Genomic DNA, 206093 nt, shown 5'->3' on the forward strand with positions numbered 1-206093 from the left:
CTGTCACCTGCCAGCCCCTTGAGCCTTCACAGAATCAGCCTCTCTGTCAGATTCTGTTTAAAAATTTCTGTTTAAAAGTTTCCAAGGATGGTTCAAACTGAGTGGAATTCAGAATGTGGTTTAGAATGAAAAAAGCAGTATATTGGAAAAATGGGTTTTAAAAATCCTGGAATTTTGCTGCATTTGCAAGCTGTAGATGGTCCCTCTCGAAGGTTGGGAGTTGCTTCAGCTGTGACTTGCTTCCCCCCCACCCCCAAAATGGGTGCCAGATGTTATTATCTGCAGCTGAAATTAAATTATTCAGCCATAGATCTGTTTCTGCTACGGCAGTGGTTCTCAACCTGGGGGTCAGGACCCCTTTGGGGGATCAAACAACCCTTTCTTAGGGGTCCCAGCAGAGCGGGCAGATTGGCCGGAGGGGGCACTGTCGCTGTTGCAGGTTCAATTCCCTGCATCTCTGGGGAAAGGAGTGGGATGCAGGTGATTTGAAAGACTGTGCCTGTTTTATTGCTCGGGGAGTGACAATGGGAAGGCTTCTGCAGTTCTAGCCCTGCTGCTGGACCTCCTGATGGCTCCTGGGTTGGGCCCCTCTGTGCCAGAGTTTCCCCTGATCCAACATAGCTTCTCTAATGACCCCTGCCTGTCATTTTGAAGAGCCGCTAGTGCTCCAAGGAGGCAAGACTGCCCTTGAAGGGCCTGCTCTCCCTGTAAGGCCATTGCATTCCCCTGTGGCTCCAGTGTCCTGCCTAGCCGAACTCCCAAGCTGGAAAAACTAACCATGGTGGGCTGCAGTTCTAACAGTTCCATTTATTGCCTTCTGGCTGTTTCTGCTTCCACACTAGGCACCTGGGCTGCTCCGAGGTGCTTTCAGCTGTTGTCTTCAGTTTAACTCCCGAAAGCCCTGGAGGTGTCTCTCTGTCGCCTGGCCCTTGAGGGACACAGCCATGGCCATTGAGGCCGTGTGCTCCCAAGGTGCACCTCTTCCTCCGGAGCCTCACCTGGCCGTGTGGGGCTTCCTGGAGCGGCATTCCCAGGGGCAGTGCCTCTTGCCGACTCCCGTGTCCTGCGTTGCTTCTCCGCTGCCGATTCTGAGAATGAAAACTGAGGGGAAAGGGGGTGTGGAGAGCTTTGCGCCTGGGCTGGCAACGGGCAGAGACTGGCTGGCTGACCGGCTGGCTGCCTCTCAGGGCAAGAGGGCCTCCCTCAGGAGCTGCTTCTTGGCTGGGGTAAGCCGGGCCGGGAAGAGGATGTCGAAATACATTATGAGGTCCCCCTTGTGGGTGGGGTCCCTAGGGAGCGGCATTCCTTCACCGGGCACGACCTTGAAGTACTTGGGGCTGCAAGGAGGAGAAGGGGACAAACGGGGCATGAGCAACACAGGGAGGAAGGGGGGAGTTTTAACAGCCCCCCTCCCCATTCCTTCAGGGGTCAGAAGAACATCCTGCCCCACTTCTTCAAGAGCTGATTCTGCTCAAGGCCCAATTCCCTGAGAGCAAGAGAAAGCTAACAGTTGGGATGGTACATTTACATCCTGCCACTTGCCCCCGCTGGGATTCACAGCAGCTTCTGGAACACTCTTTTCCCCTCCTCCATTTTCTCACAACAGCCCTGTAAAGTAGGCCAGGCAGGGGCTCATGGGAATGGTAGTCCATGGACATCCGGAGGGCCGCAGTTTGACTACCCCTGTATATGAGTTACAAAAATGAAGCCCCAAGTACTGGAGGCTGACCGATCATGCGCTAAGGAGGTGTTCTTGTGTCTCAGCCAAAGATCAAGGTAAAGATCAGGGGTCAAAGGTAAAAGTCCAAGATCAATGGCAACACACGATTTGTTTGCCCAACCTAACAATTAGAATCATAGAATCAGAGTTGGGACGTCCTGGGTCATCTAGTGCAACCCCCTGCACTATGCAGGACACTCACATCCCTCTTGCTCATCCACTGTCACCTGCCACCCCCTTGAGCCTTCACAGAATCAGCCTCTCCGTCAGATGGCTCTCCAGCTTCTGCTTTAAAATCTCCAAAAATGTAGAACCCACCACCTCCCGAGGAAGCCTGTTCCACTGAGGACCCATTCTAATTTTCAGGAACTTCTTCCGGAGGTTTAGACGGAATTTAGAATCATAGAATAACAGAGTTGGGCGGGACCTCCTGGGTCATCTAGTCCAACCCCCTGCACTATGCAGGACTCTCCCAACCCTCTTGCTCATCCACTGTCACCAGCTACCCTCTTGAACTTTCATAGAATCAGCCTCTCCCTCATATGGCTACTCAGCCTCTGTTTACTTACTGCACAATGTCATTGATGGGGATATTGAGCAGCCTCTCGTCCAGCGTCCGCACGTCCACTGTGCAGCCGACCAGAGCCTGTGGGAGAGGAGGGCCGGAGGGATGAGGGCCCAGGTAGGGCAAAATTCTGGAGAGCCAAGAGTTCTTTCCCTTCAAGGAGTCTGCAGCGGCATTTCTGCATGAGTCCCTGTCCTCAGCAGTGGCGTTACCCTTATTTATTTATTACTGGGTTTTTATGCCGCCCTCCTCCCACTTGATATGTCAGAATTGACTGCGTTTTGTTAGAAGCAATTCCATTCAGAGGTTACAAGGAATTTGTGGGAAGAACGTGCTGGGTCTGTAAATCTGCATGCAAGAGGATCTGGGAGGGCTGAGGGGATTCTCCTACTGGGGTACACCTGGCAGTTGCTTCTACCTTCTCATTGGTTGGATGTTGAGCCTCTTTGGGCCCTTCTAAGCCCCTGTTACATCTACTTCTATCAAACCACGTATCCCCCATCTTATACTTCTTGATGTGGAACACATCTACTAGCGTAGTCCGTGAAATGGGAGTCCTTACGGATGTGACGGATGTGAGATGGTTAGAGGAGGCCGTCATGGAGATGGTCACATCATGCAAAGAAAGGCAAGAGTCACTGGAAAGGACAATAAGGCTAGGAAAAGCGGAAGCCACTCAGGGAAGCGGAAGGCTTGACTTCATCAAGGGATCCGTCGTTGGCAGCTCCTGAGCGAGGCTTTCTGTTCCTTGATTGTGTGGCAGGGGTGTCATGTTGCCAGGAGACCCTGGCTGCCAGGCAAGAGATGCTTGGAGGAGGCTTGCCACCGCCTGCCCCTGTGTCATGACACCCGTGTTCCTTGCTGGTCACCCTTCCAAGTCTCAGCCAGGGCTGACCCTGCTTAGCTTCCGGGATCTGACAGAGTTGGGCTTGCCCGGACCCTCCAGGTTAGGTAAGGCAGTCCACAACAGGAGGTTTTGGAGATCCATTAACCCACAAGGCCCCCCTAAGTTGCAAGAAGCTTGAGGGCATGTCAAACACGAACACGGATGCCCGAGTTGCCTTTGGGGTTACCTTGCCGAGGGGGATGCTGGCGATGTAGATCAGGTTGTCGTCCTCCCTCTTGAATCTGGGGTGGATCTTCTCCTTCACCACAAAGATGATGTCGGCTGGGATAATGTTGGGGCCCTGCGAGGAAAGGGCATCGAGGTTGGGCAGAGAGGAGGAGCCCCCTCCCTCTTTTCCCTTCGTCCTTTCTGCCACCAGGAAAACTATGGAAGCTACCAAGGGGTGCAGTGTGTGTGTGGGGGTGGCTGCTCAGTTTTCCTTCTTTCAATGTGGCTCTTTTGACCACCAGACAAAACCAGGAGAGGAACTCCCAGGGGACAAGGGTGTAACCTTGCGTAAGAGGTTGAGGTTGGTCTAGATGAACCTGAATGTCCCTTCAATCTCCATGATCCGATGAACCCCTGTTGTATCCACTTGTAGCCCAAACTGGACAAAACCATGGGCTCACAGAATGACCAGGTCAGTTTTGTGCAGCCTGACGGCCCCCTCCCTCTGGGAAATTTAAACCCTGCCATTCTTATCTATTTTTATTTATTTGTGGGGTTTTCATACTGCCACTCCCAGCAAACTGGCTCACGGCGCTTTACATTCTGCCCTCACAAGGGCTATCGAGGCAGCTAAAATATTAAAAGACGCATGATTTTAAAAAATAATATTTTAAAATTCCTGGCTAGATTTAGGGGTCGAGCCTGTTGGGGATTGCAGTTCTGCATGCAGGATAATCTGGGAGAGAAAGAGTTGAGAGAACTCTCTCTCTGGGGAACTCTCTGGTCCCTCCCTCCCTCCCTCCTCTCATGGCTCAGGTGCTGGGCCTCCCTGGTCCTGGCTTGCCTTCTGTGTTTCATCTTAGATAGGACCTCTTACCTGGGCTTTTCTCTTACCTGGGCTTGGAGCTGTAGCAAGTTAAGCTTACTTGGAAGTTAATCTTTTCACAATAAGTTAAATGCACCTCCATGAATACATCATGTAAGATGTGCTTTGGTTTTTAAACATAAAATCTCTTTCTCTCGTAACCCCTAGAGTTAGATCATCTTTGTAATTTGTTTGAACAGCATATTTCCCTTAACCAGGAGCCTTAGGGGATCAGAGACACTGCATAAAGCTTTTGCAGCAAATGTTTTTTGGGTTTTTTAAACATGTAACCCAATTGAGAGTGGGGTTTGGGGAGGAGAGGGACCTCAACAGCGCATCATGCCACAGAATTCATCTCTCTGAGCTGCCATTTTCTCTAGTCTAGAGATGAGTTGTAATTCTGGGGGACCTCCAGGCCCCATCTGCAGCACGGTGACCTGGGGCAGTTCCCCGATAAAGGAGTCCACACACACTGTGTTTCCTCCCAAACTCCCCTGACAAAAAAATTTGCAAGTAATAGGGAAGAATCATGCTGTGTGTTGTTTTGCAAACTGTAACCATTGGCAGTTTCTTGATGGGTGCTTTGCTCCAGCAACTGAGCCCCTGAGACCACCAATGTTCAGGACAATAATCCGACACAAACTCATCCTGACCCTTCCCAGCGACAGAGAGGGCTGACCAGGACTAGTTTCACCCTAGAGCCCAGAACCCGACTCTGCAGAGTTAGCTCCCTCCAGGTATGGTGAGAGAACTCAGAAGCCCCGCTGTGCGTCACCTGGTCGCCCTCACGCTGAAAGGTAATCCTGGTCCCCTGCTTCCACCCTGGTTGCACGTTGATGGTCAGGATCTTGTCTTTAATGGTGGACGCATGGCCATCTTCGTTCATCACCTGAGGGGGGGTTGGAAAAGGTCAATACGGTCTCGGACCCAGCCAGCTAACTGGGATGCAGCAAAAGAACATATGAGAAGCCATTTTGGATTAGGCCAGTGGCCCATCTGGTCCAAAGCACTGTCTCGCACGGTGGCCAAAACCTAGGTGCTGTCAAGAGGTCCACCAGTGGGGTCAGAACTCCAGAAGCCATCCCACTCTTGCCCCTCAAGCACCAAGAAGACAGACCCTCAGTGCTCCAGACAGAGTGCCCCATGTAGACCCTGTGACTACACAAGAGCATGAGAGAAGCCATGTTGGATCAGATCAACGGCCCGTCCAGTCCAACACTCTGTGTCAAAAAGTGGCCAAGAGCCAGGTGACGTGAAAGAGGTTCACCAACGAGAACTCCAGATGTCCTCCCACTCTTGCCCCCTCAGAGCACCAAGAAGATGGAGCACCACTGCCCTGGCCAGAGTGGTCCATCTAAAGCTGGTGGCTAAGAGCCACTGATGGACTCCAGAGATTTCTCCAGTCTCCTCTTGAAGCTGCCTATACTTGTAGCTGCCACCACTTCCTGCAGCAGTGAGTTCCACAGGTTCATTACTCCTTGGCCAAAGAAGAACCCTGGAAAATTATTGTAGAAAACCCCAAAGGCCCAGGAAGGGCGGTCGAACCGTTCTTTCCTGTAACTCCCCTGCTCCAAATCGCACCCCTTTAAGCCGCTATTCTCCTGGGAAATACAACCACTGTATCTTCTCTCCCACTCCACGGGGGAGCTCTCAGCTTTGTTTTTGGAGGTGGGGGGGGGGGGGAGAGATTCTGAATTCGAAAATGGGCAAAGGGGTTTAAACAATCCCTTCCCTCGATCCTTTTCTCTCAGTTATCGCTTCTCCAGAGAAAGAAGGGTGGGACCTTGTGGAATATACAGAACAACAAGCAAACCAGAGGACACTGGGACACCTATCGGGTAACACAAAACTGCTAAATCCAGAGTAACAAATGGGCAAGTAGTCGTCAATCTACAGAACACAATTTCTTTTTTAAAAGAAGCATTCTTTAATGATTCCCAACACGTTTTGCTGAACAGCACCTTATCGACGGATTCCAAAATCTGATATGTATTAATCAACCACGTAGAATATTTCAGCAGCCAAACAAAGGCTTAAGACAGGGGTAGTCAAACTGCGGCCCTCCAGATGTCCATGGACTACAATTCCCAGGAGCCCCCTGCCAGCATTCGCTGGCAGGGGGCTCCTGGGAATTGTAGTCCATGGACATCTGGAGGGCCGCAGTTTGACTACCCCTGGCTTAAGAGAACAGTTCCACACGCAGCTCCGCTGAGCTTGCTGGCGTTTCAGTGTCCTCTGATTGGCTTTTTGCAGTAATAAACCCACCCGCCCACCCCTAATCCAAGGAGAATGAAGGAATTGCCCTTCTCAAGTCACCTGGTCCTCACCTGAGAGGGAGAGGGAAGGCGGAGGACCCAGGCTTACCCTGCGGGAGATCTTTATTTTTTTGGTGCACCCGTAGAACAAGTCTTCCAGGGAAAGGTAGAGGTCCCGTTCGATGGGAGGGTCCTGCTTCTTCACCCCCCTTCCTCGAAGGCCCCCAAAGGCCATATTGACTTCGGCCCCATCGCTGGTATAGAACTCTAAGTGGGGAAATAACACAGAGGCACAGAGTCGGAAGTGACCCCCAAAGGTCATCTAGGCCAACCCCCTCTATAATGAAGGGAAACCACAGCTTTCTCCCTTACGTCCCTTAGTGACCCCTGCTCTAGGCCCACAGAAAGACACCCCCCCCCAGGCCACCCAGTGGGAGGAAGAGCAGGGAATCGAACCCGGCTCGCCAGGTTAGAAGTCCTCGCTCCTAACCACAACACCAAGCCGGCTCTGAAACAAAACTGTATTCTAGCACAGGGAATCCCAAGGTTTTTGAGCCTGTGGACACTGTTTGATTCCTGACAGTGTGGTGAGCACAGCCACAAAATGCTGCAGGAGGGAGATCCTACGGACAGACAGCTTAGGTTGACTCCCCGCTCCTCCATGTGCTGCCAGCTGGGTGACCTTGGGCCAGTCACAATTCTGTGAGAGCCGTTCTTGCAAAGGGGTTCTGTCAGAGCTCTCTCAGCCCCACCTATCCCACAAGGTGCCTATTGTGGGGAGAGGAAGGTGATTGTAAGGTGCTTCAAGATTCTTCCTGGTAAAGTGGGCCAGAGAAACCAGATCACCATCATCTTCTTCTTCTTCATCTTCTTCTTCTTCTCAAAATGGTTGCCCCAGCTTACTTTCGGTCACACAGTGAAAATCCTTGTGCTGGGGTGGCAACTATAGCCAAAGCAATGTTTTTAAAAACCTGGACCGCCAATCAAATCTCCAGGGGCCAATCAGAAGCCTTGCTGGGCAAAAGCCTCACCTGGCCCTGCCCACTTTCTAAAAACGCTTGGCCGGCACCACCCTGGGGACCCCTGCTGTAGCGGATAACCAGCCATGTTGTCCTGGGTTTGGGTGAAGTCAACCACAAAGGCAGGCACATGAAAACAGCATTATTAGATACTGGAAGGTGGAGGTAGACCTGAGCACATCTCTTGCCACGTTTGGATTCTCAAGGTGTTTGCCGACTCCCACCACATCTTAACTCCCCACCTTCCCTTCCCTTCAAACCGTCAGACCTGACACCAAGCAGGAATATTCCAATGAAACGGCACCCTTAAACGGTCCCTACCATTAAAGGGGTTGTCTCCTCCAAAGAACTCCTGGAAAACTCTCTCAGGATTCCCATGAAACACGTAGCCCTCCGTCCAGGGGGTGTCTTCCCCAAATTCCAACGGGATGCCTCCTTTTAGGCCTTCTTCTCCAAATTTGTCGTAAACGCCCTTCTTCTGTGCTAAGGGGGAAAAAGGGGGTAGCATGCCTTTTGATCATGGGTTGATTTGAACCTGCAGGGACCTTGGGAATTCTGACACTGGGTCAGGCTTTCTCAACCAGGGTTCTGTGAAACTCTGGGGTTTCTTGACAGCCCTGGGCGAGTTTCCTGAATCTCTCTCTCTCTCTCTCTCTCTCTCTCTCTCTCTCTCTCTCTCTCTCTCTCTCTCTCTCTCTCTCTCTCTCTCTCTCTCTCTCTCTCTCTCTCTCTCTCTCTCTCTCTCTCTCTCTCTCTCTCTCTCTCTCTCTCTCTCTCTCTCTTCTCTCTCTATCTATATATATATATATATATATATATATATATATATATATATATATATATATATAAAACGTATTCCACATTTATTGGGAGATATGACACTATATGGTCATGCCAAATGGCCAAGGATGGGCCTGGAGGGGGTGGGAAGGGGAGGGGTCCCGGGTGGGCATGTGCACAGCTCTGCTTCCCAACCATATTCTGCACAAACGCATCACTTCTGGGGCTTCTCAAAGCCTGAAGAATGTTCCAGTGGTTTCTCAACTGTAAGTTAGTTGGGAAAAGCTGCACTGGGTGTTGGGCACAGTTATCAAATGGCTGATGCCAGAGGCAAGCCCCAGCTGCAAAATCGCTGGGGGGGGGGGAGAGGCCAGGCAAACCTCTCATAGTAACTGTTCAACCATTTAGGCAAATGCTCGGTTTAACAGGACGCCTTTTAAAATGAACATATTGTATCAAAATATTCTCTTGGCCAAAGATGTCGTCCTGAGAGGGTGGCAGGGCATCGGCTCTGCTATCTCTGAAGCCTGACAGGGGTCAATTGTGCAAGCAATTGGCAGAAAAGAGGAGGGGTACGCAAACCCCACCTCACCTTTCTACCCAGGAAGTTCTTGGGGCCGTCTCCAATCCTTTAGGGAGTGTATCTCCCTGGATTATAGGCTGTCAGCGTTCCAGGTCCAGAGGACGACTGCCATTTTCTATCTCGGACTTTCTTTTCTTTCTTTAATCTTAAAGTATCTGCTTCAACCCTACATGATGATTTACCACAAATGAACGCTTTGAACTGAGGGGAGGACATCGGCTGAGTTCCAAAACATCATTTACTGCAAGTATCTCTCGCTTTTTTTTTCTCCGTCTCTCTCCCTGCATCAAAGCTCTTTGTTTCCCCCCTCCTCTTACTCTGCTCTGCCCGAAGCCACCTCGTTAAGAGGCAGGCTAATTCTCCTAACTAAGCAGAAGAAGGACTCAAATCAAAATATTCTCTTGGCCTACACACAACGCATCTTCCTATAGTGACGATCCTTGTGCTGTGGTGGAAAAGGAACGTCTGAGAAAACTGCAGATCTCCACTGTCCAACTAGAATCCCTGTCCCCTTTCCAGAAACACCTGGAAACACCAGGAAAGGTACGCACGATTGCCACGGCATCTGCGGGCACCATGCTGGGGAACTCTCAAGGAGACAATATGGAGTATGATGAAATGGGGCACAGTCAAAGAAAGGACGCGCTGTCCACTTACGGTCACTCAGAACATCGTAGGCTTCTGCGAGCTGCTTGAATTTATCCGCTGCCCACGGCTCCTTGTTTTTGTAAGGGTGGTTTTTCAAGGCGAGTTTACGGTAGCTGTAAAACACAAGAAGAGGGACGGGCATTTATGCTGTCCTGGCTGGAAAAAGCTATTGGTTTCGGAGAGACTATGCCGCCACCTGCCTTTTGGCTTCTATTTCTATTTCACTGTATAATTAAGGGGTTTCATGGGCTTGCAAAACGGGGCTTTTCCACCAGGTCGATGGTTGTGGTCAGGGCAATGCTAGAAGATCAGATGCCCCCCCCCCCCCCGGAAGATATGCCGGTCCATTGGCGTGGTCCGATGTCACTCCCCTCTCTGCCCACCCTAGCTGTTAACGGGGGCTGTTATTATTCCCGCCATATGGTTTTTGTATTTTTCTCTAATTCCATGGGGTTTTTGGGGGGAGGGGGCTAATTGGAGATTATTTTGGAGGTAACCCTCCGCGAGCCAGCTTGTCTGGGAGTGGTGAGCAATAAATCCAATAATAATAATAATAATAATAATAATAATAATAATAATAATAATAATAATAATAATAATAATAATAAAAATAGTGGCCCCTGGGTGACAGAGCGGGTTGGACTGGAGGGGCCACTGGCCTGACCCCGCAGGGCTTCTCCCATGAGCATGCATTTTGGGATGTGCATTTGCAAACTGCCCACCAACACCACACACCCCTGTGTGTGTGTGTGCATGCATGCCTCTATGGGGGCACCTCTTATGTTTTTGCTCTCCCCCCCTCCCCGGGGCTCACGCCTTCTTGATGTCGGCGTCCTTGGCGCTGCGGGTCAGCTCCAGCACCGCGTAGTAATCCTGCCCCATGGCGGCGGCGGCGGCGTCTGCGGCTCCTCCTGCTCGGTTGCTAAGCTCTCCCGTTGCTAGGGACGCCGGCGGCTTCCGACCCCGCCGACCCGCGGGGCATCCTGGGAGTTGTAGTTCTCGCCCTCCCTCCCTCAGCCACTCATCAAGAGGCGGGGGCGGGGTCACAGTGTCTCCCTGGCAACACTTTAAAACTGGACCCCCCCCCCGTGCCTGACTCCCCTCAGCCTGCAATGTGGGTACACTTTCCTTGGTGTGCAGGGCACAGTTGGAGCCCAGAGGCCCCTGAAGACCGCAAAGCCTAATTCTGGGTGTCAGATGTAGTGTGCATGCGCCCTTTTGTCAGATCTAGTGGGCAATGCGTACGTCTCTCCCCGTCCCTTGAATCACCATCCACCTTTTGTACTGAACCACAAGGCCTCTTGCAAAATGAGCATGGAAGGGGCTGCTGGGCTCTGGCTCTTTCCTGCTGCTACAGTCAGTCTAGCACGGCTGCCCAGCTGATTTATTTCACTTGAATGATCCACGTTAAGCTGCACAGAATGGGAATCCGTCAGTCTTGTGATATAAGGACAGATGGACTCTCATTCTTGCTGTGTCTGAGGAAGTGAGCGGGGACTCAGGAAAGCTCTTCTCCTGCCACTGGTTTGGTTATTCTTGAAGGTGCTCCTGGTCTCTTGGCTCTTTCCTGCTGCTACAGACAGACTCACACGGCTGCCCATCTTGACCAGTATGAAGAAGCCCCACATTCAGCCGTTCAACATGGAAATCCATCCGCCTTGTGATAGAAGGACTGATGTAGTCCCATTCTATCTGTATCTGAAGAAGTGAGCAGTGAAAACTCCTGCCCTACCACAAATTCTGTTCATCTTGAAGGTGCTCCTGGACTCTGGCTCTTGTCTGCTCCTACAGTCTCACACGGCCACCCATTTGGATCTGCCACCAAGGAAGGCACCACATCTAATTGTAAGGAATGGTAATCTATCAACCCTGTGGTATAAAGACAGATGGAATCTCATTCTTGCTGTATCTAAGGAAGTGAGCAGGGACTCACCAAAGTTCCTCCCCTGCCACCAATTTGGTTAGTCCTGAAGGTGCGCCTGGGCTCTGGCACTTTCCTGCTGCTACAGACTAACACAGCTGCCCATCTTGATCCACCTCCTTGGAAGGTACCACATTTAGCTGCACAGAATGGAAATCCATCCACTTTGTTTTATAATGACAGATAGGGGAACTAGAAGACATTGGAAACCAAATGAGGTCAAATCAGATTATTCAGGTTTAAAGGGGTTCAAAGGGGTACGTAGAAACTAATTTATTTTTTAAATACTTAAATTATATCCTTATAGTCATTTATGATCTGATTTTGAATTTGAAATTATATTGACAGTACTTTTAGAACTAATAGTAAGCTCCACGTGAAGGAAAAACTTTCCAAGAGATATCATGACTTTGGTAGAAACTATTGCATTGGATTGGATTGGAATCACAATTTAGGGGGTTACTGCACATCTGTTTCTCTTTTGTGGATAGTACAATCTATATGTTTAGGCAGGTTAAAAAATAAATTGTGCTTCGACCTTGCAGTTGAAGCCATTTTTATGCCTACATTAGGTAACCAGTTCTGAAGGCTGAACATCAGCCTCTTATTGTTGAAAGACTAAGGACGACTCAGAAAGATAAAACACACACGCACGTCTATCCCCTATAATTGTGTCTGGAACCAAACAGGAGTGGCAAAGAACAGCCAGAATGGAGGATTCAGAATAAAGCGATCAATGGCCTGTCGGAACAAATTAAGTTTTTAAAAAGAACAGCTTGAGCTCAAAACGACTTTAATAAACCTAATATGGCCCCTGTGTTTGTTGGAGAACGGGCCTGGAAATACAATTCTGGAGGAAGGCAGGAAATGAAAGCTTTACAAAAAACATCCCTTTATTGAAGGCTGCTGGCCTCGATTTTCCACTCCTAGGAACCGAAGAGGTTGCAAAATGGACGAGAAAATGAAGTTCTGCTGATATGAAAAAGGGGCCTTAAATACCAACAAGTCTTCTTACGCTGTGTGGTTCAACAGAAATGTAAACTTCCACAAACATTTTTGCTTTTTAGATCCCTTAAGGGAAAGTTTGCCTACGGCTTGAGCTAGGAATTCACAAGTGTGTGTGTGTGTTCCAATTGCATCACTGTACAACACGGCACTGGAAACACGGCACTAGTATGGCTTCTTGTGAAACATGTTTTTCATGTTCATCGTCTTGTTGTCTGTGGCCCACGCTGGCAGCTCCAATCCGGTCAGAGGTCTGAAAGATGGTATCTCCTCACTAGGCCATCTCTGCAGCACGTATAGATTTGCTTCTCCCAGGTTGCCACCTAGAAAGATGGTAGAAAAAGAGGTGTATGAAAAGAGTCCAGCTGTGCTCGCCTCCACGAGGAGAGAAGGAGAAGACAAGCCAATTGGCTCTTCTAAGCACCCTGATGGTTAGGGATGTCAGGGGTCAAGACCCAGCCCAGAGTCCCTTTGAGCCTCTGACAGGCCAATGGAACTCAAGTCTGTGGGTGCTGGAAGCCAAATGTACACAAAAATCCCTAGACATTTTAAAAAGGCTAGGAAACGTTAAAAATAGTTAAAAACAATATTACTGATTTCTCTGACAGTAGCTTCAGAGGATACAGTCACAAAATTCCAGCATGGAAGCGCAGAAGTTAAAGAGTTCAATGACTCAGCATAGTCCACAGTATACCCTGGTCTTCTACCATCGCCAGGTCAGCCTCCTCTTTTGTTCGATTATACCTTTGACCCTCCAGAGATCAGGTGATACTTCAGATCCAATCAGTGGGTCAAAATCATGGGGACTCTCTAGAATACTTTATCACCTTTTCTGCTCCCCCCCTTCCAACTAACAGACAGATGATCTCCCCTCCAAAAGCTAAATGTCACATTCTCGGCTCCTGCCTTGAAAAAAATAAGAAAATGAGAAAAAACTCTGGCCAGTTGGCTGATCTTAATTCTCCTTTTTTTTGTTGTTATTCTTTTTAAATGTTCACAACTTGAAATTCCCTTGTAGGGAAGTGTTGGTTCTTCCAAATAATATGAAGTAGAACCAAACAATAGCCACCAAAATGGAATCCGTATAAACTATATAATTCTATTCCCCGTTTTCAGTTTCTTTCTTCTTCATTGGTATTATTTCAAATATAAAGTGACTCTAATTCTTTCTCATTCTTTCAACTGTTTCATATACAATGTCGTGACCGGCTCAAACCTTCTGGGAGGTTTTCTAGCAGCTCACGGGCTGTTAGAGCATGTGGGCAAGATGGATGAAATACAGATACCTGAAGGGCTGCGATAGGGTCGCTAATATTTCTTTATTTTGCAGTTTTTAGATGGTACATGATTGTGAGCAAGACGTTGTTTAAAACTGGAGTTATACATCTGTGCTTCATTTTCCCGTTGGGGCTCTGTCCTTCAGAGCTGAGCACTGTTTTAACTTTGTGCTCTTGTCGTTCCTGTCTGACAAAGAGGGCTTTGACTCTTGAAAGGTTATACTCTGGAAAACTCATTAGTTTCAAAAGTGCTCTGGGACTCAAATTGAATTGCTTTTGTTCAAAAGGACTTTCCTCCGGGGACTCCGGGGAATGGTAGAGGCCAGGAAGGCCTAGAGCAGGGGTAGTCAACCTGTGGTCCTCCAGATGTCCATGTACTACAATCCCCATGAGCCCCTGCCAGCTGTACTATCTACACGACCCACCTCCATACCTGCTTCAGTTTCAGGGGCTCCTGGGAATTGTAGTCCATGGACATCTGGAGGACCACAGGTTGACTACCTCTGGCCTAGAGGTGGGTCGGACATGACTTCGCACCTAACAACAACAACTTTCTCCCAACTAGGAAAAGACTTTTGTAACAAAAAACCCACACAGTACCTTGTACACAGGGTCACAGTCTGCTCCAGTGAGCTCTACGATGTGATCGAGGTCTTGCTGCAGAATGAAACAGGTTCCGTCACCTGGAAACAGGCACAGGGGAACAGTCACTGTTTGAAAAGATCGGATGCTTCTGGGGTTTGCATTGAAAGCCTTGCATTTGGCCACTGAGCGGAACTACGTATGTCAAAAACAGATTAAGCAAAAATTCCTTGCTGGAAACCTTTTATAGATTTCTTGCAGTACAGTGATAAAACTGATTGACTGGGTCTTGAGTTTCAAGACTAAAGAAAATTAATGACATTTAATCTTGAAGTAACAGGGGAAAAAAACCTTCAGTCTAAAGCAGCAAGGATTACTGTACATTAAGGTCAAAAGGAAACTTAAGACATTTCTTACAATGTTTTCAATAAGTCTGTTCTTTGTAGTCACACTTCTATACCTCTTTTCTAGGCATCTCTCATTTTTTTCTTTTAAAAATATTTTCCAACAGTCTTTCTTTTTTTATGTAAGCAAACTTTTCAGGAAGAAACCTAATTCAGCAGAATGAATCAATGTCTTGCCCACGCACTTAAAGAGACAAATTAACACACAGGCGTTAAATTCAGCCTCCAGAATCAGAAGGCCACCTCGACATTGCCACAAAAGTCAAACACGCAAAAGCTGTCGTACCCTTAAAGGGGCCGTTGAGCCCCCTGAAGGCCCAGCAGAGGTTTTGTCTACAGAGCTTTCCTCACGTAGCTCCTCCTAGCTAGATCTATGAGCCGGGAAGGGGGGGGAGGGGGTTTTGCCATCAAGGGGATTAATTGGGGGTTTTAGTATTGTTTTTATGGGGTTTTATATCTGTGTTGTGAACCACCATGAGCCTTTTTGGGAGTGGCGGTACAGAAGCTGAATTATAAATAAATAAATATTACTTATTGTCTGGCAGAGTTTCACACACAGAATCATAGAATCAAAGAGTTGGAAGGGGCCATACAGGCCATCTAGTCCAACCCCCTGCTCAATGCAGGATCAGCCCTAAGCATCCACATGAACCATATAATGTAAAATCTGTAGCCAAATAGGCGCAACAGTTACGCAAACCAATTGGGCGAGCCCCCTTAAACAGGAATATCTAAGTTTTCAATGCACTCAGTTGTGGCTGGGGAAGAGTTCAGAGAGCTCTGTCACATCTCCCTGGGAAGCACGATGCTCACATTCCTGGGTGGGCTGCACCACAATTGCATTCAGGACCTGGCATTTTGCTGAAAAGTCTTTATTTTAATTTTTTTTGACTTTCACCCTGCCATTCCCTGAAAGGGCTCAAATTCTTGGTGGAAGCACCTTCCTCTGTGGGCTGGGAGTGACGAGAAGTGTATGTGGGATAGTGACTAAGAGAGAAATAACAGAGAGACCCAAGTTCGAATCCCACTCGGCCATGGAAGCTCACTGGGTGACCTTGGGCCAGTTATAATCTCTCTCAGTCTAGCCTGCCTCACAAGGCTGTTGTGAGGCTAAAATGGAGGAGAGGAGGATGACACGGGCCGTCTTGGTGCCCCCCTGCTGGGGAGACGGGTGAGTTGCAAATAAAGTAAACCTAGAAAAAGGAGCGCTACCTTGGCTGGCAATAAATCCATCTTTGTATGGAAGCAGGGAAAGCACCGGCGCTCCAGATCTTTGAATGATGCGAACCGGAGCCCTACAGAGAAGAGCAAGAGAAACGCAGACTTTGCGATGGCTAAACACACTTCTTCAGTGAGAGATAAGACATTAGCGATATGCATGGCTAATAAGACACCCCTTATTGAGTCTATATAGGAAAGGGAGGGAAAGGGAACCGATGATTTTCAGCTTTGGGTATTAAGAGTGAATTTCTTTTTTAGATTTGGAGTTGATGATTTTAGATAGTAGTAGAAGAGTTGGTTTTCATACCCCACTTTTCACCACTCAAAGGAGTTCCCAAGCGGCTTACAATCACCTGCCCTTCCTCTCCCCACAACAGACGCCCGGTGAGGTAGGCAGAGCTGAAAGAGCTCTGGGAAAACTGTGAGAGGTCCAAGGTTGCCCAGTTGGCTGCAGGTGGAGAGGCAGGAGATGGCAAGTCCAGAATCTCTCTGTGCCATTGTGTCATGTCCTACCTCTGAAGGTGCCAGCCACATCTTAGAATCATTGAATCATAGGGTTGGAAGGGGCCATACAGGCCATCTAGTCCAACCCCCTGCTCAATGCAGGATCAGACCAAAGCATCCTAAAGCATCCATCTTGCTGTGTCCTATCTCTGAAGATGCCAGCCACAGAGACTGGCAATATGGCAGGGCCTAAATCTAAGAGACCATAGTCACACAGCCCAGAAAACCCACAATAACCAGCTGACTCTGACCCTGAAAACCTTCAACAAAATGATTCAGAAGGCTGCAATGGAAAAGAATCATAAAATTGGAAGGGGGTGCCCAGGCCATCTCGCTCAACCCCCTGCTCAGCACAAAAGCAGCCTGGCAAGGGTTCGTCCAGTAACCCAGGGGGCCAGACCAGATCCAATGGGATGAAATTAATTCAAAAGAATTTTCGCCTAAACATCCGGAAGAAGTTCCTGAGCATTAGAGCGGTTTCTCAGTGCAACAGGCTTCCTCGGGAGTTGGTGGGTTCTCCATCTTTGAAAGTTTTTAAGCAGAGTCAGCTGACAGAAATGCTGATTTTATGAACTTAGGCAGATGGGGAGTGGTTGTGCCAGTGTTTATCTCTTGTGGCCCTTCCTTGCCTAACCAGGGAGTTGCTGGTTACCACTGTGGGATGGTAGGTGAGAGAAAAGGTATGGCAATTGGAAACCGCTTTGAGACTTTTTCAAGCAGTTAAAAGTGTGGTATAAAAACCAACTCTGTTTCTTCTTCTAGCCCACTGATATGACTTCAGAAAGGTGTAAGAACGGACCCTCCTGTGTAATTATCTCTCCCCCTTCCTCATTTATCTACATTCACAAACCAGTGTAGGAAGTAGCCAGACCAAAGTGGCAACCAGGCCTCAAAGCACACTCACTTGGTATTCCTGACGTCCAGCTGGTATATGTTCCCATCCTGTGCCCCTGCCAGGAGATAGATGCTCGAGAGGAATATACAGCAGTTGAATGCATCAGAGCCGACAAAGAGGAAAACCTGAGAAGGAAGGAAACGAGGCTGTGATTCCCTGGAAGGGAGCCATTATTTGGTTAGAGTACACATATGCTGCCCCCCCAGAGACCTGTGCAAATGGGACTTTGACAAGGAACAGAACAGTTCAGGATTGGAAAAACATGTGAAGCAAAGGCCCCTCAGTGGCACTCAGCCAAAAGGCATACAGGAAACACTATCTGGGCAGGGATGCTCTGTCTTCTTGGTCCTTGGGGGGCCACAGTGGAGGGGGGAATCTGGACTTCTGGTCCTGCTGGTGGACCTCCTGGTGGCCCCTGGGTTTTGGCCCTAGGACACAGAGTGCTGGACTGGATGGGCCACTGGCCTGATCCATAGAATCCTAGAGTTGGAAGGGGCCATACAGGCCATCTAGTCCAACCCCCTGCTCAACGCAGGATCAGCCCTAAGCATCCTTAAGCATCCAAGAAAAGTGTGTATCCAACCTTTGCTTGAAGACTGCTGGTGAGGGGGAGCTCACCACCTCCTTAGGCAGCCTATTCCACTGCTGAACTACTCTGACTGTAAAACTTTTTTCCCCTGATATCTAGCCTATATCGTTGTACTTGAAGTTTAAACCCATTACTGTGTGTCCTCTCCTCTGCAGCCAGCAGAAACAGCATCCTGCCCTCCTCCAAGCGACAACCTTTCAAATTCTTAAAGAGAGCTATCATGTCATCTAGCATGGCTTCTTTTATGTTCTAGCCCTGCCCAGTTCATACTTGCCACAAAAAGAGATGGAACAGAGGTGACATGAAGGACAGAATTATTTCAGATCGAGAACCACATGCCCAAAAGCTCCCTTGAATTAAAAAAAAAATCACTACGTGTGCCGGGGATTGAACCTAGGACCTTCTGCATGCAAAGCAGATGCTCTTCCACTGAGCCATTGTCTCATCTGGCCCACTGTAGCAGCAGAGAGTAAATCGTTGCCCTCTTTAAGACGTTTAAGGGTTGGACTACAGTCTGGGAGACCCAGGTTCTAATTCCTGCTCTTCTATGCTCTTGAGCCACTGACACCTAACTAACCTGACAAGGTTGTTTAGAACAGGGGTAGTCAACCTGCGGTCCTCCAGATGTCCATGGACTAAAATTCCCACGAGCCCCTGCCAGCATTTGCTGGCAGGGGCTCCTGGGAATTGTAGTCCATGGACATCTGGAGGACCGCAGGTTGACTACCCCTGGTTTAGAAGATGTAGGCTGCTCTGGATTCCCCACACGGGGAAGGGAAGCAAGACATAAACAAGGTCACCACATAAATTAAAATAATGAATTAAACTAAATCTCTGGAAGTAAATCTAATGGGAGCCATCTTGGTGTAGTGGTTGAGAGCGGCAGCTTCCGGTATGGCAAGCCGGGCTCCTCCACATGCAGCCAGCTGGGTGACCTTGGGCTCGTCACAGTCCTGATAGTGCTGTTCTCGCAGAGCACTCCCGCCAGGGCTCTCTCAGCCTCCCCTCCCTCACAGGGTGACTGTTGTGGGGAGAGGAAAGGGAAGGCGACTGGAAGCCGCTTTGAGACTCCTTCGGGTAGAGAAAAAGCAGGGCATAAAAACAAACTCGTGCTCTTCTTCTAAAAATCAAACGGCGTTAAAAGAGATGACTTACGGGCTGTCGGCTGTGCAGTCCCACCCCCTGGAATTTCTTGTCTTCCCGGGCCAGCAGCAGGAGTTTCCCCTCCGTCCCAACCTCTCGCTCGCCTGTTTTGAAGAGATGTAACACAATTGTCGGGCTGTATCCCTTTTGGAGGTCAAAGTGTCAGGCTGAAAACTTGGAGGCCCAGGTTCGAATTCCCCACTCAGCCAGTGCTCCTGCAGGATGAACATGGGCCAGGCACTTCTACTCATACTGGCCTACCCCACAGGGCAGTCGTGGTGATAAAATGAAAACAGGGAGACCCATGTCCGCTGCTCTGAGCTCCTTAGAGGAAGGATCGGATAAAACCGGGAAACAGGCAGAATCCTTAATCTGGGACATTGTTCTATGCTCAGAAATGGAAAAGCTACTTATTAATCCACAATTGAGGAATGGTTGCTCAAGATGGGAGAACTGGCTGAAATGGCAGAACTTACTGCTTTAGCTAAAGAAAAATAAACAGAAAGAAATTTCCAAGCTGGCAATGGCAAAAAGTTTTATCCAGAACGAGTTCCTAGGTATAAAACCTCATTTTCGTATTTTACTTCCTCAGTAAACTTATTTCTGAATTGTTTTTTTCCCCCCGGGATACAAATAAAGTCTTCAACCCACTAAGGTAAAGGCATCCCCTGTGCAAGCACCGAGTCATGTCTGACCCTTGGGGTGACGCCCTCCAGCGTTTTCATGGCAGACTCAATACGGGGTGGTTTGCCAGTGCCTTCCCCAGTCATCACCGTTTACCCCCCAGCAAGCTGGGTACTCATTTTACCGACCTCTGAAGGATGGAAGGCTGAGTCAACCTTGAGCCGGCTGCTGGGATTGAACTCCCAGCCTCATGGGCAGAGCTTTCAGACTGCATGTCTGCTGCCTTACCACCCTGCGCCACAAGAGGCTCTATGTTCAACCCACTACCGAAGCCTTATATTTTATATACCTTATATTTTATATTTTGTCATATAATTTGGGTCTATTAGTATCGAAGATCCATAAAGGTAACATCTTATAAATGACCTTTTAATAAGACGCCACTGAACCTTAGCTCAGGGATGGCCAAAAGGTGACGCTCCAGATGTCCATGCCAGCAGGGGCTCATGGTAATTGTAGTCCATGGACATCTGGAGTGCCACCGTTTGGCCACTTCTGTGCACACTCTCCTTTCTCCCTCCCTACAACATGCACCACACAAAACAGATCGACAACTTCCCACCCCACCCCAATGTGCCTTTTAAACCTAAACTCTAAAACAGGGGTAATCAAACTGGGGCCCTCCAGATGTCCATGGACTACAATTCCCAGGAGCCCCTGCCAGCGAATGCTGGCAGGGGGCTCATGGGAATTGTAGTCCATGGACATCTGGAGGGCCGCAGTTTGACTACCCCTGCTCTAAAACATCACTCTTAAGGAGAGAGGGAGACGCTTGGCTCCTGGCACTTACTAGGCGCTGTTTCAGGAGAGCCCAGATTCAAGGTGTTGTCTGCATTCCCCACAGCGATGCCGTTGACCGGGGAGCCGCACTCGGCCACTGTCCCTAGGCAGGCCGATCTCCCACAATCCCAGAGGCGGGCAGTGCCGTCCCGGCTGCTGGACACGACGTTCCTCCCTCGGTCCACGATGGCCGTGTCCAAGATCCCTGCAGCGGAGGAAAGGAGCCGTTGGTGAGAAAAAGCGGAGCTTGTCAGGAGAATCCTTGAGCCGGTGTAAGTTGCCAGGGCAACAGGCACCCCAAAAAGGTTGCAGAAGTTTGAGAGGTGATCCCACGATCAAAACCGAACATAAAGGGACCTGGCGGTGGGTGATGTGAAATAAGACTTTCAGTAACTATTATAACATTTTGTTAAAGTAGAATGAAGTTTTGCCCAGGGGCCCCTTGAAGGGCAACAAAGAAGAGTTGGTTCTTCTATGCCGCTTTTCTCTACCCGAAGGAGTCTCAAAGCGGCTTCCATTCGCCTTCCCTTTCCTCTCCCCACAACAGACACCCTGTGAGGGAGGTGAGGCTGAGAGAGCCCTGAGATTACTGAAGAAGAAGAAGAGTTGGTTCTTCTATGCCACTTTTCTCTACCCGAAGGAGGCTCAAAGCGGCTTACAGTCACCTTCCCTTCCTCTCCCCACAACAGACACCCTGTGAGGGAGGAGAGGCTGAGAGAGCCCCGAAATTACTGAAGAAGAAGAAGAGTTGGTTCTTATATGCCGCTTTTCCCCACCCGAAGGAGTCTCAAAGCGGCTTCCATTCGCCTTCCCTTTCCTCTCCCCACAACAGACACCCTGTGAGGGAGGGGAGGCTGAGAGAGTCCTGAGATTACTGAAAGATGAGTTGGTTCTTATATGCTGCTTTTCTCTTCCCGAAGGAGTCTCAAAGCGGCTTCCAATCTCCTTCCCTTCCTCTCCCCACAACAGACACCCTGTGAGGGAGGGGAGGCTGAGAGAGTCCTGAGATTACTGAAAGATGAGTTGGTTCTTATATGCTGCTTTTCTCTTCCCGAAGGAGTCTCAAAGCGGCTTCCAATCTCCTTCCCTTCCTCTCCCCACAACAGACACCCTGTGAGGGAGGGGAGGCTGAGAGAGCCCTGAGATTACTGCTCAGTCAGAACAGTTTTATTCAGGGTGTCAGCTGAGGAAGTGTGCATGCACATGGACATTTACACCTTGAACAGAACTTTGCTGCCTTTAAGGAGCTCCTGGACTTGAACCTTATTCTGCTGCTTCAGATCAACAAGGTGACCCACCTGAATCTACTTCCATTTCAATACATCTGAAGAAGCGTGCTTGCACACAAACGGTTACACCTTGAACAACGTTGTTGGTCTTCAAAGTGCCCTTCTGTCCTACTGCTTCAGACCAACACCCACTTAAATCTACCTACTTGAATCAACTGGAGATGCCGGGGACTGAACTTGGGACCTTCTGCGTGCCAAGCTGAGCCTCTGCCACCGAGCTACAGAAACCATCTCTTCCAACCCGCACATCCTACAGGTGATGGCAGGTTACTTCCGGTTTTCTGTACCTGCTTTGTGCCCCTGAAAAGTTGCAACACAACGACCATCTTCTGCCGACCAGATCTTCAGCTGCGCATCCATCCCCCCACTCAGGACCACGAGGCCCGATGGGAAAAACCTGCAGCAGTTCACGTCGTACACGTGGCCTTCCAAGCGTCTCTAGGAGAAAAGCCCCCAAAGTGTCAGAGCCTCAGCTAAGATTCTCCTCTCATCCTTAATTAAGCATTAAATACCAACCTACGTCTACCTATCTGGCAGGCCAAAAGCTCCAAAACTCCATGGCAATGACGGTCAGCTTGTGGTTACGAAGCACTATAATAAAATAACCGGGGAGTGCCCAGCAACAAAGAGCATGCTGAAAATGTCTATAAGCCTTGAGTCCTCACCATTTTGAGCCTGTAGCCTGCTGCCAAATGTTGGGTGATACCACAAAATGGCTGCTCCAATGGGCGGGGCCAAGCACAAAATGGCTGCCGCAAGGTGGGTGGGGCCAAGCACAATTTGTAAAGTGTAACTCTTCAACATCTCAGAAAGCAGCTTTGTCTAACAGGATGCCCTTTAAAACGACCGTGTGATTTAAAAATATTTCCCCGCAGGTACATGACTTCAGTCACGCAGTGTGGATCCTTGTGCTGTGGCAGCAGCACAACCGTCCCAGCCAATCAGAAGCCCTGGTGGGCAAAAGCCCCACCTGGCCCTGACTTCCTCCAAAGAACACTGGGCAGGCACCAGGGAAAGGTGTCTGTGAGCACCCATGGGTGTCATGTTGGCCTGGTGAGTGCCAAGCATGGTGGCAGACATGGGCAGCGCTGAGGCATGCCGCAAAGCAGCCTGGTGGAGGTGGGTTGGGCCCAAAATGCCGGTGTGGCTGCCAACCCTGCAGGTGTTCCGTGGGACCCTTCTCAGGCTCTGCCTTGCTCGCTCTCCCTCCAGCCTCCGCGAGGAAGAATTCTCCCAGGATCTGCTTTCCGGGTTGCCTCTCTGTCTGCAGCTGTCCTCTGCCGCATGTCAACTGAGCCCCTTCCTTATCCTCCTCAGCCCGCCTCACAGGCTTGACCTGCTTCTGTCCCGCTCTTCAGAGCTCTTCCTCCTCCTGTTTCTCCCCATCCAATCCCTTTGAGCCCAAGCCCATTTCTTCCGTCCTTCCTTATTCCTAGCCTTTCCCTGTGAGGCGGGCCAAGAAGAAGAGCTGGGGATTTTTGTTCCTTGTTTTTCACTCCCTGAAGGAGTCTCAAAGCAGCTGACAAACCCCTTCCCCTTCCTCTCTCCGCAACAAACTGTAGGGGAGGCTGGGAGAGCTCTAAGAGAACTGCTTTGCAGTAACAGCCCTGAGAAAACTGGCTCAAAGTCACCTAGCTGGCTGCATGTGGAGGAGGGGGGAACCACCGCTCTTAAGACCAAGAATTACAAACACCATTCCCTTCCTCTCCCCACAATGGACATCCTGTGAGGTCGGTGGGGCGGAGAGAGCTCTGTTAGAACAGCTCCGAAAGAAGAGCTCTTAGCAAACAGTAACTAGCTCAAGGTCATCGCAGTTTAACCCCTACACCAAGCTGGCCTACACCCCAAGTAACTACTCCTTCACAAGGACAGCTCACTGCTGCCTGGCTCTCCTGACCTGGACAGAGTTCCTGCCATGCTTTGACTGCAGATGATCTCCCTGGGGTGAGGCCACCTCCACCCCAGCATCAGAGACCCTAGGCGCCTCTGGGCAGCCCACAATGAAATGCAGCTTTTGGCCAAGGCCCCGCTCAAAATCTTACTCGGATTTCTCCATTGGCAGCCTGCCAGATTTTCATTGTCCCATCGGCGCTGGTGGAGACGCCGAGCCCGCCGCCACTGGAAAGGTCGAGACAGGTGACCTAAAAAGGAGAGGGGAAAGAAAATTTTCAAGATGGATTAAAAACTTAACTAGAGGCGTACGGAATCGTGAACAGATGTTGCTCAACATACGGACACCTGCAGCCGAGGAAGCGCTCTGACTGTCAGGAACTTCTTCCGGAGGTTTAGCCAAAAATTCTTTTGAACTAATTTCGGGGCAACAGAAAACAACTCTGCTCCGTCCTCTGATATCCTTCCATCTTATCTCTAATCTTTTCATTAGAGATACTAGGAAATGAACTGAGCGAGTGCTTTACCTCTTGGCAGGGAGGCCGGTAACAAGCAAAGACATTTCTAGGCTCTCTCTAGACAGAATGAAGATTGATTTCCTTCACAGAATCTGGGCCATGCTGCAGCCACACACGCATGCATGCCCAAGAAGCTGGCAGAAAAGGGGCAATCTCAAGCGCCAGGTCTTCTTCTTATAACTCTCCTATAGCTATTGGGGTCCTGTCAAAGGACTCCTGCCGCAGAAGCCCCCTCATTGAAAACTTACACTTTTTTGGTGGATGCGACAAAAGCTTGTGTAGGGTGCTCGGAACCGTGTTGAGGTGTTTTCACGAGGGCAAGATACCAGAAGGCTTTTCTGGGGCAGGTCAAAAAGAAAAGAGAAAGAATATTAAAACTGATCACAGTCTGAAATTGGAATTCAAAGACACCATTAATTGAGTTCCATGCAAGGTATAAGCTCTTGTGTGCATGCAGCCATCTTCAAACACCATGAAATGGGAGTGACCAGTCCATACATATAGGTCTAGGGCAGGGTTTCTCAACCTGTGGGTCAGGATCCGTTTGGGGGCCGAACAACCCTTTCACAGGGGTTGCAGCAGGGCAAGCAGCTTGTCGGGGGGGGGGGGGGCACCACCACTGTTGCCCGCCAATTTATATACAATTTATAACCAATGTATATATAATCATGAACAATGGATCTTCACGTCATTGGTCAGTTTCAGTTTAATTTCTGTGAAAGAACACTTGCATCGTTTTAGGGTTGGGGGTCACAAGAAGAAGAAAGAAGAAAGAAGAAAGAAAGAAGAAATGGTTCTTAGATGCCTCTTTTCTCTACACAAAGGAGGCTCAAAGCGGTTTCCAGTCGCCTTCCCCTTCCTCTCCCCACAACAGACACCCTTTGAGGGAGGTGGGGCTGAGAGAGCCCTGAGATTACTGAAGAAGAAGAGAAGAGTTGGTTCTTATATGAATTACACCATATTCTTGAGTTCCGCTCATCAGCTGGTACCTGGCTGGTGCAGAAATTCTATTGCTAGCTGACAGGCTCCCTGATTTCGTCTACCCCTAGGCCACAAAGACCAAAAAGAAATACCTTTGTTACTTCTTTTACAAGAAATCCTTCAGAGGCTGTGATTTCGGGAATTCCATCCGAGCCTACCCCCTGGCAAGTCAGGGTGCCGTACAAAGTTGATTTTCCTGCAGCACAGAAAGGCAGACAGAAAACAATTTGGCATTTCATTACTCTAACAAAGCTGTAAGCGTGGTTTAGGCTTTGACTTGTTTCTCAAGCGCAGTTTAAAACTCCATTTTCAATGTCTCACGTTCAGCACTTCCTAAATGGGGGCATCAAGCTGTTATTTATTTATCTATTTATTTATTCATTGTATTTATTTGTCGGATTTATAACCTGCCCCTATCAGGCCAGTGGTCTCATAGCGGTTCATAACAGTCAGTAGAACAGGATTTCTCAACCAGGGTTTCATGAAACCCTGGAGTTTGTAGATAGTCCTGGAAAGGTTTAATGATGTTTTATGCAAACCACCCTGAGCCATATGAAGGTAAAGGTAAAGGTAAAGGTATCCCCTGTGCAAGCACCGAGTCATGTCTGACCCTTGGGGTGACGCCCTCTAGCGTTTTCATGGCAGACTCAATACGGGGTGGTTTGCCAGTGCCTTCCCCAGTCATTACCGTTTACCCCCCAGCAAGCTGGGTACTCATTTTACCGACCTCGGAAGGATGGAAGGCTGAGTCAACCTTGAGCCGGCTGCTGGGATTGAACTCCCAACCTCATGGGCAGACAGCTTCAGACAGCATATCGCTGCCTTACCACTCTGCGCCACAAGAGGCTCATGAGCCATATGAAAGGGTGGTATAAAAATGTAATAAATAAAATAAAAATTAAAAATGGATGGGAGTTAATTAATTTTTATATATTTTTAAAAATCTGTTTAACATTTATCAGATGATATAATCATGTCAACCCGCCCTCCCCTCCCAAAATAGCCAATGAGGGGCCTGGAGGGGGTGGGAAGGGGAGGGGCCTCGGGTGGGCGTGTCCACAGCTCTGCTTCCCAACCCTATTCTGCACCATCGCGCCATTTCTGGAGGTTCTCGAAAGCTGAGGAATGCTGCAGAGGTTTCTCAATGGTAAAAAAGTTGAGAAAGGCTGCAGAAGAACAATATAAAAATTACTTTAAAACAGTTCACAACGTCAGTTTACCCTTTTCAGAACCAGTGGGGGGAGCTGTCTGACTTAGCACCGTAAGTTGGCATATTCATTTGTCCAGTTGGTATATTCATTTGTGCGTGCTTTTGTGAGCTTTATTAATCCTAGTTGGACTATTTATGTTTCATATCAATCTACCAAGCTCTATGAAGATAGGTTGAGGGATTTGGGAATGTCCAGCCTGGAGAAAAGGAGGTTGAGAGGGGACATGATAGCCCTCTTTAAGTATTTGAAAGGTTGTCACTTGGAGGAGGGCAGGATGCTGTTTCTGCTGGCTGCAGAGGAGAGGACACGCAGTAATGGGTTTAAACTGCAAGTACAATGATATAGGCTAGATATCAGGAAGAAATTTTTCACAGTCAGAGTAGTTCATCAGTGGAATAGGCTGCCTAAGGAGGTGGTGAGCTCCCCCTCACTGGCAGTCTTCAAGCAAAGGTTGGAGACACACTTTTCTTGGATGCTTTAGGATGCTTAGGGCTGATCCTGCGTTGAGCAGGGGGTTGAACTAGATGGCGTCTATGGCCCCTTCCAATTCTATGATTCTACGGCTTTATGACGTTCTTAACATATGTTATGCTGTATTTTAACGTTTGCTAGCTGGCCTGAGACGTTGAGTGACGGGCAGGTTATAAATATAAATATAAATAAGATATAGTAAATATAAATCAAATCAATAATAATAATATTAACAATGGTGAAATCAGAATTTTGCAGCCCACACCTCTGTAGGCAGAAGGTGAGAAATACAACAGTATGCAACATAACGAATATGTACAATGGATTCAAGGACGATGCAGAAATGACAAGCTAAGTTCATAAGATTATATGTTTGGGGAACAAATATAATAAAAGGAATAAATAAGATTGGAGACTAATGGGCAGAGGCACCCCCAGTTGTAGAGCACAAGAGAGTAATTAACTGCGACTCGGTCACTATGCTCCATCCGTCTCCCCCCATATTACTGTGACTGAATGTGATGTTATTCACTGCCCTGAGACAGTTCGCTGGGAGGGTGGTATATAAATCGAACAACAAATATTCTACACCAAGAAGATACAATGGTTCTGCAGGCAGACTGGGCACTCCCCCTAAATGCTAATCTGTTTTCTATCCCCTCCGTTCCAGCTGGGGAAGAGTACAAAGAACTCCATCACAAAGAGCTCTGTTCTCTCTTGCTCCGGAGGGACGGACCAGAACCAATGGGATGAAATTAATTCAAAAGAAATTCCTTCTAAACATCCGGAAGAGGTTCTTGACAGTTAGAGCGGTTCCTCAGTGGAACAGGTTTCCTCAGGTGGAGATTTTTGGAGATTTTTAAACAGAGGCTAGAGAACCATCTGACAGAGAGGCTGATTCTGTGAAGGCTCAAGTGGGTGGCAGGTGACAGTGGATGAGCGTTAGAGTTGTGAGTTTCCTGCACTGGGCAGGGGGTTGGACTAGATGACCCAGGAGGTCCCTTCCAACTCTATGATTCTATGATCTCCCTGGAAAGCATGACATTCACGCTCTTCTGACCAATGGAAAATAGTTTGGCAGGCCGCACCACAAACACAATTCTAGTTCTCCTCCTTGTGGTGCACCCTGGATAATGCTAAAGAGCTGGAACAGGAGACAGACTGACTCAGTCCAGGAAGCTTGCAAAACCCGAGCAAGGCTGCTAACAGCAGGTTGGGAAGACTGTTAATTCAAGGGTTTGCCATAAGCTGCAAGCGATGACAGGATTGAACACCAACCCATTGAGTCCCGGCACCACGGCAGGGCCTGGGGCTCATTGTACTTTGCTCACCTGGGCTCCTGCAGCTCAGCCAAGCCTCTCCCTCGTTCTTCCTGTAAAGACGAAAAAATAACAGCATTAAAGGGAATGCCGGAAGGAGATGCTGACACAGCCCCTATGCACGGCAGCACAAGACACTGTGATTTGCGTGTCATACCATCTTGGGGGTGACACTATTTGGAATCAATTCCACACAAACTGTAATGCTGTACACGATCCCCTTATGGAATTCAAGGTCAGTGGTAGCCATTTTTGCTCCTCAGCAATCCCGGCCTGTGAAGCCCCTGAACTCAGCAGCCTGAAGAGTCAAGGGTGGGACGTCTGGGAAACAGGGATACCAAGTTCCGTTTGGAGATGCTGTCTCCTCTTGGAGATTGGGGGAAGGACAGTGTTTGGGGAGGGGAAAGAAGATTAACGGGGATGTAATGTTTATTTATAAGTCCGATTTATAGGTCGCCCACTCCACTTTTCAGTGGGCTCAGAGCAGCTAACAACAGTAAACAAAAAGAAATATCAATACAGTTGTTAAAAACTAGAAAAATATCAGCTTAAGAAGGCAATTCAGCTGTCTATGGATAAATAGATTAAGGGTGATGGGGGGAGCAGGGTAGACCAGGAGGCCAACAATGGAAGGTGCCTCCTGTTGATTGTAGGTCTGGCAGAACAGCTCAGCTTTACAGGCCCTGCAGAACTGCAATGTCCCATAGGGGTCCGGATTTCAGCTGCTAGAATGTTCCACCAGGGGCCAAGGCTGAAGAGGTTGAAAAGGCCCTGGTTGATGAAAGGTACACTTGTTTCGGACCAGGGACCACCAGGAGATGCGTTGTTTGAGAGCATAAAGCTCTTAATAGGGATATAATACCATAAACTCCACTGTCTGAACCTGTCATTTCCCCCAGGGTAACTGATCTCAGTCACCTGAAGATCAGCTGTAATTTCAGGAGAGCTCCAGAGCCTGTCTTGTGCTTCTGGCAACTATTCATTTACTTCTGACTCATTTGCTGCTGGAAACATCCTGAATTAAAAGACTCTGTTTAGAGAATTCAAGTGTAGCCTCTCTGTCAGTGTCTTGTTTTTTCAGCTTCTCTGCATTCCTGACAGGTCGTTTCTGCTTCCCGTCTTTTGCTTTACAAGGACAGGAGCACATGTTAAGGTCCTTTGGGGCTCATGCAGCATAACTGGATGGGTTATTGAGGGCAAGCATTTGACGAAAGGGAGGTTAAAAAAAACTCAAACAAGAGCAAACGGGAATATCTGTGAGAGGGAAGGCTGACTAGATCCATTTCAGAGATTCATCTTGTGGGGCTGATGGTCATGAACAATTAAATCAAATTGTTGGATTTGGGGGAAGACCGAAGGAGGAGCCCCTGTACCTATCCTGAGCTGAGCCAGGTGATCAGCACCCACTGCAAGGTGGAAGCAGCGGCTGATGTCTCATGGGGGCCACTTTAATGGATTTGTCGAGACTGTAGATGGGGTTACTGAAGACACAGGGCAGCCAAAAAGGAAACTATTGTGGTAGATTAAGACATTTGATGGGAGTTTGGAGGCTCAGCTGAAACTCTAGGGATAGAATATGGGAAATAAATAAATCTTTACTTTTTTAGTCTGCTCTTCCAGTACACCTCAGGGCAAGTGGTAACATTATTCAAAACATTTTTATTTGTAATCTGCCTTGAGTCCCAGGAGGAAGGCAGGTTATACATTTTATTATTATTATTATTATTAGTAGTAGTAGTAGTAGTAAATTACATTAAAAACATAAGACATCCTCTAATTCCCTTCAATTAATACCTTGCAGACGAGGGGGATTCTAAGGTTTGCAGTACTTGGTAGATCATGAGACTGTAACATGTCAATACTTAGGAGCAGGCTTAACACCCTCCAAGTGAGCTCTCAGAATTTCAGTTGACCTCCAAGCAATGAGGGGTCAGTCCACTTAGGGAAAATGAGCACTTCGGAGAATGCTCAATGACTTTATACCCCATGGAGTTCCCTCTTCTCCCCAACCCCCACCCTTCCCAGATTCCACCTCCAAAAGTGCAGAAACTTCCCAACCCAGAATTGGCAACCCGAGGAAGAGGGAAAGAGAAGATGGCACCCTATCACCCAGAGGCAGAATAACAATAGTAATAATAGCGATAGTAGTAGTAATAATCAGTCCTAGAGGAGATCAGCCCTGACTGCTCCTTAGAAGGCCAGATCCTGAAGATGAAACTCAAATACTTTGGCCCCCTCATGAGAAGGAAGGACTCCCTGGAGAAGAGCCTAATGCTGGGAGCGATCGAGGGCAAAAGAAGAAGGGGACGACAGAGAATGAGGTGGCTGGATGGAGTCACTGAAGCAGTAGGTGCAAACTTAAATGGACTCCGGGGAATGGTAGAGGACAGGAAGGCCTGGAGGATCCTTGTTCATGGGGTCGTGATGGGTCGGACACGACTTCACAACTAACAACAAGTAGTAATAATATACAACTAAAAGAAAGGGTGCAAGATGAAAAACTGGGGTGACCCATAGGATTGACCCATAGGATTGCCAAGAGTCAGGCTCAACTAAATGCATAACATTTTACTCATCATCATCAGTAGTGGTAGTAGTAGTAATAATAATAATAGTAATAATAATAATTTGTACCCCACTCTTCCCAACTTGGCTGACAACAAGCTTCAAAACAATCATATAACCAGGGGGGCAGCCCTATGACCAGGCAGAGAACAGTCCCCACCCCCCCTTAGATTCTATCCCCAACCTTGAGATATTAGGAGACCCCTGAAAAGAGACGGGGTCCTGGAAGAAGGAGAGGGGGCTATCACCCTTTAGGGAAACTGAGGAAGGCTGTAATCTCACAAAGGGTCGGGGGGGGGGGAGGCCAGGAAGGACAAAGCCACCGGAGGGGGGGGGTCCCGGGGGCCAGGAAGGGGGCGTTCCCAGGGGCCTGGGTGGGCGTGGCGTGGCCTGGGGGCGTGCCCACCTCAACACCTGCTCCCAGTCGCTCTGGATCCGCACCACCGCCTCCGCCGCCATCTTGCCGGCCCGGCTCCTCCCCGGAAGCCGCCTCCCGCTTCCCCGGCCGCCCCGACTCGGCCGCCGCCCGCCACGGACGCTCTCCGGCCGCCTTCTCAGCCCCGCAGGCCCCGGCGGGCCGCAGGAGTCGGAGGCCAGGTGGGAAGGAGGGGGCGGGGCCGGCCCGGGCGGAGGGGCAGGGCCACTTTTGCCTGCGTAGCGCGGGGGGCGGGGCGTCCGGCGCGGCTGGGAAGCTAAGCAGGAGCGGGCGCGGAGAGAATTGGGATGGGAGACCGCGGCCGACAAGGGGGTGTGGGAGGGGTGCGCAAGGCTGTTCTCCCTTCCTTAGCGTCTGTATTGTGCTTCTGCTGTTACCCTCCTTATTGTTTGAATGCGCACGGAAGTTTCTACCCGGAATGAAAGTTGGTTGGTCGAGTGGCCAAATGGTAGTTCACCAGATGACCGTGGACTACAATTCCCATGAGCCCATAGGAATTGTAGTCCATGGTATTCTGGAAAGGTACAGTTTGGCCACCCTTGGTCTACAAGGTGCCCCTGGACTCAGACATACGAAGCTGTGTGCACATTTGCAAGAAATAGTGCCCTGGAACGGGGTGAGAGATTAGTTGGCATGGCCACATAAAACAATATTACATTTGATTCTTAAATTTATTAAAGTTTTAAGGCATGGCCATCGTGACAAGAGCTTAGAATCATAGAATCACAGTTGGAAGGCACCTCCTGGGTCATTTAGTCCAACCCTCTGCACCATGCAGGACACCCACAACCCTATCGCTGACACTGTAACTTCCACCTGTAACGTCTACACTGTAAGTTTCTAGGTTTTGAAAATGAATCAAATTTAAAAAGCCTGGCAGTTCTAATTCATCGTTTAAACCCCCTTGGAGCTAAGGTATTAACTTTAAAGATGTAACAGGTGTCCTTCCTCAGCGGAATTTTTTTGACATGGTTTGGCACTGCCGGTTTTCAATATAACAGACATGAAGCCCTCAAAGGGGTGGTTTCTTGCACATATTGCTCAACCATGGGAACGTCTATCATCTGATTCTTGATCTATTCTCACCAGTTCATAATTTATAGGCCTGGTTGACTTGCCAATGTCATATTTGTGACATTTACATATCCAGAGGTACATACAGTTTTGGGTGTTGTGGTCGGTTAAGCTGTTCAGCTGTGAATGAAGGTTCACCTGTATGGTGACCCAAGCAAATTTGCAAACATTGCAACCACTGGCAAGACAATTGGGCCCATTAAACGAATTGGTGAACATAGAGCAAGAATTATAAAATTAAAGAAGTTCCCATGGAGAAAATGGCTGCTTCAGAAGGTGGATTGTGCCCTTCTGAGGCCCCTCTCCAAATCTTGCCATCCCCCAGCTTCACCCCCCCCCAAATCTCCCAAGTATGTCACCACCCTGAGCTGGCAACCCTAACTTTTACTGATGGCAATATTATGCTCTCTTCCTTAGATTTCCGAGCATGAGTTCAATGCTACTATTTCCTAAATAAACATGCCTAAGATATAGTGTAGTAGTTAGCATGTCAGGGTGTGATTTGAGAAGACCCAGCTTCAGATCCTCACTAAAAACTTGCTGGGTGGCCTGAGAACACTGACACACCCTAAGCCTAACCCACCTCAGAGGGTTGTCATGATGATAAAGTAGAGGAGAGGGGAGTAAACTAACCCATTTCAGGTCTCCTTTGGTATAAAGTAAAAGAAATTAAAATAAAAAATGCTTGTTTATAAAGTGTAGTTAACAAAATGTGTATATATGTTATCATGTGTAAACTTGAGGAGGTGCCTAAAGAGGTGGTGAACTTCCCGGTACTGGCGGTCTTCAAGCAGTGGCTGGACAGAGACTTATCCTGAATCATAGAGTTGGAAGGGGCCATACAGGCCATCCAACCCCCTGCTCAACGCAGGATCAGCCCTAAGCATCCTAAAGCATCCAAGAAAAGTGTGCATCCAACCTTTGCTTGAAGACTGCCAGTGATGTTTGAAGCTGATACTGCATTGAGCAGACATTGGGACTAGATGGCTTGGATGGGCCCTTCCCACTCGAGGATTCTAGGAGTCTAGTTCAGCAGTGGAAGGGGCTGCCTAAGGAGGTGGGGAGCTCCCCCTCACTATCCGTCTTCAAGCAGGGGCTGGACAGATCCTTCTCCTGAATGCTTGATGATGATCCTGCATTGAACAGGGGGTTGAAACTAGATGTCCTGGATGGCCCCTTCCCACTCTAGGATTCTATAGGAATCAGATAATAATAATTTTAAAAGGTGGAGTCACAAAAACAGAGAAAAAGAACAGACACCAGAAACCGCTGGTCTCTATCCAACTCAGCCACCCTCTCTCAGCCCCACCTACCTCACAAGGAGTTTATTGCAGCGAGAGGAGGAGATGGCCGTTGTAGGCCATTTTGAGAGTCCTTTGGGTAGTGAAAAGCAGGATACAAAACCCAGCTCTTCTTCTTCTTGGCACTGCACACAGCAACAAATATTTCTGATGTACCCCCCCCCTCCCTTTTTCCCCTTTCAGATCAAAGACGATGTCTGGCCCCTATCCCTCAGGGCACGACCGAAGCCGGAAACCCAGTGAGGAAGAGGAAGAGGATCCTTTCGATCAAATGATCTCCCGGACCGGCTGTGCGGCTTTCCATTACGCAGTGCAGGAATGCATGGCCGAGCACCAGGACTGGCGCAAGTGCCAACAGCAGGTGCAGAGCTTCAAGGACTGCATGAGCAAGCACCAGAAACAGCGGGCGGAAGAGCTGCAGAAGCTGCACCAGGCCAAGAGCTGACGGAAGGATCAGACAGGCGGCCACCGTCCACAGCTCGAGAGGAAATCAGTCCAAAGCAGGCAGAAGCTGCCTTCTTGGGCCCTGCTTCCTGTTTCCAAGGAATGGCCCCTGTGGCCAGTGGAGGATGCATCGTAGCAGCTGGGCACGGAGGGCGCTGTCATTGTTTTTGAAAACCAGAAGCGCGCGTTATATTTTCTCCCCAAAATAAACGGGGACTTCGTATCCTCTCGTCCTTTTTCTTCCAAAGTTTTGGCATGTTCTGGAGCTTGGGGAAGGGCTACAATCCTGGACTTCCTCAGTGATCTCTCCATCTAAACATCCGGAAGACGTTCTTAACAGTTAGAGCAGTTCCTCAGTGGAACAGGCTTACTCGGGAGGTGGTGGGTTCTCCATCTTTGGAGATTTTTAAACAGATTCTGGATAGCCATCTGACAGAGAGGCTGATTCTGTGAAGGCTCAGGGGGGTGGCAGGTGACATTGGATGAGCGATAGGGTTGGGAGTGTCCTGCATAGTGCAGGGGGTTGGACTAGATGACCCAGGAGGTCCCTTCCAACTCTATGATTCTATGATTCAACGAGATATTAACTGGGGCTGATCCTGCTTAGCTTCCTGAGACCTGAATGAGGCTGGGCTAGCTTGGGCCCCCTGGGTCAGGAAAACCGACAATACGTAGGTGGTTTCCCATTGACTGCCCCTGCATCACAACCCTGGAAATCGTCAGTGCTCTCCCACCCAAGCCCTAACCAGGGCTGACCAGGTTTAGTTTCTGAGATCTGATGAGATAAGATTAGCAGATATGGCAGGGAGGTCAGGCTAGTGGACATCAAATAAAGAGACAGAGCTTATTGGGCAGGCCACAGCTAAAGTAGAACCTCCTGAATTTCCTGTCCTGCAGCCAACACAGTGATGGCAGAAAGGTTCAGATGTCTTTTGGTTGTTTCTGCACCTCGTAGGTTCCAACCTCTAGTCCCCAGATGACGGGGTTTCAAGGAATTCAACCCTCTGGGACAGAATATGACATCACCCGCTTTGGCACGTTGTCAACCACAAGATGGCACTCCAGTGTACAAAATATCTTGGAGAAGGCTCTCTCAACCAGGGTTTTGTGCAGCACTAGGGTTTCTTGACAGCTCTGGGTTTCTCAAATGGGTTTGAATTAAAGTTTAACATGGTTAGAGCAGTTTCTCAGTGGGACAGGCTTCCTTGGGAGGTGGTGGGTTCTCCATCTTTGGAGATTTTTAAGCAGAGGCTGGAGAGCCATCTGACGGAGAGGCTGATTCTGTGAAGGCTCAAGGGAGTGGCAGGTGACAGTGGATGAGCGAGAGGGTTGGGAGTGTCCTGCCTAGTGCAGGGGGTTGGACTAGATGACCCAGGAGGCCCCTTCCAACTCTAGGACTCTATGATGATACTATTATTTTAAACATTTATAAAAAATTAATTATCAGCTGAGCAGGGGGTTGAAACTAGATGGCCCCTTCCCACTGTAGGATTTTGTAGCTGATATGACCATATATGGTCAACAGTGACCCCCCCCCCAATGGCCAGTGATGGACCAGAAAGGGCCCTGCATGGGCATGTAAACAGCTTTGCTTCCCAACCATATTCTGCATGATATGGTTTCTCAAAGCCTGAAGGATGTTTCAGGGGTTTCTCAATGGTTAAAAAGTTGAAAAAGGTTGTAATGTATCTCACTTTACACCACTAGCCATGGTGACTGAGGCCTTTGCGTTCAGAGGCACTAAACCTGTGACTCACAGAGCCAGAAGGCAACCTCGGGAAGGCCTCGGCCTCTCTGCCCTGTTGCTGACCCTCCAGAGGAACTGGTTGGCCACTGTGATAGACGGGAGGCTGGATTAGATGGCCTCTCCCAGGTCTGACCCAGCAGGGCTCTTCTCTTACCCACAGCGTTTGGCATAACAGGCGAAAGAAGGGAAGAAAAGCTCGGTTTTTGTACCCTGCTTTTTACTACCCAAAGGTTTTCTCAAAGTGGCTGGCAATTGCCAACCCTCCCTCCCTCCCTCCCTCCCTCCCTCCCTCCCTCCCTCCACAACAGACACCATGTGAGATAGGTGAGGCTGAGAGAGCCTTGAGAGAACTGTGAAAGACTCCAGGTGAGGCTGAGAGATCCCTAAGAGAACTGCTCTGTGAGAACACGTCTGAGAGAACTGACGCTGGCCCAAGGCTGGCTGCATGTGGAGGAGTTGGGAATCAAACCCGTTTCTCCAAATTAGAGGCTGCGGCTCATAGCGATCAGTTCACACCGTTGCCTCCACGGGACAGAGACCTGCCTTTTCCACTGCTCTGCTTTCCAATGCAAAACCATGTGCAACGAAAGGAACCAGGAAAGCAGAGAACTGATGAGGTTTGCACACCTCTCCCTTAGCGAGGAGGAATTCACATATGTCCTTAAATGATACCACCTTTATTTCTTTTTTAAAAATATGTTGTTGAAAGAGGCCAATATTTGGGAGACACAGGTTAGCGGGTGACGCGCATCAACGCAAGCGGTCTTCTTTCTCTCGGGGTCAGGCTGACGTTGCAATGTGTCACAGCAGAGCGCTGAAGCCTGAATGTGTGACTGTCAAAGCAAGACTCCCCGCAGCACGCGGAACTCCTCTGCCCGCAGGTTCGTGGCCACTGAGTCACCGTGGAAAGAGCCACGAAGAGGCTCCAGAGGGGAGGTCTGCAGTGAGACGCTGCAGGTTTATCTCATTTGGGAGAGGAGCTGTTCGAGTTCGGGACGGCCTTTCAGCCGCACCTTGAAGTCGTCCTCGGTGTGCTGAAAGGAGCAGGAAGGAAACAGGAATTGCGGTGAGAACCGTGACGCCTTAGGATTGATGCCGGCGGCATGTTAATATCGTTAGCGGAACTACGGAAGTTCTGCAGGGCCTGTAAAACAAAGCTCTTCCGCCAGGCATACGGTTGAGGCCAAAACAAGCAACAGAACATCAAAACGAGCCCCCCCCACACACACACACCCCTTCCCTACCAGGGTAAAGCAGATTTAAAAATTTTGTTCGTAGTTCAATTTTGGGAGCTCTACTTTTATCCAGTCAAAATCACGACGACTGGTCACGGTATTATTTTAGGCTACGTTTTTATGATTTTTAAAACTTGGTATAAATTCTATGAAGTTGCCCCCAGCCTGCTGTGCAGGGAGGGGAGTCCTAGAGATCAAATAAGTAAGAATAGTATTTCAAGCCATGCTGAACAGGAGCAGTTGCAAGTCCCCAAAGGTGACCTGAGGTTCTTATCAGGGGAAGGCCTTCCCTTTCTTCTCCCCACAACAGACACCCTGTGAGGGAGGGAGGCTGAGGGAGCCCTGAGATTACTGAAGAAGGAGAAGAGTTGGTTCTTATATGCCACTTTTCTCTACCCGAAGGAGTCTCAAAGTGGCTTCCAGTTGCCTTCCCTTTCCTCTCCCCACAACAGACACCCTGTGAGGGAGGGAGGCTGAGAGAGCCCTGAGATTACTGAAGAAGAAGAGTTGGTTCTTATATGCCGCTTTTCTCTACCCGAAGGAGTCTCAAAGACCGTTTATGCACTGGTTTTAAAAGATGTTAGCCGCACCAAGATTTGTTACCAGAGAGGGACGGCCTAAAAAATCATCATCAGATAAATGAATTTGAATCTGTATTGCCCACAAGGACCTTGTTGGGGACTCCTGGCATGCCTGCCAAGGATCTGATCCCAAAGCAATCCCAAGATCCAAAACGGACTTGGGCATCTCCTTCAGCTTCTGTTAGGACTTGCTGTCACAAGAGAACCGAATCAGCCTGCAGTTCCTAAATGCACGCATCTTGTTAAGACCGCCCGTACCTCTTTCACTAGCAGATGGAGGCCTTCGGGCTGGTGGCTCTGGATGATTTCCAAGAGAATCGGTGCAAACGTGGTTGTCAAGCCGCTGATCTGGGGTGGAGAAAAACGAGTGAAATCATTGGAGGGGAAAACATGACAAAGAGATGAGATACGGAGGATTTTCGACAGACTTCCTGTCGTGGCTCAAAAAGCCAGCATGTGGCAGCCGGGAGGGGGAATAAATCGAAATAATAAATAAAAAATAAACTTTCACAAATCTTATACTATGTTCCTCCCATAGTTCCTTCTGAGGTCGGGGCTACATCTAAAAAAAATTCTTCCTTTTACGTTTGAGAAGGAAAATAATTGCCAGCACCCTTTTTTATTTGATTTGATTTATTAATTCTGCTTACATGCTGCCGCTCACAGAGAGCTCTAAGAGAACTGCTCTGCAAAAACAGCCCTTAAGAGAACTGTGACTAGCCCAAGGTCACCCAGCAGGCCTCAGGTGGAGGAGTGGAGAATCTAACCTGGTTCTCCAGATTAGAGTCTGGAGCTCTAAACCACTACACCATGCTGGTTTAAGGTCTTTTCTTTTCCTGGTTTGCAGAATTACTAAGAGGGGGATACGGGAACACAAAGCTCTTTGCAATAAAAGCTCTTTGCGCCCCCTCAATGCAACTCATCTGATCCAGACTCGATTTGGCATTGCTAGGCCCGTGCAAGTGTACAATTGGAACAAAACAAAGGTCCCCTTTGAGGGGGAGTCCCGTGACATCACAGGGTCCCTCTGCAGAGGCAGGTAGGAACTGCCTGGGTTTGGATACCGCCACAGACCTGGAGCCAGCTGGTTACCTAGAGTCATCGCCCAGCCACACTGCTGGACCCCAGTGAGGAGAACGGGAACAGGAGCTGGACCTCTTTCAGAAACAAGACATCTCCTACCTGAACAACACGCTGGTGGGACGTAAGGACAGCATCCTGGTACATCTTGGACCCCTTCTCCTGCATCATCATCACCTCCGTGGTTTTTGTGGGCATGGCATAGCTATGGAAACAACAGGTGAGTAAGCCGCTAGTGTTCCAAGGCAAGGGGAAGGAGGCACATTTCTGTGCTACTCAACACAAAGAAATGATCTTTCAGCCACAGGGAACAAGAAGGGTTCTTTAGGACAAAGGACCAACGCAAACGAGATCAGCCACCCTGGGTAAAGGTGCAGATCCTGACCTTCAAGAGCAACGAGCCCTGCGGGGGGCATAAGGAACTAAGCGGTCCCACAGGCTGGCCCAGACTCATGAGATCTCAAATACTAACCAGGGTTGGACTTGGTTGGTACTTTGATAGGTAGTCCAGGGTCATTTTGCAGAGGCAGGCAAGGACAGACCACCTCTGTAGGTCTTGGGCCCTGACCTGGATGGCCTAGAGGTAGTCAACCTGTGGTCCTGGCAGGGCGTTTGCTGGCAGGGGCTCATGGGAATTGTAGTCCATGGACATCTGGAAGACCACAGGTTGACTGCCCCTGGCCTAGACTACCCTGATCTCATCTCTTGCCCTAAACACCGTGAGCGAGCTGTGACTCAGTGGCACATTCTGTCTTTGCCAAGCAACCCAGGAACAGAGAAGGGCAGAGGTGACCAGCCCCTCCCCGCCCGCCTCTTGCGCTGACTTCTCCCAGCACTTCTATTCATTTCATTCATTCTGACCCGTCTCTTGAAGACAGCCCCATCCTATTTTTAGAAAGGTTCGTATATAAGTAGAACAAAGCACGGTTGATGTTCTGCCTGAGCCAACTTTGGCGTTGCCCCTGAAATCTCCGGAGTCCCGGGATGAGGGAAGGATCCTTTTGCAGCAGGTGAGCAGAGATCTCAACTTCTGCAGGGAGGGAGAGAGATCTACCTGCACAATGGATAGACCTGATTTTTTTTTACTTGTACGTGCAAGGTGTACATGCATATACTAATTTTCATTTTCAAGATGCACAGGACAGAGCTAACATTCCTAAAGCAGTGGGGGAACATTTTAACCTTTCAGAATTATTATTATTATTATTATTATTATTATTATTATTATTATTATTATTATTATTATTATTTAATTTTTAGACCGCCCTTCTCCAAATAGGTCTCAGGGCGGTTTACAACATAAACAGTTAAAAGACAATAAATTCCCCATAAAAACCCCAATTAACATCAACAAGTTACATATAACATATAAGCGGCGGTGGTCACAATTCTGATCTTAGTTACCCAACTTTCCTCCAAGTTCAGCCTGGTGGGGAGAATAATATTCAGAAGAGGGTGGCAGCAATACAAACCAAACAGAGAGAAACAGACCTATCCACTGGCAATATAATAAATATATTCATAAAAGAAAGAAAAGTGTCCTATTTTTGTAGTTTTCCTTGTTTCTTTATTCTGTAGGACTTCTGTCAAAACGGAATCCAGGTAATATCCATTTTCAGTGGGAGTCTGAAATTGTTTTTTTATACCCCTCTTTTCCCTACCCGAAGGAGTCATAGAAGCACCCCTCCCCCTCCCTTTTTGGATGAGTTGGGTTTTAAGCACAGGAAGAGTTTTTCATCACAACTTCTTGGCTTTATAGGTTTTTATATTATTGTATGAGTTTTATTGGTTTTTAATAATGGGTTTTTGGATTTTACTTGATTGTAACCCGACTTGAGCCCCCGGAGGGAGGCAGGTAGGTAAACAAACAAACAAACAAAAACAACAACAATTTCAGAATTTAGGATGCTTTAGGATGTTTAGGGCTGATCCTGCGTAGAGCAGGGGGTTGGACTAGATGGCCTGCAGGGCCCCTTCCAACTCTATGATTCTATGATTCTAGTTCAGCAGTGGAATAAGCTGCCTAAGGAGGTGGTGAGCTCCCCCCTCACTGGCAGTCTTCAAGCAAAGGCTGGAGACACACTTTTCTTGGATGCTTTAGGATGCTTAGGGCTGATCCTGTGTTGAGCAGGGGCTGGACTAGATGGCCTGTATGGCCCCTTCCAACTCTATGATTCTATGATTCTAGTTCAGCTGTGGAATAGGCTGCCTAAGGAGGTGGTGAGCTCCCCCTCACTGGCAGTCTTCAAGCAAAGGTTGGATACACACTTTTCATGGATGCTTAAGGCTGATCCTGCGTTGAGCAGGGGGTTGGACTAGATGGCCTGTATGGCCCCTTCCAACTCTATGATTCTATGATTCTATAATAATAAAAGATGTTGTAAGCAATAATAAAAATGGGGGGTAAAAACCATGTAACTATTTTTATGTTTCAGCAATACCCTATTCGATATTTTCATCTATGGTGTTATTCGGTAGATGTTTTCAACCACTTTATTTTCATAACAGGGTGTCAAAATTGAATAGTTATTCCCCCCCCCCCATATACCTGTGTATAATTTCCACTTTTGAATTTGCTAATTTGCGGCACTGCTCGTTAATAGATTTCCTTTGATGCCAAACGGAAGAAGGCACAGGCCAAAACGTTCCGAGTTCCTTTCTTCAAACAAATCCCGCAATCAATTAAATTCTTTCGCCGAAGGATGAAACTGTGACCAGCTTCTGAATGATCTGATGTTTCCGGACTGCCACATGGCAAATCCCTTTGCTTCAGGTCTAGGAAGCGGACGCCACGAGGCACAGAACGCCAGCATCTGAGCCACGGCCCCCTCCTACCTTTCTTCTATCTTGATTGACATCCGGTTGCAGAGCCTGACGACGTACCGGGCGTAGTGCTCCGCCACGCCCATGTCGTACGAGGTCATCACGATGTTCAGGAAGCCGTAGGTGTGTTCTGTCCCGGGGTCGATCTCCTTCATCTGAACTCTGTCCCGCTTCTTCTTGAAAACTTGCTGGGAGACGTTGTTGCGGGCAACGTGCGGGGCGGGGGGGGGAGGCAAGGGCACATGGCCCGACAGGTCAGACCGCAGCATCACAGAAAGGCAAGCTCCCTCCCCCACCCCAACTCATGAAAAACCACACAATGAAGGGAGTAATGCAAGCTTTCTAAACCAGGGATTCCTGAAACCCCAGGATTTTGCTTTCTCAGAGCAATAATCCCTGCCTCCTCAGTAACGTTACCACTTCCAGGTGGAACTGCTGGGTCACTCAGCTCAGGGCTCAGGGCTGATGCTTAGGGCTGATGCTTAGGGCTGATGCTTAGGGCTGATCCTGCGTTGAGCAGGGGGTTGGACTAGATGGCCTGTATGGCCCCTTCCAACTCTTTGATTCTATGATTCTATGACACGCAGTAATGGGTTTAAACTTCAAGTACAACGATATAGGCTAGATATCAGGAAAGAAATGTTCACAGAGAGTAGTTCAGCAGTGGAACAGGCTGCCTAAGGAGGTGGTGAGCTCCCCCTCACTGGCAGTCTTCAAGCAAAGGTTGGATACACACTTTTCTTGGATGCTTTAGGATGCTTAGGGCTGATCCTGCGTTGAGCAGGGGGTTGGACTAGATGGCCTGTATGGCCCCTTCCAACTCTAGGATTCTGTGATTCTATGATTCACCCTGCTATACAACCCAGACCCTAACAGGATCCGCACTCCGTGGGATTTCTGAAACGAAGGGAGCGGAGAAATAAAAGGCCTTACCACAATTAAAAGCCCTTTCTGCCGAGAGGACCCTGACAAGCTAGGACAAATGGCTTCTATTTTAACATCTGCCTTCCGGGTGCTCTGCCCAGATGAATTATTGCCTCATTACCTTCCCAAATTACAAGAGGTCCCCCCCCCTTTCATGATCCTACATCCAGGCTCCTTCCTGGCCTCGGCTCATCAGCTTGGGGTTCAGCTGGAATACCATTAACCGTTTGGATCACAGTGGAAAGAACTGCAGGGTTGTCTGTACAGCAAAACGGAGAGGTTGTGGAACAGAGAAGAGGCGGAAACCAGCTAGTGGAGCAGGACTCCAACACAAATCTATCTGTTCTTCAGTCAGTACCTCAAACCCTGGGCCCCACAAAATTTCTGAGCCTGCAGACAATTTTGAAATTCTGACATGGCATGTTGAGTGCAGCTGCAAAATGGCTGCTGTAAGAGGCGGAGCCAGCCACAAAATGGCTGATGCAAGAGGCGGAGCCAGCCACAAAATGGCTATCGGCTACCTTCGGTCACACAGTGAAGATCCAGGGCAGTGGTGGCAGCTGCTTTTGGAGCAACCTTTTTAGAAAACTGCACAACCCATAAAGTACCCAATGACCAACCAGAAGCTTCGTGGGGCAACAGCCCAGCCTGAGCCCACCAACTTTCTAGAAACTCTTGAGTGGTGTTGAGGAACACCATGGCGCCCATGGGTACCATGTTGGGAAGCCTTGCCTGATCTACTGGCCTAAGTTGCAGGCTCTTGCAGCTGCAGTTTTACCTCCCTTTAATGTTATTGTTGTTATTGTTATTATGTAAATGTTGTTATTGTTGTTGTGACTACTTAACTGTTACTTGAATGATGTTACCTGTACTATTTTGTTGTTTCCTGTAAACCGCCCTGAGCCTTCGGGGAGGGCGGTATAGAAATACAATAAATAATATGTTGTCCATACCGAGGAAAGTACCAGAAGAGCAGCCCTTATCCTTCTTGCGGTTCAGTGAGGCAGCTGTGGCGAGAGACCATCCCGGAAAGCAAATGAAATTTTAGATCAGGAGTGGCCAAATTGTAGCTCCCCAGATGCCCATGGACTACAATTCCCATGAGCCCCTTCTAGAACCATGCTGGCCAGCTCATGGGAATTGTAGGCCATTGAGATCTGGGAACCCATAGTTTGGCTACCCCTGCTATAGATCAAACCTACAATGAGGCCTTTTCTGCCACAATTCAGACCCCCCCCCCCCCCCAGGACTCTAGCCCAAGACAGATCACCGACACAATCCCAACGGGCCTTTTCCAGCTGAGAAGTTCTCTGGTTTTGATTAGCCAGCCTCAAATTTCTTTTCTTTAAGTCTCTGGAAACATGCTCTAAGAAGCCGAGTAATTGATACACATCTGAAACGCTTACCTCCGGTAAGAGATGTCTGTACCGACCAATGCCGTGGGCGGGGTGACTCCTGTATTGCCTAACGCAGTTCAGCAGTGGGTTACCTGCAGGGAACAGGACAGAGTGATGTACCCCAACGCACACAAAATGAAACCCTGGCCCATGTCTACTCAGACGGGCAGCAACTCTCCTGGGTCTCGTGCTGAGGGCTTTATCACCACATCCTGCCTGGTCTTTTCAACTGGGGGTGCCTGGGTTTAAACCTGGGAACCTTTGCCTCCCAGGCAGAGGCTCTGCCACTAAGCTACAGACCCTCTCCATGGCTCTCCCGGGTCTCAGGGAGAGGTCTTCCCCATCCCCTCCTGCCTGGTTCTTTCAACTGGAGATGCTGCTAGGGATTGAACCAGGGACCTCCTGCCAGGGACCTCCTCCCTGCCAAGCAGAGGCTCTGCCACTGAGCTACAGCCCCTCTCCATGGCTCTCCAGGGTCTCAGGTAGAGGTCTTTCCCAGCACCTCCTGCCTGGTCTTTTCAACTGGGGGTGCCTGGGATTGAACCTGGGACCTTCTGTGTGCCAGGCAGAGGCTGTACCCCCGAGCCATGGTCCATCCGCAATCCATGAAGCCACTTTTTTACTAAATCACTCCCTCTTTGTCCATCAAAGTCAGTACTGCCTACTCATCCTAGCAGTGGCTCTCTGGAGTCTCAGATGGTGGTCTCTCACTTCACCCGCCAGACTGGTGTGGTGGTTAGGACTGGCAGACTCTAACCTGGAGAACTGGGGATTGGTTCCCCACCCAGGATGTGGGTTCGGCTCAGCTGACTCCACCCTTCCCTCAAAAAAAAAACACACACACACAGATCAATGCTGATTCTTGTTTTTTAAGCTGAACTGTAATTTTCTAGTTTGACTCAGAACCTGAACTGCAAAGCCCAAATCTATCTGGTGTTTGACTTGGGATGCCTGAATCGATCTGGATCCATTCCAGCCCATGAAGTGATTAAAGTATACGGAAAATCTAGCTTGTCTATTTAGCATCCTGGTAGGATCAGGGTTTGAGCTAGAGGCACCAGATATGCAGCTCAGCTGCTGGAGCCTCTCCTAAAGATTGGACCAGGGGGCCCACTTCTATGAGCACCCAAAGAGGACGCCCAAAGGGTGAGGCAGTATCAGCCCTGTAGAATGTCCCAGACAATCCCTGAAGTGAAAGGTGAGGGCAATTTTGCAAGGCCAACCGAGCAGGAAGTTCTGCCCAATACTGCCCAGCAGAACCAGGGCCAACCCAACAGGACCCAGTTCACACCAGAGCATCTATGGGGTGCAAAGTAAAGGGAAGGGGGCATTTCTGCAGGGATAGCGGAATCAATACCATGTACTGGAGGCCAGCAGAAGAACCTTTTTGGTCCTGGTCCCCACCTGGTGGAATGAACTCCTGGGATAAGTGGATATCTATGTTATTAGAATGGAGCCAGAAGTTATGTCAGCTGGCCACGCCTTCCCGCCACACCCAAAAAGGAGGGGGGTAAGGGAAAAGAGGCAGTTTGAGGCAGGGGTATGTGCCCAGACTCTGCCCCCATTCCCAAGCACGATAACCTGGCAAGAACACCACACCCGGGTCGACGGAAGCAGACGGTTCCCGCTTTCTCAGCAAGGCCATTAAGACAGAATACAGAGACAAAGTCCCGGGTTGGGAATTGCTGGTTTAGAGCATAATATATAGAAATATGTCTCTGTATGTGTAGCACTACAACAATGCCGAAGTGCAGTTGTGTCAGATTGTGAGCACCTTCTAGCGTGTTCTATAAAGTCTGGTCTGCAATGCCTCTCTTATGAGCCTTTTAAAAAGCATGTTTATATTTTGGATGGAAAAGAAATAGAACAACAACAAAAATGTCCTTACCAACACAGCTGGCAGGATTCCTTCTGGATGTTTCAAAGGCAAGGCTGGTGCAAGGAGGGAAGAGGAGATGAAGTTCCACATTACAATCTGTTGTTACTCCTGCCTAGGGAACAACAATAAACTGGCGATCCCTGGCCCCAAGGAAGCTCGTCTATCAAGGATCAGAACCTGCCTTTTCTCAGTCTTGCTCCCCACCTGGTGGAACGAGCTCCCAGAGGACATCAAGACCCTGACGGAGCTAAAACAATTCCTGCCCTGTGGCTGGCCCTGCAGAGGAACTGGCTGGCCCCTGGGTGAGACGGGAGGCTGGACTGGAGGGACCCTCCCTGGCCTGACCCAGCAGGGCTCTTCTGAGGGTCTTCTCAGGGGAAGGCCTCGGCCTCTCTGCCCTGTGGCTGGCCCTGCAGAGGAACTGGCTGGCCCCTGGGTGAGACGGGAGGCTGGACTGGAGGGACCCTCCCTGGCCTGACCCAGCAAGGCTCTTCTGAGGGTCTTCTCAGGGGAAGGCCTCGGCCTATCTGCCCTGTGGCTGGCCGTGCAGAGGAACTGGCTGGCCCCTGGGTGAGACGGGAGGCTGGACTGGAGGGACCCTCCCTCCCTGGTCTGACCCAGCAGGGCTCTTCTGAGGGTCTTCTCAGGGGAAGGCCTCGGACTCTCTGCCCTGTGGCTGGCCCTGCAGAGGAACTGGCTGGCCCCTGGGTGAGACGGGAGGCTGGACTGGAGGGACCCTCCCTGGCCTGACCCAGCAGGGCTCTTCTGAGGGTCTTCTCAGGGGAAGGCCTCGGCCTCTCTGTCCTGTGGCTGCCTTTCCAGAGGAACTGGTTTGCAACTGGGTGAGATGGGAGGCTGGTGTAGTTGGACTGCTTGTCTCGTCCATCTTAGTTCATCTGATGTTATTAATATTAATATTTAAAAACATCATCTCATTGAGCAAAATGGAGTTATGGCCAGGGAAACAAAAAAAGCATACCACTGGTTCTCTCTTCCTAGAGTTCCTGTCCAACAAAACATCAAAAAAGAAGGGCTGGAGAGTCCACCTCCCTGACAACTGGGCCCTGATCCACATGTCTTTGGTCTCTCAGTGCTGCCTCCACTGCTGTGCAAACAAACCCCTTTTGGGTCGACAAAAGATGCCACACTGATATGGTTTTACCTGATAAGTCGTCTGGCCAGCATCCCGTTCGGAAAAGGCTCCCTTCCCAAGCAGAACACCTAGAATGGGCGGGGGGGGGGGGGGAGAAGAAAAAATTTAAAAACCGCCCAGTTGTTTTCAAGGCAGTAGGCTGCTTTTTTTAAATTTTCACCCGCTTCGAGAGAAAGTTATTAGATGCCCCACAGCCTGGCTTTCTCAGGAGGAAGGCAAGAAGACAGATGAGTGCAATTTCCCTTCTTCCGCACTCCATCACCCGCACACGTCTGCTCCAGCAGCATCAGAGGCAGGCAGAGAAAAATGCACCCTCGGCCAAGTTCGTTCTCGGTGCCACCCGCTTCTCTTCATCTCAGAGGAATGCCCCAAAAACACCCTCAGATCGGGGGGGGGGGGGAGCCCACCACCGCTTGCTTTTGTGATAAATAGACCTGGAAAAGCAGCAATTGTAAAAACGACCAGGACAGAGAAATACGAAAAGGTTTCAGCATGAAAACATCAAGGCATTATAATGGCACTCAGAATTTATGTGTATATCTAGACTATTGAAACAATTCAATGAAACACCCAGCATCATCACAAGGGATGAGGGAGTGAGGATACAGTAAATTATTACAAACTTCTGCATGCGGTCGTGGTTAAGAGCGGCAGATTCTACTCTGGTGAGCCGGGTTTGATTCTCCACTCCCCCACAGGCAGCCAGCTAGGTGACCCTGGGCACATCACAGTTCTATTAGAGCTGTTCCCACAGAGCTGTTCTGTCCGAGCTCTCTTAGCCTCACATCCCTCACAGGGTGTGCTGTCCCATGACACATGCTGTCCCATGCTGTCTGTTGTGGGGAGAGGAAAGGGAAGCCACTTTGAGACTCCTTTGGGTAGAGAAAAGTAGCATATAAGCACCAACTCTTCTTCTCCTTCAGTAATATCAGGGCTCTCTCAGCCTCACCTCCCTCCCAGGGTGTCTGTTGTGGGGAGAGGAAGGGAAGGTGACTGTAGGCTGCTTTGAGCCTCCTTCGGGTAGAGAAAAGTGGCACATAAGAACCAACTCTTCTTCTTCTTCTTCAGTAATCTCAGGGCTCTCTCAGCCTCCCCTCCCTCACAGGGTGTCTGTTGCAGGGAGAGGAAAGGGAAGGCGACTGGAAGCCGCTTTCAGACTCCTTTGAGAAGCACAAAGCGGGGTCTAAACACCACCTTTCTTCTAGTTGATCATACAGTTATTGGTAATTGGCTTTCATTCCATGTTGGAGACCAAGATCTGATCTCTCTTTTTGTATTAAGAAATGCTGTTTCCCATATAGCCTTTTACCTACACTGGAGCACAGGTGAGACCGTTCATAGACGTCCTAAGTAATTATGTTTTGACTAAGCTTCTAGGTCCCTGTAACTTTACATCCTTGATAGAACCATGTCTGATAGCTCCGGTACAAGCAGGCGTCAGGAGTTTAGAATCGTTAGGTCACCCAGCTGGCTGCATGTGGAGGAGGAGTGGGGTATCAAACCCAGCTCTCTGGATAAGGAGGCCACCACTCTTAGCCACTATGCCAAGCTGGATCCTACATACGCCATAAGACATAATTGTCAAACTCTTGATCCGTCGATGTCAGTACTGCCTAATCGGTCTGGCAGCATCTAATTAGGGCTTCATTCTTTCATGTCACCTTCCATCCAATCCTTTTAACTGGAGATGTTAAGGATCAAACCTGGAACCTTCTGCACCCAAAGCAGAGGCTCTGCCATGGAGTCAGAGCCCCTCCCCAAATAATGCACATCTGAAGATGCCTTATACCAAATCCATTGTCTACAGCGTGGTTTCGGTTGTCCAGAGTCATACAATCATAGAGCTGGAAGGGACCTCCTGGGTCATCTAGTCCAACCCCCTGCACTAGGCAGGACACTCACAACCCTCTCGCTCATCCACTGTCCCCTGCCACCCCCTTGAGCCTTCGCAGAATCAGCCTCTCCGTCAGATGGCTCTCCAGCCTCTGTTTAAAAATGTCCAAAGATGGAGAACCCAACACCTCCTGAGGAAGCCTGTTCCACTGAGAAACCGCTCTGACTGTCAGGAACTTCTTCCAGATGTTTAGATGGAATTTAGAATCCTAGAGTTGGAAGGAACCTCCTGGGTCATCTAGTCCAATCCCCTGCACTATGCAGGACACTCACAACACTCTTGCTCATCCACTGTCACCTGCCACCCCCTTGAGCCTTCCCAGAATCAGCCTCTCCGTCAGATGGCTCTCCAGCCTCTGCTTAAACATCTCCAAAGATGGAGAACCCACCACCTCCTGAGGAAGCCTGTTCCACTGAGAAACTGCTCTGACTGTCAGGAACTTCTTCCAGATGTTTAGATGGAATTTAGAATCCTAGAGTTGGAAGGAACCTCCTGGGTCATCTAGTCCAATCCCCCTGCACTATGCAGGACACTCACATCCCTCTCGCTCATCCACTGTCACCTGCCACCCCCTTGAACCTTTACAGAATCAGCTTCTCCGTCAGATGGCTCTCCAGCCTCTGTTTAAAATATCCAAAGATGGAGAACCCACCACCTCCCGAGGAAGCCTGTTCCACTGAGAAACCGCTCTGACTGTCAGGAACTTCTTCCGGATGTTTAGACAGAATTTCTTTTGCATTAATTTAGTTCTGATCCATTCCAGGCTGAGATCTTCCACATCACCGACAACCTGATACTATGAGCTGAAAATGCCATGAATTGAACCAAGGGCATTCTTCATACAAAACAGAGGCTTTCCCACAGAGCAACAGCTCTTCCGAGAGAAACGAAGCTAGTTCCAAAACGGTAGAAAAGCACATGGCTTCCTTCCAAACTCTGTGCCTTCGTGCAAGGGCAAGAGCCCATTCAGAACATCCAGAGCCCTTCATTTATTCATGTAAAAGGTTATTTATTCCACCCACTCAACAAAAAGAGTTAGTTCACAGTGAGGCGGTAATAAATTAATTACAACCCTGGAAGCAACCCTGTGATAATACAATATAGGTTGCCATGTTAAAAAGGAACAAAAAAATTTAAGAGGTCTCGGCCTCTCTGGCCTTCTGTTGGCCACTCAGAAGAACTAGCCGGACACGGTGTGAGACAGGTTGCTGGACTGGAGGGACCGTCACTGGCCTGACCCAGCAGGGCTTCTCTTCCGCTCCTATATCTGGGGCAGTGATGCTCTTGATCATAGAATCATCAAGTTGGAAAGGATCTCCTGGGTTATCTGGGGCAGGGATATCTGGGGCAGGGATATCTGGGGCAGTGATGCTCTTGATCATAGAATCATCAAGTTGGAAGGGATCTCCTGGGTTATCTAGTCTAAATCCCTGCAATGTGCAGGACACTCACAACCTATCGCTCACCCACTGTCACCTGCCACCCTATGCAGCCTCTGTTTAAAAATGTCCAAAGATTGTCCAAAAATGTCCACCAGCTTCCAAGGAAGCCTGTTCTATTGAGAAACTCTGACGTCAGGAACTTCTTCCGGAGGTTTAGATGGAATTTCTTTTGCATTATCCCATTGGTCCTGGTCCGTCCCTCTGGGGCAAGAGGGAACAACTCTGCTCCATCCTCTACAGGGCAGCCTTTTAAATACTTGAAGATGGTTATCAGATCCCTTCTCAGTCACCTCCTCTCCGGCTAAATAGACCAAGCTCACCCAACCTTTCCTCATACGTCCTGGTCTCCAAACCTCTCACCATCTTTGTTGCCCTCCTCTGGACATGCTCCAGTTTGTCTCCATCCCTCTTCAACTGGGGTGCCCAAAACTGAACACAGGACTCCAAGTGAGGCCGAACCAGAGCAGAATAAAGTGGTACCATCACTTCCTGTGATCTAGACACGATACTCCGTTTGATGTTTGGGGGGGCCACAGTGGGAGTGCTTCTGGAGCTCTGTCCCTGCTAGTGGACCGCCTGGTGGCACCTGTGTTTGGGGGCCACTGTGTGATACAGTGTTGGCCCAGTCAAGCCACTGACCTGATCCAACACGGATTCTTTCTGATGATTCAGATGATGATTCACATCATCAGAAGGTATGAGTTACTGGAAAATGAGACGAATGCTCGGAAAAGTCGAAAGACGCAGGAAAAAGGGAAGGGCCAGCCTGCGATGCAGTGACCCCATCAAGTAACCGTCCATTTGAAAAACTTGAACAAGGCTGCTAATGACAGAACATTTTGAAGCATATTATTTTGATAGTACCACTGTCAGCGGGAAGTGACCTCACAGCACTTAACACATACGCATAGTTAATACAGTGGATGAAAATTTCAAAGAATAACAGGCTGCAATACAATTCATTTTCAAAAGGGGGGCGGTTGACAGGAAAAAAGAGAAAATCAGTAATAAAAACTGAAAGCTCAAAGGCCTAGCACAGTGGTCCCCAGCCCCCGGGTCCGGGATCTGGTACCGCTTCTGGGTCTTCTGCATTGTATGAATTATGCCATTCCTTTGCATTTTGCAGGTGGATTTTGGTGCAGGGGGTTGGACTAGATCAGTGGTTACCAACCCCTGGTCCAGAGACCGGTACTGGTCCATGGATCAGTCGGTACCAGGCCACAGCTCCTCCTCATCCTCCTCCCCGGCTTCTGCCTCGGGGGCTGCCCTGCCACTCTGCCGCTGGCTCACCTTTGGTGCTCTCCAGCAGCTGCCATGGCTGGGGCTCCCCCACGGCGTGACACTGCGTAGCTGCTGCTGGCAGCGCCCCCCAGCGGGCGGTGGGAAGTCAGGGGCGCCGGCAGGAAAGCAAGCGGAGCAGGGGCTCAGGCGGCGGCGGCGTTGTCCCTCTGCAAAGGACACCCCCCCGGACCTCAGTAAAATTGTCAAGCGTTGATTGGTCCCTGGTTGGGGACCACTAGCCTAGAACTAAGTAAACAGCTGATGAGCAGGGGCCATTTCACACCTGGAGATGCCACAAATGAGAAAGGCCCAGGCCCCATCACCAGCTTGCCTTACCTCAGGTAACAAGAGGGCTGGAAGAAGAGCTCTGACATAACTGATCTGTGAGAATAGCTCTAACAGGGCTGTGACTAGCCCAAGAACACTCAACTGGCTGCATGTGGAGGAGAAGGAGGGAATCAAACCCAGATCAGATTGGAGGCAAGAATAACTAAATATAACATCAGACCCTTGGTCCAGCAGTCAGAACTTTCTACTGTCTATTCCGTCTGGACTTTTGCTCTTTTCTCCTTCCACAGGTTACCCATCTTGATCTATCTCCATGGGAGGCACCACATTAAGCTGTACAGAGTGGGAATCCACCCACCTTGTGATATAAGGACAGATGGACTCCCATGCTAGCTGTATCTGAAGAAGTGAGCAGTGACTCACAAAAGCTCTTCCCCTGCCAGAATTTATTAATCTTGAAGGTGCTGTTTGTTTGAAGGTGCTGTGAATCTATTACGATTCACAGCTCTATAGAAGTTTTCAGAGGTTTTCTCAGGATTTTGAAACAAATTGGTTGGTCTTAATAAGGAAAAAAAAGATATTGAAGAGCCATGTTGTCTTTTCCTAATGGCTACCTCACACTTACTTACAGCCTTACTGAGTCAGATCCTTGATCTTAGCTTTGTTTGTTCAGAGCGTAGCACCTTACAGACCTATGGTTGCATATCGAAGGACTCTGTAAGTAAGCATCACTGAGTAATGATAGGCGGGTATAGAATGACTTCCTGTATCCAGACAAAGCTTTTGTGGACCAGAGAAATCCACTTTGCGATGTGGACTTTACAACTGATCTACTTTCGAAAAAGAGCAGTACCCTGGGAGAAAACGGCAGCTAAGGAGAGTTGATTCTATAGTATTATACTCCACTGCATTCCTTTCTCTCTGCAAACTCCACTCCCCTTCCCTCAAGGCTTCACCCCCAAACCTCCAAATATCCCATCCTGGAGTTAGCAAAGCTATGCTGGCTTTTTACAAAGCAAGGGAGGTGCAGAATCAAGGAAAGCAGGCAGTGAAGGGTGAAATGCAATTATGTAAATTTTTGATAGCATGTGAATTTTACATAATTACATTCTGCTCTATACTTCCAGCTTGGTCTACTGCAGTAGTCCCCAACCTTTCCGAGGCTGGAGACCGGCAAGGCATCGGGCCGCGCCCGCGGATCGAGCCGAGCGGGCGCGGCCCGGCCCTGATTCCCTCTCCCCGCCCTCCCGCAGTAAGAAGCTTCCCGGGCCGCAAGCTTGCGGCCTGGGAAGTTTTTTACTGCGGGGGGGGGGGCGGGGAGAGGGAGCCCCGGCCCGGCGCCATGGCCTTTGCGGCCCGGCACCGGGCCGCAGCCCGCAGGTTGGGGACCACTGGTCTACTGGTTAAGAGTGGCGGCCTTTAATTTGGTGAGCCGGGTTTGATACCCCACTGCTCCTCCATATGCAGCCAGCTGGGTGACCTTGGGCCAGTCACAGACCTTGTAAGATCTGTTCTCCCAGAACTCTCTCAGCCCCACCTATCTCACAGGGCGTCTCTTGTGGGATTGTAAACCGCTTTAAGTCTCCTTCTGGTAGTGAAAAGCGGGGAATAAAACCCAACTCTTCTTCTTCCTGCATTTCTGTACCTCCTAGTGTTGCCAGCCTCCAGCTGGCCCTTGTAGTCCTGATCCCATTTTTTTCATATATGTAACATAAGTAGGGGAACAAAGTTTGGGTCCAGCAGCATCTTTGCCGGTTTGGTGTAGTGGTTAGGAGTGTGGACTTCTAATCTGGCATGCCGGTTTTGATACCCCACTGCTCCTCCACATGCAGCCAGCTGGGTGACCTTGGGCTCGCCATGGCCCTGATAAAGCTGTTCTAACCAAGCAGTGATATCAGGGCTCTCTCAGCCTCACCCACCCCACAGGGTGTCTGTTGTGGGGAGAGGAATGGGAAGGTGACTGTAAGCCACTTTGAGACTCCTTCGGGTAGGGAAAAGCGGCATATAAGAACCAATTCTCCTTCTTCAGTAATCTCAGGGCTCTCTCAGCCTCCCCTCCCTCACAGGGTGTCTGTTGTGGGGAGAGGAAAGGTGATTGTAAGCCACTTTGACACTCCTTCGAGTAGAGAAAAGTGGCATATAAGAACCAACTCTTCTTCTTCTTCTCCTTCTCCTTCAGTAATCTCAGGGCTCTCTCAGCCTCACCTCCCTCACAGGGTGTCTGTTGTGGGGAGAGGACTGGGAAGGCGACTGTAAGCCGCTTTGAGCCTCCTTCGGCTAGGGAAAAGCGGCATATAAGAACCAACTCTTCTTCTTCTTTAAGAACAACAAAGTTTAACTCTGGATACAAGCTCCAGATGAGGTGCAGAAGGAGGCACGCACACAAAAGCTTGTACCCAGAACTGCATTTTGCTGGTCTTAAAAGCTGCCCTGGGCTCGAACTTAGTTCTGTTCCACCCGGCTGCCCCCTCTCCTGAACGTACATTCCAAGGAGGGGAGTCAACCCACCCATCTTTACTTTGCAATCCCACCGGGTTCATCTTTACGCATGCCACAAGGACTCTGCTTTATTTCTGCAGAAGATTATCCCTGCAAGAGAGCCAGGCTCTCCTCACCCGCAAAGGGTTCTGGGAACCGCCCCGCCATGCCCCGCGCGCAGGAGAACTGCAGCAAGGGCAAAGAACCAGCCGCAGCAGCGACGGGCACAATATCTGGGGGGAGAACTTGAGATTTCACACCCCCCCCCCCCTTGCAGCCTCCTCCCCAGCCGCGAGGTACGTACTCTGCGCAAAGCCGAGCTCATGCTCCCCCGCCGGCGCCTCCTGCAACCCTCCTGGCGGTAACCACGGCGACGGAGGCGGAGAAACACGGGGGCGAATGGGTCCTCCTGCACACGCGTCCCCCTAGGCGTGTCGGTCCGTCGAGAAAAGGTGTCCCCCTTGCCCCGCGATTCCTTGACAAATAGTTCCGCCTCGTTTTTAATTTCTCCGCGCTTCTCCCCGGTTAGCCTTGAAGGGTTGCCAGCTCTGGGTTGGGGAATGCCTGGAGATTGTTTTTGTGGTGGAGCTTGTTGAGAGACCACGGAGTCCGCCTTCCAAAGCAGCCATTTCCTCCAGGATTTGCAATTTGGAAATCCGTTCTAATAGCGGGAGATCTCCAGCCAGCACCTGGACGTTGGCATCCACCGCGTTTCCGGTGGGTGGAGACGACTGCAGCCAATCAGTGACTTTGTTCTTCCAGTTACTGCTGTGGTTGGTTATGAATGGAGAGCTGGAGGGGGGGGAGTATTTATTTATTTATTATTTTGTTATATTTAGTAGATTCTCTGGTCCCTTCCAAACCATTCCTTTTATTTTGTGGCCAAATTGGCTAAGACTCGCCTGCACACCCTACTATAACATTTAAAGTGCTTGCGCCACATTGCTCATATCAAAATTACAAAGGAGTTGGGTAGCACCACAAGGGCAAACAAAGTGAATTTCAGCATGAGCTTTCATAAATCATAGCGGTTGAGTCTTTTCCATCTGCCGCATTGCTAGACTCTGCAAAAAAATTTCCTCCTCTGTTGTTTCTAGACTACAGGTCCCCAATGTTATTATTATTATTATTTAATTTATTATTTATTTATGTTTCTATTTAATATACCGCCACTCACGACTGGTCGTCTCGTGGTGGTTTGCAACAAACATTAACATTGCAGTATAAAACCCCATACAACAAAATATACAGCATCAACAACAGATGGTGGCGTAATTAAAATCTAAACCCAATCCATTTAGGACTGAGCTTGAAGTCTAAGGAAGGATTCTAGCAGCTTCAGAAGCAGCCAATATATTTGGGGGTTTCTGGGGAGTCAGCAGAGTGAATCATAGAATTCATAGAATCATAGAGTTGGAAGGGGCCATACAGGCCATCTAGTCCAACCCCCTGCTCAACGCAGGATCAGCCCTAAGCATCCTAAAGCATCCAAGAAAAGTGTGTATCCAGCCTTTGCTTGAAGACTGCCAGTGAGGGGGAGCTCACCACCTCCTTAGGCAGCCTATTCCACTGCTGAACTACTCTGACCGTGAGAATTTTTCCCCCTGATATCAAGCCTATAGTTGGAAGGGGCCATACAGGCCATCTAGTCCAACCCCCTGCTCAACGCAGGATCAGCCTGTGAAGTGTTGGGGCTTTCTGCATCACGCACTCTCACGATTAGAGAGCTGCAACGATTCCAGTGTCATGTGCTCCTTGAACCCACATATTTCACACCCAACCTCCTGACCCAGGGTGGCGGGTGCTTCTAGAGTGTTGGGGATGTAGTCTGGGGAAGACAAGGACCTCAGCGAGGGGGAGAACGATGCTGTAAGATTCCACACTCCATCTATTTTCTCAAGGTGAACTGATCTCTGTTGTCTGGAGGTTTGCTGTCATGCTAAGGGATCCCCCCAAGTCTCACCTGGAGGCTGGCACCCTTAGTTCATCTGGTTGGCCCCTGTTTGAGGCAGGATGTTGGGCTAGATGGACACTTCCTGCTGTGATCCTTCCAAAGCGACCGATCGCTCCAGGGGAACTCTGTACCCCCTGAAGATCGGCTGTACATCCCAGAAATCTCCATCCACCACCTTGAGGTTAGCAACCCTAAGCAAATGAACGGTTCAGTGAAACACCTCTCTCTTATGCATGATTGTAAAATCTGGGGGAATTAATTCCTCTCTAGGCTGAATTGAATGGGGCCACAGGGGATTGCGTGGGACCGATGTGAGCTTGTCATCCCCTGGGCTGCCCCTTTGTGCTCTAGATCAGGAGCATTATGCATCTGATGGATGCGCGGGGAACAGAACAGCATCCACGCCTGCTATCCCGAGCTCCTTGGGCTACACATCTGAGCAATGCCTGCATGAATCACGTCTCTCTAGGTGGCATGCGGAGGTACGGAGCGTGGAGGATGGCAAACGGTGGGGTTATTGTTCTCTCGTTGGACGGCAAACCAGACTAGGATTCTTCCGGATCCTTTCCAAAGCCCTGTTCTATCAGAGGTGTGCTCTCCACGGTGCTCCTGATGGGAAACGCAAACCGCCCCAGTGGCACAGGCTTGAAGCTGGAGGTTTTTATCCTCTATCGTGTTAGGGGGCCGCCTTAGCTGTCAATCGATCTGTCAAAAGGGGAATGAGGAGAGTGATTCATGGCAAAGGCAAGCCACGTTGAAAGGGGAGCCAGTGAGTCAGCTGCCGTCTTGCAAGCCGCTCTGCCTCCCCCACCCCCCCACCCCAGCACCATGGGCTGTCCCTTTTGCGTCCCTTCCTGGGAGGCAAACAGCAGCTTCAATTGGCAGCGCGGCTGGCATGCATGGCAGAGAAGGCAGTAAGGGGACAGCCGCCCTTGTTTTCCCTTTCTGCCTTCTCCGCCGTGCATCTCAGCCATGCCGCCAAATGACCACAGAGCCCCCCCACCCTCCCCACTGTGATTGGACTTGTATGCAGCTTCCGTTGTTGGGTTTTCAAAGCAGCAGTCGGGACAAGGTTTGTGCCTGACTGCGTGAGCCTGGCAGCAAAGAACAAACAGGGGCCTGGTGGTGCTTTAAAGTCTAGCACTTGACACCAGATTCGGCAGGCCTGGTGGCTAACATTCTGGGTTGCCAACTTCCAGGCGGGGCCTGGTGCTCTGCTAGAATGACAAATATCCAAATTAGTTTCCCTGCAGGGTAGACTCTATCGGATTGAACTGCACTGATCAACCTTTCCCTAAGCTCCATCAAGTGATAGGGTTGCCAACTTTGTGTTGTTAAATCCTGGAGATTTTTGAAGTACCATTTGGGGAAGGGGAGATACAGTAGGTTATAATGCCTTTTTTTGTCAAATTGCAGCCAGCTTACTGGCTGGGAGAGACACTTTTGGGGAGCAGTGTGTGGGAATGAGATCTTGGGAGACTTTTGGACTGCAAGCTATATATGAGCGGACAGTGTGATATGGCGGTAAAGAAGCTAAACAGTTCTGCAGGGCCTGCAAAAGGGGGCTCTTCCGCCAGGCACTTGGTTGAGACCAGGCATAACCAACAACATCTGCAGGGGCCCTGCTCCCTCCTTCCCAGAAATCCATCAATGCACTCTGCTCCTGGACCTGTTTGCACTGTTACAATTATCAGTTAGTAGTATTAATGTTATGGTTATTTATATGTTATAGATTGTTTATTGTATAGTTTATATGTTTTATGTAAACTGCCCTGAGCCTCCGGGGAGGACGGTATAGAAACATAATAAACACACAAACAAACAAATAAGGCAAACACAGGCTTGGGCTGTATCAACAGAGGCATCCCATAAAAATAGCAAGATGTCATAGTCCCACGGCACACCGCATGGGTCAAACCACACTTGAAGTACTGTGTGTAGTTCTGGAGGCCTCACTTCCAAAAGGACGTGGACAAAACATAGAAGAGAGCGACAAGGAGGATCCAGGGCCTGGGGACCAAGCCCTAGGAGGAAAGGCTGAGGGACTTGGGAATGTTCAGCCTGGAGAAGAGGAGTCTGAAAGCAAATGCAGTAGTTATCTAATAAGGGAATAGGGCTATTTGGCCTTCTTGTTCTTCATACAGCCTAGTGCCTACTTTCCTCCAGTTTAAGGGATGATTAAGAAGAAGAGTTTGTTTTTATACCCAAAGGATTCTCAAAGCAGTCTTCCCTCCCCACAACAGACACCCAGTGAGGCTGAGAGAGCTCTGAGCAAAACTGGGCTGCAAGAACAGCTCTGAAGGGACTGTGATTGACCCAAGGTCACCCAGCTGGCTGCACGTGGAGAAGTGGGGAAGCAAACCCAGCTCTTAACCACTGCACCAAGCTGGCTCTCTATTTTAAATACTGTTTTCCATTTTGAAAGTACTCCAAGCACCTGTCAACATCCACAGCCAACAGAAAATACAAGTGGAAACTGCCTGACGTAAAGCTATATATTTTCGAAAACAATTCTCTCTATATATAATTACAAGCATGGCCAGACAGGAGGTGGTTTGCCCCACAGCTAAAGATGTTAACTTCAGTGCCAGGCGTCTGAGACACACCCGGGCTGGATCACATCAACAAGCCCTGCAGCTGTTCCACATGATGGGTGACAGACAGGGGTGTCAGAGACCCAAGTCTGGGTCCCCTTGGGCCATCACTCCTTATCGCTTGAGCAGCACCCAGCCCTGGGGATCCTCAAGGTTAAAAGCACACAAACGCAGCAGACTTCTGTCAAAATGTGCAAAGGCTTATTAAAAAATGAAAAGCAAGATCACTCTACAGTACAGTCTCTATAGCATCCTTTTCCATTTTTCCCCCCACTAAGAAACCTTCTTCAGGCTTCGAGAAACCCCAGAAGTGGTGCGATCATGCAGAATGTGGTTGGGAAACATATCCAGGTACATGCGTACCTGGGGCCCGTCCCCTTCCCACCCCCTCCAGGCCCAACTCTTGCCGATCCTACACTGTCACCACTAACATTTCCCCGCCTCCAATCATCTGGCACCTCACCTGTTCTCCAAGAAGTGTCAAAAATAATGGACAGAGGCTCAGAAATTACACCTGCAAGTTCTTGGATTCATCTGGCCCAGAGGATTTGGTTCCATTTAAAGAAACGAGGTGTTTATGGACTACCCCTACAGTGATCCTAGGCCATTCCCTTCCATCATCACGTGAAATGATTTTGCCCCATTGAGCATGGTTCCCCTCAGAAGGGAAGACTGAGAAGGAGTAATTGAGCAGTTCAGCCCCCTTTTCATCACCTGTTACTATTTCACTTTATTGTCCTTGTAATAGTCCTATTCTTTTTCTTAGTTTGTATAACTAAAGAACCCTTTGTTGCTGTTTTTGCCATTTTGTTGCTAGCTTAAGCTCATACTGTGCTTTAGCTTTTCTAACACTCTCCCTACATGCACTGGTTATTCATTTATATTCCCCTTTGGTTATAAGGCCCTCCTTCCGATTCCTAAATGAGTCTTTTTAGTACTCAATTCTTTTGAAAGCTTTTTATGGAGCCATCCTGGTTCCTTTAGGTTCCTCCCAGTTTTCCTTCTCAAGGGAATTGTCTGCAATTGTGCCTTCTGTGTACAGGAGGTTTCCTGGGATCTCCAGGGGCTGTGGCTCAGTGGCAGAGCCTCTGCCTAGCATGCAGTAGCCCCCAAGTTCAATCCACAGCATCTCCAGTTAAAAGGACCAGGCAGGAGGGGATGGGAAAGACCTTGACTTGAGATCCTGGTTCAGTAGCGTAGCATCTGCTTGGCATGCAGAAGGTCTCAGTTTCAATTCCTGGCGGCTCCAGTTAAAAAGATCTGGCAGGAGGGGATACAACTGATCTCAAACATGGAGTCCTGTGTGCAGTTCTGGAGGCCTCACTTCAAGAAGGACGTGGATAAAATTGAAAGGGTACAGAGGAGAGCGACGAGGATGATCTGGGGTCAAGGGACCAAGCCCTATGAAGATAGGTTGAGGGACTTGGGAATGTTCAGCCTGGAGAAAAGGAGGTTGAGAGGGGACATGATAGCCCTCTTTAAGTATTTGAAAGGTTGTCACTTGGAGGAGGGCAGGATGCTGTTTCCGTTGGCTGCAGAGGAAAGGACGCGCAGTAATGGGTTTAAACTTCAAGTACAACGATATAGGCTAGATATCAGGGGAAAAATTTTCACAGTCAGAGTAGTTCAGCAGTGGAATAGGCTGCCTAAGGAGGTGGTGAGCTCCCCCTCACTGGAAGTCTTCAAGCAAAGGTTGGATACACACTTTTCTTGGATGCTTTAGGATGCTTAGGGCTGATCCTGCGTTGAGCAGGAGGTTGGACTAGATGGCCTGTATGGCCCCTTCCAACTCTATGATTCTATGATTCTAAATCGACAGATCTCTCTCCCCCCCCCCCCCAAAGGCTCAGGGCGGTTTACATAGGAACAAAGAACAATACATAGAACAGTCTATAAACAAGTGAATACCTTACAATAATAATACTAATAGTTGTAACCATATAACAATGGAGAGACAGCGAGAGAGAGGTCCTGCTTTTTACTGTCTTGTTCACATCAGGCATAAGGAACAGCAATTACTCTGGCTGCCTTTCGGATTCTTAATACATCAATATGCTGAGCTTTTGGAAGGAGCTCCTATTTAGTAGGACGTGGTAGTTGTGGTTTACCGGCAGTTAATGTTTCTCTCCATGCTCCGAATTGCTCTACCTGCTGAGGTTTTCACAGGAACAGGCCAAACTTTTCCTTTGGCAATTGGGCTGGCAGCCTCCAGGTGGGTGGAGAAACTGACTTACCTGACACCACAAAGTATCAACTAGAAGACTAGTTTTAAATTGAGATCCTTACCACTTAGTGGCTCTAATGTTTCTGAAGAGCCTTCCTGGGTGGAGCACGTCCGGCCAGTGTTCGGATTCTCTTTCTTGTGTCTGGCCTCTGTTTCCGGCCAGTCATGCTCCGTGGGCCAATCAGGGCGTGAGCCATCGAGCCAGCCGCCACCACGGGAACCGAGCCCACGCCTCGAGGTGCCCGTCCTCCAGAAGTGCCCAGCCATTCCGGGTACCACGGCAGTTCCCGCCCCACTTCTAGCACCGATTGCATTCCCCTCTGCAACAGGCTCTCTGGCTAGGGAGTACATAAAGCCAGAACGTGGACAGGTTAAGAGGCACATTTTCACAACTTTCCTCAGTGGCTTAGCTACAATATAAACATATCAAGATTACAAACTGAAAATTGTTCAATAAACTCGTACAGTCATATTTATGTGTTCTCTTGACTAAAGAAAATGACTCGTTTTACATTCAGCTTTGATACTGATTTGCCAGAGGGCTCAAGCCATCAATCGTAAATGAAAAAGAGTACAAAGCCAGGTTAAGAGAGAGGAATTAAAAACTGCTCTTCAGCTTGATACGTCGGCATGGCTGGTCTGTAAACTGGAGCTCTTCCGCCAGCCGTTCGGTCGAGCCCAATGAAGCAACTCCACCAACCAGAGCCTGAGGCCCCCCTCCAACCACCTATGTCTCACAGATAAAAATGTCAAATCACCGACCAGTAAACAGTATACAATGGTTGAGTTGTAAAGTTACAATGTTATATTAAAGATATGAAATAGTCTACTGTTATAATATAAATATTATAAGGTCTCAATGACAACGTGTCCTTGTATTTTCACTGTAAACTGCCCTGAGCTGTAAGGGAGGGTGGTATATAAATATCATAAAATAGATAAATAAAAATAAACTCATGAACTTAGCCACTTACTCTGTTGTGTGTATTTTGTTATAGAGCTATGAAGATGGTGATCTTAGCCATCCAGTCGAGTCTGACTCTTGGCGATCCTATGGCACAACCACCACCACAATTTCCAATCCTGCAGCACTTCTTTTAGTTTTGGAATGTTCTGGCTGGTGCCCAGTTTGATTGTTTCTAACCACTGCTTTCTTTGCCAGCCTATAGTTTCTATAGAACCGTAGAATGAACAGGGGGTCCTGCCCTATCCTATGTGTTCCCATACTGAATGCGGAAGACCACGGCCCAATTCTACATCATTAGGACCACATTATTGGTCCCGGTTGGGATTAGTTGAGTTGGATTGGAGATCTTATTGTTGAGTTAGACCACTGTCCTTACAAAATGTTTTAATGTTTTTTTAATGGGCTATCCTGTTTTATGCTTTTATTCCGTAAGCCGGCTCGAGGCGACATTCGTCGAGAGAGGGGGGGCGGTATAAACTAAAGAAATAAATAAACTATAGAAGAAATTAAAGATTCTACGTGGGCAAGTTGCTGAGAAAGATTTTAACATTGCAATTACCTCTCTATCTCTTCTCTATAAAATATAATTCTCTCTATTAGCCGCATGCATTTGTAAGGATGTGTGCTTTCATGTGCAGGCACAGCGCAAGGGCACCTTTGAGCCCCACCAGGATTGATTCCAGGGGTGGGCTTTGTGTGCATGCACAAGGTGACCACCCACGGAAGCAAACCCCTTGCCCAGGGGTAGTCAAACTGCGGCCCTCCAGATGTCCATGGACTACAATTCCCAGGAGCATTCGCTGGCAGGGGCTCCTGGGAATTGTAGTCCATGGACATCTGGAGGGCCGCAGTTTGACTACCCCTGCTTGCCTAACACTCGGCCAGTCCCCGGAGCCTATTCCTTCCTGCCCCTCACGCATGCTCAGTAGCTCGCCCGAAGCCGCCAGTCAGCGCCGCTGCTGCCTGCTCGTCGTGCTGGGCGACAGTCCGGCGCGCGCGCCCTGACGTCAGCCCTTCTCCCCCCCCGGCCCCCGGATTGGCTGCGTGGCGGCGTGCGCGCAGGCGCGTAGGGGCGAGCCGAGGCTGAGGGAGAGGCCGGGCGGGGGCGTGGCTGGGGGCGGCGCAGGCGGCGTTGCGTCGTGGCTTGACGGACGGACGGACGGGCTGAGGGGCTGCGCGAGCGAGCGAGCGAGGGAGGGAGCGAGGAGCCGCCGCCTCAGCCGCCGCTTCCCCCGGGCCCGCTCCGTGAGGGACGGACCGAGAGAGAGACCCGCGCCCGGCCCTCGCCTCGCCTCCTCGTCCTCCTCGCCATGTCGGCGGGCGGCGACTTCGGGAACCCGCTGCGGAAATTCAAGCTGGTCTTCCTGGGCGAGCAGAGCGGTGAGTGGGGGAGGGGCGGAGGGGGTGGGGGGGGCATCCGACGCGGCCGCCTCCGGTTCTCCCCCCGTCTCTGCCTCCTTCGGGTCTGGCCGCGATCCAGGCACCGGCAGAGCCCTCGCCTTCCTCTCCTTGGAGCGGCGGGGGGGGGGGGTCTGGGAGGGAGAGGCCTCGGGGAGCCTGGAGATGGACACCTGTGCATGCGTTTGTGGGGGCCTCCATGCACCTGGCTGTGCGCGTGTGCACGTCTTTGCAAGCGGATGCACACACGTATATACAGAGATGCATCTGTGTATATGTGTATATGTCATATATAGGCGTATATCTATATACATATTGGGCCATCTATATACACCTGAGCCTTCGGGGAGGGCGGTATATAAATCTAAATAAATAAAAATAAATAAAATAAATATTTGTGTGTATATGCACATGCATACACGTGCCTCTAGGCGTATGCACCTATACTTAATACTTATAAAATATATAAAACTGCACATATATATATAAATTTATATATATCAATATATAAAAAAACATTTTATATGCATCTATACATAAAAGCATTTTATATGCATTTATATGCATCTATACATGCATGCATATAGATGTATATGTATATAGATGCATATATTTGTGTATATTTGCAGATGCACATATACTATATATATATATATAAAGTTCATAAGTACACACATATTTATATTCATATATACGTAATATATAATGTGTGTACCTGTTTGTGTGTATATGTGTGTATACACATATATTTACAAGCATATACACAGACATATATAGATACTTCTGTATTTATAAGCATATACACATACATATATAGATACATCTGTGTTTGTGTGTGTGTATATGTGTGTATACGCACATACATATATACACATACACACACAAAAGTATCTAGGGATATGATTCTCAGTTTGGGTCCGAGAAGTATCTATATATGTATACGTATATGCTTGTAAATTTGTGTATACACACACACACATATATACAGGTATATATGTATATTAAGTTATATATATATATATATATATATATATATATATATATATATATATATATATATATATATATATATATATATATATATAAAGTGAATATGTACACACATTATATGCATATACCTGCATATATAGATGTTTATGTGTGTACATGTGTATATGTGTGTGTGTGTGTGTGTATACACATGTGTTTTGTATATATAGTACACTTGTATATACATATATAAATGTGTGCACGTGTATAGGTTGGCTGAAGTTGAATCCAACCAAGACGGAGGTCCTCTGGCTGGGCCGGCAGGCAGAGAGACAGGTGATACAGCTTCCAACATTTGGCGGGGTGTGGTTAACACCAGCGCCTACCATCAAGAGTTTGGATGTGATTTTGGATCCCTCCTTCTCAATAAAGGCCCAAATCTTGAAGACAGCCCACCTAGCATTTTTCCCTTGGTGCCAGGCAAGGCAGCTTGCACCTTATCTCTCAGAGCTGGACCTAGCCTAAGTGAGCTACACCTCTAGACTAGACTTCTGCACGTTGCTCTACACAGGGCTGCCCTTCAGACTGCTCTGAAAACTCCAACCGGTCCAAAATGCAACAGCCCAAGTCCTTACAGGAACTTAGTGGAGGACACATAGAACATCAGCGCTCTCCCAGTTGCATTGGCTCCAGATTGGAGATTGAATCAGGTTCAAGGTGCTGGTGCTAAACTTTAAAGCCCTAAACTGACATACCTATGGGGCCATGTTTTCCCTTATAACGCCCCCCCCCCAACAGCATTAAGATCTTTGGATCAACATCTGCTCATAATCCCCAGCCTAGGAGGTGAAATGGGCCAGGCCCCAGCATGGTAGAATACGCTCCTGAGAGAGGTCTGGACCCTACGGGACCTTAAATCAGTTCTGCAGACCTTGTAAGATGGAGCTGTTCCACCAGGCTTAGGGGCGGAGCCTAAAATAACATCCACCAGCAAATGCTGCCCCCCTCTCCCCCTGTGCTGGAAGGGGGGGAATTGGAAAGACCATCTCCTGATACCAAACCACCCGTCATCTGGAAATTTTTAGTTGGCGACATTATCAGTAAGATTAATAATGTTTTAACTTTTGCATGTTGTTTATAATGTCGTCACCCACCTTGAGAAACAGTGGAAGGGAGGTTTAAGGTAAAATGTTGTTATAATTGTATTGTTGTTTATTATATATGTTTGTGTGTATACACATATTTCTAGGCACGGACACATACATATATAGAAACGTATACATGTGTGTATATATACATATACAGTACATACAGACAGACGTGTGTGTATATACATGCACACATATCTGTGTACATACTCAGAGCACACACGTATGTTTATATGCATATACATATCGTTTTGAACTATCTAGTCTGAATATTACCACCACTGTGATCTCTGCTACAGCTTGGGAAATTTGAGTGGGTTTTTTTTGTGTGTGTGTGTTTGTGTGGGGAGGCTCCCCTGCACTTTTCAAAGCAATGGGAGGCTCACAGCTGGCTGGTGAATTTGGAGGACATAAACCTGCTGTCCATCCAGGGTAGCGTTGTTATTTCTTGTACTATGTTCCCTTGTGGTTCTCCAGTCCTGATTTCTGACCCTGTTCTGTGAACAAAACATCTTTTTTGTGGGTTAGGCCATCTCTGAGCTTGTGGAAGCAATGCTCACGTTGAGTCTTTCCCACTGGATTTTTTAAGAGCTGTTTTGGAAGGTGTGAGTCATGGTTTTGGGATTGACTTTCAGACCCAGGCTCATTGCAAAGGTGTGATCAGGTATATCTCCTGAAAAGCTGAAATAAATGTTTTGCTGGTTTTGGAAAGGCGAAACCCCTCAGGTTATCCTTCCCTGTTTGTTTGCAAAAGGGGGTTCCTCAGTCGGGATTTGTGTCCTTTTCTAAGCCATGAGAGGTGTTCCTTGCAACTTGGGTAGACCTGAACATGAGTGTGTGGAATTTCTCTTCCGTGTGACTAATTTCAGGAGGTAGCCATGTTGGTCTGCAGAAGAACAGCTAGATTCGACTACGGGAACCCTGTAGAGAGCAACAAGATAATTGGGGCATAAGCTTTCGAGAGTCAAAGCTCCTGACATCACACACCCTTCTGTGTATTACTGTATGTTGCATCTGTAAGGAAGGTTTGGAAAATAATACAGAAGCTTTCAAAAAACAAAAAGCTGCTGAATCATCCATCCTAGGCTTTCTGTGGTTTCATTTACTGGGTGTATAAATGAAGAGAGAGAGCAGGCATTTTCCCCCCTTAAATGCATGCAGCAATACTTTTACCACCACTGTATCTTCCCTGTCCTCCCTTCATCTAAAGCAGGGGTAGTCAAACTGCGACCCTCCAGATGTCCATGGACTACAATTCCCATGAGCCCCTGCCAGCCCCTCATGGGAATTGTAGTCCATGGACATCTGGAGGGCCGCCGTTTGATTACCCCTGATCTAAAGGCCCATTTCTTCCCTGGGAGGTGGGGCTTTGTTCCGTCCCCCAGTGCGCTACAAAATTCTGTTTCCAACCTTTTCGAAGGAAGAATAGCTTAGCAGTAGAGCACTTGCGTTGCGTGCATAAGGCCTTGCCCCCCCCATTCCGTTCCCCCCCCCCTTCTGGTCCAACAACCCCTCTGGTTGAAAGGGTAGCAGGCAGGGGAAGGCCTCTGCCTGCGGCCCCAGAGAATTGCTGTCAGTCAGAATAAACCGTGCTGGATGAGACGGAACGCTGGTCTGATTTGGTCTACGGTTGCTTCAGATGGTTGGTGTATTCAGACATTGTTCCATGACAGACCTTGTCATATGGATCAGTGCAGCTTGCACGCCGGGGTCCCTCAGGGATGCGGCTGGAGACAGTAAAATGCTCGTTTCCAAACGCTGTCGGCAGTTTTTATGTCTGGATGCGTGGAGGTGCTAATATTGAAAACGTTGTCTGCACAAGGAAATAGATTTTACCTTTTGCTGCCTGTGTAATCTGCCTTTCCCCCTTTTGAGGTGGCTGGAAGGAAATGTCCTGTGATGTTCTTGTCTTTTCTTCCTCTGACTGGCCTCTGCTGCTCAACTCGTTGATTGGAAGGCTTGTGTATGCCAGGAGCCCCCTCACAAGCCATTCACAGGGTCACCGAGACAAAAACACGTTTGAACCACATAATAAACATAGCTTGTATGTAACTTCACATGGTGGAAAAATCTAGCAGGTATAGAATCATAGAGTTGGAAGGGGCCATACAGGCCATCTAGTCCAACCCCCTGCTCAACGCAGGATCAGCCCTAAGCATCCTAAAGCAATGCTGTGGAATGAGAAGTTGTGGAATGAGAAGTTGAATGAGTGATTTGCAATGGATCCCTGCTGGGTCATACTTGCAAAAGCATAGAGTTTTTTCTTTTTGCCAAGAATGGCCAGCCTGTTGACTGTGGGAAGTCTACAGGCAGCATAAGGACAGAGTCTCCTGCACCCAGCAGTTGGTATGCAAAGCATGCTGCCTTTGCACATGGAAGTTCCATTTAGCCATTATAGTTCTCGATGATAGGTCTGTCACTGTAAGCGTGTGGCTCAGTGGAAGAACCTCTGCTTTGCATGCAGAAGATCCTGGTTTCAATCCCCAGCTTCTCCGGTTAAAAAGACCAGGCTGTAGGTTATGTGAAAGGCTTTGGCCTGAGACCATGGAGAGTTGCTTCATGTGTATTCATATGTGTACAAATTTACGTTTAACAGATATAAGCTGTATGCTGCCTTACTAGCACCATGTGAGGACTACGGAAGCAAAAGTAGATTTTATGAGCATTGTTGTTGTTACCTCCAAGTACCTTGAAAAATTATTTACATGTTGATGAAGAAGAACTGTTCGCAAAGCACTGTGCATGTGTGAAAAACCAAACCGGAGGGGGGGGGGTACGTTTGGAAGGCTTGTTTGTTTTTCTCTTCCTAGCTAAACGTTAAATTCTGCTTTGTCGAGGAGCCATATAATTGTCTCTGGCTATACCTTGGGGAGTGGGATGCCCCTGTTTGCATTGTAGCCTTCCATTTGCCATTCCAAAGCGACAGGAATGTTACAGAGAGCTGTGCTGAAGCAACAGACCATGGTGGCGATCAGCCCTCTTGTGCTGACCCTGGAAAGCTTTCTATTTAATCACAGCTACCGATTCTCGGTGCTAAAGCCCCAAATGTTTGCACTGAAGATGTCATGTGAGCCTGAGGCTGGAAGTTCTGCAGAAATTCTATTTTTGTAGATCTGTTTTGCAAATAGAAGCCTGTCGTACTTGGAAATGCAAGGTGCATCTGCTGTGCATGGGTTGCATTTTCATGTCTCTGTCTGCTTGGACTGCGGCGGTCTTATTGGGGTTGGTTTCTAGGGTAGCATAAGGCTATTGCTTCAGACAGAATATAAAAACATTCTTTGCCGTCATCATGCTTTCTTTGCATTCCCTGCGTTCCTGGTTTGCTTGCGGCAACATAAGTAAATCTCATGTTGTAATATTACAGTCCAGATGCTGCTGATAAAGAGGGTATAACTGTGATTTGAACGCTATAGAAGTTTCACACTGTCTATAAAGCAAATTCAAATATTCTTTGGGTTTGCCATGGCTTGGTAACTTCCACTGCCAGTTTTTATCTGGTTTTCTCCCCCCCCCCCCTAATTTTTTCTTACCAAAGTCTCAATAGATTTTTATTGACATATTTTTTATATATAGTTGTATGCGTTCACCTTGGTTTATTTTTACCTAGCAGAGATTCAAAACAACATTGTTCCTCTTCTCCTCACAACAACCCAGTGGGATAGGCTAGCCTGGGAGATTGCGATTGGACCAGGGAATCCAGCGGGTTGAAAAAGCAAGTCTGGGGAGAGGCCATGGCTGGGTGGTCAGGCATTTGCTTGGCATACAGAAGGTTCCCGGGTCAATCCCCGGATCAGGCAATTCATAGAATCATAGAATCCTAGAGTTGGAAGGGGCCATACAGGCCATCTAGTCCAACCCCCTGCTCAACGCAGGATTAGCCCTAAGCATCCTAAAGCATCCAAGAAAAGTGTGTATCCAACCTTTGCTTGAAGACTGCCAGTGAGGGGGAGCTCACCACCTCCTTAGGCAGCCTATTCCACTGCTGAACTACTCTGACTGTGAAATTTTTTTTCCTGATATCTAGCCTATATCGTTGTACTTGAAGTTTAAACCCATTACTGCGTGTCCTCTCCTCTGCAGCCAACGGGAACAGCATCCTGCCCTCCTCCAAGTGACAACCTTTCAAAGACTTAAAGAGGGCTATCATGTCCCCTCTCAACCTCCTTTTCTCCAGGCTGAACATTCCCAAGTCCCTCAACCTATCTTCATAGGGCTTGGCCCCTTGGCCCCAGATCATCTTCGTCGCTCTCCTCTGTACCCTTTCAATTTTATCCACGTCCTTCTTGAAGTGAGGCCTCCAGAACTGCACACAGTACTCCAGGTGTGGTCTGACCAGTGCCGTATACAATGGGACTATGACAATTGGTGATGCGTAGGACCTAGGACCTCGGAGATCCGCTGCCAGTCTGAGTAGTACTACTTGCCTTGATGGACTAAGGGTCTGGTTCAATAGAACCAATTCGCGTTCAGGCTTTTGAGGTTCTGCAGTTAGAAAACTGGAATTTTGAGAACATCACACCCAGAGTTGCGTTGAACCTGTCATGGGTCATGATCAAATTGCCTGCCTGCCCGCCCACCATTTTGCTGTTGCTGGGCCTGAATTCTGATTTCCTGCCTTGCTCCTCATATTACCTGCCCATCCCTCAAGGGAGCTTTTAGAGCTGTAGCTGTCTACTTTGTGGGAAGGCAGGAACTGAAATATTTCAGCACCTGTCGGGATGGGAGGGACCTGAAACCAATGCATCCTCTGCTGTCAAAGCACAGCTCTTGCAGAATTTTATATTGTATCATCGCGATCTTAGTTGTATTTTTGGGTATTAATGATTGTATTGTAAGATGTTTTTAATTGATGTTTTATATGATGTTTATTGTGAACCGCCATGAGCCAGCTTGCTGGGAGCAGCGGTATATAAATCTAAGTAATAAATAATAATACTAAATAAACAGCCTTTATGCTCAGTCGCAACCAGTTTCCTGCTCTTGGGTTGAGAGCACTGCTCATGCTCAATCTGTGCTAAATCTTCATTTATTTACTTCATTTATCTCCTCCCTTCAACCACATTGTAAGCCCAGTGCAGCTCACCTCTCCTCCATCTTATGCTCACAGCAACCCTGTTAGGGCATGACCCCAATGTGGTGCCAGGGGCTTCATGGTGCCCACTGACATCTTTCCCAGTGCCCACCAAGTATTTTTAGAAAGCTGTTTGGACCAGGTAGGCACCTGGCCAGTAGGACTTCTGATTGCCCACTGGAGATCCAGTTGGCTGTCACTCCAGTGTTGATTTTATTATATTCCTGACTCCACTTTCCCAAGGCATTTTAAATTTTTGCCCCTCTTGTCCCCCCCCCCCCCAACTTGGGCTTCCTCTGCAGTTACATTTGGCTCCGCCTCACATGGCAGCCATTTTGTGGTTTCACCCCTCACCCTGTGGCAGAATTCCAAAAGTGCACGTAGGCTCAGAAAGGTTGGGGTGCCCTGGCTTAGGGGGTGTACCTGGGTCAACATCACCCAACCAGCTTCCGCAGCAGAGATTTTAACCTGAGTCTCTCAGATCTCAGTAGGACGTTGTAACCAACGGATTCCCGAATAATTGCAAATGTTTCCAGATGTACTTGGGGACACCCTATTAACATATTTAAAAGCTGCTAAACGGTGTAACCGGGAACAAGTTGGTTAGTGCCGGGGGGGGGGATTTCATGCAGAGAGTGTACATATGTATGTATGCAGACCCTTCATTCGCAGTCTTTCCTGTCACTTCACAGTGCTGCCCGGGACTTAGATTCTTAGCTGAATGGTGTAAATCACCTTTGGTCAAGTCGCTTACGGAAGTCAAGCTGCCTTAAAACTCTAGCGTGGTAAATATCCGTGGCCTTTGCTCCTGCACGTGAGCCGAGCCGTTCCTTTCATTCGGACTACGTGTCATCTCTTCTTTATTGAAGTTGGCAGGGAGAACTGGAGGCCTCCAGCACAGTAGTAAGCATTTTGTGCTGGCTCTTGCATGTGTTTGTGTTTTAGAAGCGCTCTGCAGAAGTCACCTGCGGGCCAGGGCGGGTACGGTGGCATAAGGTGGCTGTCTTTAGCATTTTGAAATAATGCCTGGGGCAGAGAGAATGAACTGAAATTTTCTCTCTCTCTCCCCCAAACTACTAAATCTCCCAAACTACTACTACACGGTGAAGTAGACTGGCAGTAGAATCAGGATGGGCAAAAGGAAATGCTTTTCTCAATGGGGGATTAAAATGCGGAATCTGCTGCCAGAGGGGGTTGTGATGGCCACAGGCATAGAAAGATTCATGGAGGATAGAAAGGTCTACTAGCCATGGGGACTAAGGGGAACCTCCACATTCAGAGGTAGCAAACCTCTGACTCCCAGTGCCTGGAGGCAGCATTTTGGGAAGGCCTCTGTGCCCCGTTGTTGGCCCTCCAGAGGAACTGGTTGGCCAGTGGGTAAGACAGGAGGCTGCACCAGATGGACCACTCCTCTGATCCTGCAGGGCTCAGTCAGTATGAAATGCCTACAGGTTTACTTCTGGTTGCTAAAGAAAAGGGATGTCTGCTGCCCTTGGTTTGCCCCTTTCTGGGTCTGCTGGATTGGGTTGGAGAACCAAACTATTCATGTATGCCACCTTTGCAAGCTCCCAAATACCTGTGACCTGACAGACCACATTATTATTTTTCTAGTGAATCTAGTCTTCTCATTCATTCATTCATTCATTCATTCATTCATTCATTCATTCATTCATTCATTCATTCATTCATTCATTCATTCATTCAATGTATATAACACCCTCTAAGTACAATAGCCTTATTTAGCTTCTAGGGAGAGTTCAGACTTAATTTGATCTAGAACCCACTGATTTCTGGGTTTGGGTAGTCCCTGGGATCTGTAAGGCTCCCTTTCAAATTAATCAGGTTTTTTTCAGTGTCTGATTCTTGCAACCCATACATAGCGGTGGGGAATACTGTCGAATGAATTAACTTGATTAATGAATTAACTTAGTCACCAGTGATATCTCACATTTAAGAATCTTTTCTAGCTCCCTCATGGTTGCCCTTCTCAGTCTCCTCCCGATTCCTTGCTTTGGTCACCCTTTTGGTCGTTGATGGACCAAGGAATTGAAACCCCGGTTCCTTTATCATCATATTCTCCAATAGTCATTACTTTTGTTGTCCTGGTGTTCAGTTTAAAACCTGGTTTGGCACTTTCTTCTTTAACTTTCAGCAGTCGTCATTTCGAGTCGTCGCTGTTTTGTGCCAGTAATGTGGTGTCATCTACGTATCTCAAATAGTGAATGTTCCATCAGTTTTCACTACCTTCACCTAAATCTAATCCAGCTTTCGATGTGATTGGAGACAGAGAGAGAGAGAGAGAAAATACATCTTTGTTTTGACACCTTTGTCAAGTCAGGAGCCATTCTGTTTGTCCATATTCAGTCCTCATTAGCAGCCTTTTGGCTGGAGTACAGGTTGTGCATCAAAACACTCAGATGCTGTGGCAAACCCATTTCTTTTAAAGCCAATCGTAGCTGAAACCTCGAGACAGTTCTAAGCAGAAAGAAGAAGAGTTGGTTTTTATACCTCGGCTTTCACTGCCAGAAGGAGTCTCAAAGCGACTTACAATCTCCTTCCCTTCCTGCCCCCACAACAGACACCCTGTGAGCTAGGTGAGGCTGAGAGAGCTCTGAGAGAAACTGCTCTGTCGGAATAGCTTCTAACAGCACTGTGACTAGCCCAAGGTCACCCAGCTGCCTGCATGCAGAGGAGTGGGGAATCAAACCCAGCTCACCAGATTGGAAGTTGGCACTCCTGACCAATACCCCAAGCAAATGAATAAGAGTTAGGGAGAAGGGTATAGGAAACAAAACCAAAGAGTCTTCACCCGCTGGTGGGAGACAGTGATAGAGGGAGGTCCAAAGTTAGGTGCCATGGTGTATTTTGTTGCACTGGGCCTGCAGAAGAGTTCTGGAGAACTGGAAAGCTCATGGTGCTACGCGTGATATGGCTGCTCCTGCTAAAAAGTTACATGGATCGAGTTCTGGGATATTGGATTTGTTCACTCAGTGAAGTCTACGTCGGCTTTCAGACCAAATAGTATAACAATAACCAAAACGTCAGGAAAGGGAACATTCAGCACTTTATGAAATAGTAAATATAGAATATATAATTTAAAATATCAAAATATTGACACAGTATGACTGTAGACTTTGTATTACATTCCTGTACATTCAATGGGCACTAATTGTGGACTTTGTGTGTCCATGCATGTTAAAAGGGACGCTGAATTGATTTTAATTTATTCTATCATTCAATTACCTATCCTGCGATCATGGAGTATCTGTTATCTGGAATAAGGCTTAAACTTATTAACCTGTTTTCCTTCAATGAAACTCTGCCAGTAAAGTTTAAAAGCAGTAATTTTGTCCTGCAATCCGTGTCATTTGTCCCTCGCTCACGTTGTGCAAAGTGACTCCCACAGCCAGTCACTTCTGGGGGTCCTCGAAGCCTGAGAATTTATGGCAGGGGCTCCTCCACAGATCGAAAAAGGCTGGGGTAGAGACGTGTAAAGAGCCCTTGTGGCGCAGAGTGGTAAGGCAGCCGTCTGAAAGCTCTGTCCATGAGGCTGGGAGTTCGATCCCAGCAGCCAGCTCAAGGTCGACTCAGCCTTCCATCCTTCCGAGGTCGGTAAAATGAGTACCCATCTTGCTGGGGGGTAAACGGTACTGACTGGGGAAGGCACTGGCAAACCACCCCGTACTGAGTCTGCCATGAAAACGCTGGAGGGCGTCAACCCAAGGGTCAGACATGACCCGATGCTTGCACCTTCACCTTTACCTTTAGAGACATGCAGGTCCTGATGGAGCAGCTTCTCTTTTACAAGCCCTGCAGAATTGCTTAACATCAAGCAGGGATCTCACTGGAAGACCATTCCACCAAACCCTGGCTCTAGGTGAGGCCAATTTGATTTCTTTGGGGCCACACGTGAGACTCGTTCCCCCCACCCCCAGATATGCTATTAAAAAAGAGGGGATCATCTTGCATTTACATATAGTAGAGGGCTGATATATGCAGGCAACAGAGTTAATGATTCAGAAAGCTAATTAAATAAAAATAGTTTTTATTAAGAAGTATTATCTATCCCACTGCATATAGCTTGATGAAACCAGGATCATACGATGTAATTTTTGCATCATTTCATGTGGCACGTTAAGCTTTGCTTCAATCCTGATTTTAGATTTAGTCACATGAAACCGCCTTATGCTGACCAGACCTTTGGCCCATCAAAGTCAGTTTTACCCACTCAGACTGGCAGCGGCTCTCCCCAGCATTTCGGGCAGAGGATTTTACATCAAATACCACCTGGGGATTCAACCTGGGACCTTCTGCTTGCCAGGCAGCTGTGCTACCACTGAGCCAGAAGCTATATAAGAACCAACTCTTCTTTCTCTTCTCTTCTTAATCCTATCGCATTGTTAACTACATACCCACCCTGTCAGTTGTATTGACTCACTCTGCAATCCACCTCGAGTCCAAACGAGAAAGATGGACTATAAATGACATACTATTAGTTTGTTTTTCAAGCGACGATTTTTGTGCGCTTAGAGCATTTAAAGAGCCTTCTTTGGAACAAATATACAAATATATAAAAAGTGTTTTCCGCACGTACTAAGACAAATCCAGTGTGCATGTGTAAAATTCACAGCTTATAGCAAAACCAACCTGAATAGTCATGCAAGCCTCCTTTTGCAAAGCAGTTAAAGGGGAAAGCATGCTTACATACATGGCCTTCCTCATTCCCATTCAAACACCAAAATTAAAGCCATCATCCCAGGCTTTGTATGCATTAAAATTAACGCGTTCAAGACAAAAAAATAGACACACATGCTTCTCTTGGTGGAATGCTCTGGTCACCTCTGCCCTTCTCTGCTCCTGGGCTGCTTGGCAAAGGCAGAGTGTGCACTGAGTCACAGCCCGCTCACGGTGTTTAGGGCAAGAGATGAGACTTGCCCTTGCCTGTCTCTGCGTAGCAACCCGGGACTTCCTGGGTGTTCCCCCACCCAAGTACCAACCAGGGCCGACCCTACTTGGTTTGCAAGATCTGACGAGATCAGGGTAGTCTAGGCCAGGGGCAGTCAACCTGTGGTCCTTCATATGTCCATGGACCACAATTCCCATGAGCTCCTGCCAGCATTTGCTGGCAGGGGCTCATGGGAATTGTAGTCCATGAACATCTGGAGGACCACAGGTTGACTACCCCTGCTCTAGAAATCTGCCTTTCATATCGTTCCCGGCCCCAAAGAAGCACACCTGGCCTCAACTAGGGCCAGGGCCTTTTCGGTTCTGGCCCTGACCTGGTGGAATGAGCTCCCATGTGAGCTGCAGGCCCTGTGGGCACTTTCAGCATTCTGTAGGGCCTGCAAAATGGAGCTCTTCCACCAGGTCTACAATTGAGGCTGGGACAGTTGGGAGAAGATTGATGGGCCCCCATGGTGTCTAACTACAACCTTTGGGTATCTTGCCTCTCCTGCCTCTTCCTTCTGGCGGTAGTAGTAGGAGTTGGGGAGGAGGCGGGTGGCGGGGGTTTCGCCGTCATGTTGCTAGGTTGCTGGTTTCTGTATCAGTTTTTCTTGTCCATTTTAATGGGGTTTTTAATGGGAGATTTAACTGGACACCTGTAACCCGCCACAAGCCTGCTTGGGAGTGGCGAGTAGCAAATCTAATAATAATAAATAATAATAATAATAAATAATAATAAATAATATAAAGATAAAGATATAATATATATATGACACGTTGAGTATAGTTAGTTCACTTTTAGCTCGGGCCTTTTTTAGCCCAGTCTATTTGGCTTCGGCCCTTCTGGGGCCCCCTGCAAGAAGCCAGCCTACTGCAGGGGGCCCCAGAAGGGCCGAAGCCAAATAAAAGTTGGAAATGGCCCCTCTGAAGCAAGGCTGCTTCTAAAACCTCGGCCCATTCAAAGGCCTGGTGTTCTTTTGAGCTCCGGAACCTGTAGGCAGAGCTAAGAGAAAGCAGTTCCGCTTGACCCCCAGCAACACATTCCAAGCATGCAGCAGAATCAATCATAGAATCATAGAATCCTAGAGTTGGAAGGGGCCATAGAGGGCATCTAGTCCAACCCCCTGCTCAACGCAGGATCAGCCCTAAGCATCCTAAAGCACCCAAGAAAAGTGTGTCTCCAACCTTTGCTTGAAGACGGCCAGTGAGGGGCAGAGCAGTGCAGAAGATTCCATTCATAGGAAGGCATCGGAAGCAGGTCTGGCTGCTACAGCCACATTCTCAGTTCAACCCAGACTCACCTGGCGTCTGCCCTCATTTGCCTTTTGTGCCTACTTACTGTCGGGGTGAGAGAGAGAGCTTGCTGCCAAGGGTTTTAGCTGAGGGCTGGTCAGAACTTCTGGGACCCAAACTGCCAATTATGTTCCATCAGCTCCAACTTTCCCCAAACATCTATTTTTGGGCATTAAAACATTCTTCAGATTCCTTTTTTCGCTGCTCCCAGGGTTCATTGCACAGCCATTATGAAATTACAACCCACTGTGATTCTCCATTTAGTCAAAAAGCAGGTTACTAATGACGGCGGCGAAGTGGCAAGGCCACCTGAAAATTGACTTCCTTTATCAGTCGGAGTCACTGCAAAAGTTAACCGTCCTTGTTTCTTTTGGTGCAAGAAAACCACTGGCAAAATATCATTCCCTCAAACAGCATAGCAAATGAAGTCACTTGGCCTGTTCCGACCAAGAAGGGATGTCCCATTCGCCTCAGATGGACCCCAGCATACTCAAATCAGTGCTGGTTCAGGTATTTTTCAGGCATGGAATCCTAGAGTTGGAAGGGACCTCCTGGGTCATCTAGTCCAACCCCCTGCACTATGCAGGACACTCACATCCCTCTCGCTCACCCACTGTCCCCTGCCACCCCCTTGAGCCTTCCCAGAATCAGCCTCTCCGTCAGATGGCTCTCCAGCCCCTGTTTAGAAATGGAGAACCCATCACCTTCTGAGGAAGCCTGTTCCACTGAGACACCAGTCTTAGCTGTCAGGAACTTCTCCCTGATGTTTAGACGGGGTAGGACTAGATGACCCAGGAGGTCCCTTCCAACTCTAGGATTCTGTGACCCAGCTGGAACAGATACTGGGTTGGAGAGCGTAGGGCATTGCTTGTCTTGTGGCTTCTTTTTAAGCTATTGTATGTTTAAGGGGGTTTTATGTTGTGCACCGCCCCAAAGCGATCTGTCGTGAGGGGCACTGTAGAAATGTAAATATAAATTAAAAAATAAAATAATAAACATGGCTACCCACCTGGAGTCACAAAAGTACAGGGGAGCATTAACCCCTCCCCCCCATGCCCCAGGGTTTCAGAGCTGGAAATCAGACCTTTGTTACCTGTCGCTGCGAGGCAGGGAAGGAAAGGTGCCCTTTGGCATGAATAACTTCCCACTTCAGTCTTCCCAGGTGCAAAAAGCCCTGCTCTCTAGTAAAAAAGTCAAGACGCTTGCAAGGGAGGGGAGGCTGCCCTTGAAGGTCAGACTTCCTGCAAGCTCATGTTCTCCGGAGCCCTCTCCCTATTTGCCCCTAAGGTGTCACGCCATTGGCTTTTCTCCCAACAAGCCTTACGTGGTTACGCCCTGGAGTTTCACCTTGCTTTTCTATTGCTTTTTTATTGTCTCTGGCTGCCATTCTGAATACATATGTAAACAGAATAAACCAATTTGCAGGGAGGACTGTCATCTTTTAGATAGGTGCCATAAGTTGCTGTGCAGACTGAGAACAACCCGAGTTAAGGGACTGTGCTGTTGGATCTGTCTGTCCTGCTAAAAAGCCAAAGTTGTGTAGTGGAGGCCAACCGTGGTTTGCATCAAGCCACAATCTTAAAACTGTCTCCTTTTAGAATCTGCCTCACTAGCCACACTGATACACTCTAAGGCAGAGGTGGTCAAACGGTGTCTCTCCAGCATGTCCCGGCAGGGGCTCATGGGAATTGTAGGCTATATCCATCTGGAGAGCCACCATTTGAAGAGCCACCCTGCACTAAAGTGACCTCAAGCTGGCCTATTGCACAGTTCTGTATTGTGGAGCTCGACAGATCCCAGGCACCAGCTCTGAAGACTGAAAGGAGACTGAGTGTAGAACCAGAGAAAACTTGGTCAGAAGCTGATGGATCAGGTCCCTAAGGACAGCCCCAAAACACAGCAGCTCAACTGTTACCTAAAGCAGGGAAAGTGAACCTATTTTGATCCAAGGAGCACCTTTGACAGGTGATTACTAGGAGGTTGCCAAGGTCAAAACTCATAGCTAGCATGTGAGGGTCACTCAGGAAGGCTCCTGTTATAGTGGTTCGCCCACGTTTAAGTTCTGCTGCACGTGGAAACATGCAATTTCATTTCATGCACATCATCTGCTCCAGGTGGTTGTTTATCCTGGGCCAGTTGCACACTGCCTCTCTTGTGAAGCTGTGTGAGGAAGAAATATGTACAGCTTTCGCCTGAATGCATGAAGCTGCCTTGTATTGAATGAGAACATTGCTCTGTCACAGTCAGTATTGTCTACTCAGGCTTGTAGCAGCTCTCCAAGGACTCAGGTTGAGGTCTTCACAACCCTCTCGCTCACCCACTGTCACCTGCCACCCTCTTCAGCCTTCACAGAATCAGCCTCTCCGTTAAAATTTTTTCCAGAGATGGAGAACCCACCACCTCCCGAGGAAGCCTGGGTTTTGTGAAACACCAGGGTTTCTTGATAGCCCCGAAAGACTAAATTTGCACATCTCAAACCATTTTTGGGAAAATTCTCAGGCGGCCCGCACCCAAGGGAGGTTTGCATGCCCCATTTGGCCTGTGGGCCACTTCTGGGTCACTTGTGGCTTATGGTCGCTCTGAGTAGAAAAGCATCTTTTTTCTGCTTCACACTGTTTAGGTGACTGAGGATTCTTGCATTTGCCTAAAGATCAAGGCTTCTGTTGACTCTACAGACAAATGTGTCTGCAGTCGAAATATGGTATTTTGGCTCCAAGGGGAGCTGGTCTTCCCCCCCCCCCCCCATGTAAAGATGCAATGACAACCTGTGGACCTTAATCTGATGTTCTTATTCCCTCCTCCCTTTCCCAGGGGTTATTCACTGTAGGGATTTTCTTCAAGTCGCCTGTATATTTACCTGATCATAGTCTTGCTTTGTGCACTTAAAACGGGTCTTCTTTGGCCAGGAAGGAAGTTGGCATTGGTAGACAGGCCAGCCCAGAGGAGCCTTCCTCAGCCTGTTCCGAAAGTGCTTGGAGGGAGGCCAAGAGAAGGCTGCATGTGTGTCCCAGTTCTAGTTAGCGTGCTTCACCTCGGTCTCCCAACAGAAGGGAGTGTTTTTCTTCCTCTCGCCATGTGTACTTTGGTCAGATTCGTGGATCTGGGGTTTCCTTGTGTGCAGTGAAGCAGCTCTCTCCCCCCCCCCCCCCAGCAACCTATTGCTTCAAGCAAACCTAGTCACCCAGCAGAGTCGATTGTGCATTAATCCAAGTTTATGGTTCTGTCATAAATCCTTTTTTTATTAATATAAGCTATATAATAAGTGAAGCCTATGAAAAGCCCCACGAGGCCCAGGCCGTAATGGCCGTGCTTCTGTTCCAGGATGCAGAACTACGGGGAAAGCAATAATGAAATGCTTGCTCTTCTTTTAATCGCTCTAGAAACTTGCTTTGCTTTCTGAACGTGGATGACACAAGTAGTGAAACTCCTGTAGGAAACACCGCAGCTGGCAACCCATAGAATATTTCTCTGTGTATAGTATCAGTTGGATACCAGGTAGCAATGTATGTTGTATTTTTTACATGCATATTACCCTTTCCCCCACCTGGATATTTGGACCAGCTTCTCTTCATTTATTTATTTATAATTTATTTCATTTATCTGTTACACATAATATATTTCTGGTATAAGGCCTTGGAGGAGGAGCCGGTCTCATGGTTTAAGTGCCACTCAGCGCTTAACACCCACTCAGGGCGGCTGTCCCAGCCCCGAGTGCCTCCTCCTCCAACTGGCTTGCCTGTCTGTCCAGCAGCCAGCCAATCAATCGCCTTCCATCCCCCACTCCTGAGCACCCCCTCCTCCTTCCACTTCCCTCCAAGGCTCGGAGGCTGCAGATCCCTGCTGGTGAAGTCCCTGCCCAGGGGCCTCCAGCCTGCAGCCTTTCCAGGTCCTGGGGGGGGGGGGAGGGAGTTCTTCCACCCCCCCCCCAATCCAGCACCTGTTGCATTCCTGAATGCAACAGGCTTTGTCCCTGGTTTATTTATAATTATAATTTGTAATTTATAGATTCATCCTATCCTGTCACTACAGCAGAGTGAGCCAGGCTGCACCCTGAACTCCTCCTGCTGAACAAAATAGCCAATCCAACGAGAATCCTCATCCAATATCCATCCTGTAGGTTAGAACAGGAGTGGCCAAACTGTGGCTTCCCAGTACTGTCAGTGCTGGCAGGGGCTCAAGGGAATTGTAGTCCATAGACATCTGGAGAGCCACAGTTTGGCCAGACCTAGATTTGAATATTGATCAAAGTCCCTGTGGTTAATTCATGTGTGTTTTGCTTCCAGAGATCCCGCTGCTTTAGTTTTCTGCCAAAGGAAGGACTATACGCATGTTGACATTGACCTCAAATGGGCCAGAGGGCTGCATATCGGAGTTGTCCATTGGAACCATGTGACCGATCAAATCAATGCTACCTCTTGGGTATGCATAATCTCTCCATCTGTTTAACTCATTTCCTTTACAGTCTGGAATTAGTTACACTGACCCATTTCATCTTCTCTCCTTGAAGCCTGGAAGTAAAATAAGCTTGTTCTCAGCTTAACCTACCTCACAGGGTTGCTGGGAGTATAAAACAGAGAAAATGTAAACTGTTTTGGCTCCCCATTGGAAAGAAAGGTGGGGTATAAAAGGGGATAAATAGCAAATAAAATACAGCTTCCTTACAACTAAACATGCAAATTTCTGTGAACTGAAGATTGCTCCCCTAAGATTTTGTCAAAGAGCCACATTTGGTTTTATACTAGTACCTCTAGAGCCGTGTGGGTCAGAAATCTGTTTCAGACAAGCTCTACAATGCATCAAGAAGGACTTCCAGGGAAATGGTGATCTGAACAAGAGCACTATTTTTTAAGCTCCAGGCTTATTTCGCTATAGGCATATTCATACCAGGCTAGAGAGATTTTATTCCTATATATCTCCCCTACATGGGAGATACAACTAATAGGCAAATTCACAAGGGGATGATTGATTTTCTCAGATTCTACCAAAGTTGGTGGAGAATAGGCCAAAAAGGTTGACTCCCTCACACTTCTATTTATAGTTTCTTTTTTCTTTTCTCTTTTGCTTAAATCTGCAAACATCTGGCTAATGCCTGAAGACCTGTGTTGGAATTATAGTTTATCTTGGAAAGGTAGCAGATTCCCAGAAGCATCTGACCTTTGTGTGGACTACAAAATACAGAGAATGCATCAACAAGGGATTTATGACAGAGATAAACTATTGAACTGTGCCTAATTTAGCTACTTATTTCAAGAAAGCTCTAACTTAAAACAGCCGAAACATCAGAAGAAGATGAAATAATCTGTAGTCTTTCCTTTTGAATAAATTTCATCGCATTGCATGTATCTGTGGATTATCTTTTTGGTAGATTAACCACCACACCACACTTGGTAGGTTCAATAAAAAGATGGCTCAAGATATAATTTACTCTTATTCTAAATATTATCTACTAGTGTACCATCTCTGATCATTCCCAGAATTTACATAAGAAGAATAACCTGTACTTCAGAAAACAAAAACACAGTTACTGGGCTAACACCCCCCACCCTTTTCACTTTTTTATTTCTTGACCTTCTCTGAACAAAGTATAAGAGGTTATTATAGATTTATAAGAGGCATTGCTCATGTTTGGGATACAGTTTAAGAAAACTGGCCCCAGTATATTTTTTGTCCTTCCCTAACCACATTTGATCTGCAGTCACCATTCTCTCCCAGAACAGAAGACATCTTTGGGTAATTTCCACCCCAAGATGTCTTCCTGTACTTCTGGGGAGAAGGATCCTTCACAGGTAATATTGATGGTCATTCTGAAGAGAGCCTGCTCTGTCATTGTCCTGTTCTGCAGGCTACGTTGTTTCACATTATCTGTAGATGGATAACAAATCACAAACTCTGTGTAGATGCATAACTAGTCACAAACTCTGTTATCTGATAGGTTACCTGTGACCTTGTGACTGCTTCTGCCACCAGTGCAGTATACAAGCCACACAACTACAACTTTCCCAACCCAGAACTCGTCTTGCACAAGAATGATTATCTGGTAAAAGGCAATTTTGTCTACATTTCTAAGAAGCAAAGAACCACCCAATGTTGGTTAATAGTTCTTAGCTTTTTGGTGTCCTCATTCCTAGGCATGCCACGCATTGTGAAACCTAGCTTCCTGAAGAAGAAAAAAACCCACCCGACTTCTTCAGAAGTCCAACAATGGCATATTTTGCATTTCCAGCTTGCAAGGTAACCGAGGAAAGCCAAAAATCGTGGAGGCAGTGCTTCACCCAGGTTCAGAAAGGATAAGTCTTCCAACCATCAGTGAGATGAAGTTCACCTTATTCCGGACACTGGACACTGGAGGGTGTTTTATAAGGGCCAGGCAATACACATCTAGTAGATTGTTGTCCCTCTTTCCAATTCAGCCCATTAAAACAGCCAGAAGGAAGAAAACCCTCCCAATGTTACATATTTATTTATATTTATATACCGCCTTGCCCTGAGGCTCAGATTGCGGAAGCTAAGTAAAATCGACCTGAATTAGTACTTGGATGGGAGACCTCTGGGGAAATCTAGGGTAGCTCCCCAGTGACAATGTCAATGGATCACCATAAGTCCGTTGGGACATTCCAGCACCACAACTGCCAACGTCTCTCATTCACACGCTAAGAGGAGATGCTGGCTTAAGTTCTGCCTCTGGTTTAAAGAAATACACGGAAACCCACTGGCAAAGTGATAGGGCTCCTCTCCAGATTCAAAAGAAACACTTGAGAATCTGGGTAGAATGCATACAAATTGAGAATTATTCAGTGATCCAGGCTGCGGAACTGCTAGTCAAAATGCAATGCACTCAGCATTAACAGACAGTACTAGAACACCCACTAAAATGCAAATTTGTTTGTTTGTGTATGTATTTATTTTAGATTTTTGTACCGCCCTTCCCTATGGCTCTGGGCAGTTTACATATAACATAACTAGAACATTACAACAAATATAAAAAATATTTATATAACAATATATAGCAAATATGGACTCCGGGGAATGATAGAGGACAGGAAGGCCTGGAGGATCATTGCCCATGGGTCGGACACGACTTTGCACCTAATAACACCTAATAATAGACTTTTCAGTCCTGGCCCCTGCCTGGTGGAATGAGCTCCCGGGTGAGCTGCGGGCCCTGCGGGATCTTCCATCGTTCCGCAGGGCCTGCAAGACGGAGCTCTTCCACCAGGTTTACGGTTGAGGCCAAGGCTAACATCTATGCCTCCCCCCAGGACCTGGGATTTGGATTAGAGATGGGTACCACCAATATCCCCTCTCCACCTGCTAGTAGGGGAAAAGGGTAGTGGACTAGCCGATCTTGCCAGGTTAGCTTGCTAACTAATAATTGTGGATTGTAGTTGTTTAAACTGGATTTTAATGGATTTTATGGGGTTTTAGAATGTTGTAACCTGACACGAGCCGCAAGGGAGTGGCGGGCAATAAATCGAATAATAATAATAATAATAATAATAACAATAACAAATAACTATAACAATCATAACATGTCAACCAGAACAATATTCAACAGGAGCAGGAACACAGCTTTGGGTTGGTCAGATTCTTCGGCCATGGGAGGGGTTGTTTTTGGGCTGGTCAGCCTCAGCAAATGCCTGGTGGGGAAGCTCCCTTTTGCAGGCCCTGCGGAATTGTGGAAGTTCGGGCAGGCCCCTGATCTCTTCCAGGAGCTCGTTCCACCAGGTGGGGGCCAGGACCGAAAAGGCCCTGGCCCTTGTTGAGGACCAACATGCTTTTCTGGGGCCAGAGATCTGCAGCCAGTTGGAGATGGCAGAGCGTAAGGCTCTTTGGGGGGTGTAGGCAGGAGCCATGCGACAGCACAGCGGATGAGGCCTTAAGCCGCTGGTATAGCAGGGGTGGCCAAACCATTCTTCTCCATTTGCCCATGGACTACAATTCCCATGAGTCCCCGCCAGCTGGACATCTGGAGAGCCACAGTTTGGCCAGCCTGGCTACATAAATTGTATGGAGACAACACATTTTGGAGGACAGATTCTAGTCCCAGTTACAGGACAGGTATCTGGGATCAAAAACATGTAATCAGCCAAAGGTCACCTACTGAGCTTCTGCATTGGAGATTTAAACCCGAGAATCCCAGATCCTCGTCTGGCTGTTTTGCCTCATTGCTTCTCAGTTGCCCTAGCTGCTCCTCTTGGTTCCTTTTCCTTTAAACAGCCTTCCAGTAAATGGCGCAAATTAGCTATCCAGAGGACAACAAAGCTGCCCTTAAATCTTCTGCTAATTGCCCTGTGAAAATGCCCCGAAAAGGACGGGACCCTAAGCTGATGTCATCGTGACCTATTGAGAAATGTCAGCCAAATGTGTGGAGTGAAAATGTTGGCAGAGCCGTGCAAGGCTGGCGAAATGTCAGCTTGTGAAATACCGACTGTGTGAAATCGGAAAGCTCGCTTGCTAGTTGCTGTCAAAGATACCCCCGAGAATGAACCAAGGGGCTGGCAGGGAGGTGCCACCAGGGTTTATCTGTGATCCCCCAGCCTCTCTAACAGATGAGACCTCTGCAGCCAGGGGCTTCCCCTGTAAGGCTGCAGCAGGATAATCGCTTGCAGGGGCTCAGTTGTCATGTGTAAAGCAAAAGCCTCCCGGCTGAAAATAATGTAGCAGCGAGGGCTGCATCTCTCAATATCTTGTCCTGTCAAAGAATGATGCAGCAGCACCCTGACTCTTGCTCATCTTTAGCTGAAGTCGTTCAGGGGTCACCGGCACTCACGACAGCACCCTTGATCATACAAGACTGATGGGGTCCCAAACCTGTGCTTAATGACACTAAGAACCACACTTGGCACTAAGCCGGAATTTGAGGGGAGTGGTGGTTTTAACGAAGATCATGGCATCCGGCCCTCTCAACTCCTGGCAAATAGATGGGGACGAAATGGAGGTAGTGACAGATTTTATTTTCCTGGGCTTCAAGATCACTGCAGATGGGGACTGCAGCAAAGAAATTAAAAGACGCTTGCTCCTGGGGAGGAAAGCTATGGCAAATCTAGACAGCATGCTAAAAAGCAGAGACATCACCCTGCCAACAAAAGTGTGTTTAGTCAAGGCTATGGTCTTCCCAGTTGCAATGTATGGCTGTGAAAGTTGGACCATAAGGAAGGCCGAGCGTCAAAGAATTGAGGCTTTTGAACTCTGGTGCTGGAGAAGACTCTTGCGAGTCCCTTGGACTGCAAGGCGAACAAACCGGTCAGTCCTAGAGGAGATCAGTCCTGCCTGCTCCTTAGAAGGCCAGATCCTGAAGATGAAACTCAAATGCTTTGGCCACCTCATGAGAAGGAAGGACTCCCTGGAGAAGAGCCTAATGCTGGGAGCGATGGAGGGCAAAAGAAGAAGGGGACGACAGAGAATGAGGTGGCTGGATGGAGTCACTGAAGCAGTCGGGGCAAACTTAAATGGACTCCGGGGAATGGTAGAGGACAGGAAGGCCTGGAGGATCATTGTCCATGGGGTCGCGATGGGTCGGACACGATTTCATACCCAAAAAGAACAAAAACAACAATGTTTTGGAGGACATTAATTCAATAGGTTGCCATATTTAGGTTGTCAGAAGTCTGAAGCAACTTGATGGAGCTTAACACAGAGACATATCTCACAAACTTTAAATATTAGCAGAAAGGGGCAAATGTACCAAGCACAGGCATTGAGACTTTCCCATGCTTTATCTGCCTCACTTAGCTCATCTAACCTCACGGACTGCCACCACATCTATAGATAAACAGTGCATTTACATAAATCTTTACATCATTGGCAGTACGATGGAGAACGATGGATACACATTTGCCTTCGCTATCATTTCGGTAGCTGTGGTCGCCTTTAGGAAAGATAGGATGTTATCTCTTGTCATGAGTTCCCCCTGCCTGTGCGTTGTGGGCCAGGAACTGGGAGTGACTTTCTGTGAGCTCCAATTTGCAACGCTTGCGTTAGATTGCTAAATTGTGCACGGGCGCAAAGGTTGGAACCTCTTTGGTATTCAGGCTTGCACGCTGCCACTTGTGTGGTTGCCCTGCGCATGTACGGCATTTGATATTGGGACCAGATTGGTATCTGGACATCCTTCGCTTACAGAGCTTGAAAAATATGTGGGCACTCTGTACTGTAGCAGCAGAAGCTTTGGTGTGTGTGTGTGGGGGGGGGGGGTGCATACAAAATGCTTCCCTGTTCTATTCTTTGCTGCTTGGTGTAGAGCCAGTTTGGTGTCGTGGATAGGAGTGCGGACTTCTAATCTGGCATGCCAGGTTCGATTCTGCGCTCCACCACATGCAGCCAGCTGGGCGACCTTGGGCTCGCCACGGCACCTCACCCACCCCACAAGGTGTCTGTTGTGGGGAGAGGACTGGGAAGGTGACTGTAAGCCGCTTTGAGCCTCTTTCGGGTAGGGAAAAGCGGCATATAAGAACCAACTCTTCTTCTTCTTCTTCTTCTTCTTCTTCTTCTTCTTCTTCTTCTTCTTCTTCTTCTAGGAGAACTGGAATATATTGTGCAAAAATTTGCATAACTTTCAGGTGGCCAAGTTTTTGTCACCTTGGTGCACCCGTTGGCTTTTTTAATAATAAAAAAAAAAGCTGACTCCACACCGCTCTGTCCCCTAAAACCGGACTCCTTGCCCTGGGAACTATCTCCTGTAATCCGTGATTCCGCTTGGAAGGGAGGTCAACGCAAGAGCCGCTTCATTGCTATTCTTTTTGCGTCCTTTCAGTGTGAGCTCTTTGTTCCGCAACTCTCATGGTATCGTGCGATAGTCCAGCAGGGCACGTTGTAATCCAGGGATCTTCAATTGTATCCTGCAGCGCTAAGCTGCTCTTCTTATACATATCAGAGAAGGATTATTTATTGCTTGTGGGGTGCTGGATTTGGCTGTTTCAGATTAGACCTAATCAGGACTTGTTGAACAAGCCTTCCCCAGTGGCAAGATACATTTACAGTGTGAGCTCTCCGTTTCTGTGTGCACATGAGCTCCAGGGATGGGAGGGCTGGTTTTCCTCCTTTCCCGGCTGGCCTGTGTAGAGGTGAGAAAGGGCTTCTTTCCTAGATAGTTTGATTTTCAGCATGTTCCTCTCTAATTTCCATTTCCCAATCCTTGCCTAGGATTCCACTTATCTGTGCGAACAGCGATTTGCAATCACCAGTTCCTTGCAAGCCCCAAATTTTCTTATGGCTTCCTTCTGTCGTATGTCAGCTGACAGATTCTCAGCCTCCTTCCCACCCCAGCAAAAAAAGTAAATTAATTTTTTTTAATGGCTGGATCTAATTTATTTATTAAAACATTTATATACGGCCTTTCCTTGTGATTCCAGGCAGCTTACAGCAATAGTTAAAAAGATCATTTTCAGTTAAAAAAAAAAAAAGACTTCATATCCCAGATCTCCTCCCCCTCCCCCTCCCCCAAAATGATACCAGCTGTTCAAAATCTCTTCAAAGTCCTGACAGGCAGGCCCTGAGGGGAGGGGGGGGCTCCCTCTCACTTCTTCTGGAAGCCCATTCCACAGAACCAGAACCACGATAGAAAGTGCTGGAGCTTTGATCAGTGTCAGGTGGGTCTCTCTAAGGCAGGTTTTCTCAAATTGGGTTTCATGAATGGGTGAGAGTTAATTAATTGTAATATTTTTTAAAAAATTGTTAAACATTTATCAGGTGATGTGATCATATATGGTCATGTTGACCTGCCCCTCCCCTTCTAAAATGACCCATGATGGTCCTAGAGGGGGTGGGACCCAGGAGGGTGTGTACACATCTATGTTTCATGACCACATTCAGCACAATCGTGCCACTTCTGGGGTATCTTTAAGCCTGAAGAATGTTTTAGGGGTTTAAATCTTAACGGAGATAAACTGGAAATAAAGCTGTGTGATATAGAATTGACCACTAGAGGGAGAAACATGTGTGGAACAAGAGCCCCCCACCCCAAAAAAAAAAAGAAACAGGAACTTAACAGCGAGTCACATGACAATATGGAAAAGCTCGTCCTCACATCAAATAGATTTAGTCTCTGGCAAACAAAAGCTTCAGCATATCATATTGTTCCTTGTACTTCTTTTATACAAACACACCTCCTTCCTCCAGGCCACCTCACAGTTATGCATGGGCATGGACTTTCAAGGAAGTCTCACCGGTGGACAGAATATTGACCATTAGTGAATGTCCAAGAAGATTGAGGCATGGTGCTTTCCGTCTAAGTTAGGGTCAGTCAAACTGCGGCCCTCCAGATGTCCATGGACTACAATTCCCATGAGCCCCTGCCAGCATTTGCTGGCAGGGGCTCATGGGAATTGTAGTCCATGGACATCTGGAGGGCCGCAGTTTGACTACCCCTGTTCTAAGTGATCCTAGTAGGACTGCAATGGATACCCGAGAGGCAAAAATCAGTGCTTTTCTCACCCTGTTAAAATGATTTCTCATCACAGCGGCCTGAGTCCTCATGTGCTTTGTTCCCAGGTCAAACAAGGCCGTTGCTAAGTAGGACTCTGCAGCCAGGCCTATCAGGTTAAAGCAGGCAGACTGGTCAGTAGTCTAACTCTGCTGGCTCCACCTCTCTTAGCCTTCCCTGTGCAAATCATTCTCCATGTGAGAATTACACCATTGGGTGACGCAGCAGGATAACTAGAGTTTGAGGAGAGGGTCCCAAAAGGATGGCCCTACTGCGGGCGCACCCTGATGGCAGAAGGTGGCATCCCTGGATAACACTTTGGCCAATCTTGAAGTGAGTCAGCTGGACGACACCCCATTGTTGGCCCTTCAGAGGAACTGGTTGGACACTGTGAAAAAGATGTTAGTCTAGACGGACCATCGATTCGATCTAGCCAGGCTCTTCTTATGTTCTTAGTTTTCATTCCTCGCCTGGTTTGCAGGTGATCATAGAATCATAGAGTTGGAAGGGGCCATACAGGCCATCTAGTCCAACCCCCTGCTCAACGCAGGATCAGCCCAGAGCATCCTAAAGCATCCAAGAAAAGTGTGTATCCAACCTTTGCTTGAAGACTGCCAGTGAGGGGGAGCTCACCACCTCCTTAGGCAGCCTATTCCACTGCTGAACTAGAATAATAGAATCCTAGAGTTGGAAGGGTCCATAGAGGCCATCTAGTCCAACCCCCTGCTCAATGCAGGATCAGCCCTAAGCATCCTAAAGCATCCAAGAAAAGTGTGTATCCAACCTTTGCTTGAAGACTGCCAGTGAGGGGGAGCTCACCACCTCCTTAGGCAGCCTATTCCACTGCTGAACTACTCTGACTATGAACATTTTTTTCCTGATATTACTTCCTGTGTAAAAACAGTTTGAATGTAATGGCCCAGGCTTCAAAGAAGTTGAAGTATTTTTATTTGGGTAACTGTGGAAACGTTTCTGCATATTACTCCTCGACGAGTGCATGCCTGCACGTGTGACTGGGCAAGGAAGAAAACTATAAAATTATTACATGGTTGTTTATTATCTGCCACCTGTTGTTGAGAGGCACTAAAGCAAGGGTGGCTAAACGGCAGCTCTCCAGATGTTGATGGACTACAATTCCCATGAGGTCTGCCAGCAAATGCTGGCAGGGGCTCATGGGAATTGTAGTCCATGGACATCTGGACAGTCAAAGTTTGGCCACCCCTGCACTAAAGCATCCAAAGAGATGGGATCTACTCTGCAAAAGCACCTGCCGGAATAAAAAGTTTGCTTGCGTTCAAGGTGCTAAAAGGCTCCTCTTAGATGTGTCGGGATGTTCCATTTACTTAGCTTCACATAACGTGGTTTCCCTAACAGATATCAGAGCATGACACAACGGCAGTTTTGTAGCTCTCTGCTTTGCATCATCCTCCGAACACTGCTCCATTCTTGTTTGCGTGGTCTGAATGAATCAAGGTTTTTTTTTAAAGTCAAGGTCAACTGAAAAGTATAGTGCGAATTAATTAGATGTCGTATTGCATGCTGGTAGCACTCCTCCCTTACCACGTAAATCATGTGAAAATTGTGCGTTTTGTGTTCTAGAAGACGGCATTAGAGCAAAATACCAGTGTAGACTACCTTCAAGTTCAAGGCTGCTAAACAGCAGGAAAATAATCAGACTTTTTCATGCGGGAATGAGTAAAAGAGAAAATCTGCCATATGGTGTTTTTTTTTAAATTCAAATATCCCAATTTTTCTTTTTGCTTTTTAGTACGAAAACTCATGTATGTATGTGTGTTTGTATATATACATATATACATGTACACACGTACGTACATGCGTGTGCGTATGCGTGCACACACACATGCATACATACACACACACGTATAAACTCCTAGGGGGTGGCAGGTGACAGTGGATGAGCGAGAGGGTTGTGAATGTCCTGCATAGTGCAGGGGGTTGGACTAGATGGCCCATGAGGTCCCTTCCAACTCTAGGATTTTATGGTTCTATGATTCTATTAAACCCTGCTTGAGAAATCCTGCTCTGATATATCAGTAAAAACAAAAAGAGTGGTTTACGTTTTGCCACTGGAGCTGTACTTCTGTAATTCAAGATCTTCATGAAAATTGCCTATTTTCTAGTAAACTCTGGCTGGGTTTCCCTGGCATTTTATCATGCAGGTAAATTGCTAGACAAGTTCTTGGGCGTACAAGTATGGTAGGGAAGTCCACCTTGTGCCTGGCTCTTAGTATGTTTTGCGGTTGGGATGGAGTTTGGTTTTCACATGCTGGCTACTTTGGAATAATAGTGTTCCTGATGAAATGCTATAGGAGTGAACAGGTTTGAAGTATAAGCTTAGGAACATGAGGCCTGTGGACTAGTCCAGCATCCTGACTCACCCAGCAGCCAACCAGTTCATCTGGAGGGCTAACAACTGGGCAGAGAGGTTGAGGCCTTCTTCTAACAAGAATCTCTGAAGAGCCCTGCTGGGTCAGGCCAGGGAGGGTCCATCTAGTCCAGCATCCTATCTCACCCAGTGGCCAAGCAGTTCCTCTGGAGGGCCAGCCACAGGGCAGAGAGGGTAATGCCTTCCCTTGAGGTTGTCTCCTGACTCTGGGATTCAGAGGCGTAGTGCCTCTGAATGTGAAGATTTCCCTCAGTCACCATGGCTAGTTGTTCTACCCGGTGAGTCTATCCAATCCCCCTACAAAGCTGTTTATTTCTGTGGCCAATGCAACCTCTGGCAGCAAATTCCACATTTTAATCCCTTGTTGTGTAAAGTAATATCACCTTTTGTCCGTCCGCATGAAGAAAAAAAATGGACGAGCCCAGTGTGGTGTAGAGCTTAGAATGTCGGATTTAGAGGTCCTACCTTCAAATCCGCACTTGGCTGTAAAGCGAACTCAGTGACCTTGTGCCGGTCACTGAGTTTCTTAGTCCAACCTTCCTTGTAGGGTTCTTAAGAGAAAACAGGGGAGAGGGATTACAGCATGTGCACCCTGAACTCCGCAGAAGAAAAGTGGGATAAAAATGCAGCAGATTAGTATGATAGCTCACTATCCACAAAGCTTGCAAAGTGGGAACTGCCCTGCTGCATCAAAGCAGAGTCCGAGTTTTGTTAGAATGAGGGGGCTGCCTTGGGAAAGCTTGCAAGGGAGTCCCTGAAGGGCAGGAAGAGCACTGCTGATGACTGCAGCTGAATGATGGAGCAGCTGTGGTCCATCCACCCAGCATTATATTTCAACAATTGATTATTCACTTGCTTTTGGGAGCTCCCACCAACCTTCCCCGTTGGGTCTTCCCCTGCCAACATCTCATCATCTGGAGTAACTGTCCTAGGTAAAGGTATCCCCTGTGCAAGCACCGAGTCATGCCTGACCCTTGGGGTGACGCCCTCTAGCGTTTTCATGGCAGACTCAATACGGGGTGGTTTGCCAGTGCCTTCCCCAGTCATTACCATTTACCCCCCAGCAGCAAGCTGGGTACTCATTTTACCGACCTTGGAAGGCTGAGTCAACCTTGAGCCGGCTGCTGGGATCGAACTCCCAGACTCATGGGCAGAGCTTCAGACTGCACGTCTGCTGCCTTACCACTCTGCACCACAAGAGGCTCTTATAGCTGTCCTACCCTGCCACAAAGTCTTGAAGTTGCTCCTGGACTTTTGCTCTTTTCTACGGCTGCAGACAGACTCACACAGCTACCCATCGTGAACGACCTCCGTGGAAGGCACCACATTTAGCATGGAATGACCTCCATGGAAGGCACCACAACCTTATGATAGAAGGACTGACAGACTCACATTCTAGCTGTTACCTGAAGAAGTGAGCAGTGACTCACAAAAGCTCCTCCCCTGCCACAAATTTGGTTAGTCTTCGATTCTCCTGGACTCTGGCTCATTTCTGCTGCTACAGACAAACATGGCATAGCTGTCTTGAACTATCTCCATGGAAGGCACCATGTTTAGCCAAACAGAATGGGAATCCATCAACCTTGTGATATCAGGACCGATGGATTCGTATTCTAGCTGTATGTGAAGAAGTGTAACCATAAAGCAGCGGGAGATGCAGTAATGCAATAACCACTACAAGCAAAATAAACAAGAACTCCAAGCCAGCGAGAACAAGTTTTCTTTATTCATATTCCCATATAGAAAGATGCGGGTTTTCTTTGCATGATAATTAAAGTAGCCGCCATCAGTATATCTGTCTCCGCACTTGGAAAAGGCTGTCTAGTCGCAGCCAACTTGTGGCGAGCCCGTGTGGTTTTGAAGGCAAGGCGGTCTGCCATGGCCTGCCTCTTCGTCGCAACCCTGGACTTCCTTGGGGGTCTCCCACCCACGTCTCCCTGGGGGTCTCCCATCAGGGCGGACTCTGCTCAGCTTCCGAGCTCTGACAAGGCCAGGCCAGCCTGGGCCATCCAGATTAGGGCTCTGCACGCTCACGTTGTTTTAATGCTTAGGTCTCTCTTGTCCCTGGCGAGCGTGGCTCAAAACCTGTCAAATTAGCCCGAAAGCCCATTGCATCCCAGAATGCAGTGGGTGATAGTGGTCCCCCCCCCGAGGGCACCACCGCCACCTTACCTGTGCACCTCCTGCATGAGCTGGTGGCTGGGTCAAGTGGCGGGCTGGCCAGGGCCACGCGGGAGCACCCTCCTCGGCAGCCAGGGAGCAGGTGGCTGTGAGGCTGCATGTGTGCCTCGCGGCCTGCTTCTGGGAGTGGACACTCCAGGTGCCAGCCCAATCTGGGTGCTCCCAGCTTTGTTGGGCACGCCCAGATTGGCTCGTGGAGCCGGAAGCGATGTCCGGACACCCAGACAGGTCCCGGACAACACTCCGCCCACAGTGCCTGTTCCAAAATATATAATGGTTAAGGATGTTCTGCTGTAACTACGGTATGCAATTCAGCACCCTGCAGTGTAATGATTCCATTCCCCAAGTCCTGCATTGTGATTGGCTTAATTGTTCTTTTTTTAAAAAACTCTCTTAGTGTCTGCATTTATAGACCAGCAGCAGTATTCTAGACAGCGTTTTAAAAAACTTTCTTGAATACATGAAAGGCAGAATGCTGGGTTCAGATAAAAGGTAAAGGTAAAGGTAAAGGTATCCCCTGTGCAACCACCGAGTCATGTCTGACCCTTGGGGTGACGCCCTCCAGCGTTTTCATGGCAGACTCAATACGGGGTGGTTTGCCAGGGCCTTCCCCAGTCATGACCGTTTACCCCCCAGCAGCAAGCTGGGTCCTCATTTTACCGACCTCGGAAGGATGGAAGGCTGAGTCAACCTTGAGCCGGCTGCTGGGATCGAACTCCCAGCCTCATGGGCAGAGCTTTCAGCATTTCTGCTGCCTTACCACTCTGCGCCACAAGAGGCTCATGCTGGGTTCAGATACCCCAGTGTTAAAAAATTCAGTCCAGTAATGCAGACAAGCAGGAACAGATAGCTGCAGCCTCTCCATGCCTCTTTCCATTAACGTTCCAGCGATTTTCAGCCCGTCTGCATGCGCTGTTTTGTTTAGGACATAACCTTAAGTGCGAATAAGAAGCTCGATTCAGATCCGTCGGTCCTGATTTTTCCCTGCCTCTCTTTTAAAAAATCCTGTGCGAACCACTTCCCCCTTGAAAGGCTTCCAGAATGCTGTGCCTCTGTTCGGAGTGCTCCTTTTGCTAAGTAAAAACAGCATGGAGTGCTCTTTTTAAAAAAGTATTTGGATGACCCTGTCAATCAGAAATAGCTCTTTTTCTGCTTTTTTTTTAAAGGCTGCTGGGAAACTGCTAGAAATCTTGCAGTGCAAAGATGCCGCAGCAGTTTGAGAACGGAGTCGTTCATTGAAGCCGGTGACATTGAAGCATTTCGGGACAAAATTCTTAATATAGTCCTCAATAGGAGACAGTGGGAGGTACCGTGTTCAATTTGCAGGATTCAGGCCTATGAATGACAAGTCCTCTCCCCCCCAAATGTTCCAGAGCTTATATCTGATCTTTGTACTCTTAGGATCTCTCCTTCAGGGTTTTGCAACCATGTTCTAGATCAGGGGTAGTCAAACTGCAGCCCTCCAGATGACCATGGACTACAATTCCCATGAACCCCTGCCAGCATTTGCTGGCAGGGGCTCATGGGAATTGTAGTCCATGGACATCTGGAGGGCTGCAGTTTGACTACCCCTGTTCTAGATCCTGTTGTGGATGAACCAGCAGTACAGACTCAATACAGAGTAAATAGTCAATTTAAAGTCTGTTTAGCCTGGAGAGGAGGCGACTGAGAGGGGATTGATAGCCATCTTCGTATTTAAAAGGCTGCCAGGTAGAGGATGGAGCAGAGTTGTTCTCGCCCAGGAGGGACGGACCAGAACTAATGGGATGAAATTAATGCAAAAGAAATTCCGTCTAAACATCCGGAAGAAGTTCCTGACAGAGTGGTTTCTCAGTGGAACAGGCTTCCTCGGGAGGGGGTGGGTTCTCCATCTTTGGAGATTTTAAAGCAGAGGCTGGAGAGCCATCTGACGGAGAGGCTGATTCTGCGAAGGCTCAAGGGGGTAGCAAGTGACAGGGGATGAGCAATAGGGTTGTGCGAGGGGGTTGTACTAGATGACCCAGGAGGTCCCTTCCAGTTCTGTTATTCTATAATTCCATTATTATTCTGTACATCCTGTGGGCTTAAGCATGTGAAGGTTGGGAGATGTTTGACTCACAAAATTTTTTTGGAAGGACTTTTGTAAATCCTTGGTAATATCCCCGCTTGAGGGCCCCTGGGTTGTGGCCACTGTGTGGCACAGAGTGCTGGACTGGATGGGCCACTGGCCTGATCCAACATGGCTTCTCTGATGTTCTCTTACATTCCTACAAAGTTAACAGAATAACTTTCTTACATTCCCCCTTACCCTGAAACTGCAATATCAGCCCCAAACTCTTCATCTGCAGGAGATGCTGTTGATTGTGATGTGGGAATTCCTAGTGGAGGGCTTCTTAAGCACACTGCGGCAGTTGCGCCTCTGTGGTGCTCTGGAGTCCTTGTGTCTGGCATTTGTTGTTCATTGCTGATTAGCTCTTCTTCATATCCTTAGGGACACGATAATGTATGCAGTCCTCAGGCTCTTGGTGTGTGTGGGCTGAATGCTTCTCGAAATTACCCATGACATTTAAAGGTTTTCCTAAAATATTTCCGGTTCCCCTAGAACTGTCTGCTGTGCATTACAGTATTTTGTGGACCAAACACCGTGATAAACAGAATCTAGTTTCACTGCATGATGCTGAATCAGATGTTCCCAGCGTCTAAAATTGGTTGTAGTGAGAACTCATACCATGTTTCTGTATTTTAGTCAGATCTGCTCGTTTTCTTCATCGACTAAATTTTAGAACTTAGCCAAAATTATTGCAACAATCTTAGGAGTCTGACGAATCACCTGAATGGATATTCAGTTGGCATGTCTGGTTTTGGTTCTTTCTGTAACCAGGTTTTGATGTAGTAAGCTTCTGTGAGGCATAATTCTAAAACAGAGGTAAAACATTTTGATATAGTTTCATAAAACATGAAAGAAGTCTTGTCAGATCTTTCCTAGCCATATTTTATGAAAATAAGATGGGTCAGACCAGGGAGGGTCCCTCCAGTCCAGCCTCCCATCTCACCCAGGGGCCAGCCAGTTCCTCTGCAGGGCCAGCCACAGGGCAGAGAGGCCGAGGCCTTCCCCTGAGAAGACCCTCAGAAGAGCCCTGCTGGGTCAGACCAGGAAGGGTCCCTCCAGTCCAGCCTCCCGTCTCACCCAGGGGCCAGCCAGTTCCTCTGCAGGGCCAGCCACAGGGCAGAGAGGCCGAGGCCTTCCCCTGAGAAGACCCTCAGAAGAGCCCTGCTGGGTCAGGCCAGGGAGGGTCCCTCCAGTCCAGCCTCCCGTCTCACCCAGGGGCCAGCCAATTCCTCTGCAGGGCCAGCCACAGGGCAGAGAGGCCGAGGCCTTCCCCTGAGAAGACCCTCAGAAGAGCCCTGCTGGGTCAGGCCAGGGATGGTCCCTCCAGTCCAGCCTCCCGTCTCACCCAGGGGCCAGCCAGTTCCTCTGCAGGGCCAGCCACAGGGCAGAGAGGCCGAGGCCTTCCCCTGAGAAGACCCTCAGAAGAGCCCTGCTGGGTCAGGCCAGGGATGGTCCCTCCAGTCCAGCCTCCCGTCTCACCCAGAGGCCAGCCAGTTCCTCTGCAGGGCCAGCCACAGGGCAGAGAGGCCGAGACCTTCCCCTGAGAAGACCCTGCTGGGTCAGACCAGGGAGGGTCCCTCCAGTCCAGCCGCCCGTCTCACCCAGGGGCCAGCCAGTTCCTCTGCAGGGCTAGCAGGGCCAGCCAGCAGGGCCAGCCACAGGGCAAGGAGGCCGAGGCCTTCCCCTGAGAAGACCCTCAGAAGAGCCCTGCTGGGTCAGACCAGGGAGGGTCCCTCCAGTCCAGCCTCCCGTCTCACCCAGGGGCCAGCCAGTTCCTCTGCAGGGCCAGCCACAGGGCAGAGAGGCCGAGGCCTTCCCCTGAGAAGACCCTCAGAAGAGCCCTGCTGGGTAGGCCAGGGAGGGTCCCTCCAGTCCAGCCTCCCGTCTCACCCAGAGGCCAGCCAGTTCCTCTGCAGGGCCAGCCACAGGGCAGAGAGGCCGAGACCTTCCCCTGAGAAGACCCTCAGAAGAGCCCTGCTGGGTCAGACCAGGGAGGGTCCCTCCAGTCCAGCCTCCCGTCTCACCCAGGGGCCAGCCAGTTCCTCTGCAGGGCCAGCCACAGGGCAGAGAGGCCGAGGCCTTCCCCTGAGAAGACCCTCAGAAGAGCCCTGCTGGGTCAGCCCAGGGAGGGTCCCTCCAGTCCAGCCTCCCGTCTCACCCAGGGGCCAGCCAGTTCCTCTGCAGGGCCAGCCACAGGGCAGAGAGGCCGAGGCCTTCCCCTGAGAAGACCCTCAGAAGAACCCTGCTGGGTCAGCCCAGGGAGGGTCCCTCCAGTCCAGCCTCCCGTCTCACCCAGGGGCCAGCCAGTTCCTCTGCAGGGCCAGCCACAGGGCAGGGAGGCCGAGGCCTTCCCCTGAGAAGACCCTCAGAAGAGCCCTGCTGGGTCAGACCAGGGAGGGTCCCTCCAGTCCAGCCTCCCGTCTCAGGACTCTTGTCATCCACTATGGACTTCTCTCTTCCACTACGTTTCCCTTAACGGTTTATTCCTTCCAAAGTTTCCTAGGTTCAGAAATATGGAAAAGGGAGAGCTTGCTTAGTCAGAGGACTTAATCAGCTTGAATATTTCAGTGAAACATAGAAGGAATTAAGTCCACCCAAAGGAAAGATGGTGAGAAAGAATACATAGATTCTCTTTGTTCTGGGGTAAAGTACATTCTGTGCTGGGTGGGGTTGCACAGTTGTACATGAGTATGCAAGTTGCAGTAGACGCCACGTCTTACCTACTCAAGGTGATTCACCAGCTGCACCCTTCCAGGCATCGACAAAATGCCCAATGAGTCCTGTTTAGGTTTCCAGAACGCATTGTATGTGGGACTGCCTATGATAATATTACGAAACTGGCGGTGGTTCAGAGTGGTAACGGGAAAGATTGCTAACTGGGCCTAGGTGGATGGATCACATTTGACTTGTTGCGGTAGTTAGGAGTGTAGGAGGGTTTGATTCCCCGCTCCTCCTCCATAGGCAGGCAGCTGGGTGACCTTGGGCTAGTCACAGCACTGATAAAGCTGTTCTGACCAAGCAGGAATCTCAGGGCTCTTTCAACCTCACCCACTTCACAGGGTGTCTGTTGTGGGGAGAGGAAGGGAAGACAACTGGAAGCTGCTTTGAGACTCCTTCGGGTAGAGAAAAGCGACATCTAAGAACCAACTCTTCTTCTTCTTCTTCTTCTTCTTCTTCTTCTTCTTCTTCTTCTTCTTCTTCTTCTTCTTCTTCTTCTTCTTCTTCTTCTCAGGGCTCTCTCAGCCTCGCCTCCCTCACAGGGTGTCTGTTGTGGGAAGAGGAAACGGAAGGCGTTTGGAAGCCGCTTTGAGACTCCTTCAGGTAGAGAAAAGTGGCATAGAAGAACCAGCTCTTCTTCTGCTTCTTCAGTTTCTTCAGTAAACTCAGGGCTCTCTCAGCCTCCCCTCCTTCACAGGGTGTCTGTTGTGGGGAGAGGAAGGAAAAGCGACTGGAGAAAAGCAGCATATAAGAACCAACTTTTTTTCTTCTTCTTTCTTCTTCTTCATCAGAGCCCCTGGGCACTATGCTGAGGACCCCTGTAATAAACATTGCAAACGTCATCCTGAACCCTTTTAGTTCATTGGGCTTGTACCCTGCATTTTTTGCCAGCAAGTCCCCAAGGCAGCTATAGAATGCATTTCCCTGGCTTGGGGCCACCAATACAGTTTCTTAGGCATCAAGCCACAAATTCCCAGCATCTTTCACATTCCCATGGCATCTTTCTCCGCTCGTCATTTCCCTGAAGCGTGCTCCGACTCCTAATTGTTCAGCTTCTGGCTCCTGCCGAGGCGATAACCTTGTGGTGCTTCCTAAGCTAGCGGAACTCTCTTTGAAAGGACCTGTTTACGAAGGCGATCAGCTGACCTATGAGTGGAACTAAGTCCTCTTCCGCTGGCTCTTAGAAGCAGGCAGATTGCAGTGGGGGAATGAGGATCTGCCTCTTCCGTGGCCTTATCGGCATTTCGGGTTTGCTTTGTAGTGAGCCCAGCTGCACAGGGGTCTGTGTGTCTCGCTGTTAAGTCAGGGACCAAAGATTTTGACTGCGAGATGCATCTGGACAAATTTGCATTGGAAATGTGCAGTTATTCCAAATATGCAGGGAATTCTCTTCGCATCGGGGAAGGGGTTTTTGAATAAGTTCCCGGTTAAATGAACTAGAATTTCCTGTAATATTAAGATCAGGGCCTCGGTTAATCACAGTGAAACGGATCAAGAAATTAGGGCCGGGGGCGGCGGGGGGGGGGGGCAGGTTGGCCCCATTGAGTGCTGTGTTGCTCAGTAAGAGAGCCAGCTTGGTGTAGTGGTTAGGAGTGCTTTTAATCTGGTGAGCTGGGTTTGATTCCTGTCTCCTCCACATGCAGCCAGCTTTGTGACTCTGGGCTAATCACAGTCCTGATAGTGCTTTTGCTACTGAGCAGTTATATCAGGGCTCTTTCAGCCTCACCCACCTCACCATCTCAGAGGGTGTCTGTTGTTGGGAGAGGAAAGGGAAGGTGACTGGAAGCCCCTTTGAGGCTCCTTCGGGTAGAGAAAAGCGGCATATAAGAACCAACTCTTCTTCTTCTTCAGTAATCTCAGGGCTCTCTCAGCCTCACCCACCTTACAGGGTGTCTGTTGTGGGGAGAGGAAAGGGAAGGTGACTGGAAGCCGCTTTGAGGCTCCTTCGGGTAGAGAAAAGCGGCATATAAGAACCAACTCTTCTTCTTCTTCAGTAATCTCAGGGCTCTCTCAGCCTCCCCTCCCTCACAGGGTGTCTGTTGTGGGGAGAGGAAGGGAAGGCGACTGGAAGCCGCTTTGAGGCTCCTTCGGGTAGAGAAAAGCGGCATATAAGAACCAACTCTTCTTCTTCTTCAGTAATCTCAGGGTTCTCTCAGCCTCCCCTCCCTCACTGGGTGTCTGTTGTGGGGAGAGGAAAGGGAAGGCGACTGTAAGCCGCTATGAGACTCCTTTGGGTAGAGAAAAGCAGCATCTAAGAACCAACTCTTCTTCTTCGTCTTCTAAGTGGATTATGATCCATGACACACTTAAAGGGGGGGAAGGACCTGTGATTTTTCCTCTAAATACTAGATCAGCAATGGCCAACCTATGGCTCTCCAGATGTCCATGGGTGACAGTTCCCACTGTGGAAATCCACGGTCGCTGCCAGGCAGAGGCAGGCAAGTACAAACCGCCTGGGAACTCCAAGCGGCTGCGAATCGATGGTTCAAAAAAAAATCCCACTTGGAGAAATGTAGTTGTAACTGCAGCTTGAAAGCCTGCAGAATGAGGACCAGCCTCCTTTGGCATTGGTGGACTTCTTTAGCCTAAGCTGGCGCTGACCTCCAACATGCGCGCACACGGCTAAGCATGCCGCATTGTCTCTCTTTGAAGGATGCCCCTGTGAGGGTTCCCGTCATTCCCCGTTACTTCCTCCCATTTCACTCTCCTCTGCAGCTTCCTCTCCTGCCTTTTTTGTACCAAGACAGTCATAAATATTCATGCAGGCTTCCTTCATCTTTTCTGCTGTGTATACTTAGTGGACAGCCTGTTCTGGTTCACCCTCCCCTGCAAAGGGGGCTTTGTCTTAGCACACCAGTGGGGAGAGCTCACCCAGTGAGCTAATGTTCGGGCCTCTGGCTTTGTGGTTGAAAATGCCAGAGGTTGTTGAATACAAAAGTCTTGCTTTGTGTCCAGGAGATACTCCAAAGTTAACCACCATTTGTTGTGCCTGAGTATATTCCAGAGCAGAGTAGTCAAACTGTGGCCCTCCAGATGTCCATGGACTACAATTCCCATGAGCCCCTGCCAGCAAATGCTGGCAGGGGCTCATGGGAATTGTAGTCCATGGACATCTGGAGGGCCACAGTTTGACTACTACTGTTCCAGAGAGTTTCAAGGATTTGGCTTTTTCCTCCCCGCTGTGCGCCTAATTCAATTACACCGCAAGCTTCCACACCCCCTCCTTAACATGCAAGTCACGGGATACCCTGAACTCTTAAATATTCACGCTTCACCTGGACTTGTCACGTCCCACCGTTTCATCTTAAGGGCCAAGATGACGCACACGGCTGCTGCTTCGTTGGAGGTCACGCTCTGCCTTTGTTCCAGGAGCCTGTGATAAACTTTGAAAATATGTCAGAAGGGAGGCGGGGGCTCACAGAATAAAGATTTTGGCGAGGATGTAGCAAATCACAGAGTAAGGCAGGGAAGAAGAAAAAGAGTTTTTCTCTTCCCAAAAGAGTCTTAACGTGGCTTCCAATCGATTTCCCTCTCCTCTCCCCACAACAGACACCCTGTGAGGCAGGTGAGGCTGAGAGAGCCCTGAGATTATTGAAGAAGAAGAAGAAGAGTTGGTTCTTATATGCCGCTTTTCCCTACCCGAAGGAGTCTCAAAGTGGCTTCCAGTTGCCTTCCCTTTCCTCTCCCCACAACAGACACCCTGTGAGGCAGGTGAGGCTGAGAGAGCCCTGAGATTACTGAAGAAGAAGAAGAGTTGGTTCTTATATGCCGCTTTTCCCTGCCCGAAGGAGGCTCAAAGCAGCCTTCCCTTTCCTCTCCCCACAACAGACACCCTGTGGGGTGGGTGAGGCTGAGAGAGCGCTGATATCACTGCTCAGTCAGAGCAGTTTTCTCAGCGCCGTGGCGAGCCCAAGGTCTCCCAGCTGGTTGCATGTGGGGGAGCGCAGAATCGAACCCGACTCTCCAGATTAGAAGTCCGCATTCCTAACCACTACACCAAGCTGGCCCTCCAGCTAACTCCTATTGGTAGCACAGAAGAGGAGTTGCGATGGTTGGTTTAAATTATGTGCGGAAAGATACTGGCTGGATGTTAGGAATTGTTGACTGTCAATGTGGTTCCACAGTGGAATGGGATGTCCTTGGAGGAGGTGAGCCTCCCCCTCACTGGCAGTCTTCAAACATCGGCTGGACGAACCCTTGTGAGGAATGCTTTAGGCTGATCCTACATTGAGCGGGGGGTGGCACTAGATGGCATGCTGGCAGGGGTCATGGGATTTGTAGTCTCTGTACTACAAATGCGGTATGGATCCTAATTGGATCCGGGGACCCGGGACCCGGGACTGAGATTGGGTATTAGTACCATCAGTATCCCCTCTCCACCTGCTTGTAGTAGGAGGGGGAGGTTGATTAGCCTATCTTGCCAGGTTAGCTTGCTAACCGATAATGTTATATTGTAATTGTTGCTGAGGGTTTTTAATGGATTTTATTGGGGGTTTTAAAATGTTGTAACCCGCCACGAGCCGTAAGGGAGTGGCGGGCAATAAATCGAAAGATGATGATGATGATGATAATAATAATAATAATAATAATAATAATAATAATTCTGTCAGGTGGATCGATAACTGGTTGACAGATTGTACCCAACAGGTACTTGTTAATGGTTCAGCATCTTCTTGGAAAAGAGTGAGAATACCCCAAGGATCTGTCCTGGAGCCTGTGTTGTTCAACATATTTATAAATGATTTGGATGAGGCATTAGAGGGGATACTTATTAAATTTGCAGACGATATTAAACTGGGAGGGGTAGCAAACACAACTGAAGACAGAATTAGAATACAGGATGATCTCGATAGGCTTAAGAACTGGGCTAAACTAAATAAAATGAAGTTCAATAGGGACAAATGTAAAGCTCTGCATTTAGGTAGGAAGAGCCATTTACACTGATGTAGGATGGGCAAGATGTCTTGGTGTAGTGGTTAGGAGTGTGGACTTCTAATCTGGTGAGCCGATTCTGCACTCCCCTACAGGCAGCCAGCTGGGTGACCTTGGGTTCATCACAACCCTGATAAAAGCTGTTCTGACCAAGCAGTGATATTAGGGCTCTTTCAGCCTCCCCTCCCTCACAGGGTGTCCGTTGTTGGGAGGGGAAAGATTATAAGCTGTTTTGAGACACCTTTGGGTAGAAAAAAGCAGCATATAAGAACCAACTATTCTTCTTCTTGGCATTAGTATGAGCGAAAAGGATCTAGGAGTCTTAGTAGACCACACATTGAACATGAGTCAGCAGTGTGACTCGGTGGCTAAAACGGCAGAAGGGGTTTGGGGCTGTATCAAGTGGAGTATCGTGTCCAGATCACGGGAGGTGATGGTACCGCTTTGCTCTGCTCTGGTTCGGCCTCACTTGGAGTCCTGTGTTCAGTTTGGGGCACCCCAGTTGAAGAGGGAGGTAGACAAACTGGAGTGTGTCCAGAGGAGGGCAACAAAGAGGGTGAGGAGTTTGGAGACCAAGACGTAGGAGGAAAGGTTGGGGGAGCTTGGTCTGTTGAGCCTGGAGAGGAGACGACTAAGAGGGGATCTGATAACCATCTTCAATTATTTAAAAGGCTGCCATGTAGAGCAGTGGTCCCCAACCTTTATTAGGCTGGGGACCGGCAGGGCATTGGGCCGCGCCCGCAGGGCCCGCGGCCACGCCCACGCTTAGGGCCGCGCCCGCGGGCCGCACCTGCGGATCGGGCCGCGCCCGCGAGCCGCACCCGGCCGCGCTCGGCTGCGCCCGTGGGCCGCGCCCGCGGATCGGGCCGTGCCCGCAAGCCGCGCCCGTGGATCGGGCCGCACCCGCGGGCCGCGCGGGTGTGGCCTGCACGGGCGCGGCCCGGCCCGGCCCTGATTCCCTCTCCCCGCCCTCCCGCAGTAAGTAGCTTCCCGGGCCGCAAGCTTGCAGCCTGGGAAGTTTTTTACTGCGGGGGGGGAGGCGGGGAGAGGGAGCCGCGGCCCGGCGCCATGGCCTTTGCGGCCCGGCGCCGGGCTGCGGCCCGCAGGTTGGGGACCACTGATGTAGAGGATGGAGCAGAGTTGAAGAAACATGGCAAGAATCTGCGTGTGTTCATGGTGGTATCTTGGATTGCTATAGCGAACTCAAACAAGGGCAAGCATGAGGGATATGTCCAATATTTTTTTTCTGGTTTGGTTTTCATTGTATTTTATTGTTGTGAACCGCCCCGATTTGGCTGGCCGGGAGGGACAGTATGCAAGTCCAATCATAAAGAATAAATATGTGGGAAGAAAGGCCACGATTTCTGCCATGTTCTGATCCTTCGACATGCTTTGCTGTGCTTCATGTGCTCCTCAAGGCAGTAACCTCAGTATGAGATGCTGTCCAGTGCTGAAGAAGGGCTATGCTCATGTCAGATGTGTACATGAATTCCTGTCCCGTGGAGAAGTAGAGCGTCCTAGCGTTCTCTCCCTTTGCCAGCAGCGTCTTCCCAAGGCACGTGAGCGGCTGTGCTCCTGATACAGACTGCGCTGCAGCTGAGGTCACCCTGGGAGCTTCACAGTTGCCTAGGAAGCAAGGGCTGTGGGCAGGATGCTGAGGGTAATGGGGCTACTTGCAGTGTTTGATGGCAGCAACAACCACCAAAAAGAACAGCCTTTGAAAAGAATCCAGGGGCGAAATGCTCAAACGTCGAGGCAGCAAGTTCAGAGGGTGGGTTCAAAAAGTTCTCTGAGTGAGCTCTGCCTGTGTATACATGGCGTACTCCGTGATCCTGAGGGCCTTGAGGTGCCCCTGACTTTTGAGGTGAGGCTGGCAGCAGCCCTGGGAAAAAGGGCCTTCTTGGTCCTGTCAACAAAACTCTAGAGCTCTCCCCTGGAGTCACTTGTCCCTTTTGGGTGCCATCTTCCGCCAGCCAATGAAGTGAGAGCCTATGGCCAAATTATCCTTTGAATTTGGGACTAGGAATACTTTGAATTTGGGAGTCACTCTATGTGGGCCTTCCCTTGTTCTTGATCTGGAAGTTGCAGCTGGTCCAAAACTCAACTGCTAGGGTCCTCACTGGAACACCTTGGAGGACCCATGTCCAGCTGGTGCTGAGGCAGCTGCATTGGTTGCCAGTTGCAGCCCGGATCACGTTCAGGGTTTTGGTTTTGACCTTTAAGGCCCTTCACGGTCTGGGACCCACATACCTGAGGGACTACCTGTCGTGTTATGCCCCCCTCAGGGCCTTGTGCTCTGTGGGTGCGAATCTGTTGGTGGTTCCCAGCCCGCAGGAGGTTCGCCTGGCCTCTACCAGGGCCAGGGCTTTCTTGGTCCTGGCCCCGACCTGGTGGAATGAGCTCCCAGAAGAGCTGAGGGCCCTGCAGGAGCTTTCACAGTTCCGCAGAACCTGTAAAACAGAACTCTTCCGCCAGGTCTTTGGCTAATATCAGAGGGCTCCTCCATAAATCCACATATCCATACCTTTATATACGTACGTTCATCTGGGACAGGCACCCGAGATTACTCTTGTGGCAACAGTTGTGAGAGGGTTGGTGTGTGTGTGTGTGTGGGGGGGAGAGTGGTTTTATGCTGCCGTCGGGTTCTTAGTAATTGTGGGTTTTAATTTGGGGGAGGGGTTATGTTTTATGGATGTGGCTCTTATGGTCTGTGATTGTAAGCCACCGCAAGATGGTTCCCCAATAGCAACGGGAAACAAATCGAATGAATGAATGAATGAATGAATGAATGAATGAATGAATGAATGAATGAATGAATGAATGAATGAATGAATGAATGAAATAAGAACTGATGAACTATCTAAGAATAGAGAAGCTGAACTAAAGGAAGATAGTGATTAGAGGGACAAGCCATTGTGGAAAAGCGTTAGCTTTGAAACGGGGGCGATCTGGATCCCATTCTGGCTAAAGGAGGCAAGAAAGAATACACAGCTGTGGAGAAGAGACTTTATTTTCAGCCCCGTTTTGTTGGTTCTTTTCGTTTCCTATTTGGTGGACCGACTTGCCTTCATTTCTTGCAAGTCCACTGGTTGAGGCCAGGGTGGTTTAACACTGTACAGCCTTGCCTTGTCCCGTTCCTCTTTCCCTCCTCTCATTCCTCTGCTGGCATATATGACCTACCCTGCAGGCCAGCTGGAAGATAGCCTTGGTAGTTGCTGATAATTTAGCTGTTAATTTTAGTTTTTATGCTGTTTCAACTTCTACTGTTTGTTTTATCCTACAGTTGCGAACTACCCCAAGCCTGTTCATGGAGAGGGTGGCATACAAGTTGAATTGATAAGGGTGTCATAGTGAGGGGTGCTATATAAATTGAATGAATAAATAAAATAAATAATCATCATCACGATGAAATTATCCCCTCAATGCTCCCTCTTTCCAGCCCAATGTTTTAACGGCTGTTTTGCCTTATTTTTCAGTCTGTTTTTTAATCGTTTTACTTACATGTGTTTGGGGTGGGGGTGGATTTTAATGGTTTCACAGTGTGTGTTTTAAATCATTAGCTGCCCTGGTCACTCTTGTAAAGGATATGAACCTTGGAAATAAATCAAAGTGTTGCGATTAGAAGAAAAGAATACCTCCAGAAAAGCTGAGTCTTGAGATTCTAGCTGTGGCTCATGTTGTTTTCTTGAAGCAGGCCTTGTTGTTATTAGTTTCCCAGCCAGTCCTCTGCTCAGGGGCAGACAATAGAGAGAGCCAGACAGCTTGACAAAAGGCTGGAATTAGAACGCCGGAAAAATCGGAATTAGAACGCTGACAGGTACTTGTAGAGAGCCGGCTTGGAATTGGTGCAGACGCCATTTCTGGCTGATACGACTGAATTGCTGGCTTATTTGCTCACAGGCAAACCGGTGTCTCGTTGTAGGACTAATTTCCAAAAAAGCGATTAAGGCAGGGGTAGTCAAACTGCGGCCCTCCAGATGTCCATGGACTACAATTCCCATGAGCCCCTGCCAGCATTCGCTGGCAGGGGCTCATGGGAATTGTAGTCCATGGACATCTGGAGGGCCGCAGTTTGACTACCCCTGGATTAAGGGGTCAGTTTTGGAACCTTAATGCGGAGTTGTCCGAAGGGCCAGCAAATGAGCTGAAACAGCAGAACTAACCGGTGCAGAGAAATTCTTACTGTCATTCATTCGCCAGTTCTCCTCTCTGGCTTCCCTCCTTCCCTTGCATTCCTGAAGTTGCCGCTCAGAGCAATAATATCAATGACCTGCAATTCCAGCATTGATTTGCACTGTCTTCCCCCCAGCTGCTGTAACTTCATAGTGTTGGACAGCTACTGGAGCAAAGCAGAGGAAAGAAAATGTGAAAGGGAGAGTAGCTGCAGGAGAATTGTGCATTGAGCCAACTTGGTGTAGTGCGGACTTCTAATCTGGTGAGCCGGGTTTGATTCCCAACTTCTCCTCCATATGTAGACAGCTAGGTGACCTTGGGCTCGCCACAGCACTGATAGAACTGTTCTGAATGAGCAGCCTCTCTCAGCCTCACCCACCTCACAGGGTGTCTGTTGGGGGAGAGGAAGGGAAGGCGATTGGGAGCCACTTTGAGACTCCTTCAGGTAGAGAAAAGCGGCATTTAAGAACCAACTCTTCTTCTTCTTCAGTAATATCTGGGCTCTCTCAGCCTCACCTCCCTCACAGGGTGTCTGTTGTGGGGAGAGGAAAGGGAAGGCTTGTGAAGAAGAAACTGAAAGGGAAGAAGGGTTAGATCAGGTTAGAACCCACCACCTCCCGAGGAAGCCTGTTCCACTGAGAAGCCGCTCTGACTGCCAGGAACTTCTTCTGGATGCTGAGACAGAATTTATAATCATAGATTCAGAAGGGGCCTCCTGGGTCATCAAGTCCAACCCCCTGCAATATGCAGGACACTCACAACCCTCTCGCTCATCCACTGTCATTTGCCACCCCCTTGAACCTTCACAGAATCAGCCTCTCTGTTTAAAAATTTTCCAAAAAAGGAGAACCCACCACCTCCTGAGGAAGCCTATTCCTCTGATAAACTGCTCTGACTGCCAGGAAATTCTTTTGGATGTTGAGACGGAATTTCTTTTGCATTAATTTCATCCCATTGGTTCTGGTCCGTCCCTCTGGAGCAAGAAGAACAACTCTGCTCCATCCTCTACATGGCAGCCTTTTAAATACTTGAAGATGGTTCTCAGATCCCCTCTCAGTCATCTCCTCTCTAGGCTAAACAGACCAAGCTCCCCCAACCTTTCCTCCTAGGTCTTGGTCTCCCAACCCCTCACCATCTTTGTTGCCCTCCTCTGGACACATTCCAGTTTGTCAACATCCCTCTTCAAATGTGGTGCCCAAAACTGAACACAGGACTCCAAGGGAGGCTGAACCAGAGCAGAATAAACTGGTCCCATCCCCTTCCGTGATCTGGACACGATACCCCGTTTGATACAGCCCCAAATCCCATTTGCCTTTATAGCCAGCGGGGTACCTCAGGGCACTGTACGAGGTCCAGTGGTTTTTTCTTCTTCATTAATGATTTGGAGTTGAAAGTAAGCCTTGAAGTAGCTAAATTTGTGCATAGCACTACGTTCTGTGTTCTGGCCAGACTAGCCTAGCCAAAGCTAGCCACGTTGAAAAGATACGCAGGATCCAGCTCTGTGTACTTCAGACCCTGGTTGGCTGGAAGGGGACACCTTTCCCAGCTACTTGTTCACAGGTCTCGTTTCTGGGGATTCATAGTCCCTGTTCACCACCAGGCAGTGTAATCGTGAAATGAATGGCTGAAGCGTCATGAATCTTCTGTTGCCGTTAGCAGAACGTGATGTTCCCGGCAACTCAGATCAATGTGGGCAGCAGCTCCGTACCAGAAATAGCTCTCCATGCCAGTTTTCCAAAATGCTCTTTAAACGGCTGCCGTTAGAGATGGGATCCTGTGCTTTCCTTTCTAGGCAAGCTGTACATTGGCTTATTGTATTAAAGCACTAGCCTCAGAGGCAGAGGAAGTGTGCGGGTCTTGTGTCAGACCAGGGACTCCTAACCAGGGGTCCGCGGGAGTTCCAGGGGTGGTCCGCAGCCTTTTCCTTAATGGACTTGGCCACTAGCTAGGGAACTGGCTGCATCTGTCCAGAGGGCTTGGTGGGTGGGCTGGGGGGTATAAAAATGAAAGGGGGGGGACTCAGTTGTGCCATGTTATGGTGGGGTCTCGGTTGTCTTCTCAGTTCCTGCCCTTCTTTCCAGCCTACGTGAGGCGAAGCCGCCACAGTAATAGTAAAGGCAGGGAGAAGAAGAAAAAGGAAAGCAAAGGGTGCGGGTGGTGATGTCACTTCTGGGAGTATGGCAGGGAGGCGTGGCCAGCTGACATCACTTCCGAGGTGTCCTCAGAGCCTGAACAGGCTTCTCCATGGTCTAAAGGTTGGGAAAGGCTGGGTAGACGATACTAGCAAGCTGCTTTCTCTGCTTACCATATGATAAGTCTCTTGTCTTTTCGCTGGAGGCTGCAGTCAGCCATGTTCCTGGGGCAGATGCTCTTCAGAGAGTAGACCCATCCACACATCAATCTCTGGCTGTGAGGTCAGCCTTGAAGGCAAGTGCCACTTTTTCTCTGCTGGTCCTGGTGTTATCAGAACCTAAGTGGAGCCTGCATAAATCAGGCTTCCAATTTGGGTTGACGGAGCAATTAGATCTCCGCCAGAGGAGGAGAAGTGGGGACAGAGGAATGAATTCTTTCTATCCTCACTCTGGTCAGATCGTAATTTCCCCAGGACACCACTTCCATATTAAGCCATTGCTCTGGGACTTCCTCCAGTGGCATTCACACGAACGTATTTAAGAACATGACAAAACGAACCGCTTTTTTGCAAAGACCAGAAAAGCTTCAGCCCAGCTTCCTCGGGAAGGGCAGCTCCCTTGGAGGGAGGGAAAAGCCATTGGACCGCCTTCATTTAGAGCAGGGGTAGTCAAACTGCGGCCCTCCATATGTCCATGGACTACAATTCCCAGGAGCCCCTGCCAGCGAATGCTGGCAGGGGCTCCTGGGAATTGTAGTCCATGGACATATGGAGGGCAGCAGTTTGACTACCCCTGATTTAGAGTAAATCAGCACCGGTTCTCCTTTGCTCATCTCCTTTAATAGGACTCTGTCCCAAACACTGTCTGAGGACAGACGACTTCTAATCCGTTCTGAAAACTAAGATGGAAACTCCCTCCCTCCCCTCCTTTGCATCATCCCAGGCCCTTCTCAAGCTTCCCTTGTGCCTCATTACAGCAAAAATACATCTTGCCAACGTGGAAGGCATCATCCATTAGGAACGGCAGAGAGGGATTGTCGAGGCCTCTTGCTAACCACCCGCATTAGCTCAAGGCTCTCCAATGTGAAGCCCAGTGGGACCTTTTTGAAACGGGCAGACAGACAGAATCTTTCACCCAGTCAGGGATGACAGCTGAAGGTCCGTTTTGAAAACAGCAGTGAATCCTCTCTTGCATTGAACCTGAGCTCAGCTCAGAAGAAAGGGGTTTTTGTACCCTGCTATTTACTATCTGAAGGCACCTGAAAGCGGCTTACAGTCTACCAACACCCTGTGAGGGAGGTGAGGCTGAGGGAGCTCGGAGAGAACTGTGACTGGCCCAAGGTCACCCAGGTGGCTGCACGTGGAGGAGTAGGGAATCAAACCCAGTTCTCCAGATTAAAGGCCATCGCTCTTAGCCACTACAGCAAGCTGACTCCCTAGAGAGACAGCAGGTTGAAGGTGGGTCAGGCTGACTTGGGATCCAGTATACACCAAACTCTGAATGTTATTGCAAGATCTCTTGGACCATATTAGGCAGTCCTTTGACTCCTTGGATGAGGGGAGGGATGTAAGCCCACAGAGGTTTCAGGACAAGAGGCTTATAGAGGTGGCAACCGTTGCACAGTGACCATGGACTTCCTTAGTGATCTCACCCCGGAAAGAGCTGCTCTGGAATTGTTATTCGTTTCAGAAGATTAGCAGACTGCCAGCATGGTTGCAATTCATAAGTAAGAGGTGGTGGGATAATCATGCTGAACCCTGCTTCCCTTCCAAGAGCTAGCCAGGGCCAATCAGATCCAGAATTTTTGGCATAGAAATGGACTACACTTACAGACCTGTCCCTGAACATCCCTTTCTCTTGCTCCGGAGGGATGGACAAGAACCAATAGGATGAAATTAATTCAAAAGAAATTCCGTCTAAACCTCCGGAAGAAGTTCCTGACCGTTAGAGCAGTTCCTCAGTGGAACAGGCTTCCTCGGGAGATGGTGGGTTCTCCATCTTTGGATAGCTATCTGATGGAGAGGCTGATTCTGTGAAGGTTCAAGGGGGTGGCAGGTGACAGTGGGTGAGCGAGAGGGTTGTGAGTGTCCTGCGTAGTACAGGAGATTGGACTAGATGATCCAGGAGGTCCCTTCCAACTCTTATTCTGTGATTCTATTAATGTTAGATTAATTTTAGCTCTAAGTGTGCCTACAAATGGACTATTTAAATTAGTTGTTGGAGTGTTGGTTGAATGTTGAAAGTATGTTGTTTACAGTGTGCTGTAAACACCTCGAGCCCAATTTGGGAAAGAAAAATAACATTTTAATGTAGTAAACAATCTAACAGGCCCATGGTTGGTCGGATCTGTCAGATAGGTTCAAGAGAGGGAGGCTGGGTGGCCCAGTAGATGCTGTTTAGTTCCAGTCTACCTCAACCAAATGCCTGGTGGAGGAGCTCCCTTAGGGCCTGGAATACATGGAGAAGTGGTGGGTAAATCGGCGCATTTGCCATTTTTATTGTTTTATTGTATTTTCCACTGATTTTAACATGTTGTTGACGGCCCTGAACCTGCCCACAGAGAGGAGTGCTATACAAATTTAAAAATATTATAAAACCAGTCATATTTGAGAGCAATGGCATTGCATAAATAGCCAATGGTGGGTGAACTTTTCATACTAACTCACCTTAGACCAGATTAAAATGCTGTGTTGATCTGAAGTAGTACAATAGCAACAAAGATTTATTCAAGATGTGAGCTTTCGAGTGCAAGCACTCTTCCTCAGACTAAGAACTCCCTTCATGACAGACCAGTCGCTCTATCTATCTATCTATCTATCTATCTATCTATCTATCTATCTATCTATCTATCTATCTATCTATCTATCTATCTATCTATCTATCTATCTATCTATCTATCTATCTATCTATCTATCTATCTATCTATCTATCTATCTATCTATCTATCTATCTATCTATCTATCTATCTATCTATCTATCTATCGGATTTATATCCCACCTCTCACGATTTTGTCGCCTCGAGGCAGGTTACAATTAAAACCATAACAATTTCCCCATAGAAACCCCATTAAAACAATGGCAGTACACATAATAACCCACAAGATGGTGGAACAAACTATCACCCAACATAATTTACTAAGTCCAGCCAGACAATCAACATTAGGTGTTATATAGTACAGAGATGCTCAGCCAGGGTGGGACCCCTGCTCAAACTCCGGCCAACCCCCTCCTGGCCTCAACCATAAGCCTGGTGGAATTGCTCCTTCTTGCAGGCCCTGCGGGACTTAGACAGCTCCGTCTGGCCCTTGGCTCTTCCGGGAGCTCGTTCCACCAGGCCGGAGCCAAGGCCAAAAAGGCCCTGGCCCTGGTCGAGGCCAGGTGGATTTCCCCAGGGGTGCTGGGACAACAGATTCCTACCCGCACAGCAGAGGGCCCTGCGGGGGGATTAAGCAGACAAGCAGACCACGTAACCCACCCAGAGAGGGCAGAAGAGCGATTTGGACCACAGCTGTTGGGTCCAGTCCTGTCCCAAAATAGGTAAAGGTAAAGGTATCCCCTGTGCAAGCACTAGGTCATGTCTGACCCTTGGGGTGACGCCCTCCAGCGTTTTCATGGCAGACTCAATACGGGGTGGTTTGCCAGTGCCTTCCCCAGTCATTACTGTTTACCCCCCAGCAACTGGGTCCTCATTTTACCAACCTCGGAAGGATGGAAGGCTGAGTCAACCTTGAGCCGGCTGTTGGGATCGAACTCCCAGACTCATGGGCAGAGCTTTCAGACGGCTGCCTTACCACTCTGCGCCACAAGAGGCTCCCCGAAATGGGTATGAAAGCTTTTCTCATCCATGTCTTGATCTCTCTTCCACTCGCCCTCCCTGCGCACCTCCAAGCGACTGAGCTACTATCTCCGAATGGTTGTCTGCAGCTAAGCCGCGATTGATTAAGCCCGGGGTTTGTTAGAGCGCTCCTAAACTGAAAATTAGAAAGCTTTCCGAACAACCATAATGCTAAAGTAAGCCCTTTTCATAGCCAGCCGCAGGAATATTTCCTGCCTGAATAGAGCACAAGCGGAAACCTATCACCGCTCAAATGGCCTGATTAGCTACGGTGACGAGAGAATTTCCCCGAGCCATCCGCAGTAGCCAGATTTGTATCCTCTGCTTATTTTTACCACACCTGCGATGCAGACGGCATCTTGGGGGAATTTAGAGGCTGCCTTGAGCGGTGTTTCTGGACTGCTGACCTCTGGGGATGCTGCTATAGCAACAGCAGACACACGCTTAATTAGCAAAGCGCCGCCGTCAGTCCCGGGGTTCAGGAGAGAGGTGCTCGGCCAAAGCCACCAGGAGGAGGTGGGAATCTATAGCTGCCAGTCGGAGGGGCCCTCTCTAGCCCACCTTTCTGGATTCGGGAGATGTAGCAAGGTAGGGCTGTGAGCCAAGGGAATGGAGAGAGGTAGATGAACTCTTGTGTTTGGGCTGCTTGGTGAGCCAGCTTGGTGTAGTGGGTAGGAGCACAGACTTCTAACCTGGCGAGCTGGGTTTGATTCCCCACTCCTCTTCCTCCTCCTCCTCCTCCTCTTCCTCCTCCATGTGCAGCCAGCTGGGTGACCTTGGGCCAGCCACAGTCTTGATAAAGCTGTTCTGACCGAGCAGGAATATCAGGGCTCTCACAGCGAATGGAAGCCGCTTGGAGATTCCTTTGGGTAGAGAAAAGCGGCATCTTAGAACCAAGTCTTCTTCTTCTTTCGTAATATCAGGGCTGTCTCAGCCTCACCTTCCTCACAGGGTGTCTGTTGTGGGGAGAGGAAAGTGAAGGTGGTTGGAAGCTGCTTTGAGACTCCTTCAGGTAGTGAAAAGCGGCATCTAAGAACCAACTCTTCTTCTTCTTCTTCTTCTTCTTCTTCTTCTTCTTCTTCTTCTTCTTCTTCTTCTTCTTCTTCTTCTTCTTCTTCTTCTTCTTCTTCTTCTTCTTCTTCTTCTTCTTCTTCTTCTTCTTCTTCTTCTTCTTCTTCAGTAATATCAGGGCTCTCTTAGCCTCACAGCGAATGGAAGCCGCTTGGAGATTCCTTTGGGTAGAGAAAAGCGGCATCTAAGAACCAACTCTTCTTCTTCTTCAGTAATCTCAGGGCTCTCTCAGCCTCACCCGCCTCACAGGGTGTCTGTTGTGGGGAGAGAAAGGGAAGGTGACTGGAAGCCCCTTTGAGGCTCCTTCTGCTGCTCCTGCTGCTGCAGTAGCTGCATTTTCTTGACTGCCGTGATGTTAGTTGTAAAACAGAAGTAATGATGAGGTGGGTTGTGGCCCAAAACGTCACTGACCCAGTGTTTCCTAACCCCAAGGTATGGTTTCCAACTTCCGTGCAGCAGCTGGAGATCTCCTAAGATTGCAGCTGATCTCCAGGTGAGCAAGATAAGTTGAGCTGGAGAAAACAGCTGGCCACGCCGTCTTCCCTCCCCCCCTAGAAGTGACATGTCACGAAAATGCCGTCACCGCCCGTGTTAGCTGGCGGGCTTGAGAAGGACTGAGGGAGCAGGAGGAAAATATTTTTTAGAGGAAAATAAAATAAAAATATTTTTATTAAATTATCTCCATTCTACAAAGCACCATATATGCAGCTGATTTTTCAAAATATATATCTCTTCTATGTACAAATCTTTCAAATAACTTACTCCAGTTTACAAATTACAAGTCAAAGTCACACCAACCACAAAACAACACTCCAAGGGTTAATTTCTCCCCCCCAGCAGTAAATTATAGATACTGTCCCCCACCTCCTTATATGTCCACCCGGAGGTTTCTAATAATGATTAGTATGGATTTTTTGGCTGCCGAATGAATGGATGATTTTTAGTTTATTGGCTAGTTTGATCAAAATTGTTACTTATTTTATTGGGGGTTTTATGTATTGGGATATAAATGGAATGAATGAATGAATGAATGAATGAATGAATGAATGAATGAATGAATGAATGAATGAATGAATGAATGAATGAATGAATGAATGGCATTTCACAACCCTTCAATCACGGCAACCATCTGCACCAAACTTGTATTGGTTTTCATTCTTTGTCATATACAGACAATGTTTTTTAACCAGTGTATTATGTTCTCTGCTGTCGTGTCTACCACCCCTGTTTTCAGCAAATGAAAGGCATGAAAACAGGGATGGTAGACAGGACAGTAGAGAACATAATACAGTATCTATAATTTAGTGCTGGGGAAAAAAAATATATCATCGGCCAGTGAAGGATCTTTCCCACTTTCTTCCATACTTCCTTGGAAGTGTTGCATTTGAAGAGAAAATGTTGTATGTTCCCTTCATCGCCAGAAGCGTCGCATCCCGACCTTTTGCACAGCCTGTTCCGTTCCACTAGCCACTTGTTTGTGCAGCCCAAATTCAATACCTGATGGTAGGCCCGCCATCGGGTCTCCCATAGACTATAAGGGAGCCGGAGGCAAGAGGAAGCTTAAGGTGGGAGTTAGGCAGGCAGGCTCCGCCCCCCCAGTGCAGAACCTCAAGAGAAATCACCCATGCTTGGGAGGGGAACAGCCGAGCAACGGAAGCAGCCCATTCCCTAGCTCAGGGGTAGTCAAACTGCGGCCCTCCAGATGTCCATGGACTACAATTCCCAGGAACCCCCTGCCAGCATTCTCTGGCAGGGGTTCCTGGGAATTGTAGTCCATGGACATCTGGAGGGCCGCAGTTTGACTACCCCTGCTCTAGCTTGTGGCCAAGTCCATTAAGGTAGGAGTAGAAAGGCCGCGGACCCCCTCCAGAGCTCCTGGAGAGCCTGGTTGGGAATCCCTGCTCTAATAGTACCATAAGTCTTCATTCTAATGGCCAGAGTTGAATGCTGAGATACAGAGTTTGGCGGACGGATGATGTGTGTGAACAAATGAGAGAGAGAATGTGATATTGTTAGAGGACTCGGTTCCCCTCTGGAAGCCCCGTGCACTTAAGAGCAACCAGGTTGGCAGCAAGTTTAATTCTTTGCCTGCTCTGCTTGCCACTGTCCCATTATAAAGGGTGGGACGTTTTGAAGTGAGGACTGCACAAAACATCACCGAATCCCAAAATCCTGCTTGCCCCGGGAACTCCTTGAACTCGCGAGTGGGCGTTCTTGCATAACATCCGTCTGTACGTGTGGATAGCGAGGCCTTTCTTTAATTATAAGCCCAGTGGGAAGTGGCTATTGTCAGCTCTCATAATCTCTGCAAAAGCGCTGGTTTGCGATTTGACACATTCAGAGTCACCGTGGAGTTAAAACAGCCGGAGCACCGAGGTGGCCTGATAAGATGAAGAGACAAATCCTTTGTGTGTGTGTGTGTGGGGGGGGGGGGAGACACCCTGCGGGAGTCAACTGGCCGCTTCATCGGCTAAGAGGTGCTTGATGCATCTTTCAGGTCAAGACCTCGAAAGCTCGTGCTGCGTGTGCGCCCACGAAAGAGAGAATACGCTTCACTAGAAATGGTAGGTCGACCCTGGCTAATGTGAAGGGGAGAAGGCGTAACAGGATCTAAAATACAGTGGGCTCCAAAAGCCACCTGGACGTGATAACTGCTGCATAAACCTTAGTTAAGAGCCTCTTGTGGGGCAGAGTGGTAAGGCAGCAGACTTGCAGTCTGAAGCTCTGCCCATGAGGCTGGGAGTTCGATCCCAGCAGCCGGCTCAAGGTCGACTCGCTGGCAGGGGCTTCTGGGACTTGTAGTCTATGGACATCTGGAGGGCCGCAGTTTGACTACCCCTGCTCTATAGTAATCATTGATCACGCCTCCAATTGCTGTGAAACCATGTTCAGCTCTGCTTGTTATCCCCACTGCTTCATAATCAGAACATGAGTCCACTGACTCCTTTAATTTTGGGGAACTTATTGCTGGGATAGATTCAAATGGGTCGCCGTGTTGGTCCGAAGTAGCACAATAAAATAAAGAGTCCAGGAGCACCTTTAAGACCAACAAAGATTTATTCAAGGCGGGAGCTTTCGAGTGCTTGGTCTTCAAGGTGCTGCTGGATTTTGATTTTATTGCTGGGACGCCTGGCCTGGAATGTCTCTTCGGTTACCCCATTTTAACCCCTCGATTCTTTTCTTTTTTTTTTCTTTCTTCCAGTGGGGAAGACCTCGTTGATCACCAGGTTCATGTACGACAGTTTCGACAACACCTACCAGGTAACACCTCCAAACGCCCTCTTGTTGAGGGGGCTGGTCATGTGCCCCTCCCCCAAGTATTCAGCTTTTCTCCTGAAAGGACATTGAGTTCTGATGGGACCCAGTGACTTCTTGAAGACCCAGCTGCCACCTTCACCTACACCTGCTTCCCTCATTTTATGTCTGCGGGTGGGGGAGAGAGACGGAGGATCTATTTTGCCTAAGGCCCAGTGGCGTAGTTGGACCCCAAACCTGATGGCATTATTGGGAGGGAGAGACAAACGCAAGATACAGTTCAAACGCTCAGGAAGGGTGACTGAGATGTTTCCACACTAGGGATATCATTCGGATTTGCATTTTGAAAGGGTCAAGTTTTTTTTTGTCCGTTTTCACACTGAAATTCCTGTTTCTGGTTGCAGTCCTGAATTTCCCCCTGACTTTCCCCACAGCAAAGGAATCCCCAGAGATCTGGTTTTCCTTGTTTAAAGCAGGTACTAAATAGGGTCTGATTTTGGGCTGCCAGATGTGGAAATCGGGGTTTTCCTCTTGCCCAGAGGTAGTCAACCTGTGGTCCTCCAGATGTCCATGGACTACAATTTCCATGAGCCCCTGCCAGCGTTTGCTGGCAGGGGCTCATGGGAATTGTAATCCATGGACATCTGGAGGACCACAGGTTGACTACCCCTGCTCTTGCCCACAGTTTTGAGCTGTTTGGGAACGCTCCATTCATCATCAACGTCCTTCCTCCCCTCCCTCCCTCCCTCCTTCTATTTCAAAAAATCTTTCTTTTTAAAAATCTCCCCCGTAAGTGCCCCAAATGTAACCTTTACAACACTGTTTCTAATTTTTTTTTTTACAATAGCAGACTTACACAAGAGTGTCATAATGCTATAACATTATAGCGCGGGTTTTTTAAAAAGAGGTTACATTCAGGACACTTTCGGGGGAGGGGGAGGCAATCAACGGCACAGAATGGTGAATTTAAGGGGCGCAACGGGGGGGGGGGAAGGTGCAAGCAGGCAGTACTTTGCAAAAATCACATTTTTGTAAAGCGGGAGGGAGCAAAGCACGATGGGAGGCTGTCTCCGTCGGACTCAGTACGGAAAGCATGTCATGAATTTCAGCCCGGGAAATAAGGGGAGGAAAACCCAAGTGTGTAAACAGTAGAGTCAACAAACAGCATCCAAAAGGAATCCCAAGCAAAACTAAAACATGGTATGTCTCCTAATGAGGAAACGGCAGTTAACGAAGCTGTTTCTGTTGGGAAATTTATGTACTCCGTGAACCTGGCTTGGTGGTGGAGCTGCGCAAGCATTTTTTCTTCTTTATGTTCTTGTACGCCATTTACGGTCCTCCGGCAGCCATTTGTCAGCTGCTCTACTGCGCAGGGTGTCCTGCCTGGCAGTGACCAGAGCCTGGGCTTTTTCTGTCATGGAAGAAGCTCCCTGGAGAGGTGAGCGAGAGGCTCAGGAAGCAAACCCCAAATCTGTCACCTCATTAGCCCCCCCCCCCATGAAAGATGCCTGCCATCCAGATGTTCAAATGGGAGGGGGGGTGATTAGGTGAGAGATTTGGAGTTTGCGATTTTATTTTCTGCTTCCACTAGGGATGTTTTAACGGTGATTGCACGCTGCTTTGACCTGGAAGGAAAGACTCCTATTAAATTAAATGGTATTCAATGATGTCATGAATATATAAAATAAATAAATGCTGACCTCAGACTGGTCAGAGTAGGGGACCGGATAGCAGAGTAGATGGTAGGTCAGGGTGGGCTCCTCTTGGGAAACACATGTCAGGTGCTTGAGTGTCTGTTCCTTTTGACAGCAGGAAATTGGGAACACTCACAGCCCTGTTCTCAATTCTTTGCACCTGTCCAGGTGGCTGAACTGGGAAGGGACCTGTTTGTGGCGGGAGGGGCAAGAGAGAGGGATTCTAATCGCTTCATGATTTTCCAGTTGACTGCAGTTGTGAAGAAATGGATTTGTGTCTGCTAAAAATGCTCGAATTGTGCTTTAAGAAGACATGCATCTTTGACAATATTTGCAAAAACAAAACCCAGCTCCAAACAAAAACTCTGCAGTCGATGTTTCCAGGCTAAATTACTATTTTTGCAAGGTAGCTGGAGTGCATCCCAGAGTGGGGATTTGGAGCTCACTAGCCGCTTTCTGTTTCTAAATTAAATTTTTAAATTGCACCCTGGTACGTTAGGGAGAGTCTTGTGGTCCAGGCGAGGGAACTTCCGCCTCTTACTGAACAGAAGTAGTTTGGCAGGGGAGAGAAGGACTGGCTAACCGGCTCTTCACATACTGTCAATGCTCTTAGGTTGTAAAGGTCTGTAGGGCTGTAGTCACACAGGTATAGTACAGCTGTGTTCAGACTCTTGTTAAATAGAGCCATGGTCATCTGGATTCAATGTCAGTGACAGCAGAAGCAGATAACACTGCAGGGGTAGTCAAACTGTGGCCCTCCAGATGTCCATGGACTACAATTCCCATGATCCCCTGCCAGCATTCGCTGTAATACTGCAAAGTAACAGACCTTTTTTGGATGCCCTTTTTGAATGCAAAAAGGTAGAGGTGGGTTAGGACTAAATTTAGAAACCCTTTGGCTGCATCCGTACATCAGTCTTTTAAAGTATTATGCACCTTGTGCAAAGCTAAGTCCTGAGACTTTGCTAAAGTGAAGAGCAGCTTCCTAAAAGCTTGCTTAATGCTTGAACTTGTGAATGCTAATTCTACCCATGGTCTATTGTGCTCCTCTTTGTACTGAGAGCCAGCTTGGTTAAGTGTTTGAACTGGTGAACTGGTAATCTGGTGAACTGGGATTGATTCCCCACTCCTCCATGTGCAGCCTGCTGGGTGACCTTGGGCCAGTTCCAGTTCTCTCAGAGCTCTCTGTCTTGCCTACCTCACAGGATGTCTGTGCTGGGGAGAGGAAAGGAAGGCGATTTGTAACCCACTTTGAGACTTCTTCAAGTAATAAAAACAGGGTACCTGAAGGAGTCTCAAAGTGGCTTACGCCTGCCTTGCCTTCCTCTCTGTACAACAGGTGCTTTGTTTATTTATATATATTGTTTTGCAAGTTGGTTTTTCTATTTTTTTAACTTTTCTGTAAACACTTTATATATAACAATATATATATATATAACAATATATATAACTATATATATAACTATGTGTGTGTGTGTGTATGTATGTGTGTGTGTATATATATATATATATATATATATATATATATATATATATATATATATATATATATATATATAAAGCGTTTACAGAAAAGTTAAAAAAATAGAAAACCCAGCTTGCAAACCAATTATTATTACATATAGGAGAAAATAATATGGTACTGTCTTAAGGAAATATATGGTCAATCCCCATCGTGTTATTGATTATCCTGGGTCCTAACCTAAAAATAACTACTATCTTTCATAAGGAAGTCCAAGTAATAACAGCATTGTTCGTCATATTCTTCAGGTGGTTTCTGATTAACCCTGTTAGTAAGCCCCTTGCCATTGCTGCTAGGTCCACTAATTTGTCCAGCCATAGAGAAGTAGTTGGAGTCTCCGTCGCTCTGGATGCTCCGCCCACACAACAGGCTCCTGGTGAATGGCCCAAGGCCACCCAGAGACTTCCGGTGAAGAAGGAGTGGGGGAATCGAACTCAGCTTTCCAGATTACAGTCTGATGACTCTCATGAAAAACAAAAAACCCTTTTGGGATGCTTTCCTTTGTTTTAAAATTCCCTGTGAAGACTCGGCGTCCTTGCCGTTATGAATGGGCTCTCTCCACAAACCCCGCAGCCTTTGGCCTCGCAGGCCAATAGAAATTCCCGTTGGGTCAGCAGAATGAACGACGGCTCTCTGGAGCGGGACGGCAGCTGTGCCTCTGGCTCCCCAGCGCAGCAAACGTCCTTTTCTGGCTGCAGTAATTAACGTGCTGCTAAAGCAGGTGTTGTTGTTTTTTTAATGTAATCATCTGTCTTTCTCCTGGTCCTCTTTCCATCATGTTTCCCTCCATTGAGCGCATGCCCTAGTTTTTAGCTGGAAGTCTGACCCCGCTGTCTCCAGCATTTCATCATCAAATGGCTGCCTCTACAGAAAGGAAGTGTAACAAAATCAACAGAGCCACTGGAATGCGGATAATTCAGTGCTCAGCTGGAAGCTAAGAGGGTTGGCCCTAGTTCCTATTTGGATGGGGGTAACGCCAAGGATCAAATGGCAGAAAGCGAAGAGGAACTAAAGAGCCTCTTGATGCGGGTGAAGGAGGAGAGTGCAAACGTTGGCTTGAAACTCAACATCAAGGAAACGAAGATCATGGCATCCGGCCCTCTCAATTCCTGGCAAATAGATGGGGAAGAAATGGGGGTAGTGACAGATTTTATTTTTCTGGGCTCCAAGATCACTGCAGATGGGGACTGCAGCAAAGAAATTAAAAGACGCTTGCTCCTGGGGAGGAAAGCTATGGCAAATCTAGACAGCATCCTCAAAAGCAGAGACATCACCCTGCCAACAAAAGTGAGTCTAGTCAAGGCTATGGTCTTCCCAGTCAAGGCTATGGTCTTCACTGCGTGACACAGTGTTGCACTGGATAGGCCATTGGCGTGATCCAACATGGAATCTCTCATGCTCTTACATTTGGTGCGGTGATACTTGGTCTTCTTGGTGCTTGGAGAGCAACAGAGTTCTGCTGGTGGACCTTCTATTGGAACCCAGATTTAAGCCACTTTGTGACACAGAGTGTTGGACTGGAGGGGCCATTGCTCTGATCCAACATGGCTTCTCTTATGTTCTTATGGCTGCAGCAAAGGTTGTTCTTCTGTCGGACTCTGGCCACATTCTCCACCACACTTTTGATAGTGAAGACACTGAAGACAATGAAGGTGCCTTGTGGGAGGGCCATTGTACACAGCAGACCCTTCTGTAGGCATCTCCCAAGGTGACATATTCCGAGGATTATACTGTGCTTGTGTTTTTGATCTTCTTGACACTAGAACATCACGTGGGGAGATGGGGGTGGAGAAGAAATGCTAAGTAGAAGTCATCTCATGGTGCATTATAATATAAGCGTTGTTTCCTTTTCGTCTGAGGTCTCACAGCTGTCATCTTGTCAGAAGCCTTGAGAAAATGCTAACATATCTTTGGGTTTAATCTCCAGATCTTTAAGGCGCAAGAGCATCTTCCTCTTTGACAGCTAAATTGGCCCTTGTTCGGGTTCAGTAATGCCCCTGCAATTTGGGAAGGGCCCTGAGAATTGTTGTTTATCCGAGGCGAGCACGTATGAAGCTGCTACAGGCTGAATCAGGCTCTTCTGCAGTCGTCTGCATTGCCTGGTCTGACTGGCAGGGACTCTCCAGTGTCTCAGGCTAGAGGTCTTTCTCATCCCTACTGCCTGGTCCTTTCTAACTGGAGACTGAACCTGGGACCTTCTGCATGTCAAGCAGAGGCTCTTCTGCTGAGCCACATCCCCGTCCAGAAGGGTGGACCTCCACTAGGGACTGTCATCTGCCATCTCGGCTGTTGAAGAGAAGCAATTTGGAGCATTTACATGGTGGTCAGAGTAGGATTCTGCCTGCAGTTCTACCTGGAAATGTTCTTTCTACATCACTTCCTTTTGCAGAGGAAGAACTCTCTACTAGAACTGAAGAGCAGGGGTAGTCAACCTGTGGTCCTCCGGATGTCCATGGACTACAATTCCCATGAGCCCCTGCCAGCGTTTGATTCTGTTGGAAAGCGTTTGCTGGCAGAAGCTCATGGGAATTGTAGTCCATGAACATCTGGAGGGACCACAGGTTGACTACCCCTGCTCTAGAGGACATTGAGATGGCCAAGATATAGACAGTGTTAAAAGATTCAGGGAGGAGAGGTTATCTGTGGCTACTAGAGATGATGACTAACAGGACCCTCCAAGTTCAGAGGCAGCCAGTGCTGGGAGGCAACATCGGGGGAAGGCCTTGGCCACTATGCCATGTTCTTGGCCATCCAGAGAAACTGAAGGGCCATTGGGTAAGGCAAAAGGCTGGACTAGATGGGTTGCAATCTGAGTAGGTCAGCAGTGGAATGGGCTGCCTCTGGAGCTGCTAAGCTTCCCTCACTGTTGGTCTTCAAGCAGCGGCTGGACAGATCCTTCTCCTGGATGCTCGAGGCTAATCCTGCACTGAGCAGGGGGTGGGACTAGATGGCCTTTATTGCCCCTTTCCCCTCTAGGATTCTAGGAGTCTAGTTCAGCCGTGGAACGGGCTGCCTAAGGAGGTGGGGAGCTCCCCCTCACTGTTGGTCTTCAAGCAGCGGCTGGACAGATCCTTCCCCTGGATGCTTGCGGCTGATCCCTATGATTCTCTGATAATAATTTCTATGGTCCAGCAGGGCTCTTCTTATGTTCTTATCAGAATAAGGCCTCAGTCTCTCTGCCCTGTGGCTGGCCCTGCAGAGGAACTGGCTGGCCCCTGGGTGAGACGGGAGGCTGGACTGGAGGGACCCTCCCTGGTCTGACCCAGCAGGGCTCTCCTGAGGCTCTTCTCAGGGGAAGGCCTCGGCCTCTCTGTCCTGTGGCTGGCCCTGCAGAGGAACTGGCTGGCCCCTGGGTGAGACGGGAGGCTGGACTGGGTGGACCCTCCCTGGCCTGACCCAGCAGGGCTCCTCTGAGGGTCTTCTCAGGGGAAGGCCTTGGCCTCTCTGCCCTGTGGCTTGCCCTGCAGAGGAACTGGCTGGCCCCTGGGTGAGACGGGAGGCTGGACTGGAGGGACCCTCCCTGGCCTGACCCAGCAGGGCTCTTCTGAGGGTCTTCTCAGGGGAAGGCCTCGGCCTCTCTGCCCTGTGGCTGGCCCTGCAGAGGAACTGGCTGGCCCCTGGGTGAGACGGGAGGCTGGACTGGAGGGACCCTCCCTGGCCTGACCCAGCAGAGCTCTTCTGAGGGTCTTCTCAGGGGAAGGCCTCGGCCTCTCTGCCCTGTTGCTGGCCCTGCAGAGGAACTGGCTGGCCCCTGGGTGAGACGGGAGGCTGGTCTGGAGGGACCCTCCCTGGACTGACCCAGCAGGGCTCTTCTGAGGGTCTTCTCAGGGGAAGGCCTCGGCCTCTCTGCCCTGTGGCTGGCCCTGCAGAGGAACTGGCTGGCCCCTGTGGGAGGGGAGGCTGGACTGGAGGGACCCTCCCTGGCCTGACCCAGCAGGGCTCTTCTGAGGGTCTTCTCAGGGGAAGGCCTCGGCCTCTCTGCCCTGTGGCTGGCCCTGCAGAGGAACTGGCTGGCCCCTGGGTGAGACGGGAGGCTGGACTGGAGGGACCCTCCCTGGCCTGACCCAGCAGAGCTCTTCTGAGGGTCTTCTCAGGGGAAGGCCTCAGCCTCTCTGCCCTGTGGCTGGCCCTGCAGAGGAACTGGCTGGCCCCTGGGTGAGACGGGAGGCTGGTCTAGAGGGACCCTCCCTGGCCTGACCCAGCAGGGCTCTTCTGAGGGTCTTCTCAGGGGAAGGCCTCGGCCTCTCTGCCCTGTGGCTGGCCCTGCAGAGGAACTGGCTGGCCCCTGTGGGAGGGGAGGCTGGACTGGAGGGACCCTCCCTGGCCTGACCCAGCAGGGCTCTTCTGAGGGTCTTCTCAGGGGAAGGCCTCGGCCTCTCTGCCCTGTGGCTGGCCCTGCAGAGGAACTGGCTGGCCCCTGGGTGAGACGGGAGGCTGGACTGGAGGGACCCTCCCTGGCCTGACCCAGCAGGGCTCTTCTGAGGGTCTTCTCAGGGGAAGGCCTCGGCCTCTCTGCCCTGTGGCTGGCCCTGCAGAGGAACTGGCTGGCCCCTGGGTGAGACGGGAGGCTGGACTGGAGGGACCCTCCCTGGTTTGACCCAGTTGGGCTTTTATGACATTCTTAAAGCTAAGTCTTTGTTGCATGAGGCTTGCTCAGGCATTGATAGTGGAAAAGGAAAGGGAAAAAGAAAGCAAATCTTGCTTTGTGCCTTTTTGGTTACCTCAGGATCGTTAAGCACTAGAACCCTTTAGAGAGCTTGCCTTTGAAACCGGCCGTTGCCAGGGCCTGTTTGCGTGCTGGCTAATTGCTTCGCAGGGAGTCAGCGGTTGCCTGCCAGATATTCATCCGCCTGCTCGAGGAGAGCAGCAGCGGTGCAGACTTGCAAATCAGTGCAGCGTTTCCTCCTGGGTGTTAGGAAAGCGGAAGGCGATGAGATGGCACATTTGGCGGAGTGGGCTTTCTCCCAGGTAGACCACGTGGTTGTCAAACCGCAGGCCCGCTTGCCAGAACTGGCCCATAGAATCATAGAACCATAGAGTTGGAAGGGGCCGTAGAGGCCATCTAGTCCAACCCCCTGCTCTACGCAGGATCAGCCCAAAGCATCCTAAAGCATCCAAGAAAAGTGAGTATCCAACCTTTGCTTGAAGACTGCCAGTGAGGGGGAGCTCACCACCTCCTTAGGCAGCCTATTCCACTGCTGAACTACTCTGACTGTGAAAATCTTTTTCCTGATATCTAGCCTATATCTTTGTACTTGAAGTTTAAACCCATTACTGCGTGTCCTCTCCTCTGCAGCCAGCAGAAACAGCATCCTGCCCTCCTCCAAGTGACAACCTTTCAAATACTTAAAGAGGGCTATCATGTCCCCTCTCAACCTCCTTTTCTCCGTTTGCTCTTTTCCAGTCCTCCGGGACATCTCCAGTCCTTAAAGAGGTTCCAAAGATGATGGACAAGGGCTGTGCAAGTTCTCTGGAAAGTTCTTTGAGTACTCTCGGGTGCATTTCATCTGGACCAGGGGATTTGAACTCATCCAGTGCAGCTAAATGCCTCTTGACAACCTCTCTATCCATGTTAACCTGCCACCCAGACACTATCCTTTGGCTACAGCCATCTCTAGATGTGCCTAAACACTTTGACCTGTGGGAAAAAACTGATGTAAAATAGGCACTAAGCCTTTCTGCTTTCTCTGCATCTTTCATTAGAGTTTGTCCATCTGCACCCAACAGTGGGCCTGTTGCCTCCTTGACTTTACGTTTGCTCCTCACATAACTGAAAAATCTTTTCTTGTTACAATGGGCTTCCCTGGCCAATCTTAGCTCACTCTCAGCTTTGGCCTTTCTGATGATTGATCTACAGTGCCTAGTAACCTGTAGGTACTCTTCTTTAGAGCTCTGATATCTAGCCTATATCGTTGTACTTGTAGTTTAAATCCATTACTGCGTGTCCTCTCTTCTGCAGCCAGCAGAAACAGCGTCCTGCCCTCCTCCAAGTGACAACCTTTCAAATACTTAAAGAGGGCCATCATGTCCCCTCTCAACCTCCTTTTCTCCAGGCTGAACATTCCCAAGTCCCTCAACCTATCTTCATAGGGCTTGGTCCCTTCATAGGGCTTGGTCCCGTGAGCAACGGGTGCAAGGGAGGGAATAGAAGGCTGCTGAGTCCTCTCTCCTCAAGCTGGCTGCGGCTTTCCATGGTCTCAGGCAGCGATCCCCGTCCTTAACTGGTAGAGATGCCAGCTTCCAGGCGGGACCTGGAGATCCCCTGGAAATACATATTCAGATGATAACAGTCAGCTCCCCCAGAGAAAATAGATGCTTAGGAGGGTGGGCTTTTTGGCACCGTGCCCCACGGAGGTCCTTGTCCTCCCCAGGCTCCATTCCCAAATCTCTAGGTGTTTCCCAACCTGGAACTGGCAACTCTCACCCCCCCCCCCCCAATCCCCTACTGGTGGGCAGCGGGGCGGATCTGTCCTCCGCCCTATTAACTGGAGATGCTGGGGACTGAACCTGGGACTTTCTCATTCATTCATTCATTCATTCATTCATTCATTCATTCATTCATTCATTCATTCATTCATTCATTCATTCATTGCATGCCATTTATATCCCACCCCTCACTGTGGTGTCTCGAGGCAGGGTACATAGAACCAGTGAGGAGTGGGAAAGGTACATTGGAATGTTTGAAACAATACGAGGGAGCAAAAAAGATAAACAGTTGTAACAACAGCAGCCTTTGGGGAACCACACCAGTTGAAAGAGGGTCACAGTAACAGTTAGGGACATGCTGAGTGTCAAGGTGGCCGTAGGAAGGTCCCCATCATTGGCCTCATCTGAATGCCGGGCCGAAGAGCTCCGTTTTGCAGGCCGTTCAGAGCTGTTTGTGTTCCGGCTGGGCCTTGATTCTGTCGGAAAGCTCATTCCACCAGGTTGGGGCCACGGAGGAAAAGACTCTGGCTCTGGTCGAGGCCAGGTGGATTTCTTTGGGGCCAGGGACCTCCAGATAGATGCTTGGAGTCGATAGAGCGTGCCGTTCTTCGGGGAGTAGAAGCAAGTAGATAGTTATTGATCCATGCAGGACCTTGACTTTCTGCATGTGAAGCAAATATTCTGTCTGCGACCCAAGATAGTTTTCTAGCAAGGGCAGCGGCAACGGAGTTTGGCACACCTGAGCTTGGTGCCAGCATGGCATAGTGGTTAAGAGCGGTGGACTCTGAGAGGGCCGGGTTTGATTCCTCATTCCTCCTCCTCCTCATGCAGCCAGCTGGGTAACCTTGGGCCAGTCACAATTCTCTCCAAGCTCTCTCAACCCGACTGAGCTCGCAGGGTGTTGTGGGGAGAGGAAGGGAAGGCGATTGGAAGCTGCTTGGAGACTCCTTTGGGTGGAGAAAAGCAGCATATAAGAACCAACTCTTCTTCTTCTTCTTCAGTAATCTCAGGGCTCTCTCCGCCCCACCTCCCTCATAGGGTGTCTGTTGTGGGGAGAGGAAAGGGAAGGCGACTGTAAGCCGCTTTGAGACTCCTTCGGGTAGAGAAAAGTGGCATATAAGAACCAACTCTTCCTTCTTCTTCAGTAATCTCAGGGCTCTCTCAGCCTCCCTCCCTCACAGGGTGTCTGTTGTGGGGAGAGGAAAGGGAAGGTGATTGTAAGCGGCTTTGAGCCTCCTTCAGGTAGAGAAAAGCAGCATATAAGAACCAACTCTTCTTCAGTAATCTCAGGGCTCTCTCAGCCTCACCTCCCTCACAGGCTGTCTGTTGTGGGGAGAGGAAAGGGAAGGCGATTGGAAGCCACTTTGAGACTCCTTTGGGTGGAGAAAAGCGGGGTATAAAACCTATTCTCCCCCACCCCGTACTCAGTTTCCAGAGCACGTAAGCTGGGCGAACGGTGAAGTGTTTCTTGCATTCTCAGGAACCGCAATACCCGATGACAGCGGTGGTGTTTACTTGCTCACCCGTGAAACTTTTGTTTTGCAGGCAACAATTGGCATTGACTTCTTATCGAAAACCATGTACTTGGAGGATCGCACAGTGAGTAAGAATTGTGTAGTAACCACACAGAGAAGAAAAGCACAATGTATTTTTCCTTACTAAGCCGGGGAATTACCCAAATGGGCTAGTGGCCGGGAGTCCCAAGGGAGGCCACCAGAGTGGGCATGATTCTGCCCCAGAAGAGGCGGGACTGCGTTGGTGTAAGGAAAATCTGGCTTTTATGTACATCCATGAATTTAAATATGTGGCTGGCTGTAGCTGTGAGATAAAACCTTAAGGAAAAGCCGATACCTTGATCCTACAGAACTTTTTCCTGCGAATTGATTTCGTTTTGCATAGCGAAAACAGCCGTATTTATGTAAGCCAACCGTTTGCTCAGAATTAATACAGAGACCGGGCCTCAGTACCATGAAAGATGCAAAATAACTAAAACATATTGTCACTTGGTTGACCATGCACCGTCACGGAATTTGGAGTGGTCCCCATCTGTCATTGTATCAGATGTCAAGCCAATCCCTGCCTCTTGGGGCATATCCTGCCAAAAGCTTATGTAGCGTCTTCTCTCTTCCACTAGAGAAAGGTGGTCCACCTTCAAAACACAGAGATGCTCAAGTGGCCTGTACTTAATTGTAACGCATGTGGTTCAGTGTTCTCACAGCAGCTCTGTGGCTGAATGATTCCTGTTTTCTAGTAAAGGGACTGAGGCAGGTGTGACCCAAGACTGGTGTGAATTTAACACACAGTTTTCCCCGCTTCACTTCTGGCCAGAGGATGAATCCAGACATGTATGAGCAACCAGGAGCCGTAAGACCTACACTGCTTGCTTAAGAGTAGTTGTGGGGGGGGGGGGGCTTTGCCTGGATTTCCCCCCTCTTTATTGCAACCCCAGTGGCTCACAGATGTCAGCTCACACTGGCTTCCTGAACCTGGGAGAAGGCAGAGAACAAATGCTTCTGCCAACCACTTCCACGTTTGTGTGGAAGGATTCTGTCCCACTCCCACCCATCCATTTTGCATCTTTCTGGGGGGAGGGTGCTGCATACATGTTGACAGACCGTACCAAGTAGATCGGGTAGTCAAACTGCGGCCCTCCAGGTGTCCATGGGCCACAAATCCCATGAGCCCCTGTCAGCATTCATTGGCAGGGCTCATGGGAATTGGAGTCCATGGACATCTGGAGGGCCGCAGTTTGACTACCCCTGAAGTAGATGGATTGAACGACGCTAAATAGATTCACGGTATCTAAATGCAACATTTTAACCTATAGCCCTAGTAGAGGGGTGGCCAAACTGCGGCCCTACAGATGTCCATGGGCTACAATTCCCAGCAGCACATGCTGGCAGGGGCTCATGGTAATTGTAGTCCACGGACGTCTGGAGACCTCCGGTGTGGCCACCCTGCCCGAGGCCTTGCAGTTGCTCCTGAGCTTCCCATGGTTCCAAACCCTGCTAGGACTTTTGCGGGATTCTGTTCAGCAGCTACTTTGGTTCCTGAATTCCTCCCAAGAAGGACTGCTGTGTCACCCTTGCTCAGAATGTTATGTTTTGACATGTTGCTCCTCCTGAGTTACATTCCCCGCATGTGACAGCCGGCTTTGCTGAGAACACGCATTGATCCCTGCTCCCTCTGGGGTTTAGCAGCCGCCGCTGGAGAAAGATCGGGTTTGGTCTTCGCTTTTAGCCACGGCATTAGTGGTCCTCCAGACTTTTTGTGTCCTTTGGCACCTTTAGAATCCTGACACCACGTGGTGGGTGCAGCTCCAAAAGGGCTTCCACAAGGCGGCTAACGTAGAGCCTGCCACAAAATACCTGCCACAGGTTACCTTCAGCCACACAGCGGAGGTCCGTGTGCTGTGGCACCAGCTGCCGCCAGAATTTTTTTAAAAAATTTGCACAGCCAATCAAATCTCCAGTGACCAGTCAGAAGCCTCATTGGGCAAAAGTCCTACCTGCCCCTCCCCCTTTCTAAAAATACTTGATGGGCACCAGGAAAAGTATCTGTGGTCAACGTGGAGTCCGTGGGCACCACACTGGGGACCCCTGGAGCACCCAGGAAATTGCAGGACACCCTTCTAAATACTGCCTCGGAAGGGGGTTGGCAAGTTGTGGAGGTGTTCTCTGATTGGCAGCAGTGCTTGTCACATAGGAGGAGGAGGCGGGTCTCTGGACTTCCCCTTCGGCCAATGGAAAAGCCCTAGCCGTCTGCTTCTGCTCCCAGCCGAAAGCAGTTGCTTCCATGCATGAGTTTTATATAATTTTTACTAGGCTTGTGCGCGGCGACGTCCGAATCGGCCGTTCGGAACGGCCGATTCGGACGCCTCTGCGCACGACCCTAATTTTTACCCAGCTCTTTCTTTTTCTTTAAAAAAAATAAGCAATCAGAATTTTATTCCTTTTTAGTGGCAGTTCGGCTTTTTTTTTCTTTTTCTTTTTAATTTTCTCCCCTCCCACAGATCAGGCTGCAGCTGTGGGATACGGCGGGTCAGGAGCGTTTCCGCAGCCTCATTCCCAGTTACATCCGTGACTCTGCTGCCGCCGTAGTAGTTTACGATATCACAAGTAGGTATCTCTTTGCTCCGGCTTTGACCCTTTGTTTTGTTGTGTTTCTTTTTTTCCCCCTCGCTCGCCTTGACCGATTCCCGTTAGGTACGGTTGCAATTGTGGGACACGGCAGGTCAAGAACGGTTCAGGAGCTTGATCCCTAGCTACATTCGTGACTCCACTGTTGCGGTTGTTGTTTATGATATCACAAGTGAGTGGGGGGGGAGCGGGAATTCTGCCTTTCCGGCATTTGTTCGTTTGTTCGCGCTTTCTTTGTTTCTCTCTCATCTGCCAGCCCGGCCCTGCATGCTGCCCCACAGTCTTGTGCTTGTCCGTTGTGGCGTGAAAACTTTCTGATGGGAACCTCGTGAAGATGGGAGACATTTTGGTTTCTGATGTGTGTTTGTCTCCCTACCCCGTACTCCCTCAAAAATGTCTTGTGTGTAGGAATAACCTTGCCCCAGAGCTGAGCCCCATAACCTATAGGGAACAGGGTTAGCACAGAAATTGCCACCGTTAGATTTGAGTCCAGAAACATTTTAGAGACCATCAAGAGTTGCAGAGTGTCTGCTTTGAAGCATCAAAGATCCTGCTGCTCCTCCACGTGCAGCCTGCTGGGTGGCCTTGGGCCAGCCTCTGCTCTCTTAGCTTTACCCACCTCACAGAAGGGCAGCCTTTCAGAACCTTTCTACCATTGATAAAACCCCTGAAATATTCTTTGGGCTTTGAGGAAACCCCGGAAGTGATGTCAACAGATCACACCTTCCCCCCCCCTGGAAGTCACATGCCACTGGAAGTGACATCGCCCGGACACTCCCACTGGATGTGACATCACCAGGCCACTCCCGCAGCCCAGGAATTCCTTAGTGCAGTGGTCCCCAACCTTTATTAGGCTGGGGACCGGCAGGGCATCGGGCCGCGCCCGCGCCCGCGTGGGCCACGCCCACGCTTTGGGCCGCGCCCGCGAGCTGCACCCGGCCGCGCCCGCGGGCCGCACCCGCAGATCGGGCCGCGCCCGCGAGCCGCGCCCGGCTGCGCCCGCGGGTCGCACCCGTGGATCGGGCCGCGGGCTGCGCGGGCGCGGCCCGGCCCTGATTCCCTCTCCCCGCCCTCCTGCAGTAAGTAGCTTCCCGGGCCGCAAGCTTGCGGCCTGGGAAGTTTTTTACTGCGAGGCGGGGTGGCGGGGAGAGGGAGCCGCGGCCCGGCATCATGGCCTTTGCGGCCCGGCGCCGGGCCGCGGCCCGCAGGTTGGGGACCACTGCCTTAGTGGTCTCCCATCCAAATACTAGCCAGGATCGACCCTGAATTGTAGAATCATCATTCTGTGAAGCTGCTTCCTTCCAAGATTTGACAGGAGCAGGCTAGCCCAGCTTCATGCAGTGGTTAGGATTGTGGACTTCTCACCTGGCGAGCCGGGTTTGAACCCGTGCTCCCCCACATGCAACCAGCTAGGTGACCTTGGGCTCACCACGGCAATGATAAAGCTGTTCTGACCAAGCAGGAATATCAGCGCTCTCTCAGCCTCCCCTCCCTCCCAGGGTGTCTGTTGTGGGGAGAGGAAAGGGAAGGCGACTGCAAGCCACTTTGAGGCTCTTTCGGGTAGGGAAAAGCGGTATAGAAGAATCAGCTCTTCTTCCTCCATAGGTCAGGGCCTCTAAATTGTCACTGGACTCAAATCTGTCTGTTGTACTGCAGACCAGCTTGGCTGCCCTCTGAAACACCTACAGCAGGGGTGGCCAAACAGTGGCTCTCGAGATGTCCATGGACAGGGGCTCATGGGAATTGTAGTCCACAGACATCTGTTGAGCCACAGTCTGCCCACCTCGACATGTAGGGTGCAGAGCTTTGTTTTAAGTTCACTGGACAAATACAGAACACATTTCCTCATCACAGAATGAACACCAAACCTTGGGAAATTTTAGGGGGGGGGGCAGCAGGGCTTGAAAAACAGCCACCTGACTTTGGCTGGAGCTTTGGTGTCTGCTTGCTAAATGAAGCTGCTGCCGGCCGCTCTCTCACGCACGGGGTACCTTCCTCTGCAAGCTGCTCTTGAGCAAACCGTAAAGGTGTGCTGGGATCCCCACCTTTTCCTGCTCCATCTTTCCCCCCTTCCCTTTCCGACTTCCCGGAAAGCAGCCGACCTCATCCCCATCTCACTCGTTATCCGCTGGTCTGTGGGCTTCGCCATCAAGCTGTGGGGCTTCTTTTTGCCACTTTCAAATTGTGCTCTGCCACTGACGTCATCTGCTGCTGTTTGCTCCTTTGCTCTCGGCAGCCGGGCAGGATCCCCGAGGACTGTAAGCCTCCCTCTTTGCTTGATTAAAAGTTTTGTTTTGTCTTGTCCCGTTCCCCCCCCCCACCATCAATCTGCTCTTTCGCTTTCTTCCAAGGTACGTACATTTTTAAGAACTAAATATTATGGTCCCTCTGCAAAGGGAGTTGAAAATACCAGTAGAAGCCTTCATCTGCACATAGATCTGTGAGAAGAATAAACATGTTGCATGCTTTGTTCAGATCATTACGAATACTACAGCTGAGCAAAATAAGAACCTCGTGCAACTCCCAAGGAGCCGGTGTTAAAACATCAGTGCAAGAATGAACAATTGAGCAGTTCACACAAAACAAATGGGGCTCACGAACTGGGCCGCATTTGAGCGCAATGATCAGTGCTCATTAGGTTCTTGGGAGCCGTGCGTCTCCTAGTATGAACGCCAAACCTTAAGTGCCCTTCGATTGGAGTCAAGAGAAGATATTTCTTCGTCTGTTAATTGCTGGCAGAGCCTTAACTTGCCGTGTGAAACTTCCTCCAAATGCAGGGGAAGAGCATTCCCCGAACCATTTCCTGCAAAATATGCAGGCCAGAGCCAACACCACACTAGAAACGACTGTAGAACATTACATCTCTGTGACTCAAACCTTGGGGAACCCATATGTATTTATTTACATTATAGGCCACCTCTCACAGGATCTAGAATCATAGAGTTGGAAGGATCTAGAATCATAGAGGCCATCTAGTCCCACCCCTCTCCTCAATGCAGGATCAGCCTATGTCAGCCCTCTGGCGAGTTCCCAATAAAGAAACTCGTCATTGATAAGAAGGTTCTTTATTAAGAGAAATAGCGAACAGAAGCAAGGGTTTGAAAGCAAGCTTACGAGCACACCTTTATGCTTCCCCTGCGAGCCCTCCCCACCAGTTTAAATAGGCTGCCTAAGGAGGTGGTGAGCTCCCCCTCACTGGAAGTCTTCAAGCAAAGGTTGGATGCACACTTTTCTTGGATGCTTTAGGATGCTGGAGGCTGATCCTGCGTTGATCAGAAGGTTGGACTAGATGGCCTCTATGGCCCCTTCCAACTCTATGATTCTATGATTCTAGTTCAGCAGTGGAATAGGCTGCCTAAGGAGGTGGGGAGCTCCCCCTCACTGGCCGTCTTCAAGCAAAGGTTGGATACACACTTTTCCTGGATGCTTTAGGATGCTCTGGGCTGATCCTGCGTTGAGCAGGGGGTGGGACTAGATGGCCTGCATGGCCCCTTCCCACTCTAGGATTCTATGATTCTAGTTCAGCAGTGGAATAGGCTGCCTAAGGAGGTGGGGAGCTCCCCCTCACTGGCAGTCTTCAAGCAAAGGCTGGATACACACTTTTCTTGGATGCTTTAGGATGCTCTGGGCTGATCCTGCGTTGAGCAGGGGGTGGGACTAGATGGCCTGTATGGCCCCTTCCAACTCTATGATTCTATGATTCTAGTTCAGCGGTGGAATAGGCTGCCTAAGGAGGTGGTGAGCTCCCCCTCACTGGCAGTCTTCAAGCAAAGGTTGGATAAACACTTTTCTTGGATGCTTTAGGATGCTGGAGGCTGATCCTGCGTTGATCAGAAGGTTGGACTAGATGGCCTCTATGGCCCCTTCCAACTCTATGATTCTAAATCTTGGCGTGTTATATAAAGCAGCGGTCTGCAATCTTTTGGCTGCCGCAGACCGCTGTGACGGAATGGGGGGAGAGGGCGGCCCTGGGCCCTGTGCACACACAGCAGCCCCAGCACAAACGCGCATGCACGGACGCAAACGCGCATGTGCGTTTGCACCGCTGGCATGCCACCAGCCGCAGCTCCCTCTCCCCGCCCCTCCAGGCCGCCAGCAAATCGGCCACCAAAGTGGCCGATTAGCTTGAGGCCCGGCAAGCTTCTCTTCCCCCCGCCCGTCCCGAAGCAAGAAGCTTGCCAGGCCACAAGCTAATTGGCCACTCCGTGACCAAATTGCTCGCAGCCTGGCGAGCTTCTCGCTGGTGGGGGGGTGGGTGGGAAGAGGGAACTGCAGCCCGGCGCCAAGCCCTTCGCAGCCCGGTGGCGGGCCGCAGCCCAGGGGTTGGGGATCACTGATATAACGTACCAGGCCCTGCAGCTTCTCAAGCCCAGATGCCCATGCGTTAATAGTTCAGACACTACAAGCCTTGCAAGGTCAAGATAAAATCACTCTCAACAGGTATAATGAGAAGTAGGTCTCGTAATCTACAAAATTACTATTATACCATTCAAATAAGGCAAGCAGCAGGTCAAAGGAACATGGCACAGATCATGTGAACAATAAGCGTTGGAACTGGGGCTTCACGTCCTAAAGCAGTTCCTGACCCGTGTTTATTTATTTAATTAATTTATATTTATACCTCCGCTCTTCCACTGGTCTCATGGCGGTTCACACAATTTAAACAACAAAAGACAGTAAAACCCCATAAGAATACCCCTTACAACAATGAAAAGATGGATAGAGAGAGAGATAGACAGATAGACACCTCTTACTCTGCATTATCCCCTCCCTCCCTCCTCTTCTTTCCCCCGTTCCAACTGGAAGGGAAGGTCAAGTTTTCTTCCGCTGGGAGTGAGGAGCCAGATCTAACAGGCATCGAAGGGGGTGGGGGAGACTGCTTGCAGACCGCCAGTGGGGGGGAGCTCACTGAGGGTCTCACTGGGTATCGTTTCTCAATTCCTCAGTATCTCATTTAGGGCCGCAGTTGGTTAAACCGCCCTGAGCCTCAAGGGAGGCTGGTCTATAAATGAAAATAGATAAATACATAAGTTTTCTAGCAGTCCTGAACTGTTTTTTTTTCCCAATTTCTTTTTTTAAAATGTGTGTGTGTCTTAACGCCCTTCAGTTGAGCTCCACAAAGGAAGAAAGGCAGCGAATGCACGTTTGAAATAAATATCCATTTGGCTTAGAAAAGACTTCCCACGGTAGCACCGTGCACTGTTTTTTTGTTAAATTATTCTTTTTATTTTTGCATATAGGAATAAACAGAAGAAGAAAAAAAACAGAATAGATAAAGAATAAACAGAATTACATTACATCCCCATTCCCCACCCCCTGAGATCTTACTATACTCCTAGTCTAGGTTTATTTGGCAAGATAGTAGTCCATATAAAAATGCCCTTGCTTTTGGTTTACTATCGATGGTATTCCCGTGGACCATCCAGTTTTTAGCTAACACCAGTCTCACTGCCATCGTTGCATTAAAAAAAAGGTTTTTGCTTGCGGTGGGAGGTTTCCTGGACACAGACTTAACTATATTGGTCTCATAGGAAACTTGGCATTAAACATTTCTTCTAATACACCATGAACTTTTATCCAGAATTTACCGTTTGTGTTTTAATGACTGCAGGCCACGCTTGGGTGGCACCAGTCATTGGGCTGAAACATGGGATTAAAAATACAACCAAAGACAAAGCAGCGACTGATAAGGGTAAAACCTACTCCAGGGACAAATGGAGCAGACAGTAAATAAATGTGCGCCTCCGTTTTCCTTTCCATTGTCCACATGCAGCTGTCATGCTCCCTGGATGTGGCAGAACAGGGGCTTGCTCACCTCTCTTCTGAACCCGGTGCTGAGGTGCAAAAATACTCCCCGAAGATTTGGGGAGGGACAGTGGGTTTAACATTTGGCCCCACGTCCTATTCCGTTTTTATGCAGGGGCTCACAAACCAAAGCACCCCCGGTTAGGTTGTCTTGTCTTTTATTTTAAGTCCCATTGGACTCCTCCTGCTGTGTATTTGAAACCTGCGGCGAGCTGTGGAGAAGTTCCTTATTGCTTGTGCGGTTTAGTCGCTCCGGAGGGAATAACCCTTGTTTGAACGCAAATGATTAGGCAGCAGAGAGTATCGCTGGCTCCTTAAGAGCTGTGATTCACGAGAAGGCTGCCTGCTTATCGAGCTGCGGGGGTCTGCTTAATGTCAACAGGTAGCCCCCATGGTTCTCCCCTAAGGAGGTCTCTGCTACTTCCATCCCTGTCTCCACCCGCATCAACCGTGTGCCTGAGGAATGGCCTAGAACAGTGGTCCCCAACCTTTCCGAGGCTGGGGACCGGCAGGGCATCGGGCCGCGCCCCCGCGGACCGCGCCCGTGCGGGCCACGCCCGCGGGCCGCGCCCACGGATCGGGCCGCGCCCGCGGGCCGCGCCCACGCCGCGCCCGCGGATCGGGCCGCACCCGAGCCGCGCCCGCGAGCCGCGCCCGGGCCGCGCCCACGGATCGGGCCGCGCCCACGGGCCGCGCCCGCGGATCGGGCCGAGCGGGTGTGGCCCGCACAGGCGCGGCCCGGCCCTGATTCCCTCTCCCCGCCTCCCGCAGTAAGAAGCTTCCCGGGCCGCAAGCTTGCGGCCTGGGAAGTTTTTTACTGCGGGAGCGGGGCGGGGAGAGGGAGCCGCGGCCCGGTGCCATGGCCTTTGCGGCCCGGCACCGGGCCGCGGCCCGCAGGTTGGGGACCACTGGCCTAGAAGACGGAATCTCTTTTGTTAGCTGTGCTTTTTCCTAGGAGTATCTTTCCCAATGTTCATCCCCCCCCCCCCACTACACCACCACATCCTCAGCTTACACAAGGGATAGTCAAACTGCGGCCCTCCAGATGTCCATGGACTACAATTCCCAGGAGCCCCTGCCAGCATACGCTGGCAGGGGCTCATGGGAATTGTAGTCCATGGACATCTGGAGGGCCGCAGTTTTGGCTACCCCTGGCTTACACCTTGAATACATGTAAGCACCGTATATTGAATCTGCTCATTGGTCCGTCAAGGACAGCGTTGTCCACTCAGGCCGGCAGCCGCTCTCCAGGGTCAGCCAGAGACCTTTCACAACATCACCTCCTGCCTGGTCCCCTTCAAATGGAGGTAGAATAGAACAGCAGGGTTGGAAGGGAACTCCTGGGTCATCTACTCAGAGAACCATTCACGAATTTGTACAAACAGAAGGCAATTCAGTGCCCAGATTCAAATGTGCATAAAGCTGCAGATAGTTTTCAGAAAGAAGCAGGAAACCACCACACGTGTCCTGAAATCCTCAACCAAATGGGTAGCCGTGTTGGTCTGAAGTAGCACAATAAAATCAGAGTCCAGGAACACCTTTAAGGCCAACAGAGATTTATTCAAGGCGTGAGCTTTTGAGTGGTCAGTTTTTGCAAGAACTCGAAAGCTCACGCCTTGAATAAATCTTTGCAAGCACTCGAAAGCTCACGCCTTGAATAAATCTTTGTTGGTCTTAAAGGTGCCACTAGACTCTTGATTTTATTCAGTAAACCAAGTATTATTTTATAAAACGAATGCATACCTTTAGAAAAGAAACAATCATAATGTTTACGGAGTAGAAAAACAGTAGAATGGGCTAAAGAATAGGCCAGTCAGTTCTTGATCAAGAATTCCAGACACTCGATAAAGCCTCCGATATATCAGGGATGACTGACATTGACGTTTTTGGTGCTCAGCATGGATGCTTCGACTGCCTCCCCGTGACCTTCATCCCCCTTGTTTGCCTTTTCCTTTCCAGATGTCAACTCGTTCCAGCAAACCACAAAATGGATTGACGACGTCAGAACGGAAAGAGGAAGTGATGTCATCATCATGCTAGTAGGAAACAAAACAGACCTGGCCGACAAGAGGTAAGGAGCCAGTTTGGTGTAGTGGTTAGGAGTGCAGACTTGTAATCTGGCATGCCAGGTTCGATTCTGCGCTCCCCCACATTTATTTATTTATTTTATTTTATTTATTAGATTTATATACCGCCCTCCCCGAAGGCTCAGGGCGGTTTACATTAAACCAATCAACAATACATGCAACCAGCTGGGTGACCTTGGGCTCGCCACAGCACTGATAAAACTGTTCTGACCGAGCAGTGATGTCAGGGCTCTCTCAGCCTCACCCACCCCACAGGGTGTCTGTTGTGGGGAGAGGAAAGGGAAGGCGACTGTAAGCCGCTTTGAGCCTCCTTCGGGTAGGGAAAAGCGGCATATAAGAACCAACTCTTCTTCTTCTTCTTCATGCGCGTAGTCTCAGGGGCCAGCCTGAACGCTCATGTCTCAAAAATGCTTTAAAAGCCGTGAGTGGCCGTCAGGGAACTGAGGGCAACCTATGGCTGTTCCAGGTTGGAAGGGTACAAGAGTCAAAGCTTCCTTCATCAGATACCAAGCTTGGACTCTCAAAAAAGAGGAAAAAAGCTGGGTTTTTGTACCCCACTTTTCACTACCTGAAAGCGTCTCAAAGTGCCTTACAGTCACCTACCCTTCCTGTCCCCACAACGGACACCCTGTGAGGTCGGTGGGGTGGAAAGAGCTCTGAGAGAACGGTGACTGGCCTGAGATGGGGCCAAGAGAGCTCTGAGAGAACTGTGACTGGCCCAGTGTCACTTCCTTGGCTGCAAGTGGAGAGGGAGTGGGGACTCAAGCCCAGTTCTCCAGATTAGAGGCTTAATCGCTAAACTAAGCTGGTGTAGCACGTACTATGGAACTCTTGTTGCTCTCCAGGGTGCTACAGGGCTGGAATCTAAGTGTTCTGCTTCAGAAAAAGCAAAGTTTTTCCATAAATAATCACAAAAGCCAAGTTTTTGCCCTTTAATATCCGTGGAAATAGTCAACACACAAAGTACTAGGCTGTTTCCTCAGGCCAGGGGTAGTCAAACTGCGGCCCTCCAGATGTCCATGGACTACAATTCCCATGGGAATTGCAGTCCATGGACATCTGGAGGGCCGCAGTTTGACCACCCCTGCCTCAGACTGTGAGAGGAGATGTGTATTTCCCAGCTCCTTAAAGACCTCTCGGACAGGTGCCATTTACACTGTTGCAGTACACTGTTAGGCTAAACGTTTTTCTTTGGGATTTAGAGCCGAATTTGAGTCCAGCGGCCGCTTAGAGACCAACAAGGTTTTCGGGAAATAAGCTTTGAAGAGCCAGAGCTCCCTTCATCTGATAAAAGTCAGATTTCTACTTGTATCTGAAAAAGGGAACTTTAACTGTGGGAAGCACATCGCCCCCCAAATTTTGTTCCGTCTCTAAGGTGCTCCTGGACTCAAATCCCCTTTCGTTTCTCTTCTCCCTCCAGGCAAGTGTCGATCGAAGAAGGGGAGAGGAAAGCCAAAGAGCTGAATGTAATGTTTATCGAAACTAGCGCCAAGGCAGGGTACAATGTAAAACAGGTAAGTGGCGGAGCAGCCAGAGCCTCAAGGGCACGTCTAGAGGGGAAGGGGACCCAGGAGCAGGTGCCGATGCCTGAAAGTTTATTTGCTGTGCCTGCTAATTCCAGCAGTTTGTATTGACAATTAGACTGGTGCTTTAGTCTTTTAATTCAGTGCAAGCCATCTTGTGTATTACGAACAGCAAGGCGGGGAGAAAAAACGCCAAACCTCAAATAAAGCGAACGGAGTTGATTTGCACAGTACTGTTGATTTATACCGGAATTGTTCTTGGCTTTTTCTCTCACAGCTACACACGTGGCATTGTGGCTTTAAGGCAGCCTTTCTCGGCTTTTTTCCCCTTGAGAAACTCCTGAAACATCCTTCAGGCTTTGAGAAACCCCAGAAGTGGTGCAATCCTGCAGAACATGGTCAGGAAGCAGAGCTGTGGACACGCCCACTCGAGGCCCCTCCCCTTCCCAAGCCATTATGGAGGGCAGGTTGACATGACCATAAACGTTTAACGAATGTTAAAAAATTAATTAACTCCCAACCCTTCGGGAAATGCTTCCAGAGCTGTCAAGAACCCCCAGGGTTTCACAAAACCCTGGTTGAGAAAGCCTACTATAAGGTGATTGCCGAAATATCCAAGACATTCCCTTTGTACAGGAGTCCCCAGGTTTGATTGGCTGTGCCAAAGTATAGGCCTGAGTGTAGCAGCAGAAAAGAGCCAGGGTTGAGGAGCACCTGCAGGACTAACGACGTTTGTAAGGCAGAGGGTGAGCTTTCACAAGTCACCGCTCACTTCTTCCAATATGTTGCAAAAGCTACCTTGGTTTCTGTTCTGGAAAAGTATGCATGTGGCTATTTTGATTTTTAAAATTTTTTTACTGTTCCCTCTCTGGTATGTCCAGATGATCTTTTCCGGTATGGCAGCCCGGCTTTCGGTCAGGGAGCGCGTGGCCACCCCCTTTCACTTTGCCAAACCTGATGGCGCTGTTTAAACACCCAGCTGTGTTCTCTCTGCCTGCTCCACTGAAGATAAATCTTTTCCCATTTGGCAACTCGCTAATTGCTTGTCGCCCTAAAAGCCACTGTACCTTTTTATGTGCAGAATTATGTTTCCGTTCAGGGTTCCCTCGCTGCTCAAGCAGAGAGATATAGCAGACCAAGGCAAAACAGAGAAAGATTGGGTCCATTTAGAGCCCTGCTCAAAAGCAGATACAGGCAGATACAGGCTGTGTAGGCAGGGGTAGTCAACCTGTGATACTCCAGATGTACATGGACTACAATTCCCATGAGCCCCTGCCAGTGTTTGATGGCAGGAGCTCATGGGAATTGTAGTCCATGAACATCTGGAGGACCACAGGTTGACTACCCCTGGTGTAGGGGATTCTTCTGTTTCTCCAGTAGCATGAACCAGAGATTTAGCATTTCTAAGACTCCCCTGACCAGGAGACAGGGCTTCAAAGAACTTCCTGGTCTCTGTAAGAGATTCATTTCTTTGCTAGGGATCTGTTAAAACCTGGTGAAAGCAATTAACCCAACATTTAGGCACAGTCAATTTCCTTTATATTCATCATCAATTTTTGTAAAAGTTTATTGTGCATAGAAAGACATTTACTGTATCCTTTGTCCCTATACACTGGGTTTGTCACTTTCACTTTGTTTTATTAATCTGTTAAAACCTGGCAAAGAAACTTCAAAGCACTTTGTGGTATCCTACCAATGCAGATCAAGAACATCTCTGCTGGATCAGACTAGTGGTCTGTCTAGTCCAGCATCTGAGACTGGATGCTGGGCAGTTACTATGGAGGGCCAAAAAAGCAGAGAAGTTGAGGCCTTCCCCTGATAAGAACCCCAGGAGAACTCTGCCGGGCCAGACCAGGGAGGGTCCCTGATGGGCACAAAAGGGCAGGAAGAGCACTCACTGTATGTCAACTGTTTTTCTCTGCATGTGTGCAAAGTAGTGCAGGTCTTTGCAAACGTGTGCAGTTGCTTTTATAGTACATAGAAACAGGCTTAGGCATGAGTTCTGGGGTCCAAGGGGCCCACTGTGCTTCCTAACTGTTTTTCTGGTTCTCTCCCCTTGCAGCTTTTCCGACGTGTGGCCGCAGCCTTGCCCGGCATGGAAAGCACACAGGACAAAAGCAGAGAAGACAGTATCCTTCGCTTAGACCACGTTTTCCGGAGGGGTTAAGGTGGGGTTCCGTTGTATGCTGAGAACTGTGGGATCGAGGTGATTTGCTCTGGAATTGGGGTGGAGGTCTCAAGGTCAGCAGTTGGGCAGAAGGCAGAACTAGTCATGCGTAAGCGTTAAGAATGCAAGAAGAGCCCTGCTGGGTCAGGCCAGGGAGGGTCCCTCCAGTCCAGCCTCCCGTCTCACCCAGGGGCCAGCCAGTTCCTCTGCAGGGCCAGCCACAGGGCAGGGAGGCCGAGGCCTTCCCCTGAGAAGACCCTCAGAAGAGCCCTGCTGGGTCAGGCCAGGGAGGGTCCCTCCAGTCCAGCCTCCCGTCTCACCCTGGGGCCAGCCAGTTCCTCTGCAGGGCCAACCACAGGGCAGAGAGGCCGAGGCCTTCCCCTGAGAAGACCCTCAGCCCTGCTGGGTCAGACCAGTGAGGGTCCCTCCAGTCCAGCCTCCCGTCTCACCCAGGGGCCAGCCAGTTCCTCTGCAGGGCCAGCCACAGGGCAGAGAGGCCGAGGCCTTCCCCTGAGAAGACCCTCAGAAGAGCCCTGCTGGGTCAGGCCAGGGAGGGTCCCTCCAGTCCAGCCTCCCGTCTCACCCAGGGGCCAGCCAGCTCCTCTGCAGGGCCAGCCACAGGGCAGAGAGGCCGAGGCCTTCCCCTGAGAAGACCCTCAGAAGAGCCCTGCTGGGTCAGGCCAGGGAGGGTCCCTCCAGTCCAGCCTCCCGTCTCACCCAGGGGCCAGCCAGTTCCTCTGCAGGGCCAGCCACAGGGCAGAGAGGCCGAGGCCTTCCCCTGAGAAGACCCTCAGAAGAGCCCTGCTGGGTCAGGCCAGGGAGGGTCCCTCCAGTCCAGCCTCCCGTCTCACCCAGGGGCCAGCCAGTTCCTCTGCAGGGCCAGCCACAGGGCAGAGAGGCCGAGGCCTTCCCCTGAGAAGAGCCTCAGAAGAGCCCTGCTGGGTCAGGCCAGGGAGGGTCCCTCCAGTCCAGCCTCCCGTCTCACCCAGGGGCCAGCCAGTTCCCCTGCAGGGCCAGCCACAGGGCAGAGAGTCCGAGGCCTTCCCCTGAGAAGACCCTCAGAAGAGCCCTGCTGGGTCAGGCCAGGGAGGGTCCCTCCAGTCCCGTCTCACCCAGGGGCCAGCCAGTTCCCCTGCAGGGCCAGCCACAGGGCAGAGAGGCCGAGGCCTTCCCCTGAGAAGACCCTCAGAAGAGCCCTGCTGGGTCAGGCCAGGGAGGGTCCCTCCAGTCCAGCCTCCCGTCTCACCCAGGGGCCGGCCAGTTCCCCTGCAGGGCCAGCCACAGGGCAGAGCGTCCGAGGCCTTCCCCTGAGAAGACCCTCAGAAGAGCCCTGCTGGGTCAGGCCAGGGAGGGTCCCTCCAGTCCAGCCTCCCGTCTCACCCAGGGGCCGGCCAGTTCCTCTGCAGGGCCAGCCACAGGGCAGAGAGGCCGAGGCCTTCCCCTGAGAAGACCCTCAGAAGAGCCCTGCTGGGTCAGGCCAGGGAGGGTCCCTCCAGTCCAGCCTCCCGTCTCACCCAGGGGCCAGCCAGGCCCTCTGCAGGGCCAGCCACAGGGCAGAGAGGCCGAGGACTTCCCGTGATAAGACCCTCAGAAGAGCCCTGCTGGGTCAGGCCAGGGAGGGTCCCTCCAGTCCAGCCTCCCCTCTCACCCAGGAGCCAGCCAGTTCCTCTGCAGGGCCAGCCACAGGGCAGAGAGGCCGAGGCCTTCCCCTGAGAAGACCCTCAGAAGAGCCCTGCTGGGTCAGGCCAGGGAGGGTCCCTCCAGTCCAGCCTCCCGTCTCACCCAGGGGCCAGCCAGTTCCTCTGCAGGGCCAGCCACAGGGCAGAGAGGCCGAGGCCTTCCCCTGATAAGACCCTCAGAAGAGCCCTGCTGGGTCAGGCCAGGGAGGGTCCCTCCAGTCCAGCCTCCCGTCTCACCCAGGGGCCAGCCAGTTCCTCTGCAGGGCCAGCCACAGGGCAGAGAGGCCGAGGCCTTCCCCTGAGAAGACCCTCAGAAGAGACCTGCTGGGTCAGGCCAGGGAGGGTCCCTCCAGTCCAGCCTCCCGTCTCACCCAGGGGCCAGCCAGTTCCTCTGCAGGGCCAGCCACAGGGCAGAGAGGCCGAGGCCTTCCCCTGAGCAGACCCTCAGAAGAGCCCTGCTGGGTCAGACCAGGGAGGGTCCCTCCAGTCCAGCCTCCCGTCTCACCCAGGGGCCAGCCAGTTCCTCTGCAGGGCCAGCCACAGGGCAGAGAGGCTGAGGCCTTCCCCTGAGCAGACCCTCAGAAGAGCCCTGCTGGGTCAGACCAGGGAGGGTCCCTCCAGTCCAGCCTCCCGTCTCTCCCAGGGGCCAGCCAGTTCCTCTGCAGGGCCAGCCACAGGGCAGAGAGGCCGAGGCCTTCCCCTGAGAAGACCCTCAGAAGAGCCCTGCTGGGTCAGACCAGGGAGGGTCCCTCCAGTCCAGCCTCCCGTCTCACCCAGGGGCCAGCCAGTTCCTCTGCAGGGCCAGCCACAGGGCAGAGAGGCCGAGGCCTTCCCCTGAGAAGACCCTCAGAAGAGCCCTGCTGGGTCAGGCCAGGGAGGGTCCCTCCAGTCCAGCCTCCCGTCTCACCCAGGGGCCAGCCAGCTCCTCTGCAGGGCCAGCCACAGGGCAGAGAGGCCGAAGCCTTCCCCTGAGAAGACCCTCAGAAGAGCCCTGCTGGGTCAGGCCAGGGAGGGTCCCTCCAGTCCAGCCTCCCGTCTCACCCAGGGGCCAGCCAGTTCCTCTGCAGGGCCAGCCACAGGGCAGAGAGGCCGAGGCCTTCCCCTGAGAAGACCCTCAGAAGAGCCCTGCTGGGTCAGGCCAGGGAGGGTCCCTCCAGTCCAGCCTCCCGTCTCACCCAGGGGCCAGCCAGTTCCTCTGCAGGGCCAGCCACAGGGCAGAGAGGCCGAGGCCTTCCCCTGAGAAGAGCCTCAGAAGAGCCCTGCTGGGTCAGGCCAGGGAGGGTCCCTCCAGTCCAGCCTCCCGTCTCACCCAGGGGCCAGCCAGTTCCCCTGCAGGGCCAGCCACAGGGCAGAGAGTCCGAGGCCTTCCCCTGAGAAGACCCTCAGAAGAGCCCTGCTGGGTCAGGCCAGGGAGGGTCCCTCCAGTCCCGTCTCACCCAGGGGCCAGCCAGTTCCCCTGCAGGGCCAGCCACAGGGCAGAGAGGCCGAGGCCTTCCCCTGAGAAGACCCTCAGAAGAGCCCTGCTGGGTCAGGCCAGGGAGGGTCCCTCCAGTCCAGCCTCCCGTCTCACCCAGGGGCCGGCCAGTTCCCCTGCAGGGCCAGCCACAGGGCAGAGCGTCCGAGGCCTTCCCCTGAGAAGACCCTCAGAAGAGCCCTGCTGGGTCAGGCCAGGGAGGGTCCCTCCAGTCCAGCCTCCCGTCTCACCCAGGGGCCGGCCAGTTCCTCTGCAGGGCCAGCCACAGGGCAGAGAGGCCGAGGCCTTCCCCTGAGAAGACCCTCAGAAGAGCCCTGCTGGGTCAGGCCAGGGAGGGTCCCTCCAGTCCAGCCTCCCGTCTCACCCAGGGGCCAGCCAGGCCCTCTGCAGGGCCAGCCACAGGGCAGAGAGGCCGAGGACTTCCCGTGATAAGACCCTCAGAAGAGCCCTGCTGGGTCAGGCCAGGGAGGGTCCCTCCAGTCCAGCCTCCCCTCTCACCCAGGAGCCAGCCAGTTCCTCTGCAGGGCCAGCCACAGGGCAGAGAGGCCGAGGCCTTCCCCTGAGAAGACCCTCAGAAGAGCCCTGCTGGGTCAGGCCAGGGAGGGTCCCTCCAGTCCAGCCTCCCGTCTCACCCAGGGGCCAGCCAGTTCCTCTGCAGGGCCAGCCACAGGGCAGAGAGGCCGAGGCCTTCCCCTGATAAGACCCTCAGAAGAGCCCTGCTGGGTCAGGCCAGGGAGGGTCCCTCCAGTCCAGCCTCCCGTCTCACCCAGGGGCCAGCCAGTTCCTCTGCAGGGCCAGCCACAGGGCAGAGAGGCCGAGGCCTTCCCCTGAGAAGACCCTCAGAAGAGACCTGCTGGGTCAGGCCAGGGAGGGTCCCTCCAGTCCAGCCTCCCGTCTCACCCAGGGGCCAGCCAGTTCCTCTGCAGGGCCAGCCACAGGGCAGAGAGGCCGAGGCCTTCCCCTGAGCAGACCCTCAGAAGAGCCCTGCTGGGTCAGACCAGGGAGGGTCCCTCCAGTCCAGCCTCCCGTCTCACCCAGGGGCCAGCCAGTTCCTCTGCAGGGCCAGCCACAGGGCAGAGAGGCTGAGGCCTTCCCCTGAGCAGACCCTCAGAAGAGCCCTGCTGGGTCAGACCAGGGAGGGTCCCTCCAGTCCAGCCTCCCGTCTCTCCCAGGGGCCAGCCAGTTCCTCTGCAGGGCCAGCCACAGGGCAGAGAGGCCGAGGCCTTCCCCTGAGAAGACCCTCAGAAGAGCCCTGCTGGGTCAGACCAGGGAGGGTCCCTCCAGTCCAGCCTCCCGTCTAACCCAGGGGCCAGCCAGTTCCTCTGCAGGGCCAGCCACAGGGCAGAGAGGCCGAGGCCTTCCCCTGAGAAGACCCTCAGAAGAGCCCTGCTGGGTCAGACCAGGGAGGGTCCCTCCAGTCCAGTCTCCCGTCTCACCCAGGGGCCAGCCAGTTCCTCTGCAGGGCCAGCCACAGGGCAGAGAGGCCGAGGCCTTCCCCTGAGAAGACCCTCAGAAGAGCCCTGCTGGGTCAGGCCAGGGAGGGTCCCTCCAGTCCAGCCTCCCGTCTCACCCAGGGGCCAGCCAGTTCCTCTGCAGGGCCAGCCACAGGGCAGAGAGGCCGAGGCCTTCCCCTGAGAAGACCCTCAGAAGAGCCCTGCTGGGTCAGGCCAGGGAGGGTCCCTCCAGTCCAGTCTCCCGTCTCACCCAGGGGCCAGCCAGTTCCTTTGCAGGGCCAGCCACAGGGCAGAGAGGCCGAGGCCTTCCCCTGAGAAGACCCTCAGAAGAGCCCTGCTGGGTCAGACCAGGGAGGGTCCCTCCTGTCCAGCATCCCGTCTCACCCAGGGGCCAGCCAGTTCCTCTGCAGGGCCAGCCACAGGGCAGAGAGGCCGAGGCCTTCCCCTGAGAAGACCCTCAGAAGAGCCCTGCTGGGTCAGACCAGGGAGGGTCCCTCCTGTCCAGCCTCCCGTCTCACCCAAGGACCAGCCAGTTCAAATTTGGCTGACTCTCTGTTCTCTTCTTTTTAAGTTACGATATTGCACTTTTCTAGAATTATGGAAATAGCTACCATTCGGATGTGGCGAACAAAGGGCATGCAGGGTAATGCTCAGGCCTTCCCCTGAGAAGACCCCTGCTGGGCCAGACCAGGAAGGGTCCCTCCAGCCCACGGTCCTGTCTCAAGACTCTTGTCATCCGCCATGGACTTCTCTCTTCCGCTGCGTTTCCCTTAACGGCTTTTTCCCTCCAGTGATCGACATCAAACTTGAAAAACCGCAGGAGCAGCCAGTCAGCGAAGGGGGGTGTTCGTGCTAATGGCACGTGGTCTTCTCTCCCCCCCCCCTTCCTCCAGACCATCTCTGCTTCTTCTTCCTCCTCCCCTCCTCCCTGCCCTCGACTCATTGACAGCGGTGTGACTCTTGGCGTGCCCCTTCCCCGCTCCCCCGTCATCCCACCCCCACCCCGCCCTGTCAGTAACGTAGTGCGGTTCATCATTTGCTGCCTGTCTCGTGAAGATGCTGTTAGCTTCACAAGCACAAAAAGAGAGAGAAAAGTCGGTGTCCTCGTTATTTATAAGGGAAAACACACACACATACACACACACACACACAGATGAGCCCAACTGATCCTTAGCCCATTCCAGTAAACCAGGGGTAGGCAAACGGTAGCCCTCCAGATGTCCATGGACTACAATTCCCATGAGCCCCTGCCAGCAATGCTGGCAGGGGCTCATGGGAATTATAGTCCATGGACATCTGGAGGGCTACCGTTTGCCTTCCCCTGCAGTAAACCGAAGAGGGGAAAAATAGGTTCAAATTTGGCTGACTCTCTGTTCTCTTCTTTTTAAGTTACGATATTGCACTTTTCTAGAATTATGGAAATAGCTACCATTCGGATGTGGCGAACAAAGGGCATGCAGGGTAACGCTTTTAACTGGAAAAATAGCCAGCGCTGAAGACCAAGCAGCGTAGAGCGATCGTAACGTTGAAGCTGGTCCTTCTTCAAAACCAAAAAGAAACCTGCTCTGCCTTTGAAGCCAAGATCCCTCTGACCCTTTTTCTAAACAGTAGCCTTTTCTGCACCGCGGGCATGGCTGTTGCATTTTAATTTTTTGTCCATTGGTCTTTTTCCGTTTCTTGGCGTCGGGGGATGCTGTCTTCCGACCCTTGCTATCAAAATGCTTTTATCAGGGAGGCAAAGGGACGGGTGTGTTGCACGGACAGATTTTAGAAGGCTCAGCTGGCCCTTTGCTCTCTCTCTCTCTCTTGAAGTCCTGCAAAACAAGCAGATTTCATTTTTGTAGTGTATCTTTCAACTGTTGCAGTTTGGGGAGAAACGTCTTTAGAAATTGGGAGTGGAGAAGGCACGGAGGAGTATTGAAAGCGATGCAGATTCCAGCATTAAACGCAGTTTGGCAAAGCTGGTCAATCTTTCCCAGAAAGATACTAGCATCCGAGATACCTTGGTCCAATGTGAAGTTAATATGTAAGGAGTAGAGGACGAAGGGACAGGAGAAACTATTTCTTAGTACATTTGAGCTAAACAGAGCTTCGGGGCATTTACTTGTAAAAAAGGAGATTTGGAAGGGCCCTTGGCTTGAAGGAAGGGAGTATAAGATGCAAGCAACCTTACAATTATGCAGATTTTGCCTTTGTTTTCAGCAATTTAATTTTTTAATGTAGTGTCTTTTTGAGTCTGGTATATTTGTTTGTTTTGCATAGTTTACTTAAATTGACTGGTTGTTTAGTGTAACGTTAAACTGAACTACACTTTTTAACTGTCGTTTTCTTTTCCGGTATTTATTTCTCCGCTTTAATTTTTTTTTCTCTCTTTTTTTTTTTGTACCGTTGTTGAAGAACTTGTTTGATCCGTTCAGAGCTTTTTGCTGATTGTCACATGATGTAGCTGCCAGAGAAACACTTGAGACGCGCACACACACACACTCGCTCTTCACACTCTAGAAGTGCACTCTGAAATCTGTACTAGTCCTTGTGAAATTGCTGTGTGAGTTAACTAAATACGATTTGTAAATACATTGTTTGCAGGGAAGGTTTATGAAGGTGGGGAGGGGTCCAACACACAGAAGGCTTTACGTCTCTGAGCGACCAAGTGGGAGGGGGAATTAGATTCTCCTCCTTCCTCGAATCCCTTCTACCTTGGGGCAGAGACCCCCCCCACCCCCCCAAAAAAAGTATCCTTAGCTTCTGATGTACATTTTCCTGCATTGTGGAAATGGAATGGCAAAACGCATCACTTCGACTTGAGTTTTCCAATAACTTTGCGTATACCAGTAATGTCATGTTAAGGGGCAGAATAAGACATTTTAAAAAAATGCTTTATAACGCAAAATTAATTTTAATTATTTTTTTTTTTTTGGTTTAGAAGTAGCATATCTCGAAAGATGCCACTTAAACATGGCAGCAGAACGATCGTTCTTTCCCCAAAAAGAGATCGAAATGGTGACCCGGCTACTTTTTTTTTTCTTGTATCGTTGTATTCTTAAATGTGCAAAAGATTAAAAAAGAAAAAAAAAAGATCCATCTTGCTGCTTTTTAATATTGAGTTTTCCGTGGCTTGGGTTCTTAAAGCAATGAAAAATGTGTACACGGGTTGGATTTTTTTAAACATGCACAGAATTTTTTGCTTCCAATAAAGTATCTAATCAAAACACTAAAACGCTGTCATCCTTGCTTGGTTCTGTTCCAAAATGCAGGTAAAGAGGGGGGTCATTGGGTTCTGGTTCCAGAGCTGGAAGAGACCACCAAAGGCCATCCAGTCCTGCCCCCTTTGCCTTCTCAGGGATTTTAAAAATCACTCACTCCTGACAGGTGCTCCTGAAAGCTTCCAACAAAGGAGACTCCAAGGCAGCCTGTTCCATTGACACAGTCGGTGTGATTAAGCAAAGAGAATCATAGAGTTGGAAGGGACCTCCAGGGTCATCTAGTCCAACCCCCTGCACTATGCAGGACACTCACAACTACCTGCCCCCCTCCCCCACAGTGACACCAATTCCATGCCCAAGTGATCCCCACCACCACCACCACCAAAAATCTCCAGAATTTGGCCTAGAGGATATTCACCTACCATCTCACAGTGGCGATAAGCAATTCCCTAGGTATGCAAGGAAGGACCACAAGAGACAGACCCTGGCACATCCCTTCATAGAATCCTAGAGTTGGAAGGGGCCATACAGGCCATCTAGTCCAACCCCCTGCTCAATGCAGGATCAGCCCTAAGCATCCTAAAGCATCCAAGAAAAGTGTGTCTCCAACCTTTGCTTGAAGACTGCCAGTGAGGGGGAGCTCACCACCTCCTTAGGCAGCCTATTCCACTGCTGAACTACTCTGACTGTGAAAAACTTTTTCCTGATATCTAGCCTATATCGTTGTACTTGAAGTTTAAACCCATTACTGTGTGTCCTCTCCTCTGCAGCCAACAGAAACAGCATCCTGCCCTCCTCCAAGCGACAACCTTTCAAATACTTAAAGAGGGCTATCATGTCCCCCCCTTCCTGCCCACCCACTCCCCATCTGCCTTTCACAAAATCGTCATTTCCGTCAAAAGCCTTTCTTTGAACGAGAGACCCGCGAGACGAAGCTGCGAACAGTGCAGCAGGCATGAAGTTGTACCTTTACAGCAAGGCTCTGTGATTCGGATCCTTCATCACGCCCTCCAGCCTTTCAAGCCCAAAAGGTACCGATGGAGCGGGATGTACTGTACTATTAAATGACTGTTCTCATATAATTTTTCAGAGGATGTCGGTAATAATCCAAAAGAGCTCACAGAGGAGGACGATGCAAACAACAAGAAGAAAACCACATGTCAATAGAAAAATTTCAAGTGTCCACGAAAGGACTTAAGTTTATTAAATACAAAACCATCAGATATAAGAAAACGTCACAATCTTTTAGTGCAATGTTGTTGTTTCTGCAGAAGCGGCAGTCGATAATTGAAATTGTTCTATTGATATGTAGGTTTTACAGTGTTTCTCCCGGGAGCTTTTTCATTTGCATTGTTGCAAGAACGAGCAGATAATGACTCCGTTCCAAATTGCCCTTCCAGCGCGTTGCTGAATTGGCAGCATTCGCTGAACTTTGCAGCGGAAGTTCTGAACTTGGTTGCTGAACCTGATTTGGAAAGAATTGGGTCGAAGTCCAGGATCCTTGCGCCTCTCCCTTGCCTCTGAAAAGCCCCCTTGGGAATCCCACCAGCTAACCCCACTGCCCACCCCCCAGGGCAGTACCACCCATTTTGGGAACCACTGGCTTAGAACAGGGGTAGTCAAATCACGGCCCTCCAGATGTCCATGGACTACAATTCCCATGAGCCCCTGCCAGCATTCGCTGGCAGGGGCTCATGGGAATTGTAGTCCATGGACATCTGGAGGGCCTCAGTTTGACCACCCCTGGTTAGAGCATCGCTTCTCCCAAGAGGCGACTAAAAATACACACACTCCCAGGCCACTGTTCACAGACTGCACAACTTGGAGCTTTTTCCCGCCAAAATTCCTGAGGGAGCAAATGTGTGATTTCACTTCTGGACGCTTTCTCCTCAATGTTTATTTCTTCGCTTCATTTATACTCCGCTTTTCAAGGGTAGCCGAGTCAATCATTTGTAGCGGAAGAAAAGCTTCCGACTTTGGATAACCGTGTGAATGAACGTCCTCTCTAAAATGGCCTTTTATTACGGCCTTGCTCGGGCCTGCAGGCCAAGGTCCGCGGCCTCCTTGACCAGGTCAACCCATTTCCTGTCTGGCCTTCTTCGTTTCCTGCTTCATTCGTTTCCTAGCATGATTGGCTTCCAGTGACTCCTCTTATAAAGGGACGGTAGCCTCAGATCGGTCATTTTGGCTTGATTCGAACTTAGAACCCGCCGGGTTTTTTGGCAATCCACGGTGATCTGCAGAACTCCTGATGTGACATTTCAACGGGATCAATTGTCGTCCTTAGAGATAGATCAGAATGGGTGGTTGTGTGTGTCTGCCTTTAGCAGAAGAAAGCAACACTCCTGCCATAGAATAGAACCATAGAGTTGGAAGGGACCTCAAGGGGTCATCTAGTCCAGCCCCCTGCACTGTGCATGACACTCACAATTCTATCGCGCTTCCACATTTAGCCGCACAGGACAGAAACCCATCATCTGGGTGGTGGAGGAGCTAAGAGCAAGGAGATGCAATCTGGTGAGCCAAGTTTGATTCCCTGCTCCTCCACATGCAGCCAGCTGGGTGACCTTGGGCTTGTCACAGTCCTAACAGAGCTGTTCTCACAAAGCAGTCCCGTCAGAGTTCTCTCAGTCCCACCTACTTCAAAAGGTGTGGATGGTGGGGAGAGAAAGGAAAGGCAATTTTAAGCTGCTTTGAGAAACCTTCAGTTAGTCAAAAGTTGGGTATAAGAACCAACTCTTTTTCATCCCTGTGATATAAGGACAGATGGACGCACATTCTAGCTATATCTGAGGAAGTGACTGCAGTGACTCACAAAAGCTCCCTGCCTGCCACAAATTTTGTTCATTTTTAAGATACTCCTGAACTCTTGGACTTTTCTACTGCCCCAGAAATAACATATTGGCAGAAAAGCCACCTATGCGCAGACCCACAGCACCACTGACCCTCAGGTTTTCCTGCTACCAGTAAGGGACACGTGGCTGGCCCATCAGGGGTTAGGCTGAATTAAGAATGCATCACCCCCTCCACCTCCTTTGGATCCACATCTTAATGTGGCAAGGGGGTTTGTTTACATCAGCAAAGCTGAGAATAGTATCGTAAGGCAGGGGTAGTCAACCTGTGGTCCTCCAGATGTCCATGGACTACAATTCTCAGGAGCCCCTGCCAGCATTTGCTGGCAGGGGCTCATGGGAATTTTAGTCCATGGACATCTGGAGGACCACAGGTTGACTACCCCTGTTGTATGGGGTCTAAACTCCTAGGGGTCTAAACCTTCAGGCAGAATGGACACAGCTGAGACTCCTGATGTAAGATGCAGCTCCACCTCCACCGCCTTGAGGGATCAATGGCCACATCCAGAGGCAAAGAGATCCTAGAAGAGCAGCTAATGGGCAGCAGGTGACCCTTTCATAGGTGACCCTTTCATAGACTTCAACTCCTCCCTGTTAGTAGAATCATAGAGCTGGAAGGGATCTCCAGAGTCATCTAGTCCAACCCCCTGCAGAAGGCAGGAAATGGCCACAAGAGCCAATCACCAACACAATCCCTTCTGCCCACCCACTTACAATCCGCCTAAATTCACAGAATTAGCATTTCTGTCCATTGGCTATCTAGCCTCTGCTTAAAAACTGCCAAAGATGGAGAACCCACCACCTCCCGAGGAAGCCTGTTCCACTGAGGAACCGCTCTGACTGTCAGGAACTTCTTCCGGAGGTTTAGACGGAATTTCTTTTGCGTTAATTTCATCCCATTGGTCCTGGTCCGTCCCTTTATATGACAGCCCTTCAAATACTTGGAGATGGCTCTTAGTTGCCTTCTCTCAAGGCTAAACAGACCAAGCTCCCCTAAACCTTCCTCATACATCTTGGTTTCCAAACCCCTCACCATCTTAGCTGCCCTCCTGCTCACTGGCACCTAATAGCCATCTACTCAGATGCAAGGAGTTCCCTCTGATAGGCCTTAGCTTAGGAGGTCTTAAAACATTATGGATTTTTTGGTTTTTCAGACATCCAAGTACATTATTAATTCTAAAGTTCCTCAAGGGAATAATAGGTGGGGGCATTGATTTGTGTGTCATCAGGTTCTGGAAGTACAGATGTTTAGGATTCCTAGTGGCTTTCCTATATCTATATACATGATTTTATTCATTGCAACTCCTAAGATACTGTCTGTTGCATCAGATGTGCTTCTGATTTCCTCTATATGGGAATTTTGAGCCAATCCCTCAAGACTAGCAAAATTGGAACATGGGTCTCCTATCAGGAATCAGGTAAATCTAGTGAGTCATTTCCTTAAAGCCGAACTCTGAACCAGATATTCAGGTTTTTTTGCTTTACAACAGATAATGCCTAGGGATTTTTAGAATATGGACATCCAAAGAAAGCTTTTTCAAGGGGAAGCTTTCTCTTTTATATATATCATAGAGAGTATAAGACCTGGAGGTTTTAAAGCTACATTGGACTATTCAGTGTTTTTATAAGGTATGGTTCACCTGAGCTTTTTGAGAGTTTTCCTTGAAATCCCGTTACACTATACTAATTTATTTAATTAATTGATTGACTCTTGTGGTATATCAATCTATGGTTAACATTTGTATTTTGGTAGCTCAAAAGTCTACCTCCTCTTAAAGAGGAGACAACTGAGAGGGGATCTGGGAACCATCTTCAAGAATTTAAAAGGCTGCCATATGGAGGATGGAGCAGAGTTGTTCTCTCTTGCCCTGGAGGGACGGACCAGAACCAATGGGATGAAGTTAATGCAAAATAAATTCCATCTAAACCTCCAGAAGAAGTTCCTAACAGTCAGAGTGGTTTCTCAGGGAAACAGGCTTCCTCGGGAGGTGGTGGGCTCTCCATCTTTGGAGATTTTTAAACAGAGGCTGGAGAGCCATCTGACGGAGAGGCTGATTCTGTGAAGGCTCAAGGGGGTGGCAGGTGACAGTGGGTGAGCGAGAGGGTTGGGAGTGTCCTGCATAGTGCAGGGGGTTGGACTAGATGACCCAGGAGGCCCCTTCCAACTCTATCGTTCTATTATTCTATGATTCTAAATTCCGTCTAAACATCCGGAAGAAGTTCCTGACAGTCAGAGCGGTTCCTCAGTGGAACAGGCTTCCTCGGGAGGTGGTGGATTCTCCTTCCAACTCTATTGTTCTATTATTCTGTGATTCTAAATTACTTTATAGATGGTATTCTTTTTGTAGACTAGGTCCCCCATAAGATTACTGTGGAATTGTATTTTGGGGTAAATCCCTCTTGTATAATATGCAATTAACAGTTTTTCTCTTTTTTGATTGTAGCAAATCATCAATTGGATTTGTGTATTCTTTATGAAATTCTGTTTTTGTAATTTGTTATAAAGTTACGCATTAAATGTAATATAAGCATATACTTTGTTTTCTTCATCTTTAGCTGTTCATATATATTTTGTAACTCCAAATGCAGCTATTGGCTGCTGAGGAAGTCTATCGAAAAACCAATTTAACCTGTGTGGTTTTCAGCCATTCCAGCAGCTGTTTTTAATGGCAAGCCTACACTCAGTGTTTTTAATTTCTTGGTTTGTTTATCCTTCTAATGAGTGGTCATCCATTTGTTTCCCAGCCTCCAGGTGATAACTGAAGAATATCTGGAATTACAACTACTCTCTGGGTGACAAGGAACAGTTCACTGAAGTAAATGGCTGCTTTTGAAGGTCGACTCCATTGTATTCTACCTCACTGAAGTTCCACTCCACCCCCAGAGTCTCCAGGTACCAAATTAGAATATTCTCGTGATGCTCTGTGTTCTTGGTACTTGGGGAGGGCAACAGGAGAGGGCTTCAGTAGTATTGACCCTGCTGGTGGACTTCCTGGTGGCTCCTGGGATGGTCACTGTGTGACCCAGAGTGTTGGACTGGATGGGCCATTGGCCTGATCCTGCATGGATTCACTTGCTTGGGGGGGGGCAACAGTGGGAGGACCTTTGAAGTTCTGGCCCTGCTGGGGGATCTCCTGATGGCCGCTGGGTTTTGGCCACCGTGTGACACAGAATATTAGACTGGATGGGCCACTGGCCTGATCCAGCATGGATTCTCTTGTGTTCTTATGTCTGGGGCAGGGGTGCTCTGTATTCTTGGTGATTGGGGTGAGGCAAAAGTGGGATGACTCCTGAAGTTCTGGACCTGCTGGTGGACCTCCTGATGGCCCCTGGGTTTTGGCTCCTGAGTGACCCAGAGTGTTGTACAGGATGGGCCACTGGCCTGATCCAGCATGGCTTCTTTTATGTTCCTGTGTCTGGGGAAGTGATGCTCTGTCGGCTTGGTGTTTGGGGGCCCCCAAGTGGGAAGGATTCTGGAGTTCTGGCTCCACTGGCGGGACATCCTGATGTCACTTGGGTTTTGACCAAAGCTCATGGTCTCGTGCAACAAACTGTTCAGGTTCAGAATGAGCGTGTGTGCCTGCGTAAGAAGTAATCTGACGTCACACAGTGCAGTGAAGAGCAACTTTTATTATCATTAAATAGCATTTTTTTCCTTTCCAAAATATACATAATTATTAGTGCTTTAAAGAACAACGTGGACAGAACCAAGCTCTGCAAATCGACACACAAAACCCAGAAGCTGAATTGTGGCTAGAAAAGCTAACCAAGGCAGAGCCTTGTTCAGGTTGCGGGTTCTCGAGGGGGGGGGAGAGCTCACGGCACGCCTTCCTCCTTCCGCGTGCACACTGAAAACGGCACAAGACGTATTTTGAAAGTGGAAACGGCAGATAACCTCTTGTGGGTCTCCTTGTCTCACTAGGAAAAAATCTCTCTTTGTTTGGTTACTTCAGTACAAAATGCGTACGTGATAACCAGGAAGGTCCCGTGCATGTAGTTTTGGATGGCTCTCGCTTCCAAATACACACCCCTAGAGTGTATTCCAGGGGTAACTGAACTTTTTTAGCCTTTGGAATTCTGACTTAGCGGGGTGGAGCACTGCGACAAAATGGCTGCTGCAGGAGGCGGAGCCAGCCATACAATGGCTGCCACAGCCAACCTTCCACCACACCTAAGGAGAACGTTCTCTGAGTTGACCTAGCCTTTAGCTTAAAAAAATCACAGCCTAACCTGCCTGGGCTAAATCTGTCTGTTCAATCACAGGGGTAGTCAAACTGCGGCCCTCCAGATGTCCATGGACTACAATTCCCATGATCCCCTGCCAGCCTCTGGGAATTGTAGTCCATGGACATCTGGAGGGCCGCAGTTTGACTACCCCTGAATCAGAGAGGAATGGGAAGGCGACTATAAGCCACTTTGAGCCTCCTTCGGGTAGGGAAAAGCGGCATATAAGAACCAACTCTTCTTCTTCTTCTTCATCTGCCAACCAAGAGCTGAACCTGTTGGGTTTGTGGCAAGGGGTGAGAAAAGGAAAGACAACCAGGAATTTCCGTCTCCTCGGCCAGAAATGTACTCCACGCTCTTCCCTTAGTCGTTGTTAGCTCTCCAGATATTCCTCTGCAGGTAGAGAAAGACTCGTCATGCACAGGTCCGTGTTAAAATGCAAAGCAGTTGCTGTAACGGGCAGGAGAAGACCTCGCCTTCTTTCTTACCTGTTCTATTTAGATGGGTCAGATTCAAAATACTGAGCAGTATTTTTTTTTGGGGGGGGGAGCGATCCTTGGTGGTGGTGGAGCTGCCAACTCCAGGTGAGAAAATCCCTGGAGTTTTGGGGGTGACGCCTGGGGATGGTGAGCATTGGGGAAGGAAGAGACCACAGAGGGGTAGTGTGTCATAGAGTCCACCCTCCAGAGTGGCCGTTTTCTCCAGGAGGACTGGTCTCTGTGATCCGGGGATCAGTTGTAATTCTGCAGAACCTCCAGGCCTCCCCTGGAGGCTGGAAACCCTGGAGTAACATACAGCTGGGGATAAAAAGGACGGTGGGTTTTGAAGGAGAGGGGATTGTAGGTTTCCTGAGATAGGCAGGGGATCCAGCGGGGACTTTTAGAGTAGCTGCACAGCGTTAAAGCTTGTCCAGCAGGTATTTCCAAGCAAAAAATGTAGAGAAGCAGCCAGACATGAAGCAGGGCCAGAAAATGGGCAGAGAGGCCGAGGCCTTATTCTGATAAGAACATAAGAAGAGTCATAGAATCATAGAGTTGGAAGGGACCTCCTGGGTCATCTAGTCCAACCCCCTGCACTGTGCAGGACACTCCCAACCCTCTCGCTCCTCCACTGTCACCTGCCACCCCCTTGAGCCTTCCCAGAATCAGCCTCTCCATCAGAGAGGATCCCAGGTCCCAACTGGAGGCCGGCAACACTAATTTCTTGGCCCCCTCTACAGGAAAATTTTGTACACTCTGCCATGGGAGTCAATGTGAAAAAATGGTTTGATTTTAACCAGGAAGAGCCTATAGCCAGGGATGGCCAAACTATGGTTCTCTGGATGTCCATGGACTGGGGCATGCTGGCAGGGGCTCATGGGAATTGTAGTCCATGGACATCTGAAGACCCCCAGTTTGACTAGCCCTAGCTATAGGGAGAGATGGTTCTTTTTCTTTCTACAGCTGCTCCCTCTGCTGTTCAGACGTGGGAATTGCAACCCACATATGTCAGCATTTTGTTTTTCTCATTGAGCATTTTTATGGGGGGGGGGGGAATGACCGTCAACCAATTGAAAAATCAAGGGGAGCATATCGGTTAGGGGTAAAAAGCACCCAAAGGGGTGGATGGGTGACCTTCTTGGATATCAGAAGCTAAGCAGGGTCAGCCCTGGTTAGTCCTTGAATGGGAAACCCCCAAGGCACTACAGGGTCACTACGCAGAGGCAGGCAGCTTGCAAACCACCTCCCAATGACTCCCACCTTGAACATCCCAGGGGGTTGGTGTAGTGGTTAGGAGTGCGGACTTCTAATCCGGCATGCCAGGTTCGATTCTGCGCTCCCCCACATGCAGCCAGCTGGGTGACCTTGGGCTCGCCACGGCACTGATAAAGCTGTTCTGACAGAGCAGTGATATCAGGGCTCTCTCAGCCTCCCCTCCCTCACAGGGTGTCTGTTGTGGGGAGAGGAAAGGGAAGGCGACTGGAAGCCACTTTGAGACTCCTTCTGGAAGAGAAAAGCGGCATAGAAGAACCAACTCTTCTTCTTCTTCAGTAATCTCAGGGCTCTCTCAGTCTTACCAGCCTCACAGGGTGTCTGTTGTGGGGAGAGGAAAGGGAAGGCAATTGGAAGCCGCTTTGAGACTCTTTTGGGTAGATAAAAGCGACATCTAAGAACCAACTCTTCTTCTTCTTCAGTAACCTCAGGGCTCTCTCAGCCTCTCCTCCCTCACACGGTGTCTGTTGTGGGGAGATGAAAGGGAAGGTAATTGGAAGCGGCATAGACGAACCAACTCTTCTTCTTCTTCTTCTTTCTTTGTTGTCTGTGACTTGCCTATGGTTTCCAACACCACCACCCACTAACCCAACTCCTCTAAGGTCCAAAATCCCTTGAATTCCAGGCACGGTCTGTGTGGATTCTAGTCAAAAGGCCAAAAGGGAGAGGTGGTCCAAAACTGCCCCGCTGCCACACCCACCCTCCCTTGACCCCCCCGGCCAAACAAGGGTGATTAAAAAGGGGCGCGCAGGAGGCACGGCTGGGCAACAAAGGTGCCAAGAAGACCGACGGGCACTGCAGAAAGACGCAGAGTCGGGCGATGCCGAGAGGAGGTGCACGAATAGCCACGGAGGGGCCCTGTGCGCGTGTGCAGAAAGGGAGCCTTACAAGAGTCTACGATACAGAGCAGATTCTCCGGCCCCCCCAGGAAACGGTGGAGGTTTCTCAGTCAAGCAGCAGGACACGGGTGAGCGAGTCTTAGAACCAGCACGGCATCCACATGAAAGAGCCCAGCGCTGCGCCCGTGGCCGCGCCCGCCAGCAAGCCCAAGGCCATCTGGTCTCCGGACACGCGGTACGGGTCTTCGCGGATGATCACGTGGGCCATTCCGGGCGCTGCAGGAGGGGGGAGAAGGAATTATTCTCTGTTCTAGTAAAGTAACGTTTATTAAAGATTCACTGGCGGTCTTCAAGCAAAGGTTGGATACACACTTTTCTTGGATGCTTTAGGATGCTTCGGGCTTATCCTGCGTTGAGCAGGGGGTTGGACTAGATGGCCTGTATGGCCCCTTCCAACTCTAGGATTCTGTGATTCTAGTTCAGCAGTGGAATAGGCTGCCTAAGGAGGTGGCGAGCTCCCCCTCACTGGCAGTCTTCAAGCAAAGGTTGGATGCACACTTTTCTTAGATGCTTTAGGATGCTTAGGGCTGATCCTGCGTTGAGCAGGGGGTTGGACTAGATGGCCTGTATGGCCCCTTCCAACTCTATGATTCTAGGAGTCTAGTTCGGCAGTGGAATGGGCTGCCTAAGGAGGTGGGGAGCTCCCCCTCACTGGCAGTCTTCAAGCAAAGGTTGGATACACACTTTTCTTAGATGCTTTAGGATGCTTAGGGCTGATCCTGCGTTGAGCAGGGGGTTGGACTAGATGGCCTGTATGGCCCCTTCCAACTCTATGATTCTAGGAGTCTAGTTCGGCAGTGGAATGGGCTGCCTAAGGAGGTGGGGAGCTCCCCCTCACTGGCAGTCTTCAAGCAAAGGTTGGATACACACTTTTCTTAGATGCTTTAGGATGCTTAGGGCTGATCCTGCGTTGAGCAGGGGGTTGGACTAGATGGCCTGTCTGGCCCCTTCCAACTCTAGGATTCTATGATTCTAGTTCAGCAGTGGAATAGGCTGCCTAAGGAGGTGGTGAGCTCCCCCTCACTGGCAGTCTTCAAGCAAAGGTTGGATACACACTTTTCTTGGATGCTTTAGGATGCTTAGGGCTGATCCTGCGTTGAGCAGGGGGTTGGACTAGATGGCCTCTATGGACACTTCCCACGCTAGGATTCTAGGATTCTATGATTCTAGAACTTAACATAAAAAACACATGAGAATAAAAAACAGATAAGAAAAGGAAAAAAGAGAAAAGGTTCCCAATTTTACCTACAGCCAGAATATATCTCAAATTATCCATAACTCCAAGATTATATATAAAGAATGACGTCCTTCAATCCTAGAGTTGGAAGGGACCTCCTGGGTCATCTAGTCCAACCCCCTGCACTATGCAGGACACTCACAACCCTCTCGCTCATCCTATCACTATGACAGAGGTGGCCAAGCTGTGGCTCTCCAGATGTCCATGGACTCATGGGAATTGTAGTCTAGGGACATCTGGAGGGTGTCTGTTGTGGGGAGAGGAAAGGGAAGGCAAATGTCAGCCACTTTGAGCCTCCTTTGGGTAGAGAAAAGTGGCATCTAAGAACCAACTCTTCTTCTTCAGTAATATCAGGGCTCTCTCAGCCTCCCCTCCCTTACAGGGTGTCTGTTGTGGGGAGAGGAAAGGGAAGGTGACTGTAAGCCGCTTTGAGATTCCTTCAGGTACAGAAAAGCGGCATATAAGAACCAACTCTTCTTCTTCTTCAGTAATCTCAGGGCTTCCTCAGCCTCCCCTCCCTCACAGGCTGTCTGTTGTGGGGAGAGGAAAGGGAAGGTGACTGGAAGATGCTTTGAGACTCCTTCAGGTAGAGACAAGCAGCACCTAAGAACCAACTCTTCTTCTGCAATCATAAAAACACAACTAGTCACAGTTAGGACCTTCAGAGGTTGAATGTCTGATTATTGTGCATGATTTTACAAACAACTTTAGGAAATATAGGTTTTTATCTCGCCCGTAGGCTATTGCAAACCAGTCTGCATTGCACTATGTGAACCAACAGACCGACGCATTTAGGCCCTTATAGGGCCTTCTTCAAAGGTCTGGTTTTCACACACCCCAGTTCTTAACACATATGTCCAGCAGCCAATAGAAGCTCCAAAGTAAAAGCTGTAAAATATCAGAGTCACTGAATGAAAGAAGAGGTCTAATTTTCATTCATTAGCTCTCTTTCAGAGGCTGCCCAAAATTTTTCAATGGTATATTTCCTTATTAGAGCCTCTTGTGGCGCAGAGTGGTAAGGCAGCCACCTGAAAGCTTTGCTCATGAGGTTGGGAGTTCAATCCCAGCAGCCGGCTCAAGGTTGACTCAGCCTTCCATCCTTCCGAGGTCGGTAAAATGAGTACCCAGCTTGCTGCTGGGGGGTAAACGGTCATGACTGGGGAAGGCACTGGCAAACCACCCCGTATTGAGTCTGCCATGAAAACGCTAGAGGGCGTCACCCCAAGGGTCAGACATGACTCGGTGCTTGCACAGGGGATACCTTTACCTTTACCTTTTATTTCCTTATTAGGGCATGTATTGCAAATGAGTACTTTAATGTTTCTAATTTTATAATTGCATAAGTTGCGCACAATAATGTTTCTTTAATTTCATCATTCATATTGTACAGACATCCAACCTTTAGGGTCCTAACTGTTTTTCATGTTTGTTAGGGTGGGCACCCTGGGAATGCGGGAAGCCACCCTCTGGGAAATTCACATTTGTTGCCACCAGATGGCACCACAACCTTGTGAATCCTGCTTAAGCCCAAGAAAAGCTCTGAGAGCAAAAAATCCACATTATGCCCCAGTAGGTCTGCCAACTCTGGGTTCAAAAATATATGGAGATTTGGGGGTAGAGCTGTGGCCAAGACGGGTTTGCACAAAATGGCCGTTTTCTCCAGGGGAACTGATCTCTGTCAAGTGGAAATGAGTTCTTGTCCAGAAGAGCTTCAGGTGCCACCAGAGACCTTGTGCCATGTTCAAGGTGGGAGGGCAAGGGAGAGCTTTTCAATCGAGCAATGCCAACCAGCCAAGGACTCCTGGCCCTAAGGAAATTCAACCGGCCTCAGCCAGAGTCAGGGCTTTTTCGGCCTTCACTCCTGCCTGGCGGAAGGAGCTCCCCAGGAAGATCAGGGCCCGGTCAGAATTCTCCAAGTTCCGCAGAGCGAGCAAGGCGGAACTCTTCCGGAAAGCCTTTGGTTGAGGCCAGCTGGACAACAACAGAAATTACTTCTAAATCTTGGGCCTCCCTTCTGCCCCCTCTGCCCACCTTTTTCCCCCTCTGATTCCTCCTAATTCTAAGATTGGTTGGCCATAATGTTTTAGAGACTTTTGGCTGATGCAAGAGTGATAAATAAAATAAACAGAGGCCTTTCCTACTAAAAACCTATAAAATGCCTCTTTTCCCAGGAGGTATGCAAAAAGAAAAAAAAACAGACTTTTTCTAGAGGCAGCATGAGATTTTTTTTTGTTTATTTATTTATTTAGAGCAGTTTTCTGTTGCCTTTTCCACCCAACCAGGGGCCCACAAAGAGGTTAACAACTTAAAAACTTAAGATTCAAGTGGACCGCTGTGTTGGTCTGAAGAAGCACAACAAAAACAGAGTTGAATAACACCTTGAAGACCAGCAAAGATTGATTCAAGGTGGGAGCTTTCCAAAGTTCATGCCTTGAATCAATCATTGTTGGTCTTCAAGGAACTATTCAACTCTGTTTTTATTAAAAACTTAAACATTAAAATGATGAAAATGTTTATACCGGGCATCTTTATCCCAGCAACCATCAGGTTTCCACTTCTCCAGGCGAAAGTTCTACTGGGTATGTTAACCCCCCATTATCACCATACCCTATATAAATATTACAAGTCTTCTAATAAAATTGGGGGCAGAATACATTGTTCATCATTGGCAGAATTTGCTCAAATGGTGGTCACTGGGTGGGATGCTTTCCAAAAGTCATCACATGAGCTCACTTAAAAACAGATCTACAAAGGAAGGATTATGAGAGAGGGGCTGCAAAGCTTGGTGTGCAGAAAGCCCTGAGTTCGAACCCTGGTGTCTCCAGCTAAAAGGGCCAGACAGGAGGAGCTGTAAAAGGCCACAGCCCAAGACCCGGGAGAGTGGCTTGGATGGACCAAGGCCTAATTCAATTGAAGACAGCTTTATATGCTCACAGCAGGGATTACAGATTGATGGAAATGGATGGGCTTTTAGGGGAGGGGATGGGGCAGAAGGTCCCCAGTTCAATCCCAAACATATCCTGTTAAAAGGACTAGACAGGAGGGGATGGGAAAGACCTTGACCTGAGAGCCTGGCTCAGAGTCAGAGCCTCTGCTTGGCAGGCAGGAGGTCCCAGGTTCAATCCCCGGCATCTTCAGTTAGAAGGACCAGGCAGGAGGGGATGGGGAAGGCCTTGATCTGAGACCCTGGCTCAGTGGCAGAGCCTCTGCTTGGCATGCAGGAGGTCCCAGGTTCAATCCCCGGCATCTCCAGTTAGAAGGACTAGGCAGGAGGGGATGGGAAAGACCTTGATCTGAGACCCTGGCTCAGTGGCAGAGCCTCTGCTGGGCAGGCAGAAGGTCCCAGGTTCAATCCCCAGCATCTCCCATTAAAAAGGACCAGGCAGGAGGGGATAGAAAGACCTCTGGTGGAGACAGCACAAACCTTGATGGGCCAAGGGTTTGATTTCTTATAAGGCAATTTCATGGGTTTTGGGGAGGCCCCTGACCAACTTCCTGCTGGAATCTCTGTGGCAGCAAATGATCTCAGAAGCTTAGCAGAGCCCTGGCTAGAATTTGGGTGGGAGGTACTCCAAGGAGCACGAGGGGTCGTGACCCGGAGGCAGGCAGTGGCAAATGACCTCCGAACGTCCCTTGCGAGGCTGCCAGATCTCCCGGCTACACAACACACACTGGACAATAAATGGCTAAATGCCCAGATGAACCTGCAAAGTTCCCGGCCAGCCCCCTTCACGGGGAGAAGGCTGAAAGGGAAGGGAGGTCCTTGCCAGGATGTCTACATACCTCCGTACTGGTTGCCGTAGTAATCGGAGCTGACGTACATCGCCTGGTGAGAATCCAGGGGCACCGTCTGGTAGTAGTCATCGTTGTAAGGGTCGTAAAGGTGGACCTAGGAGGGCAAAGCAAGGCACGGCGAGGCATTAGTCACAGGAGCTTTCTTGGGTTCTGATCTGCTGATTGTGGGCAGAGTTTAAATACGCAGGAAACCGAAGGACCAAGCTGAAGAACAAAATAGCTCTATTTAGAAGAGAAACAAACTTTGTGTGTAACGGAGGGGAGGGAGAGAGAGAGACCTAACTATCTAACTGTTCTGGAGGCAAACGGGGAGGAAGCAGGATCAAAGGAGCAGGAAGTTAGCACAGATTTTGTTATTCTTCAAGTTGCCCCTGGACTCTTGCTCTTTTTCTGCTGATGCAGGCAGACTAACACACCTGCCCGTCTAGAGACTAGTCCCATACTCTTAAACACCACACCTTAACCGTGTAGGATCAGGTTGCGGGTTCCGGTTCTACTCCTTTCCCATTGATTAGAATGGATGACAATCCACAGAGCACCCCTCCTGCCTTAGTCTCTAGGAAATGTATTTGTTTATTTATTTTAAAATGGCACACTCTGTGTTCCTATATTTTTATTTTATCATGCAAATGCATAGGCTGCCCCTCTTGAGTCTGTCATCTCGGTGTGGCATACAACGCTGTCTCCTAATAAAAATCAATACAACATATAAATGGTTTAAAATTGACACAAGACTGAAATCTAACATGGTCCGCCAACAGAGTTTGTGCTTGCATTTGAGGAGGGTGGGATGGCTCCTGAGGTCATGCCAGATAAAACAAAAATGCCCTTTCCTGCTGGTGGAAGAGGACAAAAGAAGGGGACAGGCGAATCTCTCTGTGGAGAGAGTGCCTGAGATTTGGGGCCGCAGCCAAGAAGGCTCTGCCCTGGGCTGCCCCCTGCCTAGAATCACAGAATCCTAGAGTTGGAAGGGGCCATACAGGCCATCTAGTCCAACCCCCTGCTCAACGCAGGATCAGCCCAAAGCATCCTAAAGCCTAGTCTCAAAAGGAGGAGGCAGCTGAAGAAGGGCCTCCGAAGACAAGCATCGTGGTCAGGGAGGTTCATAAGGGAACTGAAAGAGAATGACATCTCCTCTCTGTCCTTTCTGGGGAACTTGCCCCGGGCAACGTCTCCCCAGATTATGCCCAGTGGTTCTGACCCGAGACACAAGGCACCTGTCAAACCTCCCTGCAGATTCGGCGGAGTCTGCCCACTCCTGCACTCAACCTCAGGATGCTCAGTGCTCCAGCAGCAGGAGACGGGCTCCCTCAATGCCTCTCCACAGGCTTCACAGAGGAGCAAACCGGTGCCCACTTCAGGGGAAAGAATCAAAGGAGGAACTCAGGAGGGGAGGAGGAGACCTGTGTAATGCGGCAGGCCGAGGGGGTTTAACACGAAGACGTGATGAATAAATCAACAAAAGGGAACTTCAACCGAAGCGCATTCAAATCACAGACAGACCAGACGTGGTCAAAATCTCTTTTCAGCGCCTTTGACGTCCCCCTCCCAGCCCCACACCTCCTGCCAAGTTGAGCAGACTGAAGAAAGGGGTGGAGGGAGCTCAGGGGAGAGCTGGTGGAGCCTCCAACTGCAGAGGCAATGTACCTCTGCATGGCTGTTTCTAGGAGGCGGCTATAAGGGGGGAGCTGTGACATTTGCACCCTGGTAGTAGGTTTCCCCGACGGATTCTTTGGCCCTGGCCAGGGACAGGATACTGGCCCAGGTGGGCCTGGTTCTCCAACCAAGCTCTCCGTTTATCTTAGGGCCGTATTCTCTCTCTACGTTTCGGAGGGTAGCCGTGTCTGTTTGCAGTAGAAGAGTTAGATCTGAGTCCAGGAGCTGCTGGGAGGCAGGTGAGATTTTTGGAGCCTGAGCTTCTGAGAGTCAAAATTAGATACAAGCAGGAATGGGGGACCACTCTGAAAAAGGAAAGTCCTTCCACCGCCAAAAATTCTCCGAGGGCCTGCAGCTTCTCCGGGAGCTCATTCCACCAGGTGGGGGCCAGGACCAAAAAGGCCGGGAAGAACCAAAAGATTCCTTCATCCAAATCATGTACTAATATGTTGAATCTCACAGGGCCCAGGACAAATCCCTGAGGCACCCCACTTGTCACTCCTTTCCAAGACGATGAACCGTTTACATGCACCCATTGGGTGCGATCTGTCAACCAGTTTTCGATCCACCCGACAGAATTAGAATCCGTACCGCATTTTACCAACTTGTCCACAAGAATATCATGCGGAACCTTATCAAAAGCTTTATGTCCACAGCATTCCTCTGATCCAGCAGGGTAGACCTTGATTTATTTCCCTTGACAGCGCCACATTAGAAGGCGTGATTAGAGCCATGAATCAGGTTGCCAGTCTCCAGGTGGAGGCTTGAGATCTCCCAGATTTATGACTGGTCTCCAAATGAGGTCAGTTGCCTTTTTATTCATTTAAAACACCCATTGCATTTCTCCTGGAGGAAATGAAGGTGGACTGCATGGGTTTTTACCAAGCCAAACTGCCTTTCTTCCCTCTCCTGGCTTCACCTTCACATCTCCATGTTTCTCCAAACCCCGATTTCACCACCCATCCCAATCTATCTCCAAGGAAGGTGCTACATTTAGCCATCCAGAATGGGATTCATCCACCTTGTGATAGAAGGACAGATGGGCTCTCATTCTAGCTATATCTGACGAAGAGAGCAGCAGCTCATGGAAGCTCAAGAATCAGGGCTTCCTTGGTCGACCATATCTTGACTGGGGCATCTCCCATTCCTGCTTGTCCCTAACAAAGGGAGCATGCCCCCCCCCCCGAAATGTATGCTCTGCAAAACTTTGTTGGGGAGCAGTGGAGTGGCCGGCATGCCAAACCTGAGCCTGTAAAGAGCATTTCAGGAGACAGGAATCACTGACTATCAGGTCGACCCAAGGACTGTGAGGCAAACAAAGAAAAGAGAAGCTCACCTGGGTTGCCTTGGCTTCCAGTATCGCCATCTTCCAAGCTCTGCAAACAGAAGCATCACAAGAGGAGGTGAGCCTAAGGGTACCTGGAGAACCACACATTTCTGAAGTCTGCTAAGCTCCTCCCTTCCTCAGCACACTGCACAACAAAGCTGTGCTTTAAGCACTAGAAATTTGGCTGTTGTAGGTTTGCCTCACCAGCAACTGTGGCTGACATCTTCAGAGGTAGGACATGACAAGATGGGAATCATTCCATGCCAAAGTGTGGAGTGTGTGAATAGTTGCTGGGCATTTCATTGACTTCTTGGGGGTGGGTGGGGGTATAACATTACATTCCTGTCTTAATTGGGTATCTCTCAGGGAATGGACTGGAACTAGCAAGCACTTTTCCTCTGTCTGAGTGGAGTTCGTTAGCAAATCCATTAGGACACCCCTTTTCCGGTGGCTGGGCAGAGTTCATTAGAAAGTCCACCAGTCAAGGTCTTGCCTGTTATCTGTAAGGCGTTTTTAGAGGCTCATGGATTTTTATTCTGGCTTTTTTTTAGGGCTGGTAGCCAGGTTTTGTCTCTACTTTTTTGTTGAAACTGTATTGCAGATTGTGAATGGCTTTCCTTAATTGTCTAATGTGGTGCATCCATTTAAATGTCTATCTTGTTATAAACTGTTTTTTCCTGTGAAGGCATGGTAGGCAACATTTAAATGTGCTTTGCATTTTTCAGTGCCTAAATGGAGTGGTGTTGTTGTTAGGTGACCGGTTTGTTCGCTTTGCAGTCCAAGGGACTCGCAGGAGTCTTCATTCGCTGGCAGGGGCTCCTGGGAATTGTAGTCCATGGACATCTGGAGGGCCGCAGTTTGATTACCCCTGATCTGAGGGATTCTGTACATTTCTGAATTACCTTTGGCTCAGAAGTAAAACAAAGGGGAAATTGGCACAAAAACACTCTCAGAAAACCTGGGGAAACAGCGGCCAGAAAACCAATTGAGCACTGAGGGGAGGAAAATCAATGCAGAACAGCAACGAAAACGGACATGCATGGTGAAAACAAGGGGAAACACCCATGCATAATGGGCCACTGTCAATCTTGACCACAGCAGCAGCTCTCCAAGGTCCCAGGGAAAGGTCTTTCACATCACTTCCCTTCTCTTAACTGGAGATGCCCGAGATCGAACCAACGCCCTTCTGTGTATCAAACAGGTGCTCAACCAATGAGCCACAGCTCTCCAGGGTCTCAGCCTGAGGTCTCTTTTAACTGGAGATGCCGGAGATTGAACTTGGAACCTTCTGCCTGCCAACTGGAAGCTATGCCCCTGCCTATTACTATTGGCTCCCACCTCTGCAAGTCTATTTGTCCTCCTTTTGCAAAGTTGCCCAAGCGGGAATCGAGTCCAAACAGCGCATACTTGCCACTCTTGTGACCGCGGCTGACAGAGAAACTCGTTTGCCAGGCGAATTCTCTTTCTGCCCACCCAGATGTGTGGAATCTAGGGACTCAGCATCCTCTTGGAGGTGGCTGGCTTGGGTGGCTCAGAGGATGGCCAAGCTAGGATTTCAGCCTTCCCCCCATGGGTGGGAGGAGAGAGGCCAAGCAGAAAAGCGAGCTCACTCTTCCATACCGACGTGGGCCTTAAGAGTCACAGAGAGAGGCTCTCCTTGTTTGTGGTGCAGTGGTTAAGAGCAGTGACTTCTAATCTGGTGAACTGGGTCTGATTCCCCATTTCTCCCTCACAGACAGCCAGCTGGGTGACCTTGGGCTAGTCACAGCCCTGATAGTGCTGTCCTGACTGAGCAGTTCTCTTAGAGCTCTCTCAGCCTCACCTCACTCACAGGGTGTCTGTTGCAGGGGGAGGAAAGGGAAGGTGATTGGAAGCCGCTTTGAGACTCCTTCGGGTAGTGAAAAGCGGGGTATAAAACCCAACCTTTCTCATCTTCTTCCACAAACTGAGTTTTCCACAAACTAGATCTGCCGCAGAAAGGTAGGTTGGGGATTGAACCTGGCACCTCCAGCTGTAGAAGCTCACCATTGTGCCCCAGCCCTGCCCAAGGGAAAAAGGAAGACTTCTGTGAGAAGAATTCCCAGTAGGATTTTCCCTTTGCCTATCCAAAGAGGGAACCATCCCTCGTGGAAGCTCAGGTTGAAATGCTCTTAGCCATAAAGACGCCACTGGACTTTAAGCCTGTTTGGCTACAACAGACACTAAAGTTAGTTCCCCTTTTACTATATCAAGGGAAATTCAGGGAGGGTGAGAGCAGGGCAGGTGCCCTGTGATCTGGGAAACTCAACTAACGTGTTATCAAAGATTTTCCTCCTCCCGCTCCAAGGCCGGAGCCAAAGCTGCTGCTACCAATTTCAGATAGAAGCTCCGGCGTGACAATTCCATTAAAAACTCCCTCCATTCATTCAGCGATACGGCCTGCTTGGCGCTGCCCTTTTGTGAACCCCCTGGAGAGGCGAAGGAAACGATCCCACACTCCGTCTCAGGATCATTTTCACCCCCCAAATGTGTTTCCTTCTGGCTGTACAATAATCGGGTTTCGGTTATCTAGCTAGATCATATCTGGGGAGAGTCATTTCCGGATAGGGATATTCTTCATCTTGTATGTGTCAAGAGATCTGAGGATTTTATTTTTTTTTCTACTTTTGGGATGTCTTTAAGAAAAGGTGAAGAAGAAGAGCTGTTTTATATAACCAGCGTCTCACTACTCGAAGGAGTCCCAAAGTGGCTTACAAATGCCTCTCCCCACAACAGACACCCTGTGGGGTAGGTGGGGCAGAGAGAGCTCTAAGAGAACTGCTCTGCACAAACAACTCTGAGAGAACTAGCCCAAGGTCACCCAGCAGGCTGCATGTGGAGGAGTGGGGAATCAATCCTGGCTCTCCAGATTAGAGGCCACTACTTTTTAATCACATGATTTCTCTCTTTACATATTTGACTTCTAGGAGTCTAGTTCAGCCATGGAATGGGCTGCCTGAGGAGGTGCCACTGAACTGCAGCTCCTTCTCTGAGATTCTGGGGATTGAACCTGGGACCTTCTGCCTGCCAAGCAGAGGCTCTGCCACTGAGCCACGCCCCCCCCCGAAGTCTTATGTGACAAGGAAACAAGCCCTCAATTCAAGCTCAAGAACTTCCAAAAGTAAGGTGACCAGATTTTAACATTGGTAAAGCGGGACACCATTAACCGGGGGGGAAGGGGTTCCTGATTAAAAATCTGGTCTATATGGAGCAACAAAAAGTTTCATAGAACGCATAGAACACAAAAATAGTATTGTAATATATATATTTTTAAATTTCAACAATTTGCCAGGTGCCCCCAGATGTCCCTCCAAAAGTGGGACAATCTGGTCACTTTATCCAAAAGGCCATGCTGCTACCCATGAGCTAAACTGCCAAAGCGAGAAGCAATACTGAAGATCTGAATTTAGTCCTGCCGTAGAGACTGACAAGATTTGGGGCCCAGCATCAACGCTCCCTTCGAGGAGTGAAACCATGAACCGAATCTATGATGTTCAGCAGGTGGGAGATAAACATTCAAGGGCAAAAGGGACCTGAGGGACACCCGCCTCTGCCCCAAACAGAGCATGTTCCCGATCCTTTGCAGCCTCTCTTTGGAAGCACGCAGTGCCCGGAGATTTGTCCACTTCCCAGGGACGCATCTGGGAACTGCCGCAGAAGAGTCACCAAGGCCCCTGATCCTTTGAATGGATTTTGTGTAATGGGATTGTACTCATTGCTCCCCAGTGGTGGCCGTCAGGGCAAATGACCCCCTGCTTAGCAGAGGCCGGTGTCCTGACCACAACCTTGGAGCTGCATGGTGCCTTCGAGTCGCCTCAAATTATCTGTCTCGGGCCCTTGGCCAAGACGGCTGGGAAATATCTGAGCCTGATGTAACGCACAGAATAAGCGCATAGCCCAGAGATTCCACCTGGAAGCTCCCTTCCTTAGGAACTGGATGCCCCTAATGGCTTATGCTCAGCTGGTTTGGCTACGTGCTTTCAAACCAGCTAAAGAGCACAGCTTCATTCCATTTCGGTGGCCATTTGCAAGTGGATTTTGCCGCTCTGCACAGTAATTAAGCCAATGGATGTTATTTTATATCATATATGATACTGTACACTGTCCTGAGCTGGTCCACTGGGGGGGAGGCAGTATGAAAAGCATCAAATAAATCAGAGGTAGTCAAACTGCGGCCCTCCAGATGTCCATGGACTACAATTCCCAGAAGCCCCTGCCAGCGAATGCTGGCAGGGGGCTCCTGGGAATTGTAGTCCATGGACATTTGGAGGGCCGCAGTTTGACTACCCCTGAAATAAATAAATAAAATCCATTTGCACATATTGAAATATGCTAGATCTGCAATATGCACAATTGAACGGAATATACAGGATGTCCTGCAGGGGGCACTGGAGGGGATGCATATTTAGCATAGATGGGACAGAAAGTTACTGGTGATTTTCAAATGAACTCCTCCAGTGTTCCTGATTGGCTTAACAGGAGACTTCCTACTTTTTGAGTGTGCTTCCTCTCTATCTATCCTTCCTATCTATCCACATAATGTTGTTTCTCTTCTGAATAAACACTATTTTTATTCTTTAAGCAGCCTGAGTCCCGCTCTCCCTGCATATGCAAACTCTGCCAACTGCAAATTGCACTTTAAGTGTATTGAAAGGGCATTGTTCGGTGTTTGTGGAAGGGCCCTTCATTTGTGTGCCTCAATCTTGCCCAGGGTCTCTTTGCCTTCAGGGAGGAGATGATCTGGGCCAACTGACAGCCGTTTTGTGGCTGGACCCCCAGAATTCCAAAGGGGCTTGCAGAACCAGCTAGGTCAGGCCTCCCTGCTCTAACTACTGCCCCACACTAGCTATCCTCTTTCTATGTGTTTCGGATCTACCTGGGTAAAGATGCAGGCAGGCCATGCGATGTTGTTTACATTCTGCGCTGACTCCCCGGAGCGCCAGGGAATCCCTCTGGGCTTCCTTCAGGGACGGCTTTCAAAATGTTTCCACCTATTTATGCCGACCTTGTGTCTGCAAACAAGAGCTGAGGGGCGTTCCAAACCTGGACGCAAATATTTTGGGCTACAGGGTAGGCTGTGCTGTGGACAGGGAGGGGGAGAGAGGCCCCCCCCCTCCCCTAACCCGTGCCTCCAAGTGGAAGAATCTATGCCAAGAAGTAGGCGAAAGAACTCCAGGACCCCTTGGCCAATCTGATCAGGAGGAAACCGTCATCCTGACCACAAAGCGGCCATCGGCATCACCCTGGGCATATAAGAAAGGGCCACAAGAGCCAACACCTGCAGTGTGCATAATTGAGCTGAATATCCAAGGTGTCCTGCAGGGGGCGTCGGAGGAGATGTCTTTTTAGCATAGATCGGATAGGAACTTCCCGATGAGTTTCAAATTATCTCCTTCAGTGTCCTGGAGGTAGTGATTAAGGATGGTGGCTTCTAATACGGCAAGCCTGGTTCGTTCCTTCCTTCCTTCCTTCCTTCCTTCCTTCCTTCCTTCCTTCCTTCCTTCCTTCCTTCCTTCCTTCCTTCCTTCCTTCCTTCCTTCCTTCCTTCCTTTATTTATTTATAGACCACCCGTCCCTGCTCCTCCACATGCAGCCATCTGGGTGGCCTTGGGCCAGGGGCGGTCCTTTCAGAGCTGTTCTCACAGAGCAGTTCTGTCAGAGCTCTCTCAACCTCTGCATCCCCCTCCCCCTGCCCCCCTCTGGCCTTGGGAAAGATCCCCCTTCCCCGTCACCCACGACTTACATGGCGTCATCCTCGCTCTCGGCGCAGAGCATGGTTTTGCAGCCGTCTCTCTGCACGATGCACATCAAGCACTCGCGGGTTTTGCCTTCGGGGGGCTGAATATCTGGGGGGGGGGGAACACAAGAAGACTAAGGCAAAAGGCACCGAACAAGACCCAGCAGCTGAGCGGCAGAACACGCGTCCCAGTCAAGGCACTTTCACAGAAGGTGTTAAAAGGGGAATAGACAGGTGCACAGAAAAAATCTACAGTAGCAAAGCTGGCAGTGGTGTTCATGTGCTGGATCAAGCCCTCCGCCCCCCTGGTACTTAAGTCAGAATATTGATCCCACGTGGATGGTGAAAGGGATGGTTTTTATGGGTTTTATTGTATTGTATCAAATGGACTCCGGGGAATGGTAGAGGACAGGAAGGCCTGGAGGATCATTGTCCATGGGGTCGCGATGGGTCGGACACGACTTCGCACATAACAATAACAATAACAGAATCCTTTTTCTCTGTAGGTTGGAGATGAGATGCAATTCCAGGGGGATCTCCAGGTCCCACCTGGAATCTGACATCCTGACTATGTATTCTGGAGATCAGTGATAACTCCAGGGCATTTCCAGCCCCCACCTGTAGGATGGCAACCTTAACTTCCCATCACTTGGAAAGAAAGAGGGGAAGGGGGAAAAAAACACCCAAAAACCCGCCACCAGCTTAAAGCAATCACTTTTTTAATTAAACATCTTTTTGCTTAATGGGGCCTAAACTACGCTGAAAGTGTCGATTAGAGTTACTAGTTTCAACACCCTTAGAAATTCCGCTTTTCCTTTTCTCAGAGCCATGTCAGACTAAAACAATCTTGTAATTAATCAAGGGGTTATTATCCCTCTTGTACAATTTTTAAAAAATTGAAAATTAGCTTCCCACAAGGGCGTCTGGTGGGTGCTCAGCAGACTAAAAATTAGGAAACGTTAACCACTGGGGGCGTGCAGATAGCCCAGGCCAGCCGGATCCCGTGAGATTTTTGGAAGCTACGCTGGGCCGATCCTGGCCAGTATTTCGATGGCAAACCACCACCCTTGCATTCCAGAAAGCACAGAAACTGAATATTAAGAAGAGCTTGGCTTTTTATACCACACTTTTTACTTCCCGGAGTACATTACAAACACTTTTCAATTCCTCTCCCTACAACAGCCACCCTGTGAGATCGGTGAGGCCGAGAGAGCTCTGAGAGAACTGTGACTGGCCTGTGGTCACCCAGCAGGCCTCACGTTGTCCCAAAGTGGCCTACAATCCCCTTCCCTTCCTCTCCCCATAACAGACACCCTGTGAGGCAGGTGGGACTGAGAGAGCTCTGACAGGACTGCTGTGCGAGAAGAGCTCTGAGAGAACTGGGATGGGCCCAAGGTTACCCAGCTGGCTGCATAAGGAGGAGTGGCAAATCGAATCTGGTTCTCCAGATTAGAGGCCGCTGATCTTAGCCATGATGCCAAGCTGGCTCCGAAGGCATTCTCATCCCCTCCCCCCGTGTGGTTTACTCTCGTGGTGCCAGAAAGGCCGGTCATATTCCCACCGTCTTAGAGCAACACAGACATGCACCGTGATCTGGTGCCAGCCCCATTGCCACAGGGGGTCAGGGCCACAGACGAATCCTGATAGTTGGCAGCTCCAGTTGGGGAATTCCTGGAGGCTTGAAGGTGGGGTCTGCAGGTGGGAGGTACCTCTGCTGGCCCTGCAAGGTATTCGTATGGGCAGAAGCCTCAGCCAGCAAATATTTCTTACTCATCCCCTGGGTATTGGAGAATCCTGCTGGGTGCTTCTCTGCAAAAAGGTCCAAAATGAGGTGTTTTGACCAAGATCCATTCCACAGAAGAAGACGGCTGCCTATAGGGGAGTTCCTTCCCCTCCTCAAAGTCCAGGCTTCACATCTCTTCAATTGCTAGAGATTTCCTAATTCAAGAGCTGGCCACCCCAGAGGGCGGAGTGCTGGCAACCTTTTTAAGCCCCCCCAGCCCCCCCGATCAGGCTTCAAGTGACTCATTTGGAGTCCCCCACAGAAGGGCCGGCCTCTGCACAGACAGCGAAAGGCTCTGGATTTTGGGATAGGGTTTGCAGCGCAAGCAGCCGACGGGATAATTGGTGCCTTGGGGACCCTCACCGCCTCCACGGCTCCTGCGGCAGCCACAAGCAAACAAACTGCCCGAGGGCTGGCTGCCGTCCCGGAGATGCCCAGGAGACGTGGCCAAATTCAGACACGGCCAGCAGTGTCGAGAAGCAAGACCCCCAGCCAAGCCCCCGGCCATCGTCCTCTAGCTAATATCACAAGGACGCAGAAACGTCAGGATGTTGACCTTGCCATGAAACGCTCCAGGGACCATGATTGGAGCCAAGGCTGAGCCATGAATCTCCTAGACTGATCTCCAAATGACATGAAGTGGCTTTTATTCATTTAAAACACATATGCCTCTTTTCCTGGAGAAAAATGGCTGCTTTAGAAGGTGAACCTCATGGGCAGAAGTCCCTTCCCTCCCTAAATCCATCATAGAATCACAGAATCACAGAACCATAGAGTTGGAAGGGGCCATAGAGGCCATCTAGTCCAACCCCCTGCTCAACACAGGATCAGCCCTAAGCATCCTAAAGCATCTCTCTTGGGCTCTACCCTCAAATCCCCCCGTTTCTCCAAACCCAGAATTGGCCGACCATCTAGATGTTTCTTCAAGGGAGGTGCCACCTTTAGCCGCACAATACAGGAATCCATCAACCTTGTGATATAAGGACAGGTGGGAACTCATTCTAGCTGTATCTGAAGAAGTGAGCAGGGATGAAATTAATTCAAACAAATATTCCGTCTAAACATCAGGAAGAAGTTCCTGACAGAGCGGTTTCTTAGTGGAACAGGCTTCCTGCTTTAGGATGGTTAGGGCTGATCCTGCGTTGAGCAGGGGGTTGGACTAGATGGCCTGTTTGGCCCCTTCCAACTCTAGGATTCTATGATTCTATGATTCTATGATCCTCGGGAGGTGGTGGGTTCTCCCTCTTTGGAATTTTTTTAAGGGAGGCTTGATAGCCCTCTGATGGAGAGGCTGATTCTGTGAAGGCTCAAGGGGGTAGCAGGTGACAGTGGATGAGTGAGAGGGTTGTGAGTGTCCTGCATGCAGGGGGTTGGACTAGATGACCCAAGAGGTCCCTTCCAACTCTAGGATTCTATGACTCATGGAAGTTCCTGCCCTGCCACAAATTTGGTTAGTCTCGAAGGTACTCCTGGACTCTGGCTCTTTCCTATTGCTAAAGACTCACACAACTACCCATCTTGATCTATTTCCCTTGAACGCACCACATTAAGCCGCAAAGAATGGAAACCCATCCACTTTGTGATAGATGGACAGATGGACTCTCATTCTAGCTGTATCTGAGGAAGTGAGCAGTGATTCACGGAAGCTCAAGAGTCAGGGCTACAGACAGACTCACCCGGCCACCGATCTTGACTATTCATTGGTTATTGAAAGTCTGACTTTCTCATTTAGGCTCAAGTAGGATCACACTGATAGAGCCTCTTGTGGCGCAGAGTGGTAAGGCAGCTGTCTGAAAGCTTTGCCCATGAGGCTGGGAGTTCAATCCCAGCAGCCGGCTCAAGGTTGACTCAGCCTTCCATCCTTCTGAGGTGGGTAAAATGAGGACCCAGCTTGCTTGCTGGGGGGTAAATGGTAATGACTGGGGAAGGCACTGGCAAACCACCCCGTATTGACTCTGCCATGAAAACGCTGGAGGGCGTCACCCCAAGGGTCAGACATGACTCGGTGCTTGCACAGGGGATACCTTTACCTTTACCTTTAGGATCACACTGACGGGATATTTAACCAAAGGCGCAGTAGGGTCAGGGTTAGAGAACCAACCAGGAGCCCCAAAACGGAAACGAAGCAAAGCAGAAATCTTGACATGAAGCACTGACTGAGGCCGACTTCCATGTTCAGAGCCTAGTTGTAGCAAACTGTCCGAAGGAGTCTCAGAGCAGCTCACAACCACCTTCTCATCCATTCCTCACAAGAGGCACCCCGGGAGGTAGGTGGGGCTGAGAGAGTTCCGAAAGAACTGCTCCAAGAGAATGGCTCTAAGAGAACTGTGCATGGCCCTAGGTCTCCTAGCTGGCTGCATGTGGAGGAGTGGAGAATCAAACTCGGCTCACCGGATTAGAAGCCACTGCTCTTAATCACTACCCAGGAGAGCATTTGAGCTCTTTCGCCTCAGCCACAGGATCCATCCCTTCGATTTGTTTGCGCAATCTCACGGTGGCTGTTTTGGGTGTCTCAGAGCTCCGTATTGGCACTCACACCATACTTGGAAATGCACGGGGTCCCCGCAGGCCCCTGCCAGGGCTGGAATGTATCACCAGCAGCGAGAAATACAACAGCGCATTGCCCCGCAAGCTGGCCCAGGCCGGGTTTCGAACAGAGGGCCTTTGTGCTTGCATCTCAACCCGCCCACGCGCTTCCCCCGGAGCTTTTGTTCTGGCATCTCTACCCCGCCCGGGCCCTGGCGCTGGGAGGAGAGGAGAACAACGAGCAGTCCCTTGAGGCTTAACTGAAGCCATAGTCAGGGGCCTTCAGACGACAGAGGCCCCTTTTGCTTAGGGATGCCAACCTCCAGGTGGGACTTGGGGATCCCCTGGAACCTCCAGACTGTGGAGGTCAGTTCCCCTGGAGAAAAGGGATGCTTCGGAGGAAGGGGGACTCCGAGGCGCTGCACCTGACCCCCCCCCCCATCCCTGCCAGAGGCTGGGAGAACCTGACGACCCTACTTCCCCTGGAGAAGGTGGCTGTTTTGGAGGCTGGACTCAGTGGCCTTGTGCCCCTGTCCTCTCTGAGCCCCGCCATCCCCAGGATCCCCCCTCCCAGATCTCCATGTCATTCCCAACCCAGAGTTGGGGTTGCCAACCTCTGGGTTTCGGCTGGAGATCTCCTGGGATTAGAACTCATCTCCAGGCGACAAAGATAAGTTCCGCTAGAGAAAATGGCTGCTTGGGAGGGTGGAGTCTATTATTTATTTCATTTATTGCTCGCCTTTTCCCGGAGGCGAGTAACAACATATAAAACCCCAATAAAGCCATACAATAAAACCCATAAAACAACAATATACAAAAATACTAAGCACAATAAGGCAAGATGCCAAACAGTAACCTTCTATCCAGGTATTTCCCATCTTGGAGCTGGGAACCCTACCTAACATATTCAGGGAAGGGCAAACAGTGGCTCTCCAGCGGTCCGTGGACTACAATTCCCAGGAGCCCCTGCCAGCCCCTGATGTAGATGCTCCCACAGTTGCTAAGTCCCCTCTCCTAGGGTTTCCACCCCTCTAGGTGGTACCTGGACATCTCCCCACCGTTCCAGTTGATCTCCAGGGAAAATGGCTGCTTTGAAATGTGGATTCTCTCTATCCACCTTCTGCCTCCCAAACCTTCCCTTCCCCAGCTCCACCATCAAAAACTCCAGGGGTTCCCCAGCCCAGAGATGGCACCCCTCCCTCCTACAGCCAACAGCAGACAGCCTGAGCGCTTGAGTCATTTGCCCTTGCTCTTTCACTTCCTTCACAGAAGCCGGGCTGTTTGTCAGCATCCCGTGATGGGACTGTTTACGTCCAAGGGTTGCAACAGCCCCTCCGTCCGGAAAAGATCCGTGGGACCTTTGCAAGCCAATCCAATCAAGGAGGGCAGTTCTCTCCCCCGAATTCATTCGAGCTGTGGCGGTTTCCAGGGAGCCAAGACAGACGAAAGCTGCTCCAGACCCAAAGCCTCCTATCCTGGAACCTAGACCCCAGTGGGAGCGAGAGGCCGCCTGCAGAACTGTCAGGGGTTGCATTTGCCCTGCAGGACGCACTGCGATGCTTACGGACGGGCCGCCGTGTTTGCGACGCCCGTCCCTTTGTTGCCGACCGCCTGCGAGAGAATGTGGCTGGTGACTCAGCACGGTGGTACCATGCAGTGCGAGAACAACACAAAAAAGCAAACAAAGGAGGCAGGGAGGGGGGAGCAGCACTTCCTGTGGCAAAGCAGGAGAGAGAGCCACGGTTGACAGGACTGGTGCGAACCTTGAGGGGCCCAGGGCAGATGGGTGGCACCCGTTTGCCCCCAGCCTCCCACACGGATGTGCCCCCAAGTTCCCCCTTGCCCATGCTCAGTTGTGTGCACCCTGCTTCCCCATCTGCACCGGCGAGGGCCAGCAACTGGGAGGGCAGCGGAATCTTTCATGTTCTTAAGTGCCATTGAATTGCAACCAAGTTTTGGTGACCCCCAGCAAGGGGCTCTCAAGGCCAGGGAGAAGCCGAGGGGGCTGGCCGTGGCCTTCCTCCGCAGACCCTTCCCGGGAGGTTTCCGATCCAAGCAGTGGCCCTGCCTAACTTCCGAGATCCGATGAGCTTGGGCTGTATCTGCCACCCTTCCCCATCTCAAGCTGCGGCTATCTGTTCCTTCTGGTTCCCTCTGCTTTGTTTGCAACATGCTGTATTTGGCGTTTTCTCGATTTTTGAGGATCTGATTTCAGAGGTTTGCTTTAAAGATGTGACGGAATTGCAGGCAATGTGCGGAGAGTTAAAGGAAGCGCTGTTCCTTCTCCTTCCAGCCACAGAATTACTTCCTGTTTCTCTCTTTTTAAGTACTTTGGCTCTCTACTGACTTATTGGTTGACTGTCTGATCCTGCAAGGAGAGGAGGAAGATGTGAACGGGTATCCCTTCGTAGATAGCCAAGCCTCCTGCTCATTTTTTTTAATTACTATTATATTGTGATAATTATGCCCTGTTCTCATCATCAACCATCATTCTGTTGAATCCAGAGCTGGGAGTTTGGCATTAAATCAGAAATGGAAAGTAACATTCTCTGGGAATAATAGCTGATTATATTATAAGAAGAAGGGGGGCAATTTCTCCAGTTCATGAAATCAGAGTGTAATAGGAAAAAAAATGAATACTGTGTGATGCCAGGGGGAGTAGTTTCTGAGTTAGGGTGACCCCTAATCTGTAAGACTATCAAACAGTGGATTATAAAGATGGGTTATAAATAGTGTCCCTGTGGGAATTCCCTGTTTTCTGGGCATACTTTGTCCCCCCCAACTCCCCCCCCCCAACTCACCCAAACCCAGAAGAACACTGATATGAAGAAGAAGAGTTGGTTCTTAGATGCTGCTTTTCTCTACCCGAAGGACTCTCTAAGCAGCTTCCAGTTGCCTTCCCTTTCCTCTCCCCACAACAGACACCCTGTGAGGTGGGTGAGGCTGAGAGGGCCCTGATATTACTGAAGAAGAAGATCTTATATGCTGCTTTTCTCTACCCAAAGGAGTCTCAAAAGGGCATACATTCGCCTTCGCTGAGAGAGCCCTGAGATTCCTGCTCAGTCAGAGCAGTTTTCTCAGTGCTGTGACTAGCCCAAGGTCACCCAGCTGGCTGCATGCGGGGGAGCGCAGAATCGAACCCAGCATGCCAGATTAGAAGTCCGCACTCCTAACCACGACACCAAACTGGCTGAGGTCACTCAGAAATAATGTTGGCACACTGGGGTTATCAAAGAGGTGACACACTGTTTTGGGGACAAAACTCTATGGTTTGAAGCAAATTCTACCATAGAGTTTTGCCCTAAATGCGGAGAGTTGGCCCCAACATGCTGATGTCACTTCCAGGCTCTGGATTTGGGGCACTTTTCTCTTTGTTTGCATGCACCAAAACCATCAGAAAGTGGAAATGACAAGACAGAGAAAATCTAGTGGGGAAAAGGGTCCCTATTTCAGGACACACCTGGGCCTATTCCGCACAAGTTGGATAATGCACTTTCAATGTGCTTTGGCAGCTGGATTTTCCTGTGCAGAACAGGATAATCTGCTTCTAAAGTGCATTATCCAACATGTGCAGAATGGGCCCTGCTTCGGCCAGCAGAAGGGGCTAGTAAACTTGCCTTGGAAGGAATCCTAAAAGTTATGGTTTTCACAAAAACTTTGTACCCAGCATCAGCCACGGCCAAGTTCACCACTCCAGAAGAGACGGTCAAGTGCGATCACTCGTCCCTACCCACCTCTGCACTCGCGCCCTGTCCTGACGTCCCGGCAGTTGAATTTGACGTTTATGCGGCCGTCCATGTCGCGCCCGGTGTCGTCCTGGTAGTAGACCAAGCTGCCGTCCACCCAGAGGACGAACCAGTTCCTTTTCCAGCGCCGCAAAATGGAACCTGCAGAGGCCGGGAGAAAGGGCCGGGTGGGCAGGGGGAAAGCAAAGGAAGGGGAAGGCGGCGAGATCAGACAAGACGAGCCAGCGATATGCTAATGCACAGCCTCTTCTGCCAGCCCTTTCGGGAAGGTCACTGCATTTATTTATTGACGGTCCAAGCCCAGCTCAATAATACCCCCTCCGAACACTGCAGTGGGAAGGTTGGCTTGGTGTCCAAACAGAGGACTCGATCCGCCAAGAGCGTTCCCTCTGTCAGTCCTGAGCGGGGATTGGGCAAATGCCCTTCTCCGAACCCGTCTCCCTTCCAATGGGGTTCCTCTCCGGGACGTTCCTGGCGGATCGGGGCCCTGCTGGGACTGCTGAGTTCGCTTCCCGGCTGCGCCTTCTCTTATTCTGCCTCGTCGGCTAGATTTCCGAGACTCTGATATCAAACGCAGCCAAGGTCTCCTTTAAGCAGACCCAGAAAGGGCCGGATCAATGGGGAGCAGGAAGGAGAAAGAAACGTGCAAATATTGTCCTTTTGGACAAAGAGATGATAGTTGCTTCTCGGCTGTGGGCAAAAGAATATTCTGAGCCCGCTTTGTGCAAAGTCCACGGCCGTTGTGGTCCGGATCCCATCTCTGTTATTCATTATTAATAACAATATTTATAGACTGCCCCTCCCTGTGAGAAGGCTCAGTGCAGCTGACATCAAGACGTAAATCCTGCTCTCCGATCTTAGCAGCTGGGGATGCTAGTCCGGTTTGAGAAATTCCTGAAGGGACTAAAGAGAGGGATTATAATGGGGCATTTGCAGCTAGAAGATGTAAAGATGGACACAGGAATGAACAGCTCTGAAAGGGGAACAGAGAGAGTCATGGTGACGGAGGGGCTCCTCCATTGCGAGAGGGAGATAACCCCTGAATCCCAGAGCCAGGAGGCAACATCAGGGGAAGGCCTCGGCCTCTAGGCTTCCTTGTTGACCGTCTAGAGCTGCTGGCTGGCCACAATGTGAGGCAGGAGGCCGGACTAGATGGACCCTCTGTGGTCTGACCCAGCAGGGCTCTTTTGAGGTCCTTGTGATGGTTTTGGGGTGGAGCGTGGAGTCTGAGGAAGGTTGGCAAGTCCAGCTCACAATAATTAACATGCACCTCTGTTTTAAGACTGCTATCTCTAGGTTAGGAGACTTTGGGGGTGAGCCTGCAGAGAGCGGGGTTTCAAGAGAGGGGACTTCAATGCCTTAAGAGTTCACCCTCCCAAGCAGGCCTTTTTCTCCAGGGGAACTGATCTCTGCTGCCAGGAGATGAGCTGTAATCCCTGGGGATCTCCAGGTCCCCCCTGGAGGCTGGCATCCCTGCTCTGTTTCTCCCTCACAACTCTGAAGTGGGCTACGCCAATCTTCCACGGCAGAGTATGGATATAAAACACTGGTCTTCCCAGTCTTAATCCAACACTTGTCGTAAGCGGCCCGGAACTGCAATTCTTCAAGTGGCATGACATCCCAGGAAGTCATGTCACACCCAGGAAGTCATGTCACACCCAGGAAGTGATGTCACACCATCACCTGACAGCACCCTCCCCCACGTTGAGGCCCTCCCAATTCAGCAGTGAACAGCACCCTATGGCATTAAAAAAATAAATTCAAGCCAGGCCTGACTCACAGAACTAGGGTTGCCAGCTCTGGGCTGGAAAATATCTGAAGGCTTTGGGGGTGGAGCTGGGAGTGGATGGGATTTTGGGACAGGAAGGGACCTTAATGGAGCCTAATGCTATGGTGTGCCCCCCCCTCTACAGCAGCCCTTTACTCCAGGGGAACTGATCTCTGTCGCCTGGAGATGAGCTATAATTACAGGGGATCCCCAGGTCCCACCTGGAGGCTGGCATCCCTGAGTCCCCCCTCCACAGCAGCCCTTTCCTCCAGGGGAACTGATCTCTGTCCACAGGAGGTGAGCCATAATTCCAGGGGATCTCCAGGTCCCATCTCTACACAGACCAAACCTAAACAAACTGATTTGTGAGCAAGCTCTCATCCTCCCTTCACACCTCACCCATGGTAAGATAATCCCACTTTTACAACAAGGTCATAAGGTTGGGGAATCCCTGGAGAAGGGGGCAGTAAAGTTCAGGGATGGGCCACAGCGGGATGTAAGACTATCGAGTCCACCCTCAAAAGTGGCCATCTACTTCAGGGGAACCGACCCCTTTGCTCTAGAGATCAGCAGAAATTCTGGGACAGCTCCAGACACCACCTGGAGAGTTGGCACCCTGGCCACTTCCCCCCAACTTAGGTTCGTTCACAGAGTAGCAGAGCGGGGAGCAGAGAGGTGGCTGGACTGATCGGAAGCAGCAGAACAGAGTTTGATTCCAGCGGCATCTTTAAGAACAACAAAAAGTTTTATTCCAGGGTGAGCTTTCGTGGGCACACAGAACTTATACCAGGAATAAAACTTAAATATGCCACTCAGCTCAGATAAGGGTTTATAGTTATTTTGGGATGTTGTACTTCGTAGAGGACTTCTAGGAACAGATGGTCACACTGTGGGGTGCTGGGGGAAGGAGGAGAAACGTTAAGCTCAGGGGTTCCAGCAATCGTTTGAGTGGATAATCCCACATGAACACATGAAGTTGCTTTATACTGAGTCAGGCCACCAGTCCCTATAGGTCAGTCCTGTCTTTGTAATGGAAATGCCAAGGACTGAACCCGGAACCTTCCGCAGGTCAAAGTGATGCTCCATCAATGAGCCAGAGCCCCATGGCCTCTTCGCATGGGGAACATGCCTTATGCTGAATGAGACCTTTGGCCCATTAGGGTCAGCACTATGCAGGACACTCCCAACCCTCTCGCTCCTCCACTGTCACCTGCCACCCCCTTGAGCCTTCCCAGAATCAGCCTCTCCATCAGATGGCTCTCCAGCCTCTGTCTAAATATTTAAACATCCTTTTCATCCAGAAAGGCAATGACAAGTTGGTTAAGCTGCTGAAGGATCTGTGCCAGTTGGCCAACACAGATGACGCCGTGGATTTCTGGAGAAGAGGGAAGAGTCTAGGGAACACCGTCCCCAAACGGCACATGGAACAGCGTCCTACAAATGGCCAACTGTTTCAGACTTCAGGGCATCACCCGTCAGCTCCTGAAAAACCTGGGTCTCTCCCTCTCCCAGTTCTTTCCTCAATTGTGTGCCCTGTTCCTGTCTTTGCCAGCCTCCAGGTGGTGGCTGGAGATCTCAGTTCCCCTGGAGAAAATGCCCATTTGGGAAGATTCAATGTCTGACGTCCTGCCCCTTTTCAAACTCTGCTCCCCTCCGGCTTCAGCCCCCCAATCTCCAGGAATTTCCCACCCTGCAACCGGCGACCCTACCTGGTACCAAAACCATCCCCAAGATGGTTTATAAAATTTTATTTATTTGTTGGATTTTTGTCCCGTCCCTCTCCGGAGACTTGTGGCTGGTTCCACAAAAGGCAGAATTAACCCCCAATAAAATAAATCACAACCCCCAATACTAAAATCCATAAGAACCCATCAATCAAACGCATAATAAAAACGGCCTTCCAAATAACCAGACTGAACCTTCATTTTCTGCCGCCCTCTTTGTAAACAGCAGCGTTTCTGGCCCCCTAGAGAGAAGCCTGAAGGCACAACGGATCTTTTCTGTTCGACGTCTGGAAACCGGAGAGGAATTCCTCTGGAGGGCTGCCACCCACAGCGGGCAGATTCAGGGTCCCGCAGGGGCATTTTGCTGCAGATTTCAGGAGGCGGCTCCTGGGGCACCCTTTGGGGGCTGCAAGCTCTCTATCATGACAGAGATATTATAAATTCGGAGGGACCCCACTTGGAGGGGTGGACCTCAGGCCTAATCCCAGGTCATGAAAGAGCAGATTGCTGCAGCTTTTCCTTCTCGTTAAACTCTCAAGATCCACAAAGCGCCAAGAACTTGAATGTCCCCCAAACTCTTCCTCAGGAGCCAAGGTGAGACATGAATATCTAAGCAGACTCCTTGCCTCTCCGAGAACGTTTTCTTCAGGGGCGCCAGCTTCCAGGTGGGAACAGAGAACGTGACCTGAATTCACAACTGGGAGCCCGACGGCTAGCGTTTTTCAGCTTCCGGCCAGGGCCTGGAATGACAACGGATCTCTTTGGGGGTAGAAAAGAGGTCAATTCCCCTGTAGAGAATGGCTGCTTTGGAGGGTATCTTTGCCATTTTAGCCCACTGATCCCTGCCATCCTTGGACTTCATCTACAGATCTCCTGGGATTTCCTATCCTGAGCTGGCAACTTGAGATGTCAGATCCCTCCCCACCCCAGCCACGGAGGGGTAAAGATGCCAGATCTAGGTTGGGAAATTTCCGGAGTTTTGGAGAAGGAGCCCGGGGAGAAGAGAAAGAACCGTGAGGTGCAATGCCCTGCTGAAGCATCCATTTCCTGATCTCCTCCGTGGCCTGAGGAATGGGCTGTCATTCCAGGCGATCCCCAGGTCCCCCCTGGAGGCTGGCATCCCAACTGGCCACTCTGCCTCTTCTCCACCCACCCACCCACCCCCCGCCAAGAAGCCAACTCACTCTGTCTCCAAAGCCATCCACTCTTCAACAGGGCCATCTCCGCAGGGCTGATGTGCCACAAATCTGGGAAGGCCAACAGATCCCCAAGAAAAGAGGGAGAGAGGAAAGAGAAAAAGAAAACGAGATCTGGGTAAGAACAGGACAAGCCGGCTAAAGCATTTCTCCAGCTCTGTTCACAAGGGCTCCCTGAACACAACTAACGTGGCGATTTCACACACACACACAAGCACACACACAAACACACACGTGAGCTCCCCTCTGAAAAGAAAAGTGGCTCTCAGGGTCATTGGAGCACTAAATATAGGCCCAAGTCTGGGCTAACCGGCTTAAGAAAAACGTACACACGCAGGATAATTCCTGGGGAATTATCTCTCTTACGTAAATTATCGGAGAGGTGAGGGGGGGGGGAGAGAGAGAAACGCCCCCTCCTTTCCCTGGGATTTAGAGATTAGCCTCTGGCATCCATGTTCAACCAGACCCATCTAGAACCTACCTGAAGCCCACGGCAAGGAGCCGGGTTCCCTAAAGGTGCTCGTCTCCCAGCCCTCATTACCCTTGGGTGGCTTCAGCAGGAGATTCTCATGGCAACGTTATCAAACTCTGTCGTGGACCAGAAGGGGAAGAAACACCCACCCACCAGCTCCCATTCAACAGCGGCTCCGCTGTGTAAATAAAGGGGGAGAAGAGGTGGAAAGCATATGATTTGCGTAATTGGTGGAGCTCCTACACTCAGCAGGGTGCTTCTCGAGGGGGGGGGGGGAGGGAGGGTGCAAACATGTGTAACCTGTAGTGCCCAGGTACCTCCGAGGAAAGGGATTGGGGGTACCCTGGCTGGCTGGGAAAGGATTCCACCGAGAAAGGGGGAAAGAGAGAGCGATCCCTGGACCTCTCTGATGCAAATCAAAGCAGGTGGGGATTCAAAACAAGGGAGGAATCGGGCAGAGGATCCCTGGAAAATCCCTCCCCCAGGCAATCTCTAGAAAAATCCCCCCCCCCCAGGCAATCGATAGTGGGGGCTGGGATGGCTGCCTGATACGGAATCAGACCTCAGGTCCATCTAGCTTGGTATTATCAGCTCTGACTGGCAGCTGCTCTCCAGGGTCCCAGGGGGAGATCTTCCCCCTCACTTACCACCCTGTCTTTTTAGCTGGAGATGCCGGGGATTGAACCTGGGACTGACCGCATGCTAAGTAGAGGCTCTGCCCCTGAGCCACAGCCCCTCTCCAGGGGCTTTCACCTTGCCCTCTTAAATGAAGCTTCTTTATACTGAATCCGTCCCTTGGTCCCTCAAAGTTGGTATTGGCTAACACTGGCAGCTGCTCTCCAAGATCTCAAGCCAGAGGTCTTCCCCATCCCCTCCTGCCTGGTCCTTTTAACTGGAGGTGCTGCTGGGGATTGAACCAGGGACCTTCCGCAGGCCAAGCAGAGGCTCTGCCATGGAGCCACTGCCAGCTCTCCACTGCTTCACGCTGAGGTCTTTCCCACCACCTCCTGCCTCTTCCTCTTTAGCTGGAGATGCCAGGGATTGAATCTGGGACTTTCTGCATGCCCAGCAGAGGCTCTGCCCCTGAGCCCCCAGCCCCCTGCAGAATCCTCTGCCCCCTTACAGGGCAGTAAGTCAATTCAACACAGGGGCTGACTGTACAAGCACAGCTACGAAGCAAGTATCCAGAGAGGCAGCAAGTCACCAAGATTCAAGGAAGCACCCGGGGGACGCGGAGGGGGAAACGAGACACTCCCCAGCCTGTGAAGGAACATCCAGATTTCCACCGCTCTCTGTTTTGACAGGGATAGGGACAGCTTGCCTGACGCTCTCAAACGGCTGCCATCCCGATGCTGCCTCCTCCAAAACTCACCTTTCACTCGCAAGCCACTCTTTGGAAGAAAAGCCCCCAGTAGCTGGCAGACACCCACAGCTGAGTTTGCCCAGCCCCCTGCCCCTGAGGTTACGCAGACCCTGCAGGACCCCCGACCCCCTCGGAGACCAGCCGTCTCATCCTAGCTGAAAAGTCACACTTCCCTCCTCGGGAGTCTCCCGGATCCTTTCTCCATAACAGCCTGCTGTTTCAAGAAAGGAGCCACCGAGCCTGGAAGAGGGGCAGCCGACAAAAGGCCAGGACCCTCTTTGGCCCATCTCCATCCTGGGTACCACTTTGGGTACCACAAGCTCCTCTCCTGCATCCCTTTTCTCCATCCCGGGGCTGCCTCCCTCCTTCCTTCCCTCCTCAGCAGCCAAAGGCTCCTGTTCCCCTTCCAAGAACCAAGCCCCCCCCCAGAGCAAAAGCAGCCCCCCCACCCATGTTTGACCTAGCAAACCTCCCCCCCCCCAGCCCACTCACCCCCCAGCAGAGCGCAGCTGGCTCTTCCCCTCTACGGGCAGGCGTGGGGCAGCACAGTCCCAAGACCTGGCAGAGGCAAACACCACTGGGGGCCCCTCCCCTCGCTGCCCCCTCCCAGTGGCACAGCATTCTGGGAGATGTAGTTTGCAACCTGCCTGTCACTCTGGGCCCGGTAAGCAAAGGTAGACTACATCCCCCAGAATGCAGGAGGAGATGTTTGGGGGATGAATTCCCAGCAGGAGGGGCCCAGGTGTGGGCATGTTGTTTTCCTTTCTCCTCGCCCTCCCTCTCTCCCCCTCCCGGATGCATTGCAAAAAAAAGGGTCCCTTGGGAAGGTGAAGCTTGGCTTGGGAAGAGCGCAGGAAGGTGGCGTGCGGATCTTGGCCTCTCTGTGCCTCTCTTGCTTCGCCAGCCGCTTCCAGCTTAGGGAATGCGCCTGGCATTTTCTCTGGCTGAGAAGCAGCGTTAAGTAGGGGTGGGGTGGGGGGTGAGAGGCACAATCTGAGCATGTCCAGCCGAATTGTGCAGGAGCCTCTCCGTGTGTGTCATGTGGCTGCCTATTTTTAGTGAAGCCCGTCAGGACCCAAAATGAGGCTTCGGTGTATCTGACTTGGGCTGTCGCTTAAAGGAAAAGGGATGTGCAAAAAAATAAAAATAAAGTAATAATAATAATTAAAAAAAACCCCAAAGCTCCAGGGAGTCACTAACATGTGCTCTCCTTATGCAAGAGTCTGCGGAAGTGGACAATTTGGATGACAGATGAACGAGGCGTGCGCATTGAACTGCTTGGCTTCTAAGATCTGATGAGATCAGCTGAGCCTGGGCTATCTAATTCTATCAAAAGAGGCGGAGAGGTGGTTTGCTGTTGCCCTACCTCTGCACAGCAACTCTTTTCCACCCAAGCGCTAGTCAGGGCCAACCAAATGTGCTTAATTTCCGAGGTCTGATGAGATCAAGCTACCTGGACCAATCCAGTTCTCGCAAAAAGACATGCAGAGGTGGTTTGCTGTCATAGAATCATAGAATCCTAGAGTTGGAAGGGGCCATACAGGCCACCTAGTCCAACCCCCTGCTCAACGCAGGATCAGCCCAAAGCATCCTAAAGCATCCAAGAAAAGTGTGTATCCAGCCTTTGCTTGAAGACTGCCAGTGAGGGGGAGCTCACCACCTCCTTAGGCAGCCTATTCCACTGCTGAACTACTCTGACTGTGAAAAACTTTTTCCTGATATCTAGCCTATATCGTTGTACTTGAAGTTTAAACCCATTACTGCGTGTCCTCTCCTCTGCAGCCAGCAGAAACAGCATCCTGCCCTCCTCCACGTTACAACCTTTCAAATGCTTAAAGAGGGCTATCATGTCCCCTCTCAACCTCCTTTTCTCCAGGCTGAACATTCCCAAGTCCCTCAACCTATCTTCATAGGGCTTGGTCCCTTGGCCCCAGATCATCTTCGTCGCTCTCCTCTGTACCCTTTCAATTTTATCGACGTCCTTCTTGAAGTGAGGCCTCCAGAACTGCACACAGTACTCCAGGTGTGGTCTGTCACCGGCCTCTAGCCTCCCATCTGAGGACCAACCAGGGTCGACCCTGCTTAGCTTCTGAGATCAGACAAAATCAGGCTAGTCTGGTCTATCAAGATCGAGGTCTGTCATTAACCCTAAATCAATCAAAGCATCATGCGCCCTGCAAGCCGTATCCCAAATGAGAAAACATGTTTCTGGGGGACAGCAGGAAAACAAGACACTTCGTTTCTTTAGAAGCTGAGTCAGCGAGAGCACATTCAAAACCAATTAAAAAAGAAAACAGTAGGATGAGCCACAGGAAGCAAGAATAATCTTTAAAAAAAATACCCACAGTTGGCATAACCCCTCTAAAAGGGGCACTGCCTCTGGCCCGGTGGAAGATGCAAGACCAGACGGGTGGAAAAAACTGGGCCAGAGGCGTTGCTTTCAGGGGGAGCCTTAACGACACTTCCGCCCCCAGCGTAGATACCTTAATGCAGGGGTAGTCAAACTGCGGCCCTCCAGATGTCCATGGACTACAATTCCCAGGAGCCCCTGCCAGCGAATGCTGGCAGGGGGCTCCTGGGAATTGTAGTCCATGGACATCTGGAGGGCCGCAGTTTGACTACCCATGCCTTAATGCATCCGAGGATTGCCAGCTCTGGCTGAGCAAACTGCAGCTTTGGGGGATGAGCCTGTGGAGAACAGGGACTTCAGTGGGCTACCATGCTGCGGAGCAGGGATGGCCAAACCGTGGCTCAACAGATGTCCACGGACTGCAGTTCCCATGAGCCTTGGCAGTCCGTGGACATCTGTCGAGCCATGGTTTGGCCCCCTTGGGTCCATTTTTACACCATTTTCCACCTTCTTGTGGAGCATAAGACTGGAGCCAGCTGCACCTGGAAGAGAAACAGCTGTGAGGAGAAACACCTGTGCCAAGGCAGGTTTGAGGTCTTTGTGTGCTAGTCTCGGAATAAGGGTTGCCAACCTCCAGGCGGGGCATATAAGAACCAACTCTTCTTCTTCTTCTTCAGTAATCTCAGGGCTCTCACAGCCTCACCCACCCCACAGGGGGTCTGTTGTGGGGAGAGGAAGGGAAGGCGACTGTAAGCTACTTTGAGATTCCCTTGGATTGAGAAAAGCGGCATATAAGAACCAACTCTTCTTCTTCTTCTTCTTCTTCTTCTTCTTCTTCTTCTTCTTCTTCTTCTTCTTCTTCCTCTTCAGTAATCTCAGGGCTCTCTCAGCCTCCCCTCCCTCACAGGGTGTCTGTTGTGGGGAGAGGAAGAGAAGGCGATTGGAAGCCGCTTTGAGCCTCCTTTGGGCAGTGGAAAGCATTTCTCCCTCTCCTTGGAGCAGGTTCCCTGTCTTGAAGAGCCAGCGCATGAAATCTGAGCATTTCCTACCCTTCTTCTGAGCCTTCAGTTCCATCTGCCTGTTTCTCAGCATGGGTGTGAACAGAGCTCCAGGGGAGCTGCTGTTCCTTTCCCGGGATCTTCGATCCATCGTGCAGCAGTTCTCCTTCCTTTTGCTGCCCAAACAGACTTTTGTTGGGAACCAATAAGCAGGACCATTTTGGAGTTGGCTCCCTCCTGTGACAAACCCCCCCTGGAAAGGACGGATGCTGTTGGCAGATGCTCAGCTACTGTAGTGACAACAGAACCTTGGAGAAATGTTTTCATCGCTTTTAATGGTTTCGACGAAGGCTGCAATCCTGTTTAAAGTTTCAGCCTCTATAGGAGAGCTGGGTTCGAATTCCTGCTCTGCCACGGAAGCTTGCTGGGCGACCATGGGCCGTGCCATGCACTCCCGAGCCCAGCCTGGGCTGGCAGCGTTGTTATTCTACAAAGAAAATGGGAGGAAAAGAGAACCACGTTAACTGATCTGTATAGGTCTGTATTGGGCGTCAGTGAAATAGGGGTGGAATTCCACCCTATTTCATTGAGGCTGACATTGGTGATGGATCATAATTTGAGAAAAGGACCCATGAGGGGCTTCCAGCTTGGAGGAAGATCCTCTGCTTTGCAGGGCCTGTAAGACGGAGCTCTTCTGCCAAGCTTTTGGTTGAGAAGAAGAAGAGAAGAAGAGTTGGTTCTTATATGCCGCTTTTCCCTACCCGAAGGAGGCTCAAAGCGGCTTACAGTCGCCTTCCCTTTCCTCTCCCCACAACAGACACCCTGTGGGGTGGGTGAGGCTGAGAGAGCCCTGAGATTCCTGCTCGGTCAGAACAGTTTTATCAGTGCTGTGACTGGCCCAAGGTCACCCAGCTGGATGCATGTGGGGGAGCGCAGAATCGAACCTGGCATGCCAGATTAGAAGTCCACACTCCTAACCACTACACCAAACTGGCTCTCTGAGGCTGGGGAAGGGGAAAGAGCTGCCTGGGGGAATAAATATTCCACGGACTGGAGGTCCCACCCAGTAGAAGATCTGTTTGGGGGTACCAGAGCACAGATGCAGTTAGGAGAGGCGATCCACTGACTGGGGTAGGGGCCGAAGAGGGTTCTGCCATCTGATGGGAAATTTAGATTGCTTTTGTATTTTACTGGGGATTAATTGAAGGGTTTTTCAATGGCAATTGTTGTGTTTTATTCTTTTATCTTGATGTAAGCTGCCCCGGGCCGACTATGTCGGGAGGGGTGGGTAATAAATTAAAATATAAATAAATATAAATAAATCCCGAAGGTCCTGGGTTCAAGCCCCGACATCTCAGTCAAAAGGGCCGGGTGGGTACTGAGGTGAAAGACTTCAGGGGCTCCTTGGTGAAGTTGATGGGGTCTGAATATGCATAGCAAAAGGCTGCTTTATTTTATTCTTTCTGTTGTTGTTGTTGTTGTTATGTGCGAAGTCGTGCCCGACCCATCGCGACCCCTTGGACAATGATCCTCCAGGCCTTCCTGTCCTCTACCATTCCCCGGAGTCCATTTAAGTTTGCACCTACTACTCCATCCATCCACCTCATTCTCTGTCGTCCCCTTCTTCTTTTGCCCTCGATCGCTCCCAGCATTAGGCCCTTCTCCAGGGAGTCCTTCCTTCTCATGAGGGGGCCAAAGTATTTGAGTTTCATCTTCAGGATCTGGCCTTCTAAGGAGCAGGCAGGGCTGATCTCCTCTAGGACTGACCGGTTTGTTCGCCTTGCAGTCCAAGGGACTCGTAAGAGTCTTTTTATTCTTTTAAGCATAAAATAAAACTATTTTATGTTTCATTCGGAAGAGAAACAACTTTATATATAAAGGGGGGAGAGAGAGATTCCTAACTGCCAAACTTTTCTGTTGCCTCCAGCTGAGGAGACAAGCAGGCAAGAAGTGCGTCCTAAGGAACAGAAGTCTCCCAATGAGCCAGTCAAGACATAGCAGGAGACGACCTGAAAGATATCAGGAAGTTCCTAATCTAACTATGCTGAATACTGATCTCCTGCAATGCCCCCTGCAGGACACTCTTCATATTCTGTTCTATCATGCACTTTGCAAATCTTGCCTATTCCAAGAGCCAGAGCCTCTGCTTGGCATGCAGGAGGTCCCAGGTTCAATCCCCAGCACCTCCAGTTTAGAGGACCCGGCAGGAGGGGATGGGAAAGACCCTGCCTGAGACCCTGGAGAGCAGCTGCCAGTCTGAGTAGGCAATACTTGATAGCCCAGGGCCTGGCCTGGACCTTTTGGGATCGTTTGCCTAGTGTGCAGTACCCAAACAGAGTGACCACTTGACTAAGGTGACCAGATTGTCCCACTTTTGGAGGGACATCTGGGGGAACTTGGCAAATTGTACTTACGTTGAAATTTAAAAATATATAAATTACAATACTATTTTTTGCATTCTATGCGTTCTATGAAAAATTTTGTTGCTCCATATAGACCAAATTTTAATCCTGCTTCACCAGTGTTAAAATCTGGTCACCTTACACTAGACTGGAAAACCTTTTATGATTTTATTCAACTGCAGATGAACAAAATGACATGGGTGGGTTGGTCCCAAAAGAGCCTGTGCACAGAACAAAAGACTGCATGAGGCTTTATAATATTCTATTGAAGGCAGGGAAAGATGATCCATTTTGGGTTGAACCAATGACCGGGAATAGGTCAGCAGTGGAATAGGTGGTGAGCTCCCCCTCACTGGCAGTCGTCAAGCAAAGGTTGGATACACACTTTTCTTGGATGCTTTAGGATGCTTAGGGCTGATCCTGCGTTGAGGAGGGGGTTGGACTAGATGGCCTTTGTGGCCCGTTCCCACTCTAGGATTCTAGGAGTCTATGATTTATAATATTCCATTGAAGGCAGGGAAAGATGATGCTTTTCGCGTCAATCCAATAACCTGGGGTCTCCACCCCTTGCACATCCCACAGGACCACCCACTGCCATTATGCCAAGTCACCTGGAAAAGGTTACAAGAGGCCATTTCCTGTTCTTTCTCAATCCTCTGGCAACATAAACAATGGCAGGATAGAAACAACTGTCTCTGGCCTTGGGGATAGAACATATCAGCCTTGGTAACATTTCAAAATACAGTCAAGAACAAGAATACGTTTCTGGGCCTTCTTTTACTAAACAGTCTGGTACACGAAGCTTCCCTTTACAGAACAATAATTAAGAAAATATTATTTCACCCCTTATCCATCATACTGACCTGGATGGACTGATGGGCAGATTCAGTATAAGGCGGCTTTTTTAGCTTGTGAGGTGTACTACAATGCAGGGGACTAGGGGGGAAGCTTATAAGTTGCCAACTTCCAGGTGGGAAAGATCAAACAAAGTTTGAGGCAAACGCAAAATGCAATTTAAATCAAACTTTATTTTGCTTTTGCCTCCAACGACTTTTTGATCACTTCTTGTTTCTACCATGTGGCCAATTCAATTGGCCACTTCCAGGTGGGGCCTGGAGATCTCCTGGAATTATCTCTACAGAGATCGATTCCCCTGGAGCAAATGTGATCCAGTTAATTTAGGCAGATTGTGAGGGGGGGTGGGGTGGGCAGAAGAGACTGTGTCTGGGCTTGGCTCTTGTGGCCCTTTCTCGCGTGCCCATGTGTCTGGCCATGAAATTGGGGAGACTGTGGGTAGGCAGGTAGTTGTGGGTTTCCTGCATTCCGCAGGGGGTTGGACTAGATGACCCAGGAGGGCCCTTCCAACTATGATTCTGTGATTCTGTGAAATGGCTGCTTTGGAGGGTGGAGAGGTAGTCAACCTGTGGTCCTCCAGATGTTCATGGACTACAATTCCCATGAGCCCCTGCCAGCAAACGCTGGAAGGGACTCATGGGAATTGTAGTCCATGGATATCTGGAGGACCACAGATTGGCTACACCTGGACTAGGGCATTATACCTGGCCAAGGTCCTTTTCATCCTCAGACCCCAGATTTCCAGGAATTTCCCAGCCAGGAAACCCTAGACTATAAGAACTTGCCAACTGACAAGGAAATCCTACCCGTGTGCCGTTTCCAGCAGTGGGGTCCTACATAAATCAGCAAAAAAAAAGCTCTGTGGCTTCCTATTATACCTTCAATGGCCCATGCTTGGAAATCAAGGTGCTGCACAGGAGCAGGGGTTGGTGAAATGTTGGCGAGCCAGGGACACGATCACAGGCTGCCACGTTTCTGCATCCTTCTGGTTCTGCGCCTCCCTCTCCAGAAATTATCCTCCCTAGTCAAGCACGGATTCTACAAATTAGCTCGCGTGTTGCCGACTCGTTCCGGCTGCCACAGCAAGATTCCCATGTCAAGTTGCGAGCTTGTCTTTTGCTAAAGGGAATACATGAAATGCGCCTCTCGGGGCATAATTAACAAGGAGACGAAGTGCCTCCTCAAAGCCCAAGGGATGGAGGTGCTCAAAGGCAGGGGTAGTCAACCTGTGGTCCTCCAGATGTCCATGGACTACAATTCCCATGAGCCCCTGCCAGCGTTGCTGGCAGGGGCTCTTGGGAATTGTAGTCCATGGACATCTGGAGGACCACAGGTTGACGACCTCTGCTCAAAGATGCTCTGGTTTAAGTTGAGAGAAGGGAAACACACATTTAAATGATTCCATGTTTGCAAAGTGGCCATTTCAAGCCAGGCTTATGGCTGAGGCCGGGGTCAGTGGGAATTATACAGGCCGCCTACCCATTGGCTTCCCCCCCTTGGCTCCCCCCCTTGTTGAAGATTCTTCCAATCAGGTTAACCTGGTGGAATGCACCAAAGAGGGTGTGTGTGTGTGTGGGGGGTAGAGATTGGTTTATCTGTATTAGTATTTATTATAAACTTTATTATAAAGTTGTATAGAAAGCAAATAATTCAATCAACATATAGGATCATAGAATTGGAAGGAGCCACCCAGGCCATCTAGACCCACCCCCTGCTCAATGCAGGATCAGCCTCAAGCATCCAGGAGAAGGATCTGTCCAGCCGCTGCTTGAAGACGGCCAGTGAGGGGGAGCTCCCCACCTCCTTAGGCAGCCCCTTCCACTGCTGAACTAGACTCCTAGAATCCTAGAGTGGGAAGGGGCCATGAAGGCCATCTAGTCTCACCCCCTGCTCAATGCAGGATCAGTCTCAGACATCCAGGAGAAGGATCTGTCCAGCCGCTGCTTGAAGACTGCCAGTGAGGGGGAGCTCCCCACCTCCTTAGGCAGCCCCTTCCACTGCTGAACTAGACTCCTAGAATCCTAGAGTGGGAAGGGGCCATGCAGGCCATCTAGTCCAACCCCCTGCTCAGTGCAGGATCAGCCTCAAGCATCCAGGAGAAGGATCTGTCCAGCCCTTGCTTGAAGACGGCCAGTGAGGGGGAGCTCCCCACCTCCTTAGGCAGCCCCTTCCACTGCTGAACTAGACTCCTAGAATCCTAGAGTGGGAAGGGGCCATGAAGGCCATCTAGTCCCACCCCCTGCTCAGTGCAGGATCAGCCTCAAGCATCCAGGAGAAGGATCTGTCCAGCCCTTGCTTGAAGACGGCCAGTGAGGGGGAGCTCCCCACCTCCTTAGGCAGCCCCTTCCACTGCTGAACTAGACTCCTAGAATCCCAGAGTGGGAAGGGGCCACAAAGGCCATCTAGTCTCACCCCCTGCTCAATGCAGGATCAGCCTCAGACATCCAGGAGAAGGATCTGTCCAGCCGCTGCTTGAAGATCGCCAGTGAGGGGGAGCTCCCCACCTCCTGAGGAAGCCCATTGCACTGCCGAACCATAACCCCTCCCCATAGCCCCTCCCCACCGGAGTTTGTAAACACTCCCCCCTCCCCACCCCTCCTTGCGAGCCTTAAAAATTAAATCTCTGGAGGGCTTCTTTAGGGTCGCTCAAAGCCTGACTTGATAATGAATTTGTTTAATCATCCCTTGGCAGCCCTTAAACACATAAGCCCTTCCCTTCCCGGCTCTACTTCTGCCTGCCAAACCTTTCCCCCTTTCCAAGCGGGGCTCTGGATGGCTGGTCAAACCATCCGCAAGAAAGATTAACCAGCATCATCTTCTTGGACTGGGACTGCCCATTTGGATGTCGACCGGTGAGTTACCCCTCGATAAGGAAGGCGTTCTTCTCCTCCCCGTGAGTCACATGTCCGTGAAATCTTTGGGGACTGAGACACATCTGTTGGAATTAATCCGAAAACCTCCGTGTTCTCCTTCCTTGGCTTGTCACTGAATGTATAGCTGTGATGAAAGTCCATCCCCAGGAAAGGAATGCCGGAGGTCTTTTGGGGTAGGAACTGTGATCTACTCTTGGCAATTTGGTGTGTGTCATCTTGAACTTCAGCCGGGAGACTGATTCTAATTCTTCAGCCCTTGCTTTAAGGTGGCAAGTTTTGCGTCCGGCCCCAAAAGCAGCTTGTTTTGATAAGCAGCAGAAATGGAAGGCGAAAGAGTCCGAAATGGACTTTTGGGAGACTTCCAACCAGACACTGAAACAAACAAGAGGTAAATGGACCTCCCCCATGTTCTCCAGCTAGAACCATAGACTGTGCTTGGTTTTAAATTGTGTTTTTAATTCTCAAAATGTCATTTAAAAAATGTACTGTATGAACGTGTGGTGTAAGTTTAGTGTTCGACTAGGGGAGAAATGGACAACCTGTGTCTCTTCAGATGTCTGTGGACTACAATTCCCAGCTGGCGGGGGCTCATGGGAATTGTAGTCCATGGACATCTGGAGAGCCACAGTCCATTGTAGTCCATGGACATCTGGCCACCCCTGGACTAGGATCTGGGAGATACAAAATTCCGCAAAAACTGCAGTTGTGCGTAACGGCCAATTTTCGCTACTTTAAGTAGCGATTTCGGAAACGGCAAACATATGGCCACTTTTACGTTTGTGCGGAATGGCCCTAGGTTTGAATCCTCCAATCTGGCATGGAAGCTTGCTGGATGGCTTTGGGCTGGGCGTGCCCTCCTAGCCTCACCTATGCCACAGGTTCGTTGTGAGGATGCGATGGAGGAGAGGAGGCAGAGAAAAATGGAACTGGAAGGGACTCCCAAGGATCATGTAGCCTGATTGTTCTGATGCATGGCCTGTACTCCAGACAAGAGGCCACAGTGTAGGACAGAATATGGAGACACAGAATGGTTTCCAACTGCCAAAGGCAGAACAAAATGGGTAGCTATGCAAATCTCTTAGTAGCAGGACAAAAGAGCAAGAATCCAGGAGCACCTTAAAAGCTAACACAATTTGTGGCAGGGGAGGAGCTTTTGTGTGTCCCTGCTCACTTCCTCAGATACAGCCAGAATGAAAGTCCAACTGACCTTATATTAATTTTTTTATTTTCTGTATTTATTTTAGATTTTTACACCGCCCTTCCATACGGCTCTGGGTGGTTTACATCTAACATCATGGGGTAATTACATAGAACACTGCAACAAATATAACAAATATAACAATCATAACATAATGTCAACTAGAACAATATTTACCAGGAACATTGACACAGGAACAACCAGGAACATTGACACAGCCTTGCATTGGTCAGATTTTTCGGCCATGGGAGGGGGTGTCTGGGGGGGGTCAGTGGGTGTTTTGGGGCCTGTTGATCTCAAGCAAATGCCTGGTGGAGGAGCTCCCTTTTGCAGGCCCTGCCAAATTATCACAAAGATGATGATTTTCATTCAGTCCAGCTAAATGTGGTGCTTCCCATGGGAATAGATCAAGAGAGCCAGAGTCCAGGAGCACCTTCAAGACTAACAAAATTAGTGACAGGGGAGGAGTCACTTTCATGAGTCACTGCTCACTTAGAATCATAGAGTTGGAAAGGACCTCCTGGGTCATCTAGTCCAACCCCCTGCACTGTGCAGGACACTCACATCCCAATCGCTCATCCACTGTCACCTGCCACCCCCTTGAGCCTTCCCAGAATCAGCCTCTCCATCAGATGGCTCCTCAGCTCCTGGGCTCCTGATATACCACTTCCTCCTTCTCCCAGTGGAGTCAGCTCTTGAGATACCACTTCCTCCTTTGCTCAACTTCTTCAGATACAGCCTGAATGAGAATCCTTCTGTCCTTATATCACAAGGCTAGCAACATTGGTGGGAGTAGAGGAGGTTTTTTTGTTAGTCTTACAGGAGGATCCATCCTGTGATGGATGGAATGGCTGTTAACATTTTGGGCAACAATAACAGGGTCATCATAAGTGAGATGTGCCCCTCATCACACACTGGGATGTACTCTATAATTTATCTGCCTAATTGGCAGGAAAATAAATTTTCCAACACTGATGTTTTGACAGAAAAGCCTAATGGACCAGGAATGCTTTTAAACAAATTTAAAGGCTTCCTTTTAAGGTGTTTGAACAGGCAAGCCATTCTAAAGCCATTGTTAGCGTATTCTTTAAAAAGAGCTTATTAGAGCACAGAGTAGAAATTGCAGGAAGAGTTCAAAATATTCACAGGAGATAATTAGTATGGGGAAAAACCAAGCAAGTTGAAAACACTTAAGATCTCTGTTCAGCTGATCCATTAATAAAGACAGGGGCACATACTAAGGAGAAGTAGAAAGGATTGGGGTGGGGCCATCTGCTGAGTGACATTTACAGGTTATATTGCAGGACAAAATGCCACAATCCCTGTCACTGTTCACTTCGAAAAGCCACAGGAACCTCAGAAGAGCCCTCTTGGGTCAGGCCAGGGAGGGTCCCTCCAGTCCAGCCCCCTGTCCCACCCAGGGGCCAGCCAGTTCTTCCGTAGGGCTAGCCACAGGGCAGAGAGGCCAAGGCCTTCCCCTGATAAGACCATAAAATGAGCATTGCTGGATCAGACCAATGGGGCATCTAGTCCAGCAACCTGTCTAACCCAGTGGCTGACCAATTTCTCTGGAGCCAGTGTGGTGTTGTGGTTAAGAGCAGCAGCCTCTAATCTGGAGAACCTGGTTTGATTCTCCCCTCCACCTCATGCAGCCAGTTGGGTCACCTTTGGCTAGTGTGGGCTTTCCCTTCCCTTCCCCACATAGACCCACTGCGAGGTGGGTGGGGCTGAGAGAGCCCTGAGAGAAATTCTCTGTGGGAACAATTCAAACAGGACTGTGACCAGACAAGGTTAGCCATCTTGCTGCATGTGGAGGAGCGGAGAATCAAAACCAGTTTGCCAGATTAGAAGCTACTGCTCTTAACCACGAAACAAATGTGGCTTTTTGAAAAAAAACCTCTCTGGAATGAATCTCCGGGCCATTCCGCACAAGGACCAATGTTGTCAATTGCTTTCACAAGGCGGAAACGCTATTTTAAATAGTGGAATCTCGGCATTCTGCATACCTTCATTTGTAGTGGAATCCAGTAGCGTTTCATTCGTTCCCCACAGGGTTCCGGTCTTGCAGGAATCGCTAGAAAGGAAGTGATTTTTTTCTGTGCTTGTTCCCGCCCCTGGCCATCAATCAAATGGAACAGCCAATGAACGGTTGTTATCATGCTCCAGAAAAGCCCCTTTCCCTTTAAGCACAGTTTTTTTACAAAAAAAACCCCACACATGTTGCAACGAATATGCTTTGATTAGTTGCATCTAGCTGGCATGTGAGCAGACGATTCATTGTTACCACGCTCCCCCAAGTGGAAAAAAAATCCCCCCCCCCGCACGGGCGTGATTTTTGGCTGAAATTAAAGGGAAGTGGCGAACAGGAGGCTGTGTTGTGCTTAGGGGAGCTTTAAAGCACTTCTGTGGAGGGACTGTAGCCAGAGAAGCCTCACTGAGTGAATGAAGCCTCGCTGGTTCGTTGCTTTCCCCGCTCGCTCCAAGGGAAAAAAAATGGCGATCGCTTCACCGGAAGTTCGGAGGAGAGAGCCAGGGGGAGGGACTTTGTTGCAGCCGCCACATTGAGAACACACATGTCTTTTTCCCAAGTGTTGCAGGCTGTTGGCAAGAGCGTAGCGATTTTCTGAGGGTGAATCCACTTTTCCCGATTCCCCAAAAATCGCTACAACAAAGCGATTCTGGCGCTAGTGTTGCAGGAGTGTTGCAGATTGCTCACGACGTCATGCGGAACGTAGTTTTAGTGGCGAAAACAAAATGCAAGACTAGTGCTATATTAAAGTCGTGCGGAATGGCTCTCAGTGTCTTTCAGCTCTGGGTTTACTGCATTGGCACAATTGAGACGGGAAGGGGGGAGAATGTAGATTGAAGACCTCTATCCTAAGGCAAGTATTTACCTCCCAAAACTCAGCCATGGCGTGAGAGTCAGTCCCCAAGGATAGATTCTTTGCAAGGAAAAACCATGAAGAACCACAGTCCTTAAATTGGACTATGCTATGTCTTGCAGCCTTGAAGAATGCACACTGTTCAATTTTCATGGATTTTTAATAAAGAGACGGGCATAACACATTTAAATAGAAAACCCTCCGGGAGGTATTCTGTGCTGAACAAAGCATCAGGGAACAGAGCTCTGTTTGGGTACAAGCATTGGTTGCACTTCCCCTCCGACCAAGGACAGAAAGGAAATCTGCCAGCAGGGAGGGGTGGGGAGCCACCTCGTGACAGCTGCTGGCTTTCTGGGGTACATTTCTGCGGCTCAGTTTACGACAACCACAGTTGTCATTCATCCAAATGGGGGAAAGGGCTGTGTGGAAAACCCCTGGATTGATTGAAAACAGTATTCCTCATTATGCGTAGCCCTTCTTGGACATAGTACACCAGTGGTGGAAAGTCACGGCAGACTTATGTTGACTCTGTAAGGTTTTTTTTTAAGACAAGAGACATTTTAAGGCAAGAGACATCTCCTGGGTCATCTAGTCCAACCCCCTGCACTAGGCAGGACACTCACAACCCTCTCGCTCATCCCCTGTCACCTGCCACCCCCTTGAGCCTTCACAGAATCAGCCTCTCCGTCAGATGGCTATCCAGCCTCTGCTTTAAAATTTCCAGGGATTTGACCACCTATGGCTTTGCTGTTCTTTGTTGAGTAATTCCCTACTCCTCCTCCACATTCAGCCAGCTGTGGGACCTCAGGTCGCTTACAGTTCTTTTAGAATTGTTCTCACAGAGCAGTTTTGCCAGAGCTCTCTCATTCCCACCTGCCTCACAGGGCAGAGGAAGGGAAGGTGACTACAAGCCATTTTAAGACATAGGAGGTGTGTTGGGTGACTTTGGGCCAGTCCCAGATTTCTCACTCAGTCCCCACCTACTGCACAGTGTGGCTCTTGTGAGGAGAGGAAGGGAAAGGTGATTGGAGGCTGTTTGGAGACTCCTACGGGTAGTGAAGAGCAGGGTATAAAAAAAAAGTTCTTCCTCTTCCTTTTTTGTTCCTTCAGTCTTAGTCCATTTGCTTCCTGTAATACAGAATTTCTGTTTTTGGCACCCAGAGGATGAAAACAGCAGATGCTTGATCCCACTTCTGGCTGGCCATTCCTGTCTCTTTTGGCACAACGATTCAGTAGCTGACTGTCTTGATTATGCAGACTCTCCAGCAGATTTGTATCTTTATTTTAGGTACTCACAACCCATCTTTCTTCCCCAATGAGCACCCAAAGCAGGTGACATCATTCTCCTCTCTGCCATGTTTTCATCACAACAACCCTGTGAGGTAGGTGAGGCCGAGAAACCACGACCGGCCGAAGGTCACCTATCAAGTTTCCTCGGCTCAAAGGGGGATTTGAATTCGGAGCACCTGGTCCAGCACTCCTAGCCACCTGGCTGTGACTTTGCAGATCTGTTTGAATTCTTGTGTGTTTTAAATCCCCGTTGGGGAGGACGGCTAGGAATCAGAAATGGAGCAAATAAAATGGGCACAGATCTATGAGCCTCTAAGCTCCAACCTTTGGGGCACAGAGGAGCCCTGACATAATTTTTCAGACTTCAAGGAGCCCCAGGAGTGATGTCAGCCTCCGTGCCACACCCCGGAAGTGACATCACTGCCCATACCTTAGCTCTCCTTTGCTCCCTCCCCCTGCCCTCCCTACCATTATGGCAGCTCTACCTCACGTAGGTCGGAAAGAAGAGAAGGAGCTGAAAAGACAGCCTACAACCCCCCTCCAATACCTTGCCACTCCATGGCTCCCACGGACCCCTTTCAGACCCCCAGCAGTCCATGGACCCCCGGTTGGGAATGCCTGCTCTAAGGTGTCATGAAATGCCACACTTAAAGCTTATTCTAGAATTCATTTCTCTGTCTTGGAAGCTGTAAGCAAACTCTGCTTTTCTTTTTGCTGCAATAAAACTGGAGTCCAATAGCACATCCTAAGAGCAGCCAAGATTTATTCAAGGAGGGAGCTTTCGAGTGCATGCACTCTGTGCATGCACTCGAAAGCTCCCACCTTGAATAAATCTTGGCTGCTCTTAAAGGTGCTCTTGTTCTGTTGTGCTCCTTCAGACCCACACGGTGACCCAGTGGAATCTTATTTTTGCTGCAATGTTCACTGCTGCCCCCTGCTGTCCAGCTGTGTTGAGGTATGTGGAACGACAGTTCCCAGATGGATGAGGAAATTTTTCTGCAGGGAGAGGAGAGAAAGAGAGAGAACTAAGGTTGAGTCCAGGAGCACCTTTTAGGCCACAAAGTTTTATTCAAAGTATAACCTTGCAGGGTCATGCACACTTCTTCAGGGATAACTAAGTTTGTGTCCAGAATCGCTTTTTAGATGAACAAAGCTTTATTCAAAGTACAAGCTTTTATTTGCATGCACACTTCTTAAGGGAGAAGAAAGTTTCCGCCCAGGGGCCAAGCTAGGACCAACAAACATCTGTTCAAGGCATCAGCTTCCCTGTGCAGGCACGCTTCCTACAAATCCCAGCATGCCGTGTTTCCCCTACTTGGCTCCACCCTCTTTATGCTTGACTACAACTCCCATCAGGCTCTGCGCATGGAGGGCTCTTGCCCGTCTAGCATCCCTGAGTGACATAGAATCATAGAATCATCATAGAGTTGGAAGGGGCCATGCAGGCCATCTAGTCCAACCCCCGGCTCAACGCAGGATCAGCCCTAAGCATCCTAAAGCAAGGATGCACAGAAGGATCACCCATGGACCCCCTTCCAGCCTGCAAACGGGGCAGCCCCTTCCGCATGCTGCCCCCTCCCAATTGGAACAAATCCCTTGCCAGTTTTCTTTTTTGCAAAACGTCCTGGCCCCGCACAATCCTATCTAGCATTATTTCTTATTATTTTATTTATTAGATTTTTATACCACCCTCCCATACGGCTCAGGGATGATACATGGAACAACCTAAACATATAACCACAGCGCCGTATAAAGCAAGTTCGCCTCAGGTCTCCAGCCTCAATTGCTGATTTTAGGCTGATAGGACCGCAGGAGGCGATGGGAAGCAAGGGAATGCCAGGAGATTGGGGGCGGAGCCAAATTGGAGGATAGGCGGGGCTGCAGTGGGCTGTAAAACCATGCAGGGGCGGTCCAAACGTGGGCTCTCCAGATGTCCGTGGACTACAATTCCCATGAGCCCCTGCCTGCTGGCAGGGGCTCATGGGAATTGAAGTCCACGGACATCTGGAGAGCCGCAGTTCGGCCAC

General features: G+C 49.7%; 6 protein-coding genes and 1 long non-coding RNA gene across 11 annotated transcripts; 2 read left to right on the forward strand and 5 right to left on the reverse strand.

Moving 5' to 3' along the window:
• Positions 1-787: 787 nt before the first annotated feature.
• On the reverse strand, positions 788-10453 carry DNAJB13 (DnaJ heat shock protein family (Hsp40) member B13). The gene is made up of 8 exons (XM_077341198.1): positions 10304-10453; positions 9499-9602; positions 7800-7961; positions 6569-6726; positions 4980-5093; positions 3359-3472; positions 2290-2366; positions 788-1337 (listed from the first exon to the last, which is right to left on the reverse strand). Exons 1-8 carry the CDS (start codon positions 10369-10371, stop codon positions 1184-1186), a joined length of 951 nt encoding a protein of 316 aa, XP_077197313.1. The 5' UTR covers positions 10372-10453; the 3' UTR covers positions 788-1183.
• A 1733-nt stretch (positions 10454-12186) lies between these two features.
• On the reverse strand, positions 12187-31296 carry PAAF1 (proteasomal ATPase associated factor 1). 2 transcript variants are annotated; one of them, XM_077341201.1, is made up of 12 exons: positions 31145-31296; positions 28186-28226; positions 25265-25368; positions 24440-24529; positions 23826-23924; positions 22071-22221; positions 20505-20699; positions 19043-19134; positions 17308-17423; positions 15891-15973; positions 14293-14375; positions 12187-12738 (listed from the first exon to the last, which is right to left on the reverse strand). In XM_077341201.1, exons 1-12 carry the CDS (start codon positions 31195-31197, stop codon positions 12661-12663), a joined length of 1185 nt encoding a protein of 394 aa, XP_077197316.1. In that variant the 5' UTR covers positions 31198-31296; the 3' UTR covers positions 12187-12660. The 2 variants fall into 2 exon arrangements, with proteins under 2 accessions (XP_077197316.1, XP_077197315.1); XM_077341200.1 differs by lacking the exons at positions 12187-12738; positions 14293-14375; positions 15891-15973; positions 17308-17423 and adding an exon at positions 18595-18908.
• Positions 31187-34216, forward strand: COA4 (cytochrome c oxidase assembly factor 4 homolog). The gene is made up of 2 exons (XM_077341202.1): positions 31187-31335; positions 33733-34216. Exon 2 carries the CDS (start codon positions 33743-33745, stop codon positions 33992-33994), a length of 252 nt encoding a protein of 83 aa, XP_077197317.1. The 5' UTR covers positions 31187-31335; positions 33733-33742; the 3' UTR covers positions 33995-34216.
• A 2182-nt stretch (positions 34217-36398) lies between these two features.
• Positions 36399-57123, reverse strand: MRPL48 (mitochondrial ribosomal protein L48). Its single transcript, XM_077344158.1, has 9 exons — positions 56969-57123; positions 54500-54743; positions 46822-46880; positions 45669-45712; positions 43790-43872; positions 41472-41647; positions 38739-38841; positions 37815-37904; positions 36399-36774 (listed from the first exon to the last, which is right to left on the reverse strand). Exons 1-9 carry the CDS (start codon positions 57121-57123, stop codon positions 36700-36702), a joined length of 1029 nt encoding a protein of 342 aa, XP_077200273.1. The 3' UTR covers positions 36399-36699.
• A 2044-nt stretch (positions 57124-59167) lies between these two features.
• Positions 59168-62667, reverse strand: LOC143840588 (uncharacterized). The gene is made up of 3 exons (XR_013232240.1): positions 61942-62667; positions 61030-61305; positions 59168-60275 (listed from the first exon to the last, which is right to left on the reverse strand). It is a non-coding gene; the product is annotated as an uncharacterized LOC143840588 (long non-coding RNA).
• A 412-nt stretch (positions 62668-63079) lies between these two features.
• Positions 63080-151158, forward strand: RAB6A (RAB6A, member RAS oncogene family). Of its 2 annotated transcripts, none has more exons than XM_077341204.1 (8): positions 63080-63314; positions 117919-117977; positions 129159-129212; positions 131626-131731; positions 139517-139628; positions 141065-141158; positions 143230-143296; positions 148733-151158. In XM_077341204.1, the coding sequence occupies exons 1-8, from the start codon at positions 63245-63247 to the stop codon at positions 148795-148797; spliced, it is 627 nt and encodes a 208-aa protein (XP_077197319.1). In that variant the 5' UTR covers positions 63080-63244; the 3' UTR covers positions 148798-151158. The 2 variants fall into 2 exon arrangements, with proteins under 2 accessions (XP_077197319.1, XP_077197318.1); XM_077341203.1 differs by lacking the exon at positions 131626-131731 and adding an exon at positions 131819-131924 and having other exon boundaries at positions 63082-63314.
• A 6448-nt stretch (positions 151159-157606) lies between these two features.
• PLEKHB1 (pleckstrin homology domain containing B1) lies at positions 157607-189816 on the reverse strand. 3 transcript variants are annotated; one of them, XM_077341205.1, is made up of 7 exons: positions 189711-189816; positions 187372-187434; positions 182684-182836; positions 174647-174749; positions 168895-168934; positions 165891-165996; positions 157607-161086 (listed from the first exon to the last, which is right to left on the reverse strand). In XM_077341205.1, the coding sequence occupies exons 2-7, from the start codon at positions 187406-187408 to the stop codon at positions 160950-160952; spliced, it is 576 nt and encodes a 191-aa protein (XP_077197320.1). In that variant the 5' UTR covers positions 187409-187434; positions 189711-189816; the 3' UTR covers positions 157607-160949. The 3 variants fall into 3 exon arrangements, with proteins under 3 accessions (XP_077197320.1, XP_077197322.1, XP_077197321.1); XM_077341207.1 differs by lacking the exon at positions 189711-189816 and adding an exon at positions 189228-189297; XM_077341206.1 differs by lacking the exon at positions 189711-189816 and adding an exon at positions 187865-187953.
• Between the last annotated feature and the right edge of the window lie 16277 nt (positions 189817-206093).

This window comes from Paroedura picta, chromosome 6 (assembly GCF_049243985.1).
Source record: "Paroedura picta isolate Pp20150507F chromosome 6, Ppicta_v3.0, whole genome shotgun sequence".
Classification (NCBI taxonomy): domain Eukaryota; kingdom Metazoa; phylum Chordata; class Lepidosauria; order Squamata; family Gekkonidae; genus Paroedura; species Paroedura picta.

What these genes read in the sequence shown, in the direction of transcription:
- DNAJB13 (XM_077341198.1), bottom strand. Translation starts at nt 10,371, where the DNA reads ATGGGGCAGGATTACTACGCGGTGCTGGAGCTGACCCGCAGCGCCAAG. An exon ending in CCAGCATCCCCCTCGGCAAG is followed by an intron (nt 2,367 to 3,358) that starts GTAACCCCAAAG and finishes CCTCTCCCACAG; the next exon opens with GCTCTGGTCGGCTGCACAGT. An exon ending in CCCATCAATGACATTGTGCA is followed by an intron (nt 1,338 to 2,289) that starts GTAAGTAAACAG and finishes TCCTCCTTGCAG; the next exon opens with CCCCAAGTACTTCAAGGTCG.
- PAAF1 (XM_077341201.1), bottom strand. Translation starts at nt 31,197, where the DNA reads ATGGCGGCGGAGGCGGTGGTGCGGATCCAGAGCGACTGGGAGCAGGTG. An exon ending in CTGCCAATGGAGAAATCCGA is followed by an intron (nt 22,222 to 23,825) that starts GTAAGATTTTGA and finishes CTTTTCTCCTAG; the next exon opens with AGACGCTTGGAAGGCCACGT. An exon ending in GACTGCACAGCCGACAGCCC is followed by an intron (nt 17,424 to 19,042) that starts GTAAGTCATCTC and finishes CTTCCTTCTCAG; the next exon opens with GTTTTCCTCTTTGTCGGCTC.
- COA4 (XM_077341202.1), top strand. Translation starts at nt 33,743, where the DNA reads ATGTCTGGCCCCTATCCCTCAGGGCACGACCGAAGCCGGAAACCCAGT.
- MRPL48 (XM_077344158.1), bottom strand. Translation starts at nt 57,123, where the DNA reads ATGGCTGAGATGCACGGCGGAGAAGGCAGAAAGGGAAAACAAGGGCGG. An exon ending in CTGGCCAGACGACTTATCAG is followed by an intron (nt 45,713 to 46,821) that starts GTAAAACCATAT and finishes TCCTTGCACCAG; the next exon opens with CCTTGCCTTTGAAACATCCA. An exon ending in TCAATCAAGATAGAAGAAAG is followed by an intron (nt 38,842 to 41,471) that starts GTAGGAGGGGGC and finishes TTGTTTCCATAG; the next exon opens with CTATGCCATGCCCACAAAAA.
- RAB6A (XM_077341204.1), top strand. Translation starts at nt 63,245, where the DNA reads ATGTCGGCGGGCGGCGACTTCGGGAACCCGCTGCGGAAATTCAAGCTG. An exon ending in GTTTCGACAACACCTACCAG is followed by an intron (nt 117,978 to 129,158) that starts GTAACACCTCCA and finishes TTTGTTTTGCAG; the next exon opens with GCAACAATTGGCATTGACTT. An exon ending in AGTAGTTTACGATATCACAA is followed by an intron (nt 131,732 to 139,516) that starts GTAGGTATCTCT and finishes TTTCCTTTCCAG; the next exon opens with ATGTCAACTCGTTCCAGCAA.
- PLEKHB1 (XM_077341205.1), bottom strand. Translation starts at nt 187,408, where the DNA reads ATGGCCCTGTTGAAGAGTGGATGGCTTTGGAGACAGA. An exon ending in GACAGGGCGCGAGTGCAGAG is followed by an intron (nt 174,750 to 182,683) that starts GTGGGTAGGGAC and finishes CCCCCCCCCCAG; the next exon opens with ATATTCAGCCCCCCGAAGGC. An exon ending in TGGAAGCCAAGGCAACCCAG is followed by an intron (nt 165,997 to 168,894) that starts GTGAGCTTCTCT and finishes TTGCCCTCCTAG; the next exon opens with GTCCACCTTTACGACCCTTA.